The sequence below is a fragment of the Schistocerca americana genome, chromosome 8, assembly GCF_021461395.2.
Source record: "Schistocerca americana isolate TAMUIC-IGC-003095 chromosome 8, iqSchAmer2.1, whole genome shotgun sequence".
In the NCBI taxonomy this organism is placed as follows: Eukaryota; Metazoa; Arthropoda; class Insecta; order Orthoptera; family Acrididae; genus Schistocerca; species Schistocerca americana.
This window is the reverse complement of record NC_060126.1, coordinates 364052502-364340859: the sequence shown is the minus strand read 5'-3', so window position 1 is coordinate 364340859 and position 288358 is coordinate 364052502. Positions and strand designations below refer to the sequence as shown.

General features: G+C 43.6%; 1 long non-coding RNA gene and 1 other non-coding gene across 2 annotated transcripts; both read left to right on the top strand.

Moving 5' to 3' along the window:
• The first annotated feature begins 85369 nt into the window (after positions 1-85369).
• On the top strand, positions 85370-220095 carry LOC124545400. Its single transcript, XR_006967615.1, has 3 exons — positions 85370-85495; positions 171140-171220; positions 219471-220095. It is a non-coding gene; the product is annotated as an uncharacterized LOC124545400 (long non-coding RNA).
• A 31953-nt stretch (positions 220096-252048) lies between these two features.
• Trnat-ugu lies at positions 252049-252123 on the top strand. The gene has a single exon. It is a non-coding gene; the product is annotated as a tRNA-Thr (tRNA).
• Positions 252124-288358: the final 36235 nt, after the last annotated feature.

The window sequence follows — 288358 nt, the reverse complement described above, 5'->3', positions numbered from 1 at the left end:
TAGAACCACCCCATACTGCTAAACGCGTGAAAAATCTCTTGCGCGCGTCGTTTGGTGATGATTGTGCGCTCAGCAGCCACTTTCGTCATGCTTGGCCTCCCAGGACCCCAGACCTCAGTCGGTGCGATTATTTGCTTTGGGGTTACCTGAAGTCGCAAGTGTATCGTGATCGACCGACGTCTCTAGGGATGCTGAAAGATAACATCCGACACCAATGGCTCACCATAACTCCTGACATGCTTTACAGTGCTGTTCACAACATTATTCTTCGACTACAGTTATTGTTGAGGAATGATGGTGGACATATTGAGCATTTCCTGTAAAGATCATCATCTTTGCTTTGTCTTACTTTGTTATGCTAATTATTGCTATTCTAATCAGATGAAGCGCAATCTGTCGGACATTTTTTGAACTTTTGTGTTTTTTTGTTTTAATAAAACCCCACGTCATTCCAGGCATGTGTGTCAATTTGTACCTCTCTGTCTACATTGTTCCGTGATTTATTCAGTTTTCAAATTTATACTGACTTTTTGATCACCCGGTATGTCAATGTTTAGTAGAGAAGCTTCTATTAAATTATTATTATCAATTTTATGGCCTTCATTGAACCACCCTAGCGAATCATACAAAGATTTGTACAAGTTATTGTTATTCAATAATAAAATAAATTTCAACAATAATTCAATAAGGCAATTCAATAACACGTTTGTTATACACGGATTATTACAATTTATTATTATATGAAGGGTGTTTTGCTCTTATGTCTTCCCAGTACTTCTTTATTCTTTCACATATTTTCTTTATTTCTTCTTCTGAGGTCACTCTTCCTCTACCTCTTTTATTGATCTTCGTTTGTAGTCCAGTGTGTGTGTCTTGCAGTTTTCTTCTTTTCTCTGTTCTGTTTTTTAGATCATTTACTGTAATTTGGAGTTGTCTTATGTCTTCCTTAACTTCTGAGATCCATTTAATGTCAGTCTTACTATTCCACAATATTTCTTTTATTCCCTTACTAATTCTCTTTTCTGGTGTTCTTATCACATGTCCAAAGAATGAGACACGTTTCTTCCTGATCGTGCTCATTACCAGATCTATTTTCTTGTACACTGTTTGGTTCAAATGGCTCTGAGCACTATGGGACTTAACATCTGAGGTCATCAGTCCCCTAGAACTTAGAACTACTTAAACCTAACTAACCTAAAGACATCACACGCATCCATGCTCGCGGCAGGATTCGAACCTGCGACCGTAGCGGTCGCTCAGTTCCAGACTGAAGCGCCTAGAACCGCTCGTCCACTCAGGCTGGCTGTACACTGTTTTATTTGAAGCTATTCTCCGATGCCCATTTACTTGATGTAGTTTATTTACGCATGTCCTGATTATTCTTCTTTTTATCTGTAGTATTTTGCTAATTTCTGCTGCATTAGTTGTTTTGAAGATGGTTTCAGCTGCGTAAGTTATTTCTGGTTGCGTAACTGTTTTTTTTCGTATCTGTCGTGAGACTTTTTGTTCTATGTTATTTTGGTATTACAGTCTGCTTTGTTCAGCTTTTTATTCTGTGTTGCCATGATGGTTCCTCATTTAGATTATAAGTTACGATTTCACCTAAAAATTTAAATTTATTGATTTGTTGCTCTCCTATCGTAATTTTTTTCTGCAAATGATTGGTCTATTACCATAATCTCTGTTTTTTTTTAAAAAAGATACTCTGAGGCCAATTTTCTCTGCTATTTCTTGTAGTGATTTAACTTGTCTGGTTTCTTGAACATTCTTGACTAGGAGAGCAAGATCATCAGCAAATTCAAAGCTGTTCAAACGTTTATCATTTTTAGGACTTTCGATTCTTATGTTTTTTGCATCGTCCTGGTACCATTCTCTCCTTATGCACTCCAGTTCATTTTATTATTATCATTACTCGTCTCTTAAATTCAGACGTCTGTTTCCTGTTGGACTATAATTATTATCTACTTCCAGACTTATATCGCCTTTTTGTATGAAATACTTCTTCAGTGCATTTTTTTTTATATAATACAATTTTAACGGATAATGTTCAAGAAAATCCGCTTCCAGTCTTAGTTGAAAGCAGTTTATTTTAAGCAACACCCGTTTCGGGTTTACGCCCACTTCAGGTAATTACATTCATTTTCACCTTATACATTAAACGAGCGAGCCTCCCCGGATGGCTTATCTAGTGTAGCAGTAACAGATTACATGTACAAATCTACCTCGTGAATCAGTCAGAGTTTATTTGTAAAGCCGTATAAAAGTTCATTGTGCAGTTCTTGAGACTAGCCCTCACGTACAGATAGGAATATGTGGCGGGGCCTTTAATTTAATAATAAGTTTAGGTACTGATATTGGAGTCCACTGTTCAACATAAAACGCAAATTGTAAATGTTAACAACAGAGATGTAAGTGAAAAACTCTAGAAATGGCAAAGTGTGACTAGCTGAAGATATTGGTGTGCTTACACACACATCCAGCATACAATTAGTAATTCCATATGTGATTGCAAATTAGTCATCTGAGGAACTATATTCCGATTTTCATCACTATTCCACCTAAACCGTAGTAATAGTTGTTGTGGTCTTCAGTCCAGAGACTGGTCTGAAGCAGCCCTCCACGCTACTCTAACCTGTGCAGGCTTCTTCATCTCTGAGTAACTACTGCAACCTACATCCTTCTGAATATGCTTAGTGTATTCATCTCTTGGTCTCCTTCTACGACTTTACCCTCCATGCTTCCCTCCAATGCTAAGTTGGTGATCCCTAGGTGCCTCATAATGTATCCTACCCTTCTTTTAGTCAAGTTTTGCCACAAATTCCTCTTCTTCCCAATTCTATTCGGTATCACCTCATATTTACCTGATCTACCCATCTAATCTTCAGCATTCTTCTGTAGCACTAAATTTCGAAAGTTCCTATTCCCATCTTGTCTAAACTATTTATCGCCGATGTTTCGTTCCCATACATAGCTACACTCTATACAAATACTTTCAGGAAGGACTTTCTGACACTTAAATCTAACATGATGTTAACAAATTTCCCTTCGTCAGAAACGCTTTCCTTGTCAGAGCGGGTGTACATTTTATGCCCTCTTTACTTCGACCATCCTACTATTTTGCTTCCCAAATAGAAAACTCATCTACTACATTGTCTAATTTTCTTATTGAATTCCCTCAGCATCACCTGATTTAATTCGACTACATTCCATTCTAATGGAATGTTGTCTACCCCCGAGGTATTTCTTTTTCTTTTTTCTTTTTTTTACTCAGATCAATGGACACTGTGGTGTCACCGCCAGACACCACACTTGCTAGGTGGTAGCTTTAAATCGGCCGCGGTCCATTAGTACGTGTCGGACCCGCGTGTCGCCACTTTCAGTGATAGCAGACCGAGCGCCACCACACGGCAGGTCTTGAGAGACTTACTAGCACTCGCCCCAGTTGTACGGACGACGTAGCTAGCGATGCACACTGACGAAGCCTCGCTCAATTGCAGAGCAGATAGTTAGAATAGCCTTCAGCTAAGTCAATGGCTACGACCTAGCAAGGCGCCATTAGCAGTATATTGTCCGAAACTATAGAGTCTCACTTGTATCGTCAATAGCGATGTACCAAGGATGGATTAAAGTTAAGTATTCCAGAAGCTACGTACTTTTCTTTATAGCATTCATTACGTATCCTGTTTCAGACCTCACGCCATCCTGCGTGAGCTTATAGCGTGTATTTCGGTCACCTCAAACCACACTGTGTCGGCACTTCTGTCGACACATCAGACACAAACGTTACAATGTGAAAATAAGAATATCGAAACAGTGATTGCATATTTGACTGCAAAGTAGTCAATTGAAGCAATAATGAATTACACTTAAAATGTGAAAATGTGAAAATAGGGTCATCCAAACAGTAATGGCATACTTGACTACAAAGTAATCATTTGAAGTACCATACTTCCGTTTCCACACACTAATTCTGCTTAAAATGTTAAAGTGTGAAAATAGGAATATGGTGCTTCATTCGACTTGCAGTCATATAAGCAGTTACTATTTGGATAGTCGATCTATGTGCAGGTATATGTATATTCAACTGTACTTTGCCACTTCGGCATTTGCTATATTTTCGCTGTAGTTTCCATAGGCATCACCACATAATTTGCCTGTTATGTTCAACAGCGAACCTCAACACTGAAAGTGTAAAGATGAAAGTGAATGTTATCACCTGAAGACGAGCATAATTCCGAGATCGACCTTTTTTAAATAAACCGTTTTCAGTTGCGGCTGTTAGCGAAGTTTCTTTACACTATTCTTTAAACTGAAAAGCACAGTCAAGGGGCTTAATAAAAATTAAGTTAATACAGTTGTTTGATTCCTCAGTCTCTCCTGTCGTATGGATGGAGAAATAATTCACAGTTGTACAGCGGGATATCAGTGTCCAATGGACACAACATTTCGACAAGCGATGGCATTGCCATCACCACGCTGGCCCCAAGCAGTCAGTTCAACAGCGCACCTGATGATGGCAACGAGGTCACTTGCCGAAATATTGTCCCTGTGGGACACTGACAGACTACTGCCTTTCACCTGTGAAATGTTAATAGCCTTTTTGCTTTTTACAAATGATACAGACTCGAAACGATTCGTACTTTACTTCTTACGCGCATGAAATGTTACACTTACTCGTTTGCCCTGCCAAAGATCTGCGTTTCATCTCATCCGGTCGTAGTTTAGGTAATACACTTTCACTTCGCATACAAAAAATCGGCATGTATTCCCGTCGCAATCTTTTGGGTGGGAGGTAGCTTGTATTAGCTTCGCCGTGAACGACGCAACAGTTTTGACATTTGATGGCAGAAGCTCTGGGACGATTTGTTGCTAAACTACACTATTGGCCATTAAAATTGCTGCACCACGAAGATGACGTGCCACAGACGCGAAATTTAACCAACAGGAAGAAGATGCTGTGATATGCAAATGATTAGCTTTTCAGAGCATTCACACAAGGTTGGCGCCGGTGGCGACACCTACAACGTGCTGACATGAGGAAAGTTTCCAACCTATTTCTCATACACAAACAGCAGTTGACCGGCGTTGCCTGGTGAAACGTTGTTGTGATGCTTCGTGTAAGGAGGAGAAATGCGTACCATCACGTGTCCGACTTTGATAAAGATCGGATTGTAGCCTATCGTGATTGCGGTTTATCATATCGCGACATTGCTGCTCGTGTTGGTTGAGATTCAATGACTGTTCGCAGAATATGGAATCGGTGGGTTCAGGAGGGTAATACGGAACACCGAGCTGGATCCCAACGGCATCGTATCACTAGCAGTCGAGATGACAGGCATCTTATCCGCATGGCAGTAACGAATCGTGCAACCACGTCTCGATCCCAGAGCCAACAGATGGGGACGTTTGCTAGACAACAACCATCTGCACGAACAGTTCGACGACGTTTGCAGCAGCATGGACTGTAAGCTCGGAGACCATGGCTGCGGTTACCCTTGACGCTGCATCACAGACAGGAGCGCCTACGATGGTGTACTCAACGACGAACCTGAGTGCACGAATGGCAAAACGTCATTTTTTCGGATGAATCCAGGTTCTGTTTACAGCATCGTGATGGTCGCATCCGTGTTTGGCGACATCGCGATGAACGCACATTGGAAGCGTGTATTCGTCATCGCCATACTGGCGTATCACCCGGGGTGATGGTATGCGGTGGCATTGGTTACACGTCTCGGTCACCTCTTGTTCACAATGACGACACTTTGAAAAGTGGACGTTACAATTCAGATGTGTTACGACCCGTAGCTCTACCCTTCATTCGATCCCTGCGAAACCCTACACTTCAGCATGATAATGCACGATCCTGTACGGGCATTTCTGGATACAGAAAATGTTCGACTGCTGGCCTGGCCAGCACATTCTCCAGATGTCTCACCAATTGAAAACGTCTGGTAAAGGGTGGCAGAGCAACTGGCTCGCCACGATACGCCAGTCATCACTCTTGATGAACTGTGGTATCGTGTTGAAGCTGCATGGGCAGCTGTACCTGTACACGCCATCCAAGCTCTGTTTGACTCAATGCCCAGGCGTATGATGACCGTTATTACGGCCAGAGGTGGTTGTTCTGGGCACTGATTTCTCAGGATCTATGCACCCAAATTGCGTGAAAATGTAATCACATGTCAGTTCTAGCACAATATATTTGTCCAATGAATACCCGTTTATCACGTGCATTTCTTCTTGGTGTAGCAATTTTAATGGCCAGTAGTGTATATCTGTTTAATTGTCACCACTTTGACTTTACTTCCATCTCAGCCCTGCTATACAGTCACAGTAACCATAAATCGGATACATCAGCTTCTTTCCATGTTAGTAGTAACTGTACAACATTACTGGACGAACTAGGAGGCTAAAAGCAGAGTCTCACTTGAGATGCGGGTGGTAAACACTGGCTCTCAGCTGCAGCTGGTGTCTCCAGAGAACGGAGTGGCCTGGCATTAAGAGGACAGGGGAGAGGCAGAAGCCGAGGAAGTGCCTATCCTGTCTAGCCTTTGTTCCCGTCCCGGCGGGCCCGGTGCGGCGCGGCCATCAGATGTTTGACGGGCGGCACCGGCCGTGGGAGAGGCGGGTATCAGGCCCGCCGCATCGCGGGGGCGGCGACTTCAAGCACCGCCGCCCGCACCCGCCGCCCACCTACAGTACCCGATGTCCTTGCCTCCGTCTCCGGCCAAACGTCTCCTCTCCTCCACACCGCCCGCGTCTTCCCCATAAACTCTGAGCGTATTACGCACACGGCTGTCTCCTTCGCTCTACGTCGCCTGCGCATGCGCACGAGGTGTGTGACGTGTCGTCAGCTGGTGGGGTCCCTATGTATATGAGATACGCGGTAAGAAACTGTACACGATTTGCCTTTCAAATCAGACTGTCATCTGAACTGCAGCTATCGCGGATAACGGGGCATGTTGCTGCAAACACGAATGGACGCGACAATGGAGTGTGACAGAGTATCTGTCTGATTAAGTTAGTACTGATATAATGCTCACTGTTATAGTGTGTACAAAATGGCTACACTCATGCGTGCTATTCCCGCTAAACACAAACACACACACACACAGCGTGAATCCTTGCTGAGTACCAGTACAAAAATGTCTCTAACTAAATTTTGTCTCTTTCACATATTTGGTGCAAAATGGACGTCAAAGAAAGTTAGTTTGAAAACATTGCAATGGCTTAGCGCACATGGAGTTACAGCGTTGCCAAAGTGCCTTTATTTGTGTTAGAATACTCGAGTTCGATGGTTTGATTCTAGGGGATGGTTTATATATATAGTAAAGCTATATATATATATATATATATATATATATATATATATATATATATATATATAAAGCTGAGAGCCAGTATTTACCACCCACATATAAAGTGAGACTCTGCTTTTAATCACCTAGTTATTTCAGTAATGTTGAACACTTTCTACTAACACGGAAAGAAGCTAATCTACCCGATTTATGGTTACTGTGACAGTGTAACAGGGACGAAACGGAAGTAAAGTCAAAGTGGTGACAGGCCGGCCGCTGTGGCCGAGCGGACCTAGGTGCTTCAGTCGGGAACCGCGCTGCTGCTGCGGTCGCAGATTCGAATCCTGCCTCGGGCATGGATGTGTGGGATGTCCTTAGGTTAGTTAGGTTTAAGTAGTTCTAAGTTCTAGGGGACTGGTGACCTTAGAAGCTAAGTCCCATAGTGCTCAGATCCATTTGAACCATTTGAACTGATGACCTCTGATGTTAAATCCTATAGTGCTCAGAGCCATTTGAACGATTTTCAAAGTTTAACAACAAATCTTCCTAGAGCTGTCTGCCATCAAATGGCAGAACTGTTTAGTCATTCACGGCGAAGCTAACATCAGTTGCCTCCCTGCCAAAAGATGTCGACGGGGATACATGCCGATTTTTTGTAAATGAAGTGGAAGTGCATTCTGTAAACTGTTACCAGATGAGTTGAAAAGCAGATTTTTGGCAGAGCAAAACGAGACATGTCCCTCGTCTACTTGTTTTAAACTTTGAACATCACAATTATCGATGAGAAAAGTTAGAAATATTAATAATCAGTTAAAAATGAATTAGCTGTCGTGGGACTGAAATAATTACAAAAGCATGGGGGGGTGTAGTACGTGGAAGAGAACTGCATTGACGTTTAAAGGCAAAATATGCCTTTGAAGTGGAATAACAAGAACAATTGTAGTCTCATTTCGGTGTTGTTGTTGTGGTCTTCAGTCCTGAGACTGGTTTGATGCAGCTTTCCATGCTACTCTGCCCTGTGCAAGCTTCTTGATCTCCCTGTACTTACTGCAACCTACATCCTTCTGAATCTGCTTAGTGTATTCATCTCTTGGTCTCCCTCTACGATTTTTGCCCTCCACGCTGCCCTCCAATGCTAAATTTGTGATCCCCTGATTCCGTGTTAGTATCGAATAACTACTCCTGTTGTGTATAAGATCTACTGTAATTGCTGTATAATGGTTAAGAAGGCAGATAACGTATTGCTCAGTCTAAAATTAGAAAATGAAATAAACATTAAGTAGTTATTACCGGTACTGTTTATTTCGAATGCAACATTCACATTTGACATCTGTACGGGTGCATATATATATCCTGCAAACTACTATGAAGTGCATTAAAACAACAGTCTTATCACACTTCCCTCGGACACTCCTGACGATATTCTTGTCATTATAGACATGGGTATCGTCAGGAGTGCCCCTGGGAGGTGTGATAGCAGCACTGTTGTTCTCTATATATATAAATGAACTGGCGGACAGTGTAAGCAACAGTCTGCCTCTGTTTGCTCGTGATGCTGTGTTACATGGGAGGGTGTTGTCGTTGAGTGGCTGTAGGAGCATACAAGATGACGTCAACAACATTCCTGAATGAGATTTTCACTCTGCAGCGGAGTGTGCGCTGATATGAAACTTCCTGGCAGATTAAAACTGTGTGCCCGACCGAGACTCGAACTCGGGACCTTTGCCTTTCGCGGGCAAAGGTCCCGAGTTCGAGTCTCGGTCGGGCACACAGTTTTAATCTGCCAAGAAGTTTCAACAACATTCCTAGTTGGTGTGATGAATGGTATCTAGTTCTAAATGTAGAAAAATGAAAGCTAATGAGGATGAGTGGGAAAAAGAAACCCATACTGATCGAGCACAGTATTAGGAGTGCGGTACTCGACACAGTCACGTCGATTAAATACCTAGGCATAACGTTGCAAAGCAATATGAAACGAAATGAACATGTAAGGTTTGCAGTAGGGAAGGCAAATGGTCCACTTCTGTTTACTGGGGGAATTTTAGCAAAGTGTGGTTCATCTGTAAAGGAGACCCCAGATAGTTCGCTGGTACGACCAATTGTTCATTACTGCTCGAGTGTTTGGGATCCGCACCAGGTCGGATTAAAGGAAGACATCGAATCAGTTCAGAGGCGCGCTCCCAGATTTGTTACCGGCAGGTTCGAACAACACGCAAGTATGACGGATATGCTTCGAGAACTCACATGAGAATCAGTGGAGGAAAGGTGACTTTTTTTTTTTCGAAGAACACTATTGAGAAAATTTAGAGAACTAAGATTTGAGGCTGACTGCAGAACATACTTCGCGTAATTACCTTGAAGATAAAATTAGAGAGATTAGGGCTTGTACGGAGACATATAGATAGTGGTTTTTCTCCCGGTCTATTTGCGAATAGAACAGGAGAGGTAATGACTAGTAGTGATAAGCCTACCCTGCGCCGAGCACCATACGGTGGCTGGCGGAGTATGTTTACAGATGTATGTGTAGATGGTAGAGGTTACGTCCCACTGTTACAGTTAGTAAGGTCTCTACCCGCCTCATTTGCGTATGCAGTAAAAAAATTGATTTTTGCAATGCCTTTGTGTGTGCTGCAATTAGTCTAATGTTGTCTTCATGGTACCCACGGGAGCGATACGTTGTGAGACGTCGTATGTTCGTAGATTTCTCAGTTAGTATTGTTTATATGATCTTCGTTAGCACACTTCCGCGGAGCAGTTGGTGTCTATGTTCATATGCCTGCCAGTTTTCGGACATCTTAGTGACACTCTCTCGTGGCTCGAAGAAAACCGAATGTAGGAAGGAGGATTAGGGTTTAATGTCCCGCCGACAACATGCTCATTAGTGACGGAAAATCAACTCGGATTGATTTAAGGATGATGATGATGTTTGGTTTGTGGGCACTTAACTGCGCGGTTATCAGCGCCCGTACAAATTCCCAATCTTTGCTCAGTCCAATATCGCCACTTTCATGAATGGTGATGAAATGATGAGGACAACACAAACACCCAGTCATCTCGAGGCAGGTGAAAATCCCTGACCCCGCCGGGAATCGAACCCGAAACCCCATGCTCGGGAAGCGAGAACGCTACCGCGAGACCACGAGGTGCGGACTTTCGTTTAAGGATAGGGAAGGAAATCGGTCGTGACCTTTCAAAGGAAGCATTCCGTTATTTGCCTGGAGCGAATGGGGAAATTACGGAATAGCTAAATCAGGATGGTCGGACACGGATTTGATCCGCCATCCTCGGGGATGTGAGTCAATTGTGGTAACTACTACGCCATCTAGCTCTGTCCGGACAAAAGTGTTATCACTCTTTTAGTCTTTCTCTGTATACGTTCAACATTCCCTGTTAGTGTTATTTGGTATGAATTGCATAAACTTCAGTAATATTCAGGGGTGGGTCGCACGGGTGTTTTGTATGCAACTTCTTTGTAGACTGATTGTATTTTCATAGAATGAACAGCAATGAACCGAAGTCCACCAACGAATTTCACTACGACAGAGCTTATGTGAACATTCCATTTCGTATACGCAAGTCTGACATTTATAAATGATATAGTTTTCTTCTATGCCAAGTCCTTTTTCCATAAAACGGTTAGCTCATTCTCTATGAAGTCGGCGCTGTGTTACTAAGATTTTCAGATATTAATATGTTCTTATTGCAGGAAACCACCCTGTAGCTAAGTCATTTGACGAGATTGCCCTCTTATCGCTTAATGTGAAGTCAAATTTTTTAGAGGTCTCTTCCCTAGCCTTTGAAGAGGTTATCTTTACCAAAAGATAGTCGTTTCCATCATCCGTCACTGCAGAGACTATAGAACGTTTCTTTTGCTATCTGCGCCGTACCAAAGACGTATTTCTCCAGCAACCTGCTGTTGGCATCTTCACCGTTACCCTGTCAAGTGACCCTTACAGAGTACTGGAGCCATGACGATTAAACTACGCCTGCAAAGAAAAAAAATATATTTCCCACTTCAAAAAATAAGTGCCGTTATCGTTATTGATTGTGTTGCCTCAAAAAAGTGAAATGGCTAGCTATTTTTGACAGATGCAAACTTGTACTTACGGATCATGCGGTGAACGCGTCTCTTGCTCCATGCACCAACGGCCTTGTCAAGACGCGGCAAGGCCGCCGACAAGATGGAAACACGCTACCCCGCGCCCGCGGCTCATGAATATGTTCTTGCTGCTTGGGTTACGCTGTTTGGTTGTGACTCACGAGCTGCCACGCCTCCCATTCAGAGGTCTTATTATTCTCTGTTTGTGTTTCAAGCAGATAGCCTAACAAGGTCATCAAGCTGACTTAATTTACTGTCGTTAGCTGCAGTTTAGCACATTCATTGGTAACGCAAATTCCGATGCTTGTCTGCACAACTGGCACTGAACTCATCAGTTGTGTTAGCGCCGCTCTTCACTGGTAGTTGTTGCCTCTCATTCGAGTTTCCTGCTGCGGCAAAGGATTTTACTGGTACAGCAACGTGAAGTTATTTTTCTGTTTTTGTGTTCTCGAGTGGACGGCATACATGCGACAAAATATTAGTCAGGAGTAGGAGGCATCAGGCGAATCCGTTTAAATCGTTGTAACACTGCCTCTAATCTTGATAATGGCTTCACTTCGGCGAGAAAGATCGTGCACAGCTTTCTTCAGGTATGCCACACCTAGCTGAAGCCACTCATTGATGATTAGATCCCGTAGAGTCATAAAATTGCGGTGTTGTTGGTTCCTACGTTCACCCGCTGTTGCACATAGTTTAAGAAGTTTGAATGGTATTAACATAGGTCGATTTATTGGGTCAGCCGAATGGTATTACGGTTGGGAGCATTCCTCAAGCTACACTGCGCCAAGGAATTATAGGGTCACTTCTTCCAAACCCCTTCGTTTTCACCCATTGCTAAGCAGAAGTATGAAATGTCGCTGAATGGTTTCTAGAACCTTCGTATGTAATAGCGAAAAAGGCATGACTCCCTGCTACGTCACCTTCTGTCGCGGCGACGCTTCAGACAGCAAGGATTCGACGCATGCGAAGTAAGAGGCATGAGCTAAGAAGTGGATATGAGGTGTAAGGGTGGTTAATGAGGTCACGTTGGCAACAAATTTTATCACTATTCTGCTCAACGCAACCGTGGACGTATCAAACGATTGGAAGTGAGAAGGTCGTTAACCCCCTCCCCCCCCCCCCTTTACCCTAATCGCATCTTAACCCTTCTCTTGAAGCCTCTGCGATGCAGTTAAGAACCGCAACACCCAGCGTACAATTCACGGAGATGTCTTATGAGTGACTCAAGAGATACTGCATACACACCGCCTCTCAGGATCTACAGTAAAAGGCCTCAGAAGGTGGCAGGAAAAGCATCAACGCAACCAATCCTTCACTTCGGTATCTCATTTATACGTATTTTGCGGTCAAAACGATAGTTCACAGTGCTATGTGTGACAGAACGACGTTCTTGACAACCTTTGACAGTACTGACACCATTCGGACTAATAAAGTCTTCTCTAAAGACATCGTGGAGCTGCAACTCTATTGTATGTAATCTGACCCATTTGGAGTTTTGTGTGACTGCAATTTAAGCAACAGTATACGAGATGGAACCACTATCGAACCTATAAAGAAAAAAGAATTCACTAAATTCCAAAGTAGCAAAGAGGGTTTTCGCTTTTTCAGCGTTCCTGTTTGGTGCCCTCCTGTGGCGTTATCATGGTATGGTGTGACATTGATACGTGCGTGAATGTAACTCCACTCACTGACAGTGACGTGTACGGTCCATGTCGGATAGGATCTTTTTACGACTACTGTTCATATGCCGTGTTTCATGAATGTGCGTGATATGACATTCACTGTATACACACGGTGGTGAGTGCGTTTTTACACACCAGCAAATCAAACATCATCATTCACGGTGTGGTCATGAGGACTTCTGAACACCAGAGTTCCTTTCAGCTAGAGATGAGAGGAACCGACCAGTTAAAACCGATACCGGTATTTTAGTTCTGAATAACCCATGTTTTTGTTGTTGTGGTCTTCAGTCCTGAGACTGGTTTGATGCAGCTCTCCATGCTACTCTATCCTGTGCAAGCTTCTTCATCTCCCAGTACCTGCTGCAGCCTACATCCTTCTGAATCTGCTTAGTGTACTCATCTCTTGGTCTCCCTCTACGATTTTTACCCTCCACGCTGCCCTCCAGTACTAAATAGGTGATCCCTTGATGCCTCAGAACATGTTCTACCAACCGATCCCTTCTTCTAGTCAAGTTGTGCCACAAACTCCTCATCTCCCCAATTCTATTCAATACCTCCTCGTTACTTATGTGATCTACCCATCTAATCTTCAGCATTCTTCTGTAGCACCACATTTCGAAAGCTTCTATTCTCTTCTTGTCTGAACTATTTATCGTCCACGTTTCACTTCCATACATGGCTACATTCCATACAAATACTTTCAGAAACGACTTCCTGACACTTAAATCTATACTCGATGTTAACAAATTTCTCTTCTTCAGAAACGCTTTCCTTGCCATTGCCAGTCTACATTTTATATCCTCTCTACTTCGACCATCGTCAGTTACTTTGCTCCCCAAATAGCAAAACTCCTATACTACTTTAAGTGTCCCATTTCCTAATCTAATCCCCTCAGCATCACTCGACTTAATTCGACTACATTCCATTATCCTTGTTTTGCTTTTGTTGATGTTCATCTTATACCCTCCGTTCAAGACACTGCCCATTCCGTTCAACTGCTCTTCCAAGTCCTTTGCTGTCTCTGACAGAATTACAATGTCATTGGCGAACTTCAAAGTTTTTATTTCTTCTCCATGGATTTTAATACCTACTCCGAACTTTTCTTTTGTTTCCTTTACTGCTTGCTCAATATACAGATTGAATAGCGTCGGGGAGAGGCTACAACCCTGTCTCACTCCCTTCCCAACCACTGCTTCCCTTTCATGTCCCTCGACTCTTATAACCCATATTTTTCGGTATTTTTTTGGATGAGTTATAGCAGGTGTTTTCCATTTTTTACTAACAACTGAGTAACAATCAGAAATATCAATTAACCATAGCAATAGTACTAAAACAATTCATTTTTAAATTAACATCGTTTTTAAAAAATGAGGTAATTACTATTCGTAAAATTTGCTTTGGTTTGAAATATAACGTTATTTCAGGAAATGGGAAAAGTGATCAGCGCTGTTTTAGTAACAATGCTGACAGAATGGAGTAAGAAACACATGGCATAAAAACTGGTGTAGCATTGCAGAGATAATGTTCCTGTTGCCGTGTTTTGTGGCTTAAGATATGCACGTACGTGCAGTGTGAAATACTTGCCTCCAACTGGTCTATACAGTAGTTTCTGCCGTCAGCGCCGGACATAAGCCATATTGCAGAATGGCACCGACATTAGTCTGGAAATGTGTTTGCATAGAGACGTACAATGAAGTGCAATGCTTCATTTGATTTACAAGATTAAAAATTTGTCTGCCATTTCTATGAAATAATAAAAGAGTAATGAAATTAAAATAACAGCAGCAAATTAAAAGCTTAACAACAATTCTTTCATAGTATATACTAGAAATAGAAAGTACTGAGCTGCTTCCTGTGTCTACATAATATGCTTTTAACTACTCGTAGCCCAGAAACCGGACAAATTAACACGAAAAACGGAATTGTTCAGCCTCAGTTTTCAACCTTTAGCACTGACTATTGGTAATCCCCATTAGTGATATGATCCTCGATTACAATGTGATATATGACCAAAGTTTAAAAAAAATAGATTCAATAGGAAAACATGGTTATTTTGTAGTATGCAGCCATCTATCTCTTTTCGAGAAAAATAACGAACCTTGGACGGACTAAGTTTTCTTTTATTTTCCTATTTAATTTAATAGTTTTATTCAACGTACTTTGAAACTGAGAGAGTCAAAATTTTTCAATATTTCTTGGGTTTCGTCGTTTATTACAGGAAATAATAGGAATGAAAACTGAAAATCTCTTAGTTTGGGAAATACCAATATAATAGAAAATCCTTTGTTCCAGCGGTAACCGCAATATCACACTGTCTCATCTCCACATCGACTCATTTTACTGCACTGCTTCCATATAGCACATACAAATCACTTCACCACCACTACTTATGCCAGCCGTGTTGTGTCACAAGACCGTCTGGTGCCAGTTCTGCTGCACGTACAGCGCTCCCAAATGACCATTGTCCTTTTTTTAATGGAGCGACTATTTTTTCGGTTAGCTTATTTCATTTTTTATCAAGAGATACTTGCGTTGTTTACTGCAGATCGTGACTACTTTGAGGTGAGAGGTATAAGTGTGTATTGATGGTTCAAATGGCTCTAAGCACTATGGGACTTAACATCTGAGGTCATCCGTCCCCTAGACTTAGAACTACTTAAACCTAAATAACTTAAGGACATCACACACATCCATACCCGAGGCAGGATTCGAACCTGCGACCGTAGCAACAGCGCGGTTCCGGACTGAAGCGCCTAGAACCGGTCGGCCACAGCAGCCGGCCTGTAGTGATGGAGGAGGGATATGTCCGGTGCTCGTCAGAGCAGACTGGTCCGCATGTGGTGCTGGCGGAACAGCAGAAGCTGCCGGAGCGCCGGCCAAGTTTTTCGGCGCAGTCCGCGGAGTGCAAGTTGGTTTGCGGCGTCCGGAGTTGGCAGCCGGCGCGGGCCGCCTCCCACGCGCTGGTGGCGGGCAGGTGAGGCGGGACGGGGGAGAGGCTCCCAACTTTTCTCAGCCGCGCGGCGCGGCGCGGCGCTCCCACGAGCAAGTTGCCACCCGCGTCGAACTGCAGGCCGCGGCGAGCAGTTGCTGCGCCCAGTCCGTCCTTTGTGAGCGCACCAGCGAAATTCGGCCACGGGAAGTGGGCGCCACGTTTTGTACCTCTATCAGAAACACGGACAGACAGAGAGAGATATGAGTTACCATGCCGCTGGGTGCTTTCGCCAGCGCCGTTCTGGTCCGCTCTGTTAACACTGCGAGCAGGCGCAACGCAACTAACGCTCAGCGGGAATCTGACATACATTAGGAGACGTGACAACTTTATTTCCTCCATTGTTGTAGTGTTGCCTCCCTGACTGTATTACTTTCGACCAGTCATCTTATCCTTTATAGAAACGCTTTAATTCAACTTGTGGTTGAAGCTCACTTTTGTCCGTATTTGGTTCCTGATATTCAGTGTGATTCAGCTGCCCCTACTGCTATCGGTTTATGCAACCCGCCATGTTATAAATCGTCTTCATAATCCATGCACATTTCCATATTATTCCGCTTGCTAGGCGCAAACTATTAGTTGTTATTCCTACAGAAAAAAAATAAGCAGGACTTTTTTGTAGAAAATTTAATGCCTCAGTGTCAAGAACAATATGCACTACTTGCCACTAAAATTGCTACACCACGAAGACGACGTGCTACAGACGCGAAATTTAACCGACAGGAAGAAGATTCTATGATACGCAAATGATTAGCTTTTCAGAGCATTCACACAAGGTTGGCGCCGGTGGCGACACCTATAACATGCTGACACGACGAAAGTTTTCAACCGATTTCTCATACACAAACAACAGTTTAGCGGCGTTGCCTGGAGAAACGTTCTTGTGATGCCTTGTGTAAGGAAGAGAAATATGTACCATCACGTTTCCGACTTTGATAATGGTCGGATTGTAGCCTATCGCGATTGCAGTTTATCGCATCGCGACATTGCTGCTCGCGTTGGACGAGATCCAATGACTATTAGCCGAATATGGAATCGGTGGGTTCAGGAGGGTAATACGGAACGCCGTGCTGGATCCAACGGCCTCGTATCACTAGCAGTTCAGATGAGAGGCATCTTATCCGCATGGCTGTAACGGGTCGTGCAGCCACGTCTCGATCCCTGAGTAAACAGATGGGGACGTTTGCAAGACAACAACCATCTGCACGAACAGTTCGACGACGTTTGCATCAGCTGAACTATCAGCTTGGAGACCATGGCTGCGCTTACCCTTGACGCTGCATCACAGACAGGAGCGCCTACGATGGTGTACTCAACGACGAACCTGGGTGCACGAATGGCAAAACGTAGTTTTTTCGCATGAATCCAGGTTCTGTTTACAGCATCATGGTGGTCGCATCCGTGTTTGGCGACATCGCGGTGAACGCACATTGGAAGCGTGTATTCCTCATCGCCATACTGGCGTATCACCCGGCGTGACGGTACGGGGTGCCACTGGTTACACGTCTCGGTCAGCTCTCGTTCGCATTGACGGCACTTTGAACAGTGGACGTTACATTTCAGATGTGTTACGACCTGTGGCTCTACCCTTCATTCGATCCCAGCGAAACCCTACTTTAAAGCAGGATAATGCACGAACGGACGTTGTAAGTCCCGTACGAGCCTTTCTGGATACAGAAGATGTTCGGCTGCTGCCCTGGCCAGCACATTCTCCAGATCTCTCACAAATTGAAAATGTCTGGTGAATGGTGGCCGAGCAACTGACTCGTCACAATACGCCAGTCACTACTCTTGATGAACTGTGGTATCGTGTTGAAGCTGCATGGGCAGCTGTACCTGTGCACGACATCCAAGCTCTGTTTGACTCAATGCCCAGGCGTATCAAGGCCGTTATTACGGCCAGAGTTGGTTGTTCTGGGTCATGATTTCTCAGGATCTATGCACCAAAATTGCGTGAAAATGTAATCACATGTCAGTTCTAGTATAATATATTTGTCGAATGAATACCCGTTTATCATGTGCATTTCTTCTTGGTGTAGCAATTTTAATGGGCAGTAGTGTATTATAATTTCGAGTTCCATACCTACAAAGTGGTCAAAGTCACAACGAGGAGCCGAAATATGCGTACTGACACAATTCCTGGAGATACATATTATCTTTGGCCACCTGGCGAACAGATAATTGCTCTTCTGGAATCCAGAGCACACATGTTGCTCCTCTGCGGTACTATACCCCATTGCTACATCATATATTTTGCTATTTATAATTGTAAACCACAATTACAGCGATCTCTGTATAGTGACCTGAGGAGCTCCTTGTTTTGCCACTCTCGGATAGCGACAGCACCCAGCGCTGACCGTAGCAACGCGCCGTCAGATTGTTATCAGTTGTAGCGGCTAGGAGGGAGGCAGACAGTATCACGCCGTACACAGAGACGTGTCCCGCGCACGTTTTTCCGCGCGCACGCGTGCGCACTAAGGCGGCGCCGGCTAATCGCCGTGGACGCGGAACCAGTTGCCGGGCGACGCGTCCTAATCCGACTGCTCTCTCGCGGCCGGGCCGCGCGCGGATTTGCATCACAAAACGCGGCCGGCTGGCGCGGAAGAAGCTGCGGCCGCCGCCGTCGCCCCGTGGTTAATGAAGTGTCCGTCGCTGGTGGCGGCCGACGCGGCCCATCTCTCCGTAGGGAAACGCGGCCGGTCTCTTCGTCCGTCGCGCGTTCTCTGCCGCCGCTATTTAGTCGCAGCGATGCGGCCACGGTGGCGGGCTGTTTGTTGCTTGTCGTGTTCCCGGCTAAGCTTGTCACTGTGTCACTGTGCGCCGAAAATGGCAACCATGTCCTGATCTGACAGTGTTTCGTTGTTGACATCAACGTCTTGGATGTGCGACGGAACAACATTGACTAACTGGTCAACAAACTTTTTCTTTCCCGCTGTCATTCTGCAAAAAAGTGGTTCAAATGGCTCTGAGCACTATGGGACTTAACTTCTGAGGTCATCAGTCCCCTAAAACTTAGAACTTCTTAAACCTAACCAACCTAAGGACATCACACACATCCATGCCGGAGGCAGGATTCGAACCTGCGACCGTAGCGGTCGCGCGGTTCCAGACTGTAGCGCCTAGAACTGCTCGCCCACCTCGGCCAGCGTCATTCTGCAGAATTCAATGATGCGCATCGGTTCATGAATTTATCCATTTCTTCTTACAAAGGACAAAAAGTTGATATATAGCCACCTTAAGGTTTTCCAGCGATCCAGGAAATATCTATTTCGTTATAAATCTAGTCGCGGACATTTATGATCTGTAAATGGATTTGTAATAAAACAAAGGACATTTTTCCCCAGGCCTGTTATTAAATTTATTCGGTTACCACGATCGCTATTTCAGCTTACAGTGCCATTTTCAAGTGACAGCTCGAAGAACCTAAATTAAGTGAGGACTAATGCAGTTATTAATATACTCTGTTCTTGAAATATTTCATAAAAAGTTGGGCAGGTGCGAGAAGGCCACGCGCACTGACGGATCCGTACAAACTCAATTATAGTTTATGGACAATCTATCAATTCCGAGAATCGATAATCTCGATAATTTTTCCCTGGCATCGAGGTCGATAGTGGCAAGTTCCAGGGATATCAAGATTTTAGAGAATGTTTTAATTTCGGTAATATATATGAGAGGTAAAGACATGCAGCAAACAGGCGACCATTATTACAATAATAAGTAGTTCTACATTCACGGTCACTGAGTCGCAGTAGTGAAAGTCAAACATTAGGCGAGGGATGACTATTGCTCCTATAGCGTTTCTCTGAATTTATCCCTCATCAGACACACAGGGGTGACTGCTTTGAGTGGAGAAGGCGTATAAAGTTATGTAGGAAACAAAGATTCGCAGACCAGCCTGCGTTGGATAACAAGTGACAAAAGAAATATTTTTTCGTATGATATAATTACAAATTAATAATGTTCGAATTTTTTCGTTTATTTGTACTGTGAAACCTTGCTTGTTGTCACATTTCGTAATCCCTGGTCAACGGGAAGTAACCTATAGGTTTTGATGAGTCAGTTTGCGAGTATCAAAATATGTAACGTAAATGACCGATCTTTTCATTGCATTGACTTAGAAGCTTCAATTTTTTGTACCACCAAGGGACCACAGGCCTTAGTATGTGACATAAATTTCTACTTGATACATCAACCGGTTCCTGAGAAAAAAGGTTTTCAACTTCTGGGACACAGACGGACAACAAAGCAATCCTACGTAGGGTTCAGACCTCAATCCGTAAAAACGGAATCCTAAAAATATTTTTTTTTAATTTTAAATTTGAGTAGTTAAGTGCCACACCTGTTGCACGCGCGGTATAAATTACGTGTACAGAGGGCATGAATTTCATAGCAATTATTATAGGAAGGAAGGTGTTTACAGGTCGTTAAATGAATTCATGCATCCACACCCGATTTGACATAATGTTCTCGTTTTCGGAAAGTGCTGCGTTCTGTAATAAATGATGAAGACACCTGTCGGTGCACGGATTATTCAAGCGTGAGTGATACAATTACAGTACCCCCTCTTATAAAAGGAAGGAGAGACGGACGCGCATTTGTTTTTTATAATATACTTCAACAATAGATTGTATTCCTACCTGAACTGTCTTGACGCATTTTGCTTTCTTACAGGAATCATTTGAAAATAGCACTGGAAGTCAAAATAGCAAACGCAGTGACCAAATAAATTTAACAAGAGAACAGACCAAAAACGTTGTTCTTTCTGAAACATTGCTGGGCTGTGGATGCGCGTAAACAGAAATTATAAAACATATTAATGGTTGTTGGATCCCGTGGCTATACATTAAATTACACGAAGAATACAGCAGCCAGCCATTTTTATGTATTTCTATTTATACCAATATGCGTTTCAGGCTTTCGACCATCGTCAATTGGAGTAATTTGTATTTAAATCTTCAATCAGCACATCGTTAAAAAATCGACTGCTATTTGGTTGCTACAGTTGCTTTTCTATTGTCCTTCTTTTGATTTCTGTTTTCCGCATTCGTAAGCATTACATAAACACTTCTTCTTTGCGTGATGCACAAAAACATTGCAGTATTCGGCTACATGGCTGACGATATAAACAAAACTTCATAAAGAAGCGGCTGGTTGTAGTGTACAGGATGTTCAGAAATTCCCGTTACAAACTTCTAGGGGGGAAGTGAGTTAATAAGCCTAATATTTTGAATTGGAAACTATGTCCGAAAAGTTTCCGTTTTCGTGCTACAGCCATTGGAAAACGTATTGGTAACGCATCCACTTTTACAAGGAATTGATTAGGTGTGACCTAGTACATCACTTATTTTAGTTCCACTCGTAAACAGCCAAAGTAATTGTTTATGTACTCTTCAACGTGATGCAGTACAGCGCCGTCAAATTCGAGTGTGCGGCGTCTCCTTGGAACACCACAATCACACCTGCTGACGGTGAGGTACCTTTTGTAATTGAAGCAAAAAGGGCATGCAATGTAGTCTGATGCCGCGAGCTTCGCCGTTCAGTACGATCACGTAGACGTATTCTGCAAACACGTACTCAACCATGTTGCTGTAACACTCACAGATACGTGAATGCGGCTCGAACCAGGTCAGAGAGGTAGGACAGACGTCATATGACATCAGCTGATCCTACGTAACCACCTCTCACCTTGACTACCCTGTAGCGTACCTACCTAGCACACACGTTTTCAGAAAGCTGTAGCAATGAAAGGGTACTGGGTTCGTATTGAAAATATGTACTCTCTCCCATCTACAAGCACTAGAGGTTTGAACGGGGATTACCGAACACCCTGTATATTAAAGTAGCGGCTATTAATGATTAATCGAAACAATTACAACTCTAGTAATATACATTCGTTGTGTCAAGATAGGTTTCGTTCTTGTAGAACATCATCGGATTGCCGAGTTGTGCCAATATCATGATGTAGTAAATCTGGTTGTCTAATGTAAGGTTAGAGACAAAATCTTGATTCGACGATCACATAAACAGTCTGCCGGCCTCCTGGCGGTTATGTGACTGGTCTGAAGTAGTTTAGAGACATCTGAATCAAGACGATCAGGTGGAGAACTGCATCCTGGTCCTGCACGATACGAGCTACAAAGATAATTACATTTTTGTTCCTGGTAATTAATAGCAAAGTGAAGCAAAGCTCCGTGGTGTGGCCCATACGGGACAATTGAGAGCGACCGACCGTCGTGTCATCCTACGCTAATGGCGTCACTCAGATGCGATATGGAGGGGCATGGGACCAGCAGACCGCTCTCTCGGCTGCTGTCGGTTTCCTTGACTTTGAAGTCACTTTATCTCACATATGTAGCTCCTCAGTGGAACCCATTACAAGTCTCCCACCAACCGAAAATCTGTGGCAGTGTTCGCAATCGAACGTGGGTCCTTCGCCTGGTAGCCAGACATGCTGAACACTGAGCTACTAAGGCAGACTGCTCATCAATAGAAGCTATCAGTTATCGTCCAATATTCGGAGATAACTGCCATTAACTACTCCAATCGCATTTCTTTACAAAGTCCCGTAGCTGAATATTTTTCGTCATACGCACAGAAAAAAACATCGTGCCTTAATGACATCAATGTTTGCGATCTTGATGACGCGCTTGAGACTTAAGGGGCTACAGCGTAAGCTATAGTCCACGCATTCTGACCACGCAGAGCGCTAATCCGGTAATTAAGGTGCAGATATCAGTTGTTACATACTTCTAATACCGCAGGTGCCATTATGTTGGAATGCGGACGATAGTGATCCAGGGAGGAATGCTGTACGCCCGATGAAAAGAAATGTTTCGCGTCGCTCTCTTGTTTGAAAGCGACGAGTTACGAGCTGTTCTCACAATCCAGCTCTCCTTACAATATATCAGAGACATTTCCCAGAACAGATCTGCTGTCAACAAATAACTTCTTGTCTGTCGTTAGGTATCCACGGATGTAAACAACATACATTTGTATTTTCAGTAGGTATGGCAGTCGTGAGTGAATGAGTTCATTTTGGCCACTAGTTTCACTAGTTTCTGTGAAACAGAACGGTATCAAGTGAGAGGGAATTGAATAAGAAGATGGCGTCCTTGGAACACTCGGGGTGATTCAGAGAATCCATGGGAAACGCACGTCAGATTGGCAGGGAACTTCGAAGTCGCCACATATCCAGCAACTTCTTTCATTTTTACTTTATTTCGAGATACCGACGTTTTGAGCATCTAACAAATAAACATAGGCAAAATCTTAATATCGTGGTTCCCCTACAGACAACATATTGCAAATAAGGTACAAGACTTTCAACAATAACCAAATTTATTTACAAAAGTAGGAGGAAAAAATTACTTATTTTTAAAGCTGTCAATTGCAAAATTTGATCTTGTATACATTCGTAAATGTACTGCAATGTTATCTGCTTATGAGAATTGCTTTCGGCTCTGGAACATTTAACTTCGTGAGCATACTTGGAGCATTTCTATTGACACAGGATTTAGCTTGTTTTCGACGTCCTGATCAGTTGAGACGGCTGAATGGATAAGTTGCCGAGCAACAAAACCTTTGACAACGTATGTTACTGATTGGTTCAAAACAGTTTTACCTCGATGATTCAGACGCGGTTTCAGAATGAACTGCAGAGTCGAGGTGATGTTAATGCGTATAACCTCCCATTCTTCATATTCGGGTTCGCTTACACTGTTTAAGCTCTTCTTTCTCCTGTCTTGCCATGTCACTCCTGGAAAATACCATATAGCTCTGTCATATGGATCGCCGCTAGTTCATTGTACAGATCATGCTACATTAGCCTAGTGTCTTCTCTTGCCTTGAACAAGACGCTGAAAACACAGGGCAAACAGTGTGTTAGAACCACTTTCTCTGTTTCTCCTTGCGAAGATCGACTGTCCCACCTTAATGCTAGGAATTATTCTAATTTTTCCTGGTGTTCAGCTGACAACATCTACGGGGTTGACAAAACAGAAGTAGTCCAGAAATTATTTCACGCACCTTAAAAGAGGCAACCCAACTTACATAACCGGTACCTGGGGCAGATAATGTGTTTGGTTGCCTATTTTAAGGTGCACGAAATATATCCTGGACCATTTCTATTTCTCCCATCCTGTATGCCAGATGATATAATACTTCTCAAAATTTTGAGACTGAGCCTTTATTTAACGCCCTTTGCCCTTTTTATAATGTCTTTTTGTTGCACGTGTCAGAGAGTAGCTTTTCAAAGAGTGTAGGTATAATTTCCTACTTGCACCGTATGTCTTCTGTTCCTACTGGTATAAAGCGGAGAATACGCGTATTGCTTGATGTCAATTGTATTTGCAGATAGTGTGAAGATCATCATTTGTATGCCACACATATGCAGTGCATTTCTAATATGTAATGAATGCCGTTTCATAAAACAAAAAATATACCGAGTAAAAATTAATATTATTTTTCTAATATCCACCGCTGTGGCTTTGGCGTGGCCCTTATAGCATCGTAGGACGCACACCTCTCTTCTAGGTGTGAGAGATTGTTTCAGTGCACCGCAGTCGCAACTCGGAGACTTCACAATTCTTTCATGGAGTGAGTCAGAGCACGACAACTTACAGGGTGGATTCTGTTTTATTTGACGCATCAAGTCCGACACCCAGAGTATTTCAGTCATATTTATCGAACCATTCCCGTTGTTGATAATTTATAACGTGGGCAGAAAGAGAGTGTGTCAATGTTCCTTCTGGTGGAAACTGTGTATCTAATTTACTAACCCAGACGGTTGGTGCAGTGGTAAGAGACTGGACTCACATTCGAGACGACAGCCGTTCAAATCCCCGTCCAGTGATGCAGATATGCGATTCTCGGGGTATCCCTAATCGGCTTAATTCAAATGTCTTGGGGGTTTCTTTAAGAAAGACAGTATCGATTTCCTGCTCTAAACTACCTCAATATGAATTTGAGCTCCATCTAAAATGTCTCTCTCTCTCTGTCTCTCTCCCTTTATTGCAAGTAAGAGGGTAATCGAAGTGTGACGATGAATAATCTGACGTCAGTAGAGTGAGATGAACATACGGAGCGTAAAATAGCGGAATGTTAGCCACGACCGGCGTCGAATTCGTTACGTTTCGAAATAATCTCGATCATTTTGTGTCCACACATCTGAATAAAGTAAGTGTTAATATTAAACCACTACAGCTGTTGCTACACGTGCATTCATTACGTCACAACCGGTTTCGCTTTAAGCGAATGTCTTCACGTAACGAAATATGCTAGTGTCATGAGTCAAAAAATGCTTGAACGCCAGATACAACGTTAAAAGGCGAATGCTACAAGACGACGAGCACAATGGTCCACTTCGTCGACCGTCTGGACGAGTGTACACGGCAGCACGTGTAGGAAACATGACGTCATGCAGCGCTATACTGAACTGGTGAGGCATGGCCGCTCAACGAATTAGTTACGGTTCAGATGAGAGGAAGAGGATTCCAATCTGTAAGGCACAGTGCCACGGGAGCTTGTTTAGCATTTCTGTATCGCTCTCGTGCCGACAAAAGATATGCAGTACAACGCCTCCACTCTAAAAGCCGTGCCCCGGTGGCCGGTAGTAACAACCGGCCGTTCACGTGAGGGATAAGGTTGCATGTGTAGAGTGTCAGGTGTATATCGCAAAGTTGTAATAGCTCACCTTGCGTCTTCTAAGTTGCGTGTCCCTGTAGCAGAAGATCGCACCCTATCGTGGTCCCATTTATGAAGTGGTGCTGCAGCTATTGAGATTGTAGGGAAACTGCAGTAAATAGCATGCAAATTGGTTTTAAGGGATGCCATTAAGCTACCAAGTATTGAAATTCTTGGCGAAACACTGTTCAAAAAATGGTTCAAATGGCTCTGAGCACTATGGGACTCAACTGCTGAGGTCATTAGTCCCCTAGAACTTAGAACTAGTTAAACCTAACTAACCTAAGGACACCACAAACATCCATGCCCGAGGCAGGATTCGAACCTGCGACCGTAGCGGTCTTGCGGTTCCAGACTGCAGCGCCTTTAACCGCACGACCACTTCGGCCGGCAAACACTGTCCAAAATAGCCAAACAAATGCACAAGGCAGACCGCTTCGTAAGTCACTAAGTGAAACTTGTTAACTGCAACATCGATCACTCATTATGATCGCTGCATCAATATTACGACCAGTGCAACTATTCTCGGCTTTCCACGCGCTTGTGCTCAAGATATTAACTATCGCGGCCTTACATACCACACCGGCAGCGGCTAACCAACTTCGGAAGACGCGACAGTGGAGTTTCTGTCTTGAACTGCTTCACCAATCAATGTCCAGTTGACGCGGATTCCATACGGTTCGGGTTTGCCTCACCTTCTAGTTTCGCGAGCTAGCGCGTTGTGCGGTAAGCTGAACTACATGGTCGCATCTGTAACGCCATGCTTTCTTCTATATTTAGCGTAACTGAAACTTGATCATGATGATGATATTTGGTTCGTGGGGCGCTCAACTGCGCGGTTATCAGCGCCCGTACAAATTCCCATCCTTTGCTCAGCCCAATCTCGCCTCTTTCAGGAATGATGATGAAATGATGAGGAAAACACAAACACCAAGTCATCTCGAGGCAGGTGAAAATCCCTGACCCCGCCGGGAATCGAACCCTGGTCCCCGTGCTCGGGAAGCGAGAACTCGACCGTGAGACCACGAGCTGCGGACATTGACACTTGACAGCCATGACAGCCGAAAAAGAGCTATGGCAGTTGACGGAGCTCTTCTCTGTAACGCCTCCCGTTAATCCAGTTGGTGCCGGTCGTTGTGGCCGAGCGGTTCTAGGCGCTTCAGTCTGGAACCGCGCGACCGCTACGGTCGCAGGTTCGAATCCTGCGTCGTGCATGGATGTGTGTGATGTCCTTAGGTTAGTTAGGTTTAAGTAGTTCTGAATTCTAGGGGACTGATGACCTCAGATGTTAAGTCCCATAGTGCTCAGAGCCATTTGAACCAATCCAGTTGGTAAGGATTCCAGTATAATGAACAATACTCAAGAGTCGGTTGTGTGGACAGTGCATGGAGAGAGCGCCTAGTGTCGGATGGCTGGCCACGTCCGGTGTCGAATTCATTAGGTTTCGAAATGGGGAGGGATCGGATCGGCTCTGCGACGCGCAATCTCCGTCCATTTATAAAAGTAAATGAAGGCGGGTAGCTGGCGCCCGCGTGTGTGCGTGTGTCGGTGTGCGTGGGCGTGCGTGCGCGGCGGTTTGGCAGGCGGGCCCGCGGGGGACGCGGCTGATAGCATCTCTGGAGATTGCGCCCTCGGCCGGCATTCCGGGCACGTCTCGCGGAGCCGGCGGCGGCGGCGGCGGCGGCGGCTGCTGCGCCGTGGCCAGCCGGGACGCGCCTTCCTCCCCAGAGGGCGCCGCCGCCGCCGATCGATGCCCCGCCGCAGACCAAAAATACAAGGAACGCCGTAGTACGCAGCCGGCCGCAGCGCCGCCGTCTCACTCGTCCAGGATGTGCCGAACGTGGCACTGTCCGCTCACCGTGAGAGTCCGCACAGTGTGGTCTACCTTCTCGGTGACTAAACCCTCCCCCAAATGAATATTCCCAATCGCCGAAACACATCTCTCTACACCTGAATCTACACTGATGAGGTACTATATTATGAGCGTCTGATTAATACTGTCTTGGTCCACCACTGGAACGTGATACAGCAGTGATTGCGTGTGGCATGGATTCGACAAGTGATTAGCATGATTCCAGACGTACACTTCCCGATCAATAGTATTCGGACGCCTCTTAGTGGGCATTAATGTGTTTTATGATAGCTTTATGACGCTTAGAACTTCCCTTGAGACGAAACTTGGAACTTCCTGGCAGATTAAAACTGTGTGCCGGACCGAGACTCGAACTCGGGACCTTTCGCTTTCGCGGGCAAGTGCTCTACCAACTGAGCTACCCAAGCACAACTCAAGCCCCGTCCTCACACCTTTACTTCTGCCAGTATCTCGTCTCCTACTGGCAGAAGTAAAGCTGTGAGGACGGGGCGTGAGTCGTGCTTGGGTAGCTCAGATGGTAGAGCACTTGCCCGCGAAAAGCAAAGGTCCCGAGTTCGAGTCTTGGTCCGGCACACAGTTTTAATCTGCCAGGAAGTTTCTTATCAGCGCACACCCCGCTGCAGAGTGAAAATCTCATTCTCCAATCTTCCCTTGAGACGCTTTCAGTGAGGTGTCTGAACTTTCTGTGGAGGAACAGCAGCCACTCTTCCTCAAGAGCCGTAACCAAAGGAGCTATTGGTGTTGGACGCTAGGGTCTGGAGCGAGGTCAACTTCGTCATTCATCCCAAAGCTGCCCGAATGGGTTCAGGTCGGGACGAGTCCATTTCAGGCCTGTTTCTGTCTACAGACCGCCCTCTCACAGAAGCTGCTTTACGATAGGTTACTTTGTCATGCTAATACAGGCATGAACCGTTTCTATTTTGTAAGCAGCACACACTGCTGTATAATATGTTCATATCCTTCCGCATTTAGCGCTTTCTTAAATGCAATAACGCGACCACCCCATGACCACGGATAGCACCCCTACACCATTACACCATTTCGTACTTCACTGTTAACATTACTCAAATTATTCTACCGGATTGCCGCAGGGTCTACCCTGATCTATCTGCACTGCTACTAGCACTGTGCAGTTCCTAAGTTAATCCTTACGAAGCTTTAATTCGATTTATTTCAGGCACCCACCGCAACGCTCGGTGGTCTCTTTCCGTAGCTACATGAAGTCTGAGTGGTCTTGGTTTGGATGTGTTTATTCATTTGCGTTTTCTATCTTCACAGTCCCCTCACCAACAGACGACTTCGGCAGCTCTGGAAGGGCAGAGATGTCCCTTTTGGATATGTCACTCAGGTGATATCCAATGACTTGTCCACGTTCGAAGTGACTGAGCTACTTCGAACGATCTACTTCGCTTTTGCTCCTTCTTTACTGTTACTTTATGCTGATCCATTCCCTGTGAGATCTGACGGTCAGTCATACATTAAATAACGGTATTCGGATACTTCTGATCAGATAATGCATGCAGTACTAGATGTCTACATGTGGGTCAAGTAATTCATGTAAATTACGAGAGGTTGGTTCGTGGGTGCAGAGCTGGCCACAGTTATCGTCCCATGTGTGTTCTTTGGAACTGAGATAACGTTAAATTGGTGGCCAAGACAATGTGTGGTTGATGTACAGTGAAAAGCATATGCTAATCTCAGAGGCAGAGTGCGGCACACCTGCTTGCTCTTGTAAGTCATCATTAAACCTCTGGGCCGCCACATACGGTTGCGGAAGAAATCACAAATGCTTACTAGTAACAAAAACTATGAAAAAGTGTCTTCCACACAACGACGATGGTTACCAGTCGTAACGCGTAGTGCATGAAATAAAACTTCGTGACTGATGCGTAACTGTATATTTTCTGTTTCTAATTAACACACAGTCCATAAAGTACGAGCACGTAATTGATGTGGAAACCAGTCTGGTTCCGGTCTGCATGTCGGTGGGTGGAGACGTTACTGGTTGGCTGCAGTAACGCTGAAAAAACATTCCCATTATTCGTGAATAGCCGCGTCTCATTTATCGGCATGTTATTAGCAGTATTTACCGCTCGAAGATTTACCGCTGGAAGTAACTGCAAACTCAGCAAGACGGCAGATACCGATGTTAGGCCATGGAGGTGCAGGCCCTGAGAATACGCTCGTTGTCGAATATTCATTTTCTCGGCGACGTCCGACTAACAATCCGTGAATGTCTCACCAGTGCGCTTCTTGCCTAGATGACAGGATCATTCAGCATACCGAGGCCACGCTAGCGGTTGCTCACTACGCCACAGCACAGTACATAGCGTTACTCTGGTAATCCTTGAGGCCCACCACAAATACCCTAGTGCCAACAGAGGTGACTCACTTGTAGACATGCCAGACTCCTATTTTCAAGGAGCTGGGAAGTTCTTTAAGGTTAATGGTAGACCAGTTTCTTCAGCACCCCAAGATCACCGCTCATTTCTTGCCCCACGCTTTATCAATGTACATCTATGTCTTTACTCTGAAGATCACTGTGAGGAGCTTGATCGAGGGTACTATGTGTTAGCGTTCATTCTGTTATATTCGTGTATGGAGCGTGGGAAGAATAATTACTCATTGGACTCTTTTTTTCTTTTCCCCTGTATAGTTATTTCATTCCTCTCGCCCCACTGGGTGGTCGATACACTGCCAGTGGTACAGCATCCTGTTCTTGAGTCAAAAGTTTTTACAAAATATAGTTAGTAGGATGGGTAAATATTGGAGTGACTTTCATTTTCTGTAAGAGGGAGGCGGTTGAAGTTGCTCTGTGACAGGATGTGCATTGTGTGTATCTGTAGCCATGGTGAGATGTGTTTGTGATGGCGCCGCAGCATACCAGGATTGGTGATCAGAGAGGAAACAATGGGGTTATTGGAATCAAATTTGCGGATAGCATGGGATTTGCGGAGGTGTTCGATGTGGTTGAGGGGGTTGGGAATCTGATTACATGATAGTGAACCCATGTGAGGGAGAGTAAACAGATGCGCATGGCAAGGCAGAGTGCATGACGTTCAATGGTTTGGAAGGACTGATAACATTTGGGAGGGGCGGCTATCCACGCAACATTTGCATAGGAGAGGATGGGTAGGATCAAGGTTTTGTTAGTGCCGATGATATTGGAGGAACGTAATACCCAAGTTCGGCCAGTTGGTTATTTTAGCAGTTTTGTTCTGCTGTGATCTTTCCGTTGAAAGGTTAGTAGATGGGGTTTCAATATTAGTTAGCGATCGAGTGTTAGTTCGAGATATTTTAGTATATTAGCTAAATGAATAGGAAGGTTGTAGAAGTCATGGAGGTGGAAGCTGCTGGCCATTTGTCCTATAATTAAAGCATGGGTTTTGGAACGGATAATCTCGAGGAGCCATTGGGAACACCAGGAGGTAAACTGATTGAGGTGGATTTGGAGGAATCGTTGAGATTCCTGGAAAGCAGAGAGGAGGACGAGGAAAGAGGTGTCGTCAGCGAACTGAATGAGGTACACTATTGGAGTTATTATGGGAATATCGGCAGTGTAGAGGAGATAAAAGAGGTGGGAGAGGACGGAGCTTTGGGGCACACTCATTTGTCCCTACGCGCGCTGTAATTAGATTACTCCTGTGTTTGCGGTCCGTACGAGATTGATAACTGGTGTAGGTTTGCAGTGTACTCTTAATTTCGTCGCCCAATAGTGGTTCTTGAAAGTTTATTAGCACGCTTTCTCGGGATGTTTCGTGTCTATCTTCAAATGTCTTTCAGTTTTCCCAGCATCTCCGTGACGCTCCAACTTCAGTGCTCTGTGAAGTTTTGGCGGATGTTTACTTTGCTACTTTTACCGCCAGATGCCGCCTCCTCTCTAGCCGACTAGCTCATAGATCCCATGATTGCCACCAAATTCCTCCTCACCTTCAGTCTTTCCACTGCCCATCCCGACAACTACCCTCGTCTCCATAATTCAGCACATATTGCCCTCCCAAAATACCCAAAATAATTTTCTCCCGAGACCCTTCAGCTGGTATATGAAAGTCCAGTGGTGACATTTAGAAGGATATAATTTTAAATACATATGTTTTAGCTTCTCATCTTCTCAGTCTTTCGACTTTTAATTTAAAATGAAAACATAAATAGTCTTACTATTTATAATCTAATCGTCAAAAAAATTCATCCTTTTTAGGGTTGTATATCTTAGACAGTAAAAACGGAACGTTTATAGGACCAGTTTGTTGTCCATCTGTCGGCTGGTCTGTCTGTCTGTCTATCCGACTGTTAAAGACCCTTTTAATTAGGAACGAGTAGCTGTATCACGCTGTAATTTATCTCACATACTAAAGTGCATAGTCTCTTCGTGCTGTAATAAATGTAAACTTCTAAGTCAGTGCAGTGAAAAGATACGGCTGTTTATATCACGTATTTTGATATTCGCAAACTCACTCATTAAAATCTATACGGTACTTCGGTAGAGTAGCATGGAGGGCTGCATCAAACCAGTCTCAGGACTGAAGACCACAACAACAACAACAACACGGTACTTCTAGTTGGTCTGGAGTCACCAAATTTCGCAAGAAGCAAGGTTTCACAGCACAAATAAATTGTTAATTCATAATTACACCACAAAAACTATTATTTTTTGCCATTTATTACCCGACTTCAAACTTAAAATATCCCCCGAAGCCCTGGAATTCCCAGGACCGATATCTTATCAGCATCAATGTCTATAACAGGCAAAAATCGTTGAGATTTTCGGTTTCCTGGATGGATGAACTACTTATATATGTAATTACATTTGTACAGAGGCCTCAGAGTTCGCGTCTTTCTCACACGTAGCCAATTTTTAATACAATTTTTAAAACCATTTGTAAAATTTTCGCGTTGTAATATGTTTTTAGAAAAGCTCTTGGCTGAAGAACGGAATGTTCTACCTCTGACCTCCTCCACCCCCACCTTCCTCATACACAAATCCTCGTCCATATAGGGCGAAGCGTGTTAAATACCATTAAAGAAAGAAAAAAAATAGCAAGTATTCCCCTGGGGACTTAAAAAATGTTGCTTCTGAATTCTGCTCACATGGCAAAGCCCTTCCGGGCTAGGCATCAGAAGAATAATGGGAATAATATAAGGACACCAGAATGAGATTTTGACTCTGCAGTGGAGTGTGCGTTGATATGAAACTTCCTGGCAGATTAAAACCGTGTGCCGGACCGCGACTCGAACTCGGGACCTTTGCCTTTCGCGGGCAAGTGCTCTACCAACTGAGCTACCCAAGCACGACTCACGCCCCGTCCTCACAGCTTTACTTCTGCCAGTACCTCGTCTCCTACCTTCCAAACTTTACAGAAGATCTCCTGCGAACCTTGCAGAACCAGAAGTTTGGAGGGTAGGAGACGAGGTACTGGCAGAAGTAAAGCTGTGAGGACTGGGCGTGAGTCGTGCTTGGGTTGCTCAGTTGGTAGAGCACGTGCCCGCGAAAGGCACAGGTCCCGAGTTCGAGTCTCGGTCCTGCACAGAGTTTTAATCTTCGAGGAAGTTAATATAAGGATTGTTACAATAATTTTACGTCGACTTGGCGGCGTAATGAATTCCCGTTCAGTGTCCCCAGACGAATCGAATGATGGAAGCCTATCAAAGGCATCAATAATTTGACAGTTTCGGTTTCTGCAGAAGCCGCGCGAAATGGGGGAAGTTTCGTTTCAAGCTTCACCGCACAAGGGGAGTGGGGAAGGGCGTCTGGCACCGACGTCAGTACGTGCGGGGGGGCCACAATGCCGAGCGAGCTATTCGAAATTAATTGGAACGGGGAAGCGCCGAGCATTCGCTGTGGGGTGGGCGCCGCCCCGAAGCGAACGGGTGTCGGCGCCGGAAGCGGTGATCGGCGGCGGCTGCTGCTGGTGCTGGCGGGGCAGAGCGGCGCGGCCGTTGTTCGCGGCGCCTCCCGGCAAACAATTTCACGGCTTTTGGCGGCCGCGCGCTTTCCGCCTTTTCAGAGCCCGCCTCGGCCCGTTCGCCGCTCCCCACGCGGACAGATGGCAACCCGCGGCGAGCACGCCGGCTGCGGCTGCGGCTGACCCCTACAGCTGATCTCGCGGTACCGCCATACGCCGGCTCTGTCGCTGCGAGCCGAAATGGAGGCCCCGCCTTATCTGACGGCCTGCATCGGCGGCGCTGTATCGCTCTCCCTTTGTGCTACTGTAGGGTCGTATCGATTTCCAAATTACGAAAGCGGCTTAATTCCAAACGAAAAGTGACATTGCTTTCAGGAAATGAAAAGCTGCGCCCGTGTGTGTACGTATACGTCGACATGGCTGCACGAGCACAAAGAAGACTATACGAAATTGTGATAAGCTGTAAAGTTTGTTGTTTTGTAAGGTTATCGGACGCGACCATTATCTCGCTGTAAACTACAATAACAGTTTTACCAAATGTTGACGGTTCCACGCGCTGTTATCAGCCTGATCTTCTCTTCGTGGTCTCTCTGGGAAAGAGGAAAACGATTTATCGACGAACAGTCAGTATGTGTTTGGACAATACTGTACCAAAATGGTTCAAATGGCTCTGAGCAGTATAGGACTTAGCATCTGAGGTCACCAGTCCCCTAGAACTTACAACTACTTAAACCTAACTAACCTAAGGACATCACACACGTCCATGCCCGAGGCACGATTCGAACCTGCGACCGTAGCGGTCTCGCGGTTCCAGACTGAAGCGCCTAGAACCTCTCGACCACACCGGCCGCTTCACAATATTGTTCCTGTGACACACACCTAGTTCTTTGTTCACACGAAATAATGAGTTATATCGACAGGGGATCTTAATATTGACTCCATACATTTAGATTTACAGGAGGCTTTTGACATCGCTCCCCACAAGCGACTTCTAATCAAATTGCGTGCCTACGGTTCATCGTGTCAGTTGTGCGACTGGATTCGTGATTTCGCGTCAGATAGTCGTCAGTTAAAACAGGAGCGATATCTGACGCCCCGCAAGGAAGTGTTAAAGGCCCTCTGCTGTTCCTAATCTATGTAAACGATTTAGGAGACATTCCGAACAACTCTCTTAGATAGTTTGCAGGCGATGCTGACATTTACCGTCTGGTAAATTCATCAGATGATCAAAACTAATTAGAAAATCATTTAAACAAGAATATATATGCTCCCAAAAAATTGCAGCTTACCCTAAATTAATCTCATCCACACGAGTAGTAAAAGCATTCCGCTAAATTTTGATTACACGACAAATCACAACAATCGAAAGGCTGTGAATTCAACTAACTACTTAGACAAAAAAATGGTTCAAGTGGCTCTGAGCACTATGGGACATAACTTCTGAGGTCATCAGTCCCCTAGAAGTTAGAATTACTTAAACCTAACTAACCTAAGGACACCACACACATCCATACCCGAGGCACGATTCGAACCTGCGACCGTAGCGGCCGCGCGGTTCCAGACTGTAGCGCCTAGAACCGCTCGGCCACCCCGGCCGGCACTACTTAAGACAGAAAGAAAACACAGACACTGGTTGCGAGCGGGCATTGGGTTAAATCAGTGGGAAAAGTTGAAAGTTTGTGCCGGATTGGCATTCGAATCAGGCTCTCCTGCTAACTGAGAAGTTGCGCAGAGCACTGCGCCATCCGGACACAGCCGTCATCGCAGCTGCACGGACTACCGTAGCACGCCTCCCGTCAGACCTACATTCCCAATTTCCCCATATACTACTATAGTTGGCGTCACGAGCGAAGGCGGTCGAGCTTAGGCTCGTTCTGCGCACGTACAAAATGGTTCAAATGGTTCTAAGCACTATGGGACTTAACATCTGAGGTCATCAGTTCCATAGACTTAGAACTACTTAAAACTAACTAACCTAAAGAAACCACACACATCCATACCCGAGGCAGGATTAGAACCTGCGACCGTAGCAGCCGCGTGGTTCCGGACTGAAGTGCCTAGAACCGCTCGGCCACAGCGGCGGGCCTGCGCACACATACTCCGATAGCCAGTGAACGTTCAGTAGCTTGCTGAGCGCTCTGCTCTGAATTCCGTAGCTTATGCGCGCATTAAACGTGGTCGTAGTGAGTTATTTAGTAAACTTATATATATCATTTGTTGCGAGTTGTCATTTCTTAGAGTGGTCGTGAGTGATAAATTCTGCATAAGAAAGCGAGAGACATAATGATTCAAGCGGAAATCACTCGCATGCGTGTACCGCAACTGTCGCTTGTATTCGACGACAATGCCATTCCCGTCCGTGCCTCAACATGCGCGAACCTCCATGATTCGTGGATCTGACTATAACATAGTGAGCCTTACCCATTACTCGCGGCAATTCACCGATTCCCGTAAGAGTTCGAGCCTGGTGTGAAGTCACACTGAGGAGATCATTGGCCGTTCTCGCCTTAAGAATAGGGTGAGCATTAACAAAACCGCTGAACTGCAGGGCCGGATTCCTGACTGGAACCGGAAGGAAAAAGCTCCTATGAACGTGTGTCTGGAAATACATCTTGCCACAGTAGATGGCGCTGTCGAATGAAAGTTCCTCTCATCACGTGCCGCGTTCTGTGTTTTGCAGGTTGTGCTACTATCCCTGTCAACCGCAACGAATGCAATGATTATCTGTAGCGGATTTCCCTCTACGGGAAGGATTTTGTCGATGGTCTTTGCATCAAACCATCACAATTATAGGATATCTGTCTTTCGCCCTCTTTGCCGACGAAACAACCTTCACCAAAACTGGCATCATCAGCCTGCACAATAATGGGCTACAGACAGTCCTCGGGGAATGGCTGAGACGTCTCAATGTCACCAATGTTTGGGTGGGGATTGTTGGCAGCCATGGACTGTGTGGCTGGTCCCGGCGGACGTTCGAGTACTCCCTCGGGCATGGGTGTGTGTGTTTGTCCTTAGTATAATTTAGGTTACGTAGTGTGTAAGCTTAGGGACTGATAACCTTAGCAGTTAAGTCCCATAAGATTTCACACACATTTGAACATTTTTTGGGGATTGTTGGCGACCACATAACTGTATCGGTTATTATTCCTCAACGCCTCGACAGAGGAATATACCTAGTCTTCCTGCGGAATATTCCGCCTGGGCTGGTTGAGAATGTGCCTTTGGCGGTACGACAGGTTATGTGGCATCTGCATGCCGGCGCACCACCCAGCTTCCGCATTAAAGCTCGCCAACGTTTCTGCAACTTTTTCCACGAACGATGGATAGGACTCGGTCACCCTGTAGCATGGCCTGCTAGATCACCGGACTTAAACCCCCTGGATTTTTATCTCTTGGGGGCATCTGAAAAGCGTTGAACGAGTTCCTAATGTGCAGACGCTTCAACAGCACGACAGCACGACGCCTGTGACGCTACTCAGAGAGAGGCCGGAACGTGCGAAAGATTACGGCAGTTCATGATGCGACGTGCGAACGTGTGCATTGCATCCCATGGAGGCCACTTTGAACATCTTTTTCTTACTGCAATAATTTACCAACAGCCATATGTATTGTAGAAATTTATTTTATGAACTTCTTATATGCTACCAGTTTCGGCATTACATTGATGCCATCTTCAGGCGCCACACGTCATAGTCGTAAAATCGCTATACACGGAAGGAGCCATATAACTGGATCCGTGAATCAAATCGTCACAGTCTTGGAGTTTGTGTCGCCTGGCCACCAAGAACTGTTGCATAGCGATTTGATTCACGGATCTAGTTATATGGCTCCTTCCTTGTATATCGATTTTACGACTATGACGTGTGGCGCCTGAAGATGGCATCAACGTAATGCCGAAACTGGTAGCATATAAGAAGTTCATAAAATAAATTTCTACAACGCATACGGCTGTTGGTAAATTATTGTATCAAGAAATACATGCCAGCCGAGGTCCCACAATCTATAATGGATCAACAAAGACTTTGAACATGTGTTGTGATGTGGATACGATGCAGCTCTGTACTTTGTTCCACAACGATTTGTTGTCTTCCCACACACACCGTCCATTTCAGGACACATGTTCGTAGGACATTTTTCCTCCATTTCCAGCAAAGAATCCATCCCTGCAATTTCTCGGTTTTGTTAATGTTCACACTCTACGTGTGGTGACGGTTCTTCCGTACATAACACTCATAAAATGACAATTATTGTCTCCGTTATTCATGTCTTGTGCTGTTCAAGCAATAATTCGCTTCTTCCAAATCAGTGGGGCTTTCACATCTAAACGGAAGCAGAAGAATTTGAAACTAGAGGGTTTCTCGGAACGACTACTTCGGCAGCTGGTGAAGGTAATGCATTGCGACAGGCGAGTGTCCGGTGACGACTACGGTCGTGGGACGGGCACCGTCGAACTTGGCCCGTGGCGCTGCACGTGCGCACGACGGGTGAATCAGGCAGGAAGGCCTCCCGCTACGGCGCCCGACTGACTCACCTGGCGCCGCGCAAGAGGCTAGCGCTGCCTTGCTGGAGAAGCCAGCGTCGTACATGGTGGCTATAATTAAACTCTCGCTACTTGAGCCAGTGTGGATGGAAAACTGTTTATTGCGTGGCCCTCCAACTGTATAGGAATAATGATGTTCAGACTGTGCGCTGCCGGATTTGTGTTGTTAATAGGTTTAGTGTCATGACTTGTTGCTAGGTGCCGGAAGTTTTACGGTTACGTAGGGTTGAAGCACTAGTACCAGTGTGCATTACCGCTGCAGGCTGTCAACATGTGCTGGACGAGGTGAACAGGACTTTATTCGTAAAGCTGTCCTGTCAAATGAATAGCAGTTGTGCTGCTGATGTTCGCAGAATCAACGCATTAAAAGAATACGGGGAGGTCCTCTTTTTTTGTCAGTGTGGCGGTGGAACTTTAAGTTCCGTGCTACCCTCCGACGGTGGAAGTACAGAGGAGGGATGCGGTAATACGCCGACATCATGGCGAAGGAGAGAAGTGGCTGGACGAGAACAGGCCACTGCTAGTGACTATACGAAGACGGACAGAAAAACGTGGTCGTATTGGGCCTAGCGTCAGTCATAGGCCGAATGTGAGTCCTCCAGGATGGTGAGCAGAACGGGGTGTCCGTGCCAGCGCTGTGGAACTGTGGTGCCGATGGTTTGCAGTCCAGCGACCGTCTCTCGGATGGCATCCACTTTACTGTATAGTTGGCGAGCCTTACGGCGAATGGTCGTCTTGAGAAGGGCCGTATTTCCCTCCTCATGCAGAGTGACAATCCTCGACTGGAAGCTCGAATTAACTGGCGATTTGGGAATTGCTCCTGCGAGAGGTCTATAGCTAATTGCGCCACAAGTTGTTGAAGAAGTTTCTGTTGCCACGGCTGAGAATGTTGGACGTCACTTGCGATCTGCAAGCAGTGCATGGACTGTGTCACGACAGGTGAACATTCCATGGTCCATCGTTCGAAAAGTGTTCCGAACAGTTGTGAAACAGTGTCCGGTTCCACGTCGTCGTGGATGCAGATAGTCATCACATTGAGCAACTTTTGTAACCTGGACCGTAAACATGGCACGCAATTAACAAATTTTACCATCTCATGTGGAAATTAAAATGTGTTCCCTTCAGTGGTTTATTCGTTATTTCTCTTGCATATGTCCTTACAAATGTTTCAACAAATGTCCTACGATCACTAATTTCTCATGAGGGCCCTCTGAGGCAGCGAAAGTAAGCCACCCTGTACAGTACAGGCAGCAACAGCGATTTTGTGAGGCGGGGTGTGGGACCAAGCTCATCAAAGAACTGTAAAGTTATGCATTTCAAAACCACTTAAACGTAGTATCCTATTCCTACGATATCTACATCTACAAACATATTACGCAAGCAACTATACGATGCGTGGCAGAAAGTAAGTGGGGTGCGACTGCTAGTAACTCCACTCGTAAATTGAGGGAGGGAAAAACGACTGATAATATACTTCCGTACAAGCCCTAACTTCTTTTGTTTTGTCCTCGCGGTCGTTACGTTAGCTGTATATTGGTGGCAGTAGCATCGTTCTCCAATCTGACACAAATATCGCTTCTACAAATTTAACAATGCTCCGCGAAGAGAACGTGTTCTCCACTTCAGGGATTCCAAACTGAGTTCACGGAACATTTACACACTATTCGCGTGTCCATCGAATCCACCGGTAACAAATCTAGACGTACACCTCTGAACTGCTTTGGTGTCTTCCTTTCATCCGACCTTGTGGGGATCCCAAACACTCGAGCAGTATTCAAGAGTGAGTTGAATAAGTCTTTGCATGCGGTCTCTTTCATAGATAAGCTACACGTTCCTACAATTCTTGCAATAAACGATACAGGCGACCTTACGTGCTTGTTCCATTTGATGTCACTTTGCAACGTTACCCCTAGATATATAATTTACGTGACTGTCACGGAGCACGCCATTAATAGTGTAGTCAAGCATAGCAGGACTGTTTACCTTACTCGTGTAAATTAATTTACATTTTTCTACATTTAGAGCAAGCTGTGTCATTCATTACACCTCAAAGAAATTCTGTCCTAGTCACAAAAACACGGCACCGTACCGTACACTACGGCGTCATCAGCAAACAGTCGCAGATAGCTACTCATCCCATCCGTCAGATCAATTACGTATATAGAAAACAAGTGCTGCCCTGTTACATTTTGTAGGGATACGCCTGAAGATGTCTGTACCTCTTTACTGAGTTATATTACTCAAAAAATCGTCGAACCACTCACGTATCTAAGAATCTATTCCATATCCTAGGACTTTCGTTACCAGTCTGCAATGTGGCACAGAATCAAATGATTTCCGTAAATCTAACAATCAGTCAACTCGTGCAGTGTCCTGGATATAATGGTTCGAAGGAAATTGTATGGAACGATCACATAGGCTCAATTGTAGGTAAAGCAGGTGGCGTACTTGGGCTCATTGGTAGAATCCTTGAAAAATGCAATACGTTTACAAAGCAGATTAGTTAATCTTTAACTAACACTTTTTCGGCTTCAGATTTTTGTTTCCTTCAGTATTTATTGGCACGATGCGTTTCAGCAGGATGCTGCCAATATCAATTGCGTAACTTCTATTTATTCACTATTCGTTAAATACTGCGAAGTGGGAAAAGATTATTTGTTGGGTGTGCCAGAGGGGCTTTACTCCGAAATATAGTTGCCTCTATCAGCAAAGATTGATTTACTTTAGCCCAAACCGTTCTGTGCTTTCTATAAAAAAAAATTAAGAAAACACTTGTGCTACCAATTCTACTGCATGACTCAAATGTGTGACGCATTCCGAATAGGACCAAATAGAAATATTGAACAAGTGCAAGGAAGGGCAATACAAATGTTCAGAAGTTTGTTTATCCCTTGAGAAAGCGTTGCGGAAATGTGATGCAAAATATGAACTGGCAGGCACTTGAAGATAGACATCAACTACACGTTGGAAAGTTTGTCAGCATCATTTCAAGATACGTGTTCAGCGAGGAAACTGGTAACATGCCACAACTCCTTACGAATCCCTTCCGTGCTTACCACGGGGACAAGACTAAAATAACAGCACCGCGCACAGACATTTAAGCAATCATTCTTCCCTAGCTGCTTACGTCAATGGAAAGGGAAGTAGCGCTACAATTGGAAATATCCTCTGTCATAGATGTTTGGAGAGTATAGACATAGACGAACTTCTCAGACCGCAATATCTGGAGGGACAGACAGACGCCTGTATAAGATGCATGTCATTGTTAGTCGGGTTAAAGAAACATATGTTCGGTAATCATTACAGGATTCCAACCAGGAATATGGGTGTGAGCAGACATGACCGATATGGACATCAAGGAACCGTTCTGATAGAATCTTCCCGTGCGTGGTAGTGCAGCTGTTAAAGCAGTGGATTCATGATCGACAAGTGCAAGGCTTGCTTCACGTACCTCATGCAGATACTGGGATGGTTCCTCGAGTAAGCCACCTGCTAGCCAGTGGTTAATATCTAACCACCCAGACGTTGATGCGAATTTAAAATTCATCTATTCTTCGATTTCCAACTTCTTCCATCATAAATGAAGTAGTATGAATTAGCGTCTATGTAAATATATGGTGTGTCTGCAAAAATGAGTGGTTCATAATGTCAGAGGAGTTAGTACAGGTTCAACAAGGAATAAAGTACTGTAATGATTTGTTCTGAAAAAAAAAAAAACTGCCTGCTGAGTTACGGGCCACTTGATATATGACGAGAATGTCGGTATCCACTTCTGTGGAGATTCTCTCCGTTGACGTTGGCCGGCCGTGTGGCCGAGGGGTTCTAGGCTCTGCTACGGTCGCAGGTTCTAATCCTGCCTCGAGCATGGATGTGTGTGATGTCCTTAGGTTACTTAGGTTTAAGTAGTTCTAAGTTCTAGGGGACTGATGACCTCAGAAGTTAAGTCCAATAGTGCTCACAGCCATTTTGAACCAACAGAGAGATGGACAATTTTACGAAATGTGCAACTAACTACTTTTCATATAGCTTTATTAATTTCAAGATGCTGTCCGGAATTTTACCGCTATTCAGTTGTAGACTGGAAATGGGAAACGCTGAAAGATAGAAATGCGAAAATGCAAAAAAATAAAAAAGCATGACAGACTCACATTTAAAAAAAATTGTATTTGAAGGAATGCAAATTAACAGAGTTTCGCATCATTCGTAACGTCTGACGGAAAAAGTGTTCCAAAAGACTGATAAGTTTAGAATTTAAAAAATCACAAAAATGAAAGTTTAGGTAAGATATGCGCCGTGCTTGATTTCCAAGAAATCACTTAATTTGGACAATCTCACACCACATATTCGTGAGCAATACCAAAGAATACATTATTGACATCACTGAGACAACCAGAAATAAAATTCTGTGTATTTAATTTACGAAAATCGACCCAGACTAACAGGTCCTCCAATTGTTTTTAGCACTGAATTTATTGGTCAATGGAAGGCAAGGAATATTTCCTAGGATAGGAAGATCATGCAGTTTGAAGCCAAAAAACACGATATTTAGTTTCATTTCATTATACCGCACAACACGCAGTTATATTCACTGCTTGCTGTTTGTAGGAAAGCGAGCGTGAAACAGGTTATAACATGTTTACCAGCGCCGTCAGATACGCTCGTCACATTCAGCTTTCCTCATGTCATGAATAACGGAGCATACAAACTGCTAAATCTAGCGGAGGTATTTGGAAGTACAAGTTACAACCAGTCTCAAGTTATTAGTCGTGACATTTTCAGTGGTTTACAGGACAAAACGAAAATATCAATTTTGACAGTTGCACATTTTCCAGTTGTCAGTATTTAGTTGGTGTAATGCAGCTATATCTCCGTCAAGAGATGTATTTTGAACGTTGCAGCTGCCTTTTATTTTATGACTTGTAGCTCCATTTTACGTATTCTTACGCATAACACAAACGCTTTTAGCTTCACTGATCGTAAAATGCAACTGCGCATTCATCAAGTAACCGACAAATGCGATCGTATCGGAAACTACAATATAAAATACACTGAAGCGCCAAAGAAACTGGATTCAGGCATGCGTATTCAAATACAGAGGTATGTAAACAGGCAGAATACGGCGCTGCGGTCGGCAACGCCTGTATAAGACAAGTGCTGGCGCCGTTGTTAGATCAGCTACTGCTGTTAAAATGGCAGGTTATCATTATTTAAGTGGGTTTGAACGTGGTGTAACAGTCGGCGCAAGAGCGATGGGACACAGTATCTCCAAGGTAGTGATGAAGAGGGGAGTTTCCCGTACGACCATTTCACGAGTGTGCCGTGAACATCACGAATGCGGTAAAACATCATATCTCCGACATCGCTGCGGCCGGAAAAAGATCCTGCAAGAACTGCACCAACGACGACTGGAGAGAATCGTTCAACAGGACAGAAGTGCAATCCTTCCGCAGATTGCTGCAGATTTCAGTGCTGGGCCATCAGCAAGTGTCAGCATGCAAACCAAAGACGAAACGTCATCGATATGGGCTTCCGGAACCGAAGGCCCACTCGTGTATCCTTGATGACTGCCCGACACAAAGATATACGCCTCGCCTTTGGACTTTTGATGACTGGAAATACGTTTCCTGGTTGGACGATACTCGTTTCAAATTGTATCGAGCGGATGGACGCGTACGGGTACGGAGAGAACCTCATCAATCCATGGACCCTTCATATCAGCAGAGGACTGTTCAAACTGGTGGAAGCTGTGTAATGATGTGGGGCGTGTGCAGTTGGAGTGAAGCATCCTGTTTGGTTCAAATGGCTCTGAGCACTAAGGGACTTAACATCTGAGGTCATCAGTCCCCTAGAACTTAGAACTACTTAAACCTAACTAACCTAAGGACACCACACACATCCATGCCCGAGGCAGGATTCGAATCTACAACCGTAGCGGTCGCGCGGTTCCACACTGAAGAACCGCTCTTCCACAGCAGCCGGCACATCCTGTTTGATCTCCTGCATCCATTCATGTCCACTGTGCATTTCGACGGACTTGGACAATTCCAGCAGGACATTGCGACATCCCACACATCCAGGATTGCTACAGAGTGGCTCCAGGAACAATTTTTTGAGATTAAACACTTCCGCTGGCCACCAAACTCCCCAGACATGAACGTTATTGAGCATATCTTGGATGCCTCGCAACGTGCTGTTCCGAAGAGAACTCCATCCCCTCGTACTCTTACGGATCTATGGACAGCTCTGCAGGATTCATGGTGTCAGCTCCCTCCAGCACTACTCCAGACATTAGTCGAGTCTATGCCACGTCGTATTGCGGCACTTCTGCGAGGTCACGGAGGCCCTACACGATGGTGTACCAGTTTCTTTGGCTCTTCAGTGTAAATACTTACGTCACTCACACGGTAAATGCTAGGCTGCATCAGTGAAAATGGGTGCTGTAATTTTTTAAGTGATTTTACCTATAGTCACTTAGCCCAACCATCATTGCTGGCTGGCCGGGGTGGCCGAGTGGTTCTAGGCGCTACAGTCTGGAACCGCGCTACCGCTACGGTCGCAGGTTCGAATCCTGCCTCGGGCATGGGTGTGTGTGATGTCCTTAGGTTAGTTAGGTTTAAGTAGTTCTAAGATCTAGGGGAGTAATGACCTCAGAAGTTAAGTCCCATAGTGTTGAGAGCCATTTGAACCATCGCTGCCGGCCAGGGTGGCCGAGCGGTTCTAGGTGCTTCAGTCTGGAACCTCGCGACCGCTACGGTCGCAGGTTCGAATCCTGTCTCGGGCATGGATGTCTGTGATGTCGTTAGGTAAGAAGTTCTAAGTTCTAGGGGACTGATAACCTCAGCAGTTAAGTCCCATAGTGCTCAGAGCCATTGGAACCATTTTTTTGAACCATCATTAACATGGACGATGAATGTTATACTAGTGGCAGTCTTGGGAAAGAATGACTCGTATCTAAAAACGTACGTGTTTCGACACAGATGTTTATCAATCTTTTCTTAGGATTTTTGGTCGGTACTACCTTCTGCAAGGATATGGGACCCTTTTTTGTGAATATCCCGCGCATTTGAAAGAACAAAACAAAAGCTGTTCCGTTCCGCTGAATGGTTGTTTAGGTCACTGATAGGTGCTTCGGGTGATGGCGAGACTGGCTTTGGTGTCGGTGTCAACCGAGTGCGTCAGAAACTTGGCTCGTTTCTTCTGCGCAGCCGCACACTGCAGCTGGCTGCTTTACGGCGTCACGCCCTCCATAACAGAATATCTCCGCCGTCAACCCCGACCGCCTTTGGAGTATCGAAGACCGTAACCCCGCGTCGCGACTGAAGGGCTATGATATACTTTTACGCCCCGGCTGACGGCTCGCGTATACCTTCCACCGTCTTCGGCGGTGTAGCTTCACTCTTAGGTCGCTATATGCGGATCCGCTGCGTTACTGTAAACGGGAAGTATGAGTCTCCTCCAGATTTCTCGCTTCCCCTCCGTCTCTCGGGCTGTACGCTTTTCTGTGAGCTGTCTTATAAGCAAAAATAAAAAAGGAGAAGGAGCGCTAGATTCTGCACAAGACAGAATTTGAACATCCTGAATCTTTACGAGAAATAAGAACCACTACATAGGAAATGGGAGTTATAAATCAATGATGCATTTCGTGGACCCACAATCTTTGCACAACGAGTAAAGCACCGCTAGTAGCACATTACAGCGAATTTCTCATCACAAATAGGAAAACTTTGCATAGCACAAAGTGGGCACGAAATAGCGCTATCTAGAAATCTAAAGTAAAATTACTGGGCAGCATATCAGTTGGTCGTGAATGATTATTTGACACCTTGAATTATCTTTAAAGTTAGCAAAACAAAAGGTTAACTTCTTTGTTCTTTGACTCTGACTTGCTAACAGGTGTTGGCAACTCACATGGGAATACTGTCGTTGTCCGAGACCATTCAAAAAATGAAGCATGATACCATATACCGGACGGTTATAATTACTGTGCAGCTACTCACGGAGATCCAGTATCGGCTGTAATTATCGTATGGCAGCGAAACTTCGTAGATTTACTAATTCGTTAATGCGGAACCGATTTACAATGGAAAAAATAATTCCATTTTGGACCACCAGGTGCAGATACGGCGCTGTACAGTCCATTTCCTAACCCATTCCATATAGAAATACACCAATACGTCTTTCTTCCATTCACAGCGCCAGATTTGCACCTAGAGGCCAAAACTGGAACTTTTCTTTCGGTTCCGCATTAACGCATTAGAATATCCACCAAGTTTCGCTGGCATACGATAATTACAGCCCATACTGGACCTCTGTGAGTATCTGCACTTTAATTATACCAAACAGGTGCTTATATTCCAGAGCCAAGTGCTTCTCCTCTTATTGTAGTTGCTGATCTTCTTCTTCTTCGTCTTCTTCTTTTGCTTCATCCACGTGCACGTCTACCCACAATTTTACCTTGAAATGTAGCAACCTGTACATTGCAGAATGCACCACCATATGACAGAGGTGTCTTATGTTTTTTATACTAACTACAGTTACAAAATATTTTCCCGTTCTCCTTAGTATTTTGTAGTTTGAAGTCTGGTCGGTCCAGGAAAACCTCCAGGCCCACATCTCAAGCGGTATACTGAATTATTGATGTGTTTTGATAAAAAATCACGCAAACTCCCTGTTGGTGAATTTCTAAATTCCAGAGCGATAATGGTGGTTTTCTTAATTAAATTAATCGAAAACAAATGAAAATAAGATTCTGGCTAAAAAATGCCAGTGACAAGATTCGCTGACGACATTACTGTCCTCAGTAAAAGTGAGGAAGAATTACAGGACCAGTTCAGCTCAACTAACATTCGAATGAATACTGAATATTGATTGACAGTAAACCAAAGAAATACCAGAGTAATAAGAAATAGCAGAAATGAGATTAGCGATGAAATGAATTTGAAATCGTGGACTGTGGGCTGGTCGTAAAGTAAGAGAATCTAAGCGTCTGAGACGTTGTGATACTGAAGAATACTGAGAATTAAGTGGAAGGCTTTCTGCCGATCAGGCAAAGAAAGGAATTTGGGGAAAGCACTGACTAAAAGAAAGGACAGCATTAAGATAGCAGGCAATATCTTCCAAGAAACTAGAGGAAACTAGGGGAAAACTTACAAGACAAGATAGAGACTGAAATGTATTCAACAAATAACTGAGGTGGAAAGAAAAACCTGACTACTCTTTGCTGTATGAAAATAGCAACACGATCAGTAAACGTCCGACCATGGATTCTTGAAAGAATCGAATTCCCATAGACAAAACAGCTTGAGATGGCAGATTACTTTACAGATGAGTTAACGCGTTAAATACTTGACATTAACCATGCAAACGAGGAGAAGCTTAGAAAAAGTTTGAAATCATGTTTATCCCGGGTTCGATTCCCGGCGGGGTCAGGGATTTTCTCTGCCTCGTGATGGCTGGGTGTTGTGTGCTGTCCTTAGGTTAATTAGGTTTAAGTAGTTCTAAGTTCTAGGGGACTGATGACCATAGCTGTTAAGTCCCATAGTGCTCAGAGCCATTTGAACCATTTTTGAAATCATGTTTAAAACTTCTTCGAAGTCACTAAGTGCTCTCATTATTAAACACTGGATGAGTATTGTCTGCGTAATTTGGGCTCCTTTTTAAGCAAAATTTACTTTTTTCAAGCATCTCAGTGTTCATGACCTCATATCCCTCAAGCATCCCGTACAGTGATATAATTTTACAAGTACATTCGGTGGTGAATGTGAATATTGTCTGCAAAGTGTGTTGCAAATAGAGTTAGTAGTAAAGAAGTAATAAACGAAAACGTCATGACAGACGATATGTTTTACAGCATGATCAACGGAAATGTAGTGCTCGATAAACTTTTTTCCTTCCATCACTTTGTAAAGAAGGGGGAGGAAGTGTCAGCGAGAAGCGGTTCGTAAAAGTTCGAAATTATGTGTAAAGATTGTTGGATTAAATATCTAGCACAACGTTGCAAAGCGATATGAAATGGGACAACGACATAAAGACGGCAATAGGGAAAGCGAATGGTTGACTTCGGTTTGTTGGGCGTATTTTAGGAACATGTAGCCCACACTGGAGCCGCGCCAGTACCTGCACTTTAATTGTAACCACCTGGTAGATTGCACTGTAGGACCGACGAAGGGAGGACTGCCCTACAGTCCCTTCTTCTGAGTCAGCTCAGCGTCGCTCAGACATTCAGATATCTGGGAGGCTGGCGGCTGCCGGGCACGCGACAGTGGCGTGGTCCCCTCTGCTGCGAGGTGTGATGGAACAGGGAAGTTCCCCGGCGACCGTGTGAGGATACACCCAGCGGCCCTGTCCGGAGGTCACGTATTGTCGCTGGCGGACTCGTCCTAAGAACGTTACCTGCCGCCCCCCTGGCGCGGGCGACAAAGGAGCGGACCCCTCCGGAATGTGCGCCCTCCCGTGGACCAGCACCTCTCTTCCAGGGATCGCCCACAGCCTGCGCCCTGTGTCTGCCAGTTGCCAAATGCTTGAGGACGGTCAAGCCGGAAACGGCCAACTGTGGCCGATTTACACTGGGCGTCAGCAGAACTTCACGGAATGGGGGGAAACATCACCGTCAAATGGCTGCGTGTTCACACTACGGTACCTAGAAGGTCAGCACAACGTGAAGTCGCTTCATTCGGTAATGAAGGGCGTAGGCGAGATTATGAAATACCGCCCACCTTACGAAAAGACGGAATATGGAGACCTACAGTGGTAGTAGGGTTAATTTATCATGAGATGCGTTACTAAAGCAAACAGCCACGATAGAGTTATACAGTCACTTTCCCAGTTCTTATTACGGGCTTCTAGCGATTGTAGACGGAACTTAGCACGTAACTTAAGTGGCCGGCCACTGTGGCCAAGGGGCTCTAGGCGCTTCAGTCCGGAACCATGCTGCTGCTACGGTCGCAGGTTCGAATCCTGCCTCGGGCATGGATGTGTGTGATGTCCTCAGGTTAGTTAGGTTTAAGTAGCTCTAAGTCTAGGGGGACTGATGACCTCAGATGTTGAGTCCCACAGTGCTTAGAGCCATTTGAACCAATTAACTTAAGTGTCCTGGTGTTCGCCGGCCGGAGTGGCGGTGCGGTTCTAGGCACTACAGTCTGGAACTGAGCGACCGCTACGGTCGCAAGTTCGAATCCTGCCTCGGGAATGGATGTGTGTGATGTCCTTAGGTTAGTTAGGTTTGATTAGTTCTAAGTTCTAGGCGACTGATGACTTCAGAAGTTAAGTCGCATAGTGCTCAGAGCCATTTGAACCATTTTTGTCCTGGTGTTCATTCCATTCTTGTAAATTCAGGCTGTCGTCCGTTGTATCGTTTGGTATCGCTTTGGCATTGCCTTAACGTTTAACTTACCACTGTTTTCTAAATCTTTATATGATACTTCTTTTTCGTTTTCTCATGTGTACAAGTGGGTGTAAAAATTGTTATGAGCTTCGGCCTGGTGTTTATTTTCAGTATCACACTTGATGATGAGCATGTAGTAGCCAGAAACAAGGCGTGGTCCAAGTGTTGAAAAATAGATATAAAATCCTTAAAACTGCAGCAGTGTTTTCAGGCCGTACTAGTAGATAAAGACTTGATTAGGGACCCATCTCTGGAAATATATTGTTTCCCTGTACGAGTACTATTCGGAAAGTAAGTTCCGATCGGTCGCCAAATGGAAACCACTGCGAAAATCCGATGAAGTTTTGTACAGATATGTTGGGTACAGTCTCTGGTATGCCTGTCGATGGAAGCACGTCGCTCTGTTCAATTCTGAGAGTACAGTGAGCACTTAAACATCCCTAAAAAATAGTGTCTCTCGGCAAGTATGAGGACCTGGTGAGAGATTTCGCCTGATATCGTGCAGCCCACATAACAGAACTGTTCTTCATGATAATTCTCGGCCGCACTCTGCAGGGGCAATGAAGATGCTCCTGCAGCGTTTTCGATGGGAAGTGTTTGATCACCCACAAACGGCCCGTAATTGGCTCGTCCTGAGTTTCATCTGTGCTCATATGAGCCGCTGGCTATGAAGACAACATTTTGACGTAGACAACAAGCTGTAGATGAGCGTAGAGAATGGAAGGAAAGCGCAGGCGACTGCCTTCTCTGACGAGGGTACTGGAAAGCTGGTACAATCCTACTATGGATGTCTAAATCGGAGCGGCGAGTATCTAGAGAAGCAGCTGCAAGCTGTAGCTAGCTGTTGCAAATAAAACATTTGTGATTTTAACAGTGGTTTTCATTACGCGACCGATCGGGTCTTCCATTTCCCGATACATTTTCATCCAGCACCAACAACAGCCGCGAGAAACTGGTACTTGCGCGACTATTCGTGAGGGTTGACTGTGGTGCTCCACGGACGCTCCACACTCTCAACTCTGACGAGGACAACCTTCGTCAGGTAAAAGGAAGCCGACGACGGGTACTCGAAACAATGCGCCCTGCACAGGTTTCTGTAGAGCACACAGCTTGGACTTATTGTCCCCACTGTGCATGTACCTTGAAGCCGGAGCTATTAAAGTAATCCGATCTTCAAACTTATTTTACATCCAATCGGTATATTTTAGGACATGGGTTCCTTACGAAAACTTATCTACTGACTCCCCAGTACACCCAATAGAGTTATGTAAAAGGAACTGTGAAACACTCTGTCTGATTATAAATACAGAAACCTGCAACCAGCCACTTTTCTTAAACATTTGTTTATGCCATAAAATAGTTTTAGAATCTTCTGGCTCATCTTCAGAGAACCCCGAGGTTACAGCTTTATTTTCGTTCTGTGAAGCTGAGTACAGCTTTGTGACAAAAATCTTTTAATGTATCGCCCGAGCCAGTAACCAGCATCAAGTTGTGGAAGTGAATAAGTAACTTGGAAGTGCTTCATCTGAAGAAAACCCAAAAAAGGCTCGAAAAGTAGTTTATGTGAATAAACAGGTAGTTCAAAAAGTAACTATCTATAGTCTTCCGTGTTTATATTCGGTACACAGTCACGGGTTATAGAACATCCATAACGAAGAAGCTTAATTAAGATGGCAATGTTTATCACACGCCATAGCGGAATCTGTAAAGTTGTATCATATGGTGTATTTTCCGCTGTGCTGAGAAGTAAAGAAATAGGAATAGTGTGGTCCAAACATTTCAAAACATCAATATTTATTTGTTCTACAAAGAACATACACAAAGATGCATCAAAATATATTCAGCCGACAATACATAGCGTCTGTTCATTCATTGTGTTATTTATCGATTTCTTTCTCCGTATCAAACAACGTAAAGAAACAGTACTTTTTTCATCAACAGAGTTGACTCCGCACTTTTAAAAGAAGTCTTTTTTTTTTTTTTTAAAAAAAAAAAGAAATCGTTTCATCTTTTTGTGTTCTTATTTAGGCCTTATTTAGGCTTATTCTTTATACAGGAAGTGTAAAATCTAAATCAGTTTTTCCATTTAGATATTTGGCCACATTTTGAGGTCTTACACTCATAGGAGCAATTTGTAAAGAAAACTAATCAAGCAATAAAAATGATGATTACGAAGAAATAACAACACAATATCCACTACTGTAGCATGAGATACCACGGAGGGAACAGCTAAACTCCCGATGTCATCTGACGCTACTGACCATACAACAATCTTAACGTAAAAACTTTCTTGCCGAGAATACTTGACGATGACGCCCCGTTCTGTTCCTTTCTGATGACAGATCGAGTGAATTCTGCAATTTAACTGCCCTTCCTCCTCTTCATCCCCTTTTAAACTGACTGAAATAGACAGCTTAAACCAAATATAACAATAGGTAAGTCACCTATGGAATGATTATTTTATTTTCAAGAACTACCTTTCGAGCTATTTCAGGCTGTCTTCAGATAACGCATGCAGAAGTTTACGTATTCATACCCATAGCATGATGCTAGGCACTGGACACTGCATCACGGGGTGGTATTACTGTGTTGTTAAACTTTTTCAGTGATAATTTACGTTAGGTCAATGACGAAGATGTTGTTGTTCAGAGACTTTTGAAGTACAACTTTTAAATGTAAGACACCTTTGTAGGAGAGTGTTGAATCCATTAGGAGACAAAACGGCTTATGGCACAATTTGACTAAAGAAGGAAGTTTATATGACACGTCCTGAGAAATCAAAGATTCTTCAGTTTGATAATAGAGGGAAATGCGATGGGTGGGGTGGGGGGGGGGGGGGGGAGGAGGGATGATAAATTGTAGAGGAGAGCCGTGTTTTAAATAAAGCAAACAGTTTAAAATGGTTGTAAGCTGTGGTATTTGTGCAGAAACGAGGACAATTGCACAGGATAAACTAGCATAGAGAGTTACATCAAACCAGTCTTCGGACTGAAGACGGCGACCAAAATACAGAGGGCAAAATAGGAAGCAGCAGCCAGTAAGAGTCGATTCATTGCCCCAAAAAGAAATTTTCATCCTTGTGTTAGCTTTTGAGCTTCCAGAGTGTCGTCACCAGATGCTGGGTGTTTAATTGTGACCCGAAAAGTTTACTCTCGTATGGTGTATTCAGCTCACAGTAAACAGTCATACGTTGAATGGTATAAACTGGAGACTGTTTGTTGCAGGAATATGCTTTTGATGAAACAACAACGTGTGTTGATTTGTTGTAGTATCGTTTCCACACGGGTTACTGATGAAGTTCTGTCTTTCCAGTGTAATTTCAATAGACAAATTAAGTCAATATGAAGGATTTATCATTATGTACAGGGCATAAATTTCTCTTTTGGCCCAACTTTACTATAAAACATTTCATCGCTGAACTAACTTCTTAACTCTTCACTGACTATCATTTTGTGCTGGATTTTCTTTACTGTAGCAATATGAAAAAAGGAAATAAAACTTCATTCCAAATATGTTAATTGTTTTCTTTTCTTATACCTTTCCAGAACTGTTCCAATTTCCTCTAATTCAAAAAAGATACGTTAAATTGTGACACATTATCATGTGAAATGAGTTTCCTACTAATATGTGGTCGTGAGTGGTATGGCTAAGTGCCTAATTTAAAATGAGTATTATTTACTGCCGTTGCTGAGACAGTAAGTTGAAAAAAAAAGAAAAGAAAAGAAAAGGCTCTCTGGGAACATCATTAGCATTCTATCGCCAGCGGAAGGATTTCGACACAGTATCATCCTAGAAACGCCGAGACATAAGGTAAGAGACTAGTAAGTTTAAGCCTTTCAATTTCTGTTGAAATTCAGCTGCAGTATTGGTAGGAGAAAGGATAGGAAGAACTCACACTGAAAAATTTTATTTTTCTTGTACCACAAATTTTGTTTCCTAGCGCATCTGACAACAGTAAAAAAACAGTAAAAAACGCAAAGAAACAGTACTCAGAAAATTAATGACTTTAAGGCAGTGGGAAGTCATCAAATGTATGAAATATCTCACTAGATTTTTTGAAAGCTGTGGATTGACCGCTGCTAAATGTACACTCTTTTCTTACAAACAACACTTTAAAAAATAGAGAGACACACAAAGAAATAATTGACAATTATATCACTTATCATAGCAACAGAATCAAATCTCAAACCATATCTTATCAGTAGTTCAGTGTTTAGAGTACAAGTACAGTCTCCATGTATGACAGAGCACAGACTTACGTTATTTCCAACAATCTGAACGAAAGTTTGAATCAGCTAACATAAAGTAAATGACAGTACAGCAACAGGAAAAACAAGAATTTTAAAGTCTTTATTGGTATGGACTGTTCTCATCGCTACCTAATGAATTCATTCTGTAAGAACTAGCCAGTATTTTGACAGAACTTTTTATAATATGGTGTTCAATATTACTCAGCAAAAGCTAACTGAAGTTCCGACCAGTGTGGCACCACCTTAGTATTTACTTTCGAGAAAGGGGAACAGCGTTTCGTACACTAGTATTCTCACAAGTGGAGTGCGTTCACACGCTACGCGTCCGTAGGCCAATACACTGAATATAACAACAATGAAACTTCTGCTACACAAAACTCCTTGCACACTTTGACAAAACGTATGTGCAGTGTAACGTAAATGAATCCACATTTCATCTGAATAAACCACCTGCAGCTTTAAACGATGCTTCAGGTTTTGGCACAAAAATTAATCTGCCTATTTTGAAACTTCGTTGTCTCGTTCCCATATACGATGATTCGTTTGTTCTGTCAGCTTTTAAAACTGAATCCCATAAACACAACCATTTTCCTTCTTAGCCACGAACTACACTTACGCGCGACAAAAGCTGTGTAGTTTTTCGCAAAGGCATATTTCTTCGTGAAACTTCAACTTCTCCCGGCGTAATTCATTACGGAATAGATCACGGGTGAATGGACGGATGTCGGTGATCAAAGGGCGCAATATTTCGGCAAGCGAGCACGTTGTCATCATCAAATACATTGACGAAATGAATCCCCGGAGCTGCAAAAAGGCATTCAGTTCGTCAGCGCGCCCGATAATAGTAATGTGGTCGAATGCCGAAATACCAGATGCCCAATGGGCACAGACATTGCTGTGCCCGTCGGACACAGACATCCGGCCGTTCACCTGAGAGCTACTTCGTTATATTTCTTCGTATTGTTCTTTATATTGCTGAAATTACTGCCTAATAACACAGTTATCCTTATTATCAATTGGATATAGATTGTGTGCACTCATTTACATCTTTGGGGCAGAGGCTTGAATCCCACTCTTCATATCTCTCCTGTCAAAATTTACACGCAGTTGAATTACTTAATGTTTTTTTCTTGTTGGTGCGTCATCATTTCCTTCGACATTGCCTCTCCTTTCTACTTCTCAGCGTCAATAAATTTAATGATATAAACAAGTAGTTCAAATGGGTCTGAGCACTACGCGACTTAACTTCTGAGGTCATCAATCGCCTAGAACTTGGAACTAATTAAACCTAACTAACCTAAGGACATCACACACATCCAAGCCCGAAGCAGGGTTCGAACCTGCGACCGTAGCGGTCGCTCGGCTCCAGATTGTAGCGCCCAGAACCGCACGGCCACTCCGGCCCGCTAAACAAGTAGTAATCGTGGCTGCCCACGATAACTTTCCGTGCTCACACCAAGAGGTAACTACGTACACAACCTTGCACTGGAACGTGACTGCACCTAATCATGTGACCTAGTTAGCTCCCATTACGCCCTGGTCTACAGCTGGCTTTGTCGAGTAATAGGTAACAACATTCCAGTCAGGTAAATAAACTGTTTATTTACAAATCAGAGCACCTGAAGAACAGAAAAAGATTCCTTCTTTTTCCATCATACGTCCATCATGAGAACTGTAGTTGATATGTAACCTGAAACATTTTATGTTAGTATTATAAATACGACTTGTGTGTGACGTCAAAGATACCGACGTGTAGCAACAAAGAAGGGTTGACAGAAGTCATTAGAATTAGGGTACTTGGTTGAATGTCGGGCGCCTCAAACTGAGAGTGACATTTCGGAGCCAGGGTCTTGGCATACAATACGAATCACGTTTTCTTCCAAACTTGGAAGAGGCGATCGGCGGGGAAGAATTTGACCGTGAGCAAGACAAACAGAAGGCGGCGGCAGCGGCCCGCTGTTGGGGCCCATAAATCCGAGGGGCCTGACGGCGGCCGGCTGTGGCAGCCGGGCAGGGGCGGACCGGGCTACCTGCGCTGGATTCCAGCCGCTCCAGCCCCGGCTCCAGCCTGGAGCTACGCCGCCTCGCCTCGCATCGCGCTGCGCACGCAGACACCTGCGCATCACGAGTCGCCCATTCACGGCAAGCCTGCCTGCTTGTCTGTGCGAATAACTTAGGCCCCATTCAGTCCGCCGACTGCACCTGTTATTAGCTCCCAAAGCCGCTGCCGCAACTGACTTCCAGTAAACACACCAGTACACACGAAGACCCTGCTTTTACTTTAGAAACGAGTTAATTTCCGGAATGAACCTTTTGCTCTGCGACGAAGTGTGTGCTCTGTTTCGAAATTTGCTGAAGCATTAGAACTACACAGTTCTAATGCTGCAGCAAATTTCGAAACAGAGCACACACCTCGTCGCAGAGTGAAAGGTTCATAGGGAGTCGAACCCGAATCCACGCCGTTCTGAAAAAAAAAAGGTCCCATGGCTGTCACTAAGCCTATTTAAATTTATCCATGTTATATGGACGTTACTTGAGGACAGCAACTGAACTGTAAGATTTTTATGAAATAATATATTTTGCAACAGTCGCTTGTTCTGTTGGGTTGTTTCGGAGGAAGAGACCAAACAGCGAGGTCGTTGGCCTCATCGGATTAGGGAAGGACGGGGAAGGAAATCGGCCGTCCCTTTCAAAGGAACCATCCCGGCATTTGCCTGGAGCGATTTAGGGAAATCACGGAAAACCGAAATCAGGATGGCCGGACGTGTGATTGAACCGTCGTCCTCCCGAATGCGCGTCCAGTGTGCTAACCACTGCGCCACCTCGCTCGGTCAGTCTCTTTTAATTCATATTTTATTAGCACGACGTGTTTCGGTAAAATGCTGCCATCATGACGTGCACTTACAGCTACTTTTACATTGTAATTAAAATGAAGTGAGTTTAGTTTCCTTTGCTGCATGTGTCAGTGAGGTTATGTTTCGAAAAAGACGGCTTACTGTCTTTATCGACTACTCACCTATTATGTGCCAAGACATGAAATACACCTAGAAGTAAACGTTTCATCTTCATTGCGCACTACTGTTTTAACAGTAGAAACTAGTTTCTCTTAGCTTTTAAGACTTTTTGGATTGATGCAAACAAAAGATTGTGAGAGCGTTAAGTTTTGATGCACTTGTTACTGTGCTAAGTATGTCAGACAACGAAATTGTCAAAGAAAAACGTAAGTAAATGCACTAACAAAACGACATAATCATGCTTATCACTTAATGTATACTCAATGACATATTTATGTTCACGAACAGTCTTCCTTTTCGATACATAACCTCACTGGCATACACAGCAAAGGAAACTAGCCCCACTGTATTTTAATGACACTGTAAATGCAACAGTAAATACACCTGATGGGGACAGCTTACTCCTGAAACGCGTCATGCTAACGAACTATTAGTAGCAAGTGACTGTAGCAGTACATATTATTTTTAAAAAAAATATATGACTAATCCATTTTCCGTTTTATGCTCTAATATACTGCAAGTAAATGTGTTACTGTATGTGACGCATGGCTAATGTGGTATATTCTTAATGAATGAAACGTGTAGAAGGCGTAATCCACTACAAACCTCTGGAAAATTCGAAAATGAGGATGCTAGCCCTCCAAATACGTACAACACGACAAGTTATTAACCCTAGCAGCACCAATGCATTTTCCATAACGAGTAAAACCAGTGGGGCTGGGAGGGGGGGGGGGGGGGGGGGGAGTCGTTGAGCCAACACCACAAAAACCTAAAATTATCAAATTTTGTTAAACGTGTTTAACTTCTATTAAAAACATATTTTTAAATAGGTATAATATCTCTCAGCAAAATCTTTGCAATACCAATGCATTTTCCGTAATGTGGACGGTGCTTTATGACCACCACAAAAATTTAAAAAAATACGGGTTTCGTTTATTGTTGTTGATTTTAGTTCGGAACACACTTTTTAAAGGTATATAGATGTGTAGGAAGGGCCCTGAACTTGAAAATATGAATACGACATTTGTTGTGAATAGTTATATTCACTAATAAGGCTTAAATTTTTGGGTGAAAATTTACTGAAAAATTTAAAACAAGTACAGCATCTGATAAAATATGTCATTAAAAACAATAAATGTTCTTTTAAAAATTTTACAATGTAAAGCACCAGACTATGTTACGATATGTTCAAAAGTTCAAAACGTGGGTACAGCGAACTTCCTCCCCCCATTCCCCCCTCCCTCCCCCCCCCACCCCGCCCCGAACACCCTTGGTATTGCGAGGATGAGGATTAAATATTGTGTGCCTCAGTCAGATAACTGTTTATATTATCTCACTGCAATATGTTTTTGAGACCCATGACCAGGAACTAATTTTGCTTAGTTACAGCCCTTACAGTCAACGCAACGCCGGCCGGTGTGGCCGTGCGGTTCTAGGCGCTTCAGTCTGGCACCGCGTGACCGCTACGGTCGCAGGTTCGAATACTGCCTCGGGCATGGATGTGTGTGATGTCCTTGGGTTAGTTAGGTTTAATTAGTTCTAAGTTCTAGGCGACTGATGCCCTCAGAAGTTAAGTCGCATAGTGCTCAGAGCCATTTGAACCATTCAACGCAACGAGCTTCGTTGTTATAAAGTTGGCGTGTGCAAGCCTCTACTCCACGTTTTGGCCGCCAGTATAGTAAACTTCTCCAAGGGGCTCGAACTAGCAAACATAGAAACCAATGCCAACATATAACACATCACTATTTTTGTGTCAAATTCTTCCTCGAGAATCGCTACCTTATTGGCTGGAAGAAAATAGGTGTGCCAAGTACGCCGCAATGACTCCAGCAAATTGTCCAGATTTATGACGACAATGTTCAGCCAAGCTATGCTCCGTTCACAGTAAACAGGCTCACACATCAGGTGTAGTGGATGTTTCTTTGGTAATTTATGTAGCATACTTTCATCCAGATTATGTATCATTAACGGTAGTAATAAGCTGAAAGATACAATAAGTTAAATTCAAAAGGAATTCGCTAACAAACGTTGAGACTGACAAAATAAACCAGAACACCAAACCCTGAACTGCAAACACAAAAGACAAAAACAACGCAATAAAGGAACAAGAGGAATACACGGAACAACAACATGCATGACGAGTAATAGCCGCCAGAAGAATGTAATAAGAAGATTTAACTGGTAGACTGTAAGGTCTTTGAATGCCTGCTGTCCATTATCCACGACAAGAAGCAAAAGTGAGGTATTAACGATGTTGTGAAAGTACATGTGAATCTTCCCGTCTCTAAAAAGACGTAAGAATAGCTTGAGAGGAAACCTGCTGTGATGGACGCAATGTTTTGTAAACTAGTGATAAATAATGCTATTGGAGTAAAAGAAGCTGACGTTAGACTGAAGACCAAGGACGACGTATGGAAACCTGGAAGAGTGAAAGCATACACTGACTCTCAAGACTTTGGCAGTAAGTCTCATTATTCAAAACACTGGAATCCAGAGGGACAAAATGTAAGAGAAGTTGCAGGGAAAATGTCCTGCTTCCACTACATCATTACACTCATATAGACTCTCGGAGTATTCATGGTCTTTACTTTTAGATTCCTTGAAGGATAAGTAAACATCTTACACAACATAATACTAAAACATAACGGTACATTCTCACTTAAACTGTTTCTTTCAAGAACTTGCTTAAGACTCTTAGATACAACCAAAGAACAATTCTTTACCATAAGTGTCAACACTTTTTTACACCGTAGCAGCATTTTTGTTGAGACAGCGGAAAAAGTAGATGTGTTGTATCCAGTTCCAACCATCTGACTTCCAAATCTCCAGACATACAACACATGCTAGGATTTTCGAATAATTCCTTAGTTTCACACCCCTGGAATGACAAATTTTATCTTACATACCAACAAAACTCTTGAGATGTCTCAAATGAACAAGCTGTGCATATTTGATGAGTAACTGTACTCAGTCTGTACAAGTAACATGCTCGTTTGAGAGACAGACTTTTGAATAACAAAAACCAGTAACAAAGCTGAGTCTGCTTTACCTATCTCTGCAAACTGTGCCTTGCCTGGATCATATCATCTACCACGGCGTTCAAAAGGATCCCCATTGTACTTCAAAACAACTTTCATTTACTCCGAACCAGAAAAAAAGGACATCCTTGAGACTTCAGAAGAGGCAGTTTGCGAAATGCAAGACTTGAGCCTTCGTGAAGCGGTGCTCGTTCAGGTAAGTCACTTGGAAACGTTAAGTTGTACGTGCTGCACAAAATAACACAACACTTTCACACATCTGCTTCATGTAATTCACACACAAATAAATGACTTACTCTTCTTTTTGTTTTGGTAGAGATACATTACATTTGTATTAAAAATGAAGGAATGAAACAAAAGTTTGTACATAGTGCAGGAGAAAAATGTATATGAAAGTAAATTTAAACTACTCTAGAAAAAGTATAAATCAGTTTTCACAGAATATATATATATATATATATATATATATATATATATATATATATGTATAATGGAAATGGGTCTTAGCTACCATGCAAGTAGTTACGTCAGTGCATAGAGATAATTCCTGTATCCAGTTCCTTGGCCATTGTGACGTTAGGTGATAGGAAAAATATAAAAAGAGGAGTCATTATGCTTAGGAAGACACTGGACTGCAACAATCACAAAACATGGTAATCAAATCCAGTTTAATAGCACTAAGCACTTAAATCATTTGTGATGCTGACTTATTCTTTTCTTTCAAAGAAATCCTATTAAGAACGAAAGGTCCTCTATGTGATTACGTGACTTGACGGTTGTACGTCTTCTATTGCATCGTTGGTAGGCTCATACAACCATCCTAAAGTTATACAGAGGTGAAGAGTTACGTCACTGGAACTGCAATTTTGCTCAAATCGGACATCGGAAGTACTGTGCATGAAGGTAAGTATTATTTTTTCTCAAAGTGACCTCTCCCATGAACATTGGAGGCCTCTTAAGATATGACCTCTTAATTTCGTAGCCACACTTGAGTTCTGAAATTTTATAGAGAGTTCTCATTTGTTCATAGATCAATATCTTCATTTCCAGATCAAATACTGTTGAGTTCTTCTTACTGACATTCAGTATCAACGTGCTCTTGTTCATCTGCAATGAAAACTTCCTAATGCGGACTTCCAACTCTTCTACTCTAGTAGAGCGGAAATGGTCAGCATTACGAATATTATTATTATTTTCACTTTAGTACAAGTACACCCCGCTGGCCACTAAAGACCTTAAGTACAATGAAACTTACCTGCAGTCTTCTTGTATTATGCTTCACCCCATGTAATGTAGTGAAAGTAGATCACACTCTTGCTACAAAATCCCGAAAGAAAATCTCATTCAAACACTACAAAAATACCAAACGACCAACGAGAGAGCGACACACAAAATGACGTACATATATAGGTGTATATATCATCAAACATTTCTTAAATGGCCACGAATTTACCATTAGGTTTTGTTGGTTCCAGCAACAGACTCATAGGAAATTGGAAAATGTATACATCTGTTGACATTAGGTAAAAACAGAAGTTTTTGTGGTGTTTGTTACACGTTGCTATCTAAGCCACACTATGATACTCGTTAACGCTACTACAACCAATTAGGTTTCACATATCTCTTATCGTCTTAATATCATCTCTGTTGAAATTGCTACATCTTTTCCTTCACCGTTTCTCTTGGAATCGTTACCCCCTTCACACAGTTGTGTTAATTGTGGACTCACACATTCGTAGAATTTTTTAAAAGACTTCATATTCCCAGTGACAGTACATTTATTATAATATCCACTATTGCAGCTTCGACTTTCTGGTCATTTTCAAGTGGTTACGGGCGCTGAAGAGACGGCAGTAGTCATCGTTCATAAAGAGAATAAAAACGACTTGAACCTCTATGGCTCGTGTCAGCCTTTGCCGCACACACCATCGTTATGTGACAGATAGAATAGGATAAAAACACGTTAATGCTGACTACTACTGCGTTTTCAGCACCCGTAACCGTTTGAAAATGACTAAAAGGTCGAAACTGCAATAATGAGTATTGTAACAAACGTATAGTCTTGGTGAATATGAAGTATTAAAAAAAAAGGCGTAACCTTCTTGTTTCATCAGTCAGGTGACATTCTCTCTCTGTTGAGTTACACTCCGTCGATAGTCTATCGTTTCGATCAGGAGTATCATTGTGTTATGTGTCTGTCATTGTAATAAGTATATTTGTTGATTACAGTAGTACAGCTGTGCCAATGGAGATAAGTATTTAGCAATCGACTGGAAGGAGGCAGTCCTCAGAGCTAACGAGATACCACAGCTCACTGTTGGTGATGCCGCGGCTCCAGTTTGGTTTTTGACCAGCCGTAACAGGAGCCGCAAACGACGTTCACCTCGCAAAGTCCAAGGATGTCTCCACTGGACAGTCATCTGCATCATGTAGCAGCCTACCACAACGTGAATATGAGGTAAGACAAGCAAAGGAAGTACCCATTCTTTATTCCACATGAAAGATATCTTCAGCGCTCTGTGTGTGTGTGTGTGTGTGTGTGTGTGTGTGTGTGTGTGTGTGTGTGTGTGTGTGTGGGCCGCGCGGGATTAGCCGACCGGTCTCAGGCGCTGCAATCATGGACTGTGCTGCTAGTCCCGGCGGAGGTTCGAGTCCTCCCTCGGGCATGGGTGTGTGTGTTTGTCCTTAGGATAATTTAGGTTAAGTAGCGTGTAAGCATAGGGACTGATGACCTTAGCGGTTAAGTCCCATAAGATTTCACACACATTTGAACATTTGTGTGTGTGTGTGTTTGTGTGTGACTGAGTGAGTGTGCGTGTCTAAACGTGGATATTACTAGTAACTGCGAGTTTGAGGTATATATGTTACACCTCAGTTTTACAGAGAGATAAATACTAATGTTAAACTGCGCACATCAGTCAGTTACTTGGGGATGATTCAGTTTTCAGGAACATCATGTAAATGTTGCGTTCGTCAAACCGCGAACACAAAAAAGTTCAATACGAAGAATTCACCGACTTGAGAACCGATCTGGCGAGTTCACCACGTTGATGAATAAGCATTTGCCGCGCGGGATTAGCCGAGCGGTCAAGTCGCTGCAGTCATAGACTGTGCGGCTGGTCCCGGCGGAGGTTCGAGTCCTCCCTCGGGCATGGGTGTGTGTGTTTGTCCTTGGATAATTTAGGTTAAGTACCGTGTAAGCATAGGAACTGATGACCTTAGCAGTTAAGTCCCACAAGATTTCACACACATTTGACATTTGATTTGATAAGCATTTTTGAGACTGTGGAGATAGACCTATATCTAACTCATTTGGATACATTATGACACCAATAAATTTCTAAGCAACAAGGCTATTGGTTCTGAATATGAACAACAGTCAACCTCATATATAAGTAATTGAAAAAATAAAAGTATGACGCGTAAAGTTGTGGCAGTGTCAGCGATTATACAGTCCGCCTCGACAGCTAAGTGGTATGCACGACCGAATGCTGGGCAAATGGGCCCGGGTTCGATTCCCAGTTGGGTCGGAGATTTTCTCTTCTCAGGGACTAGCTGTTGCGTTGTCTTCATCATCACATCATCCACATCGACACGCAAGTCGCCGAAGTGTCGTCAAATCAAAAGACTTGCAGCAGGCGACCGGTCTACCCGGCGGAAGGCCCTAGCCACGCGGCGTTACATTTCAGTGATCATAAACATAACGAAATATTAAATTAAATGGATTTGAACAGTGTTACATGTTCTCAAGTAGTCAAATGCATTAATTAGTCAATAACAAAGTTTGCCAAGAACTGTTAGTCTTCATTCTATTCCTACACTCTTGCTTCAGCATGCTGTGTAGACGCACTCAAAAAAATGGCTCAAATGGCTCTGAGCACTGAGGGACTTAACATCTGAGGCCTTCAGTCCCCGAGACTTAGAACTGCTTAAACCTAACTAACCTAATGGCACCACACACATCCATGTCCGAGTCGGAATTCGAAACTGCGACTGTAGCAGCAGGGCGGTTCCGGACTGAAGCACCTAGAACAGCTCGGTCACAGCGGCCGGCATAGACGCACTCCATATACGATTCCACAGCTGGTTAACGAGTATAACTCAAACCCAAGAATATACTGGGCATCTGCATACATCAATATTTACACCATGAATGCAGTGACTAATATACCAGGTGATCAAAAAGTTAGTATAAATTGGAAAACTGAATAAATCACGGAATAATGTAGATAGAGAGGTACAAATTAACACACATGCTTGCAATGACATGGGGTTTTATTAGAACAAAAAAAAAAAAAAAAAAAAATACAAAAGTTCAAAAAATGTCCGACAGATGGCGCTGCATCTGATCAGAATAGCAATAATTAGCATAACAAAGTAAGACAAAGCAAAGATGATGTTCTTTACAGGAAATGTTCAATATGTCCACCAGCATTCCTCAACAATAGCTGTAGTCGAGGAATAATGTTGTGAACAGCACTGTAAAGCATGTCCGGAGTTATGGTGAGGCATTGGTGTAGGATGTTGTCTTTCAGCATCCCTAGAGATGTCGGTCGATCATGATACACTTGTGACTTCAGGTAACTCGAAAGCCAATAATCGCGCGGACTGAGGTCTGGGGACCTGGGGGGCCAAGCATGACGAAAGTGGCGGCTGAGCACACAATCATCAACAAACGACACGCGCAAGAGATCTTTCTAGCAATACTTTTTTTTTGTTCTAATAGAACCCCATGTCATTCCAAGCATTCCGTGGTTTATTAAGTTTTCAAATTTGTACTGACTTTTTGATCACCCGGTACTTACGATGGCCGCCCGGTTAGCCGAGCGGTCTAACGCACGGCTTTCTAGAGCGGGAAGGAGCGCCTGGTCCCCGGGACGAATCCGCCCGGCGGAATTGTGTCGAGGTCCGGTGAGCCGGCCAGTCTGTGGATGGTTTTTAGGTGGTTTTCCATCTGCCTCGGCGAATGCGGGCTGGTTCCCCTTATTCTGCCTCAGCTACACTATGTCGGCGATTGCTGCGCAAACAAGTTCTCCACGTATGCGTACACCACCATTACTCTACCATGCAAACATAGGGGTTACACTCGCCTGGTGTGAGACGTTCCCTGGGGGGGAAATGCTTTTAATGTATTCCCGCCATTGGTATACAGGATACCAGCTGCTTTCCTGAGGACTGAAAACGGTGGTAATACATAATTACGCATTAACAGTTCTTGGGCGTGACTTCAGGCCTTTCTTTAAGGAATAAGTAGACAAATTTCTGAAACAAGAGTTCTTTTTTCGCTTCTTCCGCCCACACATTCAGGGCGCTAGTTGTTAGGCTCTTGGGAGACATTGGACTCGTGATAAAATATTAAATCAAACGTAGTGCTCTTTTTACTGTTCTTTTTGAAAAATAATAATGAAAGGTACAGTACTTGTGATAACAATAGTAATTTCTTATGCAACCTATGAAGAAAACAGTTCTCTCAGAATAGCAACTTAATTTCACAACATGTCTTAGGTATTTAACTTTCCAAGCACGTAAATACATTTAGCGTAAGACTGAAACTGCATTGGGTTTTGCAGGCGGCTCTGGCTGCAGCGGCGACGTTTGAGGAGAAAGTGGCGGACTGAAAGTGCTTTGAGGGCCCGCGGTGAATGGCGGCGGATGGCCCGGACGTCGTCAATGGCAGCTCAGGTAAAGTTCACTCCTTCATTCGTTTCACTTTCCTGTCCTCTTTGTATAGGGTTTATATTATGTTTGGGTGGACTGACATCAATCAGTTACGTGAAAGAAACAAACGATCCACTGAAAACAAAGCAGGATGGTTTCGACTATGGTGAGTTTCTGCTGGCATTTAGAATGTCCTTCCTGTGTGGCTGATATAGGTAGGCATCAGGGGGAAAGCAAAAGCAACGGGAAAACGGAAAGATAAAGCGGACCGAGCAATTACATGGACACATCCATCACGACCGGATTCCTGCGTATCCTTCACCGAGTTTTTCTTGCCAGTGTTCCGACATTTGAAAAGACATCGTCAGCAGGTAGGCAGTGATGAGGCGTGTGTCAAGGCAAGGGCTGCGTTCTTACTGCATGCAGTGAAACGTTTGACCTCTACACCGATTTTACATTTACTACACGAACAGATTAAGTGATAGTTTCGAAGAAAAACACGATTTGCTATACATATTACACTTGGTACAAAGGATAATTGATTTCAGTTTCAGCAGTACACAAGATTTTTATGTCCATAAAATGTGTCGAGATGCGCAGTAACAGCTGCTTCTGCACCACACAACACTGACCGCAGAAGATTCCGGATTCATTGAATCCAACAGTTTGTAGGTGGAAATAAACAGTAGCGACTAACGAACGAGTTAGTCGCATACTCATCTGGCAAACGAAACCATTTCCATTTCATCCGTCTAGACTACAATCCGAACAGCGTTAAATGGCTCGCCACGTCGATGCGCTTGGTACTTTTTTAAATTGCTTTTTGTTTAATACAGTCGCATCGTTGGAAGTTAACCACAATCTGTAACAAGTTATCAAACGTTTTTTCATAGTTTTCCGCGATATTTTTTTAATGAATATCGTATTCCATGTACGAGTAGTACTCGTCAAACTGACAGAGCACATGTCTCACTTTAAGAACGGCTGCGGTCCGATTATTAGTCCGGAGATAATCATTAAGTTTTTCCGTACCTTCCCTAAATCAGTCCAGGGAAAGTCGGCAGAAGCCAAATACTGTTAGATTTGAATCCTGTCAAAGACACACATTACTTGAGAATACAAGGTGGATCAAACATTTCTGGAATCATGAAAATCGGTGGAGGGGAGTACTATACCAGCGTTTATTAACGAGCCACGCTCACATTGGATGTCAAGGACATTTGTGACTGAACTGACGATTTTTTGGTGTGTGTGTGTGTGAGAGGGGGGGGGGGGGAGGAGGGGGGGAGCCGTGGAGGAGGTAGAGGGCACGTTATATTGGATGTAGAGACATCAAAAATCGTCGAAGTAACCTCAGCCGTGCCCTAGAGAAAAGGACTGGAATTCTTAGTGTTCATGTTGTATATGAATGATCTGATCTGGAAGACAGTATTAATAGAAACATCAAATTTTCTGCAGATAATACATTTGTCTACAGAGAAATATTACCTATAAAAAGAGCTGTACAAATACCCAGTCATATCTTGATAAAGTTTAGAATGCTCCAGAAATAGGTAATGTGCTTTAATCACTCAGGAATCTAAAATACACTCCTGGAAATGGAAAAAAGAACACATTGACACCGGTGTGTCAGACCCACCATACTTGCTCCGGACACTGCGAGAGGGCTGTACAAGCAATGATCACACGCACAGCACAGCGGACACACCAGGAACCGCGGTGTTGGCCGTCGAATGGCGCTAGCTGCGCAGCATTTGTGCATCGCCGCCGTCAGTGTCAGCCAGTTTGCCATGGCATACGGAGCTCCATTGCAGTCTTTAACACTGGTAGCATGCCGCGACAGCGTGGACGTGAACCGTACGTGCAGTTGACGGACTTTGAGCGAGGGCGTATAGTGGGCATGCGGGAGGCCGGGTGGACGTACCGCCGAATTGCTCAACACGTGGGGCGTGAGGTCTCCACAGTACATCGATGTTGTCGCCAGTGGTCGGCGGAAGGTGCACGTGCCCGTCGACCTGGGACCGGACCGCAGCGACGCACGGATGCACGCCAAGACCGTAGGATCCTACGCAGTGCCGTAGGGGACCGCACCGCCACTTCCCAGCAAATTAGGGACACTGTTGCTCCTGGGGTATCGGCGAGGACCATTCGCAACCGTCTCCATGAAGCTGGGTTACGGTCCCGCACACCGTTAGGCCGTCTTCCGCTCACGCCCCAACATCGTGCAGCCCGCCTCCAGTGGTGTCGCGACAGGCGTGAATGGAGCGACGAATGGAGACGTGTCGTCTTCAGCGATGAGAGTCGCTTCTGCCTTGGTGCCAATGATGGTCGTATGCGTGTTTGGCGCCGTGCAGGTGAGCGCCACAATCAGGACTGCATACGACCGAGGCACACAGGGCCAACACCCGGCATCATGGTGTGGGGAGCGATTTCCTACACTGGCCGTACACCACTGGTGATCGTCGAGGGGACACTGAATAGTGCACGGTACATCCAAACCGTCATCGAACTCATCGTTCTACCATTCCTAGACCGGCAAGGGAACTTGCTGTTCCAACAGGACAATGCACGTCCGCATGTATCCCGTGCCACCCAACGTGCTCTAGAAGGTGTAAGTCAAGTACCCTGGCCAACAAGATCTCCGGATCTGTCCCCCATTGAGCATGTTTGGGACTGGATTAAGCGTCGTCTCACGCGGTCTGCACGTCCAGCACGAGCGCTGGTCCAACTGAGGCGCCAGGTGGAAATGGCATGGCAAGCCGTTCCACAGGACTACATCCAGCATCTCTACGATCGTCTCCATGGGAGAATAGCAGCCTGCATTGCTGCGAAAGGTGGATATACACTGTACTAGTGCCGACATTGTGCATGCTCTGTTGCCTGTGTCTATGTGCCTGTGGTTCTGTCAGTGTGATCATGTGATGTATCTGACCCCAGGAATGTGTCAATAAAGTTTCCCCTTCCTGGGACAATGAATTCACGGTGTTCTTATTTCAATTTCCAGGAGTGTAGTATACTTTACAAAATGCAAAAAATAGGAAAATCCCTTTCTGACATTATGCTCTCGATGAACAACCACGATAAAATTTCCTCCTTCATTACGTTCTTTCTCTCTCAATTTTAATATTACTCAAATGGCGACGTTTGAATTCGGAATGGTGAAATCAGTAGATTCGAAAACCTACATTATCCTTACGGAAGGTATGTCAAGTCGTAAATGACGTAAAGTCCCAGGAAACCGTGATCTCAGTTCTTATAATGAGTGAAGAAGCTCCGTCTCGATCGCTATTTCTTTTATTAATGATGATCGGTTTCGATCTATCACGTCTGCAGATTTAACAGTTATCCAGATGAAATTTTTCGTTCGTTAAGTACATACGTTACATGTCTGGTGTCTCAAGACTCCTTTCCGTGCTGCTGTTTCAGTTACTTTCCCATTATCACCTTGTCGTCGTAAATTTCCTTAAGTTCGAGTTGATAACTCTCTGCGCTCGAGTTTTGCTGCACATTCCGAATATTCCTCTCCTCTGGTTTGCCCTGATGGAGAATGTATCTTTTGCATGCTGTGAGGTTCACCGAAAATATATTTTTATCTGTAAGTAAATACATAAAACTGCAACCAGTCACTTTTTTTGAATAGTTATTTATTATTCTATGAACCGGTTTTCGAACCTTTTCAGGTTCATCTTCAGCTGGTTTTCTGGCGTTAGATTACTATTTCTATCATAATGCCGGTTGCTGGCTCTTTGACAAGAAGATGGAACAAGCTTTAATGTATCGCCATGACTATCATTTATCTGTCGATATGGATGTAAAATTTAGTTTTTTACTTACTGCGACGGTATGGCTGACTTTTTTCGTTAGTGTCCATCTGTCTGCTTCCATTTTTATGGCAAGATGGTACATCACTTCTCATACTTTTTCACAATCTGTATTTCTTTCCACTGTGACAGCGAAACTTTGTGTTCCAGAAGAAAAAAGGGCACTCAACTCAGCCTGACAGTTGTTCAGTGTTTAGTTCTTACTACACTAACGCCCTCGTCCGAAGAGCGTAACTCGAAACTGGCAGGTGTAAGAGCCCATTACTTCTCCTTTCATGTTAAGACGTTCTTTCTTCGGGAACAAGGTGAACGACAAGCGTTCCGTTCACGCCTTTGCTTTTCTACAACGTTTCTCACACTCCAAACAGTGTGTTTCAGGAGAAAACCCAAACACGTGGATTTTCTTTGCCTCGGGGAGATGACTGGGTGTTGTGTGTCCTTAATCATCATTTCATCATCATTGACCCGCAAGTCGCCGAAGTGGTGTCAACTAAAAAGGACTTGCAATACGGCGGCCGAACTCCCCCTCATAGCGCCTCCCGTCCAACAATGCCATACGATCATTTCATTACCATCTATTTGAAACTATCAGGACTAGGATAACAGTGTGCGGTTCAAGCAAATATTGATAAACTGCATCAGTCATTATTATCTTTAATTTAACGTCACTATACATTTCAATGGTCATGTCATCATCTTGAGGTTGATTATGCTGCTTTTACGTTGTCCAGTTTGCTTGCGACGAACCCATCTGTACTGTTTATATCTAATCAGTCACAGCCCGTAACAAGCAGCTCATTACGGGTGACATATTTGTAAATTTCCGACCGTTACATCATCTACATCAACCTTACATGCAACTGTGCAGTGAATGGCGGAGGATTATTTATACAGATATTATCCATCCTCAGACCCATTCCATTTACATTTGCAGAGAAGAGGACATGATTATCACTGTTTATCCATTCACGCTCTACTCTCTTTTCTCTGATGCACTTGAGGATTTGTTACACTTTTGACGGGTGTCTCCTCGGTTTCTCGATATCTTCTGCCACGTCGCCGAAGGGAAAGATCCCGATCACAGGAAAAGTACTCTACAATACGTCACACCAGAGTCCTATATGCAGTTTCCTGAACAGGTGGACTCTATCCACGCAGAATTTTCGGAAGAAATCTGGTCTACCATTGCCCTTCCCTGCTGCCGGATCGCATGGTCGTACTGTGTAACGAAGTGATGTAACACAGTAGTTTAAGCCTTTTGGGTTCGTTTTGTGCACGACAGATGTTTTTGTCGCCTGTTGCCTAGACTACCTAATAACCTGAAAACAATGAGCCACGAAGGCATGTCTCCAACAACTGGATTGTAGACACTAGCAGTCCTTCAGTCAAAGTCCCTCAGAGGGTCGAGGCTGGCCAGACACCAGTTACCAGCATCGATGAGATTTCCGCAAGCTCGCAGCCACCACGCTTAGGTATGGCGCTCCTCTTGCTGAAAACTGGTGTGTTATCGGCGGGCATGTTACCAGACGATCTCCATCACCCAATGGTACCCATGGTTTCCCTCAATCCCAGAAGCCTGTCATTCTTTCTGGTTCAAAACACAGACAGAATGGGTATCTGACTGAATGCTTCGAATCCCTAAGCAGGATTACTTATGCCCTTGTAGCTATACTTCTGACATAGTCCTGTGAATAGGTTTGCTACATACTTATGCTATTGGCTTTCTCAAGCTCGCTGTGACCCAAAGACGAGTTGTTAGGGCTGACCAAACTCATAATGGGAGAGTTTCTCAGTAGCATGCAAGTGTCTTGACTTACTTCACGAGTCAAGATCCTAATCACCTCGGCCATGGCTGGTACAATAGCTCCGACTGGGGGAATGTTTTAATATAATGTCAACAACCCTGTCCAATGGCTTACTTGGTTCGATTCCTGGCGGGGTTAGGGATTTTCTCTGCCTCGTGATGACTGGGTGTTGTGTGATGTCCTTAGGTTAGTTAGGTTTAAATAGTTCTACTGCTTGGCTGCAGTAGAAATACAACTTTAAACATTTGCAATTGGCGCTCTGAACATTCCTGGGGTGCAGCAGTATGTTAGCTGACTGTCTCCGAAAGAAAAAGGTTGCATAACAATATTCACTCAAGCGCCAAATGTTAACAGGTGGAATATGGCGCTGCCGTTAGCAACACCTGTATAAGACAAGTGTATGGCGCCGTTTTTAGATCGATTACTGCTGCTACAATGACAGGTTATCAAGATATAAGTGCATTTGAATGGGGTGTTATAGACGGCGCACGAGCGTAAGACCATTTCACGAATGTACCGTGGATATCAGGAATCCGGTAAAACATCAAATCGGGACCAACGACGACTGAAGAAAAACGTTCAAAGTGACAGAAGTGCAAAACCTTCTGCAAATTGCTGCAGATTTCATTGCTGGGCCATCGACAAGTGAAAGCGTGCGAACCTCTCAACGAAACATCATCGAATGAGCTTTCGGAGCCGAAGGCCCACTCGTGTACCGTCGATGACTGCACGACACAAAGCTTTACGCCTCGCCTGGGCCCGTAAATACTGACTTTGGACTGTTGATGGCTGGAAACATGTTGTCTGGTCGGACGAGTGTTGTTTCAAATTTTATCAAGCGGATGGGCGTGTACGCGTATGGTCACCACCTCATGGAATCCATGGACCCTGCATGTCAACAAGGGACTGTTCAACCTGGTGCAGGATCTGTAATGGTGTGGGGCATATGCAGTTGGAATGATATGGGACCTCTGATACATCTAGATACGACTCTGACAGGTATCACGTACGGTAGCATCTTGACTGATCACTTGCATCCATTCGTGTCCATTGCGCATTCCGACGGACTAGGGTAATTGCAGCAGGGCAATGCGACACCCCACACGTGCAGAACTGCTACACAGCGGCTCGTGGAACACTTACGCTGGCCACCAAACTTCCCAGATATGAACATTGTTGTGCATATCTGGGATTCCTTGCAACGCTCTGTTCAGAAGACATCTCCACCCCATCGTACGCTTATGGATTTATGGGCAGCTCTGCAGGATTAATGGTGTCATTTTGCTCTAGCACTACCTCAGACATTCGCCGAGCCCATGAAGCGTCGTGTTGCGGCACTTCTGCGTGCTCGCGGGGGCCCTACACGATATTAGGCAGGTATATGAGTTTCTTTGGTTCTTCAGTGTATGAAACAACTGGTGAAACATGGCAACAGACATTCTTGCAATTTGATAGCAATCTAATCATGGATGAGTGGCTTCATCCAGAAATGGCATACTTGAGAAATTTGTGGGCATTATTTCTCGGCAAATTGACGCCACTGTCAATGCTAGAGACGGTGTTAGTGTGATATGTCACGGGGATGACTAATTTCTGACCCGATAAGCTTATTACGCACCTATCGGAAACGAGCTAACGAGAATGACGCTAGGGGCGCGATTCCGGCTGAACGGCTGCTGTGATTGCGGAGCCGACTGGCACGCGCTCATCGTACTGAACTCCCCCGCACAACCCCGAGCGTTGTGGCACCTGCGGGAGCCTTTCCTGACGGCCCCAGCGAGTGCAATAACTCGGCCCGAGCCCCGACCCTCGTTAAAAATGGCGCGCGCCTCAAGGGTTGCACTGGCCGTCTCTTAATGATCTGCCCGACCGGGCTCTGCTTCCTTGCCTGCCTGCCGCCTCTCCACACACACACACACACACACACACACACACACGCACGCACGAACACGCTTACTCACAAAAAGAAACACTCTCTCGATATTGCCGGCCGCAATAAATTTACCCAAGCAATTACAGCCGAGGAAAATCTCAAGTAAAAGGACCCGGCTCTTTTTATGAACTGTTGGCCTCCCTGACAATAGCAAAATTAAAAACTTGCGCGATTATCTGCTTTATTAAGACTAAATTACGTTTTTTTCCCCTCCTTCGTCCCCCTTTCGTTACTCCTTTGAGGAGTAAAAGAGTCCGGTGCTGGGCCGTTGGGGAGACTGCCCGCGGATTGTAACGGTATTGGTGAATTATCGCCACGTTAATTAACGCGGGGCGCATTATTATTTATTAGTTTTGCCGAGGAAACTAATGAAATTTTTATTGCCAGCGACGAAGAAAAAGGAAATCGTTTTAACGCAGGAGTGGTACTGGCGTGCCCCGTACATGTGTTCCGCGAGATTAAACAAACGGAAATAAATACCGGGTATTGTTGCGGTGACAGGCGTAACGAGGCGTTCGTCTTGGCCAGTATGAGCTCGGCCGGACGCCGGCCGTAAGCCGGACCAGTCCACTGCAATTATCGCTGGCCGCCCGCTCGTCTCGTCTGCGCGGCGCAAACAAAAACAAATGACAGCCCACGGCCGGCAGTACTCAGTGACTCGGCGCCACGGATGACCCTCACGGTTGATTTTCCGGACCTCAGAAATCTGCTCACACCGCCAATTACTGCTCACAGCGACTTTACTGCCTGTTGATGTAGTCACATATCCGCCTCTGATGCCTATTTTGGTCGAATTCTTTAAAACAAAGCGGAAAACAAGTGGCGTGTAGGCGACCCCCAATGTCGGAGAAGATAAGATTTTTTCATACTATATCTCTAAGTCTCTATATGCATTTTAAAACAAGTCATTTTCCGCTTGCTGCTACTAATGATACTGACAATCACTTCCAATTTTCAACTTTAGCGTAGTTGTCGATCAGAAGTAGACAGCATGAGAATATAGAACATAGCTGCAATATGAAGATTACTAGTATTATATATCATTGGCTACCAGATTGCATGTTCATATGCGTTAAGCCACGTATTTGGACTCCACTCGTGCACGAAGAGGTCAGCAATACCAAATAAACACACTCACCAACAAGATATTTGAGTAATCTAAACGACATTGATAATTTTTTTTACTCATCTTCCTTTTCTTACAATGGTGAACTGGAGAGAGTATTTAAGTGAGCTTTACAAACTGATGGTGTGTTGTAATTATAATGAAGCTGAAAATTAGTTCCTTATTGCAAAATTTGCTTATAAAAATCATTGCTAAAAAGAACGTATTTTGACCCAGTGTGGCCTTCTCATAAAACTATTGAGAAATTTTAAAAAAAGTTATTCAAACTGTTACAGTTGGAATTCGTGGTAAAAAATAAAAGTCTTACAGACATACATTGCCGAACAAAAAAGTGAAGCAGCTAGAAAACATGATGGGGTTTGAAAGTAAATCGCAGACGTACTCACCGTCTGCGAATATATAAATGTTCATAGTTTTAATTCTTTGTGACAAATAGAACGGCGTCCGAAGTGCTATAGTGTTGTTCCTGTTTAGTGTTGTTACCAGACCTGGTAGGGTACACAAGAGGGGTGAACAGCGTCAGATATTGGATGATCACTCTGAAGCATGCGCAGATGACGTGTTAAGCATATGAGACACTGAAACTTTCTGGCAGATTAAAACTGTATGCCAGACCGAGACTCGAACTCGGGACCTTTGCCTTTCGCGGGCAAGTGCTATACCATCTGAGCTACCCAAGCACGACTCACGCCCTGTCCTCGCGGCTTTACTTCTGCCAGTACCTCGTCTCCTACTTTCCAAACTTCACCGAAGCTCTCCTGCGAACCTTGCAGAACTAGCACTCCTGGAAGAAAGTATATTGCGAAGACGTGGCTTACCCACAGCCTGGGCGATGTTTCCAGAATGAGATTTTCACTCTGGAGCGGAGTGTGCGCCGATACGAAACTTCCTGGCAGTAGAGCACTTGCCCGCGAAAAGCAAAGGTCCCGAGTTCTAGTCTCGGTCTGGCACACTGTTTTAATCTGCCAGGAAGTTTCATATCAGCGCACACTCCGCTGCAAAGTGAAAATCTCATTCTGGAAACATCCCCCAGGCTGTGGCTAAGCCACGTCTTCGCAATATACTTTCTTCCAGGAGTGCTAGTTCTGCGAGGTTCGCAGGAGAGCTTCTGCGAATTCTGGAAGGTAGGAGACGAGGTACTGGCAGAAGTAGAGCTGTGAGGACAGGGCGTGAGTCGTGCTTGGGTAGCTGTGATGGTAGAGCACTTCTCCACAGAAGGCAAAGGTCCCGAGTTCGAGTCTCGGTCTAGCACACAGTTTTAATCAGCTAGGCAGTTTCATATCAGCACACACTCCGCTGCAGAGTGAAAATCTCATTTTGGATATGAGACAGTGTTGTCAGCAACTGATTATGAAAATGGGTATCCATTTGGCCGGCTAGTCGAACCGTGCAGTATCGAGGTTTGTGGGATTTTCGGATGTGTCTGTGGCCCGATGTAGGACTGTATGGGAGCGTGAGGGGAGGCGTACTTGTCGACAATGTTCCTATCGACTAGTCTGACCACCCCGAAGGCGATGGTCATCCTGCGCACCAAGTATGTAGTAACTCCTTCATATCTACGCCTGCTATACGAGAATCAGTAGTCGCCCCCTGCAACACTCTGTATCGTCCCACAGCATTTATTGTAGGGTAGCAGCAAATGGACTAGAGAATTACTATCCCATGCATAAGCTGTCGTTGACACCATCACACAACCGGCTGAGTTTGGAGTGGTGCCGTGACTGGAAATCATGGATTACTGATGAATGGCGTTGCATTATATTCAGCGATAATAAGTGAGGGATGTCTGATGGCACAACAGTACGTCACGGACACCCTGCATCCTCATGTGTTACCTCTCGTGGAACAGTATCATGGTGCCATTTTTTCAATACGACAGTGCTCTCTGCACGTAGTACATGTCTCTATGAACTGTCTACGTGATGCTAAGGTGCTCCCGTGGTCAGCAACGTCCCCAACTGTGTCTTCGATAGAACGTGTGTGGGACCAGCTCGGACATCAACTCTGCATCATTTCCAATATCTAGGATGTGAAGGACCAGTTACAACAGTTGTGGACCAGCCGTTCTCAGGAGAGGATGCCACGGCTTTATGACACCCTTGCCTATCGAATGCATACGAGGTGGAATCCAAAATTTTCGGGACTGGTTCTGCCATCTTGAAAGTAGGAGTAGTAGATCTTTGCACCGTTAGGTGACGAGAGCTACATATCTGATGAGTCAGTGTGCGGAATGGCATTCAGCTGGGATGACGCATTGCGTGTCCACAGTGATTTCCGTAATGCTCTGTTTGGTGTGTGGCGATTTTACAATGGATCCACGAACAGAAAAGCGCGTGTGTATCAAATTCTGTGCGAATCTCGGGGAAAGTGATACGGAGATACTTGCAATGATTCAACAAGTGTTTGGGGGACAGAGCATGAGCTGTACGTACGTGTTTGAGTGGCAGTCTCGGTTCAGGGCCGGCCATACAGACGTCGCAGATGATTCTCTCACAGGAAGTCCCGTTAGCCGCACAACGCCAGACATTGTTGCCAAACTTCAACAATTGTTTCGTGCGTATCGACGTCGAACCATTCAAGACCTTGCGGATGAAGTGGGTATTGGTTATGAGACATGTCAACGAATGTTGACTGATGAATTGGGCATGCATCGTATCGCCGCAGAATTTATGCCAAGGATCTTGACTGCCAATCAGAAGACACAGCGTGTTCAAGTGTGCACAGACCTTCGTCAGACAGCATCTGCTGATCCACCCTTCTTGTCATGGGTTATCACCGGCGACGAGAGCTGGATTTACGGTTATGGCCCAGAGACAAAACAACAATCGTCCCAGTGGAAGAGCCTGGGCTCTCGAAGAGCCAAAAAAGTGAGTCAGGCGAAGAGCTAAGGGAAGAGCATTATCATCTTTTTCTTTGGTACCAAGGGAGTTGTGCACAAAGAATTCGTCCCACCCAACCAAACAGTGAATTCCGTATACTACTGTGACGTTTTGTGACGGCTCCGTGAAAACGTGCGGCGACGACGCTCCGAACTTTGGCGTTAAGAGATATGGCTGCTGCATCACGACAACGCGCTCTGTCACACGTCCTTGCTCACCAGGACCTTTTTGGCAAAAAACAACATGGTGTTGTACCACACCCACCATACTCGCCAGATTTGGCACCTTGCGACTTGCGCTATTCCCAAAACTGAAACTCAAGTTGAAAGGCTGTCGGCTCAACACTCTAGAGAGGATTCAAGAAGCATCGCTGGCGTTGTTAAACCCCTCAAAGAACATGACTTCCAGAAAACGTTTGACCAGTGGCAAAAGCGCTGTGTACGTGCGGATGGGAACTACTTCGAGTTTGATGGTGCCTATTAGTCCTAAGGGAACGTTTTCAACAGATGGCAGCACCTGTCCCAAAAATTTTGGATAGTACCTTGTACGTCCATGCCAGAGAAGTGCAGCGTCATACTGATACGTGGTCTGATACCGCCAAATTCTTTATATTATAAATTTGTCTCGATTTTTTAATCACTGAAATAACATCACATATACTCTCAGCCCGTGAAGTTTCATTTCGTTTCCTTCCAAGCTTGTGGCTGCTTCTTGTTTCTTTGTTAGGCAGTTCATATCCTTAAACAAATACCTACTGGGATTCGACTATTAGTGTCAGTGGTGTCGAGAATCAGTAGAAATCGTTAAAATTGAACAAATCTCCAGGCTACGATGGAATCCTTGTCAGATTCTATGCCGAATCTGCGGCTGAGCTAGCCCCTCCTGTAACTATAATCTATCGTAGATCCCTCGAACACGAAACCATGCCCAGTTCTTGGAACAAGGCACAGGTCACACCCGTCTACTAGAAAGGCAGTAAATGTGATCCACAAAACTACCGTCCAGTATTGTTGACATCGCTTTGTTGTAGACTCTTAGAACATATTCTGAGCTGAAACATAATGAGGTATCTTGAACAGAATGGCCTCCTCAGTGCCAACCAGCCTGGATTCCAAAAACATCGATCATGTGAAACCCAACACGCACTTTCCTCACATGACACACTGAAAGCTTTGGATCAAGGCAGCCAGGTTGAGAAAGTGTTTCTTGAGTTCCTTAAAGCGTTTGGCTCAGTACCGTACCTACGTTTACTGTCAAAACTGTGATCATATGGGATATCAAGCGAAATTTGTGACTGGACTGAGAACTTTTTGATATGTAGGACACAGCATGTTATCTTGGATGGAGCTTTATCGTCAGATGTACAAGTAACTTCAGGTGTGCTCGAGGGAAGTGTGTTGAAACCTTTGCTGCTCACGTTGTGTGTTAATGACCTTGCAGCAAACGTTAATAATGAAATCAGGCTTTTTGCAGGTGATACAGTTATCTATAATGAAGTTCTATTTGAGAGAAACTGCATAAATATTCAGTCAGATCTTGGTAAGATTTCAACGTGATCCAGAACTTGGCAACTTGCTCAAAGCACTAAGAAATGTAAAATTTTCGACTTCACGAAACGAAAAACAAATATTGTATCTGATCAGGTTAAATAAATAAATAAATAAATAAATAAAAATAAATATATCATCAACGAGTCACTGCTGGAATCGGGCAAGTCGTAGAAATACCTGGGTGTATCACTTTGTAGGGACATGAAATGGAATGATCACATACGTTCAGTCGTGGTTAAAGCAGGTAGTGGACTTCGGTCTATTGGTAGCCTACTGGGGAAGTGCAGTCAGTCTACAAAAGAGATTTCTGACAAATCAATCGTGAGACCGCTTCTAGAATATTGCTGAAATGCGTGGGATCCACACCCGACAGACTAACAGGGAATGTTGAACGTATACAGAGGAGGGCAGCACGAATGGTCAAAGGTTTGTTACATCCGTGGGAGAAAGTCACAGGGACACTGAAGGAACTGAACTGACAGACTCTTGAAGACAGACGTAAACCATTCCGAGGAAGTCTATTAACAAAGTTTCAAGAACGGTCTTTAAATGAGTACTCTAAGTATATACTACAACCCTCTACGTATGGCTCACATAGATATCGTGAGGATAAGGTTAGAATAATTACTGCACGCACATAGGCATTCAAACAATCATTATTCATTCGCTCCGCACATGAATGGAACAGGCAGAAACCATAATAACTGGTACTATTGGAACCACCCTCTACCATGCACCCCACGGTGGTTTGCAGAGTATGGATGTAGATGTAGATGACTTATTTATGTTGAGAACTATCAGTACTCAGCGATGCCAACAGTCTTCCTGTTGGCGTTTACTACTTGTTTCTCACTGGCTGTGTTTGCAACTTTACTTGGTACTCTGGCTGTGATGTTGTTTTCAGACTTAACATCTACATCTGTCTCCAACATCAGCCATTTTACACGCATCATTTGGAAGTTATGCTGGCATAGCCAGCTAAGCACGAGCAGCAAGAATATCCAAAGTACGTGAAAATTATCAGGCCTCAAGATCACCACTCCACGTCTTCCAAGAATTTCTAAGACGGAGAACTGAATATCTTCAGTTCACGATTTGTATTTTATGTACGAGTGAAGCGGTATTCACACAGAGAGGGGCGGTACTAGCAAATCACTACGAAATTCACACGTAGACAGATGAGGCAATCATGGGAGAAAAGCTTAAGGTTCGGTGAAGTATCAATGTGTTGACAGCAGTTTTGAGTGACAGGCTTATAGGGCCACACAATTTACCGGAAAATGTAATAGTTGCTCTTATTCACCAAATATCGTGTAACAATTCTCGCGCTGTTGGAGAACGTTACCCATTCTGAAAGAAATGTCACATGTTTACATGGTACAATCGGAAGTATCCTCTGCCATGCACTTCACAGGTTTTCAGAGTATAGATGTAGTTAGTTTTTGCCGGACGATGCATCATATTGTTTCTACAATCCTTACGGCAGAACCTAACAAAAGTGATTAGTAAGGAATGGTTTGGTCGAGGAAGTCCAGCAGCGTTGCTTCAGTCATCTAACCTTAATCGCTCATATTTGTTGCTATGGATTCATCGAACGATAATGGTGTATTCCACATCCAGCGACAGCGTCCACACTTCACAGAATCGTGTGCCTCTTCCATGTGACCAAATCCAGTGGCAGCATGATTTGTTCATATGGATTGGATTCGCTATTCGTTAAGCATGAGGGTCGATGACTGTGAACAATGTCCAGATTCTTATAGTGTCAATAGACATATGTCTACCGTAGGACAACATGGCCTACAGCTCAACAATTATTTGTTTCTGGTAATATGTTTTCCGCACCGTTCTTACATATTTGGACCTGTATTATAACAACATCGCGGAGTTCCTCTACACGCGTAGGCAGTGCTGGACGCTACCACAGTTATTTCTGTGAAGAGTTCAGTCGTGCATACTATACGGAAATGAAGTATTTTTTTTTAAAAAAATCTAGAGCTGACAGAAGGAGCTCAAGTCATCTGTACTCATGGAAGTACGAGGTGTTCGTTTTGAGTACCATCATGGCTTATTCTGTGACGTTCTCCTTCAGATCAGCGGTTATGTCCTATACATTAGTGTTTTATATTTTTAAAATTTCGATTATACGTAGCCTTGATAAATCACAATATTTAACGAAAATAAGGAAATTATATATATACATTTTTAATCACGTCTTCCTATGTTTTTAAAGTAGCTCCCCCTCCCCCCTTCGGCCCTTACTGCAGATACACACAGATCTAATAGAACTGGAAATGCCATGTGGCTAGGGCCTCCCGTCGGGTACACCTTTCGCCTAGTGCAAGTCTTTCGAGTTGACGTCACTTCGGCGACTTGATTGTCGATTAAGATGAAATGATGATGATAAGGACAACACAACACCCAGTCCCTGAGCGGAGAAAATCTCCGACCCCGCCGAGAGTCGAACTCGGGCCGTTAGGTATGACATTCCATCGCGCTGACCGCTCAGCTACCAGGGGCGGACACAGATCTAACAAGACACACAGTCGTAATACAAAGAACACTTTTCCACTCGGACTGGAGAATCGTATTACCTGAGATGCACGCTACTCCTGCTTACGGACACAAATGATTTCAATAAGCTGAAGGTCGTAGGTTACTTTTTGCAAATGTATTATTTTTAACATTTAGATGACACAAGTGCTTGGGTGCTACTGTTATGAACTTTCACCTTAACTCTCAAAAATTAGACCCTGACGGGGGAACTGCAGAGTCCCACTGGTATCCGACATTATGTTTAAATCCGTTCAGAATGGCTCTGAGCACTATGGGACTCAACTGCTGAGGTCATTAGTCCCCTAGAACTTAGAACTAGTTAAACCTAACTAACCTAAGGACATCACAAACATCCATGCCCGAGGCAGGATTCGAACCTGCGACCGTAGCGGTCTTGCGATTCCAGACTGCAGCGCCTTTAACCGCACGGCCACTTCGGCCGGCTGTTTAAATCCGTTTTCACGTGGAAAGCCACGTAGTGTCTACGGCCGTACGTTTTACAAAAACATTAAAGGAGACAGAGGTGTACGATATCGTAGAAGATCAGATAACTAGAGACGAAACGGATGCTCGGATGAGGAGGTTGGGAAGGAAACGGGCTGTGTCTTTCTCCTAGGAACCTACCCAGCTTGCACCTGAAGTCATTTCGCGAAACCATGAGAAACTTAAATCTGTATAAACCGATAGGCACGTCATTGTCCCTGCTTCTGAATGCGAATGAATGAATTAAGAACTGTTCAATACTCATTTTGAAGTATAGTTTGTTCAGTAATTTTGACCATGGCACTAGTTTTTTCGGTCATCAGTTTGTATTCTTAGCACACTCTATATTAGCATGCACAATAAATGAACTGTAGGCTATTTGATCAAAGGAATCTGGACACTAATGTGTAAGGCCGAGCGGTTCTAGGCGCTACAGTCTGGAACCGCGCGACCGCTACGGTCGCACTTCGAAACCTGCCTCGGCCATGGATGTGTGTGATGCCCTTAGGTTAGTTAGGTTTAAGTAATTCTAAGTTCTAGGGGACTGATGACCTCAGAAGTTAAGTTCCATAGTGCTCAGAGCCATTTGAACCATTTTTCGAACCAATGTCTAATGCAGAATTGACCACTAGATATCATGGGAGGTGGACGCAGTAATATAGAAGGAGACAGCTAAACCAAGACCAGGCAAAATGAGATTCTCACTCGGCAGCGGAGAATGTGCTGATATGAAACTTCCAAAAGGTTAAAATTGTGTGCCGCACCGAGACTCGAAATCGGGACCTTTGCCTTTCGCGGGCAAGTGCTCTGCCAATGATTGTAGGAGACGAGGTGCTGGTAGATGTAAAGCAGTGAGGAAGGGGGCGTGAGTTGTGCTTGTGCAGCTCAGTTAGTAGAGCACTTGCCATCGAAAGGCAAAGGTCCCGGGTTCGAGTCTCGGTCCGGTACACAGTTTTAATCTGCCAGGAAGCTTCAAGACGAGGTAGACCTGTACTGGCGGAGAGGGGCCGTCGTGCATTGCGGACAGTGGTTGTAAAATTTCGTATGAAGTCAACTGAAGGAAAAACTCGCAAGTTCTAAAGTGCTATCAGCAGTTCAGCTAGAGCGATGACTGTGCATAGAGAATTAAAAAGAATGAGGTACAATGGTGGAGAAGCTCCTCATAAGCTACACATTTCGGTTGTAAGGAGGAGGAGGAGGAGGAGATTAGTGTTTAACGTCCCGTCGACAACGAGGTCATTTGAGACGGAGCACAAGCTCGGATTAGGGAAGGATGGGGAAGGAAATCGGCCGTGCCCCTTCAAAGGAACCATCCCGGCATTTGCCTGAAGTGATCTAGGGACATCACGGAAAACCTAAATCAGGGTGGCCGGACGCGGGATTGAACCGTCGTCCTCCCGAATGCGAGTCCAGTGTGCTAACCACTGCGCCACCTCGCTCGGTATTCGGTTGTCATTGCTAAGAAATGCTTGAGCTAGTATAGGGAACAACACCACTGGACAGTGGACGACTGAAAAAAGTGTGATTCGGAGTGATGCATTACGCTGTACCCTGTGGCATTCCGTTGGAGGGGTTCCGGTTTGATGAATATCTGGAGAACGTTATCTGCCCTCTTCTGCAGTGCCAACAGTGAACTGCGGAGAGGTGGTGTTAAGGTATATAGGTGTAAGGGCTATTTTTCTTGGCTAGGCTGTGGTCTCCTTTTTGCGCTTAAGAAAGCACTAAAAGTGGAAGGATGCGAACACATTTTACAGCACTGCGTATTGTATGCGGTAGAGGAAGGTTCTGGGGACGATGAACGTATCAGCATGAAACTGCACTGTGTCATAAAGCATCCAGTGTGGTGCATTCCTCAAATCGACTGGCCTGTCCACAGTCACCACCTACATCTAGTGGATTTAGAAAGTCGAATCCGCTCCAGATTCCACCATCAAAAGTCAATATTTTCTCTGGTTTCGGCTCTTTAGGAAGTATAGGGTTCTTGGCCTCCACAAATGTTTCGGTGCTTCATTGGAAGCGTCAATAGCACAGTTAAAGCCGTCATAGAGGCGATGGGAGGACGCACGCCATATTAAGGTCAATTAACAGATGCTTGGTTATATTTGATCAGATAGCATAAGACAGGTGAAATACCCTCAGACTTCAAAGAGAATATAATAATTCCAATCCCAAAAAAAGCACTTGTTGACAGGCGCGATAACTACCGAACTATCAGTTTAATAAGTCACGGCTGCAAAATACAAACACGAATTCTTTACAGCCGAATGTAAAAATTGGTAGAAGCCGACCTCAGGGAACATCAGTTTGGATTCCGTAGAAATGTTGGAACACGTGAGGCAATACTGACCCTACGCCTCATCTTAGAAGATAGATTAATCAAAGGCAAACCTACGTTCTAACATTAGTAGACTTACAGAAAGCTATTGACAATGTTGACTGGAATACTCTCTTTCAAATTCTGAAGGTGGCAGGGGTCAAGTACAGGGAGCGAAAGGCTATTTACATTACGTACAGAAACCACATGGCAGTTATAAGAGTCGAGAGGCATGAAAAATATTCAAATGTGTGTGAAATCTTATGGAATTTAAGTGCTAAGGTCATCAGTCCCTAAGCTTACACACTACTTAATCTAAATTATCCTAATGACAAACACACACACCCATGCCCGAGGGAGGACTCCAACCTCCAACCGGGACCAGCCGCACAGTCGATGACTGCAGCGCTCCAGACCGCTCGGCTAATCCCGCGCGGCAGAGGCATGAAAGGGAAGCAGTGGTTGAGAAGGGAGTGAGACAGAGTTGTAGCCTATCCTCGATGTCATTCAATCTGTATACTGCGCAAGCAGTAAAGGAAACGAAATTTGGAGTAGGACTTAAAATCCCTGGAGAAGAAATAAAAACTTTAAGCTTTGCCGATGACATTGTAATTCTGTGAGAGACAGTAAAGGACCAGGAAGAGCAGTTGAACGGAACGGAGGATATAAGATGAACATTAACAAAAGCAAAACAAGGGTAATGGAATGTAGTCGAATCAAATCAGGTGATGCTAAGGGAATTAGATTAGGAAATGAGACACTTAAAGTAGTAAATGAGTTTTTCTATTTGTGCAACAATGTAACTGATGATGGTGGAAGTAGAGAGGATGTAAAATGTAGACTGGTATGGCAAGGAAAGAGTTTCTCAAGAAGAGAAATTTGTTAACACCAAGTATAGATTTAAGTTTCAGGAAGTCTTTTCTGAAAGAGTTTGTACGGAATGTAGCTTTGTATGGAAATGAAACGCGGACGGCAAGAAAAGAACAGAAACTTTTGAAATGTGGTGCTACAGATGATTGCTGAAGATTAGATGGGTAGACCACGTAACAAATGAGGAGGTACTGAACAGAATTGGGGAGAAGATGAATTTGTGCCACATCTTGAGTAGAAATAGGGATCGCTTGGGAGGACACGTTCTGACGTATCAAGAGATCACCAATTCAGTACTGGAGGGAAGCGTAGAGGGTAAAAATCGCAGAGGGAGAGCAAGAGATGAATACACTGGGCAGATCCAGAGGGATGCAGATTGCATTACTTACTCCGAGATGAAGAAGCTTGCACAGTAGCAAGGAGAGCTGCATCAAATCAGTCTCTACATTGAAGATCACAACGACAACAGCAGTGTTTAGTTACAGATATGTGAATTCTCTCACAAATAAACATAATTAAAATGAAGTCTGAATGTTTATCTTTGTGTTTTCTTTGTAAATTTGCAACATTAGCGATATGTGTAAGTGTGAAGTACGTGTGCTAAATAGACGTTCCCGTTTACAGTGTTGGTGTTGATGCTGACTTGTCAACAACGCCATCATTCTCACTTGTAATGGAGTCATCTGTTACACATCTGAACTAATATGGACGGAGGTGCATAGAGGGCGTCCGTGCCACTTACAACAGGTAAGTAACACAACACCGTTTACAGATTTTATGATTTCTATTTTTGGAATGAAATCTTAGATGACCATTTGTTACAAGTTGAAACTGTGTGACACCTAAGGCTCGGGAAATTCTGTGCTTCAGACTGCACTTTCCGATGACACCTGACAACTCGACTCAATTATGGCAGTTTGCACTGGTTCGTCTCGGCATCTTAGAAACTCCACAGAAGTACTCCTGCTTTGTTGTTGGGGTTTTCCTCAGTATTCTCTCTCCCAGAAGTTCTAATCAGTACAGAGCGAGATGGCATAGTGGTAAGACACTGGACTCGTATTCTAGAGGATGACAGTTAAAATCCCTGGTCGGTTATCCAGATTTGGGTTTTGCACTATGTCCCTAAATCATTTTGGGGAAATGCCGCAATGCCTCCCCTGAAAAGGCACAGTCGGTTTCCTTTCGCATTCTTCTCTGATCAAAGTGTGTGCTCTCTAATGAAATCTTCATCAACACGACGACAACCATAGCATTCATTCTTTCTATTCCGACTGACAAACACACCCTGGTAGTGAAACTGGTAGCGCCATGCTGTCGAAAAGTAGAGTATGAGTTCTAATTCCAATTCGGCATCTGTATTTAACTTCTAACAAATTATCGTCACAGTTAAAAAAGCTGCTAAAAAGTAGCTATGCCTTATATCATAAACGTTAGTACCTTTTCGTGCAACATTAGACCATGTTTATTGATTTACTAGAACCTAATATTTACAAATAGTTATGAGAAAGAAAAGTAAATCAGTAATGGCCATATCAGAAAAAGACGCAGCTTAAATTCGTCAGTGAGGAATAGAATAATGAAGATAATGTGCAGGACGTGAATCTGCCCTGTGGAACGTGGTAGAAATGACAGCAAGAGATAAGACGAGAGAGAGAAAGAGAGAGAGAGAGAGAGTGAGAGAGAGAGAGATAGTACACGCAGAAGCAGTGGGTCAGAAGTAATGAATAGAGAAGGAAAAAAATAATGTCACATGACTGATTCAAAAACTAAAAGAAAGGGAAGCGTATCTAGGAAAAGAAGAAACCATTTGACCTACTGTTAGATGGGGAGAATTGGCCGTATACGTCAGTTTTTTAGGAAAACCTTTACAAGACTTTTAAAAGAAAGTACACTTGGCACTGAATTAAGTGCATAGTGTGGGGCTGCTTGTTCCAGAAGCAGATTGCATCAGTGTAGAAGTAGATTGGCAAGTGAGACTTCGCATTTCGATTTTGATGATATTATAGGTATTCGATCTGTGATACAAGGCGCTAGAGGCACACACCTTGAGAAGCTTACGCGGTAGGCATAGCCTATGTTAGTCATATAGCTTGTCTAACCGCATCCATCCGAACTCTACACTAGTATGGTCGAAGAGACGGATGCCGCAAACGCATGGATCACATCGTACTGGTGATTGATCAGGAAAGCGAATGACTGCACAGATTTCCGGCTCGCACCCTGTGGAAATAATTCACGAAATTTCTCGAGGGAACAAAAGCGATCTCGTGAAGTGTTGGATCACGTCGCAATGGTGGAGGTCCGACAAAACGAATGTCTGCACAAGATTCTGCCTCACTCTCTGTGGAAATATCTTCCAAAACTTATGGAGGGAACAGAGGTGATTATAAATCTTCCTGAGCGTGCCTTTAGTATTTCATGTCCAAATGAGATGATCACTTAAGCTACTTAGATTCTTAACCATTTTCAGAAGAATAGAGAGTAAGTTCACAGAGTTCACCTCTAATCAACTTCCATGAGATACTAAAACCGCATGGGTCTTCTTTGCATTTATTTTTAGTCCAGCTTGGTGCCTACTTCAACAATGAAAAGAGAACACAAGATCAGAGTTTAGCGTCGTGCCGATCGCAGCTAAAGCTTGGAGCGCGAAGTACGGGGAAAGAAATGGTCTATCTTCCTTTCCTGTCTTAGAAAAGCTAAATCTGGTTGTCAGGGCGGAGATTCAAACTGCCGCTCTCCTCAAAAAGAGTTTAGTGTGTTGTCCAATGCTCCTCCTTGGTCGGTCTGAACACTTGATAGGGGGCGGTCGGATAGCATTGTACACGTAAACTTTATCAAAGTTATAATTTTTCTGCAGGTTTATTTGAAACAAAACAATACTATTATGCGCCACTTAACATAATAATAAAACTCAATATCATTAAAATATATGTTCATTGACTTTACAATACTTTTTCCACCTTCTGTAATTTAAATGTTTGGAGAATCGTATCGGGCATCAAATTGCGATGTGTAGGAAAGTCATTTTTGCTGCAAAAGTTTTACGTTGATCATAAATGATTATAAACTTCGACTTCTCCGTCATCTCACCTAGTTTGACAAAGAATCTGTCTGCTTGCCCCTTACTCAGTCCTGCTGCTAGCTGTAAACTCGTAGATTCGGCTTTCCTTAGCCGTACGTCTTCATGCCGTTTCATAAAATCGTAGTCCTTACCCGCTTTCATATCTGTTTACTGAACCGAAGATTTATTTTCATTTACCCTGCATACATATTTGTGCACCAATTTTAAGAAATCATCTGTTACTTTTTCAGCAACTGTGTTGTATATATATTTCAACATAATCGTACAATACTATTTCCTGTTCGTCACTCTGTGTTCTCGGAGAAAATTTATTATTTCCTAAAACAGATTTCAGAGCCACTTCCTTATTTTCCCTAAAGTTTTAAGTTTATCACCTCTAATGTACTTCTTGGAATAGAATATTCCTCACTCAATCCCCTTATTGTCATTTCAAGTCGTCTCACTCTTTCTACAGCTCTTAATCCTAGTTATATCCTGACTTCTCTCTCTTTGCCTATTAAAGAAACAAATCGAGAAATCTTTAGTTTTTTTGTTATCTATTTTGTTCCCCCACAAATCACACAGAAGCGCGAAACTGTCAGAGAATATCCGCTGTGCGATACAACCAGGTATTCCCTTACACGTCATTATGCATCTTAATGGATGTATTGCCATTATTAGGTGTAGCAAGTACGAGCTTCTGGTAGTCGTCGTCACAGAAACGGTTTTACAAGAGAACAGTACGAGCGACATATCTATCACATACAAGGAGAGCAATAATGGAGCCAGTGCCGACCTCTTTTCCACTCCTGAGAGAACGTGCCTTCCAGTGCACTTTCTGAGCCCCACAGATAAGACGCTGGTGTCTGTTTATCAAACAGCTACTGAGCACACTAAAATTACGTACCAGACATGCTATTCGTCGCGGCCTTTTGTTTTCAGCCCCCAATCAGACGATAAATCTTGAGAGCTGATTTAAGGTCCATTGTTTTAATCCGTCAGGTACTTAATATGAAATTTGTTGCCTTACTTTCTTCGGTAAAAAGAATTTCCTTAGGTTAAAATATTCCGTATCACTTACATACATATGGATATGATGTCATAAGCTCAAAATAGGGATAGGGTGGAATGTGCGCATTTTCTGTCCTCGCCGTTTTGGAGTAAAATGTGAAAGTATGCCATTAGTTATTTCATCCACAATGGGTACGTAGATCCCTGTGGCTATTTCTAATGTCGCTAGTCACTAATTTCGACACAGTAGTTTCGGTCGCGTAACACAACTGCTGTGGGCTTCATAATATATTTTACAGTTTTATGTACAGCCTATAAACTTGCATCAACACTCACAGATTGTATGCTTACGGAGTGCTACGATCGATCAGGGGAAAGAAAGCGGTATACGATCTTCAACAGTAAAATAGTTATGTGAAAACAAGAAGACTTCATTAAGCACCACAAACACGAATAAAAAACGACAGAAGTGCATTCCACTGCATGGCAAGGTCAGAAAACGCTTATTTTGAGACGTTGTAGCCTATTAACTAGTGTAGTGAAAACTTTTGAAATGTGGACTCTGATTTTTGGGCATGTTCTAATAAAAAATATCCAGAAACAAATTAACTTCCATGTGAGACGAACTGGTCGCAAAAATGGAGAAAGGCATAAGTTTTACAAATTCTAGGAACATGTGTGTCAAAAGTTGGTGTAACGCCATGAAAGCAAGCTTATACAGTCGTTCTTAATTTAATGATTATAATAAGGGCATACAAAAAGTATATAAAGAATAAAATTTGGTGATACATGAAAATATTGTCAAAAATCAGCTATACATAAATCGTAGGCTGATGAACGTACGTAAACGTGTTTATCGTACCAACACGCACACCACGCGTATAAGACTGGTAGAAAACTACTTTTACGAATGAGGAAAAACACGCACACCATGCGTGTAATACTTGTAGAAAACTACTTTTACGAATGAGGAAAAACTACTTTTACGAGGCCGCGACGGCGCACTTGAGAAACAAGGCATGTTAAATGAGCGTCATCTATGGCTGATAGTATTATTCTCTGCGAACATAAAAAAAACAAAGTGGTCGACGAAAAAGGAAATACTAACGCCAGCAGTAATATTTTTGTCAATGACGCAATATAAAGTAAACATACATCTGTAGCCTAGGGCGTTACCCACGCTTGTGCAGTTTCAATCATCTCGGAGATACCTATGCGAATGCTGGTAGTGGAAAATAATTTCACTACCAGTACTAGTCCGGCAAGTGAAGGGGAGATGGTGTCCTTTAGTTCCTGGTGAAAGAGAGATGGTGGCCTTTAGTTCCTGGTCAACTACAACCGCAGTGTTGTATGGGCCGAGTGCATGTGAGACTGTTTGTTGATCATGGTGAGAATGGTGACGCTGAACTCGGATGCCCCCTTGGTGCTTTTCGAGAGGGGCACAATATTTTCTGCCATTGGATTTTACTCTCTACCATCTCACTCATCACCGGCAACAATACAGACTCATTGTTAAAAGCTCTGTACGTACTAGTCACAGTCACCTACTCGCAGACTGAGTGTGGAGGCTAAGGTAGTGTACTAGCATTCTGGAGTTCGGCGGTCCAAATTCCTAAGCTGTCATCAAGATTTAGATTTACTGTGTTTGACCTAAATCGCTTCAGCAAGATCCGGGGCGGTTCTATCGGCAGAGCCGATTTCCTCCATTATCCTTCATGAAACCGAGCTCATGTTGTCCGACTTCATGACCCAGTCATAGGCGAGACCCTAAATCCTAATCTTCTTTTCTTCGACTGGTATACTTACGATACGACACATTTTGGAAAGGAAGTTCTAAGGTGCACGAAGGAAGAGCAATCTTCCCATGTAAACAGTTCAACGTGGCTATCTGAATCTCTCAACCAATTACGTCATCAATTTTTAAGTGACATACTGTGTTAATAGTAATGGCTCAACATTTTCGCCTCCGGAATTCAAGGAGAAAGCAAGTGATCTGATAATAATCTGTCGGACATGCCCAAAGATTCCTGGCATTTGTGTGAAAATTTAGAAAACCACAAGTAGCTTACTATCAGTAATTTATTCATCCAATGAGCATTTTGCAACGCTGTAAGATTTCTTAGCTCAGTATAAGAGAGAAACGAAGTCTTATATACAGTCTTGAAAGTATGCACACGCATGTCTATTGAGAAACAGAGGGCGGACAGTGAGCCGTGGTCTCGTAGAAGGAAACAATCCGGCACTTACCTGAAGTGAGTCAGAAAAACCATGGAAAATCCAAGTCAGGGTGACATCTTAATAAATCAACTACTTCAGCCGGTTTTACCTAACGTACAATTTTTTTAATGTTAGTACATGCTCGGGACAAGTCAGCTAAATAACATGAAAAATAATTATAGCACACTAATTATTTAGTCCCAGTTTCAATTGGACAGGGGATAGAAATCTGGCTTACAGCAAGTAAATTAAGAAGTACTACGACAAGAAAAGAAAAAAATATTTATCGAAAAGTAGATACAAGTCCCGAAGTCGTCAGTAGGCCCAAACGACGACGGCGACGAAGTTTCTTTACACTTCTCCCAATAAATGTTCCTTCGTTTTAACAGGCTCTGAATACACCATATTATTCGCACGGCATTACATAAATTAGTCTTAATTCTCGTTTCCTTGGTGGTCGACCACCTGCTTCTCCTTTCGCCAAATATTACTAAGATGTGCAGAAATCGCATTATTGTGGAACTTCGTGACTGTATGTTGATGAAGCCATCCTTAGGTAAATGTGTCTATCCTTCAGGTGCTACTAATTTGCAAGAATTAACGCTCTTCAGAAAAATAACTAAGTGATTTAGAGCAGTTAGTTGCTATCTGATTTTATGTATTTTATGTACTTGTCATTTCTTGAATTTTATAAAGTAGGTACCCTCGCTCTGTTTATGTGTTCTTGAATATAAACATATACTGTTAGTTCTTAACGTATTTATCTTCAAACAGCTCATAATGCCAAATCATACAATACAAATATCTTTGGAGTGATCATCCAGACGCGGAGAATTAATTTTGTGGTGTCCATATGCATTACCATCGTGGTCACGAGATCTCAGGACGGCGTAGGTTTGTCCATAATGCGTCCTATAAATTTTCAGTGTCATTATATCACTAGAACAGACAGATTTCCTTCGTAGGTGCTGTGAATTTGGTACAAGCGTTTTGTAGACACCATAACAATCTGCATTTGATACCTGGAATAAAGTAGTCTCTTAACTCTGAAGAGATAAAATCAACGGGTATCGCGTCACGCACCGCCACGTCAGGGTGTATTCCTTTTGTCTGTCACATCACGTCAGTTCGCTTAGCCCAGTACCGAATGGCGAAAGTGTAGTTATTAGTCACCACCCGTGATACAAAAAGTCTGAGTATAATATCAGGGTTGAAGAACTAATAATGTATGTTCTTGATCAGTTGTGGTTGGTAATGCGATGAGAAGTAAAACAACATTTCAAAACATAGATTTACTTGCTAGGGAATTTGAAGGGTGTCCCAGAAAACACCGACAAACTTTAGGGACAGGTTCCTTCTACAGAAATAGGTAAAACAGTCTAATAAACATGGGCTCTTAATGCATACCTCAAGAGGTATGAGTAGTTGTTCATATTAGATACTATGAATCAGATATCTTCTCCTGCAAGGTCTTTGCTTTTCATATTTTGAGAGGAGGAGGTGCTGACGAAAAAAGAAAAAGGAAAAGAAAATTGATGCTTTAAGAGCTATGGTCACTTGATCATTTTCACTAGTGTGAAACACGACTGTTCTACTGAATGAGTGCTCATAGCTCTTAAGATATGCTTCTTAGAGCCCATGCTTACTACACTTTTTTTCATACTTTGGTCCATATTAGCTCCTCCAAAAATATGAACAGCAAAGAGTTTGCAGTGGAAGAGATGTTTTTCATACCATCGAATGTGAACAAGTGCTCACGTCTCTTGAATTACCGTATGCACTTTAGAGCGCTTGTTTACTAGACATATTTTCTTGTTTTGTTGTAAGGAACCTGTCCCTAGAGTTTGTCGGTGTTTTTTTGAAACATCCTGTATATACATACAAACACATCAAACAATGGCTGTGAAGAATGAACGATGCCTGTTACCTTATTCACTGTGCTTTTTTTCTTTCCCTTTGCGGAACTAACAATGCCATAAACAATTGCATTTTTCTCCCATCATTAAAACTGACCGTTCCATTTAAAATGTTACGTAATAGGAACCGCCTCGTGAACTTATATTCTTGTTATATACTTTGTGGGTGTCAGCTCTGTTCTTTTATTGTAAAATGCGAATAATTTTTCGCTTTGAGATAACTTACCTCGCATGTTTAAGAACACTCAATGGAAGAAATATCAAAGTCGCCAAAGAAAATTTGCAATTTGCCACGAAAAAAATCATAGCGATAAAATAAATATTATGAAGATACAAAAAAAAAAAGGAATTCCAATACTATAACACGAGTAAGCAAGGTGAAAATAGGTTAATTTACGACGTCAGCAGACGATGGTACTGTCAAAACTTTCATCCCGAAAATCCTTGACGTACCGTGCCGTGAAGTAACGTGACACGATGGTTCATTCACCTACTTAATATGCCAAATGAAGATGTCGGTTTGCCCAAGCTTATTTGCGTTATATCTTTGCTTCTGTTTATAACGTTTTTGTATCTGAAACAGCTGAATAAAAAAAGCAGTGGAACAACTCGAGCCCTTAACTGCTGTTTATTGGGCACTGCAAGCGGGTTGTCCCTTCAAAATTAGATCTTCACCCAGTACTTTTGAAAGTACTGTTCAAAATTACCCTTATTTACGACGTAACTTCATAATAGTCGTAACAATGCGTCTAGACAAACTTTTGTTAGAAGCTGTTGACGTACGTCCGCAATTTACTATAAGTGTAGAAGAAATAATTTAAGCAACAAAAGGCAAACTTCGGCCAGAAACGTACTTGCAAAGTTAAGTAGCCGATTATTATTCTTAACCTGCAGCTTTTGCATGCATTCTAAAGTGAAGGGATACTATAGTCTTTTTGAATACACGGGTTAACAGGCGGATTTCTATTTAATATAATTTATTTCAAGGGGTAGTTTCCAGGATTACTTGCAAGCGGTATTAAGCGCTCGTCTGTCATGGCACCGGATATGGATTTTGTTTACACCGTTGACAACAACAACGACAAAAGTGGACAGCTGTATAACTTACCTTCCTCGGCATCCAGAGCTTCATGAACGTCAGTTTCGCGTTTTGTGTTCGCAGACTGGAGCTATACTTTTTTGCCTTAGCCAATACAAATACTGAATTATGTAGTTCGTCACGACAGCATAACAGACCTCACGACAGAAGCTATAATAATCGCAGACAGTATTTGTGGATAATCCAGTTTCTGAAGCAGAGACTTCTAACGCACATTCTGTAACCCAGGAAGAGGCTACAATAAACTCTGCTGTATTCACAACTTACATGTATCGAACCACGTGTTTTTTCCTCATCATAGTTCTCTTGTTACATTTCATACAGTAGGGCATAACTGAAGGAGGAAATGAACGTTGGTCGTTTTTGCTACCAAGTTTTACACATGTCTCCTCATGACAATCCAGCAGTTCCTGAAATAGTGATTCGGCACTAAATGAAATCCAAACCACTTTCCACAGTACACAGTCTCGCAATGAACTCCAGCAAGGTAAGAGTAGTAGACACTGGGCCGGCTTCAGTTCATTCATCTGTAGAGCACTGCTGACACAGTTCACCGTTGCAAGATGTTTTGTTATCACAGCTGTAAACAAAGCAATAAGTAATTTATATCTGGCGCCACGACAGCTGCACTCTCTTGCAGCTAATCTTGGATTCAGCTTTAAAAAGAGGTGTCTTAGCTTTTGACGTAGCCCTTACTTCCAAATACGATAATATTATAAACACTGCAACAATTACGCGTAGTTAACATCTCACTACATATTTTTCTCTGGGAATTCCATATGTGATTAGATGTATCAACAACCATAAAATATCTTTTTTTTTAGTTTAAGCTCTCGAAACTGAAATGGGAATGTGATAAGATAGTTGACAATCATATTGCGTGTAGTGGAGATAACGAATATGATGGGGAAAGTTTTCCTTCCTAAATACAGTTAGCCACATTTGAAACTGAGAAATATTTTTAAATATCGTCATTCTATATGAATATAATTATTCTTCTGTCAGATCTTCGTGCATATGAAAATTTCGCACGCTTTCATGTTAAACTCTTCCTTCTAATCGAATGTTAAGAATATTAAGACGTACTGGGCTCATTACTGTATACTTATAGGCAGGAAGTATCTCAAGACATACACATGGCAGGTTTGAATACATTTGTAATCTACTTGACAGTCGCTTTTACGGCTTCTGAACGTTATACTTAAGCTATACCCTACGTCATTCATAAAGTTCACGTTGTGTAACTCCTTTGACGTACGCTTGTGTCAGACAGGAAAGCAAAAACGTTTAAGGGTCGGCGGGTAGAGCCTTATTAAACGTAATTGATAAGACGATTATTTCACGTCTAAGGTAAATTCAGAACATTGAATATGGTTTCCATACTTACAATTAGCATAAGTTACGGTGGCCGGAAACAGTCTAGAAAGCTTGCAAGGATTTTGAATGGTAAATTGTACTGAGGAATAATTGTTAAGGAAACAATTTCGATAAACTGCACCGTTTCCGAATTAATTAGCACTGAAGTTAGCTAATCAGGATGTCGGGCGCACAGATTCAAGTGGTCAGCAAGATACAATTGGCGTGAGTTGTTCTCATAGCGTAGATGATAGCGCACGAGACTGATTAGTCTCTGTGTTTGGTTCGAGCCTTAGTACAGTCCTATGTCCAATATTTATATCCCTCCCTTTTTCGGTTTTAGGAAACCAAACTTAATACACGTTTAACGACATCGTTCCGGCGGGCCGCTTGAATTGGCGCGCGCAATGGCCTGAATGTCGACGTCACTGCAAATTAAACTGGAAACGGCGCAACGTATCGAATTTTTTCTTAACAGATATTTCTTTGTGCAGCCTACCCTGCTGCAAAATCATAACAAGATTTCCAGACTCTTTCCGTCTAACCTGTGTATCGCATCACAAGATGTTTCCAAGACAGTTACTTAAAAAAAAAAGCTTTCCTTTTAATTCTCCGGAGTGCATACTCATGTCCTTAGCAAGCTTCTTGCTAATCAGCAGTTGTCTGTGTCATATAATCAGAGGAATAATGTCTTCCGAGATGTAGAAATGATCTTACACCTTCACTGTAAAATACCCCATCTTATACTCGACTGAGACTTATTCATGTTAATTAAGTGAAACATTTATTAAAGACAAATCCGTAAAATTTTACATAAAAGTCTAAGAACACAAAACGCGCCCTGAAATATTCATAAAGCGATCAAAATAAAATCTCAGTAGTTGGGATGTACCGTAGTATTGGAAGTTCAATTCTTACTCGCCATTCAAAATTTTTTGTCCATAAAAGCATGGTCTACCATTCCAGTCCCAAATTTGTGGTCTAGAAAGTAAGTCACTCGACACGACCGTGAGTGATTCGCATCCTAGCGTTGAAAATATTTCCAGTGTTTAAATTTGGCTGCCACGAGAAGGGTAAGTTTCTGATCGTATGATAATGCGTCTCCATATTTTCTTGAGTAGGGATGGCTCTTGATAATTCTGTTGATCCATCCTTCCAGGGAGGCTGTTAACATGAGCTATCCTTCTGTTGTCATTCGTGGGAAGTAGGTCTAATTCCATTGCCACCGTATGTTACACATTTGATTAAACATTGCCGACACTGCAGAATACTGCCAGCACATATAGTCGCAAAACTCATGGCTGTGAAAGTTGTTATCGTTTGACAGCTGGGGCGACACAAGCTCTCGAGGTGGAAAGAAAGCAGGTCGCCTCCTAGAACTACATACGACGTAGAAAGCGTTAGTTTCGCGTCCAAGTTCTACGAACTTTACGAAATAGTATTGTGGTGTCGCCTCCCAAGTGTTGGTCAAATGTTAAGAGATGACAAAATAATCATAAACATGGCTAAAACCAAAGCACAGTCAAAAACCAGCGTGTTCATGAAGAAATATTTGCGAAATTGAAATCAGTACTATCCTCAATAAAGAAAACTTAAACACACATGGACGTATGCTCTTATGTGTAAAGATGGACACCATTTGTCGTTTGGGTCTGCTTTGTAGTCCTTAGAAAACCAACTATCAAAAATACGTCCTTTGTCTTTATAGTTGTTCTATGTGATACGAAATATTGCCTATCAACATTACGACTTTATTGTTACGCTCTAATTACACTACAGTTTTCTTAAAAACATATCTTACGGCAATAATTGTCTAGAAATCTGCAACTGAAAAAAAATCCAGGCAACACGATGTCGTCAAATGAAACTATTATACGAGTACTGCAAGTAAAATTTGACAGCGTACACGGCTTTACTGCATGCCGTAGTATAAGAACATAAATTACTAATGCAGAGATAAATATAGAAATTATCTTTTAGAAAGAAAAGTATATGGATGTACAGAAATCTGTGATGTACTAAGAGACAGATGCCGTAAAGTGAGCGTAGACTGATATAAAGCAACATATTTGTTCTGCCCGCCCGGTTAGCGGTCTAACGCACGGCTTTCCAGAGTGGGAAGGAGCGCCTCGTCCCCGGAACGAATCCACCCGGCGGACTTGTGTCGAGGTCCGGTGAGCCGGACAGACTGTGGGTGGTTTTTAGGCGGTTTTCCATCTGCCTCGGCGAATGAGGGCTGGTTCCCCTTATTCCACCTCAGCTACACTATGTCGGCGATTTGTGCGCAAACAGGTTCTCCACGTACGCGTACACCACCGTTACTCTACCACGCAAACGTAGGGGCTACAATCTCGTCTGGTGTGAGACGTTCCCTGGGGGCGAGGGGGGGGGGGGTGTCCACTGGGGCCGAACCGCACAATAATCCTGAAAGAGTGGTTCGGTGTGGGGCGGCGGAGGTGTGAAGTGGACTGCGGTAGTCGTCGTGGGGTTGTGGACCACTGCAGCTGCGGCGGGGTCGGAGCCTCTCCGTCGTTTCTAGGTCCCCAGTTAACATAAAATACAACATATTTGGCAAACAGTGATCTGATTGAGATGTGTAATTCAATTAAAATGTAAGTAATATCTCATTTCCTTCAATGAGAGGAAGTCAGTGATAGTCAAATTGAGATCACACATTAATGTGACCACCTGTCGAAGCCTGAACAACCAGCTTTTGCAGCGTGAACCGCTGCGAGACACACAGGAAGAGATCCAGTGAGGTTCTGGAAGGTACCAACAGGGACGTGGAGCCTTCGGTGGCGATAGGTTTCTCAGCTGAAAAATCTAAGCGCGAACAGCCTGATCGAGGGTATTCCACAGATTCTCGATATGATGTAAATTGGGAGACTTTGGTGGCCAGGGTATCAGCATCTTCTTGATGCTTTTCAAACCACGCACCTACACTGCGAGCTGGTGATAAGTTGCATTGTCCTGCTGGTAGATTCCTTTGTGCCGAGTAAAAACAAATTGCATGTAGCGATGGACATGATCCGTAATGATAGACGAATGCTTGTGTTGACCCATTGTACCTTGACGAGATCGTCCAGGGAATGTCACGAAAACATTCCTCGGACCATAACGCTCCCTCCTCTGGTCGACAGTTGTTGGAGGATGTTTGTTCTCAGATGTTTCAACCCTTACACATCAACGTCCATCTGTGTGGTGAAGCATAAAACGTGATACATCTGAGAAGACTACCTGTGTCCAGTCGACGCATTGGCAAACAACTTCCAGCCTTCGTCGCCGATGAACAGCAGTCAGCATGGGTGCGACAAGCAGGTGCTTGCTGCGGAGGCCCATACGCAGCAACGTTCGCTTAACTGTCATTGAGGAGATACTGTTGGGAGCCCTTGTTTCAACTGGGTGATCAGTTTTCCAACAGATGCACGTCTACTCAACGGTACACATTTCCTCACCCGTCTTTTTCCCCATAATCTACAGCCCGTTGTGCACCACCGCTGACTCGACGTTGATTTTGGATAGCGCCATTTTGCCTTGCACAGTGTACTTTAACAACGGCGGCACACGAACAGTTTACAAATTTAGCCTTTGCGGAAATGCCTCCACCCTTGACCCGAAAGTCAATGGTCATATCCTTTTGGACGTCAGATAAATCGCTCCGTTTCCGCATTAAGACAACGACTGCACTGTTATCCGCGTCCCCCCTACACATTTTATATACTCTCCACTCCTAGTGCTTCCACCTGCCGTGTGTGAGTGGTTACTGAACGTTGATGTGGAACGCAGGCGATATTCATGTTAATATGACTGGATAATGACTAATGTACCTAACCAGCTGTTGTTCGTCATTATTTACCACTCTGATATACAGGGCATAAAATCCCGTCCGAGGCCTGCGATCATTTTTATGTTAATAATTGGCAACCAATGCTGTACAATCGCAATCAAGTCATGAGATGTTCAGCTGACTCTTTTATTAGAACATGTTACGCGTTTCGGGATACACCCATCTTCAGACTTCACAAACTTCAACTCCTTCCTAACCAACCAGGAGTGCAGCCTTGACATCTCAAAGGAGGTGTCCAATAACATATGACATTGTTGCAGTTATAGTCGTATGTTATTGGACACTTCCTTTGATTTGTCAAGGCTACACGCCTGGTTGATTAGGAAGGAGTTGAAGTTTGTGATGTTTGAAGATGGGGTGCATCCCGAAACGCGTAACATGTTCCAATAAAAAATGGCTCTGAGCACTATGGGACTTCTTAACTTCTGTCATCAGTCCCCTAGAACTGAGAACTACTTAAACCTAACTAACCTAAGGACGTCACACACATCCATGACCGAGGCAAGATTCGAACTTGCGACCGTAGCGGTGGCGCGGTTCCAGACTGTAGCGCCTAGAACTGCTCGGCCACCCCGGCCGGCATGTTCTAATAAGAGTCAATTGAATATCTCATGACTTTATTGCGATTGTACAGCACTGGTTGCCAATTGTTTACTACTGTTCCACGTTAGGCCTCTTAAAGCTGATGACCTCTCTGGGTCCTTAGGAAACCTAAAAATGATCCATACTGTCAATGATCCATACTGTCCACTTCCCTCTTTTCCACAGTTTATTACACTAAACATGATATTACATAAACCTATATAAGACAATACAATCCAGGTGCTGTATTCCGATGTACAGCCTGCCGCCAGCTGGCCGCATAATGTCGCAATGGATAACAAAAAAAGATGATGAATGTTAAGCTGTATGTGTTATAATGTGCTTCCACTGCCTTCACTAGGATAGACGAATCATCGGATTGCAACCTTGCTGTCAAAGTTTATTGATCAGTACGGGCTTTTATATTGAATTTTCAGTTCACACGGGGGCTGCTCTCGTGGCAAATGCTGGTGTAGTTCTCTCAGTGGACCCTAATGTATTTCTGTGAGATACATTCGCGTCGCTTTGGGTACAGAATTCATTTACTCTTTAACAGCGAAGGTTTTTGAGGAATGATTTACACGGCACTGTTGACGGTAATGGAATAACATTTTTGAAAAAAAAAAAAAGCAAAAAATAGTTTGGAAATGTACGAGCGATGTAGTGCTGCTCACAACCTGTCACGTTCCACAAAATGCGTAAGGGTGAGTATGTGGTTGATTAAGCTACAAACTTAGCCCACTACATATGCTGAACTATTAGATTTGTTAGATACATTCCCTCCTGTTAGCCGGCTGCTGTGGCCGATTGGTTCTAGGTGCTTCAGTCCGGAACCGCGCTGCTGTTACGGTTGCAGGTTCGAGTCCTGCCTCGGGCATGGATGTGTGTGATGTCCTTAGGTTAGTCAGGTTTAATTAGATCTAAGTCTAGGGTACTGATGACGTCAGATGTTAAGTCCCATAGTGCTTAGAACCAATTTAACCTTTTGAACCCTGCCGTTAGGAGAGAGCGTATGATTAAAAGTTTGTTTGGAGTCGCTATAAAGGGACACAAAACTATGCGAGAAACTAAAACATAAAAATAAAACCAAAACTGGTAGCCTATCGAAGAGAGGCTACCAGCATGTCTCGAAAACTTGCATAATAAATCCCTAGAACCTCTTTTCTTGGCCCAACCTACGAATATCATTAAGCTCCGTATAATACTTCCTGAGATGTCCTATGAAGACGGGGATGTGAAAGATCCCCCTTCTGTTCATGAACGGGACATAAAGATACCTTACTTAATGAAATAGACTTTGCAGTAGTATGAAGAGTATATATACAGAGAGTTGAAAAATCAAATAAGAACAATACGGATTACTGTACATGTGCCCTTTTTGGACATTCACAAGGGACCCTCCCCATCGCACCCCCCTCAGATTTAGTTATAAGTTGGCACAGTGGATAGGCCTTGAAAAATTGATCACAGATCAATCGAGAAAACAGGAAGAAGTTGTGTGGAACTATGAAAAAAATAAGCAAAATATACAAACTGAGTAGTCCATGTGAAGATAGGCAACAACAAAGATACGGCAAGGTCAGGAATGTCGTGGTCCCGTGGTTAGCGTGAGCAGCTGCGGAACGACAGGTCCTTGGTTCAAGTCATTCCCTCGAATGAAAATTTTAATTTTTTACTTTCAGACAATTATCAAAGTTCAGGCACTCACACATAATCAACTTCGCTCTCCAAAATTCCAGGACATGTTCAGATTTGCTTGGACATGTGCAGGATTTGACGCTCTACACACGGAAAAATTTGAAAACGTTAAAAACATATGTTTTGACAGAGCACAGGGAAAACTGTGCGACTGTGAAACTGTTGTATTCATTTGTTGGAGTTTATGTCACAAACTCTTATGTTTTCATAACTTTTTTGGGAGTGATTATCACATCCACAAGAAAACCTAAATCGGGTAAGGTAGAAGAATCTTTTTACCCATTCGCCAAGTGCACACGTTAAGTTCAAATGGTTCAAATGGCTCTGAGCACTATGCGACTTAACTTCTGAGGTCATCAGTCGCCTAGAACTTAGAACTAATTAAACCTAACTAACCTAAGGACATCATACACATCCATGCACGAGGCAGGATTCGAACCTGCGACCGTAGCGGTCGCTCGGCTCCAGACACACGTTAGGTGGGTCGACAATATATTCCTGTCATGTGACGCACATGCCGTCACCAGTGTCATGTAGAATACATCAGACGTGTTTTCCTGTGGAGGAATCGGTTGACCTATGACGTTGCGATCAAATGTTTTCGGTTCCCACTGGAGAGGCACGTCCTTTCGTCTACTAATCGCGCCGTTTTGCGGTGCGGTCGCAAAACACAGACACTAAATTTATTACAGTGAACAGAGACGTCAATGAACGAACGGACAGATCATAACTTTGCAAAAATAGAAAAAGTAAACTTTTCACTCGACGGAAGACTCGAACGAAGGATCTTTCGTTCCGCAGCTGCTCACGCTAACCACGGGACCACAGCGCTCCTGAGCGCATACTATCCGCGATGTTGCCTATCTTACGCATAGACTACTCAGTTTGTATATTTTGCTTATTTTTTGATAGTTCCACACAACTTCTTCCTGTTTTCTCGATTGATCTGTGTTCAGTTTTTCAATACCTATCCACTGTGCCAACTCATAACTAAATCTGAGGGGGGTGCGATGGGAAGGTTCCCTTGTCAGTATTATCTCCTAGCTTTGTTTTCGGGTTGAACGCTTGCTGAAGCTATCTGCACATAATTTTTCCAATGTTCTGTATGAGATGTGCGGCAGAGAAATACGAAATATTGCACATGGCAAAGAATCACTGAAACGACAGCACTGAATAAAATATTCATAACCTTCTTTAGAGCTCAAATTAGAAAAAGAAAACCTCAAGTTTTAGATGATAACGTTCATCTTCTTCGGTAATGACTGACTATCGCCACAGGAGGGGCTATGACAGTCAGTTTTTGTGACGAAGGTGGTAAAGGCTATCATTGAAAGTTGAAGACTTTATTTTGAGTCAAAGTGGCAAAAAGACCGACATTATTTTATGCAGGGGGTTTACATTGTTTGCGAAACTACCGGAGATAAATGATTTAGAATTACCAAATGGAAGATCAATAATTAAGTATGGCGATATGTATTCAGACTGCAGAAAATTTGACAAGTTCGTGCACGGTACGTATTTCAACAATGGATTTTGGTTTCATCAGATGCAGGGAGCCGTTTTCTTAAATGTGCTTGTTCCCTGACTGAACATCTACCAGGAGGTAGGATGTTGGTGTTGTAGACAGGTAGAATTATCGAAGCACCTACACCGTACTTCGAACTCTTATTTCTTTCGGTACCGGGCCATTGCTTCGTGAGATAGAATCTCTTGTTACGACAGCGTGCTGAAAAGTAATGCCTCCGAATCTTTTATTCTGTTCTGAACATCTGTAGAAGTATTTACATGTCATGCATACTACTCGATCGACTTTCCCGTTTCGATGAGGCAAGTTGCAACTCTCTGCCTCTAGAAGGCTTCAAATTGTAGCGTGTAACATGGCGGTGTGTAACGAAACTATGTTGGTGCTACAGAAACAGCGTGCTGTAATCGGGTTTATCATTGCAGAAAACGTGCCTCCAACCGAAATGAATAAAAGAATGGAAGCAGTGTACGGTGATGATTGTATCGACACCGTTACTGTGCGACGTCTGGTTGTACGTTGTTCACCATTTTGACCCCTCCACAAAGTATCATCAACGCCAAGAAAGTTCAAGACCATACCATCAGCAGGCAGACTCAAACTTACAACGTTCTGAGATGTTCCAAGGTGTGACGCATTTGGAATTCATGCCAAAAGCCACAACTCTGTAAGGTACTGAGAGATCCGTAGAAAACTGAATGCATGAATCGAAGAGTTCGTCCACATATTATTTAAACACCCTCTCCTTCAGCGCTGTGACACGTTGAAACGTCCCCAGGGGACGTTTCAGTGTACAACGATCCTACGTCTTGGGTCCATAGTCGTCGATTACTCTTCATGCAGTCCCGATCACGCCCCATTCGTTTTCCGTCTGTTTCCTAGACTTAGGTACGCCTTCAAGGGCTTCACTTGGATGGTGTTGAAGCGGTACAATTACAGATTAGGTCGTGGCTCCGTCAACAAAACCAAACATTGTAGAGCGACAGTACGGCAATCTGGTCTCTCGCTCGGAGAAATGTGTTCATCGCCAGGGTGACTATGTTGAGAAATAAATACGTAGACTTGAGGATTAAAGCTGTGGAATGTTTATAAAGTTTGTTTTATTTAAAAAGCGTCAAGAGTTTTCACGTATAAAATTCGGGGACATTACTTTTAAGCACGCCAGCGTACTTTTAATTTTGACGGCTACTTCATAAATCGAGTGCCGGATCTCAAAGCTTGTTTACTACGACTCTTCTGTTCCTATCAAATTTCCAACAGAGTTCTTTATCAGGCAGTGCCATTAATTCGGAACCTGCATACAAAAATATTGGCGTGTCGTCGTAGACACAGCTCTATAACAGCTGAATTCTGTAATAGTTTTCGTCTAATTGTGTGTTCCTTATGTGTAAATCGATTTGGCAGTGAACGTGGAGACCTGCCTCGCCTTCTGCTTGTCCGAGAAAACTTTTTTTTTTCAATGGAAGTGAAATTCATCCAAAGGCAGACATCCGTTAATGTTAATCGATATATCAACAGCTTCGGCTACGGTCTAGACCACGTGACTAGGAGAACTATCTCAGTCGTGGAAGGATTGCGCACAAACACGAAATAATCGACACACATGGACCCAGAAAGAAGTATCACGGTGAGAACCAAGGATGAATGTTTCACTCTGCAGCGCAGATTGTGCTATTTTGAAACTGGTTGATCAAAGGGTGTGTCTATCCAGGATTGGAATCTGGAAGAATGACTTACAGTTATCTTACGCACTAAGCTTTCATATTTGCCTTAATGAACCGCAGTCCTAAATTCAGTTTTGCCACTATCTATCTTCTTCTTTTTAAACTATATTCAAATTATGAGGATGGTTCATTAGAGAGTGGGTGAAGTGGCGTCGTCGGCCGGTGTGGCCGAGCGGTTCCAAGCGCTTCAGTCTGGAACCGCGCGACCGCTACGGTCGCAGGTTTGAATCCTGCCTCGGGCATGGCTGTGTGTGATGTCCTTAGGTTAGTTAGGTTTAAGTAGTTCTAAGTTCTAGGGGACTGATGACCTCAGCTCTTAAGTCCCATAGTGCTCAGAGCCATTTTTTGAAGTGGTGTCAAATGGAAAGACTTTCAGGAAGAATAACCCTACTCCCTGCTAATAACGAATACGATCCTTCCATTTCTCATTCCTTAACAGCTCGGTTGGAAACAGCTTTTCCCGGGAAAGACCGGGTCTCAGATTCGAATTTCGGTCCACTAGATAATTTTAACCTGCCAGGAAGTTTCGCGCTGCGGGAAACTTTGAAATTAAATCAGTATGTGGATTTACTGCGATATTACGTTAATGAAAAAGCAAGAAATGAAATGAAAGTAAGTAATGTCGTGTATCATTGTAGCCTGGGAAATCCCCAGGGGTAGGTTGAGCCACCTAATTAGAAAGGTTTCTTTTGCGATGTGTGATAGTTGTGTGTATCTGTTAAGTGCAGATGACTGTAACTGGTTTGTGTGTAAAGTATGATGTGTTTATCCTGTATGAAATTGAGAAAAAGGAGAAGTGAAACTCAGCGCCGGCACACAGCACGCTCCTCTAGAAAATCAAAAAGGGTGCTGCCGGGCTTAACGTTTCCATCTGACACATGGATCAACAACAACGACGTCGCATGCACTTACGCCATGAGACACTGGAATTTAATCCAGGACACTGGCGCAAAATCTGGTGATCGGGAAGTACACAGCACGACCTCTCCTCCCCTTTCCGATTAGATACTGGAGGTTAAAATTTCGTCTACCACTTGGATTCGATTGGGGTATTTCACCTTCGAAACTTGAGCTGTCGGCACAAAGACCGTGCGTTCGAACGTCAACGTTGAGCGTACCGAGTACAAAGTGCTACTGAACGCTTAGAGCGACGATGTGGCTTGTGCATACGGTACATGTGCCTCAACGTGATATATGCGATCGCAGCGCGCTCCACTGGCAAATTTCCTCTGAAACTGGCTCGCAAGTCACATTGTTTTAGGGAACAGACGGGCGTAAAAGACCCACGTTAGCTCTATAAAAACGCACATTTTCAGCCTTTTCCACATGCCAGTCGAGTTATTTTGTCTGTAACGCACATAAATAAAAGATAAAGGAAAGTGCGGTTTACCATGTCCAATGAATAAGGACATCGCCTGATAAAAGTTCCATTGCAAACAGAGCGATGAAAATTTGCAATAGTTCTCCACGTAAGATAAAAATTAATTCATCACTCTCACTTTTTAGTAAAATCCTACCGTTGCTCCTACTTGATAACCGGTACTATTCAGTAGCAGAATTCTCAGATGTGAAATACAAAACATGAAACAAAGAAGTGCAAGCAGTGAAAGCTGTCCTGTAGATAAACCCAGTCGAACGAATTTATTCCTCAAAAACAGCGCACTTCTGTTTACATAAAATCGAATGTTATAGAGAATATTCTTCTGTTAAACGTATAAGAAAGGATCAGAACCTGTCGGAGAACGTGAAGGTGAGTAAAAAGAAGTATTTGAATCGAGTCTGACGCGAACCAGCAACACATTATCTGTCTCAACACTAATCTCCGTCTCTACTCGTTTCGCTACAACGGCCACATGTGATTTAATTAACATACGTGATATGTTACGATCTCCTGAAAGCTGTAATCGTAGATATGTTGTTGACTGACATTTAATTATAACGAATTATACCGAGAACAACGCATTTTTGGTGAATCCTGAATATCGCATGTTTCATAAAAAGCAAGTTCCAATAATTCTTTATCCAGCAATATGTCATTGCTTTATTGCACGTGCATACTTTAGCGGCTCCTGCTACGGAGGCGAGTCCCGGAAATGAAATGACAATGTAGCAGTCCGTAACTACGCATATTAGTTACAAAATTCCACAGAAGATGAACGTGTGTTACTAATAACAAGAACGTGAATATTATTAAGTACGATTTGTTTTTGGTGACTGCGTACTGTTTGTGATACTTTGGGTGTTGGTGTGTGATTTTTACCTTCCTTGGTTACACTCAGTTGTTGCTGTTGTTATGGTCTTCAGTCTATGGACTGGTTTGATGCAGCTCTGCATGCTACTCTATCCTGTGCAAGCCTCTTCATCTCCGAGTAACTACTGCAACCTACATCCTTCTGAATCAGCTTAGTGTATTCATCTCTTGGTTTACTTCTACGATTTTTACCCTTCACTATTCCCTCCAGTACTGAATTGGTGATCTCTTGATGCCTCAGAACGTGTCCTACCAACCGATCCCTTTTTCTACTCAGTTTGTGCCACAATTTCGTCTTCTCCCCAATTCTATTCAGTTACGTGATGTACCCACATAATCTTCAGCATACTCGATGTTAACAAACTTCTCTTCTTCAGAAACGCTTTCCTTGCCATAGCCAGTTTACATTTCATATCTTCTATACTTCGGCCATCATCAGTTATTCTGCCCCCCAAATAGCAAAACTTCACTACTACTTTAAGTGTCTCATTTCCTAACCTAACTCCCTCAGTATCACCTGATTTAATTCGACTACATTCCATTATCCTCGTTTTTCTTTTGTTGATGTTCATCTTACATCCTCCTTTGAAGACACTGTCCATTCCGTTCAACTGCTCTTCCAGGTCCTTTGCTGTCTCTAACAGAATTACAATGTGATCGGCAAACTTCAAAGATTTTATTTCTTCTCCATGGATTTTAAGTCCTACTCAAAATTTTTCTTTTGTTTTCTTTACTGTTTGCTAATATGCAGATTGAATAACATCGGGGATAGGCTACAACCGTGTCTCACTCCATTCTCAACCACTGCTTCCCTTTCATCACTCTCCACTCCTATGACAGACATCTTGTTTCTGTACAAATTGTAAATAGCCTTTCACTCCCTTTATTTTACCCCTGCCACCTTCAGAAATATAAAGAGAGTATTCCAGTCAACATTGTCGAAAGCCTTATCCAAGTCAACAAATGTTAGAAATGTTGGTTTGCCTTTCCTTAATCTATCTTCTAAGATAAGTCGTAGGGTCAGTATGGCCTCGCGTGCTCCAACATTTCTACGGAATCCAAATTGATCTTCTCCGAGTTCGGCTTCTACCAGTTTTCCATTCGTCTGTAAAGAATTTGTGTTAGTATTTTGTAGTCATGACTTATTAAGCTGATAGTTCGCTAATTTTCACACCTATCGGTACCTTCTTTCTTTGGAATTGGAATTATTACATTCTTCTTGAAGTCTGAGGGTATTTCGCCCGTCTCATACATTTTGCTCACCAGATGGTACAGTTTTTTTATGGCTGGCTCACACAAGGCTATCAGTACCTCTAAAGGAATGTTGTATACACCCGGGCCCTTTTTTTGACTGAGGTCTTTCACTGTTGTGTCAAATTCTTTACGTTGTATGACATCTCCCGTATCATTTTCATCTACGTCCTCTTCCATTTCCATAATACTCCCCTCAAGGACATCGCCCTTGCATAGACCCTCTATATACTGCTTCCACCATTCTGCTTTTCCGTCTTTGCTTAGGACTGGTTTTCCATATGAGCTTTTGATATTTATACAGGTGGTTCTCTTTTCTCCAATGGTCTCTTTAATTTTCCTATAGGCAGTATCTATCTTACCTCCTTACATTTGTCCTCTAGCCATCCTTGCTTAGCCACGTGTACTTCCTGTAGATCTTATTTTTGAGACGTTTGTATTCCGTTTCGCCTGCTTCATTTACTGCATTTTTATATTTTCTCCTTTCATCAGTTAAACTCAATATCGCTTCTGTTACCCAAGGATTTCTACTAACAATCTTCTTTTTACCTACTTGAATCTCTGCTGCCTTCACTATTTCATCTCTCAAAGCTGCCCACTCTTTTTCTACTGTATTTCTATCCCCTGCATTTGTCAATCGTTCCCTAATGCTCTCAAGCCGCAATAAATTCTATATCGTTTAAGAGTGATAAGCTTAATAACAGGGGGCTCCTTTTCTACCCCGAAATTCGATTTGGTCTTGGAAAAGTTCCAATGTGGATTGCATGTAGATGAGGAGAAACTCATAAAATACTGTTCTGTTATAGTCTTATTTCTACTAAGCGAAAGTTCAAAGTGGTTTGGGTGGATATTAGTTCCATCCAGAAAGTTTGATTTAGGAGGTCTGTGGCGCCTTTAAATCAAGATTCCCGCTTTGTGCGACGGTTACTTAATACGGACTGCGAGCAAACGCATTCGGTCGAGCGGCATCTTCATGGAGTCTGGAATTCTCGGAGGGCGACTGTCTCCCGAGGTTTCTGAGACCACCGGCCGTCGCTGGCGGTCCGGGCTGCTGTCACCGGCGCCAAGGACGGCCCTGATGGATTTTTATGTTCCGGATACCTTCCATTAACGCGACACACAGAAGCAGGGCAGTCCCGTGTCGCGAAAACACCCCGGCCCAGCTCCCTTATACAGGCACGCCTGCGGAGCGGTTATTACGTGCTATTATCGGTAACTTATTACCGCGCCGCTGGAGACACGTTCCCCCTGGAATGAAGGCGCGACCATTAACGAGCTTTCTGCTCGTCCGCCACCAATAACTCAGCTGCTGCGGGTGACCTACGACCGCCTACCGGCTGCCGTTGAAAAATCTCGTCTCGTACCCCGCACGATACATTGCTCACTTTGTCTTTCGCCGAAGGACTTCCTGTGTTCGCGTCGGGGCTAAACTCCGCCCGGCGGTGCAAAAAAATGGCATACTTGAAGCGACCATTGAAACACGGCTTGGTTTCAGCAAAGCTTTTGGTACTGTTGATTTCGATGTGTTACTTGAACGGTTTGACAATTAAAAAGAGAAAAAAAAAAGTGGAACACCCAGAAGACATGATCGTCTGTCGGTGTAATTTTGTACGCGTACACACCATCGGCGGGTATGTAAATGATTGGGAGTTGCAATTCTCCGTTAGCAGTAGAACGGCCTGGAGCGTGAATAACTGTTGTTCGTGTTTAGTGTTGTTACCAGGAGTGGTAGGGTGTGCAAGAGGTGTGATCAGCGTCAGATTTTGTGTGAAGGACACGGTGATGCCACGTACATGTATGAGACAGTATTATCAGCACTTGACAGATTCTGAAAACGGTCGCATTGTGGGTATCCGTTTGGCCGCCTGATTGAATCATGCAGTATTTCGATTTGTGGGGTATTCGGATGTGAGAGTGGTCTGATGTTGGACTGCATATTCGTAGTCAGCGTCCGGCCTGCCACAACTGCCCAGCGGGGACGACCGTTCTACTGTGTACCAGGTACATCGTAACTCCTTCACATCTCCTCCTGTCATTGGAGAACAAGTAGGCCCACTGGGCTCGCTGCGAAATTCTGTGTCATCCTGTACCATTAACTGAAGATTGGTAACAGCCGCGCCGCTACGGTCGAAGGCTCGAATCCTGCCTCGGGCATGGATGTGTGTGATGTCCTTAGTTTAGTTAGCTTTAAGTAGTTCTAGGAGACTGATGGCCTCAGATGTTAAGTCCCATGGTGCTCAGAGCCATTTGATTTGGTAACAGCCGCAGTAGGAAGTTACCGTAGCATGCACAAACTGCCGTTGACACTACAATACCAACTGTTATGTTGGGAGAAGCGCCGTCACTGGGAAGCATTAAATGCTAAATGGCGTCACATTGTGTTCAGTGGCGAACGGGGTTCTGCATCGTCAGCAAGTATGACGCCGACTTGAGAAGATGTCCCATCATTCCAATGTTTTCGAGAGGAACAGTATTGTTAGACCAGGGATCATGACTATTCCAGACTTCGTGGTGTGGGGAGCCATCGTATATGACTTCTGGCCGCGCCTGGTAATGACTGAGAGAGTTGTGATGGTACAACAGTGTTTCACGTATATCCAGCGTGCTCATGTCCTACCTCACATGCGGTATTATGCAACCATTTTTCAACAGAGCAATGCTTGACCGCATGTGGAACATGTGCCTATGAATTGTATGTGTAAAGTTTGTAAGTGGGCTGCTTTTGTGTTGGCAGCGCTGTGTAGCGCTTTGCATTGGATCTCTGACTGCGCTTTCTTTGTAAGAGACTCTGTGGCTGGTCGGACTCGCTGTTGGAAGTTAATCGCCAGTACTGTTGGGCAGTTGGAAGTTAGTCGCTAGCAGTGATAGAAGTACTGTTGGGCAGTTGGAGGTGAACGGCAAGCAGTGATGGATGTTAGATGTGAGAAGTTAGCGTTGATGGAGGGTAGAGGTCTCAAGTGTTAGCGTAGGCTAACGATCTGGAAGTATCCGACTTGGACATTGAAAATTATTCATGATTATATACCTTTATACTAGATGTCAATGCCGGCCGAAGTGGCCGCGTGGTTAAAGGCACTGCAGCCTGGAACCGCAAGACCGCCACGGTCGCAGGTTCGAATCCTGCCTCGGGCATGGATGTTTGTGATGTCCTTAGGTTAGTTAGGTTTAACTAGTTCTAAGTTCTAGGGGACTAATGACCTCAGCAGTTGAGTCCCATAGTGCTCAGAGCCATTTGAACCAACTAGATGTCAATGACTATTTATATTCGTGTTTGAACTGGATGTGGCATTATTAAGGTAAAAAATACATTATTTGGTTTACAACAAAATCTTTCCTATGCTAACCACATGCCTAACAGTAGTTAGTGGCTTTGCTAGTTAGAATCTTTTATTTAGCTGGTATTATTGACGCTCGCTTTACTGCAGTAGTTTGCGTAATGAAGATGAAGATTTTTGTGAGATAAGTGCTTAATGAAATGTATAGGTTATTGTTAAGATTTCTTTTTAGTCGGGGCCATTCTTTTGAATTAATTATTTGAAGTCAGGTTGTAATTTTTTTGAGCAGTCAGATTGCGTTGTGCTTGAATATTGTGGGTCAGTGTTGACACGATAAGAAAAAGTAAAGAGAAAATAGGCTCAGTACATTCAGATTTACTCAGCTCTTTCGGAATCAAATAACGTAGAAGTTTCATCTTCTCTGTCATTCTGCAATTTAAGTACTGACCCACTCATTTAAATGAAGAAGTTTCAAGTTTAAGTATTCCCGTGGCCAGCAGGAGTCACAGATGAGTCCGTGATAGAACAAATATAGGGCCATCTATGATGTCGACAGGATATTAAATATCAGTTACAACAGTTCTGGACCAGCCTGCCACAGTAGATGACAAAAGGGCTTTATGACGCCCAAACGAACCGAATCAATACATACACCTGGCTGATGAGTGTGCTCACATTGCCAAGTTCTTTGTTAATTTGACTGGATTCACTGAAATAACATTACATACCTTCTAAACCAGTGAAATTTCATTTCGTATCCTCCCGCTCTTCTAGGTGCCTCACTCTTCTTTCTCAGGGGGTGCATTAAAATAAAACAGTTGAATTATTCAAACAGCATAATGTTGTTCATCGACAGCTAATTCAAAACCTTATGTCAATGAGTCATTTGTGGGCCTGAGACGTCATCATATAAACGTGTGTTCTCTGGAGTCCTCTGCCCTAGATCTATTTGTTACTTCGCTCTATGTCAATGATATTTCTACTGTGTTTTATTTTTTCAACTACCGCTCATATGCCAATATATCCAGTTGTGCTTAAGTGCCACACGTAAGAAAATTACTCCTACCGTCTGAAGTATGTACGTCGATTTTTATTCAGCATCATCATGGCCACGAAATCTAGATCTTAAATCAAACCCTAAGAAGTAACAGGACACCGTCATATCAGTTGGTCAGCGAACTTTCGCCTGAAACAGTTTCTCGAATACGTCTTAACGGTGCCTAATCACTGTTTCGAAAAACTGTTAACGATCTTGGCATAGTATCGGATACACATGTAAGTCAGGAAGAACAAATTGTTGCAAAATAAGGGTAAAATATTTACACTCAAATTTTAAAGAAATCCAGTTTTTAGTTCTGCCTGTTCTTCACTACTGTGATGTAGTTCAACGCGGCATAAATAGTGACAACTCCAGGCGACTCTAACTATCTGTGAGAGCTTGCATGAGGTATTTGTACAGCACTCGCTTGTTCGTCTCAGTCCTTCCTATACTCAGTTTGGTAGGAAGCGATGGATAGGTGGCCAGATTTTCACACGTTAAGTTTACCTCACAAGTTTCTGAATCACTGGTTTTTCCTCAAAACCTCTCCCAGATATCAGATATCAAACATCATTCCGTAACAGCAAAACTCTGGATACGTCCAGCATCTCGGCTGTACCCTTACATAACACGAAATATTTCTCTATCTTCTTCTCCATTTCAGTCAGACGACCGTGGAACGAATTTCCCTGTAACCTGCGTCTTATCCAAAACCACCCAGCATTCAGGAGGAGATTAAAGCTATATCTTGTTTCATCGGCGTAGCTTTCCTCTTGTCCTATCCCAATTGTTTTACTTTCGTCCGTCAGAGAAGAAGTATCTCTGTCACAGTGTAAACTATGCTTTCCTCATCACGTATTTCTGTTTTCTCCTTCCACTACATGCTAATATTACTGTATTACTTATCGCCCTTCCTCTGACCAGTCAACGTCTTCTTCACATTGATTCCTTCAGTTTTGCTGTCACACGTGTCTGTTAGATTTCACTTCTCATATTCCACATAAACACAATGAGGAAATTGCTTAGTGTTAATAAGATTGGTTTTTCTTAAAAAATGGTTCAAATGGCTTTGAGCACTATGGGACTCAACATCTGAGGTCATCAGTCCCCTAGAACGTAGAACTACTTAAACCTAACTAACCTAAGGACATCACACACACCCATTCCCGAGGCAGGATTCGAACCTGTGACCGTAGCGGTCACGCGGTTCCAAACTGAAGCGCCTAGAACCGCACGGCCACACCGGCCGGCGGTTTTTCTTAAATTTCACACATTCATTACTACACGTATCGTCATTATTATCATTATTATTATCGTTATAATTATTGTATACTACTCGTGTGCTACACAAATTATGTTGACTCACTAAATGTTCGATCGCTGCATTCGACCGAACCACTGCAGAGTGCTGCCCTCTCTGGAGATATTTGTACCTAAGGGAAAATGGTCAGTTGGCCACTCCTCCAAGGGAACATAACGGTACACTCACAGCGGCGAGGGTGAGAACAGTTTGTGAATGGACTGTCGATTGGTTGACTGTCCTTAGCTCGTGGCCATGTAAAACGGCAGATACGTATATTTTCACTTGTAAATATTAATCTAATCGATAATAATAAGTTATTATCGCAACTGTCGTCATTCATTACAGTCAGAATGAATTCGAGCCATTACCAAGTCTTCCTAAATACGTAGTCCTCCGGAAAATTTGCGATTTATGTTTTCGTCGGCGGACGGTAACTCTAAGTATGTCGGGTAAGACGTAAGAGAAGGCCTAAAGTCCGTAATCTCGACAGGTGAAATAATTGCATAAGCCAACACAAATATTCTTCATTTGTCCGTAGTTGCTTTAAGATTTTTGTCTCTACTTTTGTTCCGTCGTTACAGCTACAGGAAGAGCGTGGTTTTTCGCCAGACGCGTTTCGCTTTATTAAAGTAAAGCATCAAACGGTGGTCTGCGATTAAAGATATTTACAATCTGATTTGGTTTTAGATCGTAAAATGGTTCTTCAACAAATTGTTGGCATTTACTTATGGTAATTTGTTCTTCGCTTCTCGCCTACATAGGGAAATGCCGTCTGCTAGAACTTTTTTGGTTCCATTCTTCGTTAGGCACTGATAATTGTGGTCTAATTTTACGCTGCTTTGCAGAGCTATGTATTTTTGATGTTTAACACAGCACTATTTCGTACACCACTGTTCACTGTTTATTTGGATACTTTTATGCGTGTATTGTGTTTCTTAGTGTTCTCAACATTACCGCTAGCTTTCATTTTATCTACATTTTTTTTTCCTTTTCTCTGTCTCTCTATAGCTTATTACATATGTGCTAGTCCAATTAATTATGGTACTGTATATTTATATACTGCATAAGAGAAGTGAAGGAGTAAAAGCTCTCCGTCATCAGGCCACATGTGGCCCACCGGGACCATCCGACCGCCGTGTCATCCTCAGTTGAGGTAAATTGTCCACATAGGTAGTATCTGGTCCAGTTACAAGAAGGCGTGGCTAATATTCCAGCAGGTACATGAGTGTATGCATTTATTCAGGCCGAATTGCATTTGGCTATCAAAATGTTCTTACGATGCAGGCTGGAGGCTGTTCCACAACAGCCTATGCCTCACGGTGAAAGTCATGCGCTTTAACTGTTTTTTTTTTTGTGTAAAATTGGTATGAAAACGGGAGGGGCGAGTCTTTGCACCAAAACTGGGCTCAATGAATATGTGTAGGTTAAAACAGGGATAGAGAGCCAGACGGGAGAGATAGTCAAAGGCTGTGACTCTCCAACTACCAGTCTTACAGAGCTTCCTATCAGGTGATAGTGAGTGTTTGGCGCGAGAGACACGTTGATGCTCCCCTTGACTCAGTATATAAAAAAAGTAAATACTTTTCATGATTTTAGTTTTTAATACAGATTCATGTTGTATAGCATGTCAGTACTTTTCCGTTTTTCCGTCAGTCGGACTGTGAATAGGTACTAAAATTTATATTTCACGTTATGTAGGTCTAGCTGTATACCATCGTGTTGTTTCTCTTTGCGTTCTCGTCTACCATGTTCGATGACGCGCTATGGTCATCTTTCCCTGCCGATTGGGAGAGATGGTCGCACCATCTTTGACATAGTTAGCCATCCCGTAAAACTTTATTTTTTGATTTTGACGGGAACTCTCTTTACATGCGCCAACTAAGAACGTTCCCAAGACTATTTCTATTAAAGGCAAATGGAGAGAAGAAGACTTCAAACTGTTATTAATAAAGTAAGAAAAGAAAATTATTCAATCAGAACAGGTTCTATAGAGTTTAATATTGCAAGGAAAACGCTTGAGCGAAATATAAAACCCGGTTGTGATTCAAAAACTGCAATGGGTCCAGGTTCCTGTTTGTGTTTAACCAGTGAGGAACCCCTCGTGCGATTTGCAGTAATTTTACTTACAAAACTTACCTGTAATAAGGAGTTCAACAAAAGCATGTTAAGATTATTGAATACTCTTTTAATGATATCTCCTCTTTGCTTTTAAAGTGATTTGCCACTTGGCCATCTATCCCTTGGGTGTCTGGCAATCTAACTCTGATACACGAGGAAAATGGTCAAGTCTTACATAGTAAAAAGATAAATTCTTAGTTAATTTGAAATTTGGTCTAACTTCGTACACGAAGTCTTATTTTTTATGATTATGTAAAGCGATATATATAAATTTCTCTTTTTTTGTATATTTGTGTTTGATATTTGCACCTGAGAAAATTATGGCCATCTATCACTGTTTTACCCTATTCAACAAATTGATGTAGGCCGAGTTCAAGTACTGAGCTACTTCACTGTTCCTAATCATGGGAGGTGTATTCATAGAATAAATGAAAAAAATTATAAGAGATTACATATCGCTCAATCCGGAATTCCAGTACTCAAGAAAATGTACATACCGTTTTGGTAATCTCGATGGAGCTGGCATATGCTCAGTTGGGTAACTCAGTGAATGTCAAATGATGCGCTGGTCAGGGGGAGTGGCTAACCACAGAAAAAAATATCAGACTATGCATAAAATGGCATGATTATCCTGCATACTTATAGGTTAGGTGGACAGATCCAAACAGAAATAATTTATAAATGAAGAGGTAACTGCCTAAAACGCGGAATGTCAAAAATCTTTAGGAGCAGTCGTGGATAGAAACTCTATCTTCCAAAGCACAGGTTCACTGCAAAGGAATATTCGTACAATGGAATTTGATGAGATGATGTGAGGGATGATTTATACATTCTACATCTAAGTCTACGTGACTACTCTGCAATTCACAGTCAAATGCCTGGCAGAGGGTTCGCTGAGCCACCTGAGGACTATTCTAACATTCCGCTCTCGTACGGCGTTCAGAAATAATAAACAGTTAAACCTTTTCGTGCGAGCTCGGATTGCTCATAGTTCATTTGAACTTTTTTGATATCATCTGTCAAACGTATCTTGTCTCATACCCTTCTGTAGTTCTCCAGAAGAGGACGGCAAAGCGTAGTATAGGCCAGGGCCTTGTAACTCGATCAAGGTCTTCTGGTACCACGACTTTGGTCCACCACCAGTCCACTTGGAGCGCAGAAAGCATCAGTCCATCGTCTCGGTTTCTTATTGAATAATTTAAGGTGCAGTAAGTTCGTTTTTGTTACGTATTAAACAGAAGCTGACTTCACTGCACTGTGTTCCTGATTACCATTCCTTGTGTGTATTGCACTGTTTGAATTGCATAGTGTATATTTTGCTCGCCTTCTGCTTGATTTTTGCCCACAGCTGCAAATTATTACATTTTTGTCTTTGTTTCATATAAATAGAAGATGGTTTCGTCGCATAGTGTTTCCGCCTACAAGTCAGTGTGTGAACAGCTTGATTTAAATGTGTTGTATGTATATTGCTCTTATTCTAAATTATTTTTGTTCGCGTCTGTTTTTCGTGCTTTCTCACAATCCTTGTTAGCAGGTTTTTACAGAATTGGTGTAAAGCTTCATCACTTTTTGTCGTGGGATGGGTATGTATTTCTGCTTTGAATTGCGTTGCTTGTTGCCACTGAGGATGCTTTGTAGTGTTGGTGACAGAGTGCATAGTTATTGCGTCAGGTTCCATTATACAGTAAAAAAATATTCTACATCGAAGAGCATATTCGGACATATGACCGTATGGTATAGTGTGAATGTACTTCCATCGTACTGACTGACACTGCATGTAGTAAACTGTAGTTACACAGAATTCATTAGTACAAGTATTGACTTCTTCCAAAAGGTATTGTTTGTAGTTCCTGTTAGCTTACGAACACATTAACGTAACTACTGTTCCATTTTCAGCACTTGCAAGGAAGACTGCTTTAGTCACTAAGACTACAAGGCAACACGATTCAGAGCAGAAATACGAGTAAATACTCATTCTGTGAAAAGACGAAATAATGCTGAATACCAAACTGTCAAAAGCTGCTAACAGGGAGGTCTCCAGTAAATGCTAAAAAGTTCAAAACCTGGATAGGAACTTAGAACAATACTGTAACCTTACGCGTATTTAGACGAGCTAGTAGGCAGTGCATTATTGGTACATGGTTAGATGGATTTGTTGTAAGGCTGAACGCTAGCGTGTCCAGGTCCCAAGGCGTGCCTTGGCAGTTCTGATTCCGGCTAGGTGGCTGGTGAGGGCAAGTCCTGGTACAAAGATGAGCAGCATCGCTGGAAACGAGTAAATACCAAAGTTGGGAGTTTGATGGATGCTGCTCGTATGGCCTTTGTGCAGGAAAAAATGCTCCAAGAAATGGTGGCGTATCGGACAAGCCTAAAGATAGCTTCATACAGCTCTATGAGAGTCTGTAATTATTCACATCAAGCATTAAAGCAAATCTGAATGTAGTGGCGATCTCAGCTATATAAGACGCATCCAATGACACAACATCATTTCGATATCCTTAAAAATAAAGAGGACAATATATCACAGGGACTAAACATTTACGCAATGGATCTCTGAATTAATAACTTTTAATCACTTAATGCGATCTCAACATGCTATTTCTCAGATGATAGCATTGTTCTGCAGCTATGATAGCTGAAAGCTACATATCTCTTTCTGTTTTACTTCTTTGCTTATTACTTTCCTAATATCTTTTCATTATGCAGATGTTCGTCAGACATCGTACTCTCCACTATTACACAGCAAATGAATACTGCTTGAATACATCACACTTTGTCATACTCATGTAGTTATGTAATTAACAGTTTACTATTTTGCCAGTAACTTCATTTAAATGCTGTGCTATTAAAAACTGTTATAATTTAAAACTGGTGAGTCACATTTGTTTGTGGACACCACAATTGAAAAGAGAACCAAGAGACACTTCTGTCAAGAAGGCTTAAATAATTGTTTAAGTAATATTTGAGGACAGTCTGCTGTCATTTATCATGAGCATACTTGCACAAGTGTGCTAGCTTATCTATTTAGGAACTAATTATTACTTATATTTATTGTAAGTGATCTGAGAGTAACTTAATGTTTATGACATTTCGTTATTTACTGTTGTAATACAAATATATTTTAGTTTAGTCTGGGAAGCGGTCAAATTGAGTCAAATGACGTCTGTAGATCTTACGAACGATGTGTTTTTGGTGGGGTCAGCCTTCAGGCAATGGAAAAGCAGACAGCAATTGAACACTACAGGAGTCAAGTGGAGATAGGGACTTTGTGATTCAAGAGCTCAAGAAGCAATTCTGGACACTTTATGTCGAGTTGTTGAAGGCAGACCAGTCTGAGGTAGTTTGCGTGATTTCGTAGTATAAGTGTTTGGTTCTGGACGGTGAACGGTCGCTACATACCTTAATTTCTTAAGGGACTTACATTTAGGGAGGTTTGAATGTGCTCCAGATTAGGACTCTAGCTGTTGCCGCTTTCTTTATGGAACTTGAAATGAGCAGAGTATGAATTAGTATTCTTTGTATCAAGTGTGTTAATTTATGAACTATCATGGTGAAGTCTGAACTGTTTTGAGCTGGTGAATATTTCGCGTATTGCGATTACGAAATGGATTTAGTTTTCGCATACCTTTGATGACTATTTAGTTCGAGGATTTTGCTACCATTCTCGTATATCTCTCATCGTAATTTTACTGCAATTGATATGGGTATTTTCTGTCTGTGTTTCAACTGAATATCGTAGGATCACCTCCCGTTTACTTGAGATATCTTTCTTGAATAAACGTTATTGAGCATAATTTTCTGTTGTCTACATCAGTTACCTACGTTAGAACAGAACCTTTGTTATTAAATTAATCATGTAACCTTTATTTTGTATTTTTGTGCATTTCATTAATTTACAATTCTGGCGAACACATACACTATCTGACTGCGGAATCACAGCCACAAGTTATTATTTGAGGGGAATTAGCTGCGGGGCATGAGAGGAGACGTGCGTGGCACGACCCTGTGGCTACATCGAGCTATTCTTTTAAATAGAGCCGTGTGTAGGCCAAGTAACTAAGCTACGAGCAATATCAGACAAAGTCGCAACTGGTTTGCTCATAGGGGATGCTATTAGGCAGAGCAGCTACATAGCAGTATCCGTTAGGTACCGTCGCAGTACTAACAATATACACTCCTGGAAATTGAAATAAGAACACCGTGAATTCATTGTCCCAGGAAGGGGAAACTTTATTGACACATTCCTGGGGTCAGATACATCACATGATCACACTGACAGAACCACAGGCACATAGACACAGGCAACAGAGCATGCACAATGTCGGCACTAGTACAGTGTATATCCACCTTTCGCAGCAATGCAGGCTGCTATTCTCCCATGGAGACGATCGTAGAGATGCTGGATGTAGTCCTGTGGAACGGCTTGTCATGCCATTTCCACCTGGCGCCTCAGTTGGACCAGCGTTCGTGCTGGACGTGCAGACCGCGTGAGACGACGCTTCATCCAGTCCCAAACATGCTCAATGGGGGACAAATCCGGAGATCTTGCTGGCCAGGGTAGTTGCCTTACACCTTCTAGAGCACGTTGGGTGGCACGGGATACATGCGGACGTGCATTGTCCTGTTGGAACAGCAAGTTCCCTTGCCGGTCTAGGAATGGTAGAACGATGGGTTCGATGACGGTTTGGATGTACCGTGCACTATTCAGTGTCCCCTCGACGATCACCAGTGGTGTACGGCCAGTGTAGGAGATCGCTCCCCACACCATGATGCCGGGTGTTGGCCCTGTGTGCCTCGGTCGTATGCAGTCCTGATTGTGGCGCTCACCTGCACGGCGCCAAACACGCATACGACCATCATTGGCACCAAGGCAGAAGCGACTCTCATCGCTGAAGACGACACGTCTCCATTCGTCCCTCCATTCACGCCTGTCGCGACACCACTGGAGGCGGGCTGCACGATGTTGGGGCGTGAGCGGAAGACGGCCTAACGGTGTGCGGGACCGTAGCCCAGCTTCATGGAGACGGTTGCGAATGGTCCTCGCCGATACCCCAGGAGCAACAGTGTCCCTAATTTGCTGGGAAGTGGCGGTGCGGTCCCCTACGGCACTGCGTAGGATCCTACGGTCTTGGCGTGCATCCGTGCGTCGCTGCGGTCCGGTCCCAGGTCGACGGGCACGTGCACCTTCCGCCGACCACTGGCGACAACATCGATGTACTGTGGAGACCTCACGCCCCACGTGTTGAGCAATTCGGCGGTACGTCCACCCGGCCTCCCGCATGCCCACTATACGCCCTCGCTCAAAGTCCGTCAACTGCACATACGGTTCACGTCCACGCTGTCGCGGCATGCTACCAGTGTTAAAGACTGCGATGGAGCTCCGTATGCCACGGCAAATTGGCTGACACTGACGGCGACGGTGCACAAATGCTGCGCAGCTAGCGCCATTCGACGGCCAACACCGCGGTTCCTGGTGTGTCCGCTGTGCCGTGCGTGTGATCATTGCTTGTACAGCCCTCTCGCAGTGTCCGGAGCAAGTATGGTAGGTCTGACACACCGGTGTCAATGTGTTCTTTTTTCCATTTCCAGGAGTGTATTTACAACATATTTAAATCGAAGAGTTGACACACGGATTCACAGGCTGGAATAATGTACATTGCCCCACAGACCACTATGCAACGGAACGAGATTCTGCTTTATATGAAACAAAAGCAAGTAGACATTAACCCAGTATACAAATAACATTCAAAATGCAATTCAAGGAGTGCTATACACAGAAGAATTCGCAGTCAGTAACGTAATGCAATGAAACCAGTTTCTGTGCCACGTCATATCAGATGACTTTTAGGTTTTGATGTGGCGTTATTAGTTCCACCTGATGATGGCCACAAGGTGAAAATTGCAATGTTGGGTTTTACCAATAAATAATTTTACAGTCAAAAGCCCACCTTGGTGTAATTTGCCATATTTTACACGATTGTGATCTCCAGCTACGAGAGGTTAATCTTCGCTTTTGATAGATATTTCTCAAATATATTACTTTGCAAGGCCACAGAAATCTTTCGGCTTCCAGGCACTCCACTATCGGGCTGGGGTAGGGCCATCCATAAAGTATAAATGTAAAGTATTGTCATCTAAATACTGTATTTCGAATTAAAAATACGGATTTCTAAGCAAAATTTTCTCGTGTTTGGAGTTCGTTGACAGGCAACTAGGATCGGTGCTTCTAATATTTAGAAATTTCTTGGAGTAAGCAGTCTCATTAGTAGATATGTTGCATCTTCTGAGTGTCACCGACAACATTTTTGTGTGCTCGTTCCAGTTTAAGTGGTTAATAATTGCATTCCCTAGACATTTAGTTGAATTGACAGCCTTTATATTTGTGTGATTTCTCGTGTATTCGAAGTTTAATGGATTGCTTTTAGTATAAAAGTGGATGACGTTTTACTTTTTAGTATTTGGAGTCGGTTTCCACTTTTTGTCCCATACAGCTATCTTGTCTGAATCATTTGGCAATTGGTTTAGATCGTCTGATGACATTATTAGGTGGTAAACTACAGTGTCAGATCCAAACAGTCTAAAAGGACTGCTCAGAATGACCCCGGAAACATTTATATAGTTTAAAAGAATCAAGATGCCTAAACACTTCCAAGGGTGACGCAAGATATCATTTCTGTTTTACTTGATGACATGTGCGTCAGCAGAAATTTCTAACAGGAAATCACGAATCCAGTCGCACAACATAAACGATGCTCCATAGCCACGCAATTAGATTAAAAGCCGCTTGTGAGGAGTGGCGTCAAAAGACTTCTACAAATCTTAGAAATATGTGATCGATTTGAGATACATCGTCGATAGCACTGAGTACTTCGTAGCATAAATAGCTAGTTGTGTTTCATAAGAACCATATTTTCTGAATCCGTGCTGAGTGTGTGTCAGTAGATTGTTTCCTTCGAGATAACTCATAAATGTTTTAATGCAAGCACTGATATCGATAATCATCATTCTATACAGTTGCTGTGTTCCCAAGTTGTTGCTATAAGGTGTTAGTTACTTACGACAATAAAAAAAAATCATTAGGGCCCATTTTTACCTCCTTTCAAATTATTCAGTTTAGGACGACCTACCGTCTGTTTAATGCTGACCCTGCTGGTTTTGGACAACCTGTAACATTTTTGTGTATTTTTCCTGTCTTCTGGAGTACAACCAGTGCAGCACTTTCGAGTTGTGGAAGTTGTTTTCGGTCGTAAACATTCTATAAATAATTTTGTAAGCTCTTTCGTTACAACTCCTCTAGGTTTAATCTTTTCTGTTTAAGCACTTCTCCTTCTTTCAGACAAAGAATAACGCTGTATATCGCGTCTAAGATTACTTCTGATGTGCCATGATATTTACTGTTATCTTTCTTTGTGATTCATCTTTGGAACTATATAAATATTTAAGGCAATTTTTGAATATTTGTACAATTTTTTTTGAATTTTCTCATATCCTCTCAAAGATATGTTCCAACAGTTCTCTTTAATTCATCATATTCTCTCATGCCACTACTACAGTTTGATTGAAACTCTGGCTTTTTCTTAAGTACGTACGCCTCTTTTCTTTGTACAGTTTCTTTCTTCATACCGCAACATATATTACAGTTTGACCAAATACCTTTATTAATATCACGTCCTTCTACAGAGTGGCTGAAAGACTGGTAAGGGTATTTTAGGGAGGTTATGTTGAGAAACAACTATTTAGAAAAACTTCGACACGTTTCGACGTTTCCGAGTCAACTGGCATTGAAGTCAGCCAAGCAGGTCTTTGAGCGCACAAATTCAAGCGGTCCGCCAGAGACGGCATCTCCAAAAGTGTCCATCGTTAGATTTCCTGAAACCGAACAAGAGAGCGATACAGAAATTGTTCTTGACACGATAGTAAGAATCGAACCCGAGCAAACGGCCGAGGAGTCTCGTGCAGCATCATCTACGCTATGAGAGCAAATGGCACCAACCGTATATGGCGGGCCGCTTGAATTTGTGAGCGCAGTGGCCTGATTAGCTAACTTGAATGTTGATTAACTCGCAAACAGTGCAACATGTCGAATTTTTTTCTTAGCAGTTTTTTCTTAGCAGAGTCTGCCTTACAACACCCATACAAACTTTTCAGAATGTTTCTGACCATCCTGTATACATGTTTTGCATTGTTGTTGTTGTTGTTGTTGTTGTGGTCTTCAGTCCTGAGACTGGTTTGATGCAGCTCTCCATGCTACTCTATCCTGTGCAAGGTTCTTCATCTCCCAGTACCTACTGCAACCTACATCCTTCTGAATCTGCTTAGTGTATTCATCTCTTGGCCTCCCTCTACGATTTTTACCTTCCACGCTGTCCTCCAATACTAAATTGGTGATCCCTTGATGCCTCAGAACATGTCCTACCAACCGATCCCTTCTTCTGGTCAAGTTGTACCACAAACTTCTCTTCTCCCCAATCCTATTCAATACTTCCTCATTAGTTATGTGATCTACCCATCTAATCTTCAGCATTCTTCTGTAGCACCACATTTCGAAAGCTTCTATTCTCTTCTTGTCCAAACTATTTATCGTCCATGTTTCACTTCCATACATGGCTACACTCCATACAAATACTTGCAGAAAAGACTTCCTGACACTTAAATCTATACTCGATGTTAACAAATTTCTCTTCTTCAGAAACGCTTTCCTTGCCATTGCCAGTCTACATTTTATATCCTCTCTACTTCGACCATCATCAGTTATTTTGCTCCCCAAATAGCAAAACTCCTTTAACACTTTAAGTGTCTCATTTCCTAATCTAATTCCCTCAGCATCACCCGACTTAATTCTACCACATTCCATTATCCTCGTTTTGCTTTTGTTGATGTTCATCTTATATACTCCTCTCAAGACACTGTCCATTCCATTCAACTGCTCTTCCAAGTCCTTTGCTGTCTCTGACAGAATTACAATGTCATCGGCGAACCTCAAAGTTTTTATTTCTTCATCTGCAGAGCTAGTTGGCATATAAACTTGTACTACTGTAGTAGGTGTGGGCTTCGTATCTATCTTGGCCACAATAATGCGTTCACTATGCTGTTTGTAGTAGCTTACCCGTATTCCTATTTTCCTATTCATTATTAAACCTACTCCTGCATTACCCCTATTTGATTTTGTGTTTATAACCCTGTATTCACCTGACCAGAAGTCTTGTTCCTCCTGCCACCGAACTTCACTAATTCCCACTATATCTAACTTTAACCTATCCATTTCCCTTTTTAAATTTTCTAACCTACCTGCCCAATTAAGGGATCTGACATTCCACGCTCCGATCCGTAGAACGCCAGTTTTCTTTCTCCTGATAAAGACATCCTCTTGAGTAGTCCCCGCTCGGAGATCCGAATGAGGGACTATTTTACCTCCGGAATATTTTAGCCAAGAGGACGCCATCATCATTTAATCATACAGTAAAACTGCATGCCCTCAGGAAAAACTACGCCGTAGTTTCCCCTTGCTTTCAGCCGTTCGCAGTACCAGCACAGCAAGGCCGTTTTGGTTATTGTTCCAAGGCCATATCAGTCAGTCATCCAGACTGTTGCCCTTGCAACTACTGAAAAGGCTGCTGCCCCTCTTCAGGAACCATACGTTTGTCTGTCCTCTATCAGATACCCCTCCGTTGTGGTTGTACCTACGGTACGGCTATCTGTATCGCTGAGGCACGCAAGCCTCCCCACCAACGGCAAGGTCCATGGTTCATGGGGGGGATGTTTTGCATTGTGTTTCTAAATTACTACATTTGATGCTTAATTAACGTAACGTACCTCCTTATTTTAGAATAAATCCCACAGTCTGAAGTTCTGATCTTCTGGCTGACTTTCGCAGTTGAAACACTGTTCCTGTCGGTAACCCGACGATCTCCAGTAGATCGGTAACTGCATACACGAGTTAGAGTTCTGTATCGCTAATGTTGAGTACAGCCTTTCTTAAGCTCATATACGCGTTGTTTCCGAATTGCCTGGTTCTAAACGGACTTTGACACTAGCAACCAGAAGGAAATGAACTTTTCAGTAATATGAATAGAAATTTTACGGTGCCGTACACAGCACCTAACAGGGAGCTAGAGTACTGACCAGCATTCGTAGGCATTCCACCATCAGGTACGAAGATATCACTCAGTACCTAGAAGAGAAGGCATGATTAGAGTTTAAAGTATCAATAGCAAAGATATTGGAGGCGGAACACTACCTTTCTTAGCCAGTGATGGGGTTCCTCCTCCAGCGGCATTCATATCGTCAGAGCTACCGTCCCGGATTCCCCTGACGAAATTTAGAAGAATTACGGAAAAACATTAGGCATCATGACAAAATTTTCCGAAAACGCGTCCCGTGTCTTAACCATGTTACACAAAGCGAACAAGTGGTGACAGTTCCTTCTATATCAGAGTCACACTTCATTTAGAGAAGGACGAAGAAAAGACTGATGCGTGGCCTTACCAAAAGAATGAGCCCGCCACTCACTCAAGGCGAATTAGAAAGCCACGGAAATAATAAGCTTTGCAACACCTTGGCAGTTTCTTTCCATAGAAGCTCCACAACGACAAGTATCTATAGAATTTCTATAAATAACCTTAGGCTTTACTAACCATAATTTTTAATACGGATCAAATATCAGGATTTTTTCGGAAGTCGTCTGTTTACGCAGTTTGATGGACCAAACTGGATACGAGATATGTGAGTGTGCCTTAACTCAACCACTTTCTCTGTTATCTTCAAAATAGCTTCAGAGATAATTCGTCATCAGTGGCGTTTTCTCTTTTAATTCTTGCAATTTTCTCTGTTCCATGTACTCCAGAAAATTTATAGCTTCATTTACTACTTCGCCAAATGTTAGTCTTCTGCAAATTGAATCCAGTACACGGCATGTTGTATGAGGAAACACAACAGGTTATTAATTTTGTAACATGGGTGGAATACAAAAAGTGAAAAGAATCAAAGGAAAATCGGAGAATGGAGGGTTACCGCTGAAACTACTTTATAAATAAGAAAGAGTCTGCATTAAAGCGCACCGACAAATCTCATATTATTTCCTGTAGACACGGATCACTCAAGATAAGACCTTGATGAATAATGCTAACGGCGGAACCAACAAGAACGTAACCTTCCACAGTGTAGAATCGGATGGTACATATAGTTATAGTGTAGAGCACCATATGTGGTAACAGTGTTCGTTTTCCATCTCTCGGCAGCACATTACAGATAACTACACTCCTGGAAATGGAAAAAAGAACACATTGACACCGGTGTGTCAGACCCACCATACTTGCTCTGGACACTGCGAGAGGGCTGTACAAGCAATGATCACACGCACGGCACAGCGGACACACCAGGAACCGCGGTGTTGGCCGTCGAATGGCGCTAGCTGCGCAGCATTTGTGCACCGCCGCCGTCAGTGTCAGCCAGTTTGCCGTGGCATACGGAGCTCCATCGCAGTCTTTAACACTGGTAGCATGCCGCGACAGCGTGGACGTGAACCGTATGTGCAGTTGACGGACTTTGAGCGAGGGCGTATAGTGGGCATGCGGGAGGCCGGGTGGACGTACCGCCGAATTGCTCAACACGCGGGGCGTGAGGTCTCCACAGTACATCGATGTTGTCGCCAGTGGTCGGCGGAAGGTGCACGTGCCCGTCGACCTGGGACCGGACCGCAGCGACGCACGGATGCACGCCAAGACCGTAGGATCCTACGCAGTGCCGTAGGGGACCGCACCGCCACTTCCCAGCAAATTAGGGACACTGTTGCTCCTGGGGTATCGGCGAGGACCATTCGCAACCGTCTCCATGAAGCTGGGCTACGGTCCCGCACACCGTTAGGCCGTCTTCCGCTCACGCCCCAACATCGTGCAGCCCGCCTCCAGTGGTGTCGCGACAGGCGTGAATGGAGGGACGAATGGAGACGTGTCGTCTTCAGCGATGAGAGTCGCTTCTGCCTTGGTGCCAATGATGGTCGTATGCGTGTTTGGCGCCGTGCAGGTGAGCGCCACAATCAGGACTGCATACGACCGAGGCACACAGGGCCAACACCCAGCATCATGGTGTGGGGAGCGATCTCCTACACTGGCCGTACACCACTGGTGATCGTCGAGGGGACACTGAATAGTGCACGGTACATCCAAACCGTCATCGAACCCATCGTTCTACCATTCCTAGACCGGCAAGGGAACTTGCTGTTCCAACAGGACAATGCACGTCCGCATGTATCCCGTGCCACCCAACGTGCTCTAGAAGGTGTAAGTCAACTACCCTGGCCAGCAAGATCTCCGGATCTGTCCCCCATTGAGCATGTTTGGGACTGGATGAAGCGTCGTCTCACGCGGTTTGCACGTCCAGCACGAACGCTGGTCCAACTGAGGCGCCAGGTGGAAATGGCATGGCAAGCCGTTCCACAGGACTACATCCAGCATCTCTACGATCGTCTCCATGGGAGAATAGCAGCCTGCATTGCTGCGAAAGGTGGATATACACTGTACTAGTGCCGACATTGTGCATGCTCTGTTGCCTGTGTCTATGTGCCTGTGGTTCTGTCAGTGTGATCATGTGATGTATCTGACCCCAGGAATGTGTCAATAAAGTTTCCCCTTCCTGGGACAATGAATTCACGGTGTTCTTATTTCAATTTCCAGGAGTGTATATTTGTAAGGGTAGAAGAGAAAGGCTCAACTGAATATAAAACAACATGTTTTGTTTTCAACTCATGAAAACCTCGTTTGCATGTGTTCTTCAGTTACCAAGTCCTTCCAAGCATTGGGAGATAGTGAAATAAACTACGTCAGGTGAGGCAACCGTAATTAGTGTACAGCTGGTAAGAATATCTTACAATCACTGCTCGCAGTACACAAGACTCGATGGCTGTTAATATGTGTTCAAAATGGCTCTGAGCACTATGGGACTTAACATCTGTGGTCATCAGTCCCCTAGAACTTAGAACTACTTAAACCTAACTAACCTAAGGACATCACACACATCCATGCCCGAGGCAGGATTCGAACCTGCGACCGTAGCGTTAATATGTGTATTCATCATTGTTCATCGGGACTCATTTCACTCAATCGAAGTTTTTCGAATAATTGCTGTGTTACGCATTCATTCTATCTGTCTGCAGCGAATGGTCTATTTCATGGTACTTTTAGCCAGTGATCGGCAGTGGCAAAATTTAGAGGCACAAACGTAAAGCAGTGATAATGTACTTACGATCTTTTGTGACTGGCACGACCGCACAACGCGCTAGCACTCAGCTAACCGCTTGATCGTATTCAGGAGATAAGAGCCCTCCAGTTTCCGATGCACTGGATTCATTTACTCTCGTTTAGGAATATCCTTTCTACGTCATCCCACTCAGTAACCTGATATTTACACCACAGCTCTGACGGTTGAGAGGGCACTGCAGTAGAGCTACCCGAATAACGATGAGAGTGCACTCATTTGGACGCATCATCCGGGAAACCCACCCTATTAATTCCTCGCTCACATCGCTGTGTACCATTTCCACCATAAACAGGGCAAACCAGAAGTTTATACGGAAGTACTGCGCATCTACGTATGCTTATACACACACAGAAAAGTTCCAGGGTGAAACGAGTTTCCAATTGCTAATGGTTCACGTATCTCTAAATTACTTTCTTCAAAATTCGCAACACTTCTTAGCACTTACCGTCTCTAGTGAGAGGCAGTAGGGAATGTCATGGATAAGGAAGGATCAGTGTGTGAACATCACCAAACAGGCCACCCGGAATGTATTTAGAACACCTAAACACACTCCAAGAAAAACTGAAACGAAAGAAGGAAAAACAACGCACCACGAAGAATTTATCCGAATGGGATGTACATGTACAGAGAAACAAATGACTACAACTTCAGAAAAATAGAATGATTTATTCGAGATAAAGAGCGTCACGAATTGAGAAAGTCAGTAACGTCTTTGTCCACCTCTGGCCCTAATGCTAGCTGTCATTCGGCTTGATATTGATTGACAGAGTTGTTGGATGTCCTCCTTAGGGATATCATGCCAAATTCTGTCCAATTAGCGCGTTAGATCGTCAAAATCCCGAGCTGGTTGGAGGACCTAACCCATAATATTAACGAAATAACGAAAGAGTCGAGAGGATAATGGAGACGACAGTAAAATGTGACATACTATCAGTTCCTAATTTGCTAGACTCTGACGTCCTGTGAATTAAAGGCATTAATTTTACAGAAGACGCATTTAAAATACTAAATTTGTTCCACGAACCGACAAAACTAACACTATGTTCACCGAGATGACTAGTGTAAGGGGAACTAATAAGTTTAAAATAAGTCAAAATGTGGGTAAAGAATCTGTTTAACGAATACCGCATCGTCTTGTTTAATCTGCGAATACTGTGTTTGCAAATATTTCATTTTTTATCATTTAGTACTCTCGAAATTCAATATTACTACTTTCTGACGGAAATGCAACATGGTTCAACAAAGATTAGTTTTGCGCAGGTGCTAGCTAACAGTCTGGGATAGTTTGACAAAAATCTTTGCCCTCTTCATGAGAGTTTCAGACTGCCGTTCGAGTCACTACGCGAGAAGCTTTCAGTCGCAAACGGCTTGAGTTTATCGAAAACTATGTTCTTGCGCATCTATTGCTCGGTGCTTGTGCTTGAGTTTACGGAAGAGCTGTTCGTAAAAAGCTCCCACGCAGCCCACTTCCGATGGTACATGTACTTGACTGATAGTTCAGTTTCAGAGAGAAAGGATTTACGAATAATCCACAAACATTATCCTTTTACAGATCTGCGCCTAAGCCAAACATAGCCCCTTTCTTCAGTGACTATCACTTGCCTAATTTTCCCCCTATAGTAGTGATCGGAAAGGAGACACATAGTCTATCGTCCTCTTACGTAACCAAACTGAAGCACCAAAGAATCTGCTATATTCATGAGTATTCAAATACAGAGATATGTAGACAGGCAGGAAACGGCGCTGCGATCGGCAACACCTCTATAGGAAAACAAGTGTCTGGCGCTACAAGGGCAGGTTATCAAGACTGAAGTGAGTTTGAACGTGATATTATAATCGGTGCACGACCGATGGGACACAGTATCTCCGAGGTATCGATGAAGTGGGGATTTTTCAGTGCGACCATTTCACGAGTGTACCGTGAATGTCAGGAATCCGGTAAAACATCAAATGTCCGACATGCTGCGGCCGGAAAAAGATCCTGCACGAACTGGACCAACGACAACTGAATAAAATCGTTCGGCGTGACAGAAAATCAACTCTTCCGCAAATTACTGCAGATTTCAATGCTGGGCCATCAACAATGTCAGCGAGCGAACCGTTCAACGAAATATCGTCGACATGGGCTTTCGGAGCCCACTCGTGTACCCTTGAGGACTGCACGACACAAAGCTTTACGTCTCGCCTGGTCCCGTCAACATCGATATTGAACTGTTGATGATTGGAAACATGTTGCTTGGTTGTTTCAAATTGTATGGAACGAGTGGACGTGTACGGATATGGAGACCACCTCATGAATCTTTGGACCCTGTACGCCAGCAGCGCACTGTTCAAGCTGGTGGAGGCTCTGTAAGGATGTGGGGAGTGTGCAGTAGTAGTGATATGGGACCCCTGATACGTCTAGATACGACTCTGATTGGTGACATGTACGTAAGCATCGTATCTGATCATCTGCATCCATTCATGTCATTGTGCATTCCGACAGACTTGGGCAATTCCAGCAGGACAATACGACACCCCGCACGTCCAGATGTGCTACAGAGTGGCTCCAGGAACAGTCTTCTGAGTTTAAACACTTCCTGTGGTCACCAAAGTCTCCAAACATGAACATTATTGAGCATATGTGGGATACCTTGCAACATGCTGTTGACTAGAGACTTCCACCCCGTCGTACTCTTACGGATTTATGGAAAGCTCTGCAGGATTCATGGTGTCAGTTCCCTTCAGCGCTACTTCAGTCATTAGTCGAGTCCATGCCACGTCGTGGTGTGGCACTTCGGCTTGCTCGCAGTGGTCCTACATGTTACTAGTCAGGCGTATCATTTCTTTAGCTCTTCAGTATAGTTCGCCAGAAGTCGTCACGTTGCGCATATCCTGTTTCACACTGTAGGTATAATTTTCTAACAGTGTATGGGGAATGTCCAAATAAGTAACGCGAATGCATCCGGATGACGTCATCGACAACTGCTGGTATTTTTACAGGAGCACACTCTTCCATTTTCAGGGCATAACTGTTCGCAGTTACGCCTCGAAAATGGCTGGATATATTCCTATCGAAATATCGGTAGTTGTCGAGGACGACAACCGGCTGCATTCCCGTAAATTATTTGAACACTGCACACGCCGTTAGAAACTCAGATCCCACAGTGTAGGTGCACTTTGTGTGCAGGCGTCTAACGCGAATTTGACCAGTGGCGTGCAGAGTCACATACAGATGAAGAAAGTCAATTACGGTCTGTATCTAACACACAGCAACGACTCTGTTCACGTGCAAACAGTCTGGGGGAACTCGGAGCCCATACCTGAGCGTCCACAGCAGCAGGCTGCTTCCACGAATTAAGAGATCATTCGACAATTTGTGTCGGCCGGCACCGCCTCGCCTGTAATCCTGCGATGTGTCAGCTTTTATTGGCTGCAATTAACAAGTTTACAGCGGCGCTGTGGTGGCGCGGCCGCGATAATTGTACCGATTATAAAGCGGCCTTCTATTCGAATGCCAGCGCACCTCTCCGCCGAATGGCTCGTCACGAAGCGCGTGTTTTATCACCCGGCCAGCTGTGGTGACTGCATACTGCGCGAGAGGCAGGTATATCGTTTGTTTGTTGATGATTATGTCCGTGTTATACTGAAGGTCGAAAGAAGGACCACCTCCATACAATTCAGCGTGGAGCCTGGGAACACCGATCGAGCGAAAATTAACTATTTTCTCTGGACGTCCTGATGAAGGCCACGCATTAAGGTAGTCAGGTAGTCAGTTACATACCAGATTTCTTCACTTACCAAAACCATTTGACTCAGTACAATGCCAACGCTTATTTGGTATCAAACATAATTTTTGATTGTATCGACGATATCATAGTAAAGAGGTCGTTGGATGTTGTCCTGGATGAAGACTCATTGACAGATATTGAAGTAAATTCAGGTGTGCCCAAGGAAATGTACTGGAACCATTGCTGTTCGTGTTGTTCGTTAATGTCGGGCTGACAATATTAAAAATACAGTCACATTATTCAAAGATGATGTAGTGACTTACTCTCAAAAAATGGTTCAAATGCCTCTGAGCACTATGGGACTTAACATCTGTGGTCATCAGTCCCCTAGAACTTTGAACTACTTAAACCTAACTAACCTAAGGACATCACACACATCCATGCCCGAGGCAGGATTCGAACCTGCGACCTAGCAGTCGCGCGGTTCCGGACTGAGCGCCTAGAACTGCTAGACCACCGCGGCCGGCACTTACTCTCAACTGGTGTGAAAAATTTAAGGACGAAAGTTACTTCCGCATGATGCGCCACTAATAAGTAATATAGCTCGCTGAAACTTGGACAATACATAGAAAGAACTGCTCCAATATAGTTCAGTGAGACGAAGAGAAATGATACTTTTATTCGAACAAAATAATAATACTGAACTCACCGCGATTAATGATGATCTCATGGACATTATAAATGTTGGGACATAGTTTTTAATATGGTGTGTGATCACCACAGACGACCGTGCATGCTCTGCGACGTCCTCTCATGCTGGCGAGAATGTAGGCAAGAAGTTTGTGTGGTAGGGCTATCGTTTCCTCCACCAACACGAGTGACAACAGCTGGATGCCCGTTAGTGCATGTGAACGTGCTGCAGTACATCACACCATCGTATGCCACGCTTATTCATTGCGATTTAAGTACTGATAAAGGGCAGGCCGCTCCATGCGCCGAATAGCCTCTCGTTCCACAAGAACCTCCACATGCGCTGCTTGATGAGGTCGTGAATTGACGTACATAAAAATTAATTCTGGGCCTAATGCACCCATCAAAATGTACAAGTGGGGAAGAAGTGCAGTGTCACAATAACGTTGACCGATGAATGTAACGTGGCCGGTCGCTGTGGCCGAGCGTTCTAGGCGCTTCACTCCGGAACCACGCTGCTGCTACGGTCGCAGGTTCGAATCCTGCCTCGGGCATGGATGTGTGTGATGTCCTTAGGTTAGTTAGGTCCACGTAGTTCTAAGTCTACGGGACTGATGACCTCAGATGTTAAGTCCCATAGTGCTTAGAGCCATGTGAACCATTTTGAATGTAACGTGTTCAATGATTTGGAGACCAGTACTCCTATGCAACATTATGGTCCGTACACCATTATACCTGGACGAACAATCATTCTCGAATTTGCTGGACGAACCCTCATACACCGAGAGATAAGAGTACGTATTGCACCCAGGAAAATTATTCAACATAGTCGTTTTGGTGATCCTGGTATAATGGTGTGGGGTGGCAAAACGTTGCATTGGTGTGCTGACTTCCAGCTCACTGAAGACGGTACACTCATCGTTCAACATTATTATGACGCCGTATTCCTTCCACGTGTGCCTCTTTTCAGTGGTGTATTCACTCGTGACTCCACTTTTATGGATGATATTGCGCCACATCAACGAACAACTGAGGCGGAAGAGCTCTTGGAACAAGAAGATATTCAGCGAATGGATTGGCCCCCCCCATTCCCTCTACTTAAATTCCATCGAGCACGTGTGGGATACTTTGGGGGGATGTATTTCTCTAACGATCACCCAGCAGTTGTCAACCGCACTGGTGGAAGAGTTACAAGAGGCGTGGTTCCAGGTTCGATTCTCCCTGGTCTTTGTCATCGAGCAACATTGTCCTCATTATTCTCATCCCCTCTACCTCAGTGTTCATTGCCGCCGTCAGGGTGCAGCTAGTTGCAGGTGATAGCTCATGCCGGTACCAACGATGTGTGTCGCTTTGCATCGTAGGAGATTCTCTTTGGTTTCGGACGCTAGCGGAGATGGTAGGGACTGCCAGTCATTGCTTGCGAGAGTAAGGCGGAGCACACCAACTGCAGCCTCGTCGATAGAACCGACTTGGTCTTTTGGTGCATAGCCGAGTGGAAGATTTGAATCAGAGGCTCATACGGTTCTGTCACCGTGTAGGCTGCAGACTCTTTGACTTGCGCCATCGGGTGGTGGGTGTCCGGGTTCCGCTTAATAGGTCAAGAGTCCACTACACACAAGAAGTGATTACACGGCTAGCGGGGGCTGTGTGGAAGGGACTGGGCGTTTTTTTTTTTTTAGGTTAGACGTTAGAGTGTCTCAGGAAACCACAGAAAGGGCGTCCGTCTAAACGGGGACAGGTAAAACACAGTAAGGTAGTTGTAGAAACGATCGGTATTGTAGTTGTAAATTGTCGTAGCTGTGTTGGGAGAGAACCAGAGCTCCAAGTCCTAACAGGAAGCACTGTAGCTCATATAGTTGTCGGTACGGGAAGCTAGCTAAAGCCGGAAATAAGTTCCACCGAAATTTTTTCAAACGATCCAACAGTGTTCAGAAATGACAGATTAAATACAGTTGGTGGTGAAGTATTTATTGCTATTAGAAGTAGTTTACTTTCTAGTGAAATTGAAGTAGAAGTTCATGCAAAATAGTATGGGTAGAGGTTATACTTGACAATCGGACTGAACTATTAATTGGATCGTTTTACAACCCCCCCCCCCGACTCAGAAGATATAGTTTCTAAACAGTTCGAAGAAAACTGGAGTCACATTTCAAATAGGTTTCCCACTCATACTATTATAGTAGGTGGTGACTTCAGTCTACCCTCGATATGCTGGAAAAATGATACGTTTAAAGCCGACGGCAGGCATAAAACGCTATCCGAAATTGTGCTGAATGCTTTCTCACAAAATTATTTTGAACGATTAGTTCATGAGGCCACTCAAAGCGTAAATGGTTGCTAAAGCATACTCGACGTCTTAGCAACAAATAATCCCGGACAGCCGGCCGGGGTGGCCGAGCGGTTCTAGGCACTACAGTCTGGAACGCGCGACCGTTACGGTCGCTGGTTCGAATCCTGCCTCGGGCATGGATGTCTGTGATGTCCTTAGGTTAGTTAGGTTTAAGTAGTTCTAAGTTCGTGGAGACTGACGACCACAGCAGTTAAGTCCCATAGTGCTCAGAGCCATTTGAACCATTTGGAATCCCGAACAAATAGTGAGTATCGTGACGAATTCAGGGATTAGTGACCACAAGGCAGTTGCTGTTAGGCTGAATACCGTAACACGTACAACAATCAAAAAGAAACGCAAAGTATGTCTATTTTAAAAAGCTGATAAAAATGTTCTTAACGTCTTTTTAAGAGACAATCATTCTCCTTCCGATCTGATCATGTAAGCGTAGAAAAGATGTGGAATGATTTCAAAGAGATAGTATCGAAGGCAATTGAGAGATATATACCACGTAAATAAATAAGTGGTGGTACTGACCCCCCGTAGTACACAAAACTGATCAGATCGCTGTTGCAGAAGAATCGAGAAAAGTATACCAAATTTGAAAGAACGCTAAATCCCCAAGATTGGCAAAGTGTTGCAGAAGTTTGAAAAATAGCGCGTAATTCAATGTGAGATGCTTTTAATAATTTCCACAGCTAAACTCTGTTTCTGAATCTGGCAGAAAACCCAACGAGATTCTGGTCATACATAAAGCACACCAGTGGCAAGACTCAATCAATACCTTCACTTTGCGATGACAACTGTGAAATCACTGATGATAGTGCCTCTAAAGCGGAGTTACTAAACACGGTTTTTCCAAAGTCCTTAAAAAAAAGCCGAACTAAATATTCCTGAATTCCAATCAAGAACAACTACCAAGATGAGAAACACAGAAGTAGATACCCTCGGTGTACAAAGCCGCTTCAGTCACTTAATAAAGGCAAGGCCTCTGGTTCAGGCTGTATACCAGTCAGGTTCCTTTCAGAGTAAACAATTACGTACAACCGCTCGCTCATAGAAAGATCCTTAACTGAAGATTGGAAAATCGCTGAAGTCACACCAACACCCAAAAAGCGAAGTAGCAGTAATGCGCTGAATTACAGGCCCATATCACTAACGTCGATTTGCAGCGGCGTTTTGGAACATGTACTGTGTTCGAACATTATGAATTAATTCGAAAAAACGATTTATTGACACATTGTCAGCACGGATTCAGAAAATATCGTTCTTGTGGAACACAAATAGCTCTTTATATTCATGAATTAATGAGTGCTATCGACAGGGGATGTCAAATTGATTCCATATTTTTAGATTTCCAGAAGGCTTTTTACACCGTTCCTCACATGCGCCTTCTAACCAAACTGCGTGCCTGTGGAATATCGCCTCCGTCGTGCGACTGGATTCGTGATTTCCTGTCAGAAAGGTCACAGTTCGTAGTTATAGACGGATCGTCATCGAGTAAAACAGAAGTAATATCCGGGGTTTCCCATGGTAGTGTTATATACCCTTTACTGTTTCTTATCTATATTAACGACGTTGAAGACAATCTGAGTAGCCTTCTTAGATTGTTTGCAGATTATGCTGTCATTTAACGTCTTGTAATGTCATCAGATAACAAAACTAAATACAAAATGATTTAGATACGATATCTTGATAGGTCTCTGTTGGATTCCTTTCATGTTAATTTCTTAAATATGTTGTCATTTACGGCATAAATTCCTCTTCTAAATTTACTGTGGTGTTTCTGACTATCTGGGAGGAGACTGAGCAGTGGAACGTGTTACTTTTACACATAAACAAGAACGATCTGTCACACTACTACACTTTAAAACACAGTTTATATGTAATTCATGTCACACAGTCTCATACGGAACCTACATCCGCTTTCTTTTATATATAGTGTATATGATAAGATACTGTCATCCCCATTCCCTTCTGTGTGAGAGGATGAATGAGCAAATGTATTTGTAGTTGCATGCTGGATGGTAGCAGACAAGCCTGTCTGCTAGAGAACAGTAGGACCAACGTCGGAACAGGTAGCTACGCTTTCTAAAAGCAAAGAGGTTTCTAGCCTTAGTATGGTCCTGTCCGTCCCTTGTCATGTTGGTATAGGAAGCTGCCTCTCTGGCCACTTCCGTTTGTATTTGTGAGCCACCCTCAGGAAGGGACCAGGCCAGTCTGTCCGCGGCGAGCGTCTGAAGTGGTAAGATCTCCGGCTAAGCGCGTGTCTGCTAAGTCCGTAGGACAATGGATTTCTTAAGTTCAGCCTAACTGAAAATTTAATCACCTTTATTTCAGGTTTAGCTCTAAAATATGTAATGTTATCTTAAATTGCAGCGCAGTGTAATTCGAGTGTGAAGTTCAGAATATATTCCGGTAGTTGTTTTATCACTACTTTGTGAGTAAAGTGGAACCACGTGTTGATCAGTAACTCTAACTAAGATCATAAATCTTAAATGCGAATGTGCGTGAGAGTATAACGTCTCGTCTTGACAATATTTTTCAATATAGCAACTTTTCTTTACGCTCAACCCACATGGGGTGTACTTTGTGAGACCAGTACCACGTGCTTATACAATTGTTTGACCCATCAGGTTAATAATAAGATGATAGTAACCAGTTCGAGGTTTTTCTTTTGTAAATTGCTTTTCGATCTAATTTATTTTAATTATCAAAATTATTGTGGAGTTACATTCTTTGTGTAAACCAAGTTGACCACGTGAAGCATGTGGTGTAATCATCAAAGTAGCCCTCAGCTATTCTTTTCGGGAAGATTTCACAGAGAGTTAGTATGAATTTAGTATACCAGTGTGTGGTAATTACATGACGGATAGGATTGCGCTACGAACGTAACTTCTTTGGGTGAAAATTGAATCGGTTGGTTGTGGTTAATTTCCTCTTGCATATGTTTCAACGTTCTTCGTGTGTTATTTTATGAATGCAGTGTTGTATGCAGTCTCCCAATCTTGGCTCCATATTTGGTGTGTTCCGTAAGATTACAATCTCACATTTTCACAGTCCTAAATAAGGCACCAGTTTAGTTATGAATCAAGTTTAATGTACTGAAATTTCAATGGTCAATGTTAAAATAAATGTCCAAATATAAACTGATTTATTTCTTTTTATTTAAATTCTCTTTATATATATATATATATATATATATATATATATATATATATATATATATATATATATATAATCACCGGTTATCGTATGACTATTAAAAGATTATAATTAATGTTTTAGTCTGGTTGGGAATTTGGTAAGCTAGACTGGATACCTGGTGAAACAGTTGCGCAGTAATGCAAGGTTAACTTCCCCAGACAGCCCACAGCTTTTAAACCGCTTTTACTGTCTATCAGCACCGCTTTCAGAAGAAATTAAAGCAACAACATTACAATCTGTATAGTGAGAAAAGTGGCAATTGACCCTGTATTAATAAAAGTGTGAAGTTATTCACATAAGTACTAAAATAAATCAGATAAATTTCGATTACGCTGTAAGTCACTCAAATCTGAGGGCTGTAAATTCAACTAAATACTTAGGGATTACAATTAAAAATAACCTAAAGTGGAACGATCACATAGAGAGCGTTGTGCGTAGAGCACAACAAAGACGGCGATTCATTGGTGGAACACTTAGAAGGTGCTACAAGTCTACTAAAGAGGCTGCTTACATCACGCTTGTCCACCCTGTTCTGGAGTGTAGCTGTGCGGTGTGGGATCCGCATAAGGTTGGATTGACGGATGAGATCGCGAAAGTTCAAAGAAGGGCTGTTCGTTTTGTATTATTGCGAAGTAGGGGAGATAGAGTCACAGACATGATACGTGAATTGGAGTGGAAGTCATTAAAACAATGGCGTTTTTCGTTGCGACGGGATCCTGTCATGAAATGTCAATCACCAGGTTTATCTTCCTATTGCGAAAACATTCTGTTGGCACCCACCTTCATAGGGAGAAATGATCATCACGACAAAGTAAGAGAAATCAGAGCTTGCACAGAAAAATTTAAGTGCTCGTTTTTCCCGCGTGCCGCTCGAAAATGGAACGGTAGAGAGACGTCTGAACGCTCTGCCAGGCACTTTATTGTGAATAGCTGAGTAATCACGTAGATGTAGATGTCATTACCATCTTACTTATGTAATTGCTCTGCAACTGATAATTCTTTCTTTTTCTGACTTCCTTCCATCGTCTCCAGTCTTAGTAATGCCTTCATGAAGTCCTCTTGCTGTCATCAAATCACAAAAATCTTCATACCGGCGTTTAGAAAATCGTCCACGCTGTCCTCTCTGTTGTGATAAAACCTTTCCACACTCTTTTCGACAATTTGTTTTCATTCATCCTCTCTTTATGTCCTAAAGTTGTTCTCTCTATTATTGTCTTATAAATTCTCATTGATTCTTACGGCGTCGTTTCGCACATGGTTTTTCCAAGAGATATCGGTTCTACTCCAACAAAAGTCTACTCTCAGAGCAAGTAATGTCTGTTGTGCTTCTAGTTCAGCTATTAAATCTCTAGCCGTAAGTGGAAATTTTTTTCACCTGTAGTCTTGTAGATAACATTTTGATAATTTTTTGCACATCTGTGCTGAAAGGTGCGAGGCTCATTTGAAGTATTGCGCCTTTATCCGAAACGATATTGCTGTTTATATCAAACTTAGTTTTATAGTTTGATATTTATGTGATTGCCAGGTACTTAGATGATTTTCCGCCTCTGCTTCTCTCTGTTTCAAAATCCAAGTTCTTGAACGTCATTGTGACGCACATAAAGATATTATTATTCTTTCTACTGATTAAGAACCCAAATTATTATGATCTTCTCTCAGCTTTAGCAGCGTACATCTTGCATCTTCTGTGTTTCCAGCTCCTGATTATAGGGAAAACGAAGAGCATATAGGATGCAGTTATTAATAGGTTTTCGCAAGCTACCGCGTTTGTCTCCCAAGTCTTCAGAACTTTGTCTGAGTATATCTAGATGAAAACTGGTGCTGCTGCGTAGAGTTGTTGCGATCGCTTTGAAATCATAAATTTTGGAGAAAAATCGTTCAGATCCTACATAGGTACCTTTAAAAACAAAAGAAACAGCATGTATCATTGATTTATCAGGGGCAGGTAGTTTCGTTGAAACAGTTTATATTTCGATTATATTTCAAGAGTAATGAAATATCATTCATTATCCTCAGAACTAAAAATGAAGCATTACTCTTTCATGAAGATGCAGTGCCGTTAGTGGTTGTCTCAAGAATCTGGCGCTGATGTAGTATATATTACTGGTTTTACTTGCACCTGTTTCATTCTGGTGCCCTTCATATTGAGCGAACCAGTTGTCCAAGTGAAAACTGGTAATCAAATGACACCTGCTGCGGTAAAAAAATTAAACAGGTTGTTGGTGCAAAATAAGCATGGAAGGAATGGTCAATAAAAGGAGATAAAGTAATCCCACTTAGTTTGCGACACGCTTACGTATTGCAAGGCAGGAACTACAAGAAAATCAGAGAGATAGAGATAGAGAGAGAGAGAGAGAATGAACCGGATACAGGTGCTACGAGAAAAGAACTCCAGAGAGGGCAGAGTACCTATTGCGATATAGGATTAGTACGACCAAGTTACCACCATACGATCAGTTTTTGTTGAGATACGGTACAGCAGCTTCTGTACCTAAACAAATCAAATCAAAGACACTTGATGTCAGGTAACGTTACCTCCAACAGCACTCCGATTCATGTTCCCTGTGACTAGCGACTGGGCTAGCGACAAATGAGTGCGTACGATTTTGAACAAATTGCCAACATGCATGCCAGAAGGGCAAAAATTGAAAGAAATTGGTCACGGTATGGTGTTGGCCTATGTTGGAATATAACGGCTAAAGTACTTAGTGCCTAAAGTTTACCCACACTGGTTTATACGAGGGAAAGTGTCACCAGTGCGTTACATTAACCCGTGGTGCCCAATACGTACAGTAAAGACCGTTATTCGCTCTTGTCGTATATGACCCTGAACCGACGACATCTGAGGCTGGAATGCCTGGATGAGTGTAAGCAATGGCCGCGTTGTACAAAGTTTAGCTTTTCGTTCGTTACAATGATTGACATATACACGTCATTTGGCTGAAATTTCTGCAAGTGCATTTCGGTATTATGTACATGCAAAATAGCATTATGATGTCAGGAGTATTCACCTTCTTTTGCTGATCCAAGTTAACTGCGTATACGGTCGCATCGTTAGGTGAGTGGTCAGCGCTTCTGACTGCTATGCAATGGGCCCGTGTTCCGTTATCGTCCGGGTCGAAGATTTTCTCCCCTTGGGGTTGGATGTTGTGTTGTCCTCATCATCATTTCATCATCATCGACACGCGAGTCGCCAATTTGGCGTCAACTGAAAAGACTTACAACTCGACGGCCGAACTTCCCCGGGAGTTGACTGCCGGCCATCAGTGCAATCCGATTGTTTCATGCACACGCGTAGTTCTCGCTCGTAACACCAACTGTCGGAAATTGTGAGAGAACTGAGCGGCATTGTTCTTCCAGCAAACGCCTGATATTCATATAGGAAGATTACAGTATACTGCCTCAACAACTAATGGGACTTAACATCTGACGTCATCAGTCCCCTAGAACTTAGAACTACTTAAACCTAACTAACCTAAGAACATCACACGCATCCATGTCCGAGGCAGGATTCTAACCTGCGACCGTAGCGATCGCGCGGTTCCAGACTGAAGCGCCTAGAACCGCTCGGCCACACCGGCCGGCCTACTGGGTGGAAATTTCAGAGAGTATCTTATGTAAATGTAGCCACATGCGTCCATCTATAATATAATTTAGTAATTTCTGCCTACTGCTTTTTACATATTACGTAAGCAAAAATTTTTCTACGAAGCAGGAGGATCTGTGAAGTACAAACTTTTTCAGTTTGTTTTCAAATATTAATGTACTATCTGTCTGTATGACATTTTGTATCATTGCGCAGGTAATGGAGATTTATTGGAAACGTACTGACCCTCTTTTTCGACTAAAGTCAACTTTAATTTGTAACAGTGAGTGTCATTTTTTCTTCATGAGGGAATACATATAGTGTGAAGCAGTAGTCAAAATTCCTAATGCTTTAAATGTCTACAAGATGATCATGGGAGAGAACCACATATCATTCTTACAGCAAATGTTCAAATGTGTGTGAAATCATATGGGACTTAACTGCTAAGGTCATCAGTCCCTAAGCTTACACACTACTTAACCTAAATTATCCTAGGGACAAACACACACACCCATGCCCGAGGAAGGATTCGAACCTCCGCCGGGAACAGCCGCACAACCCATTCTTACAGCACGTTTTCTAACGAGTAGATCATCCTTACTTACTAGCGCAAATGAATTGTAAACTCTAATCTGAATAGGCTTGTATGTGAAGCTCAAAGGCACATGAGACTGTTGTCTCGTTTATTATAGTGACGTTAAGTAGGTCTTGCACCAGATCGTTGTTACATCGTAAACTTATATTTGGCAGTAACCCCGGTGTGTTGGTCTGAAATATTTGTTTAATTGGTCACCATTTGCCCTATCGTTTCAGTGATGTTTCTAGGGTCCAGGGTGTTTCCGTAAATAAATTACATCAGTTTTCTACTGCATGCCTTGTACAAGTCAGGTAGTGAGCCATTATCCTATTTTTCTTGATGCCGTCGAGGAAATGCACTATATTTTTACTCCCTGACTATTACATTTTTGTAAATTACTATTGACAGGTATCCTACTAGCATTCTCGCTTTCCCAAATTATCAGGCATGTGTCCAATATGACTTTTTGACTATTTCCTTAAAGATCTATGATGACCATTGTCAAGAGTTTCCCTTGTTATCGTCCTATTTCAGAATACACATAAAGTTAGGTAGTGTTTGAAAGTAATGTAGCTGTAATTCTGTATCGTGTTAGGGAAAACATTAACTAGTTCGGTTCACAAATCTCTTTTTTGTCTTGTAAGATATTATATTTTTAGCGACCCATATTTATTTAGTAATAATATTTACATTTGAGTTTAATTGTATAAAACTAGCAATAGGCTGATATTTTTATAACGAATTTATTCAACAGTACAACACTTATATATTTTTAGCTTTACATGAATATTTTGCTCTTGAACTGTTGGCGAGTATAGAAGCGTATTTAGAATTTGCGGTTGTAACACCGTAGTTGTCCTCGAACGTTAGACCTGTGCTGTCTCGCTCGTACACCTGCGTCAGCGTTCATGTAGATTCACTGGGTTAATAGTGAGCTGTGAGATGGTTTTAACTGTCTTTTAATTGTGGGAGTGTGAGATTCTGCTGATGCAGACATTTTACTTTGTAACAGTGATGCTACATTCGCCAACTGTGAAATTAAATTTGATTAATGATATTTGGTTAAAAGCTAAACCACGAAAATCTAAGATCTGTCAGTTCAGTTAAAATCCTAGCGATGTCAGCTACGAACAGCTTAAAATGTAAATACACTATGTGATCAAAAGTATCCGGACACCCCCAAAAACTTACGTTTTTCATATTAGGTACATTGTCCTGCCACTTACTGCCAGGTATTCCATATCAGCGACCTCAGTAGTCATTAGACATCGCGAGAGAGCAGAATGGGACGCTCCACGGAACTCACGGACTTCGAACGTGCTCTGGTGATTGGGTGTCACTTGTGTCACACGTCTGTATGCTAGATTTTCACTCTCCTAAACATCCCTAGGTCCACTGTTTCCGATGTGATAGTGAAGTGGAAACGTGAATGGACACGTACAGCACAAATGTGCACAGGCCGGCCTCGTCTGTTGACTGACAGAGACCACCGACTGTTGAAGAGGGTCGTAATGTGTAATAGGCTGACATCTATCCAGACCATCACATAGGAATTCCAGACTACAACAGGATCCACTACAAGTACTATAACACTTAGACTGGAGGCGAGAAACTTTGATTTCATGGTTGATCGGCTGGTCATAAGCCACACATCAAGCCGGTAAATTCCAAACGACGCCTCGCTTGGTGTAAGGAGAGTAAACATTGGACTATTGAACAGTTGAAAAACGTTGTGTGGAGTGAAGAATCACGCTAGACAATGTGACGATCCGATGTCAGGGTGTGAGTATGGTGAATGCCCGATGAAAGTCATCTGCCAGTGTGTGTAATGCCAACAGTTAAATTCGGAGGCTGTGATGTTACGGTGTGGTCATGTTTTTTATGGAGGGTGCTTGCACCCTTTGTTGTTTTGCGTGCCACTATCACAACACAGGCCTACATTGATGTTTTAAGCACCTTCGTGCTTCCTGCTGTTGAAGAACAATTCGGGGATGGTGACTGCATCTTTCAACACGATCGAGCACGTGTTCATAATGCACGTCCTGTGGCGGAGTGGTTACACGATAATAACATCTCTGTAATGGACTCTGCCTCGGGCATGGATGTGTGTGCTGTCCTTAGGTTAGTTAGGTTTAAGTAGTTCTAAGTTCTAGGGGACTGATGACATTAGAAGTTAAGTCCCATAGTGCTCAGAGCCATTTGAACCATTTTTTTGTAATAGACTGGCCTGCACAGAGTCCTGATCCGAATCCTATAGCACATCTTTGGGATGTTTTGGAACGCCGACTTCGAGCCAGACCTCACCGACCGACATCGATATCTCTCCTCACTGCAGCATTCCGTGAAGAATGGACTGCCATTCCCCAAGAAACCTTCCAGCACCTGATTGAACGTTTGCCTGCGAAAGTGGAAGCTGTCATCAAGGCTAAGAGTGGGCCAACACCATCCTGAATTCCAGCATTAACGATGGAGGGCACCACGAAGTTGTAAGTCATTTTCAGCCAAGTGTGCCGATACTTTTGATCACATAGTGTATCACATAAATAATATTGGGGGATGGTGAACCGAAGACTGCGTTATATTGCCGGAGCATTTATTCGTAGAGTATGAAACAGGTCTGCCTACAGTTAGCTTCTAGAATACTGCTGTACGATGTGGGATCTGTGCCAGGTAGGATTGACAATGAAAAGGTTCAAAGAAAGACATCTCGTTTTGTAGTATCGTGAAACAGAGGTTAGAATTTCAAGGATAAGAAACCCGAGTTCGAGTGTCAGTCATTAAAACAACGACAATTTTCGTTGCGGCAAATTCTGTTCACGAAATTTCAGTTATTCACAGATGAGGGAGGGGGAGTGGGGGTTGGGGAAATCAATGCAGAAAAAGAGCATGAATTACCACTATAACAGCGTACCGCCTGCCTGTCGCAGATGCTCTGCTCAGCGTTCGTGTATGAATGTTAAGAAAGTGTTTCGAGAACAGAATGGCTGCCGACATCGCCTGCTTCCCACCCGCCAGCAGGGAGCCACTTGCCCACTCCTTCCCGAAGAACGCCGCTTTACACTTCTATCCGACCTTATGGGGATCCCAAATGCTTGAGCTCTGTTAAAGAACGTGACGATTGAGTGTTCTGTACCTGATTTCCTTTGTGGGTGAGCTTTATTTTCCTGCAAGACTCAGAATTAACTGAGGTCGACTATTCGCCTTACCTACTACGATCCTTTCGTATTGCTTCCAGTTCTTACTGATTTGCAAACGTTACGGCTGGATATTTAATCGACGTGACTATGTTAAGTCGCACACCACTAAAACTGGACTCGAAGGTTACAGAATTGTTTTTTGTACTCACCCGTACTGTCTTACATCATTTCACATGTAGAGCAACCATCACACCAAATGGAAATTATATCCAAGTCATCCTGTCGTCTCCTACAATCAGTTACTGATGACAATGTACTGTAAACTGCAGCTTCGTCAGTAAACATTCGCAGATGGATGAGATAACCTCCGTGTATAGAGAACAAGAGTGGTCCTATCGCAGCTCTCTGGGGCATTGCTGACAATATCCTTGTCTCTAATAAACACTCGCAGTCCAGAAAAACGGCTTGGAGTCTATTAATTAAACGCTTTCCAGTGATCTAGAAATATAAAATCTGTTTGTTGCCCTTCATCCTTGGTCACAGGATATCGCGTGAGAAAAATACAAAATAAATTTCAGCGAACGATTCTATGTTATTCTGTGCTGATGTGTGGACACATGATTTTCTCCCTCAAGGAAATTTACTTGGTGCGAACTTAGAACATACTCTGGAATTCTGCAGCAAATGCAGTCATGGACGGTGCGGCTGATCCCGGAGGAGATTCGAGTCCTCCCTCGGGCATGAGTGTGTGTGTTTGTCCTTAGTATAATTTAGGTTAAGTAGTATGTAAGCTTAGGGACTGATGACCTTAGCAGTTAAGTCCCATATGATTTCACAAACATTTTTTTCTGCAGCAGATGGATGCTAGGGATATTGGTCTGTAATTTAGCGAGTCCATTCTTTTACCCGTCTTATATACAAGAGTCAGGTGCACTTTTTAGTAGTCGCTTGGAATTTTGCGGCAGGCGAGAGACTGGCGATGAAAGGAAACTAAGAAAGGAACCATTGCCTAAGCGTACGCTCTGTAAAACCGAACTGGGCTTACATCTGGATCTCGCGACATATTTTCTTTCAATCTTTTCAGTTGATTCTCACCGCATACAAGAGTTTGTGCGACGGTCAAACGATGATGTGTCTGTACAATCTTTCTGGGTAAGGGGAAGTTTACTATTTGGCCCGAAGGAAGCATGTTCTATGAGAATTTTTTTCTCAGGATGTGCTATAGATATCAATGTAAAATTTGGTCAAAATATTTATTGATATTTTCTCTTCAAACTGGAATTTTTTCGACCGGAAATGCCGAAGATCAAAGGCGGAAGTGCCGTCGAAACGAAACAAAATTTCGATGTAGACCTTCAGGCGCTGTGTCACAGGTCAGCCGGCTCGTCTGAAATCAAAATTGAGTTTACGTTAGCGAAGTATATAAGATTCTTTAGGAGTTGTACCTCGCTTAAGTTATTTGGACAATAGGAAACAAAATGGCGGTCATTTGAAAAATAGGGTTTTTATCGATTTTTCGACCTCGTCGGCCAAGTAAATATATTTGTAGTTGATGGATCGGAATAAAAGTGGCACAACTCCTAGATAATTTAGTTAGCTTCGTCGGAAATAAAGAATCGTGCCAATCGGTTCAGAGATCTGAAGTTACCATACCGCGCGATAAAAAAAATATCATTTCAAGAAAAACGCGTTTGAAGTTTTACTGTATATAAATGCAATATTATGCTACTTACGTTCAATCTTCTATTCCGAGTCCGTAAACTAGTCCTTCCTCTTCCTCATAGAGGGCGTTCTGCTCGATCTGGGCCATCCTGCGCTGCTCCAGAGCCGCTTGTACGGTCGGTGACAAGCAGTTTTCGGCCGCTTGAATCCGGTGGTCGTCCGAATTCTTGCCGAATTGCGTCGATTAGAGTCCCAGAGTGACGTCCATCGTTGTCATGGTCTTGAGTATTGCTGAATACCTGTCGTTGAAGCTACTCACTGCCAGGAAAGTCGCAATCTCCACAGTCTTCGCACCAGAATGCAAATGCTTGGGGGCTAACTTCCAAACACACGCGTTCAAACTTCCATTTGAATTTTGTGTGTTTCCTCCCCAGCACCGGTAGAATAACTCGTCCTCTGAAAAAAAAAAAAAAAAAAAAAAAACTGCTGCTTGAAAAAGGCCGATTTCAGGGAGGTGCATTTGTTTGTTCAACCGCGAATAACAAACATTTCCGTTTCGTATTCGGAAAAACCGTTTCAGGGGTGGATTCTAAACACTTTTATGGATCCAAAACTTTAATTTAAAAAAAATCGATTTTTTGAACCAAAAGATAGTAAACCTCCCCTTAATGATTTCTTAAAAGTAGAATTTAAGGCTCGTGCTTTCCTTTCATTGAGCTCTGATTCCACATCAGACTGGACGACGAGTGACTGAACAGAAGCCGTCCATCCGCTTAGTCACTTCACGTGGATCCAGAATTCTCTGGGATTCTCTACAAGTTCTTTCGCTAGCGTACGGCGGTAGAAGTTATGTGCTTTGCGCATCGATCTTTTTATAGGCACACGAATTTTTACCAGCTTTTGGCTGTCGACGTTTATGACTTCGATTTTGAACCGAGTGTGCAACAATCTCTTGTTTCTTAGTAGTTTCCGTAATTTGTTATTATACCCCGCTGGATATTTTCCGTTCTTAATACACTTACTCGACACGCACTTCTCCGAATCACGATTTACACTCAGTTTAAACTTTGCCCACAAATCCTTTTCATCCATAATACTGGAGATAAACGATGTTCATTCGGTGTCTAAGTAGGATACTAACAACTGCCCATCTACTTTTTGCAACATAACAAATCTCCTAGCCTTCTTGATGGATTAATAACTCAAGTAACCATCGTCGCAATGACATGATCACTAATCCGTATGCCGGCCGCGGTGGTCTCGCGGTTCTAGGCGCGCAGTCCGGAACCGTGCGACTGCTACGGTCGCAGGTTCGAATCCTGCCTCGGGCATGGATGTGTGTGTTGTCCTTAGGTTAGTTAGGTTTAAGTAGTTACAAGTTCTAGGGGACTGATGACCACAGCAGTTGAGTCCCATAGTGCTCAGAGCCATTTGAACTAATCCGTCTGTCGTATTGTCTATACGGTCACGTCTGTCCAGGGTCCAAAATATTTCCATTACGTGTCGAACTAGTTGTTAGAGACAATTTTCGGATAATGTGTTCAGAATTGTAAGCAGGCGATAAAAAGATTTCCGATTGGTGGCGTTGCTGCAGCGTACTGCATACGCAACTTAACGCGACTTGGTTGAGGGCATCTAAGCACAGACGTGTAGATAGGGGATTAGTGTCGCATTCTTGTCTTCCGGCTTGAGTGCGGAAAATGCGGAAACGTCCAATATGGTGACGTTATACTAAATGCGTGCAAACAGGACGAACATGTTGTTATTCTTTCTCGGCTGCCGAATGACAAACACCTGTAGACAGCCATTGGATATCTATCGAAAACCACCGATGTGAAGTTGTGAAGCAACGGGTGCCGCACCTTCATGATAAACTCACGTCCCCCCATCGCAGATGTAACGCTGTAACGCAGAAGTTGCGTCAACTCCACTGGAAGACACTCGATTACCCGCGCTATAGTTCTGATCTCTCCTCATGCGATTAACATACCTTCGGTCTCTCAAAAACTACCTTGAATGATTGACGATTCCTATCGGACGCGAATGTCCAGCATGCAGGTCGAGCTTCGTCACTTATCAGGACACTGTGTTTTACCTTACGGGTATCTTCAAATTGGTTCGTGTGTGGGGTGATTGTCTCCACGCTCACGGCAATTTTGCCTAATTAACATATCGGTTTCGGTCTGTACGGCTTTCGAACGGAAACTTTCTGATCTTGCCTTGTACTTCGCAAGGCCGACTGTCGACACCACCCTCGCTGAATCCACTGACGTTCCTCTCTATGCTCGGTAAGTTAAAGAAGCCTCCAGCTAATATTGCATGGTTGGGGTATTTCTGCGCTAATGAGAAGAGCCTTTTTTGAATGACCCTACAACTGTTTCGGTGGAATGAGGTGGTTGGGGAAAAAAATTGATGATTAAGTGGAGTTTACCTACGTAGTGCATTCGAGTCGAGGTTGCTTCGCAGTCAGACTTAATTTCAACCTCGATAGGCATAATGATTTTCTCTGCTGCAATGAACAGTCCCCTTCTCATGACATATAACATGCCGTTCCGGTATACAGTCCATTCCTCGTTAAATATATCCAATCTTTCTACTTAGGGTTTCATCCAGTTCTCGCTTCGGAGTGTGATTTGAGCGTGACAACTTTCCTGGAAGGTGGTTAAATCGGGAACTTTGTTATGAAAGCTTGACAATTTGCTGCTGGAACTTTGACATTTGAACTGTCTGTACGTGCGTCTGCAGGTTTTCGTGGCCGTTGTCACTGAAGGTAAAATCTTTTGGGTTGAGAGGCTGAGTCATATTTCTTCTACGCGATCGACGTTTCAACCCTTTGGTGGGATCTCCTTCAGGATTTTGTGGTGTCCTCGGTTGACTGAACACTGTCAGAGACCAGTGACACATTCTCTTATAAAAGAAAGTTGTCCTGTGCTTATGCTGGAGAAGTGGATTGACTGTTTAAAACTATTGTGGCTACCATTGGTAGCCCATCGTCATTGGATAGAAAATTATTTCTCCCACTCTTATGCTGTAGAAGAGTTACTGGTTAAAATGCTTCCTGCTAGTATTGGTGGGCCTCCGTCTTTGGATAGAAGCGAAGCGGACAGAGGAAGAGAGGGGAAATGTTCATAAAAAATAATATTGTGCGTAGAAGTGGCTACCTGGACGTTGTTTGTATTGTTTGCTCACTGCAGTCGCGAAGCTACTTCCTTGACAGCGAGGAGCCACGAAGCCGGAAGGCCATAGCTGTATTCTCTATTGGAGTCACATACGTTCTCAGAAATTTCAATCGCTTCTCGGATTTTTCTTCTATAAACGTTGATTTCATTACCCAGGACACGTACGTTATTGAAATCAACGTCAAGGCCACAGTCCTCTTTGTGTTCCGGTGCCGTAGATTTCACACTTACGTTTAGCCGCGTATAGTATTCGTGCTCTTCGATACGTTGTTTAACAGTCCTTACCTTTCGTCTACATACATTTCACCATAGCCACACGTCATTACATAGACGCCTGCTGTGTGGAGGTAATGGGATGCCATCTTAGGCAATGTATAACACTTAAAACACTTGATAATGGCACTTTGAAGCCGATATCATAATTGTGAAAGTGGAAATGTAACACTGTAAATGAACAACAGTCTAATGCCGGTATTGACTTTAAAGAAATATATTATGACTATGGCCCCGCATTATGAAAAAATTAGTAATGGAATGCATCCGTTTTGCATCAGGAAAAACCTTTTATTTTGTTTTGTCTGGAGAAAGAGGTCTGAACACCAATAACTCGTAGAAATTCTATTAGGCGACCATTGACCCCAGAAACAAACGATAACTTAACATAATGAAAAGGCGATGCCTCGCCATTCCTGTTAGTGCAATCAATATTTCGCTTAAAAACCCTGTCTGTGTACTAACTATCATAGCGATCGGTCTTTATCTCTTCTTTAAGGAAGCCAACTAAGACACCAAGTTCTTGACATCGCTGATACGGAAGGGCACGTGAAGAAAGAATATTGAGCAGTGCTGCTTCTGGGCTTTCTATACACACTGTGTGCTAGAAAGTTGCCGTAACTTCTATACACCAAGACTCCAGGGAGCAGGAGACAGATCTCACTCTCATCCTCCAAGGTAAGGCTGGTTTTGGTGTGAATACTATTTAAGAAATTGTGGAACTGTGTAGCTCTTCTTCAATGTGTGGTCATTTTGTGTCATCCTCATAGCGGAATCAGCAGGAAGACTTTAAAGAAGCTCTATGTAATGGTTGTTGCTCAAAATATTCCATAAGAATGTCATCTGCTACTGACGACAAGGGTGACCGTCACACTGTTCATAAAGTTCTCCTCTATATTGGAAATAGCTCTATCATAAACATAATGCAGCTAAGTCAAAAACATGTGGAGTAACTTTCTTTATTATGACGTTGCCTAACAACCCAGAATATTTTACCTACAGTGTCTTCAGTTTGTACGCGACCTGGTTTTGCTCTCTACGTAATGTACTGCAGCCACTTCCCATAGCTGGTCACTTACGGTAGCGTGCGAGTAGCCTACAAGCTTCGCTTTGTCCGACACGTTCTTTCCCAGTCCTGAAATCTACCCATAGTCAAACGGGCTATTTCAGTGCATTTCCCCACTTGCCGTGTCGCTATTAGGATGATTCCTCATACGTCTATGCTCCGTTTACGTACTTTCCTTGCTGTCTGAGATGCCTACAGCCTACAACGCCGCCGGGTTGCATTGTCTCGCGGTGGGCAGCGATCATCATGATTTGACTCGTAGGTGTGTGTAAGCGTGCTCGCTTGTGTGTGTGTGTGTGTGTGTGTGTGTGTGACATATTTTCTGCATTTCACTAGTAAGAATCTGAGAAACAAGTAAGAGCATGAGAAATTTTACTTTTAAACACTGATAGAAGTCAAATACTGTCATAGGTTTACACGTAGCTCCACATACGACCATTTGTGGAAGAATTTTTGAGGCGTATCAGCTGATAGTGTACCAGTGCTGGATTGCGTCAGCGAAGCGCACTGAAGCGACAGGCAGTCCCGCAGGGCAAGTCTCTTGCTCTGACAAGAGCGGTGCGACCTGTTTAGAAACGCAACCGGACCGGTCCCCCGTTCCTGCTATCACGTCGTCAAGGAGATAACGCTAGGAACAGTGTTCACAGCAGCGAACGTGCACCACAATTCTGCTTCCTTCTCTCGATTCGCATTGTAATAACAACTGCGAGCGCTACGTTATATATTTATTCTTTTTTTCCGTATTAACAAGCTAAATTGAAGAAAAAATAAAATGTTAGTCAGCCACTTAAATAATGCTCCAGTCACTTTGTAACTGTCGATGGTGTTAAATTAGGTAGTCTCATGTTCCATGCATCATTTGCACGATAAATCGTAATGATGTGAAACAATTCATGTTACCTCCACACCGCAAATTAATTTCTAAATATGGCAACACACTGAATATTTGTGAGTTTTTTTTAAATATACAGATGTGAGTTAGTAATTTCTACCAACCACCTCTTACACATTATAGTAATAGACATTCTTCTACGGAATACGGGAAATTGTCAAGGAGAAAATTTTGCAGTTCTTTTTATATTTTTCTATGCGGTCTGTCAGTTTTTTTTGTCACTGGGTAAGTTACCAAACATTTTAGTTGCTGCACTAGAAACCCATTTTCGTGCTAAATAAAATCGTAAGGTGGACTAATGAATGTCATTATTCCTTCTTGTATTGTATTTATCTAAATCATTGTTCCTTTTGAACTGTAGTGGATAACCACGGCAAAAAACTTTATGAGGGAATAAATATGCTGTGAAGCAGTAGTCAGAATGCCAAACTCCTTAACCAGATGTCTTCAAGATGATCGTGAGTGAACACCACATGTTGTTCTTACAGCACGATTTGGGTAATGAGGACTTCCTTTCTTAAAGATGAGCTACCCCACAACATTATTCCATGCGACCATACTGAATGAAAATTGGTGAAAAAATGTCAGCTTACTGACAACGGCTCCCCGAGTAGCGAAAATAAACAAAGGTGACAGCAAGAAACAATTTTCTGGGAAGGGAAAATTAATAATACTTTGAAATTCTTTTCTCATAATATTTTCCTGGAGAGTAGCTTGACGTGGAAGTGAAACGAGGACGGTAAAGCATATAGCAGGCAAAAAGATAACAGAAGTTCTTGAAAAGCAATGATCTAGAATCGAGGCACACTGAATAGGATAGACTGATTGGTTAATTTGGTAATGGACGGAATTGCGTGTTGGGTTGGCAGAGAGAGAGAGAGAGAGAGAGAGAGAGAGGGGGGGGGGGGGGGAGGAGGAAGTGGAAGGAGGAAAATTATAGAGAGAGACAAACGCGTGACTACGCTAAGCAGTGTCGAGTGGGTTAGCGATAGAATGATATCTGTAGAAGAAGTGGACTGATACGGACATGAGAGAATAATAAAGTGGACAAGTTTAGTAGAAAAGACGGAAAACGGGAAATGAATGAGGGATATTAGGATTGTGTTAACAGTGTCACAGAAATACTGGGCGTTGTTGGAAAGGACGATAGCTGGAATGTGCTGAGAGGGAAGTTATTGCCGAATCACACGTAAGGTTTCAATCTCACATTGAATGCTGAGTGGTTTTCGGGGTACTTTGTTCTAGGTACGTGTGGCTGAAATGGAGCAACAGATGGAGAAAGGATTAGTTTTATGTATAGGTACAGCGAGTATGTATCGGACCTTGCACTGCAGTTGTGGAATAATGAAAATTATCTGATTTTCGAGGAGACTTATTGAGAACACAAGCGAGTTCAATATGGATGAAGAAGATAGAGCGTGTGAAAATCTAAATGTATATTCGGCCGCATTCACAATAACTGAAGAAATGAAGTTCTGAGGTGATCAGACAAACCAGTGTTTTACATACGACATGTAGTAACTTAAGGGCACACACGTATCTTATGAATTCATTAACGTCTACTTCTGCAGTTTTCTCATTAGTGTCGTGTTGAGAATTAAATCATAGTTATTGCGATTCGGCAGAGCTAATGACTGGACTAACTTTTGTCTCATTTTAGATGAAAATATTTCTCTGAATTTTCGAATTGCGTGTAAGGCAAGAGACAGATCGTTGTTGTCAATTTATATGCTCCAAGTTTATGCTGAGATCTTTTACTGTTTTTCTAACAAGATTAAAGGTAGAATCAAAAAGTATGGTAGGATGGTTTCACGAACATTTCCAAGTATTTGCCTGTGAAACAGGAGCTGTTTGCATTAAAAACACGGTCAGCTACATTAGACAGTTCCTGAAAAGGATTTGTAACAATTATACTTTTGTAATTTGACATCAAACTAGTTTGATGGGATTGCCAACTGTAGTTAAGGGCAAGTCTTCAACGTATGTTATGCTCCAGTCAAATGTAAGATCATTCCATATAATGTGAGACTGGGAAAGTAGATACTATTTCCTACTTTTCATATGAGACAGAAATTAACAGAATATCTTTGCACTAATTCGTTAATGGAACGCTGTCGCTGACTGAACCTGAAACATGATACAAATGTTTAAGCTTCCTTGTTAAAATTATCAAATTCTCTACTAGTTGAATTAATTCTGTAAATGATTAAAATGTAGGAGTCCATGATACTGAATGATAACTGCGTATAAATGTCTATTTAAATACAAGCGTTTTGGGCGACATTATCACGTCTCCATATGCACACGTAATGGTACAAAGCATGAAGCGTTAAGTGACTTACGAAATGGAACTATGGAGGACAAGCTTATACCGTAATTAGTGTCTTCCAGAGTAACAAGCAAGAATGACGCAGAAGAAGCCAAAAATTGTCAGCCATGTGACTTTCTTACCTGTTCCCAGAAAACTGTGTGAAGTTATTTCACTCATTTTGATTACAAAACACTGCAGGTGTTTTCGTGAATTGTTGTTGTTGTTGTGGTCTTCAGTCCTGAGACTGGTTTGATGCAGCTCTCCATGCTACTCTATCCTGTGCAAGCTTTTTCATCTCCCAGTACCTACTGCAACCTACATCCTTCTGAATCTGCTTAGTGTATTCATCTCTTGGTCTCCCTCTACGATTTTTACCCTCCACGCTGCCCTCCAATACTAAATTGGTGATCCCTTGATGCCTCAGAACATGTCCTACCAACCGATCCCTTCTTCTGGTCAAGTTGTGCCACAAACTTCTCTTCTCCCCAATCCTATTCAATACTTCCTCATTAGTTATGTGATCTACCCATCTAATCTTCAGCATTCTTCTGTAGCACCACATTTCGAAAGCCTCTATTCTCTTCTTATCCAAACTATTTATCGTCCATGTTTCACTTCCATACATGGCTACACTCCATACGAATACTTTCAGAAATGACTTCCTGACACTTAATTCAATACTGGATGTTAACAAATTTCTCTTCTTCAGAAACGCTTTCCTTGCCATTGCCAGCCTACCTTTTATATCCTCTCTACTTCGACCATCATCAGTTATTTTGCTCCCCAAATAGCAAAACTCCTTCACTACTTTAAGTGCCTCATTCCCTAATCTAATTCCCTCAGCATCACCCGACTTAATTAGACTACATTCCATTATCCTTGTTTTGCTTTTGTTGATGTTCATCTTATATCCTCCTTTCAAGACACTGTCCAGTCCATTCAACTGCTCTTCCAAGTCCTTTGCTGTCTCTGACAGAATTACAATGTCATCGGCGAACCTCAAAGTTTTTATTTCTTCTCCATGGATTTTAATACCTACTCCGAATTTTTCTTTTGTTTCCATTACTGCTTGCTCAATATACAGATTGAACAACATCGGGGAGAGGCTACAACCCTGTCTTACTCCCTTCCCAACCACTGCTTCCCTTTCATGTCCCTCGACTCTTATAACTGCCATCTGGTTTCTGTACAAATTGTAAATAGCCTTTCGCTCCCTGTATTTTACCCCTGCCACCTTTAGAATTTGAAAGAGAGTATTCCAGTCAACATTGTCAAAAGCTTTCTCTAAGTCTACAAATGCTAGAAACGTAGGTTTGCCTTTCCTTAATCTTTCTTCTAAGATAAGTCGTAAGGTCAGTATTGCCTCACGTGTTCCAGTGTTTCTACGGAATCCAAACTGATCTTCCCCAAGGTTGGCTTCTACTAGTTTTTCCATTCGTCTGTAAAGAATTCGTGTTAGTATTTTGCAGCTGTGACTTATTAAGCTGATAGTTCGGTAATTTTCACATCTGTCAACACCTGCTTTCTTTGGGATTGGAATTATTATATTCTTCTTGAAGTCTGAGGGTATTTCGCTTGTCTCATACATCTTCCTCACCAGATGGTAGAGTTTTGTCAGGACTGGCTCTCCCACGGCCGTCAGTAGTTCCAATGGAATATTGTCTACTCCGGGGGCTTTGTTTCGACTCAGGTCTTTCAGTGCTCTGTCAAATTCTTCACGCAGTATCATATCTCCCATTTCATCTTCATCTACATCCTCTTCCATTTCCATAATATTGTCCTCAAGTACATCGCCCTTGTATAGACCCTCTATATACTCCTTCCACCTTTCTGCTTTCCCTTCTTTGCTTAGAACTGGGTTTCCATCTGAGCTCTTGATATTCATACAAGTCGTTCTCTTATCTCCAAAGGTCTCTCTAATTTTCCTGTAGGCGGTATCTATCTTACCCCTAGTGAGATAGGCCTCTACATCCTTACATTTGTCCTCTAGCCATCCCTGCTTAGCCATTTTGCACTTTCTGTCGATCTCATTTTTGAGACGTTTGTATTCCTTTTTGCCTGTTTCACTTACTGCATTTTTATATTTTCTCCTTTCATCAATTAAATTCAATATTTCTTCTGTTACCCAAGGATTTCTACCAGCCCTCGTCTTTTTACCTACTTGATCCTCTGCTGCCTTCACTACTTCATCCCTCAAAGCTACCCATTCTTCTTCTACTGTATTTATTTCCCCCATTCCTGTCAATTGCTCCCTTATGCTCTCCCTGAATCTCTGTACAACCTCTGGTTCTTTTAGTTTATCCAGGTCCCATCTCCTTAAATTCCCACCTTTTTGCAGTTTCTTCAGTTTTAATCTACAGGTCATAACCAATAGATTGTGGTCAGAGTCCACATCTGCCCCTGGAAATGTCTTACAATTTAAAACCTGGTTCCTAAATCTCTGTCTTACCATTATATAATCTATCTGATACCTTTTAGTATCTCCAGGGTTCTTCCATGTATACAACCTTCTTTCATGATTCTTAAACCAAGTGTTAGTTATGATTATGTTGTGCTCTGTGCAAAATTCGACCAGGCGGCTTCCTCTTTCATTTCTGTCCCCCAATCCATATTCACCTACTATGTTTCCTTCTCTCCCTTTTCCTACACTCGAATTCCAGTCACCCATGACTATTAAATTTTCGTCTCCCTTCACAATCTGAATAATTTCTTTTATTTCATCATACATTTCTTCAATTTCTTCGTCATCTGCAGAGCTAGTTGGCATATAAACTTGTACTACTGTAGTAGGCATGGGCTTCGTATCTATCTTCGCCACAATAATGCGTTCACTATGCTGTTTGTAGTAGCTTACCCGCATTCCTATTTTCCTATTCATTATTAAACCTACTCCTGCATTACCCCTATTTGATTTTGTGTTTATAACCCTGTAGTCACCTGACCAGAAGTCTTGTTCCTCCTGCCACCGAACTTCACTAATTCCCACTATATCTAACTTCAACCTATCCATTTCCCTTTTTAAATTTTCTAACCTACCTGCCCGATTAAGGGATCTGACATTCCACGCTCCGATCCGTAGAACGCCAGTTTTCTTTCTCCTGATAACGACATCCTCTTGAGTAGTCCCCGCCCGGAGATCCGAATGGGGGACTATTTTACCTCCGGAATATTTTACCCAAGAGGACGCCATCATCATGTAATCATACAGTAAAGCTTTCGTGAATTACACTTCAGGAAATACTGCTTCCAGCCACAAATTTTTTGAAATGGTCTTATTGTACCGTTACTAGTTTCGGACATGAGCCCATCACCAGAAGGTAGCTGTGACTTCTTTACAAGTTTTACGTTCGTGTCCTAAACCAAAATAAGTCTTTTCGTGACTATATGGTTTACAAAGGTTTTTAATTTGCATCCTGAAATGTAACAAAGTTTTTGTGGTTAAATAGTTTTGTACTTATATATACTCCATTCATTGTACAAACTTGCTTCATGAAAAGTCCTCCTTTACGTATTATAAGACAGATGTTTGATTTGCTCTTACGATATATGAACTGAACTAAATATATGTTGCCGGATGCATTTGTTTTCATCGCCTGCTTGCTTGATGTGCCGAAGAACTTGATATGTGTTAATATACGGCACACTTATGGAGATGCATAGTGACTTCTTCATGTTTCATATTTCGTGGGCTGTGGGAAAACCGGAACAGAAGGGAATCGAAGCATTTGAGATGAGATGCTACAGACGAATGTTGAAAAGTAGGTGGACTGATAAAGTAAGGAATGAGCAGGTTCTGCACAGAATCGGAGAGGAAAGGAATATGTGGAAAACACTGACAAGGAGAAGGGCCAGGATGATAGGACATCTGTTAAGACATGAGGGAATGACTTCCATGGTATTAGAGGGAGCTGTAGAGCGCAAAAGAAAGAGAAAGACAGAGGTTGGAATACATCCAGCAAATAACGTAGGATGTAGGTTCTAAGTGCTCTTCTGAGATGAAGAGGTTAGCACAGAAGAGGAATTCGTGACGCGCCGCTGCAAACCAATCAGAAGTCTGATAACTGATAATAAGAAAAAATTTAAAAAAATTCTTCGTATTTCTGATAGTTCTATACAGTTATACATTCAATTATTTGGGTTTGATAGATGCAGGTAATGGCCAATGAAGAATTTTATCTGTGTCAAACTGCAGTCACATAAATGCTTTAGCTTTTATAACAAATTTTATGAACAGGAGGATGGTCATGCAATGGGCAGTTGCCCGGCTAGCCTGCTAGACAACGTTTACGTAATTCATTTACAAACATCCCTTTCGAATGCCTGTACAACAATCAAGAAGAAGTATCACATATTACCGTCGCTATGTGGATGACACACTTATCTTATTTGATGGATCAGCAGAAGAAATTGATCAATTTGCAAAAGAGTTCAACAAACTCTACCAAAATATAATATTTGCTGTTGAGCATGAAACTGATAATGGCATAAATTTCTTGGAATTAAAAATTACTAAATACGATCGTAAACACAAAATTAAAATCTACAGGAAACTCACTGTAACAGATGAAACAGTCAAAAGCTCATTATGTCACCCCAAGGAACACACAATGACATATTGCACGGCAATGCTCAACAGAATGGAAATAATTCCTGCAGATAAACTACAAGAACTGAAAACAAAAAATGGTTCAAATGGCTCTGAGCACTATGGGACTTAACATCTATGGTCATCAGTCCCCTAGAACTTAGAACTACTTAAACCTAACTAACCTAAGGACAGAACACAACACCCAGTCATCACGAGGCAGAGAAAATCCCTGACCCCGCCGGGAATCGAACCCGGGAACCCGGGCGTGGGAAGCGAGCACGCTACCGCACGACCACGAGATGCGGGCTGAAAACAATAAAACTAATATCCCACAATAATGGTCACAGCTGTGGCACCATCACAAAACTCCTCAGCAGAATTAAAAACAAATACAGTAACAAAGACAGCTCAAAGTCCAACCAAACAGTACTTAAGCACAAATAGCTCCTCAAAACTCTACCAAACATGTGTACATACTACTCACTGGCAAAATGCCGTATCAGATTGAAAACTTATTCTGTACCAAAAACAACAAACTTACTTTCTCCACAAACAATAAAATGAAAGACAAAATTGTTCACAACTTATAATTTTAAAACTGAAGTTCACCACTGATATGGCAGTTACAAATTAAATTGTTACATGCACCCCAACTTTTACATTGGCAGATGTTCGATGCTGCGAAAACGTGACTGCTCTCAGGCTCAACAACCTAAATAAGTCAATTTTCGCTACTCACTTGGTCCAAAACGCGGACACAGAGATAAGCATCGAAGAAAATTCAGAGATGTACGAGGGTCATTCAATAATTAAAGAGACAAATAGCACTGGGGAAAAAACTGTTAGTAACGCAAGTTTGGTACTTTTATGGCTTTAAGTTGGTATCACTGGGATCAGCCCTGATTAGCTGATGTTTCAACATTGTTTTGTTTATATCTTCAAAAATGCATTTGAAGGTGGCGAGTCTGCTTGAAACGTCCACATTAGATGAACAACGTTCTGTTATTCGTTTTTTTAATTGCTGAAGGCGAGAAACCAGTGAATATATGCTGTAGAATGTATAAAGTTTATGGTGAAGGTTGTATGAATAGTGCAAATTTTTACAAGTGGGTAGAGCAGATCAAAACTTGTTGCGACTCAGTGACTGACGGAAAGCGTTCTGGCCGACCAGTTGTAGTTTCAACTCCCTCACCTGAGAGTCGAATTGATGACTTATTCGTGCCGACCACCGTGTGACTGTGGAAATGATAGTTGATAAGGTTCAAGTTAGTACTGGTACAGTTCATAACAATATCTGTAACAGGATGAAGTACCGTAAAACATATGCAAGATGGGTCCCAAAGGAGTTGACGCGGCTACACAAAGAAACAAGGTTGAGAGTGTGCACAGAGCTAAAGGAACATTATGAAAGAGAAGGTGAGCACTTCCTCAACAAAATTTTAACTTGTGATGAAACCTGGGTTCACTATTATCAGCCAGAATTAAAAAGACAAAGCATGGAGTGGAGGCACAGCAACTCACTTGTCAAGATAAAATTAAAAACCGAAGCATCAGCAGGAAAAGTCATCTTGACGGTGTTTTGGCATGCTGAACGTCCAGTATGTTGTGATTATCCCGAACAACAGCGTACAATGAACAGCCAATACTACTCGGATTTGCTTTTAAACAAGGTGAAACCAACCATGAGAAAGAGACGTCGTGGAACTCAAAGGAGAGGTGTGATTCTCCAGCGAGACAACGCACGTCCTCATATTGCTCAAATAACCCGTGGAAACATGACGAAATGGGCTGCAAAGTACTGCCTCATCCCTCTTACTGTCCTGATTTAGCACCTAGTGATTTCCATGGAAGGAGGTATTACGTGGGAAGAGATTCCAGGGCTACGAGGACGTGAAAATTTTTATGGGAAATTGGTTAAAACATCAAAATAAAGAGTTCTTTGCAGCCGGAATAAAAAAAAACTGCATAAAAGTGCATAAAAGTTCAATTGGATTACGTTGAAAAGTAGAAAAAATATTGTTTTGTAAAAATAAACGCTTTCTTATCCAGACCAATTTGTCTCTTTAATTATTGAATGACTCTCGTACATTGCGCTAAAAAAGAGTACAGATGAAGTTGTTAGAGGAATTATAAGTATACAGCCACATTCACAATAAATCTGACGGCATACTGAATGAGCAACTTGAATTAAATAACCAAATGTAAGTTCAAAATTTCATACAATTTCTATAACTTGAAATGAGAGAAATAATAATTAATTTGATAGAGATAAATTTCTTCATTGTTCATTACCAACATCTTTCGAACCTAAATAATTAATTGTACAGCTGTATAAAATTAGCTGCACTATGAAGAAGTGCCTTTGGAATAACTACAGAATTTTGCCAAATCTGTCAACACATCAGGTTCTTTGGCACATCAGACGAGCTGCCGATGTAAAGAAATGTAATCGCCATCTTGTATTCAGTTCAGCTCACTGACCAGCATGGACCGTGAAAGAAAATCAAATCACTGTCTTATAATATGTGAAGGAGGACTTTTCAGGAAGTAAGTACAATTAATAGGATATATAAGTGTAAAACGATGTAATCACAAGAAATCTGTTATATTTCAGGACGCCAATGAAAACCCTTTGCAAAACATGCAATCACATTTTTTTTATATATATTTTAGGGCACAAACGTAAAGCTTACAAACAACTCAACGCTACCGTCTGGCGATGGGCTCAGGCCCGAAAATGTTACTGGTACAATAAAATCCTAAAAACTAGTCGCTGGTTCCAGTATTCCCTACACTGTATGTCTGTGACTGTTATTTTCTATCATGCGAAGTAAATATGAGGTCTACGAAATGGCGTCATAGGGTTTATGTTCGCAAAAGTTACGTGAATCTTTTTATTTTGTTTTAAAAGAAATATAGCACCAAGAGAGAACTTTTTTTTAGGCAGCGAAGTCTTGTAATTCGTCTCGGAGATACTGGGGGTGAAGCAGATCTCGAGGCCAATTTTCTCCTGTAAATTAACCATCAATCACAGGACGTAAAGTCGCCACCCCGCAGACGAGTCTGACTGCTGAGCTAACAAGAAATTTTTCAAACGCTCGGAAAAGTATTAGGACCTCTCTGCAGGTAGGCGCGGGCTTGCCATGGCCAGAGGGTGGTTGTTGGGTGGGTGGGGCAGGTAGCGACTCGCGCCTCGCGCCGGGACAAAGGAACAGGAACGAAACGAAACGAAACGTCCGCTCTGCGCCGGCCTTACCTGCGAATGCCTCTCGCCGACTTCTCTAGCAACAAAACGCCGCCGTGTTTTCTGTAGTTCGGAGGTTCAGATAATGGCTTGTAGTGGAGAATGAAACCGAGTAATTATTCACCGCTGGCAGCCCGTTTCGCAAGAGCGCCATTAACACGTCAGGCGGCCGCAAAGCAGGTGCATTTGCGCAAAGGAAACTCTTTAAGACTCTACCTGCTACGCATTGAAAGAGCAGAAAATCACTGTTAATATTATGGCTAATACCTGTACATTCAACTACAGAAGTAGCACAGTCAGGACTGCTCGTCGTGTACTCATACATACGGTACCGGCGTGGATGAGGAGTGGTGGGGGCAGGCGGGGGGGGGGGGGGGGGGGGGGAGCGAGGTGAGATGGTTGATTGATTTGGGGGAGGGGACCGAAGGGCGAGGTCATGGCTCCAATCGGATTGATGAAGGATGGGGAAGAAAGTGTGGCTTGCCCATTCATGGGAACCATCGTGGCATTTGCCGGAAGCGATTTAGGGAAACCACGAAAAACCTAAATCAGGATGCCCAGACGCGAGTTTGAACCGTCGTGCTTCCGAATACGAGTCCAGTGTGCTAACCACTGCGCTACCTTGCTCGGTGGTTGCTACGAGGTCGGGGTGAGATGCTTGTAGTTGTTACTAGGTTTATCGAGCTTTATTCTACGTAGGTTTGCTGCTGCCGTTTTGCGTTCCTGCAGTCGATTAGTGGGTCAAATGGTTCAAATGGCTCTGAGCACTATGGGACTTACCACATCCCCGGTACGGGACTACAAGTCCCACTGCCACACCCTCACCCGCCCATGTTAGGCAAAATTTTTCTGCCTGACTCATGTAGCACTATCACCGTCAGAGGGTGGTACGGGACTACAAGTCCCACCGCCACACCTCCAAAGTGAATTGCAGTGACGCAGTCACTGCCCTGTGGAAATTTACTGCCTCACCGACACAGTTAGACCGCAATAGACCGGTGATGCTGTAATGTAACTTATCACCCCGGACTACAAGTCCATTAAAAAAAAAAAAAAAAAAAAAAGGACTTACCGTCTAAGATCATCAGTCCCCTAAACTTAGAACTACCTAAACCTACCTAACATAAGGACATCACACACATCCGTGCCTCAGGCAGGATTCGAACCTGCGACCGTTGTGGTCACGCGGTTCCAGATTGAAGCTCCTAGAACCGCACATCCACACCGGCTGGCGCGATTAGTGAACGGCTTGATTTTCACTTCCTACAAGTTTGCCGAACACTAATACTTATTATGTAGATTCCGCTAACTTTCGGCTGGCGTCTCTTCCCCAATCCATTACACCGTCGTGCAGACACGTCACTCAGGCTTATAAGTAGTCAGCACCCTGTGAGGAAGCGATGGAGATACATATAATGACTAGTGAAAAGGGCAAGAGACTGTTGGCGACAGACGGTTATAAATTCTGTTTCCGTAAGTGTCTCGTCGATGGCGTTCATAGATACAAGAGTGCGAGCAGAACATGTAAGCGTTTTGTGGAATTCTTAAAATTGCGCAGTCGGTTCACAGTTAGGCCATTACCACGAAAGGTTTGACTCTGGCGTATTAAACCATCAGAGAGTCAGGGTAATATTGTAAGGGGAAGGCCGAAAAAAATTGTGTGAGTGACCCTCCAAACTGATACGCCTCGTGTTAGCTAATGGTGCTATTGACACTCTCACAACTCAGGATTTGGTTCGAATAAAGAAATACCTTAGTGCCACTCGATTACGCAAGCTTACGAAGTTTGCAAGTAACTTACCAGAAGTACACGAAGCACAAACAGAGTAGAAAATATTTTAATTAGTGTACGACTTTGAAATGAATATTGTCGGTTTCTCACGCAATAGCAATGTGATTTTTCTGCAAGAGTCGAGAACTTTATTTATGGGTGTGACCGTCAAGAGTTGCCCTAAGCTGTCCCACCACATAATTAATGGGATAAATGCGAAAACTATTCACCGTTGGTCTTTTTATGCTTCCAAACAAAAGACTGAAACATATAAGGGAGCTTTGTTCTTAATTGCAAGTAACACCAATCCGAACAGTTTTAATGAGAAAAATATATATATATATATATATATATATATATATATATATATATATATAAATTATTTATTATGTAATATGAACGGATGATAATGGGGAAGAAATGACCTCAAATATTTTTCTTATTTACTCTTTCAGTACGAACTTTGTTGTAGAACCCCTTTTTTTTACGTGTGGTAATAAAAATTCATTTAGACAGAATTAAGCACATTTAAAATTACGTGAACTTTAGCAACCCTCTCACGCTGATAAATTCAAACTAACTGATTAATAACATTTATGACTTTGAAAATTATTTAAATTAAATTTTTTACGCATTCTAAATGCAGTGGTTTTTTAAATACTTACTGAATTCTTTCCCGGCGTTAGCTATGGAACACAAGACTGTCTGTTAGCATAAAATGGTTAAATATTGCCAAGCCGACCTGAACGTTTAATTATCATTGACAAAACACACTTCACCATACGTTTAAGTTATTTGCTTTAGAAATTGAAAGAACCAACAGATTAACAACTTCAATGTTAATTATCCGCCTATGAATGCACAAATGTAAAACCAGTAATAAACTCAGTCAGCCTCAGGATCGCTGTAAAAGAAAAATATTTCGTAATTCACTGCTAATTTTACCTGCTCCCGATTTACGGATTTGGTTAATTTTATAGCGGAACAATTTTTTAAATGTGCCGCCGCTGCAAATCGTTCGGTCGCGGCACAGTCCAGCAACACCAACGATAATCGCTAAAAATGCTGAAAATTCTTTAAGGAAATATTATAGATGACATGGGCAAGCTAATTTACATTAGTAATACACAATTTTGATAAATTGTATTTAGACCATAACAATAATTAAAATTACACACCTTTATAATTTCTCCTCTAATGGCGGCTAAAGATAGACACAGACTAAAGAAGTCTACTCATTCATATAATGCTACGTCACAGGTTCCTCTCTCTCTCAGCTCTCGAGGAAGACGACAAAGAATGCCCATTATGTAGTGCTTTTTACAGTATTGCTGATAATGAATATCTCTTTGTAATCTTACAACATTATTTTCCTCTGTGGCTATATCTTACATTTTTTCATCGCAGATATTAACATATTTCGTAATTACATTATGAGTATAGAATATTACAATCATAAATACATCGAGAATATTATTACAAAAAATATTACAATAATAACTAACGTCCTTCACACAAAATTAAATAATATTTTTTGTTAAACAATTACAGTACATACGAATTGCTTTTTTGTTGGTATGAACTGTACGTAGTGTTCTCATTACCGTACACGTTCCTAACAGGCGTGCCACAGTTGTTGTTATGCATTTGCAAATGTGCACGCTCGAGTTCAGCAATTCTGTGTGTCATTTCATTTTATTAATATTGTGTGTGCTGCCACGGAACGTTACACAGTACATACGTTGGCCTTGAAACGGCAGTTTACCAGACAGTTACTTACATTTGGCCCATAAAGAGCTGCAGATTTCATCTTGGACACACTTGGTGGGAAAAGATTCCACCATTGGGATTACCAAATGATTTTAAATCAAAGGAATCTGCAATTGGGAGACTTCTGAAAATTTCGTTTGGACTGCCTCTTCTCCCCTCTGACCAAATTGAAGACTGCCTCGTCGAAGACCAAATGTTTCACAAACCTAACAACGAACGTCTGGATTACTCTTTCGATTATTTATTTCTTACTTATACTGTAGCTGATAGCGACTTTCTATCCATTACACGGACCGACTTTAGTAATAGTTCTGAACGGACTATCTACTGATGTGAGGCATTCAACTCTAAGCTGAACACTCAATTTTGCTCTTCCCGTCCCAACATATTCCTTCTATTAGAGATATTAAAGAATGTGCAAACTGAACCTGAAGTTAAAATGAGAAGCGGGAGGAAAACTACTTCCGAAAAATTGTGGGACAAACAAAACTATATAAAAGAACAAATGGAAAAGCTGTATAATTCAACCATTACATAGAATGAATACCTTCAAAACATCTACTACAAGTTTCTCCCACCTACAAAATTTTATTACTTACGCTTGACAATCGCGTCTTTGCATGCACAGTATTTATGAGAATATGATAAATCCAACCATTAACGATATTTACTGCATGTAGTCTGTGTAAAGTGGGAGGGTAAATGTTTTGGCGCTGTTGACAGCTTACAAGAATCAAAACGTATGCTATGGAAAAATAAGATGGCAATTAAAGGGAATCAATACGTTCACTGTCGAATAAATACTGTGGCAGTTACTGGGCTCAAGATGTCCATATATGAATCAATTTGGGGTCAGCTGCAAGATCGATCAAAATCATAGTCTTGGGAATTAGCAGAAGAAATGCTCATTATTTATTTGCAATCACGTTCATCATTAGGAAGAACACAGTAGCTAGAAATGGCTGTGAGCACTATGGGACTTAACATCTATGGTCATCAGTCCCCAAGAACTTAGAACTACTTAAACCTAACTATAACCTAAGGACAGCACACAACACCCAGTCATCACGAGGCAGAGAAAATCCCTGACCCCGCCGGGAATCGAACCCGGGAACCCGTGCGCGGGAAGCGAGAACGTTACCACACGACCACGAGCTGCGGACTAGTAGATAGAAAACGGTGTCAGTCTTAGGTGGGAATTTGTTTATTTGCTAGATTTTTTTTCTTTTAACTGTTATATCTATCCCTAGGGCGGCTCAGTGGTTCATTGTCGAAGTGTCGGACTACAGACCCAAAATCCTGGTGTTCGGGTCTCGCTTAAACAAAGAATTTTTTTCTGACACTTCACTCACCTCTGTAAATGTTTGCTAATATGAAAATGATTAATAGCGCCGACGTTTGGAGTCAGCGTTACACTGTAGGTTCCCTTATAATGGATGGTTAAAATTAGGACATTCATCTCTTATAGGACCCTGCTTAGTGAAACAGTGTAGTGGTCAAACCAACCTTCAGGTTCTTGATAGTTGTATCTTCAGATCGCTCAGAACAAAAGCTTGAGAAGTTACCAGAAGAAACACACATCCCCTATAGTTCTTCATTTGTGGCCCCTTTGCTGTGCAGTTATTCAAGGTATTTGAAATCTATCTTCGCAACAATTACTAACTGCGTATTTATTTTACCATACGCGTTCCATTTTATTCGTCTAAGCCATCGTCACAGGTTGAAATTATGTCTGATATCCACTTACACCGGGAAGTGAGGTCTGCATGCATATTTTTCAGGTCTTCTTGCGTTTATCACTTAGGGTTTTGACCTAACTTCACTTCGGCTTGCAGCATTACACATTTCTTGAAATAAAACGTCATTTAGTCGTTTTTTACGTCATTAAATGGGTAGCGCTGCAAACCGAAGTGAAATTACGTGACAAACAACATCTTCAAACGCAAGAATAACTTAAAAATTAGCACGCAGACGACAGTTTTAGGAGTAAGTGGGAATCACACGAAACTATAACCAATGCAGATGTTTTAAAGGAATGAAAAGAAAAGGGTATGGTAAATGAAATAAGCAGTTTGTAGTAGCTCCAAAACGAAGTGCAGGTGTCTTACATAACACATGTCTTCATTCAAGAAAGGATAGCGAAACTGACTGAAAATGAAAGCTATGAAAAGTGACTAAGAGACGAACACTTCGGACAAATGCTTGTATATTGGAAATGAGATTAACTACAGTACTACTCGTGTTTCGTACTTCAGATGTATTTTCCTTGCCAATCGTATATATTTCACCTAGGTAACTTGGACATCTTCAACAGTTTTTGCTTCTTCTATCTTCTACGTGTGTCCACTGACGGTGAAGCTATGGTATATACCGCTACAGGTCTCCCGTGTAGTGCGTTACGCTGCGATGTGTGTAACCTTGCACAAGGTTAACGAGGTATAAATTTCTCATAACGGCGCTCATTAATAACAGCCCTCACTCAACGTTTGCGGGACAGCGTGGAGACGTAAACCACAGAACATCGACACTGACCTACGAAGCCAATAACGGAATAATAACTCCACTCAGTGATTAAGAACACAGGCCAAGTACATAAAATCTTTTGTATTGAAATTGCCTTTTTCCCGTCGGTTTTAGTGTGATGAATATTATTTGTTAAAAAGCCATATCTCCCGCTATTAATTTTAAAACTAACACTCAATAATTAAAATGAATTTTTATCAGTTTTAATTACACATATTTCATTTTGGTAGGAGTGGTGGAACTATTTAGTATATATCATAACAACTGCGACAAGCTCTTGGCCGGCCGCGGTGGCCGTGCGGTTCTAGGCGCTCCAGTCCGGAGCCGCGGTGCTGCTACGGTCGCAGGTTCGAATCCTGCCTCGGGCATGGGTGTGTGTGATGTAAAAAAAATGGTTCAAATGGCTCTGAGCACTATGGGACTCAACTGCTGTGGTCATCAGTCCCATAGAACTTAGAACTAATTAAACCTAACTAACCTAAGGACATCACACACATCCATGCCCGAGGCAGGATTCGAACCTGCGACCGTAGCAGCAGCGCGGCTCCGGACTGGAGCGCCTAGAACCGCACGACCACCACGGCCGGCTGTGTGATGTACTTAGGTTAGTTAGGTTTAAGTAGTTCTAAGTTCTAGGGGACTGATGACCACAGCAGTTGAGTCCCATAGTGCTCAGAGCCATTTGAACCATTTTTTCATGGCTCTTCCTCATTTTCTGCGAGAACCTCGTGTATCTGAATAGAGACACTTCTACAAATTAAGAAGGGCCTAATGGAACAATCTGCGAAAGCCTTACCGGAACACGGAGAGTGTCTGAAATATCCCTGCGAGTGCTTTCCTCATTTATCAAAAGCCAAATTTAAATAAGGTGTGTTTGTTGGTCCTGAAACTCGAAAAATTGTGTTCGATTCTATATGTCAATAAAAAACAAGGGGCTAGGGTATCATTTCGGGAGAGATTTCACTGAATTATTGTGTTATAGTACAGGTTTGCATTTCTTTTGCAGATGCTTCGATCTAGAAAATTTTTTGTGGCACTTGGTGTGAATCAACCAGTTTAACCAAAGCTGAATGAAAATCGGAGATAGGTTACCTGAAGAAAGGCTTTCTAGCCATATTGCTGAATATTGTTATTGTTCGACTCATTAAAACATATCAAACACAGAAGATATTTCAAATATCACAAGAACAAATTTAATCCAATTAGGTGTCTATAAACGAGCTAAAATAAAATAAAGCAGCCACGGAAGGGCAACTGTATACTCAAGCAGCATTGAAATATTTATAAATTTCTGAGTAAAGGTTTAAATTTTGTTTACGTTATTTAATTTTGGAATGTGTTTTTCTTTACAGTTCATTCATCTATTGACTGCGACGAATAATGGTTGCACTTCCCACATTGCATCCACAAAGATACTGCAAATCTGACTTCTGGTGAGTCTACCATATGATTTTAGGCATGTGTTATCAGTAAGCAATTACTTCTTTAATTCGTGTGATTTCTAGTATTATTGCGATGTATTTACATGAAGGGTGTTGTATACTACACTAGTGGCCATTAAAATTGCTGCACCACGAATATGACGTGCTACAGACACGAAATTTAACCAACAGGAAGAAGATGCTGTGATACGTAAATGATTAGCTTTTCAGAGCATTCACACAAGGTTGACGCCGGTGGCGACACCTACAACGTGCTGACATAAGGAAAGTTTCCACTCGATTTCTCATAGACAAACAGCAGTTGACCGACGTTGCCTGATGAAACGTTGTTGTGATATCTCGTGTAAGGAGGAGAAATGCGTACCATCACATTTCCGACTTTGATAAACGTCGGATTGTAGCCTATCGCGATTGCGGTTTATCGTATCGCGACATTGCTGCTCGCGTTGGTCGAGATCCAATGACTATTTGCAGACTATGGAATCGGTGGGTTCAGGAGGGTAATGCGGAACGCCTTGCTGGATCCCAACGGCCTCGTATCACTAGCAGTCGAGATGACAGGCGTCTTATCCGTGTGGCTGTAACGGATCGTGCAGTCACGTCTCGATCCCTGAGTCAACAGATGGGGACGTTTGCAAGACAACAACCATCTGCACGAACAGTTCGACGACGTTTGCAGCAGCATGGACTATCAGCTCGGAGACCATGGCTGCGGTTGCCCTTGTCGCTGCATCACAGACAGGAGCGCCTACGATGGTGTACTCAACGACGAACCTGGGTCCACGAATAGCAAAGCGTCATTTTTTCGGATGATTCCAGGTTCTGTTTACAGCATCATGATGGTCGCATCCGAGTTTGGCGACATCGCGGTGAACGCACATTGGAAGCGTCTATTCGTCATCGCCACACTGGCGTATCACCCGGCGTGATGGTATAGGGTGCCACTGGTTGCACGTCTCGGTCACCTCTTGTTTGCACTGACGGTACTTTTAACAATGGACGTTACATTTCAGATGTGCTACGATCCGTGGCTATACCCTTCATTCGATCCCTGCGAAACCCTACATTTCAGCAGGATAATGCACGACCGCATGTTGTAGGTCATGTACGGGCCTTTCTGGATACAGAAAATGTTCGACTGCTGCCTTGTCCAGCACATTTTCCAAATCTCTCACCAATTGAAAACGTCTGGTCAATTGTGGCCGAGCTACTGGCTCGTCACAATACGCCAGTCACTACTCTTGATGAACTGTGGTATCGTGTTGAAGCTGAATGCACAGCTGTACCTGTTCACGCCATCCAAGCTCTGTTTGACTCAGTGCCCATTCGTATCAAGGCCGTTATTACGGACAGAGGTGGTTGTTCTTGGTACTGATTTCTCAGGATCTATGCACCCAAATTGCGTGAAAATGTAATCACATGTCAGTTCTAGTATAATATATTTGTCCAATGAATACCCGTTTATCATCTGCATTTCTTCTTGGTATAGCAATTTTAATTGCCAGTAGTGTAATTTAAAAGGCTTATCAATGCATCTGCTAAAAGCATGATTTCGAAGACAGTAGCATGAATGCCTTACACTACAGACGGAACTTGGAAAGAATTCTCCAACATGAAATTTCAGAGATTGGCTTAAGTCCACGTAGAAGTAGACATAGCGTGTGAGAGAGACATCCAGCATAGAAGAACTAGTGCTAGGTTGTGTAAATTACGTAAAGTACGAACGAGAAAAGAGAAATAGAACCTTCATTCTCAGGGTAAAGTAAAAATAAGCAAAAGAGTCGTGTGTTAGTAGTCCTGTTTGGGATACACAGCAACGACTGAGAAGTCCCCTAAGCCGATAGCGAAGCAGAAGACCCAAAGACGACTAGTTCATGTGGCTGTCATTAGTGGTTGTATCTCAGTATGGACACAGGATAACACGAACATTTCAATCTCGCATCTGTGCTTAGACCATGAATGCTAACCAGTGACGTCCTATATACAGAACAACAGTCTTACCCACCCAACAAGGTGTGCGGCAGTGTTACATTCCATGCTGAGACTCCAACACCATTAATGGTTTTAGTTTCTTATGGTGTAGATTGTGAGTACTCCGTACCTGGGATTCATGCGACTATCGTCTGTAGCAAGGGTGACATCAAATCTTTAGGTAATATCTTTCCAAATTAGTGCTATGACATTTATTAACTTGATTTATTATCTCAGTCGACGGCCACTCCCTCCGGAGGTGCGAGCCCTCCCTCGGGCATGGGTGTGTGTGTTGTTCTTAGCATAAGTTAGTTTAAGTTGGTTTAAGTAGTGTGTAGGTCTATTGACCGATGACCTAAGCAGTTTGGTCCCTTAGGAATTCACACGCATTTTTATGTCAGTCGAGAAAACGAGGAAAAAGGAGAGACACATACCTTAGACTAAAACTATCTTCCATAACAGGTGAATCTAGAATCTGTAAATGGAAATTAGAACACTATTGTCCCGTTGCGACGGATCCGACAAAGTGCCACGACGGAGAATCATGCCAGAGCCACTTGCAAACTCAGGATTTCCGACGTAATCAATAGAAATATGATCGATTCTTCGATGTTTACCGTCAATACGTATTGTCTATGTTGTAGCCTTTCAGTAAACCGAAAACTTTGAACCAAAAATTATGAAGAGGAAACAGCATGTCAATTTCGAAAAATCCAATAAGTCTCTTAGGATTACGTTCCGCAAGAACGTAGAATTTGCTGTGAAACATACGCTGATGAGCCAAAACATTATGACCACCTGCTTAACAGCTTGTTTCTCCGCCTTTGGGACGATATACATCCCTGATTCTGCATATCAGGAATCCAACAGTTTGTTGGGTGGTTGATGAAGGTGTGTGAGGTTAGATGTAACTCGTGTAAGTAATGGGCCGCCGATTGGCGTACTTGGTGATGGCGCACGACATCGACCCCGACGGGTTTTATAGGATTAACAACAGGCGAATTTGGTCGCCGAGACATCAACGTGAGTTTACTATAATACTCCTCAAGGTACTGTGGCACGGTTCTGTCTCCTAGACGCGGACAGTTATACTACTGGAAGATGACAATGCCGTCGGTGAAGACATAAAGTGTGAAAGCATGTAGATGGTTCGCAGCTGCCAGCTGCCACTACCACAGATCGCGTGCAAGTGCAGGAGAACGTTTCCCGTAGCATAACACTGCGCCCACCAGCCTGCGTCCGAGGCGCGCTGCACATTTCGAGCCGCCGTTTGCCTTGATTAAGGCGTTTGTGGAGACGACCATCGACCTAGGGTAGCGAAAATGTGATTCACCCAAAGATCCGAAAACTGTCCATTGATCGATGGTCGAATCCCGATGGTTCCGTGCCCACTGCAATCGTAATTGACGATGACGTTGTATCAACGTTTGAACACGTAGGGGTGGTCTACTGCGGAGCTCCATGTTCAACAATGTACGATGAACGGTGTGCTCCGAAACACTTGTACATCCATCAGCATTGTGTTCTTTTGGCACAAATGCCACAGATCACACTATCTACCCCACTTTGCACAACAGACTAGCCTCCGGACCCCACTTTCTGTGAGTCATGGACGCCCAACCATTTAGCGCCTAGCGTTAGTTCCACTGTCCTTCTACCTCTTTCCGTAGATGCTCACGACAGTAGCACGTGAAAATTTGAACAACTTTGCCATTTTCGAGATACTCGTTCACAGGCTGTGCGTTGCCATTTGTCAGAGTCGTTTATCTCAATGGATTTCCCCATTTGCAGCCCATATTCTCCCGTCTGTGTCTTCTCCTTTTGCAAGCTTTTGTTACCGCTTTACGTGCTTGCAACGTCACCAAGCGGCATCCAGTGTTGCGGTTGGCAGTGGTTTATTGTTTTGGTTCATCAATGTGCGAACTACGCCACGACGCTGACCGAGTGAATGAGCACTGTGGGCTGTGGTAATACACTGGATTCGTACACCTAGTAACAACTGCCCAAAGCGAGTCGAAGTGGAATGATTGTATATAGTAAATAGTAGCAAAAACAGATGACAGACTGAGATTCGTTGGGAGCATCATATGTAAATCTTATTCAGCCATTAAAGAGGTGTCTTGTAAAATAGTTGCTCGGCCATTATTTCAGTATTGTTCATCAGTTTGAGATCGTTTCAAAGCTAAATTAACAGAAAATACAGAGAAGCCCCACCAACGAAGAGTGGTGCGTTTCGCCGGGTAATTGTTTATTTACCGCAAGAACCTTACGGAGATATTCAACAGACTCCCTTGGCAGACATTGCAAGGAAGCGAATGTCCACCAAGGACAGGTTTACTGTTGAGATTCCCAGAGAGTACGTTCCAAGAAGAAGCAGACAACACATTATTTCTTGCAAGATATATCTCGGGAGATGACCACGACGAGAAAAATCGGGGAAAGCAGAGGTCATACGAAGATTTATCGACCGTCGCTTCACACATAGCATTCGTAAATGGAACAGGGAAGGAAGATGGTATCAGATGTACCAATCGACTTACCCTGTGTGGCTGCTTGAGTGATGTAGATATAGATACATGTTGTAGAGAAAGGCAGTTGAAATCCCCGTTGGGTCATCCAAATTTTGGTTTCTCTGTGATTTCTCTACTACGCGTAAAGCCGACGCCCTGATGATTCCTTCGAAATGGCACGCACCACAGATTTCCTCTACCACCCGAACTTGTGGTTTATCTCTAATGACGTCCTCCTGACTAGATGTGAAACCTCAATCTCATTTCCTTCCAGCCATCCGCCTCATAAAATTGAATCTGTGAGATAATTATAAGATACTCACATAACAGCAAGAAAAATCATCTTTTAACTCAGGAGCCACTTCATTAGAATAATATCTTCATGACAGCTAACATGATAGTTCAGCAGTAGGGCGGCCTAACCTTTACGGAACACTGTCAGAGTGCTGTACTAGTTTCATCCAACTCACATCGTATAGGTTTTTCTACAATGGTGTAATTTTAAGTTAGAATACATTTCTCTCACGAGTCCTACAGGTGGCAACTATTTTTAAAACTATTTTTAAAATGTGTCTAAGATGATTTCGGTAGTGCAAAAGTTGCTTCAAGAACACAGGGATAAGATGAAGGAATTGCGAGTGTCTTACGAGCTGTGTACACTAGATGGCGAGATTTTTTCTTTTTAATATCAAAAGAATCTAAAAATCTGAATTATCAACAATTTCTGTTTGTTAACCACGAGTAAACAGATATTTTATGTTCCTGAAAATCGTAAATAGCTATGTAAACGAATGTAAGCGAGGGATGTGCTGGGCGATATTTGCATAATATTGATTAAGCTTAGCAGTGTGCCTAATAAAATGACAGTACCATTGAGTCAGAAAGCATATCGGATATCAACTGCTTCAAAAGTCGTTTCCCAAAAACCGGTTGAAACCTCAGAGTTTAATTCAGAGTACATTTAATCACTTTATGAAACGACTTACTTTGACATCAAGCACAGTAGGTGCTAACGCAGTCGATTAAGGTAAGGTGTATTCAGATTCTCATGGTCGCCCCCAATAATAAGCTACGCATCCGGTAGATGTTTCATTAAACATATTATAACATGAGTCTCATGTCGTTGTAGTCATTCACGCAATTAGCTAATAGAGCCATACTTACGATTTATTTTCGAATATTTGGCTCACGGCAATTTTATATGGTTCAAATGGCTCTGAGCACTATGGGACTTAACATCTTAGGTCATCAGTCCCCTAGAACTTAGAACTACTTAAACCTAACTAACCTAAAGACGTCACACACATCCATGCCCGAGGCAGGATTCGAACCTGCGACCTTAGCAGTCCCGCGGTTCCGGACTGCAGCGCCTAGAACCGTACGACCACCGCGGCCGGCCGGTAATTTTATAGTAAATTGAGAAAGCGTCAGAATTACTCGTATGGGGAAAGCGCCAATAAATGACTGACATGAAATTTATTGGAGGTATCACTGCAATTGTGAACTCTGTGGTCGATTTGCTGCCATGCGATCAGTTCCGTCGAAAGGACACTGCTTAAATGAATGATGTCATGTTTAAGATCGAGTAAGAGAACGTTCTATGTTTGCGCTAATGACTACAAAAAAAAATCTTTTCCAGAATGAACGAAGCATAGGTTCCTTCAACACAAGCACAGAAACAAAAGCTATTAATATCTGATCAGAGCTTTATAACCCTTATGACCCGCATTATCCCTCGTCATTGTTCGTAGTAGCACAACGAAAAATTTTATGCGGGTAGTCGTTTCTTGCTTACAGGAAGTTACATATGGTTCGAACAATGCCCGGTGCGCATTTCTTCCGGCAGTATCTTGCAAGCCCGTTCGTTACGCAAGGACAAGGTGTTATTTCAGAACAATGCAGTGTTGACAGGTGTCGCACGTAATTCCATTTAGTGAGCACAGATGAGGGCTGTTAGCGTAATTTAATTCTGCCATAACTTCTCGACGCCTCTCTTTATTCATTTTATTAATATTCAGCCATGTATACTAATCAGTTTTCTTTACTTCAATGTTTTGTTCTGCCTTTCTTCTCTTTCCGACATTCTGCTATTCTTTCCGACGAAGTCTTCAGACTTACGTGAAATACAATTGAAGGGTTATCAAGCTAAGAGTGGTAAATAACAAAACGTACTTTGTAGGATATCCACAAAGAAGTTCATACAAATAATATGAATATAAATGTGCAGTAACTCCTCATTAACACTTGCTCATCGACTTTAGGAAAGCAAGTTACTACTTAACATGAACCAAAAATAGCAATTAAACACTGACTATTGTAAACAAATTTTAACCGAAATGGTAAACGCATTCTGCACTTATCCCATTTGGCATGAACAAGTCATAAGAGTTACCTGCCGTGCCTTCGTAGCACCTAAATAAGCCATCATTGGAGAAAGCCATTTTAGTATGTAAACGCCCTGTTCACACACCACCTAAAGAAACAGAAAAAACTTTTTATGAGAAACTGGTGCTTAGCTCCTGTAGGATGATAATCATTCAATTGCAATGTTGATGTCTTTTTATAGGAATTCTTCTAATTCCGATAACACTTCTGTTTTCATTTCGCGTTGTCTTTGTACTGTGAAATCACAATTCGCATCACTATGCAGCATATAAGGAATAATAGATTCACAATACAGAGAAATCACAGCTGGAATGTACCGTTCTGACAGTCTGGAACTATTTCCATAACCAAGAATCGAGCCCAGTTACCTTTCGCGCCTTACATATTGGAAACAAGCAGACAAGAGGGAAACAGTCGTGCTTGTGTATCTTATCTGGAAGTGTTTCCAGTTGAATAACATTCAGCACTGTTCCATGTTCTAGATTACGAACTGTTCTCCAAGCTCGATAACACCTGCATTTAAAGCTGTCCTGTTCTTATTTTTTCTCGTTTAGAGAGCCTGTTAAATGCCTATAGAAAGCTAAACTTCAAAGCAACCTCTCCTCTAATTAATATGTAGACGATAATTTCATCAACTCTTTCACCATACACTCTGTTCCAGTTATTCTGTTAGAAATACGGAGTAAGTATGTAGTTATCACGAAAAAAGAGTACACACTTAAAGTCATTTTCGGCCTATCTATGTATATATTCGTAAAGAAGAAGAGAGTTTGTTCATTTTTTATGTGTCAAGCTCTTCCCTACTGTCTGCAGTAGTAGCTTAACTAAAATTTAAGCGTGCCACATGTGAGCAAGGACCCTGTGAACTTCTAGCATACTGAAATAATTTTAAGTCAGCACTCTAAGTCAGCAGCATTGTAAGTTAATCAGTACAACGAAAAACCGGTCGAAGTTGCAAACTTCACATTTTTCTTATTTACGCGATGACTTGTTTCGGACCAGAACCCATTTTCAAATCATCGTAACATAGCCATAAACGGTATTTCTGAAAATACAAAAACCATGTCAAAAATGTGCTAACGAACAGTCACAGCGTGCACAGATAATATATAGATTAGACATACGGATTATCTGTATGCCTTGTAACCGTTCGTTTGTACGATTTTGACATAGTTCTTGTGTTTTCGGAAACAACGTTTTTGACTATATTACGGTGATCTGTAAATGGGTCCCGGCCCGAAACTAGTCATCGAGCGAATAAGAAAAATGAAACTTGGTACTTTGGTTGGTTTTCCGTTGTACAAAGGAACTTGTGCTCCTACTAGTGTCTCAGGAATTACAGGCGCCTTTAGAGGCTGTGCTTTAAAAATTGGCTATATTATTGATAAGAATTACTATTATTCGTCCTCTACAACTTAATTATATTTTTGCTTTTAACCATACGTTTTTCCGAATGGTTTTAGGCATCTACAGTCTTCTAGACAGGAAATAATCATTATGATTATTATCTGCTTAACTAAACGTACGTTTTTAACTGGTTTGAAATAAGATGCATAATAACACCAATTTTAGATTAAATCATTTTTTACATTAAAGTGATGCTACGCAGTACTACGTACACAAATTCAAATAACCCAAAACAAAATATTTATAGCTAAGCAAATCATCATTAAAATAAAAATTTCGAACAGAGAAGATAGTCACAAGTTAAGGGACACGTTTTTCGTTTAAACCAAAAATGAAATTCAGATACAAAAGACTAATATTGGTTATTCTTATCCGCAAGATAAACCGCTGTTAAGTACATTCTTTAAAAACGGCTGTTAGATTTCGAAGGCACATTCAATAACTTTAATGAAAAATTTCTAAAACGTGGATACTTGTTGGTAAGTTTTCTTCACGTACAAGATACGACTTCCGGATTTAAACAGTGTCCTATAGTCAACATGTCAATATAAATTTTTTCTTGTGCAACTTTTCGGATGGACAGCGAAATAATTAGTTAATTATAGCATTAAAAGGATCCACCACTAAACTAAAAATTATAGAAATTTTACACTTTTATTTTCTCAGTGTAATAGATATTACTATCTTATTGCAGCTATAATACAATAGGCCTCGTACTTTCCGCTTTCACTAAGAACTTTAGGCTTTTTAGGATCTCAGGAATTATCTTTAATGGAAATGAATTGTTTTTCTTTTAATATTTTACACTGTAACAAAATTCAGAAAAGTTACAGGGGTACTAAGAGCGTATTATTTCCTTTCAAAGAAAAAAGCAACATATTTTCACGAGCATTAGATTTAGATCTATCTTAAAAGTCTCACCAGGAGGGCAAGTAAGGTTTTTTTTTTTTTTTTTTTTTTTTTTTTTTTTACCGACAGTTGATAAGGAAAAGGCTACATTCGACTCCAGATAAAAAATGGTAAATGTAGGATGGAAAAGGTATAGTGATCTAGTGATAACATTTACAAAAAAGTGCTACACTCGCTCTTTTCTGTAACACGAAAACTGTAGCTGTAGATTATTATTTTTGTTCGTTCTTCTTGTACGCACAGTCTGTCACATGTCTAAAGTTTGTTGTTTTAAGAATCACGTATACAGGCACTGTATGACCACTGACTCCTCTTCAGGCCTTAGACAAAGTAGCAACCCAGATGTGTAAAAATTGTACATCACCCGATATTAAGACCCGGAGCTAGGGGAAGCACCTCAATTAGGGGAGCTTGCAGGGCGCAGCAAGGGAAACGAGCGCTCGAAACTGGCAGAGGTCTGTTAAGGACTGTCTGATCGAATGGACGTGCAAGCCACTGCCTCGGACGTCGCAACATTATGCGGACTTACAGTAAAGTCCATTGAAGGACTTGCAATGTTGATAAGCGTAATACTTTTGGCCCAATGGATACGCCAGCAATATTCGTCCGTCGGTATTTTTAAGATGATAGCAATAATGTGGGAGCGTTGCGTGGAATAACATGTGAACGACGCTACCAGCGTCGTCTCACGACTGCCTGCAGTTCATCTTCACCATGTCAAGGCAACATGTATGCTACCAATCCAACTGTATGTCAGGACGTGGACCAGTGACCATATTAACTGTGTTATTGTACGCTCAAAAGTGAATTCCGTAACGCTTCGTTTACTTCGAAACACTAACGTGTGGACATTTATAAGGACGCTACACCTGATCTAAAGAGGCGATCCTGCATTACAAAAGTAACCAAGATAGTAAATTACAGCTAGAAGTTTTAAAAAAGTTTCCTTTCGTCAGTGAGCAGAACAGTGTTTCATTTCATAATCTTTCCGTAATTTATTTCATTTCCTGTCGCCGGATATTTGCTGCATGTTACTGTGTTCTCTAGCATGCTCAGAAGTACTATATCAGTTCTTTCATTTCATGTGTCGCTGTAAGGGGGTTGCTATGTTTGTTATTGCCTGAAACATATCATTATGATGCAGGCTTCCGTGGTTTTAAGTAATCGCAGTTCAGGTACGCAATGAAGTATACATTTGTATAAGGTAACAAAATCTCAGTGATTATAACTTAATTTCATATGATGAATTATTTTTCTTTCATTATCTGTCTTTTACAATAAAGTAAAAATTGTTACGAAAATGTTTCTTTTATTTCAAAAGAAGAAGTCAATTGTTGTAATGAACGAACAGAGAAGCTTAAAAATAATTTGTGTATTGATAGCCGTATTACACGACACTATCGTTTTTTATAAAACTGGACAAAAATTACCGTGATAACTTATTCATACAAAAAAGCATGCATGTTGTGTGTTCATAGTGTGATGTTCTTATGAGATATAAACTGAAATCAAATAAAAGTAAAGGTTTTATAAATCTCCCACATTAATGAAGTGCTCTCTATCCCGGTGTATGAAATAGAACTAAAACAGACCTCCTTATTTCATTACGCAAAACACAACACTGTAATTTCCATCTGAAATACGTAAGCTGCCCTCCTTTTCGCTAAATACCAAAATTCATTTAATCGGATATTTAGAAGGAAAACGTTGTCGCAAACAGACCATGCCCGGGACAATGATGAAACCGTGTGCCTACTGCTCGTGACATGTTTGTAATTAGCTGCCACACAAAATTTATAACCAGTGACAACAAGTGTCTTCTGCGATAAAAGACGACATCCACTGACTTTGTTTATGAAGCATGAAACAATAGAATACACCTGACAATGTCCCCCTCATTCACACTGCTATAATACACAGTTCAACATCAGTTTATTCTAGAGAAGCCAAACTCTCCTCGTGCTGGTTCAGTACAAATATGACCATAAACACAGGAACGCCTCCCGTGAATTATTCCACGTGCCTGTAGCCACACTTACATGAGTATTCACATAAATTGCGTAAGTCGACATCTAACCCTGTAAACTTACTTCTCTCAACTCGAAATGGGCGTATTTTAATTAATGTTTATGTATCAAATAATATACCCGGCGAGATAAGTGCTTAAATACTTGCTAACTTGTACCCCACGAGCCCATTTGCCGCGATCCTATCTACAAACGTTAAATTAGACCTCAAAATCTAACCGAATAACCACTGCTGAATCCTCGCGCTCGCTTCCGCAAGCAGAGTCGGCGCGACACGACACTGCTCCAGCCGCCAGAAAAGATGTATGGTAACAAAAAATACTACACTGAAGAGCCAAAGAAACTGGTACACCTGCCTAATATCGAATAGTACCCCCACGATTACGCAGAAGTGCCACAATACAACGTGGCATAGATTCGACTAATGTTTGAAATAGTGCTGGAGGTAACTGACACCATGCATCCTACTGGGCTGTCCATAAATCCGTGAGAGTACGAGAGGCTGGAGATCTCTTCTGAACAGCACATTGCAAGGCATAGCAGATATACTCAACAATGTTCACGTCCGGAGAATTTGGTGGCCAGCAGAGGTGTTTAAACTCAGAGGAGTGTTCCTGGAGCCAAGTTGTAGCAATTCTGGACGTGTGGGGTGTCGAATTGTCCAGCTGGAATTGCTCAAGTCCGTCGCAATGCACAATGGTCATGAATGGATGCAGGTGATCAGACAGGATACTTACTTACGTGTCACCTGTCGGAGTCGTATCTGGACGTATCAGTGGTCCCATATCGCTCCAACTGCGCACGCCCCACACCATTACAGAGCCTCCACCAGCTTGAACAGTTCCCAGCTCGCATGCAGGGTCCATGGATTTATGAGGTTGTATTCATACCCGTACACGTCCATCAGGCGATGCAATTTGGAACAAGACTCGTCCGACCAGGCAACATGTTTCCAGTCAACAACAGTCCAATGTCGGCGTTGACCGGCCCAGGCGAGACGTACAGCTTTTTGTCGTGCAGTCATCAAGGGTACCCGCGAGGGTCTTCGATTCCGAAAGATCATGTCGATGACGTTTCGTTGAATGGTTCGCATGCTGACTCTTACTGATGGTCCAGCTTTGAAATCTGCAGCAATTTGCGGAAGAGTTGCATTTCTGTCATGCTGAACGATTCTCTTCAGTCGTTGTTGTTCCCGTTCTCGCGGGATCTTTTTCCAGCCGCAGCGGTGTCAGAGATTTGATGTTTTACCGGATTCCCGATGTTGACGGTACATTCGGGAAATGGTCGTACGGGAAAATCCCCACTTCATCGCTACCTTGGAGATGCTGTGTCCCATCGCTCACACACCAAATATAATAACACGTTCAAACTCACTTAAATCTTGATAACCTGCCACTGTAACAGCAGTAACCGATCTAACAACTGTGCCAGACACTCGTTGTCTTAGCCGGAACCACGCGACTGCTACCGTCGCAGTTTCGAATCCTGCCTCGGGCATGAATGTATGTGATGTCCTTAGGTTAGTTAGGTTTAAACAGTTCTAAGTTCTAGGGGACTCATGGCCTCAGATGTTAAGTCCCATAGTGCTCAGAGCCATTTGAACCATTTGTTCTTGTTGTCTTATATAGGCGTTGCGGATCGCAGCGCCGTATTCTGACTGTTTACTTATCTCTGCATTTAATACGCATGCCCATACCAGTTTCTTTGGCGCCTCAGTGTAGGAGGAAAGGCGAACAGGCTAGTGCGTACTAAGAGTCAAAGAAGTTGTGCTCCTACAAATAGATTCATTGCCGTAAAAGAACTGCGTCACTCTCAAGGACTGCGTTCTTTGGCACCAGGTATCGGAGTGTTGTGATTTATATGGCACGGTCATCGGCGACCAGGTGGTACTCAACAGGTATGTCTGTGCACCCTCTGTATTTAGCAGGCAGTAACTGTGCTGAGTTTAGAGGTGAAGAGTGTTTGCAAAATTCTCTCTAGGGTGCAGTTATTTCAACAAAACAGCCATTTCAACAAAATCACGTTGTGGACCTACGGGAATCTGCATGGACATATTGACGTATGGCTGCACGTGTTGGGCACAACCTATCGGTGGCGTGTCGCTGCTTTCAGCAGTGGTCTGTGCAACATTGCTACATCTGTAGACCAGGTTCTGGACGTGCGTGCGGTACAGACGCAAGTCGAAGATCGTTACAGCAGTGACCAACCGAACATCATCGGGGAACGAAATCTGGGCGCATTTTGGACCATTGGGAACCATCTGGTTGCAGGAGGCCTAAGAACACGTGTGAATCTGTCCAGGTTACTACTGGCACCACGACACTACCAGTCATGGCTACTCTGGTGTCGTAAAGGAATTGACCGGAGAATCGAATGGCGCTCTGATATTTCGGTAATGAGAGTATGTTCTGTCTGCATGCGAGTGATAGACGTACACGTATATGGAGCACACATGGTAGGCTGCCTATTCCTGAGGGCCTTCGTCCACGACACACAGGTCCCGTCCTAGGCTTCTTGGTCGGGTGGGCATAACCTATAACTCATGGTTACATTTGGTGTTGCCCGGTCCATTGCACAGGTTTGCTATCCCTGTGCTATTGCCATTTCTTTGACAGGAAGGCGACGTGTTTTTCCAACAGAACAACGCACGACCACATACAGCTACTGCGAAGCAGCGTGCTTTTTGTGATGTAGAACTATTGCCCTGGCGAACAATGTCAACAGATCTCTCGCCAGTTGAACATGTACGGGACATGATGAAGCGGGAACCTACTCATTTTCCAAGGATTGCAGGAACCACTGCCGAATTTTAACAATAGACGAAAAATGCGTGGGACAGTGTGTCGCCGGATTCGACATTTTTATGATCGTTTGCATGCAAGAACACATGCCTGCGTTGCCGGCAGACCGGGGGGAGGGCGGGGGAGGTTGGGGTGGTACACTCCGTCTGAATTTATCGTATTCGAATTACCTGCCACCTCACTTGTCAATAAAATGACCTTGTCGTTGAGTGTGTTGCAGTTTTGTGTCCGGCACTGTATCATCCGACGACGTGCAGTTAAGTTAGTTGCTGCGTGTCCAAACTAGGTACGAACATGCACATTGTTCGCTAACATAGAAGACGAACTGCGTAAATGGCATCTCGATCGCATGGCGCTAGCATCTTGGAGGCGTACTGCTGAGTTTTTGTGTGTCTGACGGTGTGCGTATCGTTGATGAGGTGGAGCTCCCCCAGGAGTGAATATCCGACAATCAGCAGGTAGGAGCGCCTAGGCCAGACTCCAGCGGAAAGGGCGGCAACGGGGAGGGACGAGAGGGGAGGAGCGGAGGATAGCGGAAGTGAGGCGACTATTAAAACAATGGGCGACGTGCCGCGCATCACAACGCCCGCCCGTCTCCGTCTCCGTCGCTGTCTCCTGCACCCCGTCAGCCTGACGGCGTTACAATACAGCACAATGCAACACCGTACAATGCAGTCTCTCCGCTCAAATTCCCCTCCATTCTCAGCTCTTATTGCGGATGAGAGAGCGCAATTTCTTTCGCTTGCTGGTTTACCGTAAATAGCGAGTGGTCACTACGAAAAGCGCACGCCATTGTTCATCGCTAATTCCCTGTAGGAGCATCTCCTTACTTTCTGTTGTGTGATCAGATTACTTCTTATTTTCGCTCGTGTCTGGACTGGTGGGTAATTGTACTCCACCAGGCTTTCATATTATTGTTCGGGACACATTGTCTCAGAAGTAAATTAAAATCAGCGAAGTCCTCCGGTTCTGGTCGACATTTCCTGGACGTTTTCCCTGGTAGTGAGACAAACGTAGCAACTGGAACCTCCTCCCGAATATTCTCAATTGGGATCCTATTTTCTCTCCCCCCCTCCCCCTCCCCCTCCGTACCAGGTCCCATACGAGGTTTGTTCAGAAAGTAAGTGTACTGTGACTATAATGGGCTGCGGTGTTTCCAGTTTTTTTGGTGGTCGGTCTCGGCAACACTGAATGGTGGAGGGGATCCCTTGACCAGAGCGAACATCACAGGAACGCAGTAGTACGTAAACACGCGTTATGGTGTCAATTAGCATTAAAGATATCGGAAAGAAATCCCGTGAAGTGCGAGGCACATGCTGTGATGCACTTTCTCCTCGCGGAAGCAATAATGACTACCAGTTTTTTTTTCGCCCATCAAAACTGTTTACGACGAAGATGTTAAGGGAAAGAGTATGTTTAAGTAGTGTAGGGAGATCAGTAAAGGCAGAACAACTGTTCATGACGAACAGAGGAGTGGAGACCTTCAATTTTGACTGATAAGCTGCTGCAAAAAATCGAGGAAATTATTCGTCGAGGGCACCGATTGACAGTGGAGATACTTATTGGAACGCTGGGATACCGGAATTGTACCCAAGATATATCCCAAAACAGCTGACAGAGCATCACAAAAAACTAAATCGGGTCAACAGCGCCAGCGAGTTTCTTAAGCGAGTTGAACTGGAAGGTGAGGATTTTATGAGATGTGTTGTGACTGGAAATAAACGTGGGTGGCTCATTACACGCCTGAAACAAAAAAACAGTCGTCATAGTGGCGTCATACAAAATCCCCATTTTCCAAAATATTCAGAACTACCTTTTCCGATTAAGAAATCGTGGCTTCAAAATTTTGTGAACATAAAGGCGTGATTTCGATCGAATTCCAGCCTCAGGGTGAGACCATCAATTCACACCAATATTATGGGGCTCAAAAAAACTCAGAAGGAACATGAAGGAGCATTTGGAACAGGAGGGGAACGCTCACGAGAAGAGTGGGGTTGTTGCACGACAACGCCCGTCCTCACACAGCCTTAGCCACCAAGTCGGTCTTGGACTCATGTGGCTGGGATGCTTGAACCATTCCACATTTTCCTGACTTGGCGCCTTCAGATTATCATCTTTTCACCTCCCTGAAGGCATATACGAGTGGGTTAAGTTTTCAACAGACGAGCTCGTACAGAAAGAGGTTGTGAAGTGGGGAAAGGAGATGGCGGGAGAGTTAATCTAGGAGCGCATAAAGTAGCTCACCTCATGCACTGAACGGAATGGCGATTACGTGGAAGAATGACAAGTGTATCGACAATACCACGCAATTTGTTTCAAATACACTTTTCCTAAAAAAAATATATTGATATCTAGTATGCTTACTGTCTGGACATGCCTCATAGTATTCGGCCGATGTTCGGAAAAGAGCTCAGATCAGTGGGTACTGACACAAATTTTATGCAGTTTTTCCCTTTTGGTTATCAGACAAGTAGTGAAACTGACAACGTTGTTCTAAACTTTGCCACCAGTTGGGGCTCTATTTCCCTAAACCTACCTTCAAGGTATTTCACTGACGAGGTTGAAGAGTACAATGGCCCACACTGCTCACCCGAATATTAAATAAAAGACGAAATAATCTTTCGTAAGACATTTCACATTTTAATATCGTATGGAGAACGTCAAACACAGTGTCAATAAACAGGTTTCTGTTCAGCAATGTGCGATCATAAGTGTATATTCCAGCATGCAGGGTGCACCAGAACACTATCGAAAAACTTTCAAAGGTGCCAGTATGGACGAAAACAAGAAAAAATCCAGTAAATCTAGGCTCTTAAATGTATACCTTAAGAGAGATGGCAGCTTGTTCAGTAGAGATGTCTTCAACAGTAGCGAAGACGAGCAGGTGTTCATTGCTCTTCAGGTATGCGCTTTAGAGCTCCTGTTTACTGGACATTTTGTCCTTGTTTTGGTCCATACTACAATCTCTCAAAATATGGAAAACAAAGAACTTTCAGGAAAAGAGGTTTTTCGCAGTAGCGAAGGGTGGCTCATACCTCTTAAGGTATGTATTTTAGAGCCCATCTTTACTAGACATTTTTTCTTGTTTTGATCCATACTAATCCTTCTGAGTATGTCGGTGGAATTATGGTTCATCCGCTATACAGGGTTTATAGCGGGTGCGACAGTGGTGTGCAGGAAGTCTAGACAAAAATTCAGTATAAGACACTTGCGGTCTGTCAAATAGGGAAACTGCCACAAACTGGCCAATGAAAACCACCTAAGCTACAGCGCATGCGCGTCGCGCTAGATCATACGAGCCCTGTATCAGTGCCCCATGTACGCGGTTTTACAGTATTAATGCTCTACTTTCTCTTTTTAGTCTCACTGTTGCCCATGTTTCACTTTCCTGCACTGCCCTCCTAAAAATGTACATGATGGTCAAAACGAAATTATTCTGACAAGTGTTTTCGGCTTTTTACGACAACGTAATCTAAACAGCAAGGAAGCAACTAGGGACTATCTGAAACTAACAGGGAGGGCAAACGAAACTGGCCCAGAAAATATTTTGTGCACCTTAAGATAGGTCATCAAACTTAAGTCATTTGACCCGAGAGCGGATGATGTAAGCTGGGTTGCCTGTCTTAAGGCACACAAAATTTTTCCCGAGAGACTTTTATCTCGCGCACCCTGTAGTTGCTGAAGTAATAGACGGGCAGCACAAAAGTCCAACACAGCAGAAATGCTGGTTAGCTGTACGAATGAAAATCAAATCAGAGTGGCGTTTGATGCGCAGTTTTATGATCAGTTACATTTTATGCAATCTGAATAATCTTTGTAATATTTTTCCTCAATTTCAGCCCCCCTGCCCCCGCCACCCAGCTTCCTCCACTTTGTGCAGTGGTGTTACCTAAGCAGTTAAATTACGCCTGTTATCTCTCACTCATTTTGATATTTGCAAAGTTTTAACTTCGTTACCTTCATGGTTCACCTGTACATTCCCTAGAAGGAATCAGTTGTAAGCAGACCACCCATTTCATTCAACAGTTGTTCGACTGGTTACTAAACGCCTATCTGAAAGAACTATTAGCACTACCATTCTTAACACCACATTTAATCGTGTTGTGATTTTATAACTCCGTTCTTTGGTAACCGATGTTTTTTACCATCCTGTTAATTGGTAACAAAAAGAAAAGCCTTTTGCATCTCAGAAGACTCTGCTACTAACCTTTTCGGCAGACGAATTCGATTTTGCTTTTTTTCGGTGCATTGCTCTTTCGTTTCTGATATGAAGTGTTTTATCCACATATGATACGTAGTGAAAAATAACCAAAGCAATGAGGGATGCAGAGCACCAAATGGCAGGTTTCAGCTTTGTGTCAGTCCATAAGCTGGGTACGATGTTTCATGGAGAACGCTATTGCACGGTATGGAATGGTATAAGGGTTTGAGTACCATTGGCATACATACTTTCACTTGCCACACACAATCAGCATAGGGGACACTGCAAATACGTCTTTCTTGTACCACCAGAGAATCGGTTAACCCATTTCATTCTACAAATTAAATTATCTTTACGAAGGCTTTCGCTCTTATAAAATGCCACGCACAAGCCAGTTACAATCTCAGAATATGCTCATATTTTAATTAGATTGATCTGTAGTTTTGTGCCTTCATGCCTTCATTGCAGATACGCCAACTGTCTAAAGTAAGAATATTTTAGCTAAGAAACTAACTGCTGCTTCACAACTGTTACGAATTTCGTGCAGCAGTTATCACATAAGTACGTCTTAAGCAGAGTTATGGGGAGTAAACTGAAGGATTTAATGCCCGCGTGGTGTTTTCTCAAATGAGATGACTTGCTAAGAAGATAAAACATAGAGGAACTGATTTCTTTTGATAAAGTAAGCAGAACGAGTCTGACTGTTTGAATTGCCGCACATCTGGTATTACGACAGCATCTGCGTTTCAGTTCTATCACTTTGCAACGGTCAGGGGAAGACTGTTGCACATTCCTTCAAAACTAATGAAGACATCACAGGCGTCCAGCAAGAGCCGCTTCTCGTTACAGACCAGTTGGAGTACTGAGGATGTAGTAAATATTCGGAATTTAGAGACGTGACCGTCGGGAAGGAAACAAAAATTACGAGTGACTTTCCGTATCAGTGTATCGGTGTAAACATCAAAGGTATAATGGACTGAATCACAGATAGTTTGAGTGAGCGCTTAGTGTGTACCCAAGCAAGGCAATAAAAAGTAGAAATACTGCTCAACATTGGTCACTCAGAAAAAATTTGATAGTGTAAAGTCTAACATTCCTTCGGCTTAGGGATCTTCTGCGATGGAGCTCTACAACAGTAAGACAAGAGCGGATCAGAAAAGCAAATAACGGATTTAGAACAAGAAAAACTACGGAAACCGTAACTCAATTTTGGCAGATGTGCGTTTCGATCCCTCTATTACTAACTACCTACAGGTTTAGCAAAGCGAAAGATGAGTATTAATAGACATGATTTCCTTCTAGAATGACATTTTCACTCTGCAGCGGAGTGTGCGCTGATATGAAACTTTCTGGCAGATTAAAACTGTGTGCCAGACCGAGACTCGAACTCGGGACCCTTGCCTTTCGGAGGCAAGTGCTCTACCAACTGAGCTACCCAAGCACGACTCACGCCCCCTCCTCACAGCTTTACTTCTGCCAGTACCTCGTCTCCAACCTTCCAAACTTTACAGAAGCTCTCCTGCGAACCTGCAGAACTAGCTCTCCTGAAAGAAAGGAGGTTCGCAGGAGGGCTTCTGTAAAGTTTGGAAGGTTGGAGACGAGGTACTGGCAGAAGTAAAGCTGTGAGGACGCGACGTGAGTCGTGCTTGGGTAGCTCAGTTGGTAGAGCACTTGCTCGCGAAAGGCAAAGGTCGAGATCGAGTCTCGGTCCGGCACACAGTTTTAATCTGCCAGAAAGTTTCATGATTTCCTTCTGTTTCCTTTTTATTGATTTATTTACTTGAGCTGTGGTCCATTGGTTCTTGGACTCAGAATATTAATTCTATGCGTGATGCAGAAGTTCTCATATATTTGGGATAGGTATACTGTAGCTCGTTTTCTGACCGAAAACTGTATGTAGCAGATTTGATCCATTTTACACACAGTAATTCTTGCACATGTCCTTTTGTGGTTAAGTAGGTCTTGGCGCTGAGATTTAGGCAAGTTATGGTATCTGGAGAACTTTTACGCTATTCTATTGCATATGCCAGTTGTACAAGATGTAGAACATCTGCTATCATCATGGTTTGGAAGGTGAGCATCGGACATCGGAAGACGATTTAAAATACTGATAATCCTGGTATAGAGTTTGTATAACCTGACTCAAAACAAAAGGATATAGCAAATACTCCAAAACATTCGTACCATGGAACTTACCTCAAGCACACTTAGCACTGTGTAGCAGGAGTAAGAAAACATGTCGCTCCTTACTACTAACCTATTAATTCCTGAAAATGGATGTTAACAATTCGTCACAAAAGGATAACCCAAGAAATACACTGAGAACAAAATAGAATGCTAGCATGTATTACAAGTAATTGAGTCCAGTGAGAGATTCTGAAAATTATAAACATAGCATTAAAAAGTCTAGTATTAGATGCAATAATGAATTTTTGTTCGAGATGCTAATAGTATCATTTTACAATGAACAGTGAATATGCAGGCATACCTTTATTTACATTAAACACCTCATTAGAAATTTCACAAACCACATCGCAACCACATACACTGCTTGTATATAAACACATAACCAAGAAAAAGTCTGCACTGGTGGAATCATATATTATGGCTTGCAAGGCTATTCTCCAAAATTACATCAATATGTATTCAGCGACGTTCTAGACATAGTTCGCAAGATTATTCTGTGATTTATATTATCTGTAGGAGAAATGCGAAACCAAGAAGGGGGAGTCGAGCAACTACACAGTCAGAACGTTACTCTTTAGTTCGACGCATATGTCTGGCTACAGCTTTGGACCACCAATTTTACATTTGGAACGTTTGTGTTTTTGCAAGACAGGCTTATTAAAGGTAGATTCGGTACATTTTTGCCCTTTGTCTCTTTTTAAAATGTTACAGAAAATGGAGAGAAGTATAATTGAATATGTCCTTCATATTCCTTCTCCCATTACTGGAAATGCTATTACTGATTCGTGTTTGATGATCAGTCGGTTATTAGACAGCATTCTGATACCACAAGGATATGCCTGTAAACGTATCGGTCAAATATTTTGAGTTCACACCGTGAAGCGAATCGGACTATTTCGATTTGCTACGAGAATTCTGAGAAAGCTTAGCGCACCTGTAAAGGAGATGGTGTATTCTTCCCCTCATCCTACATCTAAGTGCTTTTAAGAGTCGGGGAGGCAATTCCTACATATCGGAAGATGTGGGAAATCATACATTGTGCTCTTGTTGGAGATACTTTCCTAGCACTCTGTAAATGTTGAGGTTGTTTTTATATTATATGATTTAAAAATTTCCATAAGATTAAGTTTGTAGTAGTTTAACCCGTCGTTACTTTTGAAAATTCACAATTTCTCTCTAGGTACTTTCATTTGTCTCTAGGGACATTCGTTTCCACGTTGTCCTAAGTTGTACATTTATTGATGGAAATATGATAATTTAACTTTCATACCCTTCACACGTACATCATCCATTTTTGTCATTATTCTGGTTTCAGTAGCAGACTTAAGTAGAAATTATCATTAGGATGTTGTAGCTCTTGTTATTTCTGTACTTTCTGAGAAATATTGGAGAGGAACTCCGTCTTATGCAAGATTACTTTTATGGTTTTGTTTTATGAGGACTTGTTTCAGCGTTTTGCGCCATCTTCAGTGGTTCCTTTTTTTTGCTTATGAAACTTTATTGCTTCATGTGTAGATACTGAATTTTTCTCAGAAGTATTTACATTTGCAAATGGAGCAATCATTAAATAACACTACTCCTAACACAGTCTGAAACGGCCTCCGTAACTGAATAGTCACCGTTGCTGCCTTCGGTGCGGAAAGTTCCGAGCTTGATTCACGATGCCTCTTCAGTTTTTTTCTGAGGTAGTGAGATGTGGAACAGGGGCCACACAGCGTCGTAGGGCCAAATGAGGATCTGATTTAATAAAGAAGTAGCGGAATCATCTACCAGAAACGGCTGCAGACATTGTCCAAATACCAATAACATGTCCGACGATCATAAATTGCTCGTAGCACTGTCTTACACGAACTGTCAGCCAATGGGCTAGGCCTAAGGTGTGAACTGTGAGTGGTGTTCACGCTCGCGTGGTTTGGATCTTGAAGAACTTCGGAATTTACCTAACAAGAAAGACTTTCAACTGATAAATTCCTTACCTGTGATGGCACAGCGGATTGAGGTGTTCGTTGCAACGTAGTCCTTGAAAGTGTGTTCTCTATTTTTGATTTAACTGCCACCAAATTTTAGAGCGTATGTGGAAAATTAAACTTCCTTTCGCTGGAAATGTTTACCACGTGAGCTACTCTCCTGTTTATTTACGACTGTATTTACCGAATTTGTAACGTCATTTCGAATTAAATAATTTAGGTCTGTCGAAACGTCGGCAGTTTCGTTGCTTTAGTGTTTTACAGTGGCGCAGCCTGATACCCAAAATATCACTGGCCGTGGGAGCCTACGAACTTATATGATATTACGCGCGACTCTAGTAATCACATGTTAGAAGATAATTCATTACGGTAAACGATCAGACATTTCACGGAAGCTTTCAGTAGTTTCACTGCAGCCTGGACTTCGCATCATAGTAGAAATGTCGATCAAATTTTCTGAAATTTTTGTGGCTCACTACTGCCAAAGACGAACTTCCGCAGAAGCAGAAGCCAGTACTATTTTCACTGATCACCGTAAAACGCAGTGAAAGTTTCAGATGACAGTCGCTTAGTTCTTGCTTCTGCGACAGTAGTGGACAACGATGAAGTCACTTTTATGGCACGAGGAAGACTGGTAGTACTAAGAAGATTTTCCTCGTAATTTCTCTCTCATAGTGTTCGATTTTGCATCACGAAGACGTTAGTCTTGGAAGACAAAAGTATGCGTTTGAAGTTAATACTAAAGAGGGAAATAACTTCGTAAGACAGATATCCTCATTGTAACGTTTTGATTTAGTCAGTTCTAGAACAAGAGGTGCTTCAGTGTTTGTGGTTTTTTTCCTCTGAAACATCTAGAAAGTAGTGTATGTAACCCGTAAGCAAACAATGTAAGTAATTCAAAACCAGACCTCTATTTTTACGAGAGAAAGTCAAAAAGTAAAGGGGCCTCTGGGAAAAGGACTGTTTATTCTAATGATAGAAAACTGAGACATACTTTATTTTTCTACATAACCTTCCTGCACTTCAACGCACTCTGTCCAACGTTTCACAGGTTTTTGATTCAGTCGGAAAAAAATTTTTTGGTTGCACCTGAAACCACTTTTGCACTGCACCACTGACTTCTGCATCGGGTGCAAACCTTCTTCCCCTGAGCGCTTCCTCCAACGGTCCAAACATATGGAAACCACTTGCAGCTAGGTCTGGACTGTATGGGGGGCCTTCCAGCAGTTCGAATCCGAACACCTTCATTATGCTGGCCGTCTGTTTGACAGACTGTGGCCGAGCTTTATCTTGCTGCAAAATGACACCTTTTCGCAGTTTTCCGCAACGTATGGATCTGATTACACGTTAAAGTTTAGTTTCGCAACACGTCACAATAGTTCTCACTGTTCATAGTTTCTCCTCTTGGCGTGAAATGAACTGCTACCACACCTTCCATGCCCGAAATAGTGTTAGCAGCTGATGGTTGACGTTTAAATTTCTTAACTTCTGGTGGTGATGGTGTTTCCAGACCATGCTCAAAGCCTTCCTTTCCGGTTCGTAATGATGGACCCACGTTTAGTCTACTGCAGCAACGATTTGCTGTAGAAATCTATCTCCCTCGCGATGATAACGGGCCGGATGTTCACGAGAGATTCCCATCAGTTGCTCCTTATGCTGCGCTGACAATTTTTTCGGTATCCACCTTGCACATATTTTCCGAAAATTTAGCCTGTCGCCGCGCGGTCTAAAGCGCCTTGTCACGGTCCGTGCGGCTCCCCCGTCCGAGGTTCGAGTCCTCCCTCGGACATGGGTGTGTGTGTTGTCCTTAGCGTAAGTTAGTTTAAGTTAGATTAAGTAATGTATAAGTTTAGGGACAGATGACTTAAGCAGTTTGGTCCCATAAAATCTTACCACAAATTAGCCTGTCGTGTAAGATGGAATATACTGAACCATGACTGATATGTAAAATACTGGCGATTTCGTCGACCTTGATTCGTCTGTTTTCCATCACTGTACCCTCAACGACTTGCAAATTGTCCTCACTAGTTGATGTCGATGGCCTGCCCTATCTTTCTTCGTCACATAGAGAAGTTATTCCACGTTTGAAGAGAGCTAGCCATTCGTAGATCTTGCTTCGCGATAAACAGCTGTCATCATACTGCGCAAACATGTGACGAGTAATTTCTGCAGGTTTAATACCTTCGCTTCCTTCTTAGTGCAGATCGACAACGGAGCTGCCACACTTCACGGTCTGCTACAAACAACGACTAACATGGGAATGAGAGTGACATGTTTTGTATAATTGTTGCAGACGACAATTCTGCAGCCCTGGATGCTAGCAGCGTTACCAAGCTCTATGGCGAGAAATTGCAAAAGTTCCTTTAGTTTTTAACTTCCCCTCGTATTTCTGTTATTTTACCACTTCTCAGAATCAGACTCACATTAGCTTACAAGTTAGGAGGAGCTTAGCATGACAGAGCGAATTGATGAAGGACGAAGTGGTCGCGAAATAAGGGCTGAGTTTGCTGCTCTGGCTTGCTGACCCATGCATTACTTGATTGAGGTTGACGCAATGACGAGTTGCTTATACGTAAAGAGTAAATACACAGCATAGAGTAAGTTGTAGAAGATATATTTAGTACCACTAGAATCACAATTTAGCCTGAGGCGTTCATCCAACGACTGGACCAAAAATATTTTCTAAAGTAGTAAGGGATTATGTGTAACTATGACCAAAGTTATTTATTCATTCTGCGGATGATGTTGTCTGCAAAAGTCCTTCTGTTGCCACGTGCGAAAACGTAGTTGCCAATCCATTGTTTGACATTCCTAAGACGGCTCATCACGATAAATGTCGGAATCCATAGTGTGTGTTGTACTGCTGGAACGTCCCACAGTTTCAGTGATAATTTCTTTTGTGTAGTTTGCAAAATCTGCAAAAACCTGCCATCGAGAGACAAAACAGGTTACACATGCAAATTTGTTTAGGAATGTCCATTAACATAATTATAAACAATAGTCAAATACTTAGTAATGCTGTCACTGCATTTTCAAAAGCGGAAGACACTGACCAGCAAAAGGAACCAGAAACTACACTGACAATTACATAAAAGAAAGCTGATGACTGTATCGTAAATTAAAGCAATTTAACCAACGAGAAAACAAATATTCCCGTGTTCCCACAACACAGAGCAGACATCAGATCAGTCCATCCGCCTTCATGGCAATACTATACACTTAGTATGTGTTCTACAATCATAATTAGTAAATGAATCCACATCATCAGTGCATGTCGCTATAACACACAAAGTCCTGTCTAACTATGCAAAAGTGCTACTTGACAACAAAAAGATATTACCAACCCATAATCGGTGTTTTTCGTCACGGCTTCGTTTAGTAACCGCGAGAGCATTATGGAGATGCTCCTCTAAGTCCTGTGACTGACGTTACACGAGAGGTGATGTGCATCATAGAGAAGTTACTGTTAAATGAAGAGACTCTATGTTCCAGGAAGAGCAAAGCAACAATTTAATTCTTTCCGTACACAACTTGCATAATGGCCATCGTCTTTCTGCATCTTAAGCCTTTCGTGGTCATAGGCCGCTGTTCTGAACAATGGCAACTTATAAGATTAGTATCAGGCCTGTTCCCCAATCAACTATATCATGCCTTAAATACACTTTAAGACAAAACAAACGATGCACCACGAGGAAACTATCCGAATAGGGCAGAAATCGGTAAATGTGATGTTCATGCATAGACAAACAAATTATTACAATTTCGAAATACTGGATGATTTATTCAAGAGAAACAGCTTCACAAATTGAGCACATAAATAACGCGGTCGTCCACATCTGGTCCTTATGCAAGCAGTTATTCGGCTTCGCATTGATTGACGGAGTGGTGGATGTCCTCCTGATGGATATCGTGGCAAATTCTGTCCAATTGGTACTTTAGAACACCAGAACCCCAACAATACTCTGAACGTTCTCAAATGGGGAGAGATCTGGCGACCTTGCTAATCAAGGTAGGGTATAGTAAGTATGAAGGCAGGCGGGTATTATCTTGCTGAAATATAAGCCCAGCATAGCTTGCAATGAAGAGCAAGGAAATGGTGCGTAGAATATCATCTACGTATCGCTGTGTTGTAAGGTTGCCGCAGCTGACGACCAAAGATGTCCAACTATGAAAAGAAATGACACCCCAGACCATCACTCCTGGTCGTCGAGACGCACGGCGGACGACAGTCAAGCGCCTCCGGACACGTCATCGCTGGTATTCGGGGCTCAGTTCAAAGTGGGACTCATCACCGAAGACAATTCTACTCCAGTCAGTGATGTCTCAGGCCGAAGACGTGTCTGGAAGGTGTTACAAGCGATGTTTTTCTTGAAGTTCTCCCGGATGCACGGCCAATAGTAGATGGAATATTCTGTCCGTCGGGAGAACTTCAATGTCCAGACATTGTGCAAACAGCCCCATGTGCGAGCAAGGTTATCAATCCACAGTACACCACTGTGTCAAGTGGTTTCAGTTTAGTAAACGCCTTGAAGATAGCTGTACGGTTAACAGCCGAAACAATGGACGGAAAAATTCTGTCATACCGGATGCATGCCCAAAATATGGAATAAAATAGGCTCAAAAGAAGTCCACGCTGTGTGAGAGCTTGGATTCGAGAGGAGTAATAATGAAAGAATTAGCTTTGTGGAACTGAAGAAAATACCCTTGCAGCGAGCTACATTCAGTATCGTGCTGCTGCACCCCGTGCTAAGTAAAAGCGTGATCTCCGCCCAGAGGCCATGTCGGCTCCGTCGGTGCCGACCGACTGCCGTGTCATCCTCTGACAACGGCGTCACTAGGTGCGGTCTGGATGGGTGTGCGCTCAGCACACTGCCCCCTTGCCGATTCTCACTGTTCGTGACCCAGTGCCGCTACTACTCTGCCAAGTTCATCTTCAGCTAGCATCACGAGGCTGAGTACGCCCCGTTTCAGTCCTACAATCAAGGAAAAGTTTCTGGCAGGTTCGGGAATCGAACCCGGATTCTCTACACGACAGTGAGCCGCTCTCACCACGCAGCTACGGAGGTGGAGGTGCATAGTAGGTAACGTGCTAAGATCGTCCTTGGGATGTTTTCCTCATGTTAGTCACAACGTCGCAGCTCAGTCCTATCTCTCTCCCTCAGTGGCCCTGTTGAGATAATTCAGTATGTGAGAGTGCTTCCTGCGGCGACGCACTGGAGGTTTCAACTCTTCCCAACGGCCCGACCGGATTTATCACAACCTTCAGAAATTCCTTCACCAAAGAAGACGAAGTAAAAATTCAATAAATCCAATCAAGAACTGCTGCCAACATGAGTAACTTAGAAGCAGATATCCTCGGAATAGTGAAGCGGCTTAAATCGATTAATAAAAGCAAGTCTTCCGGTCCATACAGTATACCAATAGGTTCCTTTCTGGAAAGTTGCGCAAGTCACGCCAATATTCAAGAAAGGTAGTGTGAGTAATCCGCTAAATTACTGGTCCATATCATTAACGTCGATATGCAACAGGGTTTTGGAGCATATATTGTGTTCGAACATTATGAATTACCTCGAAGAGAAAGGTCAGTCAACACTTAGTGTTGAAACCCAAGTTGCTCTTTAGACACACGAAGTGTTGAGTGCTATTGACAAGGGATTTCAAATTGATTCCATATTTCTATATTTTCAGAAGGCTTTTGACACTGTACCACACAAGCGACTTTCGGTGAATTCCGTGCTTATGGAATACCGTCTCAGTTGTGTGACTGGATTCTTGATTTACTGTCAGAGGGGTCAAACTTCGTAGTAGCTAAGAGAAAGTCATTGAGTGAAACAGAAGTGATTTCTGGTGTTCCCGAAGGTAGTGTTATAGGAGCTCTGCTGTTCCTAATCTGTATAAGTGATTTAGGAGATAATCTGAGCAGCCGTCTCAGGTTGTTTGCATATGAAGCCATCGTTGATCGTCTAGTAAAGTCATCAAAATATCAACAAAAATTGCAAAACGATTTAGAAAAGATATATGAGTGGTGCGAAAATTGGCAATTGACCCTAAATAACGAAAAGTGTAAGGTCATCCACATGAGTGCTAAAACTAATCCATTAAACTTAGGTTACACGATAAATGAGTCAAATCTAAAAGCCGTAAATTCAACTGAATACCTAGGATATACAATTACGAACAACTTAAACTGGGAAGAACACATAGTAAATACTGGGGTGTTTATTGGCAGAACACTTAGGAGGTGCAACAGATTTACTAAGGAGACTGTCTATACTGCGCCTGTCTGTCCTCTTTTGGAGTACTGCTGCGCAGTCTGGGATCCTTGCCAGATAGGATTAAGGGTGTACATCGATAAAGTTCAAAGTAGAGCATCACGCTTTTTTATATTACCGAGAAATAGGGGAGAGGGTATCACTGAAATGATACGGGATTTGGAGTGAACATCGTTAAAACAAAGGCGCCTTTCGCTGCGACAGAATCTTCTCACGAAATTTCAGTCTCCAACTTTGTTCTTCGAATGCGAAAATATTTGGTTGATGTCGACCAACGTAGGGAGAAACGATCACGATAATAAAATAAGGGAAATCAGGGATCGCACAGAAAGATACAGGTGTTAGTTTTTTTTTTCGCTCGCTGTTCATGATGGGAATAATAGAGAATTATTGTGAAGGTGGTTCGATGAAGCCCCTGCCAAGTACTTAAGTGTGATTTGCAGAGTATCAATGCAGATGTAGATGTGGCAGAAAGTGGAGACCAGTCAAATAGAGTGATTCCCTCCGGATGAAATAATATGAGCATGACTGCGCACGTGCATTATAATTAGAAAATACTAACCAATTAGGGAAACATTGTAGAAATGGACGAAACGCTTGAGGATCCCGTCCCAATACCGCACTGCTCTCGACAGGGATGTGAGATAACCAACATCCGTAAGTGGGATCGACCCTAAATATGACTGGCCCATTTCCCTAGCGAATCGGAAGGACTGCATGCCTGAAACGCGCACTGGTAACTTGCGATATAATTCTGTTAAACTCGCCGCGTTTTCGTGAATCCGAGAACGATTGCGACCAGTCTATTTATTCCAAGTAGTGTTCATCACAACACAACCATATGTACTAAAAGTTGCTTCTGATGCAATGTTACACAAACTTTCGGCCGCTACACGTAACTGGTTTAAATTATACGCCCTTTTCCTATGAATCCTTTTACTTACGATGTTCGTTTTACTGTCCGCTGTGTGCCAAAAAACGAAATTACCAACAAAACTACAGAAACGAAATGACCTAATCATGCTTAACACATGGTGTACGCGCTATAACATATTTGCATATTTGTCCTCGTAAACAGGTGTCTTTTTCGAATATAACCTTAATGTCACAAATAGGGGAGGAAACTCACATCACTTCATATTAATTACAATTTGAAAGTAACTGTGAATGCAGCTGACGACGGCAGCATGCTGCCTAAACGCGTCGTCTAATAAAATATTAGTAACAAGTGACTGTTGCAGTATATATTATTAATACAGATTACTTGTTTCTAAACGAGCCGTCTCTTTACGGAATCATCTCAGCTCCTCCCTAATTCTCAAACTGCATCATCCCAAATAAGAAATTCATTCTCTGTGCTGCACATCTGCCATCCAGACTCCTCACGCTGCCATGACACAATACTGTCGCTCTCTGGCGCGCAACAGTTCCCAGCTCCTTCGCTCGGTCGAGCTCTGGTAGCCAAAGAGTACGTATCACTCATGTGTTCGGCATGCAAAGATGTACGAAGTGTTCAAAAATGTTCAAATGTGTGTGAAATCTTATGGGACTTAACTGCTAAGGTCATCAGTCCCTAAGCTTACACACTACTTAACCTAGATTATTGTAAGGACAAACACACAGACCTATGCCCGACGGAGGACTCGAACCTCTGCCAGGACCAGCCGCACAGTCCATGACTGCAGCGCCTTAGACCGCTCGGCTAATAGCGGGCGGCGCACGAAGTGGTAAACATTCCAAATATACTGTCAAATACGCGGAACGAACTGACATTTCTCACGATATAAAGCTTTCATCACATTTTCCGCTAGTACGTACAACTTTGAGACTGAAAGTTTCTGCATAATCCTGAATATTGACTATCCGTCCCGGGAGAGCCTGTATGCCCACTCGATGGTTCGGAGTATGTTTCCTGCAGGGCCGAAGTTTCTCAGTACACGATACCATTAAACTGAAAATTCATGAACTTTGAATTCGATTGCAAGAATGTGTTGTAAAATCTGATAACCAGAAAGTAACTTGAAATTGCTTATCTGGTTCCCTGTCAGTTCAGACATCCTTAATGGCAAGAATTACTGTCTAAATTCAACGCTCTACATCATCAAGCTTTTAAACTAATAAATCGGTCCTGGAAAAACACAATGTTCCTTTTTTTGTTATTTAATTGCGGCTTACCTCTTGCATAATGGAAACACAGTCACACTAGTATTGTCTTGAAAGCGAGTCGAATATAACTCGTAGCTCGTTCTGTGGCATGGACTTTGGATGCGGACAACGACTTCGGATAAATTATAATATCAAATGCAATTAGGTTTCTGATTAGAAAAGTTATATATTGAAATATTACTTCTTTTTTTCCTTTGCAAATATTAACACACAAAAAGTTACAGTTCTTGAGTGGACAAAAGTAGTAGTCTTTAACATCAAAATAGGTCTTTTCACAAATGAAACTCGTAAAAATGACATTAAATATTAGACAGTTATTCCTCCCCTAAATTCAAACTGGAAATTATGCATAGCTGTTCATCTTTTCCTGTACTCAAGTCTCTGCACCAAGAATGCGCAACTACAGGCTGCAGCAATGATGTACAAAATCTGAAATCAGTTACTTTCATTCTCCGTCTTCAGGCCACGAGTGGCCTACCGGGACCATCCGACCGCCGTGTCATCCTCAGAGGAGGATGCGGATAGGGGAGGCATGGGGTCAGCACACCGCTCTCCCGGTCGTTATGGTGGTATTCGTAACCGAAGCCGCTACTGTTCGGTCGAATAGCTCCTCAGTTGGCATCACGAGGCTGAATGCACCTCGAAACATGGCAACAGCGCATGGCGGCCTGGATAGTCACCCATCCAAGTGCCGACCGCGCCCGACAGCGCTTAACTTCGGTGGTCTCACGGAAACCGGTGTATCCACTGCGGCAAGGCCGTTGCCTGAAATTAGTTACCTTAAATTACATCCACTTCTATTAGTCATCAAAGTTATTCTCAAAATGATACAGTCTCTTTCTTTATCTCAAATAATTAATAAATTAACATGTTCCAGTTCCACAGTATATAATTACAACTGTGCCACCCGGCCTGTGCCGTACTATTGCTCATAACACACCCCTGCCGACTACTGTGACTGCTCATCTCACGATTCTTCTTCTTCTTCTTGCGTTACGGCCTCTGTAGGACCAAGGGTAGCCCCTTCGTGGACTGCATTTTCCTCTTCTTCTCCCAGGACCTCTTCATTCTTTCTCTTCTCCTCTCCCGCTCTTCTTCCGAGATCTTCAGTTTCCGTTTCTCCTGGCGGCTCCACTGGTGACATTCTAATCTTTTCCTGTATTCTTCTCTGTCATTGATCTCCGGCATATTAGTCGGTGTATATTTGTTCCTCCAATTATCCTTTCCTTCGACCTTGATCCCCAATTCCAACCAGTCCTTTCAAAGTTCAACAATCCACTTGGTTCCTGTCTTTCCCCTTGTCCTCCCTGTTATTTCCCATACTCTCTTCGTAATTCTGTCCATACTCATCCTAACTACACGCCCAGCAAACCTTGCCCTTTTGAGTCTGATTTCCCCGGATATTGTTCTCATGTTACGGTACAATTCTTCCCTAGGTCTTCGTATCCACCTCTTTTGAGACCTAGTATTTTTCTCACTATTTTCCTCTCTTCTTTCTCTAGTTGCTCTGCCCCTTTTCTTGCTAGTGTCATCGTCTCAGCAGCATGTAATACTGCATTCCTCACTGTTGCCTTGTTGTGGCTTATCTTTGCTTCTGTGGATATATTCTTTTTATTGTATACCTCCCTTGTCATGAAGAAGGCTGACCTCATCTTCTTTATCCTCTCTGTTATTCCCTCCTTGCTCCTGTTCCTTCCTGTTATAAATTCCCCCAGGTATTTAAATTTGTCCACCATTTGCACAGTGCCTTCCGGTGTTTCGCAGTTTGCAGTGGTGTATAATGTCTTTGCCTTGTTATAGGTGATCCTCAGTCCCACCTTTCTGGCTACCTTACTTAAGTTGTCGAGTTGTGTCTTTGCGTCTTCTTCCGTCTCACTTACTATTGCTATGTCATCTGCAAAGGCTAGGCAGTCCACTTGAGCCCTGTTGTCCTTTTTGTCTCCCACATGGGTCTTTTGTATTCCCATTTCCTCGTTTATTGCTCTCCACTGCCTGATCACTTCGTCCAGTGCTATATTGAACAACAATGGTGACAATCCATCTCCCTGTCTTGATCTTAAATTCTTCTGAGAGTGCTGCTCAGAATCTCACCTTTGCTTTTGTGTCTGCCAGGATTTCTTTTATGAGATCTTGTGTAGTTCCATTGTAAGTAGGCTGTATAGGTTTTTTTTATTGGTAACACCACATAGCGCTCTGTATGAAAATCACTGGCTGTGCTGTGTGCAGTCTGTGGCTGGTTTGCATTGTTGTTGGCTATTGTAGTGTTGGCCAGTTGTCTGTTAACAGCGCGTAGCGTTTCGCAGTTGGAGGTGAGCCGCCAGCAGTGGAGGATGTGGGGAATGAGATGGCGGAGTTTTGAGAGCGGATGATCTGGACAGAGACAGTAAATTTGCATGGCTGGGTATCATGGACTGATATATATATATATATATATATATATAATGACATTTGTACACTATTAAGGTAAATACATTGTTTGTTCTCTATCAAAATCTTTCATTTGCTAACTATGCCTATCAGTAGTTAGTGTCTTCAGTAGTTTGAATCTTTTATTTAGCTGGCAGTAGTGGCGCTCGCTGTATTGCAGCAGCTCGAGTAACGAAGATTTTTGTGAGGTATATATATGCAACGTCCCCTTAGAAAAATTACACATGACTGTGCTTAAACTGACACACAATATTTCTAGCGCAACTCAATCTGACTTTTAATAATCCCTACAAAAGAATGGCCCTGACTAACATTAACCTATACCTTTCATGAATCACTTACCTCACAAAAATCTTCGTTACTCGAGCTACTGCAATATAGCCAGCGCCACTACTGCCAGCTAAATAAAATATTCTAACTACTGAAGGCACTAACTACTGATAGGCGTAGTTAGCAAATGAAAGATTTTGATATAGAACAAACAATGTATTTACCTTAATAGTGTTCAAAAGTCATTATATATATATATATATATATATATATATATATATATTTTTCTAAGGGGACGTTGCGTATATATACCTCACAAAAATCTTCGTTACTCGAGCTGCTGCAATACAGCGAGCGCCACTACTGCCAGCTAAATAAAAGATTCAAACTACTGAAGACACTAACTACTGATAGGCTAGGCATAGTTAGCAAATGAAAGATTTTGATAGAGAACAAACAATGTATTTACCTTAATAGTGTACAAAAGTCATTATATATGTATATATATATATATATATATATATATATATATATCAGTCCATCATACCCAGCCATGCAAATTTACTGTCTCTGTCCATATATATATATATATATATATATATATATATATATATATATATATATATATAAGTTCATGACATCCAGTCTTACAAATTTACTGTCTCTGTCCAGATCATCCGCTCTTAAAACTCCGCCATCTCATTCCCCACATCGACCACTGCTGGCGGCTCACCTCCAACTGCCCAACACTACAATCGCCAACAACAATGCAAACCAGCCACTGACTGCACATAGCACAGCCAGTGATTTTCATACAGAGCGCTACGTGGCGTTACCAATAAAAAAACCTATACAGCCTACTTACACCATCAAGTCCCCTGTTCATCTCACGATTAACAATGTGCATCCTCTCCCGCACATCTTGCAAGGCAGAAATGGTCCAAGCAAGCTTCCAGGCGACACAGCATCTCTAATGACACTGCACACTTATAATTTCAAACAGTACAAAGGCACTTACGAAGTTCATTAAAGCAAATTACTAGAGAAATGCCTATGAAATTATCTACTGCCCTCTATCAGCCTCAACCACGGATGTGTTAGGACCACCACCGGTTAGAACACGACCGTCGTGACTACACTTAAAGCCCGTCTCGCACGGAGCAAGATTCGCTGTAAGTTTCCGAGCTGGCTCGCGCGACGGCTACCTTGCGGGCTCCGTCGTCTGCTAGCGGGCTACCTTGCTGGGAACCTTGTAAGATTTCCAGGATAGGTCCGGTGCTATTTTTCTTGTAAGGTTCCCTGCGTGCCACCTGCGTTGGCCAATCATGAGACGTTTCGTTTGTGACGTCAGTCGCGGAAAGCTTGGGCGGGAAGCCTTTGTTGATAGTCGCTTTTCTGCTGTTGTGAGGTGCGGTAGGAAGTTCGTATAATTATTAAATAATGGCACCGCAGTGGTCCAAGGAAGCGATTAAAGCATTGATATGTACTTATAGGGAAGAACAGTGTCCGTACGTCATGAAAAGCGCAAACTAATATAATAAACACTTGCGTGCAGAGGCACTCGGAAGAGTTGCAAGTGACATGTGTCTTCTTCGACCATATCCATACGTATAAAATTTGCAAAGGATGTACGATCTTCTATCCTATAAAATAAAGTCGTATATAACAGTCATTATTGGTATATTTATAAAGTCAAACAGTAATGAAATGGTGATACTTTTCAAACAAAAGTAGGTGTTATGCGAACTAACCTCAACTCTTTATGAAGCATGGAGAGCACACCCTTTCCAGCGTTTCTCCTCTTAATACAGTTTTTCGTCAATTCTTTCTTTCTTCTTCTCTCATTAGCATGCATTTCTGCATCGTTTAGCACCAAAACAGCTAACAATGGCAGTTTGCTCTCAACATATGTACCTGAAGGAGCCATCTTCGTTCGATACAACATGCAGCCGATCACAACACAAGTAGCTGCCGATCTTGCACCGTGGGAGATATTCGACATGGAAGATAGCCGGCTCACTTCCCTGCAAGCCGGCGATCATGCACGCCATCTCGCAAACTTGCGGCGAACCTTGCTCCGTGTGAGACGGGCTTAAGGGATGGCGTGGGAGTGAGGAAGGTCCTAGGAAGGTAGCGGCGGCAGGTGGCGCTGGGTCAACAGGTAGGCGAGCGCGGTCGGCCGTTGCTCGGCCACTGCGGGGCGCCCCGCGGCGCCACGCCTACACGGCCGCGCTATGTCCGCGCTCCAGCCGTCGCGCTACAAATTTATCCGACGCTGCCGAGCAGTGCTGTCGCCGCGACAAGGTGAGACGGGTCGCGCTGCCGGCCCGGCTCAGTTTTACCGACGCACATTTGCATAGCGGGAACGCGCTCCCGCGTCACCCCGCGATTTATGCGCGTAATTACTTCCTCTTACTGTGAATGTAATAGTACAATATTTGAATAATAAATTGAATTTATCGCGTAATATATTTCCGACGCGACAAACTCTCGCGGCCGTCTCGCGCGCGCACCTCCTCGGCCCCGAGGAGGTCGGTGGTAAGAGTTTTACGCGCGCGGACCCGAAACGAGTTAATATGGATGGCTCCGGTTTCGGAAAGGCTGGGAGGCTGTGTGTGTGCGGCGACGGCTCGCGGCGCTAGCGTGATGACTTGTGGCCCGGCTGCGGCCTGGCGTTGTTGCTCTCCGGCCGCGTGGCGATTAATTCCTGAGCGCGACGGGCGCGCGTGGGCGTCCCGCGTCCTCAGGGCGCGACGGCTCAATCCCCGGCGGCCCACGCGGCGTTGCGTCCGAGGCGGCCCGGCTGAACCCCGCTCCACGCCGTCGCGGCGACACCTCGGAACTGGAACCAGTGTACCCACATTGTGCAGACGTGTCTCCCACATGTGGTGCCTGCACTGCGTAAATTCAAATGGCTCTGAGCACTATAGGACTTAACTGCTGAAGTCATCAGCCCACTAGAACTTAGAACTACTTAAACCTAACTAACCTAAGGACATCACACACATCCATGCCCGAGGCAGGATTTGAACCTGCGACCGTAGCGGTCGCGCGGTTCCAGACTGTAGCGCCTAGAACCGCTCGGCCACACCGCCCGGCTGCACCGATCTGTGGTCCTTCTATGCTGCAACATGACTATCACAGCCCGCCCGGTTGGCCGTGCGGTCTAACGAAGGAGCGCCTGGTCCCCGGCACGAATCCGCCCTGCGTGTTTCTGTCGAGGTCCGGTTAACCGGCCAGTCTCTGGATGGTTTTTAGGCGGTTTTCCATCTGCCTCGGTGAATGCGGGCTGGTTCCCCTTATTCCGCCTCAGTTACACTATGTCGGCGGTTGCTGCGCAAACAAGTTCCCCACGAACGCGTACACCACCATTACTCTACCACGCACACTTAGGGGCTACACTCGTCTGGTGTGAGACGTTCCCTGGGGGCTCCACGGGGGCCGAAGCGCACAATAAGCCTTGGTTCGGTGTGGGGCGGCGGAAGGGTGAAGCGGACTGCGGTAGTCGTCGTGGGGTTGTGGACCACTGCGGCTGCGGTGGGGACGGAGCCTCTCCGTCGTTTCTAGGTCCCCAGTTAACATACAACACAATACAATGACTGTCACAACGCCTACAAAATTGTTCTTGTAAACAGGGTAGGGTGGTGCCTTCTGAATCATATTGCTGTGTAGGCAAAACAAGAAAATATTCTACTGCTCAGCCCATGTGCACATCCTGGACGACATTATCTTACTTGACCGTTGCTAGACAGGCCGTGCACAACCGACAAGAAGTTTTTTCCAAATGCACTGAAGCGCCAAAGAAACTGGTGTACGTAAGCGTGTTCAAATACAGAGATATGTAAACTAGCAGAATACGGTGCTGCGGTTGGCAACGCCTATATAAGACAACAAGTGTCTGGTGCAGTTGTCAGATCGGTTACTGCTGCTACCGTAGCAGGTTATCAAGATGTAAATGAGTGTTATAGTGGGCGAGCGACCGGTGGGACACAGCACCTCCGAGGTAGCTATGAAGTGGGGATTTTTCCGTACGACCACTTCACAAGCGTACCGTCAACATCAGGAATCCGGTAAAACGTCAAATCTCCGACATCGCTGGGACCGGAAAAAGATCCTGCACGAACTGGACCAAAGACAACTCAATAGAATCGTTCAGCGTGTCAGCAAAGCATCTCTTCCGCACATGGCTGCAGATTTCCGTGCTGGACCATCAACAAGTGTCAGCGTGCGAACCATTCAACAAAACATCATCGATATGTGCTTTCGGAGCCGAAGACACACTCGTTTTCCTTTGATGACTGTACGACACAAAGCTTTACGCCTCGCCTGGGCCCACCGACACCGACATTGGACTGTAGATGACTGGAAACATGTTGCCTGGTCGAGTGAGTCTCGTTTCAGATTGTATCTAGCGGATGGACGTCTACCAGTAAGGAGATAACCTCATGAATTAATGGACCCTGAATGTCAGCAGGGGGCTGTTCAAGATGGTCGGTGCTCTGTAATGGTTTGGGGCGTGCGTAGTTGGAGTGATATGCGACCCGTGATACGTCTAGATACGACTCTGACGAAGTGACACGTACGTAAGCTTCCTTTCTGATGATCTGCATCCATTTATGTCCATTGTGCATTCCGACAGACTTGGGCAATTCACGCAGGATAATGCTACACCCACGTGTCCAGGTACCCTATTCTGAGGTTAAACACTTCCGCTGGCCACCAAACTCCTCACACAGGAACATTATTGAGCATATCTGAGATGCCTTGCAACTTTTTGTTCAGAAGATATCTCCATCCGCTCCTACTCTTACAGATTTATGGACAGCCCTCCAGGATTCATGGTGTCAGTTCCCTCCAGCACTTTCAGGCATTAGTCGACTCCATGCCACGTCGCGTTGCGGCACTTCTGCGTGCTGCCTGGGACCATAAGCGATATTAGGCAGGTGTACCAGTTTACTCGGCTCTTCTGTGTGCATTGAATTCAGACAGTAAATGTCCAGAAAGAAATATAAGAGGTTAGACAATATCGCTTGTAACAAACTGCCATGCAATATTAAGTCTTTCTAAAATAAGATCCATTGTTAAAAACCGAGCGAGGTGACGCAGTGGCTAGCACACTGGACTCGCATTCGGGAGGACGACGGTTCAATCCAGCGTCTGGCCATCCTGATTTAGGTTTTCCGTGATTTCCCTAAATAGCTCCAGGCAAATGCCGGGATGGTTCCTTTGAAACGGCACTACCGACGTCCTTCCCCGTCCTTCCCTAATCCGATGAGACTGATGACCTCGCTGCCTGGTCTGCTTATCACGTGTAACTCCTGCCACTCCCCCTTTTTCTGCAGTATGTATGTCGCTCTCAGTTGTCCGACCCGTCAGTCGCAAGACTCGCCTCTGAAGATGACCAGCGCAGTTCTGGACGAAACGTCAGGAGAGGGAGAATGGGCTGCCATTCCGTCACAGATATTCATATCCCTCACTGAAAGAGTACCTAGCAGAGTTCAAGCAGTTTCAGAGACTAAGGATGGACACAACCCATATTAATATCAACTATTTGTGTCCGGATACTTTTGATCTGCTAGTGTAAGGTAAGATGGGACTAAATGAATCGTTTTGACTTTTTGGGCCCAAAATGTGTGGTAAACATTGTACTACCCGTGTAAAGTTGTAATGGTGAACAGACCACAGTTATAATTTTGTATGATAAAGGTACATTGCTAGTGGTAAACCTTTCTGAGTATGAGGTCAGGGTCCACTCAAACACTACCGCTGAGTTGTTGGTGCGCAGCACGGTAAGTATTAGAGTTAAAATACCAGTACCGAGAACTTCCGTTCCAAGAAGAATCAGGGAAGATATTACTTTTTCCCTCACATTTCTCTCGAAATGACTGTGAAGGAAAAATCAGAGAAATTTCAGCTCATGTGTAGGTTTATTTACAGTCCTTCTTTCCACGTACCATTCACGAATGGAACAAGAGTCGGAGCGAAAGGTACGGTCAAACTTTAGGGAGACATGTTTATGTATATAGAAAATCTTTTATGGTAATGGGACCGCGAATACTTTATTTTTATGTTAGATTTCATTTTCTACTATGTGATCAGATTATAAATTACGTAAGTTGTGGCAGCAGTCATCAAGCACCCGATGAAGCTAGGCGTCATTAAGATTTTTCCCTGAATGTTTGAACCGTCATGTTCTTTCAACCAAGCTCAACAGATGAACCTACAGTGCTTACTCAAAGAAGACTACGCCAATCTACTAGAAGATGTGTTTTCATCAGTGCAACGAAACGTGTTCTTCATATTATTCGCTTATTTCAGTGTTAATGCAAATCGACTTCTAATTAACAGATTCTACGAAAGACTGCGATAGAAAAACAGTGGACTAGCTCTTTGGCGTACACGTCCTCTGGACCTAAACCCAAGAAACTTTCAGTTGTAGAGTCGTCCGAACGCTATTGCGCGTCGAACCACAGTAAAATTTGCAGAGAGCAGTTTTCTTATTCTGTATGCCAGGAGTTTGACCTGACAGTCTGGTCATCGTGTTTTGTCACGTTATGAATAAGACTGCTTGAATGCACCGTCCTAGGATTTATGCACTTGAGCATCCACTTCGCTGGTGTCTGACTAGACGTATAAACATAAAATTCAGGGAAGGAAAATTATTCTTATAATGTCCCATCAGTTGTGATGTCATGGCAGACAACGAACAACCCCGGGTGGTTCAGAAATGGGGAAGGAAACAGGACGTGTTTTTTTTTAAGGTATCCTCCCAGAATTGGCCTTAGCCACAAACTTCAAACTGTGTGACGGGACGAAGGACGTAAAGCCTGTTTCTCATAAACAAAACTTCAACGCCTTAAACATATACACCTCTACTATAAGAATCATTGTCAGATAAGTGGCAAAAGGGCACTTCTTATCAGTGTAGTGGGGGTGGGGTGGACGTGGGGAGTTCTTCAAATGGTGCATTAATACCTTAAAAGCCGTGGGGTACTGTTCATGACGAGACGGATGACGACATAAAGTTCGGCGACAACTGCCGTTTGTTCCCCTTTTTCATTCTCCCTCAAACACGATACAGCCCCTACGCTCTACTTACTGTCAAATGTGAGACACCCAAGTCGCAAGCCACCGAAGTAGCATCAAGCCAGAAGTCTCACCCACACTGTGAGTCTCACCACATTGCACTACATCGGGAGCCGTATACAATGTCTGACCTTTCATTGTTCATTAGTACGCTACAGAGGTGTCCGATTATGCTGCCAAACGAAGAACTTTCCTGGTTGTCGCTACGATGACTGCTGTAACTTTCACAGTTGCCTTAAATTCTCTCTTATCACTCGAAAAGTCGAAGCTGTGGTGCCCGTATACCTTGCTCTGATCGACTCACCACTTTCGTGTTCCTGCTAACTCCATCCCTCTGCGTACAGTTACAGGGGTTGATCGGTGGCATTATATTTCACCTTATGATTTAGGTAAAGTGTGACATCCACAAGTTTGATGTAAGATACGACAAAAGAATATCCATTACTAACGAAAGAGAACTTCGACAGGGAAGGTTGTACAGTTCCATTGTTTCTGTCCCTTATGGCACTGTAACACAAAGGGCCCCCTGAATGCCAGGTAGCTGCTCACGAATGGACACTGAGAAGTCGATGACCGCCGAAGCGCTGAGGAAGGCCGTCGCGGCGGAGAGAGCCGTGTGCGTGCACGCACGCGTGTTGCTGCGCGTGTCGTGACGTGACGTCAGGTGCGTGCGGAACGCCGCCTCCCCCGCGCATTCCACTGACCGCCGGAGGCACGCCCCATCTCGACGGCCCGTGTCCTGCAGCTGCGAATGAAAACTGCTAGCCCACCAGCATTCCGCACTGATGATTCATCCTTTCCTCTAGAATTGCCCATTCCTCCTTAACACCTACAGTAATACTGTCGTTTCAGAACTTAAAATCATCGTACATGTTTTGCTGTGCCCTCAAAACATCTGGAGAATCTAAAGTACTTTGTCCGATTAAAAAGTGATGCTCACAGAAGGAGATAGGAGAAAATGACATGAAACTTCACGTGTTGAGAGGGTCTGTGATATTATTTCAGTGACTACAAACTCGAGTCATTCTTACGAAGAACTTCGCAGTAAGCGCCCACTTCTCAACATGTCGTTCTCGACGTCCTTTTACCTCCCCTGAATTGCGTCTGAGGGACACCATCTTCCTTTTAGAGACACTGTGAGGTTCCTGGGCCTCACTTTTGATTCCAAGGTGTCGTGGTTAAAGACCTCAAGGTGCGGGCCCTGAAGGCACTGAATATTTTGAAGTGTCTGAGCCATCGGTCCTGGGGAGCAGATCGGGCGAGTCTGCTGCAGTTTTATAGTGATTTTGTCCAGTCGCGTCTTGACTATGGATGCACTGTGTATGGGTCAGCGAGGCCTTCGTATCGGAAGATTCTTGACGCAGTACATCATGAGGGTATCAGGCTGGCCACTGGTGCATTCCGTACCGGTCCCATACCCAGCCTGTGTGCTGAGGCAGGGGAACCGCCGCTCGCCATCCGGCGGAAACTCCTCATGGTGCGACGGGTGTGTCAATTCCTTGCCTGTCCTACCTCCCCTGCGTACCCAACCGTTGCCCGACCGCCTATGGAACGTCTCTTTTCCAGTCGTCCCAGGGCAACGAGACCATTTGGGATTCGTGCCAAGCATTTTCTAGAGTCCCTTGGTGTGCAGCGTGTGGCACCCAACTCCAGGGTTTTACCCGCCCGCCTCCCTGGTTGCTCCAGAGGCCCAGCGTCCTTTTAGACTTGAGGAGCTGCACTCCTGCGTTTGTTTTTACCTTCTTATTTTACGATATTTTAAACCAGCATCCCGACCATGTACCAGTATTTACGGATGGCTCTGAACAGGGGGACTCTGTTGGTTGTGCTGTTGTTTTCCCTGATCGAGTCGTCAAGTTACGGCTTCCTGCGGCGTTTACCATCTTTGATGCCGAATTGTTTGTGATCTTGCGGGCATTGGAGCAGATGAGATGTGTTCCCAGTCTCAAGTTTCTCATCTGTTCTGACTCCCTGAGTGCCCCTCAAACCATGCAACACCTGTACCCAGCGAATACGGTCGTCCAGAACATCCATGATGCCCTACTCCACCTGCAACGGCAGGGGAAGGAGGTTTCTTTCTGCTGGGTGCCGGGGCACGTGGGTATTAGGGGAAACGAACTGGCGGATGTGGCTGCCAAAGATGCATGTTCCCTCCCTCACGTTGTTGTATGTGCCGTTCCCCTCCATGCTGTTACCTCCCTTTTGCGTTTTCGTGTTATGCGTCAATGGGAAGAGGAGTGGCTGGCAGTCGGTGAAAATAAGCTGTGTCTGGTCAAGGCCACCACGCGGCCATGGCGTACGTCCTACCAGTCATGCAGGCGGGATGAGGTTCTCCTCACCCGCCTCCGCATCGGGCACAGTCCCTTAACGCATGGTTTTTTACTCCGGCGGGAGGACCCCCAAATCTGCAGTGCTTGTGGCGTTCAGATTACTGTCCGCCACATTTTGCTTAACTGTCCTTTATTCTCTGACCAGAGGGCAATGGTTTCCTTGCCACCGGATTTGCCCTCTATTTTGCAAGACGACGCAACGACTGTGGTTTAGATCTTACGGTTTTGTGTCCTGTCCAATTTGTTTCCTCGGATTTTAGGGAGAGGATTTTAATGTGCTGCTGGGTGACTGGCTCACCCAGGTTTTAGATAAGAGGTCCGCCAGTCACGATTACCTACTTGTTTCACTTCGATTTCTGTTCTCTTTTCCTTGTGTTTCCTTTCCTTTTTTAGTGTGTCTTCTCTTGTTTTGCTTCTGTACTTGGAACTGCGTCAGGTCTGTGTCTTTTAGCCGTTCTCCTTGTTCGCTGTCCGTCTTCGTCCCTTCACCGCATGTGTTCCTGTTTCTATGCGTTTGGGCGCTGATGACCACGCTGTTTAGCGCCGAAAACCTCAAACCACACACACACACACACACACACACACACACACACACACACAGAACATGTCGTTGCACACCTTCCGGCTCGCAGGTATGTGCCGATTAGACTGAAAGGATGCCACAAAGCGATCTTGTACTCTAGTGAGGAAAGCTGGCTCGCAACTGTTGTAATTGGTCTTTGTTATTCTGGATACGGGTTCTGGGACGGAGGTGATGTCCAAGCTGGTCCAACACATCCTGTATCGGGGGCATATCTTGGGATCTTGCTGGCCATACGAGTATCTCAGCGTATCACAGACACTTCATGGAGACGAGCACAGCCTGTCGATAAACGGCATCGTGGTATTGCTGCTATAGAGGTAACACAAGATTTGTATCTATAAATGACACAGAATCATTATACGAGTCCTCCATCATTATCATAGTCAATGGGATTGTCCATCTTGACACCTTTTTACATTTTTCTTACAAAAAATATCACGCAGGATGTTCTTGACGTACTGCGATGACCTGAGCCATAACTGATGGCTCCCCACACTATGACGCCAGGATAACACTGCTGTAGCTCTCCAAAACACTGGAAGAATGGACCGCTGTCCAGGTGGCCGTCATAATCGCCGACGTTGGTCATCCATAGTAGAGCAGAACCGCGATTCGTCGCTATTGCGATTCATCAACAGTCCATTCCTGCCGGTCACGGCACCAAATCGAGCCATTTCTCTTGTGGTGTTCGCTACAGCGTACACGTGAAACGGTAATTCCCTAGTCCTTCTGCTGCTGGTCTCCGATCAATGGTGCGGAACGACAAAGAGTGTTGCAGGGACTCCATTACTTGTTCTCGAATAGCAGGCGCAGATGTGAAGGGGTTATGGTGTCCTTGGTGCTCCGAAAGGCAGTCCCCCCTTGTTGTGGTCAGATACGGTCGACCGGAGCATTGTAGACGAACATGCCCTTCACGCCCGCTGCCATGCAGTCCAACATCGGGCCACTGTCACGTCCGAATTCGCCACATCTCTGGATTTTGCAGGATTAGACCAGGCACCAAATTGAGACTCCCGTTGAGGCCTCTTTCAAAGGGTCAGGCATTCTACATCTACATTTACATTTATACTCCGCAAGCCACCCAACGGTGTGTGGTGGAGGGCACTTTAAGTGCCACTGTCATTACCTCCCTTTCCTGTTCCAGTCGCGTGTGGTTCGCGGGAAGAACGACTGCGGGAAAGGCGTGCTCGAATCTCTCTAATTTTACATTCGTGACCTCCTCGGGAAGTCTAAGCAGGGGGAAGCAATACGTATATTCGATACCTCATCCAGAAACGCACCCTCTCGAAACCTGGACAGCAAGCTGCACCTCGATGCAGAGCGCCTCTCTTGCAGAGTCTGCCACTTGAGTTTGCCTAACATCTCCGTAACGCTATCACGCTTACCAAATAACCATGTGACGAAACGCGCCGCTCTTCTTTGGATCTTCTCTATCTCCTCTGTCAACCCGACCTGGTACGGATCCCACACTGATGAGCAATACTCAAGTATAGGTCGAATGAGTGTTTTGTAAGCCACCTCCTTTGTTGATGGACTACATTTTCTAAGGACTCTTCCAATGAATCTCAACCTGGTACCCGCCTTACCAACAATTAATTTTATTTGATCATTCCACTTCAGATCGTTCCGTACGCATACTCCCAGATATTTTACAGAAGTAACTGCTACCAGTGTTTGTTCCGCTATCATATAATCATACAATAAAGGATCCTTCTCTCTATGTATTCGCAATACATTACATTTGTCTATGTAAAGGGTTAGTTGCCACTCCCTGCACCAAGTGCCTATCCGCTGCAGATCTTCCTGCAATTTCCTAATGCTGCAACTTCTCTGTATACTACAGCATCATCCGCGAAAAGCCGCATGGAACTACCGACACGATCTACTAGGTCATTTATATATATTGTGAAAAGCAATTGTCCCATAACACTCCCCTGTGGCACGCCTGAGGCCACTCTAACGTCTGTAGACGTCTTTCCATTGAGAACAACATGCTGTGTTCTGTTTGCTAAAAACTCTTCAATCCAGCCACACAGCTGGTCTGATATTCCGTAGGCTCTTACTTTGTTTATCAGGCGACAGTGCGGAACTGTATCGAACGCCTTCCGGAAGTCAAGGAAAATGGCATCTACCTGGGAGCCTGTATCTAATATTTTCTGGGTCTCATGAACAAATAAAGCGAGTTGGGTCTCACACGGTCGCTGTTTCCGGAATCCATGTTGATTCCTACAGAGTAGATTCTGGGTTTTCAGAAATGACATGATACGCGGGCAAAAAACATGTTCTCAAATTGTAGAACAGATCGAGGTCAGAGATATAGGCCTATAGTTTTGCTCATCTGCTCGACGACCCTTCTTGAAAACTGGAACTACCTGTGCCGTTTTCCAATCATTTGAAACCTTGCGTTCCTCTAGAGACTTGCGGTACACGGCTGTTAGAAGGGGGGCAAGTTCTTTCGCATACTCTGAGTAGAATCGAATTGGTATCCCGTCAGGTCCAGTGGACTTTCCTCTCTTGAGTGATTTCAGTTGCTTTTCTATGCCTTGGACGCTTATTTCGATGCCAGCCATTTTTTCGTTCGTGTGAGTATTTAGGGAAGGAACTGCATTGATGATTGATGACACTGTCTTACATGGCTACGCCGCATTTACGTTGTGAGGGATCCACTTGTACCTGGAGCCCGATTTTGTAATAAATTTCATGAAAAATGATATAAAATGGCTATCATACGTAGAAGAGGTTGTATCTTTGATACCACTGAACCAAAGATGTTGCTGAGTGGCAGAATCGCTTGTTAAGTGGGGGCGCACGGAGCGTAGTAGCAGTTGCCGTCGCACTGTGTGAAAGGTAGCATGTAAGACTTTAAAGCTAGTGGCCAGCTGTGGGAATGAGCTGTTGGCTATGGACGCAGCATAATACAGTTCTGTAAGGTAATGAAATTTTGTATAATTAGTTTTAAGTATGCAGCAACGCAATGTGGATCTTGCTAATTTTACGGTACTGACCCTGGAATGTAGTAATCAAGTATTTGTCATCATATCTAATGTATAGCTTGATTAGGTATGCCCGATTTGTAATATTGTGTGTGTTTTATAATCCTGGTTTTATAAATGGCTCTGAGCACTATGCGACTTAACTTCTGAGGTCATCAGTCGCCTAGAACTTAGAACTAATTAAACCTAACTAACCTAACGACATCACACACATCCATGCCCGAGGCAGGATTCGAACCTGCGACCGTAGCGGTCGTTCGGTTCCATACTGTAGCGCCTAGAACCGCACGGCCACTCCAGCCGGCCCTGGTTTTATAATCCTGGTAGAGACAAGTTAAATTACGGAATCTGTTTTGCTAAACCAAGACATCACGCAGTAAATTTGGATAAGACAAGTTATTTTTTAAAGAACGTTACAACGTGTCCTTCAAGGATCACTCAATATGTGACACTGTTTATGCCTCCTCATATACCCTGCCACGCCAGTTAGCAACAGCAGTGTAGAGTTTTAGTGTGTTGTCCGTTGTATCTGTCACAGAGAAATGTAACTCTAATTATTTACATAACCACCGGTGGTATGTGTGTGTGTGTGTGTGTGTGTGTGTGTGTGTGTGTGTGTGTGTGTTTGTATGTGAGCAAAGCTACAGTGCCATCCGACGGAGTTTTCTGGGTGCTTCACATTATTTTCCATCAGGCAGTGTATAAGCAGGAATGAGTACGTTCTGTTCCAACAACCTGTGACTATTTTAACAATCTGTAACTCAAAATCATTGTGCTGGCAATACCCAGTGCAGATAGTGTGCTTATGTCTATTCCCAATGTTTAGTTTGAAGACTGCAACAAGAATATGGCCTGGAAACAGGGTATCCGAGAAGACTACCTCTACTGGGGTGTTGATTAGTAGACTAGAGATACCAATTAAAATCTATAATAATAGGGGATTTACTACTACTACTACGGCTGCTGCTGCTGCTAATAATAATAGTAATAATAATAATAATAACAGCAATAGTAACGATATAATAATATTTCTTCGACACGGAGTTCTAATAGAGATATTTCAATCATAGAATTTTCGAGAATGTTTGGACTGCAGCCAAAAAAATAAAAAATGATGAACGGTACTGACATATTACCTACACCCACTAACGACAACGACATGTCACTGAAACATGCACAGGTGAAAAAAATAAGAATTTTCAAAAAAATATCTATTGTCATAGACACAAATAATGAGATTTCGCAGAGAAAAGTCAGCTCAAGATGATAGTTTCTGTAATAGTGTGTTACTTGGTTTGTTTGCATGAATTTATGGACCTTTTCTGACCTTTAATGGTGGTTTATGGTTGTTTCTCCGAATCATATTTACGTTCTAGTCATAGTATTTGAAGAAGCAAAGCAAATGATTTAATGTAAATACTATTCAGTGAAACAGTCTTTGAAATTGATAAACAGAGCAGAATTTTCCCGGTAAGTAAAATATAACAACCACCTGTGTTACGTTAATTTTAAGTAAATTTGCCTGATGATAGATGTACAGTCCTCCGAAACGTTTACTGTAAAGACATTCTCTTTCGAAACATTTGTAGTCAATTTCTTGTAATATCCTTTTGTAACAATGTACAGTATCTCTCAAAATGTACGCTAAAACAGCAATTTTTTATAGCAACAAAACTAATTCATATATTTGCACCATGTTTCGCTTATGTAACGGACAACCTCAACAAGTTTTGTTTGTGTGTGTTCCAGGTTGTCGTGACTGAAGCATAATGATAACGCTTCAAGAAAAGGCTCAGTGTGTGGAATGGTTCACTTAGATCAAATCGGAAGAATAGAGTCAAAGGGAACTTCCAGGCACGGTATCGGAAACACCCACCCTCGCAGACGTCGGTACGCAGGTGGTACAGACGTTTTATGCACACAGCAAGCGTTGATTTGAAGCATAGTGGACGACGTGGAACAAGTGAACCCGAAACAGGATGGATACGGTAGGCATTTCAACGTTCTCCACGGAAGTCTGTTCAGAGTTCATCGCAGCAGCTGCAAATCCCTGGAGCGACAGTGCATCGGGTCCTTCGGCAACGTGTGCGTGTGTATCCATGCCGGCTGCAGTTGTTATAAGTATTGACACCAGATTACGAGCCACAACGTATGCAGTTCGTCGTGGACGTTCTTTACAGTTTAGAGAAGGATGGATATTTTCTAAACAACCTAGAATTTTCTGACGAAGAAACATTTCACTTGTGTGGTACGGTAAACAAACACAATGTTTGCGTTTGGGGCACAATCAATCCTCCGCATACTGTGACGGATGAAGTACGTTGCCGCCCGAAAGTGAATGTGTTGTTTGAAGGTTAATCGCATTGTGGGACGTCTTTTTCCTTTTTTTTTTTTTTTTTTTTTTTGTTTTTTTTTTTTTTTTTTTTTTTTGATAAAGTAATTCTATTGCTCCTGTTGCTCTGTTATACTGGAGCAGTTTGCGTTACCACAACTGACTGGCCGCCAAGTTACAAAGTTACAGTCGTTTTACAACGAGATGGTGCACCACCACTTTGGGCTCAGACTGTGTCAAATGTTCTAGCTCACGTGTTTCCAGATCGCTGGATGGGCAGGGGTGGTCCAATTCTCTGGCCTGCTAGATCACCTGACCTTAAACCGTTAGGCTTCTTTCAATGGGGTTATATGAAGGGCAGTGTCCATCAAACGCCTGTGAACTGCATAACTGATTTAAAGAACCAAATCGTGGCTGCCATTGCCACAGTTGGTGTGGATATGTTGTGCCGAGTGCGGATCGTGCTTGAATACAGGCTGGATGTTGTGCGTGCCACAAAAGGCGCACATTACGAAAAGGACTGAATAGTATAGAAACTTGGTGAACTACTGTGTCACATAAGCCAAAAACGTTGTGAATATCTTAATTAGTTTGGTTGCTATAACACATTAAAGTTTTACTGTACCTTTTGAGACATCCTGTATTTCAAAAACGTCTAATTTGTTCTTCACCAGTTCTGCTTTCTTACACATTTCACCTCTACAAGAAGCTCCTTAATGGCCCTTAATATGCGCCACTAAGATTTTAAAAAGTTGAGAAGAAATCAATGCTTTTCGTTACTCATTCGCAACATTGTACAGTAGCAACCAGTAAATATCAAGTGGACCTCATCAAACAAAAGCAATGATTAGGTCCCTAAGAAAGTCAGCGTTTACACCTAGTTAGCAGACAGAGGACGGTCGTCCATAAAACAAGAAGTCCGTCGCCGGAGAATGCAGCCGATCACTTAGCGTAGCCGAGATTACAGTGGTCGTTACACAGCTTTTTACGGTACACTTGAACCTTCGTGTGCCTGTGTGCAGCGAGGAACTCAGGAGGTATTAAGTTGTTTACGTCACAGCCGTGAAGATACTAGACGACAAAATGATGCCGGCCGATACTGTTCCACTCCACTCTGTGAAGATTCCCCGGTTAATGCATGTTTTATTAGAGTACTGACATGGGCAGCAGCCTGACGTCCTTTAGCCGCAGACTACGCGAGGGCTCATTCTGGTACGCCCTGCGCTTGAAATACGCGCCCGAGTGCTTTTTAATAGCCTGCCCAGCCGAACAACGACCTGTACAGGAGGGAGCTCTTCTGACCCGACAGAAACAAGACTTGAAATTACATTACTGACGCTGGAATACTCAAAAATATGACCTCATAGCATCTTTAAATTGTTCAGACACTTTCGATTCATTAGAAGTACATAACATTAAAGACAAAATGTCAAATCATGAGAGAAAAATAAACATTGAAAATCAGATTAAAAATGCAACCGAAATTGGAATGACTTTCTGCTTTAGCAGGCGGCACCGTGTTGTGGATTGACTTCGCAAATGCCTAAGTATGTCAGATTAACAGCATGTTCGCACTTATAACTGGTCCAATGATTCCAAACCACACCAAAAAGTACATAATGTAATGCGAAAAATGGATTTTAGCTTACAGTTATGTTAGCAGCGGTATGGGCTTTGAGACGCTTTAATTATTCGTAAGCATCATTTAAGTCGTTGCTTAGTAAAATGTCTCTGGAAAGGGTGATATGAAAAAAGTTGACGACTTTGTTAACACTTCAGCACGCAAACAAGTCAACAGACGCTCTGCAAACAAGCGCTCCTGGAATCAAAATTACCATATTTCTCGTGTTACATATCTTAATTGATTTCATCATCATGAGTGAAATGTTAGAATTGCACAGTGCACATTGAACAATGTCTGAATCAGCAACAAAACGAATGATTTCAACAGTAATAAGCCGAAAATTGTGAAGGGGTCGGCAAGCGCGTATTCGACCTGTGACCCCGTAAGAAAGAACACAAGTGTCGTCAATATATGTAAAAATTAATTTTAAGAGACATGTGAATGTCATAAATCTTCATCATCATCTGCATCAGGGGTTGGGCTTTTTGGTACATTCTGTCGCATTCAGAATTGTTCAAGCCATCTGTGCTTTGCTATTCCTGAAGATCTTTTGCCTCATGGTTTATATTGCTTTACTGTTTTAGTGGTTCTTGCATCTGTCTTACTGTTTATGTGCTCTTTCCACCTTAACTGATATTGTTTTATTGTGTCTGTTATGTTTTGCGTATTCAGTTCATCTCTAATGTCACCATTTCTCTTTTTATCCGTTTAAGTATATCCAACCAAGTATTCAAGGAAGTTAATTTCACATACTTCTATTCTATTTCCATCTCTCTTGTTAAGGATTCAGTTTTCACACGCATAGAACAGCGCAGGTATAGCGATCACCTTGAAGTACTTCAATAGAGTATCTCTGTGGACTTCCTTATCCAACGTTCTGTGTGTCGTTGTACAGAAATAGTCAATTAGCTGTAACTTATTTTGAATTTCATTATTTTCCCCTGTATAAAACTGTATTTGAATGTATTTACTCGCTCTATGATCCCCTTATCAATCTCGATTTCAATACGCACAGGCTAGTATCCCAAAAATGCTGTTGATTTTGTCTTCGTAATGGCGATGTTTATATTGTATTCTCTGGCTGCTTTACTTCCATAAAAACAGCTTCTTGTAGGTCATTTTCATTCTGACTAACAATTATTTGATCACCAAGAAAAAGCATTGCACTAAAAACCAAATTTGTAATTTTAAAATTTTTAATGAACGTATCCAAGTTCTGATTACATCATATAAAAAGAGTTTATGAAAGGGAATACCTTTTTGTAACCCCTAGATTTATCCCAGTAATATTATGTCTGCTGTCCCCTATTTTTATTAATATTTTATTATTTATATATAAATCCTGTACAGGTCTTGCAAAATGACATTCCTTTATTTCTTAAAATTTCCCAGTTTGTTTTGATTTATGCATTTTATGAAACGCCTTTGCTTAGTCACTTTTCCTATTACTTGCTTTGTAGTGAACATACAAACTAAGCATCATCTTCCATTACGAAACATATATACCGCATCTGTTATCATAGGTTCAGCGACAGTCGATAGTCGTTAGTCATTATATCTGATGTTTACCATTAATTCTTACAACAACAAAAATTGTGTGCAAAATCCGACCAGTTACTGAAGACGTCTTTCTCTTAAAAGGAAAACGCCTTTGGGATGAAAAATATCAAAATTGCCTGTGTAAAAAGAGGCATTCGTTTGTTGTCATTTCAGTCATCAGCCCTAAGATCGTTTAGATACAGTTTCTCTTTTCTGTTGCTAGACAGCTTTCCTGCCTCATGTCGCACCCCTGACGATCTGCTTTGTTTACTCATATTCAGGCTGGTTCAAATGGCTCTGAGCACTATGGGACTTAACATCTTAGGTCATCAGTCCCTTAGAACTTAGAACTACTTATACCTAACTAACCTAAAGACATCACACACATCCATGCCCGAGGCAGGATTCGAACCTGCGACCTTAGCAGTCCCGCGGTTCCGGACTGCAGCGCCTAGAACCGCACGGCCACCGCGGGCGCCTCATATTCAGGCCTAGCCTTTAAGATTCCCTGCTTCCAGCATACATTAAACTATAGTTTTAGCAACTACTCATGCCTTACTGTGTGTCCAACCATTATATCTCTCCATTATATCTTTTCTAACCTTTTCCTCGTTTCTCGTTGAAGAAGGCTTCATTACTCAATCCATCAGTGTCACAGATCATGAAAAGGTTGTTTTAACACAGATTTCAAACATTTCCAATCGTTTCATTGTTTCGATGTCACCCCGCTTCTCATAGTCTACGTTTCGCAGCCATATTGGCTTGCACTTCAAAAACAACGTTTCATGTACTTTTTCCGACCTCGGGGTTCATACTTTAGGATGTAAGCAGCTTTTTATGAATGAATTCTTATCCTTTCAGCTGAGTGTGCTCTGTGTGAAACTCCCTGGCAGATTAAAACTGTGTACCGCGTTGGGACTCCAACACGAGCATTGCTCTTACCAACAACTGAGTTATCCACGCCCTACTCATGAGCCTACCTCACAAACTTACGTCCCGCCTCTCTCCTCCTCGAAGGAAGCATATGGCTGAGAAATGACTCAGTCACAACCTGCGGGGTTGTTTCCAGAAATATTTTTTCGTTCTATAGCTGAGTGTGCACACATCTTTGAAAATTTTGTAGTGTAGTGCGGGATCACGCTGTATAACTCTACTCATTCGTATGTTATTTTAATCTTAATTACACCTGCTGTTATCAGTACCTAATATTTCGTAAGAAATAGAAAAAAAATTGAGGTTTTCGTGTAAATGAAGATGGAGGTGGGAGAGAGGAAAGGAAAGGGAAGGAACTCATCATGACAGCTGCATCTTGATTTAATGCGCCGGCCTTTGTGGACGAGTGGTTCTAGGCGCTTCAGTCCGGAACCGCGCTGCTGCTACGGTCGCAGGTTCGAATCCCGCCTCGGGGATGGATGTGTGTTTTGTCCTTAGGTTAGTTAGGTTTAAGTAGTTCTAAGTTCTAGGGGACTGATGACCTCAGATGTTAAGTCCCATAGTGCTCAGAACCATTTTGACTTCATGCGGATTCAGCGGCGCCTAGTGAAAATGTGTGCCAGACTGGGATTCGAACCGGAATCTCCTGCTTTCTAGTCAGGACATGTCCGAAGGAACAGACATCATACATTGGTATAGTATTAGGCTTTATTCGCAAAAAAAGTTCTGAATCGTGAGCCTCGTTTGTTTAGTGTGTGATCTCAGAGAAACTTCATAGCAGAGTGCAAAAACAGCAGCGTCGTAAACTGCTCGTCCATTACCACAGGAGAGAAATTTTGATGCTATTTATCACTACATAAAGACATAACTTAGGGTCGAGCACAGCCGCACAACAATACTCCAAATAAGCACTTTCTTAACAGTGAGTTAGTCCGTCGAGGTAGTATGCCCTCACACAGAAGTCTGGAGGCCTCGTGAATGTAAGGGGACGTCTCCAGCTGTGGAGGTGCTTTGGAGAAAAAGCGCTTCCTCTCTAAATGAGAGCCATCCAGTGTCTGATGCACTGAGACAGCAACGTCACCACAAAATAGTGTCGGTGCGGGTTGGGTACATGAGTCACAGGTGAAACAATTAACACTAGAAACCAAGCCATCTTAGGAACATAGACAGGTTGTAACTGTCACAGATTGAACAGGGTTACAAATCAACACACATGTAAGACAACGTAATGCTGCTGATAATTTATTTTTATTTCTAGCTACTGTAATCCAACGTTAAATTTGGAAAAGGAAATAAAGTTCATGGAGGAGAAAAAAAAAACTTTAAAGTTTGTCACTGACATTTCTGCTCTGTCGGGACGGCAATGCGGTATGCGGAGTCTCTAGGAAAGAGATTATGAGGTAAGTATCAACAAAAGTAAAGTGAAATTAAGGAGTGCAACTGAATCATATTAGCTGACTCCGAGAGAATTGTTAAGAAATGAGGCGTTAGAAGTAGTAGACGAATTTGTTATTTGCGTAGTTGGGTTGCAGAGCAACTGGCGAGCGCTGAAATAGAGGGGCATACGATGCAGATTTTCAGTAAAATGAAGCATTTCTGCAAAAGAAACAAATAATTGACGTCTAATATAAATTTAAGTGTTAGGAAGTCTTTTCGGAGAGGATTTGTCTGGAGCGTAGGTCTATACGGGAGTGAAACTTGGACGATGAACAGTGCAGACACCAAGAGAATAGAGGGTGTACATTAAGTCTGGGAACACTTTCAGTTATTTATTGCACATGAAATAAACATTGTACAGATGTTATACATATTGCATTTTGTAATGAAACTCATAAAGTTTATTTTTTACAAACATTCGACATGCGAACCATGAGTGACCCGGCAGACGTCATTACAGTTATCAAATTCTTGCCATATCCGTCCCAGCACTGTGGCAGTCGCTTCTTGAAACAGCTGTCCCCTTCTGTAGCACGGCCGATCCATCGATGAGGCAGCTCCGTGTTCGGGTACCCACGAACTTCATGATGAAAATGGGGTGGAGCCCCATCCTGATGAAAGATGAACGGAGAGTCCGATTGCATTTGAGGCATCAGCCATTGCTGCAACATGTCCAAGTAGGAATATCCGGTGACAGTGCTCTCAGTGAAGAAGAATGGCCCTACAGTTTTCGACGTGACAAGGCACTTTGGGGAATCACACTCAAATTCAGTGCATTCGTGTGGATGCTTTGTACCCCAAATTCAACAATTATGCCTTTTCACTTTCCCATTAGTGTGAAAAGTGGCTTCATCGCTAAAAATTAACAACAATGCCATCCTCATCCTCATTCAATTGTCGCAACTGATAACAAAACTCCAAACGCTTGTCTTTGTTGTCGTCATTGAGCTTCTGCACTAGCTCCAACGTGAATGGTTTCATAGACGGCATTTCTCGCAGGACATTCCACACTGTCATTGGAGCCATTTCGAGTTCACGGGATGCAGGACGCACCGATTTCTTTGGACGCCTTATCAATGTCTCTCGTATGCGCTCCACATTCACTTCACTCACACTGGGACATCTGCTTCTCTTTGCCGGGCTCAAGCATCCAGTCGTAACGAATTTGTTGTACCAATGGTAAATGGCCTTCCTTGTTGGTGGCTTCTTATCGTACTTGGTCCTAAACATCAGCTAACAGCTGTAGCATACTTGTTTTTGTCGAACTCCAACACACAGAAAGCTCGCTACGCACCTGAACTCACCATCTTTGCGACTAGCGATGACTATCGGAAAATTACCAAACTACGCTTTGGCGGTATATATGAAAGAAGACTTTCAGAGTTTCTCTTCAAAATAACATATGTGTATCTGTACAGCGTTTGGTTCCTGTGCAATAAATTATTGGAAGTGTTCCCGGACTTAATGTACATCCTGTAGAAGCGTTTTAATAGTGATGCTTCAGAAAATTGACAAAAATTAGATGTGTGTATTTGATAACTAATGAAGTGCTTTCGTACAGAAGCGGGAGGAACAGAAATTTATAGCGCAACTTGACCGAAAGAAGGATTCTCCTAATAGGATATACCCTGCAGCACCATGTAGTAGTTGACTTGGTAATGGAGGGATTAATGGGGAGTAAAAACTAATGGGAGAGACCAAGGCAGATTATTGCGTAACAGGTTGAGGTGGATCTAGCTTGCAGGAGCTACGTAGAGATGATGAGACCATCACACTACAGGTTAGTATGGAACACTGCGTGAAACCAGTCTTCGGACTCAAAACAGCAGCAACAACAACAGGAGCAACATTGCCACCTCCAACATAAACAACAAAAACAACAATAATAACGAAACTTCCTGGCAGATTAAAACTGTATGCCGAACTGGAACTCGAACTCGGGACCTTTGCCTTTCTCGGACAAGTGCTCTACCATCAGAGCTACCCAAGCACGACATTGCTGAGCAATATATCCGCAATATCCTTTCTTTCAGGAGTGCTAGTTCTGAAAGGTTCGCAGAAGAGCTTCTGTGAAGTTTGGAATGTAGGAGACGAGGTACTGGGAGAATTGAAGCTGTGAGGACGGGTTGTGAGTCGTGCATGGGTAGCTCTGATGGTAGAGCACTTGCCCGCGAAAGACAAAGGTCCCGACTTCGAGTCTCGGTCCGGCACACAATTTTAATCTGCCAGGAAGTTTCATATCAGAGCACACTCCGCTGCAGAGGGAAAATCTCATTCTGGAACAATAATAACGACAACAACACCAACAACAGGTCAATATTGAAGTGATCACTTTGTTTCACACCTGAAGAAAGAGGAATCTACCCTGTAAATGTCTGTACATTGTAGAAACCGTAATGAAGCACGGATAAGTCTTATTTAGTCCACCTACCACTAATGAAGAGGTCAGTTTATGAATCTATTAAATACAGTATCGGTAAGTGTTTAGTCCTCCCGTATGGAGCAGCAAGTACCCAAACACGTTTTTGCGCTTTATTCAAAGTCCCAGTCGGTATTTTCTTTGTTGACTTTCATCCGTGGAAGGCTACCTAGTGTAATGGTTAATCTTGTATCAACGAAATCAAAGATTAAAACAAAAATTAAAGTGGAAAACTACTTATGACAGAGGCACAAGGAACTACGTTCGAGTAAAGATGTAAATCAGAACTGTGTTTCTCTAAAACAAGAGAAAAACATTCCAGCAATCTGGAAACAAATTTATTAGAGAGCAGAAATAATCAGTGGTTTATCGCTTAGAGATGAAACGGAAAGAAATAGCTAATAGTGCTGTACAGCGAAAAGTCACGGCTCCACCTCGTTTACGGGCTCGACTGGTGGTCGCCGAGCTGGCTAAATCTCGGCAAATCCTCTTTAAGAGTTTTCCGAGAGTGACGGCGGCTGTTAGGGGAGGATGCGCCCTGCTTGACCGCGAGCCACAGGGTCCGCGCCGAGGTCGAGCGAGGGAGGCGCAGGGCAGGCTATCGGGAATCAGGGAAAGCGATAGGCCGGCGACGCTGCCCCACCCCGTGCAGCGGCCTCCGAGTCCCTCCTGGAGAGCGACAAGTGAGAGTCTTGGCATGGCAACTCGGCACGCAGGCAGCTGCCAAACAACGTCCGCTCCTCTCTTACCACACGGCATCATAGTTTATCCACTGTTGTTCTTGTTACAAAATGCAAATATTTCATCACACCTCCAAGAATCAGAAATACACTATTGGCCATTAAAATTGCTACACCACGAATATGACGTGCTACAGATGCGAAATTTAACCGACAGGAAGAAGATGCTGTGATATGCAAATGATTAGCTTTTCAGAGCATTCAAACAAGGTTGGCGCCGGTGACGACACCTACAACGTGCTGACATGAGGAATGTTTCCAACCGATTTCTCATACACAAACAGCAGTTGACCGGCGTTGACTGGTGAAATGTTGTTGTGATGCCTCGTGCAACGAGGAGAAATGAGTACAATCACGTTTGCGACTTTGATAAAGGTCGGATTGTAGCCTGTCGCGATTGCGGTTTGTCGTATCGCGGCATTGCTCCTCGCGTTGGTCGAGATCCAATGACTGTTAGAAGAATACGGAATCGGTGGATTCAGAAGGGTAATAGGGAACGCCGTGCTGGATCCCAACGGCTTCGTATCACTAGCAGTCGAGATGAGAGACATCTTAGCTGCATGGCTGTAACGGATCGTGCAGCCACGTCTCGATCCTTGAGACAACAGATCGGGACGTTTGCAAGACAAACACCATCTGCACGAACAGTTCGACGACGTTTGCAGCAGCATAGACAATCAGCTAGGAGACCGTGGCTGCGGTTACCCTTGACGCTGCATCACAGACAGGAGAGCCTGTGATGGTGGACTGAACAACGAACCTGGGTGCACGAATGGGAAAACGGTATTTTTTCGGATGAATCCAGGTTCTGTTTACAGCATCAAGGTGGTCGCATCTGTGTTTGGCGACATCGCGGTGAACGCACATTGGAAGCGTGTGTTCGTCATCGCCATACTGGCGTATTACCCGGCGTGATGGTATGGGGTGCCATTGGTTACACGTCTCGGTCACCTCTTGTTCGCATTGACGGCACTTTGAACGGTGGACGCTACGACTCGTGGCTCTACCATTCATTCGATCCCTACGAAACCCTACATTTCAGCAGGATAATGCACGACCGAATGTTGCAGGTCCTGTACGGGCCTTTCTCGATACAGAAAATGTTCGACTGCTGCCCTGGCCAGCACATTCTCCAAATCTCTCACCAACTGAAAGCGTCTGGTCAATGGTTGCCGAGCAACTGGTTCGTCACAATACGCCAGTCACTACTCTTGATGAACTGTGGTATCGTATTGAAGCTGCATGGGCAGCTGTACCTGTACACGCCATCCAAGCTCTGATTGACTCAATGCCCAGGCGTATCAAGGCCGTTATTACGTATCAAGGCCGTTATTACGGCCAGAGGTGGTTGTTCTGGGTACTGATTTCTCAGGATCTATGCACCCAAATTGCGTGAAAATGTAATCACATGTCAGTTCCAGTATAATATATTTGTCCAATGAATACCCGTTTATCATCTACATTTCTTCTAGGTGTAGCAATTTTAATGGCCAATAGTGTAGTTTTCTTTGCTGATGATTTACGTACAGGGGTCGCACAAGAGTATGCAAACGTCAAAAACATGACAATCTACCAGGCCTAGTATGTTTTAGGAAACCCGTTGTCATTTAGAACAACATGCAGCGACTCGTAATGATGATGATGGTTTTGTGGCCGCTCAGTATCGTGGTCATCAGTGCCCGTACAAGTTCCAAAACTTTCCATTTCCAGTCTCGGCACTTCCCGAATGATGATGAGGCGATGAAGACAACACAAACACACAGTCCCCGGGCGGAGGAAATACCCGACCCGGCCGGGAGTCGAACCTGGCAGCCCGTGACCCAGAGGTAGCAGTGCTAGCCACTAGACCACGAGCTGCGTAAGTGACTCGTAATGGATAAATAGAAGTCCTGTGTGAGTTTCCTGAAAATGAATGGCAAGTTCAGGACACGTTGATGGAGGTGGATAGTAATCACCCATCCTTCTCTCCAAAGTAGACCACATAGGCAGTAATTAGATCTGGTGACCTTGGTGTCAAGGTCAGATACGACGATTCATCCTCGGGCTCATAAAATCAGTCCTGAATTATGCGAGCTAAGTGAGTAGGGGTCCTGTCGTCTTGGAAAACAGCATCACTACTGGGAGACCAACATGCAATGGGCCTGATCTACCTAAATGGCCACACAATCACTGGCAGTAATACAACCTTGCTAACAGCCACGAGGACAAAGTAATACCACGATATTGTTGTCCAAAATGTGACCTAACCTTCGTCATATTTCAGTCTTGAGAGGTAAACTCGGCCAGAGGTTGTATACAATGTGAAACAAGGCTCATCCGACCAAATGGCATTCTTCCGTTGCCCCATAACCTAGGTTTTATAGTTTCGGCACCATGTTACGCTGTTACAGGGACTTGCATCACTGATGATGAGATGTTTTGGAAATCCTACTCACCCTTCAATCCCCTGCTTATGGAATTCCCTTTGTATTGTTTTGGTGCTGACGGGGTTCGAGAGTGCGACATTCAGTCCTGCAGGGATTTTTGCAGCTGCTGTCTTTTTGTTTTTCGTCACAATTCTCTTCAGTGATCGACCGTGGTGACCACTCCACACACAAACTTTCGTCCGTGTCGTCAATTAGCTGATTATGTTTTCCCGCTTTCCCTGCATGCTTGGTCATGGAAGCATTCACCATACGAGTTCCAACGAATTCCTCACGTTCGGAATCACTTAGATCCGACATAATGCACTTACAACTGCACAGAACACTGTTCTGACACTGCAACGTGATGAGGAGTTGGCAAAGGCGCCGTTGTGGTTACGGACCACAGCATAAGCTGCATGCTTGGCCGGCATTTGCGTTTATCTTGAAGCAGGCATTCCTCCCGGTCTTCCTATATTTATGTCGAGCCCCTGTATTTTACAAAGAAGAAACTTCAGCACTTTAAAATGTAAATAACTTTTTCTTGAAAATTAACAGTAGGTTATCTGGAAATGGATTGTCAGTGAATTACGTAAGGCACAATACGTACAATTCATTACTGCGTATGGCCTGACCAAACCACTGGCAATAATGCATGAGGGTAAATGAGTAAATGAAACAAAAAATTCTACATGCTTAGATATTTCTACTCATTAGAACACGAACTGGAAGTCATATGTTGCAGTTTCTTCTCAGACGTCTAAATCCTGCAACGTTCGTGCAACGTTTAATATCAGACTTTGGTAGTAAAACTACTGCATATCTTTGTGATCACATTATGGTGTAACTCGTGATTGAGGAAAGATCTGCTCGACGCACAGAAACGTGTAATCAGCGTAGTATGGTATTCACTCCAGTACATATAGGAAACAACTCTTTAAACAGCCTTGCAGCTAAGGCAGCGGATACATCGTACGTATACTTTGTTCTGAAGTTCATTGTGAAGAATCTAGCACAGTTCGAGGGATTGGGTTGCTTGGGGGAAGAGACCAAACAGCGAGGTCATCGGTCTCATCGGATAAGGGAAGGAAGTCGGCCGTGCCCTTTCAAAGGAACCATCCCAGCATTTGCCTGGAGCGATTTAGGGAAATCACGGAAAACCTAAATCAGGATGGCCGGACGCGGGATTGAACCGTCGTCCTCCCGAATGCGAGTCCAGTGTGCTACCACTGCGCCACCTCGCTCGGTAGTAATAGTAAAGTTCATAAACAGCATAACAGAACGAGGAGTGATTTACACTGTCTACCACTCAGTCTTGATATGCCATAGGAAGGAATGACATCTTCAGCCTTAAAAGTATTTGACTACTATCCAGAGATGTAAAGAATTTAGTAGATAATGTAATTAACTTCAATCACCAACTGAAACCATATTAGCTTTTCAATTCCTCTCATTGCACAGAATTATTTCTGATCGTATAGTACAACGGTCAGTGTGTGTGTGTGTGTGTGTGTGTGTGTGTGTGTGTGTGTGTGTGTGTGTGTGTGTGTGCGTGTGTGTGTGCGTGTTTTAAGCAAACTTACGTTCGGAAATAGAGACTGCGGCCTAATATGCGCTGTACCATGCAGCCACAGTTAAAGTATGCATGATTTCCTCCTGGAGGGAGGTAATATTCCTCATACGTCTCATACGTCATGCCCTAGCGCCTTCTCCTGCCATACTCTCTGGTAGTGTTGTGTCCGATTCACTTCTCTCGGTGACTCACCTTGCAGTGGATGTGACACAGCGTTGAACACAATGGTTCCGTATTCGGATCGAGAGCTTGCCGACGTGGTGTTTACTTAAGGAAAACTAAATGGCAACGAGCGGCGGTCAGCAACGGTATATTGGCAGACCTATTACTGCTGACAACAACCACAGCATTCAATGTTTGAAGCAGTGTTTCGCCGTTTGTCTGATACAGGGTCGTTTCAGAAAGCTGGAAATCATGTTCACACACCAGACTTGGAGAAAATGTGAGTCACATTGTGGAAGGTGACCGCCATGACAATACCAGGTAGTTGGCCCACCAGTATAGAGTAAGCCAGACGACCGTGTGTAACATTCTCCATGAGAACTACTGCTACCCTTATCACTTACAACGTGCGCAGGGCTTACTAGCGACAGACTTTCCACATCGGCAGCAGTTTTGTCACTGGTTTCTTCACCAGCCAACCACGATTTCAGGATTTGTGTCAACTGTCCTACTCACAGATGAGGCCACTTTGATGAGGAGTGGTATATTCAACTTTCATAGCAGTCACCTTTGGGATGTATGCAGAACCCTCATGGTATGGTGACAGCGAATCATCAGCACCGATGCAGCCGGAATGTGTGGGCCGGTATAATTGGCGAGTGTATTTTGGTACCAGTCTGTCTTCCACGTAGCCTAACAGGCCGGATCCACCGGCGTTTCTTGCTGGTGACTTTGCCTTCCCTGCTGGAAGAAGTGCCATTGATGATTCGAAGGGTTATGTCGCTACTAGATGATGGTGCTCTAGCTCATTTCGCCGTTAACGTCCGGACGCACCTCAATCGTGCCTTCCGTGGTCGATGGATCAAACGAGGGGTCCAGTTGCATGGCCTGCTCGTTCACCGGGTCTCAACCCGTGTGATTTCTGGTTGTGGGGCCATCTCAAACGTATCGTGTATGCAGAGCCCATTGCAGATGTGGAGACACTGGAGCAGCGTCTTCATGCTGCCTTTGACAATCTTCGAGTGCAGCCTAGTCGATGTGAACGTGTGAGACAGAACACGCTACGGAGAGTACGTATATGCATGCGTTGAGGCACATGCAAACCGTTTTCAGCACATACTGTAACTGTGGCTGCGTGGTACAGTGTGTTTTAGACTGCAGTCTCTGTAACAATGTAGGACTGAATAAATGGCCTCTAGTATGAAAACCATGCATTTACGGACACAAGTTCATTAGATCTTTTTTGCTCCGTATCCTCTCATCGATCGGTCTCTAGAGTTTATAAGCGGTGGAAAAAATCACTCCGTATGTATTATTGAGTGAATATAAAAAACATAGTGATTAACTTGTTGCCGTATCTTTCACCAAATAGTGTACTATTATTGTAAAGCTGACTCGTTGCACATGATAAACAGACTCACAGTTATGATCCACGAAACAAACCGATAGCTACGTAATTATCACGCCATTACTACTACCGGAAAGTGGAAACAGTCCATGTTGTCCATAATGTAATGCGTGCTTTCGTATGTCAGTTTTATTCACGAAAATGTCGTACATTCACATGGCGTTCCAAACATTTAAGGTATCGGTTATGCAGAATCCAAAGTGAGTACTTCGGGGCAAGGTAATTATTATAAAAATGATACATTCATTGCCAGTTAGCTGGCGCTTTACAAAAAATGTTCAAATGTGTGTGAAATCTTATGGGACTTAACTGCTAAAGTCATCAGTCCCTAAGCTTACACACTACTTAACCTAAATTATCCTAAGGACAAACACACAACCCATGCCCGAGAGAGGACTCGAACCCCCGCCGGGACCGGCACTTTACAAGAACTGTTCAAAGTGACAACAGCCTCTATCAGTACAGTCATTAGTTCCTGGTGGTCTCACACGAGCGCTTGAGATTTGTCTATTGCGGCAGTTGAAAGCACCAACACGATTATGAGAGGTGTCATCCAAGAATAATTGAAGCTGTATTGGGTTCAACACCGCAGTACTACGACGAATAATTCATTGACACAAGTGAATTAAAGATTCATAACTGTTTAGCCCCAATGTCTATATAATTTGTTTTTCATACGGGGTAATCTTTACTTCACCAGTAGTTTCCACACTATATTCCATATTTCATGGACAAGTTGAAGGGAGCTTATTGGTGATACTTCTCTCACAGTATCCAGAATCAGCTTCTCAAATTTTACCACACGAATAATTGCTACTGACTAGTTCTGCGACGAACCACGCAGTTTCTTGTAATCTGCTATTCATGGCGATAAAGTTCTTCCAGTTAGGATGATATACACTGAACAGCCTTTCTCTGTGCATTTGTTCGGGACAACGTCCTATTTCAACATGCGTTCGATACTCGTCATAAAGTTTCTGTAATAAATGATGGTTCATTTTTGACAACAACTACACATTGTTGCTCCCTAGTCGCTCATAGGGTTACGTTTTGTTACCGTGGTTCCACAATGTTGCATATTCAATTTATTGTTATTCAGAAAATTTTGGCAGATTCGACATGTTTTACTCTACTCTGAACACAGTACAATATGTTCCGTTTCTTCCAACAGTACGTCTTGTTCTTTTTCTCCTCATCACTATCCCGTTACCTATGTAAGCATTACTTTTTTTGATCAATAAATTGTAGTCAGAACAGATGTGATTCAATTTGTGATTTGCGAGTTTTTTTGCCAGTACATCAGACCACGTCTAGTTGTATGTGAAAAGAGTAGCTGAATGTAACATTCCTGTTGGACACCTAGATTTGTAACTGTTTGCTAACAACTTGATTTTGGCTGGTCAGTTGTCATTTTAATAGTTTTGTATAAAGCTCTAATAAAGTTTATTAGTGTTTTGTGCAGCCATGTTGTTGAAGGATCTGCCATATGAGTTTTCTGTTCTCTCGGTCTAAGGGATTTTTGAAATATATGTGTGAGAAATTAGGAAAAAATTTGAAAGTAAAATTAAAGGTCAGGTACAGGAAATAAAAACTGAGGTTTGATGATAAGATTGTAACTCTTTCAGAGACGGCAAAGGACTTCAGAAAGCATTTGAATCGAATCTATGGTATCCAGAATGAGATTTTCACTCTGCAGCGGAGTGTGCGCTGATATGAAACTTCCTGGCAGATTAAAACTGTGTGCCCCACCGAGACTCGAACTCGGGACCTTCGCCTTTCGTGGGCAAGTGCTCTACCATCTGAGCTACCAACTTGAAAATCTGTTACAAAAAGAATATCAAGAGAAGTAAATGAAGGTTAATGGAATGTAGACGAATCGAATGAGAGGATGCCGAAGGAATTAGGTCCTAAATGAGACACAAAAAATAGAAGACGAGTTTCAGTATTTTGACAGAAAAACGACTAATGATGGCACAGGTAGAGAGGCTGTAAAACACAGACTTACAACAACAAGAAAATCATTTCAGAAAAAGAGAAACTCATTGACATCGAATACAAATTTCTGACTGTATTTGCCTTGTGGATGATAAACAGTTCACACAAGGAGGGCATAGAAGATTTTGAAATATGGTGTAGCAGAAGAATACAAAGGTGAAATCGATTGTTGTAGAAGCAAAGATGAAGTACTGAACAGAATCCGAAAGGAAAGAAAATTGTGACGTAATCTGAACAAAAGAAATGATCGGTTGCTAGGAGACATCCTGAGGCATTCAGGCGCCATCCACTTGGTAATAGAGAGAAGAATGAAGGGTAAAAGTTGTAGAGGAAGACAAAGGATTGTTAAGCAGGTTAAAATGCATGGACGTTGTAATAGTCACGCAGAGAGTCTCAGAGAATTGACTAGCGTGAAGGGCTGTATCTTCGGACTGAAGACAACACCACAAGTACCATGTGGGAAGTCAGACTGAAATCTCTGTGCTTTTCTATTACTTGTTTAATGGTAGTTCCGTATATGCGCAGTAAGTAGAGGTGCAAAGTCTGTTACTCAGAGTAACAGTGGAATAATTGCGTGTGCGGAAAGGTGACGAGAACTTTTAGAAAATGTCACAGGTTGTGGTGGAAGAGTAAGAAGAAACTGAAGATGAACGAGAAAATATGAAGCGGAGGCAAGGCATGAAGCTCTCCTACAGTCACACTCTGTGTAATCTTGTGGGAAAGCACACATTCACTTCGTATGCCCCGCGAGGAACCGTTTCGCAGAGCGACGGTCAAGTGGTCAATTAGCAACGAGCGCCGGCTCTGGATGTGGACGGCTGGGCGCGGGACAACAGTAAAATATAAAATTAGCGCGGGGCCAGTCCCGTCCCGGGCCGAGATGCGCATCTCGCCATTAGCATAAGTATTCATTTGGCGGCTTTCTCAAATAGGGGCGGGCGTCGCGCGCTGCGCTACTTTCCAATTTGGCAGCCCATTAACTGCGCGGCGCGGCCGGCGGACACGCAACCACTTAGGCCCGCGCCGCGCCGAGCTGGCTCCGGTCCCGGACCCTCCCGGGCCATGATTTACGGCCCGCTGAAAACGAGAGGACCTCCCCGGCCTCGGGACGGCGCTAACTGACAGCGAGCAGTCGGGCACCCGGCCCACTCGCCATACGCACACACTCACCACACCGCGCCGGCTCCGCGCGCGTCCATCCACCGCCAGGACGCCAGGGTGCCGGAGTCAAGGCGCTCCTCAACATCCCCAATAGCTTCGCCTGCTCGCTTCATGAGATACCGTATTAACCTTACATACGAAAATTATTCCTTAGATTTCGCTATGAATATTATGTTAACTGGAGGTGGAGGGGGGATAAAGGAAAGGAACTAAAAATATCAGTTGCATTCGGACGTTATGCACAATCAGCGGCGATGAGTGTCAATGTGACCAGGACTCGAACGTAGATCTCCTGTTCACTTGGCAGTTGCGTTAACCACTGTACCACCCGGACATAGTGTTTATCGCAAACGCGCGGACTACCTGGCACACTCTCCGGGTGACTTACATTCGCTCCTAGCGCCACCTACCCACAGTCCTCGTCCACGTCCTCCATGCTCGCTAATTTTCGATTCCCGCTAGAGGTCGAACGTAAACGTGCATCCGCACTCAAGGTTGTGGGTTCACTACCCATCAGGCGAATCGTTTATACGAATACATGGAATCTGTTCTTTCAGACATTTCCAATCGTTGCCGCTGTGTCCAAGTAAAGTCCCAATGCAGCTGATACCACCAGTGCCTTCCCTTTCCTTTCCTTTCTGTTCCCTTGTTACATAATTTTTATGAAGTCTGCTCTTTGCACACTACCTATGTTACCATCCATAACACAGATTCTTGCACTTTCTACCCCTCCGCCGGTGTGCCAAAATGTTCCGTCCTCTCCCACCTTCTCTACACGGCGGACATGCCGCCGCCTTCACCTCCCCTACACCTTCTCCAGTACGCCGATGACACCGCCTTCCTTGCCCCCACCCTGCAACGCTTCCAGGACCTTCTCCAATCCCATCTCGACCGATTCACCGCTTGGTGTAACCAGTGGCTGCTCAAGATGAATCCTTCCAAGACCCAGGCGACCATTGTAGGCAAAACCACCCTTTCCTTCTGTCTCCTCGATTTCTCACTATCTACGGCCGTCCTATCAACCTCACCCCCACCCTCAATTACCTTGGCGTCACCCTTGACCGTCGCCTCTCCTGGACCCCCTATCTCTGGACGATCCAAGCCAAGGCACGCTCCCGACTCCACCTCCTCAAGCTCCTTTATGGTCGCACATGAGCCATTTGAACCATTTGAACCACTATGCTACTTAACATCTGAGGTCATCAGTCCCCTAGAACGTAGAACTACTTAAACCTAACTAACCTAAGGACATCACACACATCCATGCCCGAGGCAGGGTTCGAACCTGCGACCGTAGCAGTTGCGCGGTTCCGGGCTGAAGCGCCTAGAACCGCTCGGCCACCGCGGCCGGCGTGCCAACAGTAAAATTCCGGGGCGGTGGTGTTATGGTGTGGTCGTGTTTTTCATGGAGGGCTTGCACTCCTTGTTGTTTTGCATGGCACTGTCAGAGCACATGCCTGTATTGTTGTTTCAAGCTCCTCCTTGCTTCGCACTGTTGAAGAGCAATTCGGGGATGGCGATTGCATCTTTCAACACTATCGAGCACGATCATAATGCACGGCCTGTGGCGGAGTGGTCACACGACAATAACATCCCTGTAATGGACTGGCCTGCACAGTCTTCACCTGAATCCTATAGAACACCTTTGGGGTGTTTTGGAACGCCGACTTCGCGCCAGCCTCACCGACCGACATCGATACCTCTCCTCAGTGCAGCACTCTATGATGAACGGGCTGCCATTCCCCAAGAAACCTTCCAGCACCTGACTGAACGTATGCCTGCGAGAGTGGGAGCTGTCACCAAGGCTAAGCCAACATCATATTGAATTCCAACATTACCGATGGAGGGCACCATGGACTTGTAAGTCATTTCCAGCCAGGTGGTGTCCGGATACTATTGATCACATAGTGTACATGCCATACTGATTAACACGAATCCAGATGACGATGGAAGCATAAGCCCCCCAAAAAGCGTCGTGGAAATAAATTAATAATGACTTGTAACGTTAAACTTGTTGTTTATTTCGGGATATCGTATGTTACGGTAAATCATCCTACACGAAGAGCTCGAAACGCCACTGAAGTATCTCCCAAAGTCATTTAAATTGCGTGACTAACGGTAATTACAGCCTATCCTTCCTATTACGAGAGCTATCCGGAGAGTAAGAAACGATCGGTCGTGAAATGGATATCACAGTGAACATCAAATTTGTTTTATTTGCAACAGTTGAACAGTTAGCTACACATTCCAGCTATTTCTCTACATTGTTGCCGTTCCGGCTTAGACATGTGCTGTAGAGTTGTAACGACTTTCTAACACCGTCGTCATGGAAGGTAACCTACTGTGCTTTCCGACAATTTTCTACTCTTGACAGCAGCTTATTGTCTGTTACAAAATTTTGTCTTCATAGCCAGCGGTTCATTTGAGCAGAGATGTCTGGGCTGTATCGCTAGTGATCAAACACTTCCCACTGCAGGAGCTAATTTATTGCAAAAAAAAATGGTTCAAATGGCTCTGAGCACTATGGGACTCAACTGCTGTGGTCATAAGTCCCCTAGAACTTAGAACTACTTAAACGTAACTAACCTAAGGACATCACACACATCCATGCCCGAGGCAGGATTCGAACCTGCGACCGTAGCGGTCGTGCGGTTCCGGACTGTAGCGCCTTTAACCGCTCGGCCACTCCGGCCGGCCTAATTTATTGCCCCCGCAGTGTGCGACTAGGAACAGTCGTGAGAAGGGTACTGCATGACAGTTATATTATGTGGGTTTGTATGAAATCAGGCGAAATCTCTAGAAAAATTTTGGAAATTTGTGGTAAGATCTTATGGTACCAAACAGCAGAGGCCATCGGTCCCTAAGCTTACACACTACTTAATCTAACTTAAACTAACTGATGCTAAGGACAACACACACACCCACGCCCGAGGGAGGACACGAACCTCCGACGAGGGAGCCGCGCGGACCTCGCGGCTACATCTCACGACAACTCGAAATCTTTTGGCGCGACCCCATACTTGGCCGGAGCCACTTCCTTCTAGGCATTTTTACGCCTCCCTGCGCTCTCAGAACTGAGGAGAGTGATGTGACGCTATATACGGGCATACTAGAGACACTGCCAAATACATCTGAGCAAAGCTTCATGGAATTTTCAATGTGGCTTCCATTTTGTAACCTACAGTAGCTTACTTTCCGAATAGTCCTCGTCTATTCATGGTTATATTACTTATGTATATTTATTTGCAACTGAAAACGTGCAGTATGGCGTTAATTTATGACAGGTGGTCATTATGTTTGTCACTTAGAAAGAAATCAAGCTGCGATCATGTACGGTCAGTCCTAAAAGTTTCGAGACTGATTTTACTCCTGACGTAAAAGTGACGTCAGGGTAGTACCTACGGTGGTTGTTTTGAGAAGAGAAGTAGATCGACGGGCCAGTTGTGAATAACCAGTGTTAAGCAGCAGACGCGTGGTGTCAAAACGCCGAATTGAGTGAAATCTCTAAATCAGATGTTCATGACTTTTTCAGACTCTATTGAAGAACAGAAAGAATGATGCGTGGATGCCTGTCGCGACTTGATTAACTGCTACACGCTTGTAATTATTTTCTGGAAAAACAAAAATCGGCACGGATGACCAAGCTTTTTTTATCAGCACTAACCTAATTCACAAAACGACGAAGTATAAAAATTCACCTGAAGCGTCAAGGCTTTGGTGACATATCCGACATTCAAGCCAGTGTGACGCGCGAATTGAACAACATCCACTAGGGCATTTTTCTGAGAGTTTCACGTGGTTGTATAAACGTTCTGTGTGTTTTTCTCACTTGGGGGGGAGGCTAAGTGGGACACATGAAGCCTTAAACTAAGATTTTGTTGTTTCTGTATTTTTTATGAATCCAGTCTCGAAACTTACTGGATTGCTGGACTAAAAACTTCTCTCTCTACATCTTCAGCCTGTTAAAAAGACACATTTTTTTCCAACTGTGAGTGACTTCAAATAAAATTATCTGCTTCCAGATATATTTTCTACACTCAAACATCTGTAATGTGTATATGCAGAGTGAAGCGACATATGAAATTTGTCTTTCTCTAAATTTTCAGGCTTCAAAAGCGACGTACTTGTTTGCAGCGATGAGGGATTTGACCGACACCAACGTTGTAGATGTCTGCATTTACGATGTTCGGGAAACTTTCCGGCTCAAAAATTACCTCGTCATCATTTTGGAAATGCCCACCACACAGTGATTTCTTCATCTGAGGGAAGAGGAGATGTTCAGTGGGTGCCGCGTCAGGAGAATATTGGGGGGGGGGGGGGGGGGAGGAGGAAGGGGATGAGGAAGTGAAGTGAATCCAAATTTCGTGGCCCATAGAGGCCTTTGCAGAAGGAAGTGGGTGTGAAAGACCAAAGACACCGCTTTGGACACCTGCCCACGACTCTTCGACCTCACAGTCTCCCATAACCATCCTCCAGCGTCATTTGCCCTACAAGCATAAGCTGTTAACAGCGCACCGTGGTAGTCCCGTAAAATACTCATAATCATCTTTCCCGATGACGATTGGCTTTTCGCCCTTTTCAGCTGTGGCGAATCCACACGTTTTCACTGCTTGCTTTGTTCCTTTGTTTCGGGGTCACAGCAACAGACCCACTACCCGTCCAAAATACTTGAAACATTTTCTCTGTCACCTCGGTCTGTGGAGCTTTTCGAACGGATGTGAGCAGCACCGAGTTCAGGGTGTTCGGGCATTTGCCATCTTCTAAATATCATGCAATATTTTTAAAATTATCCATGTCTGATTTTCACTTTTCAATACCCCTGCGATTGCGGCACAACGATATTCGAGCACCAGGGCCTCCGTTTGGCCCGTGTTTCGCGGTTTTCCAAAGGGACATAGTGTGCCATATTGTTCTTCAATATTCTTTGATCACACTGGAAACGTCGACTACACTTGCCGTCTGTGACATAGGAAGATGCATTGTTGCAGTACACTATCACGAGTCGGCATATTTTGTTGTAGATTTGTTGCCCCACAAAAGCAAAAACGGATACTCCACTGTATCAACGGGCTGCGGCCTTTTGCTTTGGTTCATCCAGCGGCCTGTTACGGTACTTCCGAATGGGAATTTCAGTGTGTATCAGAACCGTAGACCTGTAACTGCAAATAAACAAATAAAGATTACGTAACAATTTTTTCGTGACGGTAATTTCAACCGACTTTCACTACCTCTCGTACTGAGGCATTTTCAATGACTTGAAATAAATTAATAAAATACGTAAAAAAAACTGAAGCACCGAGAACGTGAGGATGAAACGAAATTTCAATGATAAAAATATCGTTAGATTTACAAAGGACATGCCAGTAAGAGCCTATTTAAAAGTATGACGTTAAATCCCTCTGGTCTGGATGCGTGAACTGATTCGGTTGGGAAAGGTGTCATAAAGCCGTCATATATAAAACAGTTTTAGCAACGTTTGTACCGAGTAGAACACAAAATTTCACAGCGGCACGTTGTTCACTTTAACTTGCGTCATAAAAAATGAAACTAGAACAAAACAGCGCTAGCAAAAGCAATTGCTGCAGATGAACAAAACAAGCCAGGTCAACAACACGGACGGCACTGAACAGGCAATAAGTACACTACTAGCCATTAAAATTGCTACACCACTAAGATGACGGGCTACAGACGCGAAATTTAGCCGACAGGAAGAAGATGCTGTGATATGCAAACGATTAGCTTTTCAGCGCATTCACACAAGGTTGGCGCCGGTGGCGACACCTACGACGTGCTGACATGAGGAAAGTTTCCAACCGATTTCTCATACACAAACAGCAGTTGACCGGCGTTACCTGGTGAAACGTTGTTGCTATGCCTCGTGTAAGGAGGAGAAATGCGTACTATCACGTTTCCGACTTTGATAAAGGTCGGATTGTAGCCTATCGCGATTGCGGTTTATCGTATCGCGACATTGCTGCTCGCGTTGGTCGAGATCCAATGACTGTTAGCAGAATATGGAATCGGTGGGTTCAGGAGGGTAATACGGAACGCAGTGCTGGATCCCAACGGCCTCATATCACTAGCAGTAGAGATGACAGGTATCTTATCCGCATGGCTGCAACGGATCGTGCAGCCACGTCTCGATCCCTGAGTCAACAGATGGGGACGTTTGCAAGACAACAACCATCTGCACGAACAGTTCGATGACGTTTGCAGCAGCGTGGACTATCAGCTCGGAGACCATGCCTGCGGTTACCCTTGACGCTGCATCAACGACGAACGTGGGTGCACGAATGGTACAACATTATTTTTCTGTTTACAACATCATGATGGTCGCATACGTGTTGGCGATCTCTCACCAACTGAAAACGTCTGGTCAATGGTGGACGAGCAACTGGCTCGTCACAATACGCTAGTCACTACTCTTGATGAACTGTGGTATCGTGTTGATGCTGTGTGGGCAGCTGTACCTGTACACGCCATCCAAGCTCTGTTTGACTCAATGGCCAGGCGTATCAAGGCCGTTATTACGGCCAGAGGTGGTTGTTCTGGGTACTGATTTCTCAGGATGTATGCACCCTAACTGCGTGAAAATGTAATCACATGTGAGTGCTAGTATAATATATTTGTCCAATGAATACACGTTGATCAACAGCATTTCCTCTTGGTGTAGCAATTTTAATGGCCAGTAGTGTAGCTGCAGAAATGCGTACAACACAAGCTCCTCCTACAGCAGTGTTATTCTTTTTTTTTCGGATACCCCCTCGTATACTCATGTGAGGTAAATCCGGCCACAGCTGTCGAAACCGATTCTAAAAACTGACAATAGTAAGCAGCTGGCGTCCGAACTGATCCCATACATGTCCTATCGGGTCAACTCTGGGGTGTCTTGATGGCCTCGTGAGTATCTCAGCATCACGCAGACGGTCCATAGATGAGCGTTGTCTTCTTAGAAATAGTACCACCGTACTTTCGCTTGACAGGTAACACATGAGGGCGCAGGATGTTCGTATCGTACCGTTGTGTCGTCAGTCTCCCTAGATCAGTATCATCTGTGACCTGAAGTCATAATATATTGGCTCCCAACGCCATGACGTAAGGAGTGACACCGTTGCGCCTCTCCAAAACATTGGACGAATGTAACCTCTGCCAAATTCGCCACCATACTCGTCGACGATGGTCATCTGGTTCAGGGAAGAGCCGTGATTCTTCGCTGAACGCAATGCGGTGCCATTCATCGGCAGTCCAGGTTCCTGGTCACGACACCACCCCAAACGCATCCGTTTGTGTTAGGCTGTTAACGACAGCCTACGCATGGGATAATGACTCCTAACCCTGCTGCATCTAACCTCCGGTCAATGTTGTGGGGGGACACAGAAAGTTGCATGGAGCCCATTACTTGTACTTGGATTGGAGGCGCAGATATGGAAGAGATATGATGTGCTTGGTGCATAATACGGCTATCATTCCTTGTGGAGGTCAGATGTGGTCGACCGGAACCTGGACGAGGAGTATACCTGCCCTCGCATTCCCGTGCAGTTCAACATTGGACCACTATTAAATCCGAATGTCCCACAAATCTGGATACTGCACGATTCGATCAGCCGGTCAAATGGAGACCCACAATGAAGTTCTTTTCAGACTCTGTCAGGTGCTGATAACCTTGTGTCACACGAGTACACAGATTCTTCTTTATTGCAGCGATCACCTAACATCTAACGCCGTTCACGACCCCTATATACTTGAAAGGTGGCTTTAATTTCGCACCTTACCAGCACTCATCCATATACCTTGCTGTGATCTACAAACACAATTAGGTGTCATGTGATAGGTTCTACATCGTACATAAGGAGACTGACATTGTCACGAATGCCTTGTAAATAATTGTTAACGCTTATTGCATGAAAGGCGACGGAGTGTCTTTATTATCAGAACGGCATAATGAATGATTGCCTACACTAGTAGAGGTTGGAAAGACAGTGGAAATGAAAGGGCAGACAGAACTCAAGCCCTGGGTGGAAGGCCCACATAGGTGTGGTGGTCCAGCTCCACACAGGAAGTGCCAAGACGGACAGTCTGGACACCTGAGCGCGAAGACATAATACAGGGGCGGCCGGCCGTTATCGTGGTAGGTCCGAAAGGATAACCGGAGAGGCCGGCCGCAGTGACCGACTGGTTCCAGGCGTTTCAGCCCGGAACCGCACGACCCCTACGGTCGCAGGTTCGAATCCTGCCTCGGACATGGATGTGTGTGGTGTCCTTAGGTTAGTTAGGTTTAAGTAGTTCTACGTTCTAGGGGACTTATGACCTCAGATGTTAAGTCCCATAGTGCTCAGAGCTATTTGAATCATTTCATAACTGGGTAATACTTCAGAACTGTGGAAAGCTTGGACATAGCTGAGAGGAGGGAAGAAGTGTCACCTTGGAAACCACGTAGGATGGGTTATTTCCAAAGATTTTTACTCAGAAGCGTACTATTGTAGGAGTATAGGTTTTTCCTGCAAACGTTGCGCGCTGGACGACAAAAGACTAAAATGTGGTTGATCGGCGTTCGGAGGAAGCTGTAGAGAGGGAGAACATTCCGTGGTTTCGGGAATATGATTCGTTCCCGGAATTACGAGGGTGGGGAGCCGAGCTTTGCCGGGAAGCCAGTGATGGAGAGACGAGGTCTTCCGTTGTGAGCGCCCTTGTGTGATGGTCGCTCGGTATCAGCTTTGTTGGTACAGACGGACTTGCTGTCGTTGCTCTGAGGAGAGTTTATAGTTAGATCAGTTAGGCACTGTACTGTTGCGAACCTATACGATTCTGGACTTCACCTCCGGGTTTGAAGTCGTCGTTGAGTACGCAGCGTTCAGTAATTGAGAGCACTTCTTCTGCCTATACTTACGTTGAGACGTTATCTGAGCTCCGTTCTTGTGGCTGGGAGTTCGCGTTTCTCGCCTGTAGAACACACAGAGGAGAAGACAGTATTAGAGTATATTAGCCAGAGGACCGCCTTCTGCCGTCCTAGGGTTTGAAAGAGTTTATTTTTGGCTGGAGTTCTTCCATCGTCGCAGACGAGTACGAGAACCATCACTTCGACACACCGGAAGCAGTACATACGGTGATATCGCAAATTGCTTCTGCTTATTAGGGCTACAAAGCTAAACAGCTGGGATCATGTTAGTTTATTTACACTGAGGTTTCACACCACCATAGATAATCTTTGAAAGTAGTGTCTTCTAGTGTTTGGTATGTGGATGATGTCAGTCATCTCGCGTTATTGATATTAGTTGGCGCAGTCGTAATAAGGGGCAGAGATGGGCAATTGATTAATAATTTTATTTATTAAATATATTCAATTGAAGCTAAAGGGTTGAATTTAATCTACAATAAATATACCTTGATCGTGACCAGGCCAAATATCTCACGAAATAAGTGTCAATCGAAAAAACTACAAAGAACGAAACTTATCTAGCTTGAAGGGGAAAACCAGATGGCGCTATGGTTGGCCCGTTAGATGGCGCTGCCATAGGTCAAACGGAGATCAACTGCGTTTTTTTTAAATAGGAACCCCCATTTTTTATTACATATTCGTGTAGTACGTAAAGAAATATGAATGTTTTAATTGGACCACTTTTTTCGCTTCGTGATAGATGGCTCTGTAATAGCCGTAAACATATGGCTCACAATTTTAGACGAACAGTTGGTAACAGGTAGGTTTTGTAAATTAAAATACAGAACGTAGGTACGTTGGAACATTTTATTTCGGTTGTTCCAATGTGATACACGTACCTTAGTGAACTTATCATTTCTGAGAACGCATGCTGTTACAGCGAGATTACCTGTAAATACCACATTAATGCAATAAATGCTCAAAGTGACATCCGTCAACCTCGATGCATTTGGCAATACGTGTAACGACATTCCTCTCAACAGCGAGTAGTTCACCTTCCGTAATGTTCGCATCTGCATTGACAATGCGCTGACGAATGCTGTCAGGCGTTGTCGGTGGATCACGATGGCAAATATCTTTCAACTTTCCCCACAGAAAGAAACCCGGTGGCGTCAGATCCGGTGAACGTGCGGGCCGTGGTATGGTGCTTCGACGACCAATTCACCTGTCATTAAATGTGCTACTCAATACCGCCTCAACCGCACGCGAGCTATGTGCCGGACATCCATCATGTTGGAAGTACATCGCCATTTTGCCATGCAGTGAAACATCTTGTAGTAACATTGGTAGAATAGTACGTAAGAAATCAGCATACATTGCACCACTTAGATTGCCATCGATAAAATGTGGGCCAGTTATCCTTCCTCCCATAATGGCGCACAATACATCAACCCGCCAAGGTCGCTGATGTTCCACTTGTCGCAGCCATCGTGGATATTCCGTTGCCCCATAGTGTATATTATTCCGGTTTACGTTACCGCTGTTGGTGAATGGCGCTTCATCGCTATATAGAACGCGTACAAAAAATCTGTCATCGTCCCGTAATTTCTATTGTGCCCAGTGGCAGAACCTTACACGCAGTTCATATCCGTTTGACTATGGCAGCCCCATCTAGCTGTCCAACCATAGAGCCATCTGGTTTCCCCCTTCAAGCCAGACGAGTTTCGTTCTTTGTAGTTTTTTCGTTTGATGCTTATTTCGTGAGATATTTGGCCCGGTCACTATCAATGGACCACCCTGTGTATTGAACTACAACGTTTATCACTTAGTAGTATCAGTTGCCTTCATCATTCTTTTGTGTTTAGAATGTAATTTACATGTTAGAAAGGAGCATTAAGAGAACCGAAGAGCTGCTTCAGAGGGATGGTCAGATAGGGCCATATCATCTTTTTAGCGTTCATTGTTTTCCGTTGCGCAGATTCATTTTACACCTGCCTGGAGTGGCATCTTGGATACTCTACCAGGCCTGGTAACAACATGCACTCTGATGTTTGTTCTACTGCCACAGAGAACTGAAACTATGGTTTGTACCTATTAGATTTTACATTGAAATCCGACTACGTCTTCTGTGTGCTCACTTTTTTTGTCAGCAATGTATTTTCTCTCTAATGTAATACCCCTCTTACTTAGGAGCTATAAACATTTCTGACCCAGACACTTTCTTGGTTAATAGATATATTCTTATACTTCCATTAAAGTGTTGATGTGTTTCACATGTATGCTGACTGAGCAAACTCTTAAACTGAGCACTTTGAAGTATGCAGTCTATAGCCAGGAATGAATATTTCAATCGGTATGGAGTTCGACTGAACACCACGTTTGAAGAAAGTGTTTGCAAAAGTCTTATGTATTATAATAAACAACTGTGTATCTCTTTGAAACTGGTGCCAAATCCTTGACAAATAAGAGAAAGGTGTTGGTTACGTGTATGCTTGTTTGTGGTATATCTGCTTGCCACTTACACATTTCATGGTCGGTTGCTGAAGTTGGAGCTTTACTTCTTAAAGGAATTTACGAACGTTTATTTAAGAACAGATGGGTTGGTAGGTCACTTTCTGAGGCATCAAGGGATCACCAATATAGTATTGGAGGTATGCTTGGAGGGTAAAAATTGTAGAGGGAGACCAAGAGATGAATCCACTAAGCAGATTCTGAAGGATGTAGGTTACAGTAGTTAGTCGGAGAAGAGGCTTGCCCAAGATAGAGTACAATGGAGAGCTGCATCAAATCAGTCTTTGGAATGAACACCACAACAACAACAACATTTAAAATAAGGTGGAGCAGGATGTAGAGCTCGGGAAGCCAAACAAGTGCACAGTGAAAAGTTGCACGAGAAGCATCATTCAGTTCTAAGAAGTTTTCCACTATGGATAGACACTTTAGTGAAAATGAGTCATTTAAGTCACAAAGAGTGATACAATAGCTTTGAAACAGAACTATTCGCACACCAGAATTTGAGAGATGATGTGGGGAGGTGTGCGAGATAAATTAAACCTATCAACTTACCCATGAAAAGGACACTGCAAGGAATACAACCTGATGTGTATTACTGGTGCAGGAAGTAAAGCACTCAGTTTAGGACTCTCTTCCATCTATGAAATTCTGACTCTAAATATTTCGGGAATTTGGATGATACTGATACCTCAAACAATAGTCTTGGTTGTTACCAGGGCTTACCGAGGACCTCGTACTAACACGTCAAGGGTATAAGAGCGGGCTTGGTTAAGAATCGTTGTGGATGCCCATTTTCTGCATCTGAGGCAAATAAGTGGAAAGCTGTATCAATACGGAAATGTGAGTGATGAGCTATTCTTTCAAAATCGTAATATGATTTTGGCTAAACTGCCTGTTGAAGTTATTTCTTGTAGTTAATAAGAGCTGTTTCTATACTGCCAGAGGAGAGCCATACCGGAAGAGAAGTGTGAAGCCTGCCACCACAAACTGGTTTCTCGCTGCTAATCTCAGGACAAAAACCTAGTGCTACAAATCCCATTGAAGTAAGAGGCTGAAGAAGCCAACAACACGCTCAGAGCGACAAGTACGATTTATGGACTGGAAAGTAGCAATAATAACAGTAATAACGCGCAGGAGAGTGACCGTTAAATGACTGGGCGACTGGAGCAGGTGTCGGTCTAGTCACCGCGAAATAAAGATATATGACAGTTCTGGAAATGCGGTTTGGAGCGATACCTACGATTCTTATTATTAGATCATTCTCGTGAGTGCGACAAAGGGCACGAAGTCCTAACACATTAAAATCTTTCTTTCAGTTTTATCGCATAGTAGCTTCCAGCACTTACACATCGCAACGACCCGTTTATAAAATTTGCAGAGAGTTTGTTAATGTCATACTCGAGAAGCACACGAAAACTTTACTCTGGACGACCGACGTTCGACCTGCAAACGATACGAATAATAATATTTAAGGGAATAACGATATGGAGTGACGTAGCAACAGTTCAGGTTAAGATACGGTGTACAAGTATTAAGTGTGTACGAGCAGAAGAACATTCGTTTTTGTTTTTATACAGCCAAGCAGCGAGAGAAATTACGGGAGGAGGATAATATTTACGAGTAATTGTGAGATATTTAAGCACTAGAAAAAAAATTGACTCATTTTTAGCCAAGGTGTGTTTATTGCGCATTTTTATGATATAAAAATTAAGATTTAAAGTGCAGTAGACAACAGGGTAATTAGAAACGATGTAAATACAGAGAGACAGCAAGAATGAGGACGGATAATCGGAACTGTTAATCTCGAAGGAACAATCGAAGTTTTCACTTCAGTTGATTTAGAGAAATTACATTGGGAAGGACCTGGAAGAGCAGCTGAACGGAATGGACAGTGTCTTGAAAGAAGGATGTAAAATGAACACCAACAGAAGCAAAACGAGGATAATGGAATGTAGTCGAATTAAATCGGGTGATGCTGCGGGAATTAGATTAGTAAATGAGAAGCTTAAAGTAGTAAAGGAGTTTTGCTATTTGGGGAGCAAAGTAACTGATGACGGTCGAAGTAGAGAGGATATAAACTGTATACTGTCAATGGCAAGGAAAGCGTTTCTTAAGAAGAGAAATTTGTTAACATCGAGTATAGATTTAAGTGTCCGGAAGTCTTTTCTGAAAGTATTCTATGGAGTGTAGCCATGTATGGAAGTGAAACATGGACGATAAATAGTTTGGACAAGAAGAGAATAGAAGCTTTCGAAATGTGGTGCTACAGAAGAATGCTGAAGATTAGATGGGTAGATCGCATAACTAATGAGGGATCGGTTGGTGGGGCATATTCTGAGGCATCAAAGGATCGCCAATTTAGTATTGGAGGGGAGCGTGGAGGATAAAAATCGTAGAGGGAGACCAAGAGATGAATACACTAAACAGATTTAGAAGGATGTAGGTTGTAGTAGGTACTGGGAGATGAAGACGCTTGCACAGGATACTGTAGCTTGGAGAGCTGCATCAAACCAGTCTCAGGACTGAAGACCACAACAACAACTTTTGTTAGTGAGAAAGAAATGATGTTAAAATTCCAAATTGCACGTGTGTCCAAATGGTTAATTAATTAAAAGCTGGACGCACCTTTAAGGCGCAAGCTTAATTACTGTGCTCGAACGGATTAACGAACACTTAGAATTAAGGCCCCTAGCGATAGATCCTAAAGTGCAGAGTTACATAACATTAAAAATGAGATTAACTGAAGGTGTTAACAGTAACGAGTTTCAAATGAACACATTAATTTAATTCAGTTAAAGTACGAACATTTAATGCGCCTCAGAAAACCCCTCAGTGAATATTACAAAGCTACACGGCATGGATTACACAAAGTGAACCTGCTGCTCCTCAGAGTTACTTGAAATTCTTTAGAATGTGCCCTTTAGACGCAATTGGCTTTCTAACAATGACTCGCGAGCTTTTAACTAAACGACACAGTCAGTGTTGGCCTGACCATCGGACTAAGCAACACATGCATCTCCCAAAGCACTGCTGGACTCGAGAAAGATGACTGCAGTGGTGTGACTAAATTCTGTCCAAGGGTTCTCTAAGGTGCCGGTGCTGCTAATAATGTTAACCTTAAATTATAATGAAATGATAATTAAATAGACACCCTAGTTGCAAACAGGCGTTGATATACTTCACTGGACGCACTGCAGACGCACTATCCTCTGTGCCCTCGGTGGCTCAGATGGATAGAGCGTCTGCCATGTAAGCAGGAGATCCCGGGTTCGAGTCCCGGTCGGGGCACACATTTTCAGCATGTCCCCAGTGAAGTATATCAACGCCTGTTTGCAGCTAGGGTGTCTATTTAATTATCATTTCATTTCTAGCAAAGCTGCATGGTCATCCACGGTATGTGTTCTTTCGGGAACAGATACTACCGTCATATATAACTTAAATTATAAGCAAGAGGCGTGTAGCGCATTTCCATCACAACCGTCTCTCAGAAGCACAGGGTTAGGGGTAGTCTTCCGCTGATACGGACTCTGGAGCACCGATTGGCTACTAGAATGGAGACAAGTCACAACGATCTGTTTAGCGTGAAGACTTTCCGGGAGATTCGCGGTTAATGCAAGCTACCCCCTTCCCCCTTCTGCCATAACAAGATTGCTGTTTCTTAAGGCACTCTGCAGCTTCGCTCTGTCGTCCAGAACAGGTGAAACTGCGCAGAGAGCTAGTTCTGGCCGTGGAGTAGCGGAGCGCGTGCGAGCGGCGAGCGCCGGGCAGCGCGGCCGTGTCCCTGAGCGAGCGCCGGCCGCGCGCGCCCTTGACGTGTCGCGCGCCGATTAATTAGCCGACACCAGGCACTCCTAACGAGACGCGGGCGCGCCACCGCCTCCCAGCCTCCCAGTCACCGGCTGCTGCTGCTCGCGGCTACCTAACCTCACACCTTGCACTGCTCCTGTCACTACCGGCACGTACCAAGCACCGAGCTGCCATTCCAGCTAACGACAGTGGGCCAGTAAACCTGGCCACTTTGGAAGCTACCCTGGGAACCGCGCTTTGTCCAGTTTACAGATAGAGTCGGACTTCTCATGATCCTTCTGTGCGGGGTTGTCATAGACATTTGATCCATTAAGTGACTGAGCTGTGCGTGGCTCGTGTTCCCGCCATCATCTGTTTTTCACCCTGTTTTTAACGTACTCCACCTCACTACGTTAATTTAAATTGCTACTGAGTTGCTGCTTTGCCTGACCATGAGCGGCGTTAGCAGCGCGTATCGATATATCCCCCTCTCGCTGTATCTTTGCTCGATTGCTATTATTTCCCGGTCATCGTCTGTCGTAAGAAGTTCGCGTCGCGAGTTCGTGCTGGCAGTCAGTTGGAATGTGTCTGGACCTGCCAGTTGGGGAGTTGCAATGCGGCACTAGTGCAGTCGGGTTGGAGCAGTGAGGTTGTAAGTAGGCTGTTTAGGTTCTTATATTGGTAACGCCACCGCCACGTAGCGATCTGTATGAAAATCACTGGCTGTGCTGTGTGCAGTATGTGGCTGGGTGGCATTGTTGGAATTTGCTATTGTAGTGTTGGGCAATTGGCTCTGAACAGCGTGTAGCATCGCGCAATTGGAGGTGAGCGGCCAGCAGTGGTGGATATGGGGAGATAAATGGCGGAGTTTTGAGAGCGGATGATCTGGAAGTGTGTCCATCAGAGACAGTAAATTTATAAGACTGGATGCCATGAACTGTTTTTCTGTACAACAATGAAAGACTGCAACTACAAAGGAGATTCTCTCTACAATTACGCGCTAGCAGTAAACAAAAGCTTCACTAATTACACAAACTACAAGAAAAAATCAGAAGATTCCAGTGACTCATCCTGGCAGGGTCGCCATATGAAACGTCCCCTTAGAAAAATTGTAAATGACTGTGCTGAAACTGGCACACAATATTTTTTTAGCGCAACGCAATCTGACTTTCAATAATCCCTACAAAAGAATGGCTCTGACTAACATTAACCTATACCTTTCACAAATCATTTACCTCACAAAAATCTTCGTTACTCGAACTACTGCAATACAGCGAGCACTACTACTGCCAGCTGAATAACAGATTCAAACTACTGAAGGCACTAACTACTGATAGGCACAGTTAGGAAATGAAAGATTTTGATAGAGAACAAGCGATGTATTTACCTTAGTAGCGTTCAAAAGTCGTAATATATATAGCAGTTCATGGCATCCAGTCTTACAAATTTACTGTCTCTGATGGACACACGTCCAGATCGTCCGCTCTCAAAACTCCGCCATTTCTCTCCCCACATTCACCACTGCTGGCGGCTCACCTCCAACTGCGCAACGCTATGCGCTGTTCACAGCCAACTGCCCAACACTGCAATAGCAAATTCCAACAATGCCACCCAGCCACAGACTGCACACAGCACAGCCAGTGATTTTCATACAGAGCGCTACGTGGAAGTGGCGTTACCTATATAAGAACCTAAACAGCCTACTTACAAGGTCTGCGTCGACATGGCTCGCCCGACCATTGCCGCCACGCATCACTTGAGCTGGGCCACGGTCTTGGTGGATCGTCCGTCGGTCGTCCTACCAGACGACGCGTTTTGGCTCGCGGATCGACTCCCGATTTGTCAGGTTGTGTGTGTAGTTTGCGTTATTTCCACTGACGACTATTTTAGATGTTGTCGGCATTCTGAGGGAGTCGGTCGGTTGCTGCGGACCAGGGAAGTTATCTCCGCGCGGTGCAGTCGGCTGGGTCCGCTGCCGGTCCCTGCTCAGTGTCGGAGAGTGTGTGGAGCTGTCCGATCGCTACGAGCTTCATGGTTCACCGACCCAGGACGTCAAAGTTGAGTATAGTTTCAACCACCCAAGCCACGTCCATTCATGTTGTGTGGTTCGTTTCGGTGGTTCGCTGTTTGGGAGGTTTTAATGTGAACAACACCAAGCGTTTCTATTGCTGAAATTTAGCCGCCATGCGGTGCAACTAGCCATATTAGTTGACTACAATTCAAGTGCACCAGCGGAATTTTCTGCCTTTTGGCCGTTAGTGTGTTGGTTACCTGCCCTGGCCGCTAACGTAGCTTTTAGGGAGTGTCTTTTCCTCACCTGTTGTTGCTGCCCAACGTGGTGTGTAGTTTTGACAGCTCAGTTCACATACGTATTTGTTTGGGGATAGTGATACTTGTAATTTTTTTGGGGGTGGGGGGGGGGGGGCCTCGAATTCTCGTGTACTCCGTCGTGGCAAGCAAGCGGTTTATCGGTCGGTCCGTGACTATCCCTTGGTTGGGTTCGCACGAATTAAGTGTAGTTGGACTCACCACCTGCCTCGCCTAAGTGAACGAGGGCAGACCGATCCACTGGAGACTCCTGAGTACCGTTCTATTCATTATCCTTTTTGCAGTGTTAATGTTGTTGTAATTTAACTGTATTTTGTATTTTTAATTTGACAAGGTTAGTTGTGGGCCTTGAGCCCTGGAAACATGTTCTCGTTGTTTCCTTCAAGTCCAAATATGACGACAGATAAACTCCAGTGGAAGACTCTGCAGGAGAGACGCTCAGTAGCTCGGTACGGGCTTTTGTTGAAGTTTCGAGAACATACCTTCACCGAAGAGTCAAGCAGTATATTGCTCCCTTCTACGTATATCTCGCGACAAGATCATGAGGATAAAATCAGAGAGATTAGAGCCCACACAGAGGCATACCGACAATCCTCCTTTCCACGAACAATACGAGACTGGAATAGAAGGGAGAACCGATAGAGGTACTCAAGGTACCCTCCGCCACACACCGTCAGGTGGCTTGCGGAGTATGGATGTAGATGTAGATGTAGAACGTTATCGCCTTCAGCTCTTGAAAGGTTATTGTAATTTCCTCTGAAAGATTTTGCAAGTTATTGTGGACCTTCCGCCGTTGATGTTGCAAAAAGGAAATTTTTAAACTTGATGTATTGTTTTACCGATTTTTGCAATGTATATTTGCTTAATTTGCAGAATATAGCTTTTTGGCCTTCAGCCACCTTATTGCGTTTGTTTATCTCTTTCTGTGCACCTTGTGGGCCATCAACCCTGTTATCATCTTAAAATACTGTGGCCTTCTGCCTTCAGTAATCATCATAATATATTTGGAATTTTGAAGATTTAATCCGGTGGCCTTCAACCACCAACCCTGGTAGCATCTTAAAATACTGTGGCCTTCTGCCTTCAGTAATCATCCTAATATATTTGGAATTTTGAAGATTTAATCCGGTGGCCTTCAACCGCTCCGCATTCTGATCTCATATATGTATACGATCTATCTTATTCGTAAATTTATCTGTGTGTCATGTCTTTTCAAAATTGAACTTATTCTAAAGCATGTGTTTGGAGGCCTCAGCCGCGAAGCAAATTTAATTCTTTCAAAACTAAATGATAATAAATTACAATTGTGAAATGAATCCTACCGCTACTCCCTTGGCCCTTTCCACAATCGTAATTACCTGTTAGCCCTGCGTGATTTAGCGGGTAGTGACAAAAGGTATACTTGCAACACAAGTCTGTAGGTCTCATTGGGAATAGCAAAGAATAAACCTGACAAATTTATTATCTATATTAAATTCTACCAAGACGTATGGTGTAATAGAGAATCATGCCACTGAATAACAAGAAAAACGATTATACATGGTATTTCCACTTCCTTTCCAGTGGCATGAATACGGTGTCTACATCTACATCCAATTCGATGCTCTGGAAATCACATTTAAGTGCCTTGCAGAGGATTCATCGAACCACCGTCACAATTCTCTATCTTTCCAATCTCGTACAGCGGGCGGAAAGAACGAACATCTATGTCTTTCCGTACGAGCTCTGATTTCCCTTATTTTATTGTGGTGATCGTTTCTCCCTATGTAGGTCGGTGCCAACAAAATACTTTCACATTCGGAGGAGAAAATTGGTCATTGGAATTTCGTGAGAAGATTTCGTCGCAACGAAAAATACCTTTCTTTTAATGACGTCCAGCCCAAATCCAGTATCATTTCAGTGACACCCTCTCCCATATATCGCGATAATACAAAACATGCTGCCATTCTTTGAGCTTTATCGCTGAACTCCGTCAGTCCTACCTGGTAAGGATCCCAACCCGCGCAGCAGTATTCTAAAAAGAGGACGGACAAGCGTAGTGTAGGCAGTCTCCTTAGTAGATCTGTTACATTTCCTAAGTGTCCTGCCAATAAAATACAATCTGTGGTTAGCCTTCCCCACAGCATTTTCTATCTGTTCCTTCCATTTAAGTTGTTCATAATTGTAATTCTTAGGTATTTAGTTCAATTTACGGCCTTTAGATTGGACTGATTTGTCGTGTAACCGAAGTTTAACGGATTCCATTTAGCACTCATGTGGATGACCTCACACTTTTCGTTATTTAGGGTCAACTGCCAATTTTCGCACCATTCAGATATCTTTTCTAAATTGTTTTGCAGTTTTTATTTTATTTTATGATGACTTTACTAGTCGATAGACGACAGCGTCATCTGCAAACAACGTAAGTCGGCTGCGCAGATAGTCTCCCAAATCGTCTATATAGATAAGGAACAGCAAAGGGCTTATAGCACTACTTTGGCGAACGCCAGAAATCACTCCTGCTTTACTCGATGACTTTCCGTCAGTTACCACTAACTGTGACCTCTCTGACAGGATATCACGAATCCAGTCACATAGTGGAGACGATATTCCATAGGCACGTTTCTGGTCGGCCCCATGACTTTGCGCGCTCAGCGTCCTGACAGGCTAACTTCTTCTAAACGGCTTAATGTATCGAACAAGTTCTTAACAATTATTTCTCAGCACGACCTACGGTGCAACACACTTACAAGCTTTTCAGACTATTTCTGACCATCCAATATATATATATATATTCCAGTCTTCACCTCTCTATACTGGTTGAGGCGTAGCTTTGTATCGACATTCAACGGAAACTCTTAACGAGAAAGGAGAGAAAAAGGACAGTTTTCAGGGCAGCTCTTAAGACAAGAAGTTATGCTCATGGCATAGGCCGCCGCTCTCTGGATGCTTCTACCTACTGAAAACACCTGCTGATACTGATCTTCCTTGAAACTTCCTGGCAGACTAAAACTGTGTGCCGGAGCGAAACTCGAATTCTGGACCTTTGCCTTTCGCGGGCAAGCACTCTACCAACTAAGCTACCAAAGCATGACTCACGACCCCTCGTCACAGCTTTACTTCCTCCAGTACCTCGTCTGCTATCTTCCAAACTTCACAGAAGCTCTCCTGCGAAACTTGAAGAATTAGCACTGTTGGAAGAAAGGACATTATGGAGATGTGGCTTTGCCACAGCCTGGGGGATGTTTCCAGAATGAAATTTTCCGGTTCCGAGTGCGAGTCTCGGTCCGGCACACAGCTTTACTCTGGCAAGAAGTTTCATGTCAGCGCACACTCTGCAGCAGCCACAGGACGTCGTGTTACGACTCAAGCTGTGCGCAATAGGCTGCATGATGCACAACTTCACTCCCGACGTCCATGGTGAGGTCCATCTTCGCGACCACAACACCATGCAGCAGGGTAAAGATGGGCCCAACAACATGCCGAATGGACCGCACAGGATTGGCGTCACGTTCTCTTCACCGATGAGTGTCGCATATGCCTTGAACCAGACAACCGTCGAAGACATGTTTGGAGGCAACCTGGTCAGGCTGAATGCCTTAGACATGCTGTCCGGCGAGTGCAGGAAGGTGGATGTTCCCTACTGTTTTATGGTGGCATTATGTGGGGCAGACGTAGGCCACTGGTGGTCATGGAAGGCGCCATAATGGTTTTACGATACGTGAATGCCATCCTCCGACCGATAGTGCAACCATATCGGCAGCATATTGGCGAGGCATTCGTCTTCATGGACGCCAATTCCCGCTCCCATTCGTGCACATCTTGTGAATGAATTCCTTCAGGATAACGACATCGCTCGGCTAGAGTGGTCAGCATATTCTCAAGACATGAAGCTTATCGAACATGCCTGGGATAGAATGGGCGACGAGAACCACCAACCACTCTGAGAATCGCCCATGAGGAGTGGGAAAATCTGGACCAACAGTGCCTTGATGAACTTTTGGATAGTATGCCACTACGAAACCAGGCATGTATCAGTGCAAGAGGACCTGCTACTGGGTATTAGAGGTACCGGTGTGTACAGCAATTTGGACCACCACCTCTGAAGGTCTCGCTGTATGGCGGGACAACATGCAAAGTGTGGTTTTCATGAGCAATAAAAAGGACGGAAATGAAGTTTATATTGATCTCTATTCCAATTTTCTGTACAGATTCCGGAACTCTCGGAACCGAGGTGATGCAAAACTTTTTTCACGCGTGCTGTGTTTAGACTGAAATGCAAAACATGGATAATATATACATCACCTGTTCATAATGCACTGTCTGTGGCGGAGTGGTTGCACGACAATAACATCCCTGTAATGCACTGGCCTGCACCGAGCCCTGACCTGAATCCTATAGAACACCTTTGGGATGTTTTGGTATGTCGACTTCGTGCCAGGCCTCATCGACCGACATCGATACGTCTCCTCAGTGCAACACTCCGTGAAGAATGGGCTGCCATTCCCCAAGATATCTTCCAGCACCTCACTGAACGTGTGCCTGCAAGAGTGGAAGCTGTCATCAAGGCTAAGGGTGGACCAACACCATATTGAATTCCAGAATTACCGATGGAGGGCGGGACGAACTTGTAACTCCTTTTCAGCCTAGTGTCCGGATACTTTTGATCACATAGTATAACTGAAGATGATGATTAATGGAGCCACTTGTTTCCGTTGAAATATAACTGTGGTGTTGTGTGATTTTTTTCCGTGTTAAATAGTTTCTATCTCTTGGTGTATATGTGGAGATTACCGTCATTAGCGTCCGTCCGAAATGCTTCAAGTCTGATTTTATTCTTGTCGTTTAAGCGACGCCAGCACAGGAACCACAGGGGCATCTTGAACTATCACCCGTAAACAAGAGATGTGCATTCGGCCAGTTATGAGCAGGCAGTGTTAATCAGGGGACCATCGGCTGTAGTTGGTCAACGTGGTTACATCAAAAATCACAATGGAGCAAGACCTCTAAATGAAGGGTTCGGGACATACTCCCAAATGTTCTGGAAAAGAGAAAAAGTGTGTGGAAGATTAGTCCCGCACGCCCCGACTCGATCAAACGTAAAGACGCATCAAAGCGTGCTGCGCTTAGATTCAAATTCAAAACATGGAAAATTTTGTTGTGGTAAGAAATAATGAAAGATGACAAGAGTTGGCGTTGTGAATGTGTAAAGTTACAAAAAGTGGTTCAATTGGCTCTGAGCACTATGGGACTTAAATTCTGAGGCCGTCAGTCCCCTAGAACTTAGAACTACTTAAACCTAACTAACCTAAGGACACCACACAACACCCAGCCATCACGAGGCAGAGAAAATCCCTGACCCCGCCGGGAATCGAACCCGAGAACCCGGGCGTGGGAAGCGAGAACGCTACCGCACGACCACGAGATGCGGGCGAGGAATTAGAACCACCATCTTAACTTTGATCTGTTTTTCACTACAGCAGCCTCGAAAATTTTTGGGCCGACAGGGTATGCCACTATAAAGCAGCTGGAAGAGACGTATTAACCATCTTTTGTGTACATATCCTGGACCAGTGGTCAGTACTCGGAATGTTGTTGAATGCAGTTTGATAGCTACAGGGCATTAATTATTGGTTTAGAGTCGTGAAAAGTTTCTAGCCGGTCAAAATAACACGGAGTCCGTCATTTAGACTCGTCTTAACAGAGTAGCAGTGAAGAGAATTAATTCTGGCCCGATAATAAGCATTTCGAGTAAATCTTCGGAGTATTACATCGTCTTCTACTTAGTATACTTGGTGTGGTGATTGCACACTCTAACCTTGAATACCAGTATTACAACCAGTTTGTAGATGCATCACTTCTTTATTGATTACACATACACATGAATTTATCAGCAGTAATAATCAATTAACAACATTTGCATATCAAGGCCCTACCCACAATTAGTATTTACAATATTAACCGTCACACCTGTGACAACGACATCTTTACGCGCCGGTAACAACAACCAAAATAGCAGATGAAATAGATAACTAAATGTTTGCAATGTCGGCTATCGCCTTTCTCACTCAGTTTTACACTTACTGAAAAGGTAAAATTAATTTGACGCTATCTGACCTTAAGGGTACTATTAATTGTTTTTTTTTCACTTAGCATTCTGCTACACTCAACGTCCGGGTGACTCTAGACTTTATGCAAGCTTAAGGCAAAATGTCAATTTGATGAGCATGTGATGGACGCGAGCAAACGTTAATCTTTTACGATTTCACAAACACACGATCCAAAGGGTGAACTTATACTCAACTTTGGGCAGTAGGAAATCTTCTGCCTAAAACAAGCCTCGTTGAATGGAATAGAGAAATCGCTCGTTTACGGGGTCCGGACAGCCCTGAGTTCAAATCCTGAGATTTCCATCACACTGCAAGCTCGCGGGGCAAGGTTTGCTCGCGTCAACCACTATACACGTTTCTGAAAACAGGAAAACATGAGCGGTAGACTCACTGTAATATATACAAGCTACACAAATATATATATATATATATATATATATATATATATATATATATATATATATATATATATATATATATATATATATGCCTCTGTATATGTCTCCTTGTGCCGGCCGAAGTGGCCGTGCGGTTAAAGGCGCTGCAGTCTGGAACCGCAAGACCGCTACGGTCGCAGGTTCGAATCCTGCCTCGGGCATGGATGTTGTGATGTCCTTAGGTTAGTTAGGTTTAACTAGTTCTAAGTTCTAGGGGACTAATGACCTCAGCAGTTGAGTCCCATAGTGCTCAGAGCCATTTGAACCATTTTTTTTGTCTCCTTGTGTCTGTATATGTGTGGATGGATATGTGTGTGTTTGCGAGTGTATACCCGTCCTTTTTTCCCCCTAAGGTAAGTCTTTCCGCTCCCGGGATTGGAATGACTCCTTACTCTCTCCCTTAAAACCCAAATCCTTTCGTCTTTCCCTCTCCTTCCCTCTTTCCTGACGAAGCAACCGCTGGTTGCGAAAGCTAGTATTTTGTGTGTATGTTTGTGTTTGTTTGTGTGTCTATCGACGTGCCAGCGCTTTCGTTTGGTAAGTCACATCATCTTTGTTTTTAGATATATTTTTCCCATGTGGAATGTTTCCCTCTATTAATATATATATATATATATATATATATATATATATATATATATATATATATATAGAAAAGCAATACCTTAATATAAACATATTACAAGTTAATCAATGAACAGAATTAAGGAGCCTAGTTTCCTTTGATACAAAAAAAAGTCTAGATACTACGTGAAAAGATGTGTCAGTCCACACCAATGACTTAAGGTCCATCTTACAAGATAATCTGTCTTTGCTGAATGGCTGACACGACATAAATCAAATGTGCAGTACCTAACGTGACAATCAACCTTCGGATGGGTATTTGAAATTGCAATAGAAAACTAACGTCACTTCAATAGGTCGCTAATGCAATAAGTACGGCCCCTATGGCCACAGACCAAAATACACACGGCCTCTATCCGATCATAAAACACAATGTGAGCTATATTTATCAGGGCCACTTGCCTTCCACAGACACACATAAGAAATTATTAAGAAACAACAAATACTACTAATTCGTAAAACCAGAAAATTCTAAATCTATAACTAAATTAAGAAATGACCAGCCACCTTCAGCGTGCCACTAAGCACCAAATACAAGCTTACAAATGCGAGGCGCTACTTCTAGCCACTTTAGTAACATAATTTCATGGCCGTTCCAGAACATAACTCGCATCGCCACCACTGCAGTGAATGTCTTGCTGGGCACTAGCACGAGCAACTGCAACAGGAAACAATCCTTAAGTACACAATAATATTGACTATATATAGGAGGAACCGACGACGAAAGCTTGGCGATCAATTTTTTCTTCTTCATGTGAAATTCACATGCCATCCATCCGCATAGCTCTCGAGGTATTAGCAAATTCTGGTCGCCACTGGCCAGCCGTGTCAATACAACTTTAATACCTTCGGGCAGCGGCCCATGCTTCTTTGTTGCTCCAACTCAACTGGTCCTCACGGCATACGGCCGTGACACGTAACATGGTGTCGCCAACTCCCCACAACGACAACATCGAAAGCACGTCACGTCACAGACTGACTCGTCTCATGCGCGGACCCACTCTCCTCGACTTGAGCACGCGCGCCACCATAAATACCCTGCCTCAAAGACGCAAGACAACGAGGCACAGGGACAACGATCAAAGATGGAAGTAAGAATCGATATCGCCTGGCGCCAGAAACCCACCGCCTCAATACTGTTTCGATACCACTAATCTAGCTTGCAGTAGATACAGATGTCACTACTTCAACATCCATCAGCTTTCTGGATATCCAGTATCTTGCATTCAGTTTCTCACCGGACCGAGCAGAACCATTGCTGATCGGCTCTGTCATTGCGTGACGTCCTGATTGTTCAGTATTAATCGGCGTTTGTCAACGTTCTGACGACTCTGCGCTTGTAGGCTCTGCATCTAACGCGACGCTCGTCTTTTCTGTCTTTGCTTAGCTGTCACACTCTTATTCAAATTGAGTGAATTCAGAGATTTTATTTTCCGCTCTGGTAAAAATTTCCCATTGATTGCAGTACTGGAGAAGTTTCTGCACATTTCGTATCTGGTAGAAGCTGCCCCTCCTCGGAGGCTGCTGTCGTCTGGGGGTAATCTCGTAACTCTAGAGGTATTATCCGCCAGGTCATTTGTAAATACACTCCAGGAAATTGAAATAAGAACACCGTGAATTCATTGTCCCAGGAAGGGGAAACTTTATTGACACATTCCTGGGGTCAGATACATCACATGATCACACTGACAGAACCACAGGCACATAGACACAGGCAACAGAGCATGCACAATGTCGGCACTAGTACAGTGTATATCCACCTTTCGCAGCAATGCAGGCTGCTATTCTCCCATGGAGACGATCGTAGAGATGTTGGATGTAGTCCTGTGGAACGGCTTGCCATGCCATTTCCACCTGGCGCCTCAGTTGGACCAGCGTTCGTGCTGGACGTGCAGACCGCGTGAGACGACGCTTCATCCAGTCCCAAACATGCTCAATGGGGGACAGATCCGGAGATCTTGCTGGCCAGGGTAGTTGACGTACACCCTCTAGAGCACGTTGGGTGGCACGGGATACATGCGGACGTGCATTGTCCTGTTGGAACAGCAAGTTCCCTTGCCGGTCTAGGAATGGTAGAACGATGGGTTCGATGACGGTTTGGATGTACCGTGCACTATTCAGTGTCCCCTCGACGATCACCAGTGGTGTACGGCCAGTGTAGGAGATCGCTCCCCACACCATGATGCCGGGTGTTGGCCCTGTGTGCCTCGGTCGTATGCAGCCCTGATTGTGGCGCTCACCTGCACGGCGCCAAACACGCATACGACCATCATTGGCACCAAGGCAGAAGCGACTCTCATCGCTGAAGACGTCACGTCTCCATTCGTCCCTCCATTCACGCCTGTCGCGACACCACTGGAGGCGGGCTGTACGATGTTGGGGCGTGAGCGAAAGACGGCCTAACGGTGTGCGGGACCGTAGCCCAGCTTCATGGAGACGGTTGCGAATGGTCCTCGCCGATACCCCAGGAGCAACAGTGTCCCTAATTTGCTGGGAAGTGGCGGTGCGGTCCCCTACGGCACTGCGTAGGATCCTACGGTCTTGGCGTGCATCCGTGCGTCGCTGCGGTCCGGTCCCAGGTCGACGGGCACGTGCACCTTCCGCCGACCACTGGCGACAACATCGATGTACTGTGGAGACCTCACGCCCCACGTGTTGAGCAATTCGGCGGTACGTCCACCCGGCCTCCCGCATGCCCACTATACGCTCTCGCTCAAAGTCCGTCAACTGCACATACGGTTCAAGTCCACGCTGTCGCGGCATGCTACCAGTGTTAAAGACTGCGATGGAGCTCCGTATGCCACGGCAAACTGGCTGACACTGACGGTGGCGGTGCACAAATGCTGCGCAGCTAGCGCCATTCGACGGCCAACACCGGGGTTCCTGGTGTGTCCGCTGTGCCGTGCGTGTGATCATTGCTTGTACAGCCCTCTCGCAGTGTCCGGAGCAAGTATGGTGGGTCTGACACACCGGTGTCAATGTGTTCTTTTTTCCATTTCCAGGAGTGTATATCAGCGGTGGTCCTACCACATACTGTTGAGGTAGGCCCCACGTTACCTTTACTTCTGATGATGCCTTTTTATTAAAAGATACATGCAGAGTTCGGTCTCCTTAGGCGTTTAAATCTAATCTCACGTCTGCAAATGAGCAAATGTTTCAGGAGGCCTTGTCATAGCGTAGTGGTAAGAGTGCGAGAACTTTTTGCTGTCGCAGACGCCTTTCGTAACAGGACTCGGTGAAGTGTCTGCTGTAACGGAGAAATCTAGTGCATCGTGTACCTGTAACAGAGCGGAGGGCGATGTAGGAAGAACAGTAAAAGAGAGCAGTTGTCACGCGGCCGATTGTAAACCCCGGGTTTGAGTGCGGCGCGACTCGCGGCGGACAGGCCGGCTTTTTCCGAGCCGCGGATGGGCAGAATTTAGTGCTGTCGCCTGCAGGTCGGCGCCTTGAAAAACGCTGTTAGCGGCGCGGCGAGCGTGCAGCGGGCGTCGCTGGAGAAAGCCTGGCAGACAAGCAGGCGGAAAGGCTGGCTGGCTGGCTGGCTGGCGCGTCGCCAGGGGAGCCCGCTGCCGCTGCCGCTGCCGCCGTAGCTGGCCGGGAAGCGGCCGCTGCGGGCCCCGTGCACCTGTGCGCCGTCTGCACCGACACGTTTCCAAGGCAACGCCTGACGCGTCTAATTACCTGCGTATTTTGTCTACTTCTGCTTATTCATTCTCAAGTGACCACAGGAAATCGATACATGCAAAAGTTGGAGAAAAAAAAAAAAAAAAACCGTGGAAATACAGCGAGAAAAGCGTGCTTGAAACATAAATGCAGATGTTAGCTAAGCCTGAAGGTTGCGCTGTTGTATTTGACCTGCAACTGTACATGTGTAAGGGCCGCAATACGTTACCAGCAGTAGTCGTGGACAGAACGGTGTTCTCTGTAGTTATGACTGTGTTGTGTCGAAGTTAAGTGAATTCGAACGTGGGCATGGTATTGGTGTTCGTATTGTGAATCCTTCCGTAACAAAGAGAGCCGAAGTGTTTTGTGTTTCATGACGCACCGTATCGAAGATTTATACCGCATACAGGGAAACCGGAAAAACATCATCCGCTAAGTCACAACGCTGACGAAAATACACTACTGACCATTAAAATTGCTACACCAAGAAGGAATGCAGCTAATAAACGGGTATTCATTGGACAAACATTTTATACTGGAACTGACATGTGATTACATTTTCACGCAATTTGGGTGCATAGAACCTGAGAAATCAGTACTCAGAGCAACCACCTCTGGCCGTAATAACGGCCTTGATACGCCTGGGCATTGAATCAAACAGAGCTTAGATGGCGTGTACAGGTAGTACAGCTGCCCATGCAGCTTCAAGACGATAACACAATTCCTCAAGAGTAGTGAGTGGTATATTGTGACGAGGCAGTTGCTCGGCCACCAGACGTTTTCAGTTGGTGAGAGATCTGGAGAATGTGCTGGCTAGGGCACCAGTCGAACATTTTCTGTATCCAGAAAGGTCCGTACAGGACCAGCAACATGCGGTCGTGCATTATCCTGCTAAAATGTAGGGTTTCGCAGGGATCTAATGAAGGGTAGAGCATCGGGTCGTAACACATCTGAAATGTAACGTCCACTGTTCAAAGTGCCGTCAATGCGAACAAGAGGTTGCGAGGTGCCGGGGCTAGCAGTGTATTTAACACTAAATTCTAGAATCTACACATGTAAATGATGCTCTAAGCCCCCCCTATTCTAACTCCGACTTTTGCTGTTGCACAAGGATTAAAAAAATATACGCGAACTGACTGTAATCAACCCTGCAAGTGGAGTAGAAAAGAGTTTGGCACCTGCAATAATTTAATTTGATAAATAAGTTAAATAAAGGAAGGTTTCATTAATGTAGTGAGAAATGATGGGTTGCTCTACCGATTAACAGAATGAAAGTTCTGTCCAAAATAACAATATGATTTATTAAGACTAAACACAAAATAATAAACAAAAACACATGAAACATTTATAATACATCAAATTGGCTCAAATTGGATACACAAACAAACGCTGTGAAGGTGAAGTTGTCCCTAAACTAGATTGTGCGGTTTATGACGAAGTGGTATGTGGAGCCAATTCCTTGCCACTCAAATCTTAAGAGAGACACACAGCTAACCCAACATTAATTGCTGCTACTCAAGACAGAACAAAGTTAGAAAAAGACGAACAGGCGCACTCTGCTGAGCTCTGATTATCACCTAGGAAAATCCCTATCTGCCGGTGCTGCAGACATACATTACCAAACTGTCTTCTTAACTGCCAGAACACGATCTGGCGTACCTGAGGCGATGGCTGGTTGCTTCGACGTCCTCGACCGATAGGCAAGAGCCGACTACCTAGAGCACCCGTACAGGCCGAACACACAACATTCCCACCCGCACGACAGTGACCGTGGTTAAACGTTCCAATCAGCAACTCGAAAACCGGCGGAAAATTCCACTCCATTGCCGAAGCACTACCATTCCACCAATGGAGATTCTTGGCGCCAATTTCCGCGCTGATTTTGCTACGTCACGGAGCTATGCCCTGAGCCAGCCAATCACAGTTACTATTTTGCAGAAAGCGCGGGAATTATCCCGCCACAACTGCCTGGGTACACAAGTCATTCCCACGCCTCGCTGGTAGCCTGCCAGAAAGTGTTTTCGCTAAGATTCTGCGAAGTAACGGAACCTCTACCCCAGCCGCTACTTCAGACCCCTCCGGGCGTGTCTTTTGACAATGTCGGCGTCTGCAAAGCATTCACTCGACTTCCTCACACCCGTCGGCTTAACCCTTTCAAGATTAGGAGAGCCCGCCTGTCACCGGACCACCCGGGTGACGAGAGACGCTGCGTGGGAAGTCCGCGTGTGCAGGAACAGCGACCCTTCACTGCGTGCAACTAGAGAGGAAAATCGTAAGATAGAAATATGAGAGGGGGCTCATGCCACCTCTCAAGGTGACCGAGACGTGTAACCAAAGGCACCCTATACCATCGCGCCGGTTGATATGCCAGTATGGCGATGACGAATATACGCTTCCAATGTGCGTTCACCGCGATGTCGGCAAAAACACGGATGCGACCATCATGATGCTCTAAACAGAACCTGGATTCATAAGAAAAAATGACGTTTTGCCATTCGTGCACCCAGATTCGTCGCTGAGTACACCATCGCAGTCACTCCTGTCTGTGATGCAGCGTCAAGGGTAACCGCAGCCACGATCTCCGAGCTCATAGTCCGTGCTGCTGCAAACGTCGTTGAACTGTTCGTGCAGATGGTTGTTGTCTTGCAAACGTCCCCATCTGTTGACTCAGGGATCGAGGCGTGGCTGCACGATCCGTTACAGCCATGCGGATAAGATGCATGTCATCTCGACTGCTAGTGATACGAGGCCGTTGGGATTCAGCACGGCGTTCTGTATTACCCTCCTGAACCCACCTATTCGATATTCTGCTAACAGTCATTGGATCTCGACCAACGCGAGCAGCAATGTCGCGATACGATAAACCGCAATCGCGATAGGCTACAATCCGACCTTAATCAAAGTCGGAAACCTGATGGTACGCATTTCTCCTCCTTACACGAGGTATCACAACAACGTTTCACCAGGCAACGTCGGTCAACTGCTGTTTGTATATGAGAAATCGGTTGGAAACTTTCCTCATGTCAGCACATTGTAGGTGTCGCCACCGCCGCCAGCCTTGTGTGAATGCTCTGAAAACCTAATCAATTGCATATCACAGCATCTTCTTCCTGTCGGTTAGATTTCGCGTCTGCAGCACGTCATCTTCGTGGTGTAGCAATTTTAATGGTCAGCAGTGTATATATGTCGTAATAGACAGTGAGTGAAGGGAACTGTGACAAAACTGAAGAGGACGACAGGTCCAAATGCCATTGCAGAACTTAATGCCTCGCCCGCGAGAGCTATCAGCACTAAAGCAACGTGAAGGGAGGGAATTGCACCCCGAGCTGGAATGCCAAAACCATGTAAATGACCTTAAACGGAAAAAGTGGTGCCGAAGCTATAAAACCTGCACTTTGGAAAAATAGAGGAAAGCCATTTGGTTAGATCTTCTTGTTGCACACTGTTTCCAACTACTGGCCGAGTTTACATCTTAGGCAGCTATGTTGTCGTATTGCGTGGGCCTCATGTTTACTCTGCCAGTTCGCAGTATTGCCAAGAATTGTGTGGCAATTTTCGCTGATCAGGTCCATCCCGTGGATAAATTTTTGTTCTATAATGGTGTCGCTGTCTTCCAAGACGACAGGGTCTCCGTTGACACAGCTCGCGTCGTCGAGGACTGGTTTTGTGAGCGCGAGGATGAATCGTCGCATATCCCCTGGACACCACAGTCACCAGATCTCAGTATTATAGAGTCTTTGCAGTTTGTTGTTGACCGAAGGGTACGTAATCGCTATCCACGTCCATCATCGTTAACTGAGCAGCAACTATTTTGCAGGGATAGTCTAAGATTGTGGGCCATATGTTTGTGACTATCACAAAGCGAAAAATGAGGTCCAACTAAAACATGCATATTTTTTTACGTACTACATGAATATGTAATAAAAAATGGTGGTTCCTATTTTTAAAAAAAAAAGCAGTTAATATCCGTTTGACCTATGGCAATGCCATCTATCTGGTCACCCATAGCGCCATCTATTTGGCCCGTTCACCATCAACAGACCACTCTGTATATATATATATATATATATATATATATATATATATATATGAAACTAACATATAAACATACGTATATGAGAAATGAATTTCGTGAATGGTTACAAATGGTCTCCAAGGAACCGAATATAATCAATCCATTCCAGGAAAACATAGCCCACAACACTGTGGACCCACCACCAGCTTGCACAGTGCCTTGTTGACATCTTGGTGTCTGCATAACAATGGAAATCTACCAGCAGCTCTCACCAACTGAAGCCGGCACTCATCTGACCAGGCCACGATTGTCCAGTGGTCTCGAGTCTTACGGATTCGTCGCGAGCTCTGGAGAGGCGCTGCAGGCGATATCGTAGTGTAAGCAAAGGCACTCGAGTCGGTCGTCTGCTGCCATAGCCCGTTAACGCCAAAATCGCCGCACTGTCCTAGCAGGTACGTACGTCGGACGTCCCATATTGATTACTGTAGTTGTGTTACGCAGAGCTGCATATCTGTTATCACTAACAACTGCACGCACACGCCGTTGCCCTCGGTCGTTAAGTGAAGGCTGTCGGCTATTGCGTTGTCCTTGGTGAGAGGCAATCTGTGAAATTTGGTGTTTTCAAAAAAATGGCTCTGAGCACTATGGGACTCTAATGCTGTGGTCATAAGTCCCCTAGAACTTAGAACTACTGAAACCTAACTAACCTAAGGACATCACACACATCCATGCCCGAGGCAGGATTCGAACCTGCGACCGTAGCGGTCGTGCGGTTCCAGACTGTAGCGCCTTTAACCGCTCGGCCACTCCGGCCGGCCGGTGTTTTCGACACGCTGTTGACACAGTGGATCTCTGAGTACCGAATTTCCTGACGATTCCCGAAATGGAATGTCCCATGCGTCCAGCTCCAGCTACTACTCCTCATTCGAAGTCTATTAATTCCTGTCGTGCCACTAAAACCACATGGGACGCCATTTCACATGAATCACGAGTGTAGAAATGATAGCTCCCCCAATGCACTGCCCTTTTTTACCTTGTGTACGTGATAGCACAGCTATCTGTATACTCGAATACCGGAGTGCTACCGAGCGAGGTGGCGCAGTGGTTAGACACTGGACTCGCATTCGGGAGGACAACGGTTCAATCCCGCGCCCGGCCATCCTGATTTAGGTTTTCCGTGATTTCCCTAAATCGCTCCAGGCAAATGCCGGGATGGTTCCTTTCAAAGGGCACGGCCGACTTCCTTCCCCGTCCTTCCCTAATCCGATGAGACCGATGACCTCGCAGTTTGGTCTCCTTCCCCAAAACCAACCAACCAACCAACCGGTGTGCTGTGTGAATACTGTTATCTCATAACTTTTGTCACTTCAGTGTATGATTCTTAATATTTAGAGTTATTGAGTTTCAGTGTTATGAGTCATGTTATATGCATGTTGAGGTATTAATAAAATAAGTTTAAACGTTCCATGCAATTATTTAATTTCAACTGCTGTCTCCCAGAGCACACCTGGGTGGTTACGAGCATAACTATATCCTAGGTGAAAAAGAGTTAAACTGCCGAATAAAGAGGCACCTTTCGAACTGTAATGGGCCTTGCAAACGGCAACACGGCACAAATTATCAACCTTCGAAAGGATATGTGCGTGTCGTGAATCCGTCAGAGTATAACGCCTCTTCTTCTTGATGATTTGGTTTGATTTGTACTTGGCCTCGGCTAAAGCTCGGCGACAGTCGGTGGGGTGTTGAGATCGTTATCAAGTTACGAAGCCGGCCGGAGTGGCTGAGCGGTTCTAGGCACTACAGTCTGGAACCGCGCGACCGCTACGTCGCAGGTTCGAATCCTGCCTCGGGCATGGATGTGTGTGATGTCCTTAGGTTAGTTAGGTTTAAGTAGTTCTAAGTTCTAGGGGACTGATGACCTCAGAAGTTAAGTCCCATAGTGCTCAGAGCCATTTTTGAACCAAGTTACCAAGACGACGTTACACAAAATAACAGTGCGGAACCGAAATGTCGACGTGCGAGAGATATTTACTTCACCAAGAATCGTAATTAATCGTTCGTAATCGATGTTCAACTGATTAATGATGAAATATTAATTATAAAAACAATACAGTCACATCCACAACAAATTCCCTACAAGCTGGTCGTAATTGCAAGTATCTAAGAAATCGTAACAGTGGGCTTGTTATTTCAGTCAAAGATTCTACACAAGCGCCGAGCGCTACAGTCAAATATCGCTGCGCGTAATTATTACTCGGGAGTTTCATGTCAATAATTTGATAGAATTAAATCACAAATGCACGACTGGGCATGAGAGGGTGTTTTATTGCACAATATGAGTCACTTCCTAACCGAGCCTTGAGAAGAAAACTTTCCCAGGTGTTAGGGGGATTTAAATTATATGCTTCGGACCTATCACTGAAGTTCCATAAACCACGGGCTATTATGAATGAAAACTGTCTATCAGTGTTCGTTGCCTAAATCACTGTCTAAGTAATGTTTAGTTCAATTATCTAGTTAAAAGTTCACTTTATTCTAGTTGGTAAAAGTCCTCCGTTCGAATTCTAATGCCGTGATATTTGAAGTCAGAAGATCGTATTACTGCGTCATAATAGATCACAATTATTCAATCTCAAAAACAATCTAAGCGCGCCTACATGTACGAGCATTCAAATATATGACCTGCTTCGGCTAACTCTCGTAACGAAGTGACAATGCATTGAATTATACTTAGTCATTACTCGCGATTCCCAAAGAGTACTCACACGGAGTAATCTTTGTGATCGTTGGTTCTACTTTGCGAATGATAATTTATGCTAATTTTGCGATTTATTATGATTCTGATTTTAATTTTACTGAAATTTAATCTTTCTTTCGTAGATTGCTAAATTATCAAGTCTTAGATTCCTGATTTAATTTCTTGTTATTGTCCTAATAATAGTGATAAATGGAACTTCGTTCGCTTATTCACTTTTCTGGAAATCTGGGACTTGGGGGGAAATCTTTGGGGTGTTGGGAACTAATTTTTGATTTTTATTTCTCGTCCGAGGAAGTGGCATTCTACACAGCGGTGTCTGTACGACAAGCTGTTGGCAGAGGGCAGTCAGTGGCTTGCCGGACATGGATGTGGCAGGTGATATTCGCACAAGGTACGCTTCCTCCTTGTTTTGCGTGCGCGTGGCTGGACGCTGCGTAGCGTCGCGTGACCCGGCGCCGTCCTTCGCCGGCGCTGGAATGCCGCCCATATTTACGGCGTCGACGTTTCTGGGCTGCGCCGCCCTTGTCGGCCGAGCTGCTCCGCGCACTCCTCCGCCTATACGCAATCACAGCCTTCGGTGTCGGCCACACGGGTGACTGTCCTCCTGCGTACACCGGAACGTTTACGATAACTCTCTCACTCACGCAAGCCACTTGCCAGGCAAAGTGGTACGTCGACGTTAGAGTGCTTTTTGGCGTCGTCAGACTTATTTTGTCAGTAAAATACACTGAAGCCCCAAAGAAACTGGTAAAGGCATGCGTATTCAAATACAGTGATATGTAAACAGGCAGAATACGGCGCTGCGGTCGGAAACGCCTACATTAGACAAGTGTGCGGCGCACTTGTTAGATCGATTACTACAACGGCAGGTTATCACGTTTTAAGTGTGTTTGAAAGTGGTGTTATAGTTGGTGCACGAGCGATGGGACACAGCATCTCCGTGGTTTAGCGTTGAAATGGGGATTTTCCAGTACGACTATTTCACGAGTTACCGTGAATATCAGGAAACCAATAAAACACCAAATTTCCGACATCGTTGCGGTCGGAAAAAGATACTGCAAGAACGGGACCAACTTGGCTGAAGATAATCGTTCAACACTTCCAAAAACTGCTGCAGATATCAGTTCTGGGCCATCAACAAGTGTCAGCTTGCGAACCATTCAAAGAAACATCAACGATATGGGATTATGGAGCCGAGGCCAACTCGTGTACCCTTGATGACTGCACGACACAAAGCTTTGCGCCTCGCCTGGGCCCGACAACACCGACAATGGACTGTTGACGACTGGAAACATGTTGGCTGGTCGGACGAGCCTCGTTTCAATTTGAATCGAGCGGGTGGACGTGTACAGGTATGGAGACAACCTCATCAATCCACAGACCCTGCATGTCAGCAAGAACTGTTCAAGCTGGTGAAGGCTCTGTAATGGTGTGGGTCGTGTGCAGTTGGAGTGATACGTGACGTCTAGATGCGACTCTGACAGGTGACACGTACGTAAGCATCCTGTGTGATCACCTGCATCCATTCATGTCCATTGTGCATTGCGTCGGAATTGGGCAATTCTAGCAGGACAATCCGACACTCTACACGTCCAAGATTGCTACAGAGTGACTTCAGGAACACTCTTTTGAGTTTAAACACTTCGGCTGGCCGCCAACCCCCCCCTCCCCCCCGCCCCCCCCCCCCTTGACATGAACATTGTTGAGTATATCCGGGATGCCTTGCAATGTGCTGTTCAGAAGAGATCTCCAGACCCTCGTACATTTACAGATTTATGAACAGCCCTCAAGAGTTGTGTCAGTTCCATCCAGCACTACTTCAGACATTAGTCGAGTCCATGCCGCGTCGTGTTGAGGCACTTCTGCTTGCTTGCGGGGGCCCTATACTATATTAGGCAGGTGTACCAGTCTCTTTGATTCTTCAGTTTATATTCTTAAGTGATGGTAGTGGGGCTCGAGTTGTAAGTTATCTTGAAAAGTGACAAGTAGATTGCGAGTTCGAGAAGCCAAGGAATACAAATGCGAAAGAAAGGCTTTAGTAACAGACAGATGTGTAGCTTATCTTAATAGCTACGTCCGTGCCACATGTAACGTACTTCGACATATTTAATGCACTTCTTTAGATAACTTCAGAGAACCAATGTTTAGCTTACCGCCAGTCCTCCAATGAGCAGTTTGGTACATATGAAAAATGCAAGGAGGGGAGGTGGTGAGCACTAAGTAATTTTTACCCTCTGGGCGTGATCATAAGGTAGCATTTCCTTTTCTTAACCATAGAGTCTACTAATCCAAAAAGTTTTATGTTGATTTGCTCTCCGCAACTGAAGGAATGGACATGTTAACATAAAAGTGCAGTGACTTAAAGTGTTTCCATTTTATTTAAATTTTTTTAGGTTTTCTTTTTCAGCGCACACATTGAGCTAGTTCTACTGGTTTCCTTTTAGGACACTTATTACATGAATCATATCCGGAAAATAAGGACTTGGTTCAAATGGCTCTGAGCACTATGGGACTTAACATCTATGGTCATCAGTCCCCTAGAACTTAGAACTACTTAAACCTAACTAACCTAAGGACAGCACACAACACCCAGCCATCACGAAAATAAGGACTGTTTGATATAAAAATATATATTGTTTGAAAAAGCTTTTATTGGCGGATATATTTCACTACGAACTCACTTCACTTTTCTACGTAAATTCCGTCGACGTCTACAGTCCTCCTGCATAGTTCTCCGTCAGGGAAATGAACCAGCTGATAACGTCTGCCTCGAGTTCCTCTCATCTACAAACTGTTGTTCATCAAGGCAGTCTCTTTTTGAGGTACAAGAAGAAGTAAAAGTAAAACTGTGTGAGGTCTTACCCATTCAGTGGGTGGTCGAAAAGTTCCCAATGAAAATTCTGAATATTATCCTCGGTAATTGAAAGGGCGGTGGGGGGATGGACGCGCGATTTCGGTATACACATTGCACACAATCCGCGATGTCCGAACTTCTCCGTGACTGTCATGTAAATAGCGGCACAAACACCAGGAAGAAATTCATCACTCATAGCACCAATTGTGAGTCAGATCTCAGTTTTTTGGCACATATGTTCTGTACGATTTCATTAGTATGGGTGCTGGGCTCGTGACTGCGCTTTTCACAATGCATATTTGCTCGAGAAATTTTGAACTCTCGACACAATTGTATAAACTCCCTTTCACTATTACTTTACGCTCATAAACCAGGCACAAATAATCAATTTGCGCAAGCGTCTATTCCTTTGCACAGATGTATCGAATTACAGCGCGCACCTAGCGACTGACGGGAGTAACGTCTTACAAAGCTAATTGTTGTTTGCTTTCAGTCATAGCTGACTACTGAATCATTGTAACGTTTCCTGTGGCTTCCTTCGTAAGGAATTCGTATATTTCGCTGGATTCGTGCAGTCTCGTTCTAATCTGCCAATATCTAAATATCGGGTGGTTGTAATTGAAGTACAGCTACTCACATAGGTCCAGGGTGGGCTATAATTTTCGTACGGCAGAGAAATTTGGTAGATATGCTAATACATTAATGAGGTGCCAATCTACGCTAGAAAACAAATTAGTTCGCATTTTGACCACCAGGTGCTAATCTGGCGCCGTTCACTGTTCGTATGAGGGTATGGCACGCATGGTGTCATTTGACAAGCCATAACGTGAGTGAACAGTATGGCTATAACTATCGACAAGGGAGACTGTGTGCTGTTTTCGAAACTGCTTTCTTCTGAACGGCACGAAATACAGTGCTGAGTTGAGAGAGTACCGACGACTGAAAGGTTTGAGGAAAGGTTCGATGTCATTAAATGGTTTAAAGAAAGTACTAATGAAATTCAGGAATACGGGTCAGCTTGTTGTAGGACGTGCAAAAGGAAGACGTCCTATCCAGGTGGAAGTTAATCACGAAGTTGCTGTCGCTGTAACTCACCATGCAGCACACGCTAGGGCTCGCACCGTGTCACTAGAATTAATTTCCTTTACTCTACGTCTGTGGTCACAATTTTTTTGTCATCTGACTACCGGTTTCGGTCTATAATGACCATCTTCAGATCTGTTCTGTAAAAACATCTCCTAATGTACTGCAGCCGCCGGCCGTGGTGGCCGTGCAGTTCTAGGCGCTGCAGTCCGGAACCGCGGCATTGCTACGTTCGCAGGTTCGAATCCTGCCTCGGGCATGGATGTGTGTGATGTCCTTAGGTTAGTTAGGTTTAAGTAGTTCTGAGTTCTAGGGGACTGATGACCTAAGATGTTAAGTCTCATAGTGCTCAGAGCAATTTGAACCATTTTTTTGTACTGCAGCCATATTGGCATCGTCAAAAGTTAAACACACAATTTTGTCGATGCCACTATGGCTGCAGTACATTAGAACATGTTGTTATAGAACAGATTTGAAGATTTATAAATTATAGACCTCAGAAATCAGTCGTCCTATTTTGCAGGTTTTGTTTGGCAAGTCCAGATTTCGGCTAGTGCTTAACCGTTATCAGTGCACTATTCTCTGGTCTCGATTCGTGTCAGTTCCCTGTTGTTCGGGCGTCAGTCGGGATTTGCGAAATAAAACCTGCAAAGAAGGACGACTAATTGCTGCGCTCTATAATTTGTAAATAATATCACAGTCGCTGAGTACACCCACTTTCCCAATGGAAGGTAACCTGATGAAGATTTTGCATAGCTGGGCCAACACTGCATTTTACAGGTACAAGATGCTCAAGTTAAAAGCTGGCGGTCACCATCCAGAACATAGCATTCAACAAAACGTGCACTTCTAAAAAGCTCACCCCGAGGTATGTACAGTCACAGTTCAACAACAAGAAGACAAAAAGGATTCAAAGAACTGTCACTGACGCCCGAACAACAGGGATCTGACATGAACCGAGAGTCGAAAATAGTGCATTGATAGTCGCTAGGCACTAGCCGAAATCTGGACTTGCCAAATAAAACCTGCAAAAAAGGACTACTGATTGCTGCGCTCTATAATTTATAAGTAATATCACAGTCGCTGAGTGCACCCACTTTCCTAATGGAAATGATGAAGATTTGAAGACGGTCATTATAGACCGAAACCGGTAGTCTGATGACAAAAAAGTTGTAACCACAGATGTAAAGTAAAGGAAATTTTTTCTATATTCGGGTCAGTCTTTTATTCGCGACCATGCTGCAGCTTGTGTCACTAGAATTGTCCATCCCATGGTCAGCAGTACGGAAAGTTAAGCTATCAGTTTTATACTGGTACGTATACAAGGCGCAGCAACTGAAACCTCACGATTCGCAATAACGTTTTGAATTTTCACTTAGGCTTCAGGCACAAATCTAAACTGACAGCATGTGGCCGGGCAATATTCTTAGTAGTGATGAAACACATTTTACATTACGGGATACATTGTATACACACTGCCGCTGAATTTGGGGTACTATTAAACGGCGTGTTGTACACGAAGAGTCATTGCACTCGCGGTAGTAACTGTGTGGTGTGAATTCACAAGCAACTCCAGCGTAAATCGGTTCCGCATTAACGCATTAGCATATCTGCGAAGTTTCGCTGCCATACGATAATTACAGCTTCACCGGACCTCTGTGAGTAGCTGCACTTTAATTATAACCACTCGGTATAAACCTACGGATTTTATTTTTGAAATTCGCCTTGTATGTATGTTTCATCGTACAGCGCATACGAGATTATAGTAATGCCTTCAGCAGTTAGTGAAAACATATGCTAAGTGATTCTACACTTGAAACCCCCGCCCTTGCTGAAAGCGAGACTCAAACCGCGACTATTTGTTAATAATGCATAGGTAGTTTATCATTCACAAATTTTAGCCAAAGGGTTTTAAGAGCAGTGGAATAGGATTTAAAACGCATATGTTTATTCACTGAAATACAGTTGATACACGATGAGTTTTTCAAAAACTGAAACGCCAGTTTCGTTGATGGTTTAGGAAATGTATGTAGACAAAAGCGGATGCCTTCAGCAGTGTTGTCCTTGCTGACAATGAGAGAGAGGCAGAGACTGGAGATGGCAAGGGAGTAGGATGGAAGAAGGTGGGGAAATTTACTGACGTGTTCAGTGGTCGTGGGTTTAGTAGAAGGGGACAGCTGGTGTGAGGTTTGTGTGAAACAGCGAGACTCAAAACCGCGACCGCTTGTCAGTAATTCATTATTCAGAAATTTTAGCCAAAGGGTCTTAAGAGCAGTGGAATAGGTTCTAAAACGCATTGAATGATGTGGAAGAACATCTCGGTCAAAGTTGTTGGAAATGGAGGGAGAACCTTCCTGACGTAGTGGCATTAATGAAGGTTCTGTTAAATCTGCACTGATGGTTAGATCACTGAGTCGATTTGATGGTGAATTAGAAGACAGATTACTGAAATTTGTACTGAGGTAGTTCTTTCTACCGATCGATTATATGTAAATTATGTATCCGAATCGTTCACTGATCTTAAAGTTTATTTCATTTCAATACACTCAAAGAAACAAAGAAATACGCAGCGTACCGCAGCTCCGCACCCTCCCCGCTCTTCGCAAAATTTTTAGCCAACAGAACTCGAACCCCGTACACGAAACAAACAGTCGTAGGCATACAAATTCGCTGGTTGTTACAAGGTAATTAGAGCGTATGGACATTGAATGATAACTAGTGTGTATAACCGGAGTCGTTTATTACCATCGCGAAATCTAACATGAGCTAGCTCTCCCCCCTCCCCCCTCCGTCCCCCTATTGCAGCTCCCTACAACCCCCTACCCCAATAGTACAAATACTGGGTACACTCTCGGTATGACACAAATATTGCAAACCACCACCACAATGTTTAGACAGCGACGATAGTCTTTCATCAGTTCCTTTCAAATTAAAGTGTTATATTTTTACCGGCCCAATGTGTCTTCCAGTAAATTGGAGAAAAATTAGGCTTCCCGCGCTGTGAAAATATTTACTCGCAAGAATAGGCGTCTAGTTTGAAACTGACTCCTTTTATTCTTCTTCGATTCATTAAGACATGTTTTTTCGCAAATTGGTGCTTTCTTACGACGGTTAACCGCCTGACGATCAAAACTCGGTCCGTGGAGCTGGGCCGCACCTGCTAGCAGCCTGTACGTCGTGGACAGCGAGTTGCGCTCTTAGAGAGTAGGTCGGGCGTTTGTCGTCTCGAGACACGTCGTTATTTAAGTGGAAATAAACTGTTGGCACAAGCCGGGAAACTTAGTTTCAGGATCTGCGAGCACCGACCGCCACCCTCCGTGAAGCGCGGAATGGCACCATAAAGTATCGGAGACAAACAGACATAAAGGTCTATCAGGTGAAAGGCCTACTGTGCGATAAATCCTCCATGTCCGACGTGACCTCGTTGGCGGAGCCGTTACTCCCGGCTGGCGGAGCGATCCCCCGCGCTCCTGAAGTCGGTGTAGGACAGCTCCGGGGGGACGCGTAGAAAGCACCCGCTGCCTGGGTCCGGATGTGTGTCCGGCGCGCGCACTTCCTGCCGAGGTGTCGTCCGAGCCCCCGCTTCTTCCTCAGGACCCGACCACGGCTCCCTGTAACTCACACTTGATGACAATGCTGGTAACGCAAAATACGCTGAATACGATATTGCAGCACCTTTCTTGTTCACAAGTACGAAGCAAAGTTCCTTTGGACATGCATGCATGTTCGATAGAACATGCGCTGCGGCGATTAGTGCCGTTATCAAACACATCAAAAAAATTTGCAGTTGTGAACATGGACAACCATCAGCTATGTAACAGAATGACGATAACGAAAATTGGTATCTGAGTGGGACTCGAACCCGGATTTTCCGTTTATCACAAGCTGTCGCCTTACCATTAGGCTATTCGAGCGCTCTCCACGGCCTGATTTCTGGACAATGCAAGCACTGCAGTTTCACGTCTATCCGCCGTCACCGGGTAAGCGACTTTCAATTTAAATGTCTCCCTTGTACGGGAATATACGTGATGAATGTACGAGTACAGGTTGTAGAGGCATGGTTGATGACATGTTGAAGATTATGTATAGGCGTGAAGCGTGCTCGGATCGCCTAATAATAAGGCGACCGCTCGCGATAAGTGGGAAATCCGGGATCGATTCCCGGTCTGTCACAAATTTTCATTGCCTTCATTTAATTTTACAGCTGATGGCTGTCCATCTTCGCAACTACGAATACATTTCGTATAAGTACGCTAGATGTTGGAGCGGAAACTACAAAATACTGTGTGTGAAAGGTAAAGGTGTCGGATGAACCAAAGCGTGTGATATCACTCATCGGCTTTAACTAATTACGTCATTTCAAGCCCCAAAATGCTACACAAACTTGATTTCGAGATGGCGCCCAATAACATTTGAAACGTCCCCGTAGAAAAATTATAAATGGCTGTGCTGGTAAACCCCTTACGTTATTTTATTTTCAAACAGCTGAGCAGAACAGAACGTACTCAGACATTTCTCTCTTTACTTATTCTGATCAACACTAAACTGACACAATATTTTTAGCGCAACGCAGTCTGACTTTCAATAATCCCTACAAAAGAATGGCCTTGACTAACAATAACCTATACCTTTCACGAATCACTTACCTCACAATAATCTTCGTTACTCGCACTACTGAAATACAGCGAGCGCCAATACTGCCAGCTAAATAAAGCATTCTAACTACTGAAGGCACTAACTACTGATAGGTATAGTTAGCAATTGAAAGATTTTGATTGAGAACAAAGAATGTATTTACCTTAATAATGATCAAAAGTCATCATATATATACCAGTTCATGATATCCAGTATTACAAATTTACTTTTTCTGATGGACACACGTCCAGATGGTCCGCTCTCAAAATTCTGCCATCTCTCTCCCGACTTCCACCACTGCCGGCGGCTCACCTCCAACTGCGCAACGCTACGCGCTGTTCACATCCAACTGCCCAACACTACAATAGCGAATATTCCAACAATGCCAACCAGCCACAGACTGCACACACCACAGCCAGCGGTTTTCATACAGAGCGCTACGTGACGTTCTACATCTACATCTACATTTATACTCCGCAAGCCACCCAACGGTGTGTGGCGGAGGGCACTTTACGTGCCACTGTCGTTACCTCCCTTTCCTGTTCCAGTCGCGTATGGTTCGCGGGAAGAACGACTGTCTGAAAGCCTCCGTGCGCGCTCTAATCTCTCTAATTTTACATTCGTGATCTCCTCGGGAGGTATAAGTAGGGGGAAGCAATATATTCGATACCTCATTCAGAAACGCACCCTCTCGAAACCTGGCGAGCAAGCTACACCGCGATGCAGAGCGCCTCTCTTGCAGAGTGTGCCACTTGAGTTTGTTAAACATCTCCGTAACGCTATCACGGTTACCAAATAACGCGCCGCTCTTCTTTGGATCTTCTTTATCTCCTCCGTCAACCCGATCTGGTACGGATCCAACACTGATGAGCAATAATCAAGTATAGGTCGAACGAGTGTTTTGTAAGCCACCTCCTTTGTTGATGGACAACATTTTCTAAGGACTCTGCCAATGAATCTCAACCTGGTACCCGCTTTACCAACAATTAATTTTATATGATCGTTCCACTTCAAATCGTTCCGTACGCATACTCCCAGATATTTTACAGAAGTAACTGCTACCAGTGTTTGTTCCGCTATCGTATAATCATACAATAAAGGATCCTTCTTTCTATGTATTCGCAATATATAACATTTGTCTACGTTAAGGGTCAGTTGCCACTCCCTGCACCAAGTGCCTATCCGCTGCAGATCTTCCTGCATTTCGCTACAATTTTCTAATGCTGCAACTTCTCTGTATACTAAAGCATCATCCGCGAAAAGCCGCATGGGACTTCCGACACTATCTACTAGGTCATTTATATATATTGTGAAAAGCAATGGTCCCATAACACTCCCCTGTGGCACGCCAGAGGTTACTTTAACGCCTGTAGACGTCCCTCCATTGATAACAACATGCTGTGTTCTGTTTGCTAAAAACTCTTCAATCCAGCCACACAGCTGGTCTGATATTCCGTAGGCTCTTACTTTGTTTATCAGGCGACAGTGCGGAACTGAATCGAACGCCTTCCGGAAGTCAAGAAAAATAGCATCTACCTGGGAGCCTGTATCTAATATTTTCTGGGTCTCATGAACAAATAAAGCGAGTTGGGTCTCACACGATCGCTATTTCCGGAATCCATGTTGATTCCTACATAGTAGATTCTGGGTTTCCAAAAACGGCATGATACTCGAGCAAAAAATATGTTCTAAAATTCTACAACAGATCGACGTCAGAGATATAGGTCTATAGTTTTGCGCATCTGCTCGACGACCCTTCTTGAAGACTGGGACTACCTGTGCTCTTTTCCAATCATTTGGAACCTTCCGTTCCTCTAGAGACGTTGCCAACATAAAAACCTAAACAGCCTACTTACACATTACTTTTCGTTATAAACATTAAATACAGAATAGTGCATATTCTTAAATAATAAATTACTTAGCTTCCGGGACAGCTGCACGAAATAGTGGCGTTCTGGCGCGGAAAAACTGAATTCTAAAACAATTAACGCAGCATCACAATAATAGTAAAATATACAAAACGAAATTACCACAGAAACACGATACATTTTGACATCCAAAATTCTCTAAAATCAGTTTGCGTATTCTAGTAGTATTTGTCTGCTCCTACTGGTTTCCGCCAGTAATTTTCCTTCCACGGTTACGTTAATCACTGCTGGCCGTAACAGCAGATTTCCCATACGCTTGTCCCTTACATCCTCACTCATTCGTACTAATGTTAGAGAATGTTACTGACCTTTAGAAAACACAGCCATGACTGGAACTGTCAAAGAAGAATAAATATGGAGGAAAAAGATAACAGAGAGCTGTGGGCAACGAGTAGAGCACCTGACATAGTAGCACAATTAAACAAAAGCGATTCACCAGGAATGGGTACGTAACGCAGAGCTGTGGAGAAATTGGACGAGCGTTGATTAAATGAAACACGGATGCAGTATGATCGAGGAAAGTACCGAGACAAACGAATTAGGTGTGGTTGTTGTTACGGTCTCCAGTACAAAGAGGAGTTTCAGGCAGCCTACTCGATAGCCTATCACGTGCAAGACTCTTCATTGCTGCAAAGTATTGCAACCTACGAGGGCATACTCAATAGTAACGCCTCCGAATTTTTGATGTGAAAACTCTCAAAGCTTTTTAAATAAAATAAACATTATTATCGTTCTACATATTTATTCTTCAGATCTACATGTCTATTTCTCAAGATATTCACCTTGACGACGAACACATTTCTCTCAACGAGAGAGTAGTTCGTCGATAGCGTCGCTGTAGAATGTTTGATTTTGTTGACGGAGCCACAACCTCACGTCTGGTTGCGCCGCTTCATCACTATCAAAGTGAAGTCCTCAAGGCTTTCTTTAAGTTTTGGAAATACACTCCTGGAAATGGAAAAAAGAACACATTGACACCGGTGTGTCAGACCCACCATACTTGCTCCGGACACTGCGAGAGGGCTGTACAAGCATTGATCACACGCACGGCACAGCGGACACACCAGGAACCGCGGTGTTGGCCGTCGAATGGCGCTAGCTGCGCAGCATTTGTGCACCGCCGCCGTCAGTGTCACCCAGTTTGCCGTGGCATACGGAGCTCCATCGCAGTCTTTAACACTGGTAGCATGCCGCGACAGCGTGGACGTGAACCGTATGTGCAGCTGACGGACTTTGAGCGAGGACGTATAGTGGGCATGCGGGAGGCCGGGTGGACGTACCGCCGAATTGCTCAACACGTGGGGCGTGAGGTCTCCACAGTACATCGATGTTGTCGCCAGTGGTCGGCGGAAGGTGCACGTGCCCGTGCCCGTCGACCTGGGACCGGACCGCAGCGACGCACGGATGCACGCCAAGACCGTAGGATCCTACGCAGTGCCGTAGGGGACCGCACCGCCACTTCCCAGCAAATTAGGGACACTGTTGCTCCTGGGGTATCAGCGAGGACCATTCGCAACCGTCTCCATGAAGCTGGGCTACGGTCCCGCACACCGTTAGGCCGTCTTCCGCTCACGCCCCAACATCGTGCAGCCCACCTCCAGTGGTGTCGCGACAGGCGTGAATGGAGGGACGAATGGAGACGTGTCGTCTTCAGCGATGAGAGTCGCTTCTGCCTTGGTGCCAATGATGGTCGTATGCGTGTTTGGCGCCGTGCAGGTGAGCGCCACAATCAGGACTGCATACGACCGAGGCACACAGGGCCAACACCCGGCATCATGGTGTGGGGAGCGATCTCCTACACTGGCCGTACACCACTGGTGATCGTCGAGGGGACACTGAATAGTGCACGGTACATCCAAACCGTCATCGAACCCATCGTTCTACCATTCCTAGACCGGCAAGGGAACTTGCTGTTCCAACAGGACAATGCACGTCCGCATGTATCCCGTGCCACCCAACGTGCTCTAGAAGGTGTAAGTCAACTACCCTGGCCAGCAAGATCTCCGGATCTGTCCCCCATTGAGCATGTTTGGGACTGGATGAAGCGTCGTCTCACGCGGTCTGTACGTCCAGCACGAACGCTGGTCCAACTGAGGCGCCAGGTGGAAATGGCATGGCAAGCCGTTCCACAGGACTACATCCAGCATCTCTACGATCGTCTCCATGGGAGAATAGCAGCCTGCATTGCTGCGATAGGTGGATATACACTGTACTAGTGCCGACATTGTGCATGCTCTGTTGCCTGTGTGTATGTGCCTGTGGTTCTGTCAGTGTGATCATGTGATGTATCTGACCCCAGGAATGTGTCAATAAAGTTTCCCCTTCCTGGGACAATGAATTCACGGTGTTCTTATTTCAATTTCCAGGAGTGTAGATGAAAATCGAATGGGGCCAAGTCAAGAATGTATGGAGGATAAGCGATGACAGTAAACCCAAAGCGTCGGATAGACGCAGATGTCGCAGCGCTCGTTGTGGTCTGGCTTTATCATGCCGAAGTAGAAGATGCTCAATGTGTGGACGAACTCTTCGAAATCTAAATTCGATTCCAGCGCGCTGATCCTCACGCACCGAAATACGTTACACACCGCCATGTTACACGTTACAATTTGGAGCCCTCTGGCGGCAGAAGGCCACCAATATGTAGACATGAAGAGTAAAGATGTGGAATGTTAACAATCTTTGTTTTATTTTAAAAGCTTTATGAGTTTTCACTCAAAAAATTTGAAGGCTAACTGGTTGTGACTGAGAAGTAGCGGCTTCACTCACGAAAACTGACAACGGCGGGAAAGTGGTGTACTGATGTTAAGCCTCTCCGTATCCGCGTCCAGTGACACCTGTAGGCTGAGGATGACACGGAGGTCGGTCAGTACCGTTATGTCTTTCGAGACTTGTTCGGACGGAGTTTAATTTATGTTAGAACTTCTCCTACTGGACAGAAGTAGTGATCCAGACTTAGGGTTTGTGAAGTTACGACACGATACCTCGCAGCATATGTCGACTGAAAGCTTTCATTCAAAGACCACGCAAAACCGGCGACTGACAAAGCGTCGAAACTGATGCATATACTAGCCAGATTCAACACTGCTCAGTTTAGGCTACCACTGCACATAATACGAATCTACAATATCACCATGGTTGAGTCCATTCTGAGCCTTGCATTCAGCACATGGGCCCATCGTCTCTGTCTCACATCACAGAAAACCATAGTACTACGCGGACAGAGAAGCACGCTCTTAAGAATGTCAGGAGCGTTTGGGGCCACATCTATACACATATTACGCGTCGCCCTGGGTGTGTACCCAATGTACTTTACCGTACGTTTCAGAGCTGCAGCATACTAGACGAAACAGGCACGACAGGACGAAGTATAGGAAATTACAGGAAAGTAGACAACTGACAAAGAACAACTTAAGAATGGCGAAATGAGGCCTGGCAGGCCGAATGAGACACAGCAGACAAAGTACGCTTAGTACACACATTCTTCCCGAACATTCGAGAACGAATGAGCATGAAATATATAGATCCGACAGTTGGTATGGTCCACTTTCTTACAGGGCATGGACCGTACCCGCAACATTTGCGTGACGCGGACATATGCAGATATGGAAAAATCGACGCAGCGGAACACATCACATTACACTGCGACACGTTTAGACATATACGACCACGACAACACGACAGCGATGATAGACCACAATGGGTAAGACACCAGATAACTGGTTAGAACTAAAAACCATCACAGACCAAATTTCACAAGCACTCCACACACCATACAGACAAGAACGACCATACATGAGACGGAGAATAGGGAATCACCCTACAAGGCAAGGCGACACGACAACAACACAACCACTGATTTGGGTGCCTTAACGAAGTCGGAACAAGACGACATGAGTACAAAGAGCAATATAAAAGTAAGTAACACAAGAATGAAAAAATTATTTAAATAACAGATGAATGAAAAATTAAACTATATATACCTGGTGTCTTATCCATTTTGTTTTATCATCACTGTCGTGTTGTTGTGGTCGTACATGTCTAAACATGTCGCAGTGTAATGTGATGTGTTCCGCTGCGCCAATTTCTCCATATCTGCATATGTCCGCGTCTCGTTAATGTTGTGGGTACGGTCCATGCCTTGTAAGAAAGTATATATATATATATATATATATATAAGCATGACATTTATAGATCCGACACTTGGTATATATATATATATATATATATATATATATATATATATATATATATATATATATACTCCTGGAAATTGAAATAAGAACACCGTGAATTCATTGTCCCAGGAAGGGGTCCTGGGGTCAGATACATCACATGATCACACTGACAGAACCACAGGCACATAGACACAGGCAACAGAGCATGCACAATGTCGGCACTAGTACAGTGTATATCCACCTTTCGCAGCAATGCAGGCTGCTATTCTCCCATGGAGACGATCGTAGAGATGCTGGATGTAGTCCTGTGGAACGGCTTGCCATGCCATTTCCACCTGGCGCCTCAGTTGGACCAGCGTTCGTGCTGGACGTGCAGACCGCGTGAGACGACGCTTCATCCAGTCCCAAACATGCTCAATGGGGGACAGATCCGGAGATCTTGCTGGCCAGGGTAGTTGACTTACACCTTCTAGAGCACGTTGGGTGGCATGGGATACATGCGGACGTGCATTGTCCTGTTGGAACAGCAAGTTCCCTTGCCGGTCTAGGAATGGTAGAACGATGGGTTCGATGACGGTTTGGATGTACCGTGCACTATTCAGTGTCCCCTCGACGATCACCAGTGGTGTACGGCCAGTGTAGGAGATCGCTCCCCACACCATGATGCCGGGTGTTGGCCCTGTGTGCCTCGGTCGTATGCAGTCCAGATTGTGGCGCTCACCTGCACGGCGCCAAACACGCATACGACCATCATTGGCACCAAGGCAGAAGCGACTCTCATCGCTGAAGACGACACGTTTCCATTCGTCCCTCCATTCACGCCTGTCGCGACACCACTGGAGGCGGGCTGCACGATGTTGGGGCGTGAGCGGAAGACGGCCTAACGGTGTGCGGGACCGTAGCCCAGCTTCATGGAGACGGTTGCGAATGGTCCTCGCCGATACCCCAGGAGCAACAGTGTCCCTAATTTGCTGGGAAGTGGCGGTGCGGTCCCCTACGGCACTGCGTAGGATCCTACGGTCTTGGCGTGCATCCGTGCGTCGCTGCGGTCCGGTCCTAGGTCGACGGGCACGTGCACCTTCCGCCGACCACTGGCGACAACATCGATGTACTGTGGAGACCTCACGCCCCACGTGTTGAGCAATTCG